Here is a 285104-nt window from a genome sequence, read left to right on the forward strand (position 1 = left end):
ATTTTATCCCAAATTCCTGAAGAGAGGAATGGTTTTCTTTATGGAATTTTCCCCACGTTTAGAAAGGTTGGGGAAATCAAGCTGATTGTAGAATCCCACGATGGATGATGAACACAGCTGAGTCGCTCATAAACAGGAGGATTTGCTGCTTCCCAAGGTTCTTTTACAAGGAATATAAAGAGATTTCCTAACAGGTCAGGTGTAGAGGACAAGTGCAGTAATGCAACACTGCTCATGGGTGGGAAAGGAAGAGGATTACACTGGAAGAGATTTCTCTGGGAATTGCGTGTCCTGCAGGGACTGGTATTAAATGTTCAGAAAATGGGGAGGAATTTCCACCAAGAATAGTTTTGAAACAGCAACAAGTAATGATACACCCATGACAGCCTATATGAAATGCTGATTATGATGGTGCCCCTCAGGCAAAATTTCCAAAGGTCTGATTGATCCATAATAATCTCCCTTGGCTTTGCTCCCAAGAATCAGCTTGGCTTTTTGATTTTTGCAGCTCATCATTTAGGCTCTTGCCAGTCTGGTGATTTTTTTTTTGTGAGAGAATAAAACTGTCAGTGTCCCCTGAGCCAAGTAAAAGTAGAGGCAGTGACCTGATTGTAAAATGAGAAGATTTAGAGCAGAGGATACTTCAATCTGTCAGTAATAAAGAAATATTCAGCAGCTGAAGTGTGGATCAATACCAGTTCAAGATAGAGTGTAAGTGAAAATTCTTAGTACCAGGGTTAATTAGTCCAATTAGTAGGAGGCGTGCTAGATTGTCCTCTAAGGGTAATATAAAAACTCAAGAATAACTCGATTTTATGGGTGATAATTCCTTGTATAATGTTTGCTTTGACTCAGGAAGAGATCAGGGCAGGCCTGTGGGCAGTATTATCCTAATTAGGTCACCTCCTGCATAATAGACCTTTTCAGATGAGCACTCACCCATCATTTAGCTGCAGACCAAGATAGAATGATAACTTCTTCTGGCAAGAAGGGGTGCCAATGTTCTAACAAGTGAGCCTGAATTCCTTTCCAGGATCGTCTCCCAGTCGGTTAGGAAAAAGAAACAAGGTGAGGTAAGAAATGCTGGGTGTTGCCCAAGTAAAATAAAAGGTGAGCAGAGATCTGCAATGAGCTCAGGTTTTGACATTTTCTTTGTTTTGTTCCCTCTTCTCCCCTCATCCATAGAGGAGGAAGAGAAACATGAGACTAGAAAGCCACAGGTATTTCTGTCTTCAGCAAATATTCCAAAGTTGCCAAAATAAAGGAGTAAGTATAAAATTATGGGACTTAGATCCCTAGCAAAGAGGGGAGAAACAAACTCAGGAGGGCATTTTTGAGGGATGAGGGACAGCCTGTGAGGCAGATTGGGAATAGAAAGAATAGTGAAAAGGTCACGGAACTACAAGTAGGAGTTGCTACTTGTAGTAACTTCGGCAATTTAGTAATTGCTAAAGTGTCAAAGGAAAATTAAATTTTGCAAAAGAAGTAGCAAAATATGCAAACTATGTGTGGTGCCCTTGCGGGCAGGGTCGGATGTAGAAGTTTAAGGATGAGGGACACCTCTGAAGCAAAATATTTACATTGCCCTAAGAATATACCCCAAAGTATGTGGCTGAGGAAGGACAGAGGCAGGTGCTGAAGGCCAGGGAAGGAATTCTGGCCAAATATTGGCTGTGCCACGTTTATTGCAGAGGCTGGAAGGCGGCCCGAGGCCCCCGGGAAGGCCAGACGGAGGAAGGTGCTCTGAGGTAGGCCATGGAACCGCCGTGGGTGTTTTAATCCTGACTTAGGCCACTTTGTTCCTAATTAAGGTTGCACAAACCGAGTATTAACACAAACTTTCGAGCACGGGCACCTTTTGTGGAGTTTCTCTTCCGTGGATGCCCAGTTTCAGGCAGGCAGATCATTCAGCAGTTTGTGAGCAGCAGGTACCCTGCACTGGGCACAGAAAAAAGGCCTTGGTCTGGAAAAAAGCCAACCCCAAATAATGCAACAGCGAGAAAACAAAGTGGCTTTGTTACAGGCATTTAACAATTTTGACTTGTATCATCTTATGTCTTATTTGTACCAATATAGAGCACTTGGGAGAGGAGAATTACAGAATTTATAACTTTAGATCAGCTTAATTTAGATCTTGCAAAAAGATCTCACAAAAGAGCCCCTGGGATTCTGACTTTCATGAAGCTGAAAGGTGCAAAGGGTTTATTACAAAACAATTGCAAAAAAATTATATAATATGTGTTTTAATGTAATTTATTGTTCTGTGGGGAGGTTTAGATGAGAAGGTTCACAGGGCTTATTACAGAGCCTAATTTTAGCCCTCATTCTAATTAACATCTCAGGGTTTTATTGTTTACTCATAAAATGCAACCAAAAGCTGGGAGGGAAGGTGTGGCTTTCCCAGGTGTTTTTTTTCCTCTTTTGCAAAGGGTGTGAAGATGGTTTTCACAGAGAAAAAAACCCTGTGTTAATTTACTATTGATATCTGGACTAAGGAATGAAACAAAATTAATAAAAATTTTAAATATCTGAGCAAATGAAACTCCTCAAGGCAGGGTCTCCATTGCAAACTTGACTTTGTCTATGAAAAAAAAAACCCTTGGTTTTGCTTTAGGTTTCTCTTTCCATTTCATGGGACATGGTATTCCTGGTAAGTAGCTCCATCTGAGATGCAGGGTGGTGTTTCATCAACCCAGAATATACTAAAAAAGGGAGAACCTGGTTCTTTTCTCCTTCTGACTGACATGGTGCCTTATACTGTTTTTATCAAAAGCAGAAAATTACTAGATTCTTTTTCCTTTCCAAAACAAAATTTTGCCAACTGCAAAAGTTTTTTATCACTTGAAAATATTGTAAAGATCTTTCTGAATGCAGCCTTTTCCTGAATTATGGATTCCCCATTAAATTTTGTGCTGAAGATAAAATAATTATTTTTATTTCTTGGCTATGTTTGGGAAGAGGCACATCATAGTCACAGAAGAGGGAGCCTTGAAGGAGAGTCCATGAGATCCAGCAAGAAAAACAGACTCTGTGCACAGGAATGTGTGTGCTGACTGTGGATGGATGCAGGTAATTTCCTTGGAAGTTTCCATTGTAGGGCAGAGCATTCCTGAACCCTCCAAAAAGAATCCTGTGAGCTCCATTCCAGAGTCCCTTGAGGACAAACCCTTCAATGTATAGTTATGTTATAGAAATTAGGTGGTACCTGCCTCCTGATGCAGAGACATTTCAGATCATCTCTGCTTTGATCCAAGATGCTGTTCCATGCTCCAGAGCAGCCAGGACAGGGTTCAGCTCTGCTTCCAGAGAGAAGTGCAGGTGTACTTGTAGATGCTCATCCAAGGTCACACTTTTCCAGCTTTTTCCACTGTTGACACCTAATTCTGGAGACCTGTTCAACCCAAAACTGTCTGTCTTCTATCTAACAACTCTGGTGAGGCTCTACACTTCATAAAGTAGAGATTCTGCACCCAGTTTTGCCCAGCCCAAGCCCCACTTGGGAGATGCTCCCACTTGCAAGGCTCCATGAAAGCCCTGTAAAAAGTAAGGCAGTATTACTCAGAACCTAAAAATCCTCTCTGGAAAAGAAGATTTTCTTAGAAACAAGAATCATTAATGCTGGGACAACCTGGGAAAACTTCTAAGATAGTCATCCACTTCCAAGTGTTCTGGGATGTCTCAGTACCAGATTTATTTTTGGAGCATTTATCTCCAGTAGATGAAGTGTAAGCTGCAAACATTTACGTGACAGACGATAAAAGGGCTGAGGCAGCAACTGCCAGCTGAGCAGTCACATAGTGAGTGCCCTTCTGGAAATCTGGGAAACTGTGTCAAGAGCTGTGCAAGGAGCCTCTGAGTCATGGGAGCAGGGCTGTGGAGCAGCCCTGTGCACGTGTACCAGCTCCCGGGAACGCAGGACACGCTTTTTGGCAGGTGTGTGGGCAGTGGTTGCAGAACACCGAGTGTGGTGTAAATTCACTTTAACAGGTTTCTCAATAGTTTTTCTGGGTGAGCAGGACCATGCCTTTCACTGTCTGAGCTTTTGGAATCAGTTTGGTAACCTGGATAATATAGAGAGAGGCAGCTTCTGCTTTCACATTGGGAAGGGATTTTAATTTAATAGAATATCAGTGGGCGTTACAGGCCCCTCTGGATGGGATCTGACGCTAAATAAATTTGGACAATAAATATTTATACACACTGTTAATACAGAGGACAATCATCTTAAGAGCTCCCAAATTTAATTCCACCAGTTTGGTGGATGCTGGCACCCACAGTGTTAACAGTGAAAGTCACAGCTGCTGATTGTGGGTATAGACAGAGACATCCCATATTTGTTCACTCCAGTACATTCCTGGCTCTTTATCCTGCATCTCCTCATAGACCGAAACCAAACCCAACATTTTTATCTCCTCCTTTTCAAGAAGCTGCTGCATGTACAAGTCTGAATATAGGGCCATGGGAAGGGTTTTTTGTACTTTCAGCCAGCTATGGAGTAACTTGATATTTTCACATGTGCACAAAACTCCACATCTGCAGGAAATTGCGCAAACTGTTGCATATTTTATTGCCACCACCGCAAGTACTGAACATTGATTTAGGTAAGACTCTGCACATGTACATAGATCCTGAACACATCATTAGCGTGGACACTCTCAGCTTTTATTTAGAGCGAGATAAAGAGTTACAAAATACAATATGACAGCAGGGTAGAAATTATTCCTCCCATTCTTTTATCACTGTCTGATAATAGCAGCAGTCACATTTCTCTTTTACTTTGGGTGGTTCAACAATTGCCACATGTCAGGCACTTTTAAATGGCAGTTTGGGGCTTGACTGATTAATTTGCAAGATGCTACATGATTTGAAGAATTAGAATTGCATAATTTGGAGTTCTGTGTCAGCCAGAAAACTGCCCACTCTGTGCTTGGGAGACAGGGAAAACGCCTCACTCTGCTGAGATGCCTTGGTCAAGAAAGCAGTTTGGCTTTTTTATCTGCCTTTATCTTTCCTTATCTTTCTGTCCTGCCTGAAGTCTGCAGTTTCACCTGTGTGTTTTCAGTCCTTCTCAGAACTGGGAACTCATACAAGAAGCAGTTTTCTTGGAATCCCAGTGTGTGAATTGTCTGGGAAACTCATTGTCATGATAGCTGAGACCTTCAGCTGCCCGGCTTCAGGCAGGGACTGGGCATCACTGCAGGCCACATCTGGGGTTATAGACCTAAGAAATTCAGAAACATAAATAGAACATTTGTGGCAGGGGGGAAAAGTCAGAATTTAACTCAGTATTGCATTACAGAAGAGTATGATGGAAATATCCCATCTGTACCACCCCAGACTGTACTACGTCTGCCTGCTGTTGCACCTTCCTCAAAAGCACCCAAGCCTTGGTATTTTGGATTAAAAAAAAACCCAACCCAGGATTAAGACACTGCTAGATCTCAAGTAGGGCAATATTTGATTTATATTGCTTAAATTTTTCTGCAAAATTGATGTGAGTTCATAGGAAACTTGGCATTGCCTTGTCACTGTATTTTATTGCAGCTGAGAACTCTTTACCTCTTTATTGCACAGCAGACCTTCACAGTATCAGAGATGCTTAGACTTGGTTTCTGCAGGAGTAGTGCTTAAGTAAAGTTAGTTATGTCAGCATTGTCTTTAATCATCATTATTGTTGTTGTTGTTTTGTTATTGTTATCATTATCATCATCATTATCATCATCACTATTATTGTCACTATTATTATTACTGCTATTACAACAAACTATTTTAGTATTATAGGCTCATGAAGGAATTACTTGAACAATTAGGTGGTTGCATGGCCTCAGGAACATACAAGAAACTCTGAAACCAATTGTATGCAAAGTATCAATATAGAAGCCAAATTAACTGGAAATAAAGAATGCTTTCTTAATGTGTTCTTTCGTTACTCTGATCAGGTGGTATTTTAATAAATTATTTAGTTAAGAAAGGCACATTAATTTAGCATGCCAGAGTCAAGAAAATTTCAAAGACCAAGAACAACCTGAAGGGTTTGGGTGGTGATGAGGCCATTTAGAGGTAACAGGTGGTCTTCTCAAACTTCTGTCTTTGTTCCTGTTTTTGTTCAGTGGAGCAGTCAGACCTTGCAAAGGCAGCTCAGAAAGGACAAGAAGGAGCAGGGCTTCTCCTCACAGGCGTGTCCAAGCGTCTGGAAGAGGAGGGAACTTGGGATGGGTGTGTTTGGGTGAGGAGAGCCAACCAGCCCTTGGAAGCGCAGGGAGTGGCTTGGAGTGGGGCTGTATAACGGGCAGGCCAGGATGGGCCACCCTCAGCCTGGACACGGAGCTGGCACTGGAGAATCCCAGCACGGATGGCTCCACAGACTGGCCCCAGCGAGAAGGGGACGGGACCTGTTCCAGCCTTTCCACAGCTTCTCACTTGGGAAGAGATCAGGATCCACAACGGCCGCGGGCAAGGCCAGGAGCAGTGGCTGGTGGTTGACAGGAAGGTTTATGATGTCAGCCAGTTTTCCAAGAGACATCCCGGGGGCAGCCGGGTTATCAGCCACTATGCCGGGCAGGATGCCACGGTAAGAGCTGGGAAAGCAGCAGAGGAAGGTGGTTCCAGTGGCAGGGAAGGAGGACGTGGTGGGGAATCCTGTCTGGTGGTGGTCATCACTCTGCTTGGTCAGAGAGCAGACTGAGAAAGCAGCATGATGACCTTGGGCTGCAGGACATAAGGAAAAGTCCTACAAATATATTTGAACACAGATCTTCCAGGGATTCCTGCAAAAATCTTTGATTTAGAGGATTTATCTAAAATAACTTGGTGCTTTTTGGCAGGAATAATAAATTCTAAGCAGATCTCCCAGAGTATGCTGAAAGGAGATGCTGAATTTCTGACTAGGCAGAAATCTGAGCATTGGAAACATGGGCATAAACTTGTGATGTGAGAGACTTAATTCTTGTCACAACAAGACTCTCTGACTTGGAGAAAGTTGCTTAGCCTGTCTTAATTCCTCATGTTTCAGCGTGTGGAATGGGATAGCACTTCTAACTCCTGGCCCAAAATGGACCAGATCAGTTACTTTTCACATTTCATCCCTTGCACCCTGCTTGAAACTGGGGCAGAAAAATACCTGGTGATCTCAGAGGAAGCAAAGGAGAGGTTTGAGTCTTGTTTGGTTTCTCCCAAGTTCACTGACCTTCAGAGCACAGGCCAGCCCAGAGGTCCTGGTGCTATCTCATGCACTTTCTGCCACTGGACTTTTACTGAAGGAGTCAAGGAATGCAGAATGCATGGAATAATTTGTCCCCAAGCTATGTCCTCCCAGCTCCTGCAAGGACCTGCAGTTTACATCATTGTATTTATAGACACCCAGGGGCTTTAACCGCAGTGATTGGATTTAAAAAATGACCTTTGATCTTAACTGCTTTTATTGTAGCAATATTTACAGTCTGATTTTATTTGATCTTCAAGGAATTTCCAAACCTCTAGGTGTACTATATCCCTTTGAAGACAGGACCACAACAAGTAGCCAAAATTGTGGGTTCAATGTGAATTTATTTTGCATCCTAACCACATTTTGTGTCTCGCCCTTGCTAATCCTAATCATTCTTTTTGCTTTTAAAGTGCTGCTTGTTCATATATTCTAAGAAAGCCACATAGAAAAGCAGGACTTGAAGGTGTCTCAAAAAATTACTGGTGCAGGACTTTACCTAAAACCAGGATCCAGGATTTTTTTTTCCCCACAACTTTACTGCTCTAGAGCTCATAATGGTCTACACATAGTGAGAATTTACTTCCTCTGTGGGGTTTATTTTGAAAATACAAGGCAAGATCATTGCAGAGCATTTAATTGATGTCAAATGTTGTGAGTTATATGCGTGGTAGGTGATAGTTCTTAAAGTTAATCTCTAAACCTAATAAGTTAGTAGGATGCTAATCAGGGCCTGAGACCAGGGAGGAATAAAAACAGGCGGGACTGAGAGGCTTTCAGTGATAAGAATCTGTGATACTGATCTCATGGATGGGAGTCTCTGCTTGAAAGGATTCTGGTTCCTGTTTCCAAACTGCAGTATAGATACTTATGGATTAAATCAGGATTCCTGGCAAGATGAATGGATATAAAAATGTGTAAAGACCTGGAGGATGAGTGGCACAAAATCCCAATAGAAAGATTCCCCCAATTTTTTGGTCTGGACAGAGTTGTTCATTTGTCCTCCAACTTTGACAAAGGGTCACTAGATGTCTGTAGAAAAGCTCAAATGTCCAAAAAGTCACCCTGTTCTGACTTTTTCTAGACTACAGTACTCAGAGAGAGACTGTCTCCAGCCAAGAGGCTCCAAGGAAGTCCTCTGTCCTCTTCCAGGGATTTGATCCTGACCAGACCTGTGCAGAATATTTGGGTTGTGCTCATCCCTGCTGATTTTCAGAGCCAAAATCAGCAAAACCAGACTGTTCAAAATGAGGATTTTGTTCTATCTGCTCTTTCTGGAAGAAAAAAGGGTATGGCCAGCCTCTTTACCTTTCTTCTGGAAAATCCACTGAGGACATGAGCTAAAGAAGAGTTTTGATTTATCTGGAATCTCAACCTTTTTCCATTATTTATATTTTATTTGAAACTGTGATTTGAAATGATTCTTGGACTGGCACTTTTGTGTCCTTAGTGTTCCCACGTCTCCAAAACATCAACCTGTTCTGGAAATTGGGAGGGTACTGTAAGAGACACCCAGTTTGTGCTGCTGAATATGAGGCTTCAGCATCTATTTTGTATGGCCTTAGTGTTGCACAGAGAGGATTTCAAAGCCTCATCCCAAGCATGGCAGAGACACACCTCATTCCCTGCTCCTGGGTCCCATCCATAGGGCAGGGCTGCTGGCTGGAGCCTTCTAGGGACAGACTGTGCTGAAACAAGCAGAAGAAGGAACAGGTTTCCCTCTGCAAAGGGTTTTTCATCAAACCCTTTCATGTTTATTACCAGCCTCGCCCAGGGGCTTTTATGAAATCTGGGCACTTGAAACTCCTCCAGCTTCCTTGGGCCAAGCTCAATCAATGGGAAAGAGTGACAGGAGAGACAAAAATGGACAAGGGGAGCAGGATTTTGTGTTATAATCCAGACTTGGGGAATGAGAGGCTCAGCTCTGGTGTTCGGTCACGTGCCCTCTCTCACTGCTTCCCTTTGTGTTCCTCAGGATGCCTTTGTGGCATTCCACAACGACAAGTCCCTGGTGAAAAAGTACCTGAAATCTCTGCTGATTGGGGAGCTGGCACCAGATCAACCCAGCTTTGAGTCTAATAAAAAGGTGAGTGCCCTAGATTCCAGCGGTGGGAATGGCTCGGGGTTCAGCATGGAAGGAGAAGGAAAAACAGGAGAGGTAGCAGGAATGGCCTCTGAGGGAGCATGCTTGATGCTGTGGGTGGGCAGGAGGTGATGATGGGCAAGCATGGAAACATGACTGTCCCAGCATCACTAAATCCACCCCTGGGAGCAAGGGATGAGCTCCCGAGCCCCAAATCCTGCTCTGTTCTCCTCGCTGGGATGTCTTAGAATCAAAGCAAAGTCTGTTGACTTCATGCTTGTTTTGGCACAGAGCCCTTGCTGACAGACCATCTCCTCCAACTTCTGTGGCTGTTTTGGGGTTCCTGGCTCTATGACATTTTCAAAGTAAGTAGTGCATTAATATTCTCTTTACCCACAGAAATCCCTCTTGGAGGATTTTCGTGAGCTGCGCTGCACCATTGAGAAGATGGGACTTCTGAGGCCCAATTACTTCTTCTTCTTCCTGATTTTCCTTCACCTCCTGGTGCTGGATGCTGCATCCTGGCTCGTGCTCTGGTACTTTGGCGTATCCCTGCTGCCTTTCCTGGCTGGCATGATGTTCTTCACCACTGCCCAGGTAAACTGCTGACGGGTGCTCAATGCTGCAGATGCCCTTGGCTCTTCCAGGTGGAGAGGATTGCTCCCATCCCAGGCATTGCCTCTCCTTAGATCCCATTATCTGGCTGAAGATAACAAGCATGTTCTACGTCACAATTTTTGTTGCCTGCAGCTGATCTCATTTTGCTGACAGGCTGCTCCCTCTGGGGGTGGGGTTCTTTTGGTGTTCTTGTGGAACTGGCTCTTTCACAAGATGGGATGAGCTGATTTAATCACTTGCTCCAGCAAAATGAAGGAATATTTCATTCTCACCTGCACTTTTGACTCTCTGTTTCTTCTGTCAGATGGCTCTGGTATTTTTTGGACCTTTGTGAGTACCCTCTAGCCCTGAATAGTTTTCTGCTGGAGTAGTAAATTCAGCCATATAAGCAAAGGATCCATTTCAGTGTGGGTGGAGGGAAGGAGGGAATAGGGATTTGTGGCACTTAGATGGGAGAAATTGAAGGGTGTGGCAGAGGGAGGAACACGAGATTTTCTTATAAACACGGAATGCTTAAGTTTGCTCAGATCCCCCTGGAGCAGGTGCAAATTAGCTAATTTATTTAATTAATCTGTTTTAATTGCCTAATATCTGCTAAGGCAGATATCCCTCAAAGAGCAGTCTTGTATTTCCATGGAAATATGGAATGCAGTGAAGCCACAGACTTGCTGTGGCTGGTTACTTGGAAATTAATTATTCGTGATGGTAGCAACAGAATTCCATGCTGTGACAGTGAAGTTAATTGCAGTGATGCTTTGCTGCTTTCCCTGTAATATTCCTGATGAAACTAATATCTGGAACTGAGCAGCTCCAGTGGACAGTGGCCTGGATGGAATCTCCCAGCCCTGTGGGTGTCTCTTGACACATCAGGAGGAGGATGAAATTCACACTATGAAGTTACAGAGACTCACAAGGGAAATTATTGCATTGAAGCAGTTCTCTTTCCTCAGTGATCCTTTTGTCTCCCAGATCCAGATGGGCTGGTTCCAGCACGATTTGGGGCACTGCTCTGTCTTCAGGAAACCCAGGTGGAATCATCTCCTGCAGGTCGTGGTGATAAACATGCTGAAGGTAGTGGTGGGAATGTTCTCATGGGGCTGATCGGGACTAAGCAATGGATGGGAGTGTCCCTAAATCCAGGCAAGGTCTCCTGAGAGGGAATTGCAGTAAACAGAGATGGGATCCTTGATATTGCTCCAGTTTGAATCCCTGGTGTTGCCCTTTTCCCCACGCAGGGGCTGCCTGCCAGCTGGTGGAACCACCTGCACAACCAGCACCACGCCAAGCCCAACTGCTTCCGCAAGGACCCCGACCTCAACATGCACCCTCTGCTCTTCAGCCTGGGAAAGACCCTCTCCATGGAGGTCTGCAAAAGCAGATTTAGTGACAGAAAGCTAGAGTGTGATATGTATCTAATATATAATAACAACCCAGATGGAGCCTTGAAACAAAGTGGTTTTTAAGGTCCCTTCCAACCCAGACTATTCTAGGATTTTACGATCTGAGAGTTTGTGTTATTGCAATGCTGAGGCACCTGCTCCTGAGAAGCAAAGGCTTAAAATCAGTGCTTAAGTAAGGGCAAGCACCTTGAAGGCAGCTCCAGGGGTGAGTCAGCCCACTTGCATTAGAGAGTGGTAGTGAGTCAGATGTTCCCTCTGGATCCTCCTGGCTGCTGGAGCTGTTGGGCACCCAAATCCTTCAGAGCCGGCAGAGCTGCCACTCACCGAATGCAAACACAGCGAATGATTTCTTAATCCTGAATTTTATGGCTTTTATAAAAAGAGAAATTATGAATAGATCCTCCCTGCTTCCATTATGGTTTCTGAGAGCACCAGGATAGGCAAGGGCTCGTTTGCCTTTTCCTTATAATTCCTTTTACTCACAGAGTGATGAAACGGCCTCGTTGCGAGATACACCAGCCTTTTAAAGTAATGCCTCTATCTCTTATTCCAGCTGAAGAAACTTTCCAAGGCACATGGAAAATTCCAGCTCTGCTGTCCCAGACAGAGTCCTGCAAAGGGAGATACAAAATTCTTATTGATAGAAAACCATTGGCTCCACTTGGGAAGGATTTTGTCAGGGATTTTGGGAAAGATCTCTCGTGTAGGAGCATGAGAATCCAGAGCAGGCTGGCTGTGCTCTAGTGGGTTTGATGGAGTGAAAATGTAGGAAATCTGTTCTCGTGTTTTCCTCCTTTTTAGCGGGATCAGTATTAGGCACACTATGGATAGGAAAAGTGGATTTCAGGGGTTTTGTTTATCCAGTTTATTTGTTGCTTCAGTGTTGATCCATTGCAAACTGGAGCTCGGGAAGTAGTTTGCTTTAGCTCCTTATTATTTTGTCTTTTGAAGAATTATATTCACAGAAGTTTGGGGTGATATTAAGAAACTTTTGTGCAATTGGTGAAAAATTACAAGGTGAAGAAATAACCTTAATTGTGCTTTTTGTGAATATTTCAATATCTTTTCATTTTTCAGCTTGGAAAGCAGAAGAAGAAGTTCATGCCTTACAATTACCAGCACAAGTATTTCATCTGTGAGTATCCCCTAAAACCATGAGTGCATCTCCTCCCCCACAAAATAAGGGTTTTTAAAGATATTCTCATTGAAGTGAGAGCTCTAGGAAGCTTCCTTCACATTAAAGAAGTTCCCCTGAGGAGGAATTGCCCCTTAAGTCTCTGTTTGAGTTATGAGATGTAGATGGGGGTGTGTCAAACAGATAGAGGGATGAGGAAGAAATTGAGAAGTGATGAGAAGAAAAGAGGAAGAGATTATGTGGGTGGGTGGAGGTTAATATGAGTGAAAGACAGCAATTTTTCTGCCACTGGAAAGAAGAATAATTTTTATGATGCAGTGAAATTACAAATATCTCTCTTTTTCTATTCTGTCCTTCAGTGCTGGCCCCACTCGCCCTCATACCCTTCTTCCAGCTGTCAACAATTTACTTTGCAATCAAGAGGAAAAAGTGGTTGGTAAGCACTACTTCCATGCCTGGAAAACTCCATAAATGTCACTGCATCCTCCTTCACCTTCTATTGGTCAGGTGGTTGGGGGGTAAGAGAGAAAAAGGATAGAAAATGCTGATTCTAGACTTGCTGCAGCAAGAGAAAATAGTTTCAAAGAGGCTTTTTATTCTTTTAGCAGATAAATAAAAGTTACCAGGAAATTTCAGACCCAGAGTGTGATGGCCAGGCTGTTGTCTGCAGTTAGTGTTGGTTAAGTAGGAATATTTCTGGGACACACCCACCTTACGCAGAATGGAGCATACTCCTGATAAATCAGAAATTTGCATATCAGAACATTTTTCAAGCTGCAGTTTAAGAAAAAGGGAGATGATGGAGTGGAGGCATTTCATCAACAAAGGCTGATTTTCATCCTGATTTATTTGGGGTTTTTTTGTTGGTTTTTTTTTTTTTTTTTTTTTTTTTAACAGGACCTGATATTGGTTGTGACTTTCAATATCCGAGTCTGCCTCATGTATGTTCCTTTAATGGGATTTAAAACCTTCATGATATACTACTGGCTGTCCAGGTAACTCAGAGCACACCCAGAGTCCCATAATTAATATTTGTAATCAATACTGAGCTTCAAAAGAAAGAAATGAAAGCTAAACCTATTATTTTCTCAGAATTAAATAGTCCAGAAGAAACAGTTTAACTTCAGTGGGGGTGGTGGCTGCTCAGGGGCATCTGCAACTAAAACTTGAGTGGTTCTTAAACTCCAAAAGTGCTTTTTCACTTAAGAAGAGACTTAGCCAAGTGTTTTAGTGTTAAATTTGGATGGGATTAGAGATATGACAAGAGTTTCTGGGTTTATCTGCCCAGGTACCTTGAGAGTAGCTGGTTTATTTGGGTGTCCCAGATGAACCACATCCCAATGGACATTGATTATGACAAGAACAAAGACTGGGTGTCTACTCAGGTGAGAAACCCCTTTCTTCTGGAATACTGGGTCTGCAGGTCTAAATTATAGAACAAAAACGATGTTGTTATTCTCTTATATTTACTGTTAATGAGGTTTGCCCTTCCATTCATTAAATAAACCTTTCTGTGATATTCAAGCCATTTAAAATTTTAGTTGGAAAATAAGAAATCTAGATTTGAAAAATCCTGGTTTTTCACTGAAAGGCCTTGACATATTTTTCACAGCCCTTTCCCCTCCCTATTATAGAAAAGTACTGGTGGTATAACAGCCAATTTCCTTGTTAGGCCAATAAAGGGAAGCAATGTGGAATACCTTTATTTTTACCCTACAGGCTGCAAGTTTACTACAGATAAATCTGACAAAATTGCCTGATAAAAAAAAGAATATGCAAATAGAGCTTTGCTCACATCTATCCTGCCTCCAGCAGTATAATCCCACCTAGTGGGTTTGCAGTAGTTTTCTGTTTTATCAAGGATGAAAAACTCAGCTTGGTTAGTCTAGACTGTGTTGAATTCCTCAGGGCAATGATGGCTTAATCCCTGACTTTGCCTTCATTTTTATGCTAGATAAGGGTGGGCAGTGATTGATGGGGGTTCAATTGTTGGACTTGCAGGAAAATAAAATCTAAATCATCTGGGGGTTTTGGGTTTTTTTCCCTCCCAGCTCCACGCAACCTGCAACGTGAACCAGTCTGTGTTCAATGACTGGTTCACTGGGCACCTGAACTTCCAAATTGAGCATCAGTGAGTATCATCCTGGGGCAAAAAATGGGAATAATCTGGGGCAGGGGGATATTTTGAAGAGGGAGAAAGCCAAGCCTTGCAGTAACTCTCCCTCATCCCATTGTGCAGCCTGTTCCCCACAATGCCTCGGCACAACTACTGGAAAGTGGCTCCTCTGGTGAAAAGCCTCTGTGACAAGCACGGCATTGAGTATAAAAGCAAGACTTTGCTGACAGCCTTTGTAGATATTTTGCAGTAAGTATCAATTATCAAGATGATTTTGCTCTGTGGTGGCAGGTAAGAGACACCCAGGCAGCCATTTCAAATCAATGTCCATGGAGAGATCAAACCTAGAGTTTATTTAGACTTTTCTAAAGTTTTAAAGTTTCAAAGCTTGTTTTTCTCTTCCTTAAATCCTCCCAGCTCATTAACAGCAGTCAGACTTTGCTGTGAGGTGTCCATGCAATTTAAAATCCATTTTTTCCTTTTATTTCTTTAACTACAGTTAGCCTTCCACAAAGTTGAACTCTATCTCTTCCTAAGTGATTTTTTCCCTTCTGCTCCTGCAGTTCCCTGAAGGATTCTGGGGAGCACTGGCTGGAAGCATATCTGCATGGATAGAAACTGGCAACTCTCCAAGGGAATCCCTTCACCCACAAATGCTGCCAAAAGCCAGGACACATCCCTGTGCGTGTCCTCAGGCATGGGAACTCAGGAGCTGGGCAAAGTTAATTTCAGTAAGAATGAAATGGGAAAGTGGCTTCAAGATACATTTTTACCTTGTTTCCAACCATGAACCTCTGTTTTTTCCTGCTCTCAATCTCAGAATTCAGAGATCTGCTTTTAAACTTGGGGAGAAGTAGCTCTTGAATCAGCTTGACCAGTTTGACTTTATTGGAAGTGCCAGCTCCTTGCTTATGGAAGAGGTTTGAAAGGAAATTCTTCTCCAAGTCATAGAATCCTGGAATGTTTTGGGTTGGAAGGGACCTTAAAGATTATCTTGCCCCACACCCTGCCTTGGGCAGGGACACCTGCCACCAGACCAGGTTGCTCCAAGCCCTGTCTCTGGCCTTGAGCAGTTCCAGGGATGGGACATCCACAGCTTCCCTGGGAAACCTGCTCCAGTGCTTCACAATAAAGAATTTCTTCCTAATGTCCAATCTACACTCACTCTCTGTCAATTCAAAGCTGTTGTCCCTACAAGTCCTGATAAAGACTCTCCATCTTTCTAACAAGCCTCTTTCAGTATTAAGGTCTCCTTTGTGTTCTTGGCTCAGAGGATCAGTGAAAAAATGCAGGAAAAGTGCAGGAAGTCAGGAGGCATTAGGCCAGAGGGAATTTTTTAAATTTTTTTAAATTTTCTTGAACAGATCAAATAAATGTACAAAGAACAAAGTGGCCTCTGGGGCATGTCCCCATTGCTTCTGGTCACCTTGCTGTGACTATTCAGGGTTGTAACAGGTTCTGTTCCTGGATTGCATGGGCAGGCAGATCAGCTGGGGGCTGCTGACACATGCAGTAGCCAGTGTGAGCACAGTTTGTGTGGCATATGTGGTATCTGTAGGCATAAATACATGTCTGGGTTCTAACTGAGTGCAGACTGTGCTGTCAGGTTGGATTTCTGGTGCAGACCAGCTTTGAATCAGGCTGAGAAGACAAAGCACTGAGGAGTAGGTCCAGATTTCAAGGGTATTTAGGGTACTCCTGCTTTTTTATATATATAGATATATTACATTTTATCGAAAAGTTTACCTCTTGGTGGTTTAGTACAATTAGTTTTATGAGAGAATTATGAATAAAGTTCTTGGTCATGATTTTTAGATTGAAGTCACAGCTTGTTTTAGAAGGTGCTCTGATTTATCTTGATGATTTTGAAAAGGAACTATGATTCAATGACATTTCCTAATGCCACTTAGAACAAATAAATTCCATTATGGGACTGTCAGAACCCATGTAGTACTGTACCCACCTCACTTACCCAAAACTAGAAAGGTTTTTGTGGCAAGAACCTGTAGTGACAAATAAAGAGATAATTTGCCCATAGAAGCAAAGGCCACATGGTTCCTCTCCTCTGTCTTCACACCCAGAACTTTCAGTGGATAAATCACCCACAGGAGGAAGATGTGGGAGATTTAAAAGCAGCTCACTTGTGTTGTAATTTGCAGATACCAACACCCCTCTTCTGGGTAACAAGATCAAGCCCAACAAACAAAGCAGAAGGAGTTTGGAGTTTTTATTTTTGCCCATGGGTTTTTTTTCCAGAACATCTCAGTTTCTTCTTTTTATTTATATTTTTGAGTGTAGGTGCAGGTACCAGTAACACTGCTCTGGATAGATCATAAGAATGGCTGACAGATGTCTTTGAAAGGGGTCCTGTTTAAAAAAGTAGTTGTTAAAAAGTCTTTAAAATGTAGTTTGGAAACCCCTGCTAACTGGTCCCTACAGCAATTAAGTGTTCCCAAATCCAGGGCTGATTATTATGGTGATATCCATAATTATTTCCAAAAGCAGAAAAATTATGTCATTATTTAAGAGATAATACTGTCTTAAGATGAATGCAGGGATTTCATGGTGCTACATAAAGACATTTTAAAATTGCTGTCCTGCAGAAAGTAATATAAATATTAAGGATTCCTCCTTTTTTTTACCAGTGAGTCTTGAAAGCTGTGCTGATCCTGTGAAATCAATACAAGGCTGTTCTTTGTGGCATCAGTCTCATAAATTAAACTGATCATTTGTACTGTTTAATTAGAATTCTGCTTATTTGAATGTCATTATTATTGATTATTTTTTCAATCTGGTTTTAATTAAAACATTTCTGTTTCTATTTGTATCAACAGGCTGCTCAGTGTTGATAATAATTTCTTTATCTTTTTAATAAAGGTTATTCACAGTGGAGCTGGTTTACCTTGGTTAAATTCTAACATGGTTTACAAAGTCCAAGGGGTCAGGTGAGAACTTTAATATTCCCTGAAAGACAATATTTGCCATCTGAAATACCTGGAAGAGACAAGGAAATTAGGGAGATGCTTTGCAGAATCCTCCTGGCTGCTGGAGTTTGTGCTGAGATGCTGCTGGAAGTGGTTTCCTGTATCCAGGTAGAGCAAAAGCTCTTTCGTATCTTTTTGTTCTTCCCTCAGGTCCCAGATTTAGGGATGCAATTGGATAAGATGCTTTGGGTGGAATCTGATGAAGAGGATTTAGAAATGGATAGAACAACTCCTGCTCTGTGTGGCAGCATCTCAGTCCAGCACCTCTTTTCCTGAGTGTAAAATTATTTACTTAAGCACTGATTCCTCTTACCAACCACCCCTGCAAAAAAAAACTCCTTCAGTTTTATTGCCTAAAAACTTTTCGGTGATTGTTTGGAGGGCAACTTGTAGCCTGACTTGAAGGAAATTGCAGTTTGTGAGTCCATAAAGAGAGAGCCAGCCAGAAACAGGTTGCATTTACGCTGAACTCCAAATAAACAGGTGACTCTATTCCAGCTTGCCACCTAAAATGCCTTTTCCTCAGGTGCTGCCCACAGAAGGTGTGTTCTGCTATTACTCCTCAGCCCAAAGTGCTGAGCTGTGCTCCCCTGCAAGTACAGAGCTGCCTCTGTCTGAGCAATTTTCCTCTTATCTTCCACCCAAGGGTGGGGTGTGCTTGGTTTTCCTGGCTGCCATCCTCCTCAGGGACCTCATCCCATGGGCATGCTAGGATCACACCCTTAAAGGCAGGACTGTGCTTTCCAGAGGATATTTATGGCTGTTTTCTCTCAAAAATGTATCTGGGAGAAGCAGTGCTGCATCCTTTGTAGTTAAACTTACAAGAGCAATGTGATGCCTGAGGTTTCATCTTAGGCTGTGGCCCTTCCGTTCAACTTGTCCCTCAGGAAATTCCTCACCTCCTCCATGGATTGTAATATAATATTAATTCTTTCACTCTGCTTCAAGTCTTCGTAACTGGTGAATGGTGAGGATGTTCCTCACTTAAACTCTTGGCCTCCCAAGGGTATTTTTCTATTTTCTCAGAGTAATATAATACATCTTCCTTATATCCTCTTATTCTTGGTGATAGATGAGGAAAAATCAAGTGAAATAATCTTTATTGATTTGTCTGGTCACTAAAGTCAATCTAGTCTGAAAAAAAAAATCCCTAAAAGGTCTATATTCTCTCTTGGAAGTAACACCTGAAAACACATAAAAATGATGTGAAAATACACCTTTTAGGGATGGTTTAGGTTCTGGAAATGGTCTAGAACTCTCGCTATTGACTGTACCATCCTTACAAATATTTACCACTCAAGTCTCATTTACCCTGTCTGTGTATCTTATCTGCAGGGTGGTTGTGCTTAGAAGGGTAAATATGTTTATATTTGAGATTTTGATTTTGTGGGGGTTTTTTTTCCATTCTAAAAATTCCATGCTCAGCCACCATGCTATCTTTTTGTGCCAATTAATCCAGTTTGTTGATTAAAGGTCTTGACACAAAGGTGCCCACTGGAGCTGTTATTCCAATCTGTGATGGGTTAGAAGAAATTCAGTTTAAAGGTATTCATGAAATAAAAACAAAGGCATTTTTAAAGTACTATCCCTTGCTTTTTGGGGGTTTTAATAGCATATAACACCTGAAAAATCCAGCAAGAACATCCAGAATCCAGTCCTGTGAGGAGATTATTGAGCAAGAACAAGCTAATTATGCAAATAAAGCCCATATTCCCTGCAAGAACTGCTGCACACAGCAATCTGTGTGACCTTCATCTTCACTCTGACTCATAATTCCACATTTGGGAGCAGAACTGTGCACACCAGTGGGATCCCAGTCAGTTAAGGGCTGGGGTTTGCTTACGTGGGCTTTTCTACCCATTTACAACCTGTTGGATCAGTGTCAGCTTCGGTTCATGGTCTGTGGGGTATCTGTGGGGAGAGGGCAAAAGAGAGACCACATCAGATCAGAGCATTATCCCAGTGCCCAAAAGTGGAGGCCTGAAGAAGGAAATAAACCCAGCTTCAATAGGGATTAATTAGTGTTTATTTTATTATCCTACATGGGCTGAATCCACAGGGACTTATCCCATGTGGGAAGAGGCAGCTCTGATTTAAAGGGTAGCTCTTCTCAGGAATTACTCATTCCACTTCCACTGATTTATTAGGACCTTTGGAATTGCATCGTCATGCCAGAGGTCCCAAATATTCATGTAACCTTCTTCTGTTCCTCTGGAATGATGAAATAGCCTAAAACCCTTTGACCTGTTGCAACAGTGGATTTACCAGGCTTTGGCTCCTCATGAAGCTGAAAGAGAATTTGTCTTTCTTATTTTTGTCTTTATTTTCTTGTTGACATGGGTGTTAGATCTATACACATCATGACAAAAAAAAAAAAAAAAATCAAATTAAAAACTCCACACCAAACCCAAACTCCACGTAAAAACTTTGTATTAAAATATCTATGCCATAAAAAACAAAACAAAACAAAATGAAACTTCAAACTAAGATTCCCTGCATTCTTTGTGTTATGTCAGGGAGAGAGGAGCCAGTCAATTTTGGAATGTTCTACTCGGGCTTTTTTTCAGGGAAATAGATGGGCTACAACTCCAGCTGGGATTTTCTAATGCTGTGTTTCAACACCCCATTCAGCTCCAGTTTGCTGAATCAGAAATCCACCAGCTGTGCACAGCAATGAGCAAAGTAAAGCAGGCAGGGACTACTCAGCAAAATGCTCATTAAAACTATTTAACTATCAGCTGTGGGACATGAGCTAAAAGTGTGATATTGCAAAACACAAAATTTGCTCAATATAAATGGTGGTTATGTAAGATTTTTAACCCTAGGATTGAAGTTGCAGGCTTTGGTTGTGTGAGAATGAAAGAGATGCTCTCAGGGTAGTTTTAAATCCTGTTTCATTAATCTACTTCTCCTTTTTATTGCTCCTTCCAACTCTTAAATGAAAAAATCTCTTGAGTAAGAAGGTGAGACATGCTGACAGCCAGTGAGGTGAGAGAAAACTCTGCCAATGTGACCATCCACCCAACAGTCCTGAATTCTGTGGTCTCTGGAATGAGGTGAAATCCAGTAGTGCCTAAGAATGTGGTAGAAAAAGTACTGAGGAAATTTTTCCCTGACTCAAATAAGGTATTTTTGGGGCTGTAATTTACAGTTTGAGCACCTCTCTGAAATGTGTCCCCTCCAATGAAAAATCTCAACTCCTTTTTGTCCCTTTAGTCCTTTTAATTCCCTGCAGCATGGCCCTGAGTTCCTCATTTTGACTGCTTATATTTGAAAATAGTTGATGATGAAAGGCCCTGTGTTATATCTTTAACCAGCATCCCCTTTTTTTCAGTATAAACTCTTAAATTGCATCCTGGCTACGCTCCCCAGTCCAAAATCTGAATATCCCTGGATAGTTTCACTGCCTGTGTGAGTTATCTTGCCACCTCCATCTCTCCCTAGTAACACCTTGGGAAGGGATTTACCTCCGGGCTACTCTCTCCAGTTTTGCACTCTGTCCAGTTTTGTCCTCTCCTGGGATTCTGCCACTCTTCCCCCACAAAGCTGGTTTGAAATAAATAAATGGGGGGGGATATCCAGAGTAATGCATGGATTTAGGCAGCTGGGCTCAACAAAATCTGCTGGTATTTCTTACCACCAGTACACCCAGTGACTTACAGAGCAGAGGAGGAGAGATCCCAGCTAATGTCCTGCAAATTTATTGTCAGTGTGCCAAGATAACAGATATCATGCCAACAAATCCAAGCAGCTGGCTTTTCCATGGTGCTGTGCAAGATCCCAGTTGCCTGTCCTTGTATTCCTTGTATTCTGGTGCCTTTCAGGCCTTGATCAGCACCAACTGCAGTCCTTTTACGTAGCCAGGGCCTCACCGCCCTCACAGGGAAGAATTTCTTCCCAATATCCAATCCAAACCCACCCTCTGGCAATTTGAAGCCATTCCCCAGTGTCCCAGGAAATAAAAACCTTCCATTTTTCTCTTAATGAAAACGCAGCTTTGGGGGAAAAAAAAAAATCTATGGACTATAATTTGCTTTGGTGCTGCTTCTTCAGGGCTGCAATCCCCATGGAACAGAAGATTCCTGGAAAAGGAATTCTCTCTTGACTATTAACCTCTTAAATATGACCTCAGATATTAAAAGCAAGTTTGAGGCACAGCTGCCTCCTTCATGCAGTGTTTTATTGTCTGCTGTCTCTCCTCAGTTGCATGAACCAGGGTGTGCCTGGTGTTCTTGTCTGAATCTGTTGACAGCAAGATAATCCCTCTTGTCTCTGCAAAGAAAACCTTTTAACAAGTTTCCCACTGGGAGACCTGGAACCTGGCAAGCCCAGAACTCATCTCCGAGCTCAACTTGGCCTCTGGGTCGCTGCTTGACACTTTCAGCATCATTCCCACCTGGAACTGGGAGTAAGATTTGCTTGCTCCAGGTGCACTGCTGCTTACTAAAGCTGAATATTGGCTGCAGCTATGTGCTGCCCCCGCTGGTAAATGCATCCAGGTGACCATGGAATATATGTCAGGATTATACTTTGCATTTTCTAAACTGAAAATGTGAAATCACTGATTTTGGAGTGTAATTCTCGGTTACTGAGGGTATTTTACCTCAATTCCGGGGTCAGCAGTTCCCCTTATGACTTGAAATTAAATTAAAACTTCCAAAAATTTTATTTTCCAGTTGATTTCCAAGGAGTGTTTGACTGAATATGGATCTGGAGAAAACCACTGTGATTTTCTTCACTCCCTAGGGAGAGGTAGCTGAGTTTCTAATTGATTGATATTTGGACAGCTAAGGAGAAGAAGGTTAGAGAGCCTCGAGAATTTAATCAGCTGGAGGAGTTCTCAAGGAAAAAAACGGGGAAAAGATGAGGAAACATGATCCAAGTTTGCCTCCCTGTGGCAGAATCCCGCTGTTGCACCTGGAAGCGGGCCAGTTTTTCCTTTTCCTTGGATGAATTCCTCCCTGGAACAGCTGCTGTGAATAACACAGAAATGTTCTCCAAATCACAATAACAAATGACAATATTAAAAAACCCTTAAATATAGTTGCTGTGAATAACACAGAAATGTTCTCCAAATCACAATAACAAATGACAATATTAAAAAACCCTTAAATATAGTTGCTGTGAATAACACAGAAATGTTCTCCAAATCACAATAACAAATGACAATATTAAAAAACCCCTTAAGTATAGCTGCTGTGAATAGCACAGAAGTGCTATCCAAATCGCTATAACAAATGACAACATTAAAAAAATCTTTCTCCTGGGTGACATTTGTATTAGGTGTATTTGATAATGAAAAGGTGGTGCAATTGTAACAATTACTTTATAGCGGCTTTGCAGCTGGAGCTATTCAATCAAAGCTGTGCTGGGAGTAAAAGAATCTAAATTATCTCCAGACAAGAATTCCAACTTTCAAGTAGCTCATAAAAGAAAGGAAATAATGAGATGAAAGCTCTAATATTTTTTGGTGGGTTATTTTGAAATAAGGGTGGATTTAGAAGGTAGGACTACACAGGACTTAAAATTCACAAATTTCATCCCAAACCTGTATATTTTGGAGGAGACATTCCATCTCCTGAACAAGAAGGATCATTGCCCACACGAAATTTCACAGTGTGAATATTTGGCTCACTTGTTTTGCCACCAAATCGTGAGGGTTTGTTCATAAAGGAGAGGCCTTGTCTGCCCGCAGCCGCGACCAGCAGGTTCAGCCCACGGCCTCACAGTTAGCGCTGCTCTTCCCGTGACGTGCAGGCCTGCTCCTCAGCACCTGCTTTGTGGGGATACCTTTGGATGCTGTGAGGCTTTGCCAGTGTCCAGGAGGACAAATGGCACCTCTGAGGTGATTTTCTACCACAGGAATTGTTTGCTACCAGTTTTTTGGCGCCTCGTTTTCTGAGGGGGAGAGCCTCGGAGTTTGGATGACAGGTCAGAGTCCTTGAGTTCCCTTCTCCTCCTAAACCTCTTCCCCAAGGAAAGGAGCACAGGAATGGAGAACATAGCCTCTCAAAGAGCCTTTTCTTTCAATCCATTTTATAAAAAACAGAAGGGGATGTGGTCTTTCCATTGCTTGCTCCCAGTGAGAGACCAGCAGTGGCTGGGCCTGACTCAGCCTTGCATGGTTGAACTCATTCCTTTGCTTCCTTCAGCAGCTCCCAAAGCCCTTTAATGCCTTTTCCAATGGGAAATTTAATCTCATTGTGTCCCTGATATAATCCCTAAAGGTGCAAATTAATTACTGAGCCTGCTGTCCTTTAATTAATTACCTAACTGTTGTCCCAGGACAGGGGAGATCCCAGTACGCTAAAGGTTGTATTTCCAGATCCATGTTAGCCTGGGATAATCCCAGCTGCTCTCAAGCTTTCTGTTCCGTGCCCAAAGCACAGGACCTGGAGTGTGTGGAGTGCTTTGGGGCCTCCTCAGGTTTGCAGTCTGTGATCAATCAGGACATGAACAAAAGTTATGGGTTCAGCTGCTCAGGGCTAAGATTATCCAATTAGTACTTGAGAAGTATCCCACAGGCATAGCCCAAGGCCTCTGTTTGTCTCATCAAGGATTAGGAGCAATTAAGGGAAGTCAAATGCAATACTGGCACAATATCCATTAATATCCATCTTGCTGGGCTGGAGCAAAAGGATTTATAATGCAATTTCGTTCCAAGGATAACCCTCCAGGTGGCTCATGGAACACCTAAAGAAGATCCCACGCTAGAAGAACAAAGCTTTCCAACCAGTTAACCTACGGAACAGTAATCCATGAATCCAAATAAAGATCTAGTCTCTTAATGGGCTTGTCTCAGTTAGGATCCCTCAGTTCAAGGATGTAGAACTGAGAGAAGGACTGCGCATGAAAATTCACCTTAAATCTACACTGTTTGCCTGGGTTTTTTTGTCCATATTATTACATATTTGTATATATATAAACAAAAATTTTATTCTTCATTATTATTGTAATTTCCCCAATTACCTTCTGAGTTTGCTTCCCTCAGAAGCTGCTTTATCTGCCTCATTTCTAACATTTCATTATATTTTAAAGATGCCTTTTCCCCCCTAAAACTTTTACTCTTTTGTTTTGCTTAGGTAGTTTTAAATGGCGCATACTCTGATAACTCCTGTGAACATTTACTCTTTATTTACTGACCCACAATCAGAAAAAGCTTAAGTAAAAAACAGCTGGGATTAGTTAAACTGTATCTCTACCAGTATTTCTTTCAATAATACAGGTTAGTTTTGATTGAAGAACACATAAAATAATACTCTAAAAAAAAAAAACCAAAACCAAGGGAGTGAAATAATCTGGTCAGCATTAATAATCGTTGGTGATGGAAGGTTTTTAGACTTTGAGAAATTGATTATCTACAGCAAATAATTAGATTCTTGAGATAACTTATCTAATGACATTGGAAAAGGATAATGATAAACCATTGCTGATTCATGTAAGCTCTGCAGGGATTGTGCAAGGAAATATTTAAATATTTGTTATACTTAATGAATGTTTTTATTCTACTGAATGTTTGAGACCAGTCTTAACGTGAGTTCCTTAACAATTTTAACCTTATAGATTCTTTAAATATTTTTTTGAGAAGATAATCTTTTTCTTAACGCGAGTTCCTTAACAATTTTAACCTTATAGATTCTTTAAATATTTTTTGAGAAGATAATTAAAGGTTCTGCCTGAAAAATGAGACATTTTGATTATAGGTAAGAAGAATAAAGGAAACTTTGAACTGAACTGCTGGTTTTGTCCCTGAGCAGGAGCAACGACACATTTGCCCTATATGAAGATGTTTATGATTTAAAACCCTCCTAAAGGAGGCACTGCAATGCAACACTCACTTATCTGTGCTTAACACTCTTTCTATTGATTGATTGAATTGTATTATCTGCTCTTTATATGTTGGACACTACTATGAAAGGAATATTTAATTATTTTTAGGGTTCCTAATCAATGGCCAAGAAGTTTCCAACAGATATTGTTATTACAGATATGCAAAGGCACAGGTTTTGATCGTCTGAGTTGTAGCCTTTATTTTACAACACTGAAGTTGCAGTTACTAAATCCCTGTGGTTTCCAGAGTGAGCTGCACTTCTGCACCTGGGGATGTGAAGTTAGTGTGTCCTGTGCCTGTCACCTATGCAAATTTATGTTTCCTAATGCAGCTGCAAGCCAAAACATAGATAAACTAGACACTTTATAGGTTGCTTTAGATAAATTCTGTTTGATAAACAAGAATGGTGTTGTTTAGGTAGCATTAACTTTCCATTTCTGCTTCTTTGCCCTTCACAGGGATGCAGGAGGAGGAAGACCCCAAAAGAAAGGATGGGTTGTGATGAAATGTGGATCCAGCCACTCCAGGTGAAACAAGGCAGTTAGGTAAGCCAGGTGGTGCTGGGCACAGGTTGAGCAAGGAACTGGTCCAGCTACAAAGCACAGCTCCTCCCTTTTGATCTTGATAATGGCTCCTGAGTGACAGGATGAATTATACCCCTCAGCTCTGCTCCCCCTCGTTTCCCTCCAGTAAAAGTGGCAAGATTGTACTCATGGAGTGAGTGGGTGTCTGGGATTTTGTAAGACAATTCTAAGTGTGGAAAACACCAGTTCTCACTTGAGAATGGATGAGCAACTTGACTGGGGTTTTAATGTTCTGTCTCCCCTGGGGAGAATAAAGGAGAATCATTTATGCTCATTCTGAAAGGTGAGGAAGTTGTAAAAGCTAATTGTAAGAGTGTAATTCTGCCAAGGAGTGTTTTAATTCTTTGATTTTTCTATTTCAACTTCTTCTGCCGACTTTTTCTGAAAGCACAGTTCCTTAAAGAACTCCATTATTTCACTTATGAAAGGGAAAATGAGATAAACTGGTCACTGTCCATAACAAAGGGAAGGAATACAAAGAAACGCTGATTAGCACTCAGGTACTCCAGTTTTCTTTAAATCTAAAACTTGTGCTGCCTGCAGCAATGACTTTTTAGAAAAAGAACCTCATCAACAATAGCACTGAAGGACTCCTCAAATCAGATCCGTCTTATCCATCTTTATGGAGTCAGGCATCTTGTCTAAGCAGCTGCCTGGGTTTTCTTGTCAATGGAGAGAGATAATTATCTCTGGATCTAATTTATGCTGTCCATTTCCTTACATGATTCTAGAGAAAGAACACATAAATCATTTACATTATGCATTTTATGACAGCTAAAGCTAAGTGATTAAATTCATTTACTGTATTTGAAATATTCTGGTGCTCACATCATCCTGTTTGGAGACAGAGAGGTTCCATGAAGCACTTTCTGCACCTGTGCCACCACACAGCATAATCCTTAAACATGTAGTTGATAAAAGGGGGTGAGACTGTTAAAGAACATAATATTCTTCATGGAATAATGGAATGGTTTGGGTTGGAAGACACCTTAAAGCCCATCCAATTCCATGGACAGAAACACCTTCCCCTTGAACAGATTGCTCCAGCCTGGCCTAGAAGACTCCCTGCAAACACCAAAGGTGGGAAAAAAGAAAGAAACAAGTAGGAAAGGACCAATCACATTTTCAAGTAGTATTTGCAGTATTCTTCTCCAAATGAAAAGTCACTGCACTTTATATTTTTGAGTTTAAATTTTGCAGAATAATGTGATTTCCATGGGTTTAGTATGAGCCTGTTAGTGCAAAGAACTGCAAAGGAAGTGCTTCTCAGGAGGTGCAGTAAAAGACACACAAGTTGAGTCCAAATGTTACAGAAGAAGCTTCTCAGGAAGGTAATTTGGAGGGTTGTGCAATGTGTTTTCACCCTGATGGCTGATGGGACCTGCCTGTACCTGCTGACACACCTCAGGTGGGAAGGCTGGGTGGGTCTTTACTCAGGAGCTGGAATGAGTTTGGAATTTTCCCCAAACACTAAAACAGACAAAGTTTCCTACCAACAGGATCTGTGAGTCTGTGTAGGATGTGGACACAGCTTGTAATGTGCAGAAAATCCTTGCTGGCTCCTTGCTCTTCTTCATCTCCTTGCGCTTCCTCAGCTCTTGAAGTGCACAATTCCTCTCTTTTATAAGAAAAGGAGGGAATACAGTGGCACAAACACAAGGAGTGCCCTTCTCCGCCTTCCTTTCCAGGAGAGAATGTGCATTTACAGTGGACACTGTCACAAGTTTCTCTCAGATTTGCTTTAAGGACATGACTGTAAAAGGTATTTTCCAACCAAAACGGTTCCAGCTTTTTTTCTGCATTTCCCCATCCTTGCCAGGAGTTTGACAGCAACATACTCACCACCCTTATGAAATCTCTCTGCTGACTTTCCACCACGAGTGAGAACCACGTTTCACCTTCTATACCAGCTAATTGTGGATGGGTTTTGTTCCTTTCCTCTCCTAATTCTTGACTTTATAATTTGAGATTGATTATGTTCTTTTTCCTTCATAATTCCAATGCATTTAGAATTGCTAGACTGGTCCTTTGGCCTTTTCCAAACACTCTCTTCATCAGGACATCACCCTCTGGAGATTAGGAAAGGAAGTAATTATGGTTCTGATACACAGGACTAAGAAATTAGGAATTATGCAACATTAATCCCTCTCTCCCCCACAGATTGGTAATGTGAAGTGGAAATCAGCTCAGAATGTTCCAGGTACACTGAAGAGTGAGAGGTCAGTTCAGCAATACTGTGCCAAGGATTTCTGAGGGATTTATGGCTCCCTCTGACCCTTATTCTAAAATAATGTCTGTGTTTGCAGGAGAAGAGGGAGGAAGAGAGGGACTGGTAGATTTGGATATCTCTGAAATAATGTACAGAACTGGGCAGAACCTTAGCTCTGTTTTCATTTCTCAGGACCAAGTTTGAAATACTCCATTTGTAATGGAGCAGTTGTGAAATACTTTCACTGATTTTTTGCTGTTGGTAGGATTGGTAGGACAAATAATCTCTAAATTAATCAGGATAACGTGAGGGAAAGTCATGTGGACTGATAAAGCTTTCCGTTGCTTTATTTATTATTTCTTGCTCTAACAAGAGAGTAGTGCCTCCTGTGGGATTGAGTGATCATACAACTGGTTTTATGTGCAATTTTTATGTGGAGCTGGTTTGTTCCTTCTTTATTCTGGCCTCCCTTGTAGGTAATTGTTGTCATGGTGAAGTCTGAGGTGTGAGAAACAAGGCTGATGAGAAAAATCACCTCCCCAGAGATTACAAAATCCCTTGTACTATACAGCAACTTCAGCATGTGCCACCTCCATTACTCCTGTACCCAGTATTTTCTTCAGCTTATTTCCCATTTATCCCACTAACAGCACTAGAAGTTATCCCCTGTTAACATTCTGCAGCCACATTCTTTGTAGTTTTTGTTCAGGTTCTTCTTTTTCCTATTTTTGTGACATAGCTTGGCTCAAACAACTCTCTCAAATATGTTTTGAGTTCCCATGGAAGTGTCTCTGTGTTGACATCCTTGCCTGCCTTGTTCAGACATGCAGAGCCACATATTTAGTACCTCATGAGCCCTGAATTTGGGACTGGAAAGTTCTCATTTGTTTTGGGTAGAAGTATGGTAATGTGGTGCTTGGAAAAGCCAGTTGGAATGAAGAAAATAGGAATAATGCAGGGTTTTCCTCAGAATGTAAGTGGTTAAAAGTGAGAGAAAGTTGGTAGGAGGTGGCTTCCACCTGTTTCCAGAATTTCTTCAAGGGGTTAAGGGACCTGTGGGTGCAGTTCACAGAATCACACAAACCCCCTTAAAGATCATCGAGTCCAACCCTTGCCCTAACACCTCAACTGAACCATGGCACCCAGTGCCACATCCAGCCTTCTCCTACAAACATCCAGGGATGGTGACTCTACCACCTCCCCAGGCAGACCATTCCAGTACTTTATCACTCTTGCCATAAAAAACATTTTCCTAATACCCAGCCTGTATTTCCCTTGGTGCAGCTTGAGATTGTGATCTCTGGTTCAGTCAGCTGCTGCCTGGAGAAAGAGACCGACCCCACCTGAGCACAGCCACCTTTCAGGGAGCTGTGGAGAGTGATAAGGTCACCCCTGAGTCTCCTTTTCTCCAGGCTGAACACTCCCAGCTCCCTCAGCTGTTCCTCACAGGGTTTGTGTTCCCAGCCCCTCTCCAGCCCCATTGCCTCCTCTGGACGTGCTCCTCTGGTCCTTCCCAAACTGAGGGGCCAGAGCTGGGCACAGCACTCGAGGTGTGGCCTCACCAGTGTACAGAGTACAGGGAAAGGATGACCTCCCTGCTCCTGCTGGCCACACTGTTCCTGATCCAGGCCAGGATGACCTTCTCGGCCCCCAGGGCACACTGCTGGCTCATGTCCAGCCGGCTGTCGAGCAGCACCCCCAGGTCCCTTTCTGCCTGGGCACTGTCCAGCCACACCATCCCCAGCCTAGGGCATTGCAGGGGATTATTGTGGCCAAAATGCAGGACTGGGCACTTGGACTTATTAACTTCGTCTTACTGGACTCTGCCCACCCATCCAACCTTCCAGGACTCCCTGCAGAGCCCTCCTACCTTCCAACAGATCGACACATGCTCCCAGCTTAGTGCCGTCTGCAAATTTACTGATGAAAGCTCAATCCCCTCATCCATGTCATCAATAAAGATATTGAACAGAGCTGGCCCCAGCACAGAGCCCTGAGGAACACCACTGGTGACTGGCCCCAGCTGGCTGCAGCACCATTCACCATCCACCACCCTCTGGGCCTGGCCATCCAGCCAGTTCTGAACCCAGCACAGAGTGCTCCTGTCCAAGCTGTGGGCTGCAGCTTTTCCAGGAGTGTGCTGTGGGACACAGTGTCAAAGGCCTCGCTGAAGTCCAGGTACACACCATCCACAGCCTTTCCCACATCCACCATGTTAGTCACCTGGTCATAAAAGGAGATCAGGTTGGTCAAACACGACCTACCCTTCCTAAACCCCTGCTGGCTGGCTCTGATACCCTGGCCATCCTGTAAGTGCTGGGTGATGACACTCAGTATAAACTGTTCCATCACCTTACCAGGTACTGAGGTCAGGCTGGCTGGTCTATAATTACTAGGATCCTCCTTCCTGCCCTTTTTGTGAATGGGTGTCACATTGGCCAGCTTCCAGTCTTCTGGAACTTCACCAGTGAGACATGTCTGCTGGTAAATGATGGAGAGTGGTTTTGCAAGATCATCTGCCAGCTCCCTCATCATCCTGGGGTGGATCCCATCTGTTCCCATAGACTGATGAACACCCAAGTGGTTCAGCAGCTCTCTGACTGCCTCCTCCTGGATAGCAAGGGGACCATTCTGCTCCCTGACACCATCTACCAACCCAGGAGGACAGATGTTGGCAGGACAAGTTGTCTTCTCACTAAAAACTGAGGCAAAGAAGGCATTAAGCACCTCTGCCTTCTCCTCATCTGCAGTTACTGAGTTCCCTCCCACATCCAGTATAGAACAAAGGTTGATCCTACCCTTCCTTTTGCCATTAATATATTTGTAAAAACATTTTTTATTATCCTTTACAAAAGTTGCCAAGTTAAGTTTGAACTGAGCTTTGGCCTCCCTAATTTTTTTCCTACATGCCCTAGCAACCCCGTTAAAAACTTCCTGAGAGACCAGACCCTCCTTCCAAAGATGGTGCATCCTCTTTTTATTCCTAAGTTCCTCCGAAGCCTCCTTGCCCATCCAGGCTGGACATCTGGCTCGTTGACTCCTCTTCCGGCACGCAGGGACAGTCTGTTCTTGTGCCCTCAAGATCTCTGTTTTGAAGCACACCCTCCTTTCCTGGACTCCTTTGTTTTTAAGGGCTGCTTCCCAAGGAACTCTCTGAATAAGTCTCCTAAACAGGCCAAAGTCTGCCCTCTGGAAGTCCAATGTAAAATCTTATTGATGTTCCTCCTCATTTCACCAAATATTGAGAACTCTCTAATTTAATGATCACTATGCCCCAAGCAGCCTCCAACCCCCACATCTCCCACTAGCCCATCCCTGTTTGCAAACAAGAGCTCTAACATAGTCCTGCCCTGGGGGGTTCACCCACTAGCTGCAACAAAAAGTTGTCCTCCACACACTCCAAGAACTTCCGGGACTGCCTCTTTTCTGCTGTGTGAAGTTCCCAGCAGATGTCTGGTAGGTCACCTACAAAAACAAGGGCTGATGAACCTGAAATATTCTCTAGCTGTTTATGGAATAAGTTGTCCACCACTTCTTCCTGGCTGGGTGGTCAATAACAGACCCCCATTAGGATGTCAGCCATGCTGGCCTTCCCCTTAATTCTTACCCACAGGCATTCAACTTCATCATCATTAGTTTCAATACCCATGGCATCAAGAGCCTCCCTAATATAAAGGCCACCCCTCCACCTCTTCTCTCTTTCTGGTCTCTTCTGAAGAGTTTGTAGCAATCCAGTGCAGTGCTCCAGCTATGCGAGCTGTCCCACCACGTTTCCATGATGGCAATTACACCACAGCTCTGCTGCTGCACCATGGCCTCCAGCTCTTCTTGTTTGTTACCCATGCTGCGTGCATCAGTATATGTGCACCTCTGCTGGGCTACTGATTTCACTCCTATCTCAGGTTTACCACCCTTGGGCCTGCTTCCAGACAGCCCAGCTGCATCCCATACCCCCTTCAAACCTAGTTAAAAGCCCTCTGAATGAATTCTGCCGGTTCATGAGCTAAATTCCTTCTGCCCTTAATAGAGAGATGGTGCTCATATGGTTCCAGCAGGCCAGGCACCATATAAGTTGCCCCATGATCAAAGAACTCAAAATTCTGCTGATGCCACCAACCCTTGAGACACTTGTTGATGATGTGAGCTTTCCTACTCCTTTCAACATTTTTCTCTGCCACCAAAGGGACTACCTGAAAACTACCTGTGCTCCTGCTCTATCAACCACTTAACTCAGTGCCCTGAAGTCCCTTTTCATTACCCTGATGCTCCTCTTTTCAGTCCCATCACTGCCAGGCTGGAGTATCAGCAGTGGGTAATACTCAGAGGGCTGAATCAGCCCAGGGAATCTCTCAGTGATATCCCATACCTGGGCCCCAGGGAGGCAGCAGACCTCTCTGTGGGGTGGGTCTGGTCAATGGGTCATGGGGCCTTCTGCTCTCCTCAGAAGGGGGTCACCCACAAGGACTACCCTTCTTTTCTTTTTAATGCCAGAGGCAGTGATCTGTCTGACAGATGAAGTGTAATTGGGAGGCTCACTGGGCAGATAATTTTCCTCTAAACCATCTGTCTGACTCTCCAGATCCAGGGGTTCATACCTATTCTGAAGTGGCACCCGGGTAGGTGATGGGGGTTGGGAGGAATTTTTATTATTACCTCCCCAAGCAGGGACCCATTTCCACTCCTCTTCATCCACCAGGCGCCTGACAGTGGGAGGCATGAGAGTCCTCTGACTCCTATTGGGCCTCCCTTGAGGGTGGAAGTGTGGAACTCCACCAATCGATTTCCCTTTCACTTTCCCTGATATTCTTTAGTCTTTCAACTTCCTCCCTGAGCTCAGCCACCAGCAAAAGGGCATCATTCACCTGTTCACACCGCAAGCAGGCTTCTTCTGCAATGCCCCCTGGAACCACTGATAAGCTCAAACACTGCACGGGAATGGGTCTGGACATCCTTTTTGGAGGTTTCTATTTGGCTACATACACTTGTACTAACTGCAGCTTTTGATCGTGTAAAACCCATTACTAACAAAAAAACCCAAAAGCCACCAACCAACAGAATAAAAACCCCACTAGGAGGAGGAAACCTGCCACCCAGCCTGCACGAACTGCGTCGCCACGCCCCGGGTTGCCCGCTCCCCAGAGGCCTCTTCTGATCACCCGTGCTGGCAGGAGGAAAGCCGCGCCCTGCCCCTTTGTGGCAAAGTTATCAGCAAAACAGCACAGTCAGCTCTACAGCCCTCAGCAGCTGGACCCTCAAAAGTCCTTGCCATGGTGTCCCTTCCAGTTTGCTGTAAACTCCAAGGACTTGCTCAGATCCTGCTAGGAATAGTGAGGAATGAATAGAGAACATTCCTCTAAGGAGTTGCACCACATGAAAGAATAAGAAAAGAATAAGAAAAGAAAAAGAAGAAACAGAGGTTACAGGCTGCAAAAGAATAACTTATAGATACAATTTGCATTCTTTTATAAATTGCATTTTTATGACTAAATGGTTTATTTATTTATATTTAATAATTTATTTATTTATATTTTTATTTATGTTTTGCTCTGAGTTACTCCGCTTAATTAGTGCTCTTTTTATTATTTTTCCTTTTTCCTCAAGAGGTGGGTGATGCTTCAAGCCTGGCAGTGTTTAAGAAGCCTTTGAGCAATGGTAGAGGCTTTAACTTTTGGTCAGCCATGAAGTGGTCAGGCATGATATTTGTAGTGATCTAAATGATCTAAGTGATTAAATGATAGTCCCTTGCAACCAACTCAACTGAAATATTCTGTTGTATTCCATTCTGTTCTATTTTCTCCTGTCTCTAAGGGAGAGGAGATCCCTGCTTGTTCATTTATGAAGGTGCTTGACCTCCTCATGCCTTTGGTGTCAATCATCTAATCAGTGTTTCTCTCCAGAATCTGCCACGTTCATGACACGCAGAAAGGGAACTAATGGAGTTCCTTTGGCAGGCAGCAAATATATTCATCACTTAGGAAGTGCAACAGTTCAGTTTGGAAAAAATCAGAATTTAATCTGCACAAGAAGTTCATTTAGTTTTGTCCCAAATATTTTTTTTTCAGGCTTGATGACATATGTATTAAGACAAAAGTTCCAGAAAGGACTATCATGCAGCTTTGGTACAGTGCAAGGAAAGGAAGGCTGGGTTGCAGGAGCATAAAGCTGTGGGATGTGTGAAGGAACAATGGTTATCAGATAGCTATCGAGTCATAATTTGATGCTTATCTTTTTAGCAGCTGACATCTTTGTTGTGAAAAGACAGGTTGCAAAACCAATCAGTGCTGAATAATGTGGGTAAAAAACTGAGGATCTGGAACCTTGGTGATGTAAGGGTTGTGGTGCAGATTAATGAAGGGTTTGTTCCCAAAAGAATTGTCCCTTTTGGAAGGACCTTCTATACAAAGGAACTGGGTGCTGTTATCAGCATTCTTATCAGAGCAGTGTCTGACACAGTGATAATGTCATGAGTTTCCTGCATGTGACAGGCAGCTCCTTCTCTCAGCAGGTTACCTGGCTCATCCTGAGGTAATGGAAGCTTCAGTTGTACAAGGGCTTGACATAAATCCATGTGAGTTCTTAAAACCTCACTACCATTTTGGGTGCTCAAGGGCAGTTTTTAAAAAATCTAAAACTCCAGCTAAGCTCATACTTGTCTCCTGACATCCCCAGGATCAAACCTTGTCCAGCCTGGCCTGGGACACTTCCAGGGATGGGGCATCCCCAGCTTCTCTGGGCAACCTGTGCCAGGGCCTCAGCACCCTCACAGGGAAGGATTTCTTCCCAATATCCATCCCATCTAACCCTACCCTCTGTCAGTTTGAAGCCATTCCCCCTTGTCCTGGCACTCCAGGCTCTTGTCCAAAGTCTATCTTCAGGTTTCTTGGAGCTCCTTTAGGTACTGGAATTGTGCAGAAGTTGTGGTGTTTGGGGTTATTTTGTGTGCTCCATACACTAAAAACCATTTGGGGAGGAAGCTTTTGCCTGCTTGTCTTACTGACCTGTTTTACCTTGTGCAGGATTTTAGGATCAGAGAAAGGTTGGGCTGATGATCTTGAAGGTTGGGCTCCATGATCTTGGGGTCTTTTCCCACCTTAATAATTCCGTAAAGTAGCTAAGAGGCATGAACACGGGACAAGAAGGGAGTGGAGTCTTCCTCCTTTTATGCTGAATATACAATATTGAGTATTCAGCGTAAGAGAAGCTAAAAGGAAGGAGTTGTGCTGCACTCCTGAAGGTATGTGCTGGTGTGCTGGAAGTGGTTTATCTCAAATGCTATAAAAACACATTCTGCAAAAAGCACCAAATGTCATGGTGGGATGGCAAAGCCCAGGAATCAGGAGGAAATGGTGCCTACTGTGACTGGGGACAAGAAAAACAGGTTGATGATAACAGCTATTAAACTTCTTTTTAAGGCACCTTGTTGCACTGGCTGTCTCTGGGAGCTGGGCTGAGAAATCAGCTTTAGGATTTTCACACCTTCCTGTAAAGGAGAAGAGCTGGAAATATTGTGTAAACAGTTTGATTGAGATAACTAGATGAGAGTTCTTCTTTTGCATCAACATTTCTTTTGGAAATCTAGACTGCAGAATCATTGTCGAGTGTGAGCTTTACCAGCACAAGTAGACTCAAGAGCAAACAAGCACTGAGAAAAATAAAAGGGCAAGTAGATGCATGAGAAATGTTATAAATGTAAAGAAATCAATTCAAAATAATTAATCATCAAAAGATGGTATCTAAGATAAATTAATTAATGCACTTTGAAAAGCCTGTCCTAATTGTGGGCTTCTCCATCTGGGTTGTTGCTGTTGTGGGTTTTAACAGGTGGTTTTCTACAAGATAAAGAAATCATTCAGTCAATCACAGTTTTAAATTTTCAAGATTGGATCTCTTTTGACAAGAGAAAATTATGTGGATGCTGTGACTGTTTAGAGGGAAATGAAGAGTGGCACCAAGTGTTCTGCAATTAATGCTCATTTCCTGGAGTCCCCAAGTCTAATTAATAATTTTACAAACAAAAAGGGGGCAGTGGGAGGGGAAGAAACAGCAGTTTCACAACCTGCTATCAGAACCTGGTACAACATTCCATGTGTGCCATCCCAGGTTTATCCCAGGTAACAGAAGCAGCCAGGGCAGAGCTTCGAGGATTACTCCTGCCATGGGCTCAGTGGGAGCTCCCTGCTCGCTGTGAGTGTTGGAAAACTGGACTGAAATATAGGGTTTCAGCAGGTGTTAATACTGAGTTTTCTGGAGATTGGTGTGGTTAGGTTCTTGGGTATTTTTAGTAGGACATAAGAATATGCTTAATTCACGTTTCACCCAAGGGGTTTGTGGACTGTAACATCAAAAATGAAGCTACAGAGTGGTATTTTTTCTGGTTAATTAGAGGAGTATTTTAAGGGAAGATTTCTCTGACTAAACCTGTCCTGGGAATGGAATGAACCAGCTGGGGACCCCCCTAAGCAGTCAGGTACCCCCACCCGAGGGTAGTGAGGATGCAGAACCAGGGTGGGAAAGGGGCAATTTTGGGGGGCAAACCCAACCCCGAGGAGCTGGAGCGGGTGGAGGAGGCGGGGAGCGGCGCCGGGGCGGCTCCCTCCCTTAAATGCCACGGCGGAGCGGGATGCGGGGCTGCAGCTGCGGGAGGGAGGTGGGAGGGCAGGAGGCAGGATGGCACCGCCGGGGGGCGGCGGGGAGATGCGGGATGGGGACGGGGATGGGGACGGGGACGGAGCTCCCGCAGCGGGGATGCAGCGCTTCACCTGGGAGGAGATCGGGCAGCGGAACGGGCGGGGGCCGGCGCCGCAGGAGCGCTGGCTGGTGATCCACAGGAAGGTGTACGACATCAGCCACTTCTGCCGGAGACACCCGGGAGGGGCCCGGCTCCTCGTCAGCCACGCCGGGCAGGACGCCACGGTGAGCGGAGCGGGGATGCGGGAGCCGGGATGCGCCGGAGGAGGGCGCCCGGGAAAAGTCGTGCGGAGAGGGCTTGGGAACGATCTCAGTGGGAATGGGGGTATGGGACGGAGTCGGGGGAGGGAAGTGTGACCGCTCCGCGCGAGCCTCGCCATCCCCATGCCATGGGAAAGGGCAAGCCCACGGGAAAGGGATCGGAAGTGTTGCTCCAGTTAAATCAGAGCAACAGCTGGAGCGAGAGCAGAGGAGCACATGGAGATGCTCAGAGGACTGGAGCACCTCTGCGAGCTGGGAGTGTTCAGCCTGGGGAAGAGAAGGCTCTAAGAAGAGCTCAGAGCCCCTTCCAGGACTTAAAGGGCTGCAAGAGAACCGGAGAGGGACTTTGGACAAGGGCCCGGAGGGACAGGACAAAGGAGATTAGCTTTAAACTAAAAAAGCGTCAATTTAGAGTGGATATAAGGAAGAAGGTTTTGATGATGAGGATGGTGAAACACTGGCACAGGTCACCCAGAGATGCCCCACCCCTGGACACACTCAAGGTCAGGGTGGATGGAGCAATCTGATGTAGTTGAAGATGTCCCTGCTCTTTGCAGGGGGGTTGGACCAGAGGAGCTTTAAATGTCCCCTCCAACCCAAACCATTCTGTGATTCTTAAGTCTTCAGGATTCCTCTTATCTCCTGGTCGTGCTTGTGTAGTTGCTGCAAGCTGCAGCAATTTTTTCCATATATAAGGGATATTTGAGGCTCATGGAAATCAAAATAATTTTCAGCCCATCAAGTTTAAATTTCAAATTGTGTATTAGTTGAACTTTGCATTCTGTAATTTCAGCACTCATTTCTCAAGTTACTACTGCCAGATTTCTTTTATTTTAGCATGCTGGAAAATCCCAGACAATGGATGAACCACATATTTTGTTTCTGGGATCTGAGCCAGGTTGGTAGGTAGTTGGTTCCATGTCCAAATCATTAAGCCCTCCAGGATCTGAGCCACTTTTGTGTTTGTCCATCTTGCATTAGGTCCATTGCTTAATCTTTTGGATATATGTTATGAAAAATTAAGAAATTATCTTAATTGAACTGGAAGAGTTTAACCAAAAGCAGAAACCCATGAAAGGTGGCAGCTCAGGAGAGAAGGCTCTTAGTAAGCAAAGAAACCCAGGGAATTTAAAAATCAGTATAATTAATGCAAACATTTTAGAAAGGGTGACACTGCACACTGAAACTGTGGAGCCCTCAGTGCTGCTTTTTATTGTTGTGTTCTCTCACAAAGGATAACAAAGGAAGGATACCTTCCACCAGACCAGGTTGCTTCAACCTGGCCTTGGACACTTCCAGGAATGGAGTGATTCAAAAGGCAATTTTTAATTTTTTTTTTTTTTAACAAAATCTGGATTTCTTTTCCTTTGTTGCTGTGCCTTTGCAGGATGCCTTTGTGGCATTCCACGTTGACAAGGCACTGGTGAGCAAGTACTTGAAGCCACTGCAGATTGGGGAGCTGGCACCAGACCAACCCAGCATTGAGACAACTAAAAATGTAAGTCTGTCCTTACAAAAGAGATCAAAGGAGACTAAAGGGAAATATTCTGAGATTACACCTTGTTCTTCTCTATCAGCATAGCTCCTGGGGCAATGAGAACCAGGTTCCTCGCATTTTTGAGCTATGACTTAAAAACAATGTGTAAATATGAAATTCCTGAAGATGAATTTTTCTTACCACAGCCACTCTACCAAAATAGCAGTTATCACCTCTTCTTTCCCTTGCTTTGAGGAAGAGCTAACCAAAAGGAAAAGGAATAAATATTCTCCTTCAGCTGTAGGTGCATTTAACCCTCCCCTGCTAATCCTGGGAAGAGCAAAGTGAAGACAAATATAAGGAACAATTTCATGCAAAGACCTACCACAAGGTGGCATGGGAAATTCATGCACACAAAGTACAGCTTCCACTAAACACAACTTCCAGCTGAGCCCTCTGCTGCCTGCCAAGGATTTGATGGAATGAGCACCGAGGAGGATTTTTTTTAGGGACTGGGATGCAGACATTGTGATGGCTGCTCCTGGGTCCTCAACAAAAAGCTGTAGCAGAGCAATGATAACATTTATTAAACCCAGCTCTTGCCCTTTTAGCCAGATCCTTTGTTCTTTCTCCCCCCATTAGAGTGGTTTTTGGGTTATGAGGTAGCAGTGCTGTTGTCTAAAACCAGATACTTGTAAACCTGATGCTTTCCCAAGGAAATGCTGGTGAAAGACTTCCGGGAACTGCGCTCCACAGTCGAGAGAATGGGACTCCTGGAGCCAAACCAACTCTTCTTCTTCCTGCTCCTGGCTCACATCCTGCTCCTGGATACAGCTGCCTGGCTCATCCTCTTCTACTTTGGGACATCCTTACTGCCCTTTGTTTTCTCCCTGCTGCTGCTGACCATTTCCCAGGTGAGCAATGAATTCCACACTGTGGACTTGCACCAACCTACACACACACACGTGAGCAGTTTCTTGTCCTTTTCTTCCTCACTTGCCATAAAAACACAGCCAGGATCTGGATACTAAGAAGAAATTCTGCATGTGGAGAGCTCACACTAAACTTAGTTTGGGATTCTTTAAGCAAGATATATTCTGGGGGAAACCTTGGGACTGTCAGGATTCTGCAGTCCCTTTCTACTGGTGACTTGGGAGCAGTGTCTGGAAAATAAATCTTATTTCAAGGCAAAGGATGAGTGTGGCACCATCCCCATCTCAATTCCTCTTTTTCTCCCCTCCTAAAGTTTTCTTTCTCCTCCTCCAGGTCCAGGCTTCCTGGTTACAGCATGATTTAGGACACCTCTCAGTATTCAGGAAAACCAAGTGGAACCACTTGCTACACAAGTTTGTGATGTGCCATTTGATTGTGAGTCCCTAGAAAACTTCTGAGGGTTTTCCTGTAAAAACGTGTGTTCTGAAGACTGTGGAGCACGTGCAGCACTGGGGGAAGAATTAGGGTCAGGAAGTAAAGGGAATTCTGGCTCTGAAAGTGCTTTTAATGCTTTGTTCTTCCCCTGAACAGGGGGCCTCTGCCAAATGGTGGACCCTCCTGCACTCCCAGCACCATGCCAAACCCAACTGCTTCCACAAGGACCCTGACATTGACATGCACCCTTTCCTCTTCACTTTGGGGAAGAAATTCTCTGTGGAGGTCAGTGAATGGGTGTGGCAAGTCTAAACCTAAGTTGTGATGGCAGTTTCTGTAAAGAGGTTTATTTCTCTACAGTTTACTCTAAGTCCCTTTAAGAATCTCCCAAACAGCTGATATGTTGATGTAAATAAATCAGACATGATGCAAGGCATTGTATATAGGGTGGAAAATGCACCAGCACATTCATGGTGGAGAAACCTAATGACCTAGAACAGCCACTCAGTAATTAATGATCATTAGATAACTTGTAAACATCAATCAATGTACGGCATGGCTGCAGTCAGCCTGGAATTATTATTTTAATATGAATGTATGAGGCTCAGGCAAAAGGGTGGCTTTGATGTGTCTTCTAGGAGAGTGTGCTGTGACAGGAACAGCAGGACTGAAAAACCTAGGCTGTTCCTGGAACTCCAGTTGGGCAAAATTTGTTGGACTGTGTAGGATATTCCCAGTTTGTCCTGCTTGGACACTGCCGGAAGTGACAACCTAAGAGTGCTGAACCCCTTTTGCTGTAGATCCCATCAGCTGTTGACACCATCACAGCAGCTACAGCAGTGAAATATTCTTCTCCAGGTCATTGTTGAACTGCCATTTAGGTTTAGAGAATCAGAGCAGAAATAAGGGGAAAAAATGAGAGAAAATACATATTTCTGACCACTAACATAACTTAGCCTTGATAGATCTAATTCTTCACAAAATGAATCATGAAACAAGGAATGAGGGTTGTGGGAAGAGTGCAAGAAGAGCTCCTTTGGAAAAGAAATTAAAAAGAGCAAGTTACCTGTGCAAATTGCTTGGTCTTCACTAATATATATTTTTTTATATATTTTTTTTTCTGGGTTGTTTTTTTTTTTTTTTTTTCCACAGCTTGGGATCAAAAAGAAAAAATACATGCCCTACAACCACCAACACAAATACTTCTTCATCAGTGAGTATCTCTATCCTCCTGCAATTCCCTGTGAGGTATTAAAGGGGCTTGGAGATTCTACTTTTGACCTGAAGAACATGAGAAAAACAAAGGTGCCTGAATCAAAGAACACAATAAAAAACCCCAAAGTATTAACAACCAGACCTGACCCATCTTATCCCAGATCTCCCACATCCTCCACAGAGGCTCTGGGTTATGATATCATACCACATCTTTCAGTAGTATCAAAGTCTGGGGTTTCAGGGGTTTTTTTGTTTGGTTTGCTTTGGTTTCTTGGGGTTTTAAGTGCAAGTGAGATGTCCTTTTGGAAGGCTGAGTTTGAGCTCTTCAAAAGGGATTTCATATTCATTCCTGTTGTTCCCCTGCTTTGCACCAAGGAATAAAGAGCCAGATAAGCTTTGGGCTGTGGAAACCATTTCTCAAATTAATCATTCATGGCTGTTCCTCAGTCAAGAGCCTAAGATGAAATCTGAGGTTTGTAAGAAGTCTCAGATTAATTGTCAGACCTAGAAATGTTTCAAGGCACTAAACCAACATCCTAACCTGGAATGTTCTCCAGATTGAGCAGGAATTCAGCACCCTTCCCCTCCCAGGCTGATGATGTCACCCAGTCCATGATGTCACCAGTGATGCATTTTTCTTTCCAGCTCTTCCTCCGCTCCTGTTCCCCACCTACTTCCACTGCCACACATTCTACATTGCCTACACAAAGAAGTACTGGGCCGTGAGTACTGCTCCTTGTGTGACCAAAAGGGGTCAGATGGGCACCTTCAGCCTTCCTTCTGAGCATGGAGCCAGCTCCTTGCTGAGCAAGAATGCTCAGATTCACCTCTTACAGCAAGCTGTGAGAAAATATCATAGGCTTGTGTTGGATTGCTCGAGATTATTCCATTCAGGAAAAAAACTGTCAAAGCTGAAAGTAAATCATTCTCTTATACTATGAAGCTTAAAAAATAAATAAGCAAATGTAATTTATAAAGATCTGCTTTTCTTGTTCTCTCTGGTTTTGGTAGGACTTGGCCTGGATGCTGACCTTCTACATCAGATTCTTTTATACTTACGGATCTTTATTAGAAACAAAGAGTCTCCTGGCATATTATTTTATATTCAGGTGATGTCTTTTTAGAAGGTTCTTCAGCCTCTTTTCTATGCATTCTTTCCATCTGTACCTGCCTTTCTCTATGTTTATATTGCCACATTCTCCTTTACCACCTTTTTTTTTTTGCCTACTTTTTAGTTCATAAATTCTTTTGTTCAATTGCCAGTGGAAGTTTTATTAGTTGTGGCAACAAAGATTTCACTGAGTGCTGACCAAATTGAGAAATATTTACCTCATACAACATTCAGTGCTTTGGGTGTTAAGTCTGCAGCTGCATAAAGAGCACATTTAACCAAAACAGCTTAGCCTGGGCTTGCAAATGCCCAGGTATTATCCAGCAGCACTGACTTGAATGGACAGCACACTCGCCCCTTGGATCATTTCACTGATTCTAATCAGTTTGGGCCTTGGCTAAAGATAAAACAAGCTGAACATCAGTCAGTATTAAACAAAACACATGAAATAATCATGAGTTTCATAAGGAAATATTAAACTTCCAGAGTTTGGAAGTCCTTCCAGGTGCTGGCTTAGCAAGGCTAGTGTTCAGCCACGTCTTTAAGTCTGGCTTTGCCATTATTTCAATGGCTCCTCACTGCTCACGCAGCACTGAATTCTCTCATCTCATTGCACAGGATGCTGGAGAGCAGCTGGTTTGTCTGGGTCTCACAGATGAACCACATCCCAATGGATATCGACTATGACAAGAATTTGGACTGGATGTCTACTCAGGTAAAAGATTTTTCCCCTTCTTAAGAACTGTGGCCATACAGGTATAAATTTTAACCATAAGCAAGTCTCCTGTTGCATTAAGGGTGAAATCTGTTGGTTGCTGGGAGGTGAAGGTTAATAGGCTGATGGATTCAGTCATGGAAAAGGTAAAGGAGTACAGCAATAACACACTCGTGGGCAATCCAAAATTAAATCAAGGTTGAGCTCTGGTTCCTAAACATACTCTTGACTTGTCTCTGACTTTGCTTTTCTCTCCCCTCCTTTAGCTCCTGGCAACATGCAACGTGGAGCAGTCGCTGTTCAATGACTGGTTCACAGGGCACCTCAACTTCCAGATTGAGCATCAGTGAGTACTCACCCCAAGAGGGAATTTTCTTTCTCCTCATTTTTTAAAAAATATCTTCTCTCTTTTATTTTTTCCTTTCTTATTCTTTTTTCCTCTGAATTCTACAAATAGTTGTGGGGCAGCAATGAATTTGCCTTTAAAACTTAAACTCCTTTAAGAGAATCATGTAATTCAACTTTCACTGGATCCACAGGATGACAAGAGAAAATGCAACAGGGGCAGGATCAATGCAAGAACAGCAACAGAGTAAATCCCAAGTTGTAAGTTTTAAGGATCAATGGAAATCTCCTGTTTTTAGTCTGCCACAGGAGTTTAAAGCCACCTCTGCTGATTTTTTTATGCTGTTACTCTATAGAGTGAGATACGCAAGGATGAAAGATGGGCTCATCTACTCCTCTGTACTATGGAGAGGGCTACTTCTGGAAAAAGGGAGGGAGGGGAAAGTAGTTTCTTCCATAAACATCATTTAATTTAGAGACAAACTGCGGAAAAGAACAGAGGGGAAAGCAGGAAATTCCTACGAGTTCCTTGTGCTAAAAGCACAGCAGGGGGAAAGAAGAGCTGGGAGCAGCTACAGACCCTGCTCATTGTGAGCTGGGTGATTCCTGGGAAGCACTAATGATTGGGATTTCCTCTGAAGCTTGCCTGTCTCCTGTTCACAGCCTTTTCCCTACGATGCCACGGCACAACTACTGGAAGGTGGCCCCTCTGGTGAAGTCCCTGTGTGCCAAGCATGGCCTCGAGTACCAGTGCAAGCCTCTGCTCACAGCCTTCGCAGACATCGTGCAGTGAGTAAAAATAAACCTCCCAAACTGTAGGGGGATGCAGGAGAGACTGCAATCCTAAGAGCAAGAGTTGTTTTGCTCTATTTTTACCCTCCTGGGCACATGGTGACTCTTGGGGATGGTGCTGTGCAGGGCTGAGTTGGACTCGATCTTTGTGGGTGTCTCTCCCAGCTCAGCTTATTGCAGGATTCTGGGAAATGAGCAGAAAACAGACAAAACCTCATTCCCTTGTCCCAGCAACACTCCCCTGAGCAGCCCTGTGACATGTCCTCTCTCTCTCTCTCCCAGCTCCCTGAAGACCTCGGGAGAGCTCTGGCACGATGCCTACCTGCACAAATGAAGGACAAGGCTTGGTGCTACCATTCACAGCCTGCCACGGCTGCATTCCCAGCAAGCTGAGGGGCAGGAAACACAAGGGACTCTCTGGCAGAAGAAAGTGAGTAAGGACTGAGGGATAAAATTGCAGTAGACATAAAACTGCCCGAATTTTTCTTCTGTTTTTTCTTGGGGTTATGGTTCAGATATGTTAAGAGTGGGCAGGGCGAGCAGAAGGTGAATTGTTAGTAGAGGGAGGAGCTCTTTGCTGAGTCTGAGCATTTCTGAGCCTGGGCATGGCCTCAAGTCAGATCATGGACTGGTGGAGCTGAACATAGTTAACTTCATGTCAGAGGCCTCTGATCATGGGTTTTGGGGTTTTTTGTTTTATTTTCCTCATGTGGAGGGTCTAATGCTTGATACAGCATTTGCTTACTTGAATTGGAAACTGCAAAGGATTTTGGATTAACATGGTGTTTCCAGCAATGTGCCTAAACTACAATAAATTAGGATAAACTACAAACAACACTTAGACTGTAGCAAGGGCACATGCAGTGAATAAAAACATAAATGTGTTTTCATTACTGTTCTCTAGAGCATCCTCATTGTCACAAGGCCACGAAACACGTGGTTAAAACCAGCTTAAGGCCTCTGCTCTGTTCAAAATTTATCTGGTTTGAGAGGGGTTTTTGTACTTTGTGTTGGGCTGAGACGTGTGCACACTCCACATACACTCCCCACCTATACAGGACTAAGATTATACTGCAGAAAGGTAAACCAAAAGTAAAATAAATCACCTACAGACATTTGGTTAAATCCAAAAGTTGCTGTTGCAGCTAAACCAAGATCACCTCAGATTTTGGCTGTGCCAGGCAGAAGGTGAGTCAGTGAAAGAGGCTGGCCCAGGTACTTTGAATCACCCTTGAGAGGAGACAGTATCTTTCCATTAATTAGTAAAAAAGCCTGTTCTTTGTTTCAGGTGAGTACTACAGTGAGTACATACTCAGACCATGAAATAAAAGACCAGCTTTTGGAAAGGAGACTATGGGAACAACAAAATCCACTTAAATATTAGCAGTTACCACACTTTTTTTTTCAGTAATTCAAAGTTAACAAATAGAAAACTCGAGAGGTAAAAAGATATAAAAAAGTCTCTGATGATGTAACAAATGGACTTTGTACTACTTGTGCAATGATTGGCTGAATTACTCAAAAACCTTTAACCCCGCACAGTCAGCCAGAACAAGGGAAAGATTTGCTATTAAACCATTTTTCCTGCCTTGGAAAAAGTGCAATTATGTTTAGAGGTTAACAGCACAAAGTACAGTGCCTGACCCTCACAAATAAAAGAAGCAATTCCCAAAAGCTCTGTGGGAGAATTAAGAAATAAAGCAGAAGTCACAACAGCATCACTTACTCACAAACACATTTCCACTGCTTTAAAAGGCCTTTTAAAATTACCTTAAGCAGCCTCTGAAAATGATTTATTGGGTAGATAAAAGGCCTGATTTTGAAGATCATAATTTGATTTCTGGATCTTTGACATCATTGGGCTCCTAGTTCAGGACCCCTGCACATCAAAATGCAATTAAAAAAGACAGCTGTGAACGTTTCCATTGTTTGAGGACCCAACAGTGCTCCAATGAGGACAGGTGTGCAAGAGGATTGAGCAAGACTGAGATGAAGGGCTGTGGATAAATATGGAATAAAGCCTAAGCAATATATGGATCAATGCCAGAGTAAACAGGAGCAGTTTCCAAGTCTTCCCTGGGTTACCTTTGAGCAATCTTACCAGTATCAGTCTCAGATGAAAGCCTGCCTGCACCCCCTCAGGAAAATATTGGATAGCTGGATGAGATTTTACAAAGAAGGTATCACTGAGAGGCCCAAAGAAGGAAACACATATAAATTAGTCATATAGCCCAACAGAAAAGCATAAACAAACAAAAAACAAACCCAGAACAAAAAAAATCCCACTCCTGTAAAAAAGTTATGGTACATGAAAACAGAGTGAAAAAAAAAAAATCAGCATTAGCAGTCAAGTATCTTCCTTAAATCTGAGCAATGATGAAAACAATACAAAATATTAACTGGCTTACTCTAAAATACAGCCTTGATTCCTGCAACTCTGAAGGGCAAAAATTCATTATTTTCTTACACTAGTATCTTGGAATCAGAAGTTCAGGGAAGACAGTTCCTACTTGAAATAATACTGAAAGTTTAAATTCAAAGTGAAGTATTTTTCCCAATAAAATCTCTTACGTAAAGTACTGAGTGGCTAAAGCACCTTGGACTCTGCGCACACACAATAAGTGTAAAAAAAAAAAAAAAACCAAAACCAAAAACTTCTTCATTCCTGGTTTTCCAGCTTCCCTCCACAAAGCTGAGAGTGTTGTTAAGACCTTGTAGAGAACACAGGAGCTATGACTATGCAGAAATTCTGTATTTTCATTCAGTTTGGGGAGTGTTGCAACTGTAACTTAGTCTGTAACCAGTACCTGCCATCACCCTCCTTCCTCAATAAATCTTACAACATTTAAACACAAGGTCAAAGATTGCCAAGTGTGGAAAAGAGAATCATACACTAGTTTGGGTAGGAAAGTGTATCTACTTGTGTGTCAATTCTGAATCAATAATCACAGGGACAAGGATTTGTTGCACTGGAAGAAAACCCCAAAGACACAATAAAAAAAACCAAAGTTCTCAATCCTGGTCAAAGTTTAAAAATGGGGAACCTGAGAGAAACAAGCAAAGAATAAATACTGAAATTAACAGACACAGCAAATCTATATAAGGGATTTCTGTGGTTCATCACATGCTATGAAACAGGAAAGGAAGTTTTCCTTCTGACTTGGTCCATTAGAGATTTACAGTACTTGAACTGCTCTGAGTTGCAGGATGTAAAAATATTTAGTGAATTTTTTCATTAAAAAGTAAAACTATCAGTTTATCAAGCTTTAGTCTGTAATCTGAGAACAAATTTCAGCCCAGCTCTTGAAGGCCTGCAGTGCAAGATTTCCAGCTGCTCCGGGTTGAAACTTGACTTTAGGTGGAATTCCAGCGTGACAAAGTCCAAGCTTTCATCAATTAAACCACACAGGCTCTGCTCTGCAATCCAGGCTGCAAAAGTGTCATCATTAACAGTCAGCTATAAAATACCTCACTTGTTATTTTTACACCACTGCCTCGTTGTTCAGCCTTCATTTGCTTTCCCGGACTGTGTAACAATGCACCACTTTATAAACTTTTGCAAACACAGGGCTAGTTTTGGGAATCTTCTTAATCTTACTGATCCATCCCAGCTGGAATCATCCTGAATGCTACAAACCTGGCAAAACTGCCTGAAATTCATTTACAATAATCAAAAGAGAGCCTCAGTTATTTTCCCAATTCTGTCCAAAATTACCTTAGGCCACTGCTGAGGTTTAATCCTCAGTGTGAGAGTTGCAGTTATGCTCAAGTCCACCTCTGCATGCCATGACCTGTGTCATGACCACATAACTTTGACCCCAAACATCAGTTCAGGCTGAGCTCTGCAATATTACCTGGGGGGGAAAGGTCAGGCTTTACCGTGCACTGCAGATCTCTGTGTAATTTGTTATCAGCAGGAGATAAGAACACACAGCCCCATCATCAGTGGATCAATTCACTTCTGCAGCGCTGGGCTGGAGCCCCACACCCCACAGCAATCTAACTCACAGTGTACAGTCACAGAGGGCCCATCCAGTCCATCCCCCTGCAGGGAACAGGGATATCTTCCACCATCCCAGGCTGCTCAGAGCCCTGTCCAACCTGGCCTTGAACAATTCCAGGGAAGTGGCACCCACTACCTCCCTTGGAACCTTGAGCTGGGACATCATCACCCTCATAAAACATTTTGTGAGAAAATGGTGACTCACCTGCCCGCAAGAATTCATGGACCAGACATACAAACAGAGAACAAACAGCCTTCTTCTGCAAGATGAGCAACAGGTATGGAATATTTGGCAAAACAAAGTGATTGGTTTACTGGAAGCTGAAATTATGGATACCCAAATGCTGCTCAGCCCGCAATTCCCATCAATGAGCAGCACTAAGGAAAGGAAATCAGGGCTTTTTCCAACATCTTTGAAGCACTGGAAAGCCTGATTCAAACCTACCTCACCCTTTTTCTCCCCACATAACATTTAGCAATCCCATGAACTTCCTTATCTCCTGGCACAGCTCACTACAACAAATGTGATTCTGACACTTGCTCGTGGTTTTTGGCTATTCAAGTTCAAATATATTGGGGAAGGGAAAATAACCTAGGAATGAAGGCCCTTTAAAAGAAGAGGTACTGCTGGAGAAGCTGTAATTTCCCAACATTAGTTTCAAATTCATTCCCAAAACCACTGCTGGAGATATGCATCTAAAATGCAACACGAATAAAAAAATATTGAGCAAATCTGCTTTACAGATCACTGAAATCATATTGCAACAACCTGACAAAGGAATGTTTGATTTTAATGGAACAGAACACAAAAACAAAACAAAACTGCTGTTCTGTCATGTCAACAGTCTCTTTACTCTCAAAATAAGGAGCTGTAAATGGATTTTTTGTCTTATTTATTTGAAGAAATAACATTAGTGTTCTTCCAGTGTTGCCTAGTGCTCTCCACACCTTTGGGAAAAGCTAAGCTTTCTGTACAACGCTTGTCACGGCCAGTTTAGCATAGAACACAGGTCATTTAAGTCATTTAAACACAACTGTGGAGTAAAACTGAGTTTTTAAAACAAAGGCAGCTGCAAAAAGTACATCGTTGAGCAATTCTGCTTTACAGATCACTGAAATCATTGCAACAACCTGACAAAGGAATGTTTGATTTTAATGGAACAGAACACAAAAACAAAACAAAACTGCTGTTCTGTCATGTCAACAGTCTCTTTACTCTCAAAATAAGGAGCTGTAAATGGATTTTTTGTCTTATTTATTTGAAGAAATAACATTATTGTTCTTCCAGTGTTGCCTAGTGCTCTCCACACCTTTGGGAAAAGCTAAGCTTTCTGTACAACGCTTGTCACGGCCAGTTTAGCATAGAACACAGGTCATTTAAGTCATTTAAACACAACTGTGGAGTAAAACTGAGTTTTTAAAACAAAGGCAGCTGCAAAAAGTACATCTAACCTACAGCTTCTGCACTACCTCCAGAAAAACAGATGAAGGGATGTATGAACTTCCTAGATTAACACAAAGTATTTGAAGACATTTGCATAGAAAACACGTTGCCAAGAGATTTTTCATTCCATTTATTTCAGAAATAAAAGAAGACAACAATATAAATCACTTAGCAGACACAACCAAAATTAGAAGCTCAGGCCTTGTTTACTCTTTTCCAAACCTTGTTAGGATTCTCTCCAGCACAAAATATTCCCACCCAATCATGTAATCCCATGTGCCTGATCAGGTAAAAAGCCAATGGACTCCTAGAATACAGCAGGTTATCAGTTCATATTATGTTACTGCACCTCTACCCCAGTTGATTTTTCACAAGAGACCGGTAGATAAATGAATTGCAGAGCAAGTAACATTCTCCAAAATTTAACAGAACATCATTTAGTATCTACTCTTCTTTACCTGCCACCATTCCTGGGAATTCACACTTAAATCAGGAAGTAATCCTAGTCAAAATACAACTCAAGGCAGACCCAGAAATGCAGTGATTATTGACCCAAATAATCACCCCCAAACTGCTATGATTTGTATTTTTTACATTTGCCTGAGTTAAGAGCAGTAGTTGGGCTCCAAAATGCTTTGCATTTAGCTTGACAATAATTATCACGTAACTGTCCAAGTTTTTCCGCATAATTTAACTAAACTGCAGATGCTGGGTAACTTTACAACATGCCTCAAATCAGGTTTTAGACATATTCTCTATATATCTACAATCATACAAACATGCTGCTTTAGTTAAAGGATCACCCTGAAAATCAGCCCTGGCTTGATCAAGAAATAGCAACAGCAGATTACTGCAGTAAAATGAGAACTTCAGCAACCACTGGGAACGGTTTTGAAAGTTCTTGAGCTTGAATTTCAATATTAATGCATCAGAAGGTTTATTTCTCAAACATTTGGCATGTTAACATTTTTCTATTTAAATTCTTAAAGAATTTAAATTAAAGAATTTAAATCTTTCAGATTAGAAAGAACAATTTACTCTCCTACCCCTGAAAGAGCTGTAAGGTGTAATCAATTTAGTTGAACAATGCATGGAATAAGAAAATATCCTTTGCTACCTCCTTTATGTCAGTTATATCCCAACACAGCATTAGTAAGCAAATATTATCTTAAAATATATATTGGGAATAAAATGGAATTGTATTTAGATTAACTTTTGTAGTTAGCTTTGTCTCTATCATAAGGAATGAGACATACCAACATTTTACTCAAGGTCCTGGGTATCATTTTACTTCTGGAAGGCCAAGAATGAAATTCAAGAGATGTGTTTACAAATACAGACAGATAATTATTTCATTAGAAATACTGAACAGCATCAACTTTTCAAGCAGTTTCTCCATGAGGGCAATCACAGTTCCCTTACAGAAATTCTACTGTGTGATTTAGCCAAGAAAGTTGTACAACAAAAAAAAAAAGCAGTATTTTGATTAAATTTCTGTTTGCTCCTAGAAATGAAGACAATTTATTATCCACGAGTTGCTTAAAAATTCCCTAAGTTGTTATCAAGCAGTAAAGCACTAGTATTGAAAGGCACTAGGATTGGAGCTTGTGTTACCTGGTTTCCAGTACAGACAGCACTTGAGAGCTCAGTAAATCACACCTGTAAAACACTCCTGTGCTTGGGCCCAAGTCTGCTACATTCATTAAAGTGTTGGACAGGTTCTTGTGCAGCTGGAAGGATGCAAAATTCAGAGCAGATCCCTGCAGATTTACAGGTTGGATCTTTCCTTGACAGACATACGAGTTGTGGACTGTGTGTATGTTCTAATTACATCCTGAAAACAAAGCAACAGAAAAACTCAGAGCAAGTTCCATTTAAAGTAAAGAACTGCAGGAAAAAACTGAATGAAGTGAGTTGTTGTTCTTCGGATCAAGCACTGAGCCCAGGAAAGGCTTGTGGCAATGTTTCATTAGCATCTCAAAGGGTGGGTAACCAACCCAAACACATTTTATATCACATACAGTTACCTTCCAGAAACCCTACAAACCTCAAATGAAACACAGTCTTTGTACATCGCCAGTTAATTAACATTTAATTGTTATTAGAGCGATGTTTTGGTATTTTGCAAGCACTGACTTCTGGCCTTTAGCTCAAACAGGGATCAAGACTAATTTCTCACATCATTGGATTTTCAAGAGAAGCCAAAATAACTTACAGCCAGTCAAAATGCAGCTACAAAAATCATTACTGTACCTTTTTCCCACCCTCAGCATTGTATTTGTCCAGCAAAGCCTGGATACAGGCTCCATAATTAGGATGAACATCAGTGAAGTTTTTCACCTGCACAGGAAGACAAAACAGAAAAGGCAACAAGAATTTTTTTTCCTCCAATTCAAGAAGGTTCTTTACCACATTTCCTGGGATACAAGCAGTAGGTATCATAAGGAAGAAAAGTTTAATTCTGATCAGTTATAAAGAAGATATGAACATCTTCAAACACGATTTCTGTTATGCCACACAGAGCTCATTCCCAATTTAAACAAAGCTGCCCCGGGAAGGATAAGAATCCAGTGCCTCCTTGGCCCTCACTGCCTTCCCCTTGTTTAGAGCAAAACCTTACTCTGGCAGTCATCTGATTTTTAAAACACCAAGCTAACCATATGTTCAACACCTGTCCCATTCTTCCCCCCAGGAAAAAGTTACTTTAACATGTTATATTGATGTCGTATTGTGTAAACAGGCACGCATTTAAGTATGAGAATTCCCAAGTGAAAAATCCAGTCTTTTCAGAGAATTCCTGATCTTCCTTTCCAGAAGCCATTATGGCAATGTTACTAGACTGGTAGGAAACCTGGAATAAACCCCAAAGAGGGCACTTACAGCTCGTTTCTGAATGAAGAGCTGGGCATCCTTCAGATGATCCGCAATGTTCTTACACAGCCTCTGGCGCTCTTCCTCGTTCAGCACTTTGAGGTAGAATTCTCGCACCTGGCCATTGGAAATAAAGGTTTATTTTGATAGCCCCAAAAGTGAAAAAAAATAGCTTTCACTTCCTAGTCAAGCAACACTTAAAATACTCAAAACATTTAAAAGGCAGCCAATCTGTCAGGGTTTTTCTTTGGCAAACATGCCGACAACTCCTTCTCCAGACACTAATGGCAAGAAAACAAGTCAGAGCCTCTACCTAACAAGGCCCAAAATCTGAATTTGAGATTCTGTGAGAACTCACACTAACACACACCCTACACACTCCTCATGTGTGCCAAGCAGCACAAAGCCTTTCCAAAGCCCCACCTGGGTCACGTTGTCCTCATTGGCACTGTTGAAGCGCTGCACATCCCCTGAAGCAAACGTGCAGCCCTCCTTCAGCCGGGGCTGATCCTCAGGACCAGTGAAGCTGTTTGGGTAATAATTTGGGGCACCACCTGGGGAAAAAAAAAATATCCCCAAGCCAAGTCAATCAGATGGCAGCACTTTCAAGTAAGTCAGAAGACAGAGGATGTTATTTGCTAAATCAATTACTCAGTTACTATTGGTTTAATTAAAAACAGCTGACAGCATTTTTCTGTCAACACCTTCAAGCCAGTACTTAACAGCACCTGCTGCAAAGAGAATTTCCACAGCTTTTTTCAGGGGATATTGATTTGATTTAAAAATAAGAAAACCTAGACACTCTCACAACAATATTTCTCAATTATAATAGATAGTCATGCTTGAAGTTTAAGGCAGCATAAAAATGCAATCATTTACATATCTGAAGTACTACAATGGTTCCCTGTGTAGGGGGTGTATTTTAAACACATAAGGAACTAAGAGAACCGCATTACCTATTCTGGGACAAGAGCAGCTGTCCTCAAGTTTCTGTTTTTCAAATATTTCCCTCTCCTCCCTCAGCAAGTGTCTGAATTCATAGCCCAGAGGAACACATATTTTGGCATGAGCCACAGCTTAAGTACATCCTTGTTTACTCTCAGGTGGAAAACAGCCACTATTGGGCAAACCCTGACAGAAGCTGCTCAATAGAGGGGAAGTGACAGCTCTACTCTTGGCATTTTCACTTTTGTCTTTCACAATCTCAGAAATCTGAAAACAAAGCAGTTTAGTGAAGAGGACGGAGCCAAGTCAGTCTCTAAAACCTCACTGCAGGTATTCTCCCACAAACTGCTTTCCTGTCAAAGGCCTTTATATTAAGTTTTAAACACATCCTAAGCTTCACTTGCTTTTTATACTTCTAAACTCCTCATCTGGTATCCAAATATCCCAAGTCTCCTTACTGGATTAACAGAGAAGATATACAAGCATTCTACACAAGTATCTAAAGATGATAAACACAGATCTTAAGCCCCCTGTGAACTGAAGAGAACACTGCAGCTCATGCTTAAGCATCACTATATTGAAAGCTGTCTTCCTGGCTACCTTGGTTGTCCGAAACAGTCATTGGCCCATCCCTCTGGTAGTTGGCCACCCTGGCTCTGAAGGGACAGTTGACAGGGATCTGGAGATAGTTGGGGCCCAGGCGGTGTCTGTGGGTGTCAGGATACGAGAACAGGCGTCCCTAAAACATTGAGCACAAACATGAACCATTTGTAAAACACTGGGGCACGCCAACTCAAAGCTTTCAAAAGCAGCTAAGTAACAGTGTTCCTCAGGTCACACCTCCTGTTTACCTGCAGCATTTTGTCAGGGCTGGGCTCAATTCCTGGAGGCATGTTGCTAGGGTCATAAGCCATCTGTTCCACCTCTGCAAAGTAGTTGACAGGATTCCTGTTCAAGACCAGCTTTCCCACAGGAATGAGAGGGTAGTCACCATGAGGCCAAACCTGTAAGACACAACACAAATCCAGTGAAACCAACCTTATTACAGTATTATGCAGCTTAACTGCCAGGCAGAATTCACCCCATTTTACTCCTGGTTAAGAAAATACATTACTGAGTTTCTTTTCTCTTAACAAACACTGAGGAATGTCTTATTTTAAGAAGCCTTTTGCAATTAAAACAGATTATTAATGCAACTTATTTCATCATCCCAGCATAATCTCAGCACTTGAGTATTTGAACGAAATGCCCGCAGGCCCTTGAAAAGCTGCCTAGGGAAGCAGGGCGTGGGTGGAACTGGTGGCACAAATGTTTTCAGCTCCTTCAAAATGCTTAACTGGCCTTTTCTTTGCCATCTGAGCTGCACTTTTAAGTTCAAAGGTCTTTAGCCTTTGGGCAGAATGGCCACTGGGGAGAATGGTGTTAGAGGTAAAAAAGAGTTTATTATGCAATGCGAGTTTATGTCGGCATTTTTCAACGAGGCATTCCTAGGAGTAGCTATTGGAAGTGGGACAAAATGAAACCAGCAAGGCTCAGGGTGTGACTCTGATCTGAGATCACACCTCTGAAGTGCCATGGGATCTACAGGCCTGGAATCAAGCCCTATCCATATGTTCCCTGAGGAAGAGTAACATCAGATATAATACAACTACAGCTTCATCTCCAGAATTCCTTGCTCATTGTGGCTCTACAATAAAGAATGCACTTCAAAACTACCTGAAACTGAGTATTCCCAGAATTATCAGACATACCTTAGTCACATCAAAAGGATTAAATGGGAACTTCTCTGCTTCTTCAAAGGTCATAACCTGGATGTAGAAGGACCATGAAGGATAGTTCCCCTTGGCAATGGCATTGTAAAGGTCCCGTATGGCATAGTCAGGATCAGTAGAAGCCAGCCTTCCTGCTTCTTCCACAGAAAGGTTTTTGATGCCCTGGTCAGTCTAAAAGCAAAGAAAGCACCAGTTACAGCATGCAGAAAGTACTACAGAGATGATTCATCAAGAATGGATTTTAACAAGATTTATAATCCAAGGATGAGATTGTCCAGGTTCTAACTTCTAGTAACTTGAGTTTAGATTTATAGTACATTCAACGGCTGCCTTCCAGATAAAAATCAGTTCACCGACAGTGCTCCATTAACAAGACACAGATGCCCAAAGAAGAGTTTCTTACAGTCTAGTAAATGAACAGAAGAAGAAAGATACCTCTCCTATGGGTTAAAGGTGTGAAACTGATACTAAACAAGGACTCCACACACCTTTGAGCCTGAGTTAAACTTGAGAAGTCACACTTTTTTATGGTTTTTATCCAATATGATGTATAGTTCCAATTAAAAAAATAATCAGTACCTTGGCATGGAATTTGCAGTAAACTGCTCTTCCATCAGCATTAACCAGTTTGAAGGTGTGTGATCCATATCCATTCATGTGGCGATAGCCATCGGGAATGCCACGGTCACTGAACAGGAAAGACACCTGAAGAGAGGAATCAAACACTATGAATGGGCTCAGCATTCCAAGGAGAAAGTCTTCACTCCAGACTAAGTTTGTTTATTGTGTTAATCTGCATCACTGGGAGCTATGTTAATGTTGTCAGGAATTCCTTGAGGAATTTCTACTTTAGGTGTTAATGAAATAAAACTGACTCCCCCTGTAAGCATAGGTAAGTATGAATAATTTAAAATAATATTTAAATCAAATATAAATAAGACTATGTAGACTTCTAAATCAAACATGGAAAAGATAGAGTTAAAAACCCACTGTCAAAACATGATTATCTTAATCATACAAAATAAAGTCACGGGAGAAGCTTACTTGATGCAAAGACTCGGGGCGAAGACTCCAGAAGTCCCACACCATGTCTGGATCCTTCAGATGAGTCTGAGGGTTCCTCTTTTGGCTATGGATGAAGGATGGAAACTAATTTGTCCAGAAGTGGAAAAGGAAAAAGAGAGGAAAAAAAAAGACAAAGCTGTAAAATCACTGAAAATAAAATCTTCTACTGCCATACCCTTCTTGCAAACAAATTAATTCACAGACCAGTCAGTAAAATTAGGGTAATGTCAAACATTCACAATAAGAATAAACAGAGATAAAGAATGCTTTCATTTTGTGGTTGATAAGGTGAGAGATAAAACTGTTCAGATTTGTATATCTGCATTTATGTGACTCATAAAGGAATACAGAGATACTATGAAATATGTGTGCAGAACTCCTGCTCTCAAGGAAAGCCCCTCTGCAAACTGCTGTCAAACTTGTGCCAAAAGACCAAAAACCCCAGATTTAATAAAAAGAATTGGCAAGAAGCCTTTGAAGTGAAAAGTTCCAGTGAAAAGTATGAAACCATGTAAGTTATCAAGCCTTAGTTCTTTATTCACTTTTGTTTAAGAACATATTTCTAAGTAAAAAATGTTCAATCTGACCAACAACCAAGTTTTTGTTTCTGAGGGAAGCCAAAACAAGACGTGAGTGAACTTTTGGGCTTTCTCACAAAGTACCCTCGCCTTTTGTGCTTACTCACCAACATTGCATCCCGAATGAAGAAGATGGGAGTGTTGTTTCCCACAAGATCCCAATTCCCATCCTCTGTGTAGAACTTCATGGCAAAGCCTCGGGGGTCACGAACTGTGTCAGCTGAGCCAGATTCTCCAGCTTGAAGAAATCCATGAACACACAGAAGTGTTAGGATAGGAAATGCATGTAAATACAACCTGAAAATAGGCCATAAAATCCTAAAAGGGCAAGGTTTATTGCAGTCTTTTCTACACCAAGGAATTGCAGGAATATTTTCAACAACACTTCATGCACTGTGAGTTTTCAAAGTGTAAACCCAACCAAACATTCAGGCCACAGTTAAAAAAAGGAAAAAAACAAGTATATCCCCTTGAACCAATTAAGAGTGGAATTTGCATTATCACTAAGAGAGACATCATCAGATTGTAAGGCTGAATCATCTAAACCCACATTTGTCTCTGTGCACCAAATCCCAGTGGGAAAGCTCTCATCTGGAAGGTAGCAATCTAACCAGCGTGCCTAATAAAACACTGTGGAAGAGCTGTAATCCTTTTAATTCCTGCTGCTTCACCCAGGATGGGATTTTAGACCGGAGCACAAGTGCTTAGCACAACACCTGAGCAGAAGTCTTCCAAAAGTGCTCAGAACAGCTAATGCTGAATTGTGATGAAATCAGTAGGACGCTCATTCTCTTGTTAAAAACCTTGTGTATTCCAGAAGAGCAGGGAGGAAACGTGTCCAAACAGGGCAGGCAAAGGGAAGGGAAGGATGCAACAACCTGCTCCAGCAGCAGTCCTCATTTCAAACTCAACCCTGTGTCCCTACCCTGTACAACATCCAGGAGACCCTAAATCCTAAGGGATTTAAGACTGGAAACAGCCAATAGACCAAAGCCAGCAGCTCCCTGAGCCTTGCTGGACTACTTTTTTCTCTCCAATACTTCCAGAACTGAATCCTCATGAGGATTTCTTTTCTTTTAAATACATCCACATCACGAATTATGATTTTTCTATCAGACAAGCTATTGATCACAATTAGCTTCAAATAACAGCATTTAAGATTTCGCTAGTTTGTGAATTCCAATCTTTAAGAAAGAAGACTGTTTGTTTTTATTTCCCCAGTACTTAATTTACATCACTTATCCCCAAAATATTCCTGCAGCATAAGAGATCATAGGTATTTAACTTGTGTTGATTGTGATCCAACTAGAAACAAAGCAAGCTTTCTGTCAAAAAAAACCCAGCTCGGGCTGCCCTCCCTCTCACATTTCAGACAGAAAAGTATCTCCAGAGAACTCTGAGGGAAAGGGGCAAAAGCTGCTTAAGGTCTTCCATGTAAGTGAATTTCTGAGAAGATGAAGCAAGCATTGCAGACACCCTTAAGTGCCCCACAATGTGCTCTCAGGGCACATGCAGAAGACACAAAGTGAATGTAGAGCCTTACCAACAGTGGAGAAGCGGATGGCAAGTGGAGTCCTTTTCCCAACGTGCTCAAACACTTTTGCCTTACAATACTGGGTGATATCATGAGTGACTTCAAAATAGCCAAAGGCTCCTGAAGAACAGCAAGTTCAAAATATCAGATCTGGGTACCTTCCTTCCAATCCCAGCTTGTCTGTTGCTGACATACAACTTAAAGTCCAAGGGAAGTACACCAGTTTAAACAATGCTCTAAACACTCCATTTACTTTCACAAAATGAAACTGATTTAACACAATCTATTTGCTCATTCTCTCCTCCTTAACTGACTGTTAGCAGCTCCCAGCAGCAGCACAGAAGATGCTGTTCTGCCAACATCTGTGTATTCATCTGGGAGCAAGGCAGGTATTTCTTTAATCCTGCTATGAGTTGCAGAATTTTTGGTGCACCTGTAAGCTGGGTGAAGCAACACAACTCTTTCCACCCCCACAGAGGAACTTTTCCCATGTACAGTCACATTTTAAATACAGCCCCACGCTTGCTCCTTCTAGGTCAATGCATGGCAAAAGTCAAGATACTAATTCTACCTTACTAATATCAATAATAATTTTTAAAGGTTTAGGGTTTTTTAATGTAAATATTAGATGATCAGCTTGCTTTGGCAGACACACATTAGAAGACAAAGCCAAATTCTCTATTAAATAACATGAAAACAACATTAAATAGAGATGGGGAGGAACAGACAGAAGAAGCAGAGACTACAGCAGATACAGTAAAAACTGAAGGGCTATAACCACATTTTCTCTCATTTTTGTAAACAACTTTTCAGTGCTCCACGTTTTGGCATTGAGCTCTTTTAAACCAGGCCCTACCACTGTTGTTTATATAGAATTATCATAGCTAGTAACACTAACTTATAAATAACAATGTAATTTATGCATCACTATCTACACATTAACTGAAAAGCTTTTTAATTCTACACAGAGAAAATATGTGATTTTAAACATACCTGCCCCTTTTGCATGCACAACTCTCTCAGGAATCCTCTCCCTGTCAAAGTGAGCCATCTCATCAGTGAAAACAACATCTTGGACAAGAAGAGGTCCACGTGGCCCCACTGTCAGGATATTCAGCTTATCCCCAGTGGGGTTCCCAGCACCCGTGGTCAGGACATCTGGTTTCTGGAAGCAAGAGAAAGTCACTGTCAACACCAGAAATTAAAAACCAGAGCCACACAATGTGCATGACTGTTCAACCATTACATGTCACAGAACACATCAACAAGAAGTGGCAAAATGACTTCAGATTCTGGGGGAAGTTACAGAACATACAGATGTTTACCTAAATCACACAGCTAAGTTTAAAGACAATTTAAGAATGGGAGCTGAAGCCATGTAAAATCCAGGAATATTTTCCATGATTCAGAAATGTTTCTTCTCAAGACTATTGATCTCGCTTCAGGAAAAAATATGGGATGGGGAAAAAAAAACAAACCTAAAACAGGAGCAGCTGCTGGAAAATAAGGGAGAAAGGAGAGGAAGGTAATGTCAGTACAGGGGTAGAGACATAAAGCAAGAGCTACAGCCAGACTAAAATGGGGTTGATTAGTGTTGGTCTGGAAGAGTTATGGAAAATAACAGAAGTAGGAACACCTGAGGAATCATCATTTTAGACTCCTGCACCATGGAAGGACTAAGATTAACACAAGCCCTAAGAAGCTCTACTGCCAGGCAATGTCCTACAACTTCAAGAAACACCTGCACTAAAACTGAGTGCACTCCTACTTTCTCATAAAAAGATTCCAGCAGAAAAGATTTCATCTGCATCACATGTGGGGTTATATGCTCCTCTAAGGCAATATTCCTGTTTTACTGGGTGCTGTGGAAAATGCAGTGAGAAAGGTACATCAGCTCCAGAGACCTGATAGTCACAGTTGTCACTTCTTCCTGGAGTACATTTATTGTTAGGAGCCTTGTAAAGGACTTGGAAGAACACGAAAACAAATCAGGACAAAGGAAAAAATAAAGAAAATAAAGACTAAATTTGCAACAGGGCGAGCTCAAACACAGTCACAGATTCTGACCTGTTAACAATAAACCCATCACATCTTGCACTAAACTGACATAATTCCATATGGGCTCTCTATCCACACCATCCTACCTGAAACATCCACACACCTGAAGCACATCAGCACAAATTCCCTCAGCCCTTCCTGACTAGTTCTCCTTTAAAGTTCTATAAATGAAAAGGGGTGGTGGAGAGAAGGAAGAAGCAATTCTTGATGAGAAAAGCATTCACTATTCTAACAGCGACTACACGGGGCTCCGATTCTTACCTGAAGTTCTGCTTTAAGGGGGTTAATTACTGCAAACACACAAAATTCCCATCTGATAGAAATGAGAACCCACAAAGGCAAGGAAAGAACAATTATTCACATCCACATGCAGAGCTCTGGATCAGGCAGGAACACAGGGAGTTCCAGCACCTTTGTTTCACTCAGGTCCATGAATAACCACATAAAAGACATTTGACAGGGTAAGTGCATTTCCACCGTGTTCCTACTAATGTGCAACACACGCAACTGCAGCTGGCTTGAATTCCCAAAATAGCCATGTTCTTTATTCCTCCTTCACCACTTCATTAGCATAAAGCTTTAAGCATAAATCAAATTCCTTTGGGTTGTCTGGAATCCTCACCTACACTGAAATCTGCACAACCATTTTAAAAGACAGTAAGTAACTGGTTACAAACATAAACATGATGTTCAGAAACTTACAGGAAAGTTAAATAAAGCCAAATCTGTATTTCAAGTCAAACAAACATCTGCTTAAATCAAAAGGTTATCTATAGTTTCTCATGGGAAATATGCAAGAGTAGAAATTGTTCTCAGTATATTTTCCACTGCTTTTTTATTACAGACAAGATTATTCTACAATGCCAATATTTAAGGCCACCAGAAGTAGTTGCTAAAACCACAACTTGTTGACATTAAGGCTATAAAAAAAATAAACAGCTTTGTGGCCGTACAGTCTCCTTTGTGTAGGCAGACTTTCTAGTGTTCACATTACAAGTAAAGAATATTCATTTACTTCGTGGAAGGAGATATTCACTTCAGTTTCAGGATGTTATGTGGGGTACACAAAGTAAGTTCCAGAGAGGGAAAATAACCACACCACAGTTTAAAGAACTCTCATACTACTTTTGGATGTGAGTTTGTTTGATGCCTGTGTTTTCATCTGGTTGGGAGCTGCACACAGCCCAAACCTTGATAGGGAAGAACTTTCAAATCTGTATTTCATTACAGAACTAACCTGCCATGACAAAAAGACGGGAAGGAAAGCCAGGAGAATTTTAGTCGCTGCCGTGGTAAACAGCACACATCAAGGTACACACTTCCAGGCATTACTGATACTTTGCACCTCATACAACTCACTTTAAAATTCTAATAAGTCCTCCCTACTTTCTATCTTAAAGTCTCATGACTCCTTATGCAATACAGACTTCGGGTTGCCTCCCAATCTCCATTAACCTTGGCCTCTTTTCAAACGCTGCTTTGCTACAGAAAAGCCGATATCCCTACAAAAAGAATTACTCATGGATAAAAAAGGAACTATTATGACACATGCTAGGATATGATGGAATCACAACCCATCAGGTACTTTTCACACTGTAACTTTGAGAACCAGGAGAAATATAAAATTAAGATGACTTAACAGCTCCAGGGGGAACTGAGCTTGTATCTTGCATGATTGCCACTGTAAACCAGCACAAAGTGTATGTTGTAGCAAATACACATTTCTGCCAGAAATGACACGTGGAAACTGTCACAGTGATTTGATGAAGAAGGGAACTCTTGCAACATTTACACATTAACCTAAATATCTGGAGTCTGTTCTACATCTTCAGATGACTGAGTGCCATGCTGCTGATCACACGACCTTATGATTTCAGGCAGCCACTTGTGCCAGTCCACTTCACGGGATCAGAGTTGGAAGGGATCTTCAAGGTCATTGAATTCCAGCCCCTGCAACAGGCAGGGACACAGGGACACCTTCCGCTATCCCAGGTTGCTCCATGCCCCGTCCAACCTGGCCTTGGACACTTCCAGGGATGGGGCAGCCACGGTTTCTCCAGGAAACTTGTGCCAGGGCCTCACCACTCTCAAAGGGAAGAATTTCTTCCTAAAAAATTCACTTCGGTCTGGTCACGCAGAATACGCTGAGCTGGAAGGGAGCCACAAGGATCGCCGAGTCCAACTCCTGGCCCTGGACACACCGCTGAACGTGCTTTATCCTTCCTACTATTCCCTAGTCACATTTCCACCGGGCTCTACCCCCGTGACAGCAAACCGAAACGCAAACTTCTGATTTAAGACAGGAAAGAATCGCCCCCATCCCTGCCCGCGGGCCCGCGGCTCGGGCGCAGCACAGCCCCGGCGCTGCCTGCAAGGAGCGGCCGGGGAGGCAGCGCTGACCGCCCTTGTCGCTCGGGGCCAGCTGGCAGCCTCCATCCCTCCCTCCCTCCGCGCCTCGCCGTTCCCGGGCACAGCTCCAAGCCGTGGGGGCGAGGCCGGGACGGGGCGAGGGCGCCTCGCCCTCCGCCGCTGGCCCGGGGACGCCGGGGCGCTCGGAGCGCCGCGGGGCTCTGCGCCCTCCGGCGCCGCGGCTCCCCGGGGGATGCGGCGCACGGCGACACCCGGGAGCGGCGCTGCCCGGCGGGTACCTGCGAGCCCCGCTGGCTCTTCCACAGCTTCAGCTGGTTCGCGGCGTCGTCCCGCCCGTCGGCCATTTTGCGGTCTCCGGCGACCCCCAAGGCAGCAAGGGCGGCGCGGAGGGGAGCGGCGGGGCTGTGTTCGCTCCCGGCGGGGAGGCAGCAGCGGCGGGGAGGTCAGGCCGTGGCGCGGTCACGCTGTCACCCCGCGGGAACCCAGCGCCGCCGCCGCCGCGTCCCGCCCGCAGTAGCCGCGGGTAGCGGGAGGCACCGCCGGTACAGCTCCGCTCCCGCCCCCCCCGCTACCTCCTCGGCCAATAGGACAGCGGCCAGCCGTCACCGCGAGTTCTGATTGGTCTAAGGGCACGTCAATCTTGCGCGGGGAGGCCCCGCCCACTCCTCCTCCGGCTGTGGGGCGGAGGCTGGGGGCGCTGTCGGGTTCCTTTGAAATTGGAAGGAAATTCACCAATGTACAGCTGCGAAAGGGATTTTTGGGCTGTAATCCCATTGTTGAGATGCCGGAGATTTCTAAAGCTGCTGGTGGTGGAGGCGTTGTTCGGTGACAGAAAAAGTCACAGGTTCGCCGCCGTGAAAGCTGCACGTACTTACGGAGTTTCTGAGGCAGGGTTTGTTTCAGCGGTGAAAAAAAATTTGTAAATTGCAAAATCAAAGCGACCGGTATATAACTATATAAATTATATAAGTATATAAATTACATCAGTGTATAACTATATGCGGGCTCGTTCTTGTATCGGTGCCTGAAATGGGGTACAGCGAGTTCACTTTGGGCATATGCACTCAACAAAAGAGCATTTCTTTGGGGACTGGAATTCTTAACCTTAAAAAACCACCCACTTCTGAATTATGTGGTTATACTTACAAATCTGAGTAAATATGACACAAGTAATTTTGATAATACTGCAGAATGTCCCTGGCTTGGTGCCAGTGCATATACTAAGGGTGATAAGAGTGGTAAAAAGCTGATTATTTTTCCTATTTCTGAGGTAAAACTTTTGAACAACGTAAACAGTCCATCTTAAACTCCTTATCTTCAAGATTATATCTACATTATTTCTCTTAATAGATACAAAGAATAGTCTAACTCGTTATTTCAAGTAGACAATTGCTTTATCTGTACGTGTTATTATGGATTAGAGGGTTGAAGCTCCCAAATTCAGGTCTATACTATAAAGGGAATATCATTACTTCTATTCCTTTTCTTCTATTCCTTTTCTGCTTCACCCTTTATTGGGACATTTTTTCCTGTCTTGAAGCCTCATAATCTTTCCTGCTTCAACATGATAACCAACATGATAAAGAAGGGCAAGAAAGGTTGCTTGTGTTTTTGTCATATTTTTATATAAAATATGCATCAGCAGACTACACCTACCATGCCTAGATTTAATAATAGGATTGCCCACATAATTTTTTTTAAAAATCAATAATTGCTATTTCAGTTTGCTTAACCAGCAAAATTGGGGGAAATGTGAACATTTTCATGAACAGTCAATATTTGCTTTTCCTTTACAGTTTAACACTTTATATTTTAAGCAGGCCAACTTGTTTAGATACACTCATTGGTCACAAATCTGTTTCAAAGTAAGAGTAACTTGCGAAATCTTCTTTCCTTTCCTATGAACCCTTCTTATTATATGCTAGAGGAAAGGATATATGTGCATATACATATATATATATATATATATAGATAAATATATATACACATGTATGCCTGCATAAAAAACAAGCAATTAAATTAAATATTAAATTAAAGATTAAATACTGGCTAAGGAAATATGCAAACCCCAAATCAAAACCCAGGAGAGAGAGAGGGTGGCAACACCAGTGGCACCTATTGCAAACAGTGCTTGCACTTCAGCTTAAGGAAAACCAAGTGGCTGCATTTCGTAAGAAAGGTCACAGGCAAAGCTCACTGTGACACAAATACTTTTGTCTCTCATCTTGCTCTAATTTTATGTCTTTTCAGGAAAAAAAAAGCAGTGAATGCTGGTTTGAATTGCCCAGGTATCTGGCTGTGGGTGTCTTTGTTTTTTTCCTTTTCCCCCCTCTCCTATCTTGGCATTTGTTTCCTGCAGTGCTTTATTTGCCTCCTGTTATATATCTGCATTAAGTAAACCAGCTTCAAACAATTCCAAATTAATCATCTTTATTTACCTGGGGAGACTGGTTCTCTGCTGCCACATGACTTTCTGAGGCATGATCCAAACCACACTTTGCCCTTAATTAAGATTTGGGGAGATTCAAAGACAGAGTGCTTAGCATTTGTGTTCTGTTGTATTTAAAGCGAGTTTAAACACAAGCTACAAGGTCAGTGTCACACCGGATTGTGCTGTAAATAGAGTTTACACATAGCTCAGTGATTTACACCCAAGGGAAGGATCTAGAATTAGTTGAGTAGCAGGTCCATAGTGCCTCTTTGCTAATTAAGTTCCACAGGTACCCCAAGCTTTCATCCTACATCTAGCAGCCCTCTCTGGCTGCCTTGGTCCCTACTTCCCCTGTGATTAAATCAGTTGCAAATGTTCCCAAGCTCCCTACAACAACCTCTGTACCCTCTGAGTGCCTCTGCTGCAGGGCTGAGCGTTTAACTCCAGCACAGAGCATGGGGGACAAGAGGACTTTCAAAACAAGAGATCAGAAAAGAGAAGCACAAGAGAGAGTGTGCTTACTTCCTAATTAAACTGATTATTGATGAGAACACACACCACAGGATTGGGAAGCTTATTGACCCTTCTGCTAAAGATGCTCAAACTTGTATCTTCCAGAGGATCCAAATTATGCATCTGGAGCTGAGGCTTGGATATGTTTTCCACTCTGAGCCGCAAGGAATAAGGTCAGAAAAACTTAAAAGCTGTGGTTCAGGCTCACATAATAAAAGTATAATTGATGTGACAGTATATTTTCAGTCACAAAACAAATTCAGCTACTGCATGTGGACCAGTTATGAAATAATATAATGAATCTATTCTCAAGACCTGAAAGTTTAATTGACCTTTATCAATATCTAATATCTATAGATTTGCAGTACCTCAGAAACCTTTTCCACTCATCCTTTTGCTGTCATGCCTGCTGTAAACATCAGGGCACAGAAAAAGCATGGAAAGGGCAACAAAGAATAATAACGTGGCAGAGGACTGAGGGGTAGGTATGGCAGCTACAGACAGAAGTAGGTTGCTGTTATATTTTAGAAAAAAGCAGAATTTATGAATAGAAGCAGCAGATTCATGTCAGTTTTAAAGCAATAAACAGCATTCTGTCTGTGCTGATCCCCAACACACACCCAGGGCAATTTTGTATCTCCAGCTGGCAATTACACAGCCATGAAGTGGGTGCTGTGAAAGGTCAGCCAACCCCTGGGTGACACGTGCTGAGGTGTTGGACACGGTCTGTGGTGAGCAGAAGACATGGAACACGAGATGGGCAATGATAAACTGGAGATCTCTTATCTCTAAGATAGGTCTGAGCACATTTTGCAGTTTTGATGATGAGTTTGTCACTCAGTAACTTGCATTGTGCGAAGCCTTTTTAATTTTGTGTTTTCAGTCATCAGATCTAATGGAAAACGTGGAAAGCACTGAAATACATCTTCAGAAGTGGTGGGCTTTAAGGGATCATTGAGGGGACAACAAGGTAAGCAGGCAGGAAGTCTGGCTTTTATGGGAAACAGAACATTGGACAGAGTGAGATACTGAGATGCAGAGAAAATGTGAAAAAATCACCTAGAAGAAAATCAGGGAAAGGAAGACAGAAAACTTTGCTTTGTGTTTTGTCATTTTTCACCCTCCTCTGATGTAGTTATTAGGGCAAGGTCTCGATTTAAATTACTAGGAAAAAAAAGATTAGCCTCAAATATAGAAAAGTGTGCTAGAATATTAATCATTTATATGTTTCAAACTTGTTTTTCTTTGCTTCTCTCATTCTCCATAGACGAGAATGACTTCAGTGATTTTGGAGCAGTTGTCTTCAACCTTTGAGGTTTGTATGGGGTTAGTAAATGCCAGCAGTCCTAGTCCTTTTTTACCAAAAATAGAATTTAATTAATCTATATTAATGGTTTCTAATAATGTATTGCTTTCCATAAACCGAGGTATGAGCCGTGCTGAAATCATGATCATCGTTATGAAGAATTTGTGTTTCGTATTTTGTGCTGGAAAGACAGCTGTAATCTACTTCTTGAAATCAGTGAAGGAACAAAAATAGAGATGCAGCACTTTTCAGGTTGTGGGGTTTTCAAACATCTTTAGCATCCTGGATACCTCATTCTGTGTTTTTACTCCTCAAAACTGCACCATTAAAATGATTTCACATCATAGACATACACATTTTTCTTTTTGTTATTGCAGATTTGATTTCCTTTCAAGTTAGAGTGCCCACATGAATGTTTTTCTCCACTTGTTCTCTGTGTTATTAGCAGCATTGTCTGAAGCATCCACCCAGTGGCAGTTCATAAAACCTCCATTTTGGAACCTGATTTTGCCCATTAAAGCTTCATTCTGCATAAGAAAAGATAAAGCTAAACCCAGCCATATTTTGTTCTGTTGTTACAATCAGAAGCTCTTAAGCTTTTAAATGGGTCAACCCTCGGTATGACTTAGTCACATGTTGTTTAAATTAGTCAAGTGCTTAATTAGCATTCTGGATGTTTGCATGTATAAATGTAGATGTTTGATCCAAGAGATACCTTGATACCATAGGTGTCATTTCATGTGTTCCAATTCCACAGAAAGAAGGGAATCCTAAATGAACGGAGTTGAAGCTGCAGAAAATTAAAGGCAATTAAAAACGTTGTCTGCCAAGCATGACTGGAAAATCAAGCTATTATTTCATGGCCAGGAGAAATCAGATATGGGCCTTTGAAAAGTTTGGAGAGATGTGTGTAGCTAAATGCATCAGTAGGGCTCTAAGCTGATATATAGAGATGATTGATAGAATTCATTAACACCAGTGATGATGGGTTTCAGCACGGCTCATACCTCAAACTTCAGTTAGTTTGGTACTAAACAATGTTAAAATTTGTTTTTTACAGTGATGATTTCTGAATTTCCTTGGGAATATGGGATCATGGTGCTGACTGGAAAATAAAATATCATCACAGGGAGCTCATGGAGAAAAACCAACAACAAACAACACAGCAGCCTGTGGAATGGCAACAAACCAGATGAATTTGTGGTAACCACAGCAAATGTGGATGCTGGAAAACAAGGAAAGGCAAACAAGTGGATTTGTGAGGTACTGAGAGAGGAAATGTCACTGTCTTTGAAAGCAGTAGGAGGTAGAAATTCTCCAGACTTCATCTATTCACCAAGGCAGAGCTGAGAGGTTTGAGTCAGGCAGCCAGTGGTGTTTAGGTGTCCTGAGGAATGCTGCATTGATCCCTTTCTGTTTCAGTGAGTTGGGAAAGATGGGACACCCTACAAGCAGAGGGACATCAAAGGCTCTTACCAGGTGACAATGGTGGCAGGCACACGTGGCATTGGTGTGCCAGGGCATCAGCAAGCACTCCTCATGGGTAGTAATCCACTCTGCTGACTGGTTGGGTCAGCTTCCCATGGAATTGCTGCAAATTCCAGTGTAGAGACAGCCTGCAAGATCCCACTGAAATAGCATTTTCTAGGTGTTTATAATCCAAATATAGTTTAAAATGTTTTCTCCTTCACTTTTTTTTGGTCCTGAAAATACACACACACACACACACACACACTTGAATATATTTAGATTGATTAATTTTCAATGTCTCTAGCTGATTAATAGATGCTAAACAAACCTGATTTTTAAAGATAATTTCAATTAATTGTGAAATAAAGGCAGTTTGAAAAATTGTCTTTATTCTAGAAGATGGATGTAGCTGTCTCTTGAGGTGCCCTGTTTAAGAGCAGTAACAGCCATTTAGGTTTGTCCCTTGAGATGGTAGCAAATAGAGCACAGGGAATAATTAATCCTAGGGCACCAGGACACTAATTAGTATTGCTGGAATTGATAGGAGTTTCAGTGCCTTTGAAAATCAGGTTTTATTTTGATGGGAATATTTTAGCCTTTTTTTCCCCACTTGAAGTAGCTGCCACTCTCAGTCTGTTTTCCATCATAATAGGAGACATCTAAGGATTGAAGAGTGGCAAAAAGTAAACCACCTGCTTAAATATCTTCATTCTGACAACATGAAAGGCTACAAAAAATCCTGGGGTTAGTGGGATATTAGATAAATACAAAATAACTCTTCCAGCCCAGTGCCTGCCATCTGGCCAGCAGTTTGCTTGTGCCCTTTGCCCCAGCTATCAGCATTTGAGTAGCTGCTCCAGTCATTTCCTAAAAGCAATTAGTTCTACATCATTATGGGTTGCAAAGATGGCCATTGATTTGTTTTAACATTTACAAACTGCCAGGGACATGCTCCTGAATTAAAGTCCTGGACAAGCCCTTGGCTGTTTTGAGCACAGGTAGGTGCACAGAAAAAAACTGGTGGATTTTTTCCTGCTCTTTAAGCCCAAGTCCTCTTCTGTACATTTGACCTCATTTTTCTGTTCACAGAAAATTCATTGCCTCAAATAGGTAAATTGGAATTATGGAAGCTCAGTATATACAAAAAAGCAGAATAATTCCGTAATTACAGTGTCTTTAGTTAGACATTTAGTCCATGTTTACACATCCTAAAGACTGCCAGCGTTTTATGTGTTTGAAGAGCTGTGTTTCTAAAATGTTCATCTTTACAAAAGTTGCTAAAATAATTATTTTGACCTAACATGGAAACTGTAACAAATTGTTTGTGTGTTTTGGGTTTCTTTCTTCCCTGGAGGTTGATGCTAAACTACCAGGTTAATTGTCATGTTTCTTTCCAGCTCCTAATTGCTACCTGATAACAAATTGTTTGTGTGTTCTGGGTTTCTTTTTTTCCCTGGAGGTTGATGCTAAGCTACCAGGTTAATTGTCATGTTTCTTTCCAGCTCCTAATTGCTACCTGCACCCTGGCTGGACGTTTCCAAGATATTTACAAGAGGTTTACAAGCTCTTTACACTGCCAAGAAACCTCTGATGTAGGGATAAAAAAGAAATACAGATCATAGCTTCCAAACCACCAAACTCATAAATACACTAAACCCTCCTGCACAGATCTACAGGGATCTATCAGCATTCCTACCCAGCTTTGGTTGCATTTCCTATTTTCCTTGGATTGAGGGCAGTGGTTGAACAGCACAATTGGGTCTTGACCTGTAACATGGGCTTCCAAACAATTTTAAGAGGAATATACATTTTTCACTTTGTTTTTTCAATGCTTTTGGTCTAAAAATATTTGATAAACTTTTACATCTACAACAAAGAGCACTACATCATATTAGGCATGGAAATTTTGCTTAGTTTTGACCACCAACTACTTTTGATTCCCCCAGGGTGAAAACTCTTTTTCAGTAGTCCTCTGGTTATCATATTATTTGAGAAGGTTCTTTTTTTTTTTTCCTTTTCTTTTGATGTTAGTATGGTAGATGGGTTCTTGTTTTCACAATGTGCTGATCCCTCTTCTGTTTGGTGTTTTTTATCCATACATATTCCTGAAACTAGTTTTCAAGTTATGGAAGGCTGCGATATCTTGATTTTCTGCCTGCATGACAGATTCTTGAGGCTTTTTACTGTCTTCTTCCACAATGATGGTTTCTTCCTTTTCCTCCTCACCACTCCTAGGGATTGCAACCAATATTTCTTATCCTGTTGTACTTGAGAATTATTTTTAAGTATTCCCCTGTGAACTGGAGGCAGACCTGGGTCTATCCCCCTCTAATTTGATACTTTTGAACAGGGAGTTTTTGCTGTGATCCATAATGACTTATCCTACAATATCCACCCTCCATTCTTCATTTTATTTAATCCTTTCATCCAATTCTGATACATTCTGACTCACCATTTTATTGAGTGCTGACGGCTCCTGGCACCAGCCCCAATTTTACTGAATCATCCAGACTGTTTCTATATTTTTTGGGGCTCAGTTTCTGGCTGTGCCATGCACAGAACACTACAGAGCACTGTGACAGTTCCATCACAGGTGATGTGTCCCGGGAATTCCTTCCCAATGACACAGGCAAGGGGGGAAAAAAGGGTCATTATCTCCCCATTGCTTCCAGCATGTGTTTCATCCTGAGTGGCAATCACAAATTGGCCTGTCAGCCATCTCCTTGTTGGAAAAATATTCCTGGGTTATGTGATAACAAGCAGCCCTGTGTCATAACTGGAATTAGGGATCCAAGGAGGTGGATGGCGTTATGTTTATTCAGGCTGCACGTTGACAAGGTGGTTTCTTAGCCAACAGTGCTAATTAACAACGTGTGCCTGTACTGAGCTGACAATTAGGTTTGAAACCTTGGTATGGGATTGCTTCCCTAATGTTTTTTCCCCAGGATTTTACTTTTTGAGGTTGGAATTACACGTGCCCTTCTGCTGTAGCAAAACCATGGTGGGATGCACATTCTGCATCTTCACAAGATGAGTGAGATGGCAAAAGATTGTTCATTCACATAAAAACTGGGAAGGAACATGCTGGAAAAGTGTGACCAGTGCATTATGGAAGGCACTTTCTGACCAACATGTTTACTTAGAAAGTTCCCATTAATTGCTACACTCACTTGGCAATAAATGTCCAGCTACAAATTCCTGCTCTCAACATATGCAGTTTAAATCTTCTCACTGAAAAAGGTCTCTAAAATTTTAATAAGGGTAATACAATTTAGTAGTGAATACTAGAATAGTGTTACAATGTTATACAGAATAAAGAGATTTCTTTGAAACTATTTTACAGATTCTTTGATAGAGAAAGATTTTTCCTCTATCTCAAACTTTCCTGTTTTATTTGCCTTCTAGTTGTACAAAGCTTGGGTTTCTGGCTTTCTTTTCTTTTAAAAAAAGCCAATATTAATGGTTATGCTGGGTGAGTTATATTACACTTTTCACATAGGACTTATAAATTTTAGATACAACTATTAAAATTTCAGCCTAATTTTGGGCAACCACTCATTTATTTGCTAAATTAGAATTATACACTATTGGTTCTGAGGTATTTAAACAATATGAAATATACCTCAAACTGAAATATTTATAGCATTATACTGTAGGTTTCTTTGCAGGTAGGCAAAGTTTTTTGGTATTTAGTGGTAAGGGTGAAAAACTCTTGAGTTTACCAGAGAAATTAGAGATAAGAAGGTTAGGGGTCATGAAGTAAAAAGGTGAGAAGTTCTGAACAAAAAGAGAATTGTGCAATTAAAGATGTTTTGTTGTGGGTTTCCCCCTTATTCTCATGTTTGGCTTTTTTTAGGAATAATTTTGTTGCTGGAAATGATGATTCATTGCTGGGGTTTTTTCCCCCCACAAACATGTTTGAACTTTACAGGATATTTACCAATTCAAAGTGAGGCACCTGAAGCCTCGCAGAGTTTTTGATCTGCTCCTCAGCTGAGTAGAAAAAAGCAGTGGCAAAGTTTCACTGCCACACTGCACTCACTTCCCTCTGTGGAAAAATCTCTGCAACGGTGCCGAGTCTGTCTTGCCAGTGGAGAGAAGGGATGCTCCCCCTTCCAGAGTCTTTAGGCTGAGGATGAGGAAAGAAAGCAGATTTCTATGTTGAGTTTTATAACTAGAAAGTCGGCAGCTTTGCTACCACGAGTCCGGGATGTTCCTCTGGACATCCTCGTGTGCCAGGTGCCGCACATGCTGGTCCCTCCGTGAGGCAAGGGCCTTGTGACAGTGTCACCTCGCGGCGACAGGATCACCCGTGCCACGCAGGCAGCGCCTCGTCAGGGCTCACACACATGCCCGTCGCACGAGGAGTGCGGGGCGGCCCTCGTTCACACGCTGTGCCTTCGTCGCAGCCCTCGGCATCCCGCATCCCGCTCCTTCTGGAGCTCCCGCCCGCCGGACGGACAGCCTGCCGCGGTTCAAATGCGCCTCAAGAGGGAGGCAGCGGCTTACGTGACACGGCACGGCTGCTGAAACTGCCCACTTCGGGATTCCTTGGGAAAATAAAGGTTTAAGCACGACCAGGGGGAAGCAGAATTTAGGCACAGCCGCAGTAGATGATGATGGAGTAGTAGCCGGGAAGCTGTTGCTACGCTTGGTGTATTTCAGTACCAGAACAAACACTGTGGCTTTTGTCCGATGGTTCTGAATGATCCCAGGCAAGGCAGGCGGGGGTTTGACCTTGAATGTTCTCAATAATTTCTCTTCAATTATTTTCAGTGCTGTTTGTAAATAACCACTGATCTCAGCATGGCCTGATAAGCTTTGGGGCATCCACTTCACAGCACTCTTAAGAGAGTAATACTTTATTTGGCTTCCTGGCAACTTCCTGACTGTTCAGGGTTATGAACAATACAATATTTAGCTGTAATTCCTTCTCTTTGGCTATTATTTCTATTGGCTTTGCAATTACAATGATAGAGTCTTGATAATGTTCTTGTCAGTACTGTGTCCCTGGCCAATAGGAGAGAGCTGAGGATGTGAACATTGTTTCAGGAAACATGACACACATCCGTTGCAATTGATACACATAATTGGCTCTATCAGGTGCCTCATGAGACAGGCTGATATTACAGCCACTGAATGGCTGTAGTAATAAGTGCAATTTTGACATTAAGTTCTTCCAAATGTGTGTTTTGGCACCCAGGACTGCAGCAGGTTTCCACACAGACATGATAGAGCAGTGGATCCTGTGACCAGATAGCTGAGATTATTTCAAGTGCCTCCAAAGAGTTATTTTATACACTGGTAGCTATCACACACAGACTTGGCAGGCCTGGTGTTAGATCAGAGCTAAGGATCTGGCTGACTGGGGAAGTTTATCCTGCTGTAACTTTATAGCTGGGTGTTATAAATTTGAGGCTGTTAAATGCTGAAGAACAACATCATTGTCTGCAGCTATTTGGTAATGCCTGATGGCTCTCAGAATGCTCTGGTTGTTTGATTCCTGCATTAGGAAGAAAATGCAGGCACTGTAAAATTGTAATTAATAGTAGGAGTGAAATGAGAAGAGGAGGAGTGGGAAATGAGGCCTCAGTATGTTTCAGTACACCCTTCATCTTGAATGTTGTCGTGTGATGAAGTAAATACTCTTTTACTCCCTTCATTTGATCTGATTCCAGGTAAAATATAATTCTCCCCATGCACCCTCACTGATAAGATTTATGATAGTGATTGAGACAGTCTGATACTGTACCAAGTTTTTATCCAGGAATTTAATACATTCTAGTCTGATCTTTCTTATTCTGACAGTTTTCTCCATCCTTTGTCATCACAGTCATTTTATTGGGCAAAATAATCCAACATAGATCCATAATTTTTGTAGTTCCATAATCTTTCCAAATAAAGCCTACTGTAACACTTGCTCAGTTGTCTGGTTGCACTTAAAGTTTTAAAAAGCATTTTTATATCATACATATATCATATATAGTCTTCATGCACTCCAAATTTCCAGACAGCAATGTTCAATGCTTGTTGAGGATTACATTTTCAATTAGGTAAAATGTCATTAGTTGTTTCTGAGATTAGTTCACTTTTCCTGCTTCAATTTTTTTTCAAAAAACACACATGGAATGAATGCATTCCAAGTGAAACAGCTGCTGGGGAGGGAGGCTTTTTCCTAAAAGTGTGGAAAGCATCTTCAGTACTACTTTCATTCTTAGAAAATGTTTGATTTAAAGATGCCTTAACAGATACAATGTGTGCTGAGTTGGGAGAGATTAAAAACAAAATGAACCAGAAATGTTTAAAGATCAGAGGATTCACCAGAGTGCTGAAAGTTTGTGGGGAGAATCATTCCGAATGTGGGCAGACTTTGGAAAGGGGAAGTTGTGTTGGAAATGGTTCCTCTACCCTTTGCAGTGGACAGAGCAGGATTCATGGAATCCTTCTGGTGGTTGGAAGGCACCTCTGGAGATCACAAAGCAGGGCCAGCTAAAGCAGCTTGTCCAGGATTGTGTCCATTTGGGTTTTGAATATCTCTGACTATGGAGATCCCACAACCACCCTGGGAAACCTGTTCCAGGTTTTCACCTGTTCCCGTGTTTTGCCACCCTCACAGTAAAAGGTGGGAGGGTTAAAGTTTAAATGGGATGTTTTGTATTTCAGTTTGAGGCCCTACTGCTTCTTGTTCTTTCCCTGGACACCACTAAGAAGAGCCAATCTGTCTTTTTCCTTTTTTTATTCTTCAGGTATTTACAGACAGGGATACTGTCCCACCTTCTCCACAATGAACGGTCTCAGCCTCTCAGTCCCTCAAATGACAGAAACTCCAGTCCCTTAATAATCTTTGTGTCCCTTTGAGGGACTAACTCCAGTTTGTCTGCACCTCTTTTGTACTGGAAAACCCAGAGCTGGACTCCGACTCTGAGTCTCATCATTGCTGAGCAGAGGGAAGGATCACCTCCTCCACCTGCTGGCAGAGTTTTTCCTGGGATACTGCTGGCTTTCATTGCTCACATCCAACTTGTTTTCCAACAGGTTTTTTATCCAAAGTTGTTTGCCACTTAAATTGAAAGGAGCCATTTATCCAGGCAAAAAAAAAAAAAAAAAAAAAAAAAAAAAAAAAAAAAAAAAAAAAAAAATCATCAATTTGTCAATGAGGATGTTGCAGGAGTGAGTGTCAAAAGCCTTGCTGTGGTAAAGATAATATCAAGTGCCCTTCCCTCATCCATGATGATACCACTGATATCATCATGGAAGGCTGACAGTTTGGTCAGGCATCTTTTCCCCTTCATAAATCGCTGGATTGAGAGCAGCCTGGAAAAGATTTGGGGGTGATGGTTGATGAGAAGCTCAACAAAACCCAGCAACACATACTTACAATCCAGAAAGACAACTGCATCCTGCATCAAGTATTAGGAATTTATTCTTCTCAGTGGGGGTGCTGACATACAGGCACAGGTTGCCCAGTCATGTTGTGGAATCTCCATCCCTGGAAGGCTTCAAAGGCCAGGTTGGATGGGGCTTGGAGCAACCTGCTCTAGTGGGAGGTGTCCCTGCCATGACAGGGGGTGGAAGGTCCTTTCCAATCCAAGCTCTGTGATTCTAAATCACCTTTTTGTCCTTAATGCTTTCCAGGCTTATTTGTTCCACCCCTTTCCCAAGGATAAAGGTGATGCTGACCAGTTTGTACCTGACTGGTACCTGACCAGTTTGCTTTGAAGGATCTCTGAAGAAGTTCTCGGTACAGCAGCAGCAGAAAACCACTTACTTGTTCATTTTGGGCATCTAATATACTTGTGCATGGAGATTTCACTCCAAGTTCCTTATCACTCCAATTATATCTACTACAAAAGGCAGCTCTTGAGTGTAGAAAAGATATTCTTAATAGATTCTCAGTGCTTCTTATGCTTTTCATACCTGAAAGTGTGTGTCAGAAGCAGGCTGTAATATAAAATGTTCAGCAATTAAAGTTTTTTAAATGGTCTTGCTTAACAGTCACTATTAGTCATGATAGACATGACCCCTTCTTTCTTGACAGTATTAATTTTGAGAAGCTCTGCCTTATCTGTCATTATAAATAACAGTAATGCTGATCTGGGCTGATTTCTTATGCTAAGCAAATTTAAGTTCCTGATCTTATTTAAATAGAAATTATGTTTTAATTGACAGCCTAAGGATACGAGCGAGGCAAGTTATGTAAGGACAAGAAATGTCTTTTATTAGACTAAATAGTAGAGTAGGAAAAAAATGAGGCAAGATTTGTTAAGCAGGAGTGTTTCTCTTGGTAGGAATTGTTAATAGCAAAATGTAGTTTTAGGCTATGCTAAGTCACAGATAAAACCAAGACAGGGAGAAGGTGAGATGTCCATTTATTATTAACAGCCTGCAGATTTGTTCAGCACACGTTCTGATTTCAGTGACTTCTAACCATCTGAAAAGTTTACACAAGGGACAGTATTATTCCTAAAAAATCTACATTCATGAGATTCTATGTTCTCTTTTTAAATTTTAATTAGTGCTATCAAGTAGATTTACCTAAATTACCAATCAAGACATTCTGAAAGGCACGTATTGTAACCTTGGCAAAGGCCATTTTGCACAAAATGAATGGGGAGAGATTTTGAGTTATTACACATTGAATAAATTTTCTCTCCAGCTGGGAAGATACAGGGACCTGGCAGTGGTGAGGTCAGCAGGGAGTATTTGGTCACTCCAAATACTGGACCAGCAACTCCAGTTAGACAATAAGTTGAGGGCTGGATGGGGATTTTGCTGCATGGTAGGAAACACACCACATGAACATTTTCTCTCCATCAGTTGTGCTTTGAAAATATGCAAAATTAATTCTCTTAACACTGTTGGGGTTTTTTTCTTCATTTAATTTAGACTTGATATGTGATTCACCTGCTCCAGTCACACTTCATCTCTGCTCCCCCACATCTCCTGCTGTCTGGGCTCACACTGATTTTCAGGTATCAGACAGCAGCTATCTTTCTTTATTAACAAAAATAGTTCTGAACCTTGCAGATAAAATGCAGTTTAATGAAGTAGCTACACAAGGAAAATGCCATTAGCACGTGTTCAAAACAGAGACAGCAGCTTGAGAAGGAAATTTCCAGCAACATCCATGGAAGCCCACCCAGCTGTTGAGCCTTTGGGCTCATTAACACTCCCTCCCACAGCTGCTTTAAATAAGGTTGGAAAGGGCTCCTCTCTTCTTTGTACTGCTCTGAGGGGTTGGTAGCACCAATCAAGCAGCTTCTTCTACTCTCTCTTCTTTGAGAGTTCTGTTAAGGCCAGTTGTTTTGTTAATTTTTTTTTTCTTTTCCTGTTGGAAATTCTTGAGTCTTCTTTTCTTCAAGCGAGTAAAATAAGTTTACGTGGGACCTAGAGGTAAGGAATGTTTATGCTGCTCAATACCATGTATAGGGATATTATTTCCTAGAAATTCATTGAACTTTGTGGCTTGAATAGTAACAGGTCAATCTCAGTATTGGTTACTTTAAAAAGTATTGATTTGGAGGCTTTGGTGGAGATTAAGTTTACGGGGTTTTACGTTTGCTTTGACTGCTGTAGTTCCTTAAAACAAATGTTTGTTTTTTAAATAGGTTTCCTATTTATCCAGTTGCTTTTTGTTTATCAGAGAATGCAAAGTCTTTTTATTTTAATTATTCTGGTGTATTTAAAATTCAAAATTTTGAACCCTGTAGTTTATCAGAGCTAGAAAAGCTCATATCTGAACCCTTTGCATGAAGGAAAAGAGAGCTTCCAGAGTCCTGTGGTTCTGTTTACTATGGAACTTCCAATGTTACATGTTTTGTCTGTTTTGTTTATTTCCTGGAAGTCTTCTGGTGCTATCTACTTTAACACTAATTTTAGAGAGAAATAATTATGAGAACATCTGTCTGTGGAAAGTTGATTTTTATTGTGTGAAAATAACTTGGGATTCCTGATGGCTCCAGTTGAAACATATTAAAAAAGAAAAAAAAAAAGCTGAGTATTTAGTGGCTCCAGTTGAAACATATAAAAAAAAGAAAAAGCTGAGTATTTATTGTGCCTTATAAGTCAAGGAATGTTAAGTTGTTTTTATGGGTGTTTTGATGTATGACTTGTTGTCTTTATTGGGTTCAGCATCTTGGAGTTTGAGGTTTAAATCTTCAGTAAGGAAAATCCTTTCCACATTTGGGGGTGCTTTTGTTCTAAGGTCTTTTTCCCCTGTGGAAAAGGCTGGTGATACCTTTGCAGCAGGAGGAGAGAAGGATTTATCTGGCAAAGGTTTTTCTTTTATAAATAAATACTACAATGAGAAAACACTGTCTGAAGGAAGTGGGGAAAGCAGACACTGCTTGTTAAACCAGATCATTTTTGGTGTTGGAATGGCAGGAATAACAAACTCTGTGGGAGTATGAGAGAAGTGTGATAAAGGCAGGGAACAGAAGTGGTTTGCAGAAGTTTTGAGTGCTTGCACAGCTGCATTTTTCCTAAATAATGTCAAGTTCCTATTTGCCAACTGTGTAGTAATTCTCTGTGTCAATTTAGCCTTGCTTTTGTGATTCAAATGAATCCTAGGAGATAGAACAGGATTAGAGAAACAGAGGAACACTTTTAAAGAAATCTTTTGTAAAGAGGCATCACAAACCAAAGCATGAAGGATTTTTGGTGAGAGAGGCCAACTCTGTTGCCTTTTTTTGCCCCATTCCCATTCTTGCAGTGATCCTTGTGAAGACACAAGTCTTCTGTGCATGATCTTGGAGGAACTAACAGGGAATAAAATAAATGCCCTGGTTTTGAGAAGGCACCACATGGTCGCCCACCAAAAAGTCGTGTTTAAGAGGCCTGCAGTAGTCCATGGCACCCTAAGATTGGGGATTAAATACAGATGTAAGAAAAAAGATGACAATTTTCTATAAGGTGTATTGATTGAAGACACAAGACTTAAAACTGGGTTCTTTGAATCAGTCCTGCCTTGTCTCACATTTAGGGACCTACTTACTATGTTTACTGTCAGTTTTGTATTGTCAGCTCTTAAAAATGTAGCCTAAAAAATACACCAAAATAGCAGAGTTAGCTTTGATCTGTAAAATAACACCCGAGCAAGGCATCAGTTATGCAGTGAAAATACCAATTTCTGAGTTGATACTGGAGCAGCACAAATGAGGTGCTGAGGTGTTAAGATTTCCAAATTAATTACTTTGAGAGAATTAGGTCTGGTTTTATTAGACAACTTTTCCTTTGTGTTCATGATTTCAGGGGGAGAAGCTATGAAAAAGCTGAGAGCTGCATTATAGATGAGCTTCAATATAAGAAAGATAAAAGATGGTCTTATGTTGAAAAAAAATCAATTTTGGGGTTCAGCTAGTGGAAGTTGGGATGCCCTGTTAAATGTTTTGTCTTTTAGTATAAACAGAAGCTGCTTGATCCTGTGAGCAGAAGTGCATAACTAAAATAGATTATTTTTCAAATATTTAATTAATGCCTAATAGTTATGATGCATTTTTATTAACACTAAATAATGTCTATCCTGCAGTACAAAAAGACAAAGGGATGTCCTGTAAGGCACTGTCATTTAGAAGCAGGAAATCTCTTTTCTGTATCATCTAAACCATCTCTGTCAGTTCAGAAACATCCCCCTTGTCCTATTGCCACAGGCCCTGCTGAAAAGTTTGTCCTCGTGGTGCGAAGACAATTGGTCATTTTGTACTTAACTCTGGAAATCCAGGAATTGAAGCCGATCATAGCTGGAAGCTGTATCTTGTAAGGAACATTACTGTGGAAAAGATGTATATTTTTTTTTTTTTGAGTCTTTAGTTAAGGACTGTGTAAGATCTGCCTTGACAGTACTTTTTGAAGTGAAAATGTCCTTTGTGAGAAGTTTTGAATGTACTCTCTTTAGGCTTTTGCTCATATCCTTTCACATATATCGTACAAACAGCAAATCTATGACAGGAATAGAGAGCAAACTTGAAAATCCATGTGCATGAACAGATAAAAATGTCATCCTTTGAGCTGTGTTTTTGGGTTTTTACACACTTGGTCACAGCGGCAGCAATGTCAAGGACACGCATTCTCTCTTGCTTTATCGCTTTTGCCTGGATCGGGGGCCGTAAATCACAGCGGGTTTGGGATCTTTTGGGGCTGCGTCTTGTAGGAGGATGCGCAAAGCGCGTTTTTAAGTGAAATTCCAGGGATTTGAGGACCCGAGCCCGAAGCACAGCGAGACCCGCGGCTGCGGCCGCGCGGGGGCGCGCTCGTGCCGCGCACCCCGGCGGGACGGGGCGGCGCTGGGCTCCTCCGCCCCGTGCGGCTCCGGCCCGGTCCCGCTTTGGGGGGACCCGCCGTGCCTCAAAGGCTCCCGTCGGGGGCTCCGGGCCCCGGGACCGCCCGCGCCATTCCCGGGCCGAGCGCCGACCCCCGCCCGCCGCGCCGCACGGGCCGCTCACCGCGCCCTCCCTCGCCCCGCCTCCCGCCCCGCCCCTCTCTTGTGTGATTGGCCGGGCCGTTCCCCTGCGGCCGCCGATTGGTGCTGGCCTCGCTCCTCATTTGCATGCGGCGGTGCGGGGCGCGCGGCGGAGCCGCGGCGGGGAAGTTGCGCCGGAGCCGCCGCCGAGCGCCCGTCCCGGCAGAGCCGCCGCAGCCTCCGCGCCCTCCGCCGCGCCCGGCCCGAGCGGGACATGGCTGAGCGCAGCCTCCCGCCGGGATGGAGGTAGCCGGGCCCTCGGGGAGGGCTCCTGCCCGCTGCTCTGCCAATCCTCCCGCGCCGCTCGGGGCTCGCTAGGGATCTGCCCCAGCCTCACCTTTCGCGCTTGTCGTGCCGCTTGGCTTAAGCCGTCTTTCCTATGGCTGGGATATACAGCTCGACTCTGAAGACCCTGGAGGATTTAACTTTGGACTCTGGTTATGGGGCAGGGGATTCCTGCAGGTCCCTTAGTCTCTCTTCTTCCAAGTCCAACTCGCAAGCCTTCACCTCTTCTCAGCACAGAGGCAACTGGTGGTACTACTCGGGCTCCATGAACAGTAGGAATAACAGCTGGGACACCGTGAACACCGTGCTGCCGGAAGACCCCGAGGTCGCAGATATCTTCTCCAAGTGCCCTAAGCTGCCGGATCTCGAGGAGTACCCTTGGACTGATGAAGACATCGGCAGAATCCTGCGCAAAGGGAAGGGAGAGGGCCAGGGCAGGAGCTTTTCGCAGGAGGCTGTCAGGCGGCTCTCGCAGCTGCTGCGGCGCGCCCTGATCAGGGTGTCGCGGGAGGCTCAGCGCCTCAGCGTCATGCACTCCAAGTGCACCCGCTTCGAGGTGCAGAGCGCCATCAAACTCATCCAGAGCTGGGCCCTGGCCGAGAGCTGCGTGCTGGCCACCGTCAAGGCGCTCTCCCTGTACAGCATGAGCGCCGGCGACGGGCTGAGGAAAGGCAAATCCGCCCGCTGCGGCCTCACCTTCTCGGTGGGCAGGTTTTTCAGGTGGATGGTGGACACGAGGATCTCGGTGAGGATCCACGAGTACGCGGCCATCTCCCTAACCGCATGCATGGAGAACCTGGTGGAAGAGATTAAGGCTAGGGTTTTGGCGAGTCAGAGCCCCGATGGTGGAGGGGAGATCTCGGCTGAAATCCTGGAGATGGTTATCAACAACGATGCGGAACTTTGGGGAGTGTTGCAACCTTACGAGCACCTCATCTGTGGGAAAAACGCTAATGGTAAGGTTCGGCTTTTACGGTCTGTTGTCTTCATACCAGCAAGCTTTACTGTAAAGTCCTCGCTCTCTGTGGGCTTGGGGTTTTTCTGGGTTTTCTTTGCATCTGGATTGCATCTTGGTCGTGGTTTGTGTGTGCGTAAAGCAGGCATGACGGTCCTGCCAGGCAAGAATGATCCTGCTCTGTTCTTAAGATGTACCAGGTTATAAAAGGCTGTGGGAAACCAAGCCCTGTTGTCCTAACAAACATCTGACTTTCCACCAGCTGCTGTTTGGAGCGTTTTCCCTCTAACTGGCGTGCAGATATGTTCTCGGTAACTCTTAAGATGAAATGTGCTTTACAAGCTGCTGCCCAGAAAATACCACTATATCTCTTTTAAACGAAATTTATCTTGCAGCACGTATCTTATAGTTTCACCTTAAAGATGCTATTACCACGTACAGCCTGGAGAGGGAAAACAACATTAATTTTTTTTTTTTCCTTTGCGGTAGTAAAATTCACTTTATGAGCAAAAACTTTGAACTTGTACACTTTGGAATTCCTTGTAACTCAGCAGAAACCCGTGGTGTCCTTTCCTGCCATAAACAAGAGCGCGTGTGTGAGCGTAGGACGGTGTCTCAGTGATGAGAATAACACAGTGCTAAGGTACTTACCGCTGCCATTTGTTTGGAAAGCAAAGTTTCCGAACACTTAAGCAGATAGAGGAATGTTGGCATCTTCTTACGGGAGCGAGGAGCAGTTTGGAAGGCTTAAGCCGTCACAGTTGTGTTAAGGAGCTGCACTGTTTATTTTGCATTGTCACACTGAGGAATACCATATTTTCCCATGGAAAATTCAGGGAAACGTCCAGTTTAGAAAAGTATTTTGTGTACCACCCACGGTTTCATGACTTTTGCTGGCCTCTGTTACGGTCGACTATTCCATGCTTAACACGTTTGTGATTTAACTCTATAAAACCAAGGGGCTTTTCAAAAAGGAATCTCATAGCGAGAGAAGTAAAGGAGCTGTTTTAATTTGAGGGGGGGAAAACGCTTTGAAATTGTCAGAGATGGGCTGACTCACCTTCTCCTCCTGGGTGCATTGATTTCCTGCAGTTTTTCCGTACCCAGGCAATTCTGTTGTTCACATCACGAGTAGGTGACTGCAGGGAGTTGTCCCCGTTGGGTCAGCATTGCTAAACACTTGTGAAATAAATGTGAAGAGCCTTTTGGATGTTCTGTTGGCTCTGCTTCAAGACAGAACTCTTAAGTTTCAAGGTCAAACACAGACATTTACACTTCTAACTAAAAGAGTTTGGGTGATTAGAGAGGTATGAGGATGTGTCTGCCAAAACACTTGTCATTCTTCCTTCTTCATGGGAGTGTTTGTTTGCCACCAGCTCCGAGAAAAGGACTTGTTTCCCCTCCCTTGTTCCTTATTTAGGGAACCTGGAGTAAAATATTTTGGTTCTGTGAACTGAAATGTACATTTCAGCTCTTCTCTGCTCAGTGCTTCTGCCACACAGGTTCTGTGTGTAAAGTGAAGAGCTGGACCCTCACTCAGCTTTTTTTTTTTTCCTTTAATCTCTTTCTTAAGAGAAATTTCCCTGGAAAAACTGCAGTGAGTGAATGGATGCTGGTGTTGAATGGGAAGAAGGGTGAGTGTGCAGGGAAATGCTTATAAATATTCAGAGCACCAAATGGTCAGTTATGATAACGCTCCCACACAGTGGAAAGCCAAGCAGTCTGTGGCCACAGAAGGATTGGCTTCTGTTGCCTCTTTTGTTGTTCCTGCCTTTCAGATCAATCCTGTCAATAACTGAATGCATTTTTTAAGTCTGGAAATTGAATAAAACCGCACATGAAGGCATCCTGTGATTTCCTGTGACAGTCTGTCACTAGTGTTTTACCTGACACAAGTCAGTGAATCCTCTAAATGGCTTTTCTTGCAGTTGGAAGGCCACAAATGGTTTTATATGGATGCAAAAAAGCTTGAAATAACTTCTCTATTCTTCTCCCTGTAGGAATTGTAAATGAGTAGTATTCACATCATTCTGCACAGTGCTTTCAAATGATCTTGTCTTTTACATTAATTTAAATCTGAAGTAGATCTGGCAGTGAAATAACTGGATTTATTCCTGTTTAAGGAACAGGGAAACTTGCTTTACTGTCACTTTTGTTTCTTTTCTAGTAAAAGCATTTAGTGGAGTACTCGTAAATTGCAAACTTGGGGGGTGTGTGTGTTGGGTTTTGTTTTATAGCCTTGAGTTTGATGGCAGAGATAAAAAGCACTTAGAGGTTCAGTTCTAGCTCCAGTCAAGCATTGTAATCCCTGGATGAAATCCATGGCGCTGTCCTATGCAGAAGATTGCACGGGATTATCATAATGGACATTTCTGGCATTATGATCTATTGAATACCATTTTCATTATTAGATCAGGACAGCCTGCTGCTTTTGAGTCAAAGAAACAGTAAGTAAATACATAAATCTTCCTAAATTCTCATGAGACTGAGGTTTAGACCTGTATTTCTTCAGTGACTAATCTCCCATCAAAGACCACAGTCCAGTCACTTGACTCTTTGGAGGCTGAAAGAGCAATATTGTGTATTACAACAAATGTGTTTTAATCAACACCTGCTGTGTGAAGGGTAAAGTTTAAAACTGTAAATGCTTAAGGGGGAATTTTAATATTATTTTTAAATAAATAATAATCTGTGGCTTGCTTGTTTATTTGCCCTTTCTGTGAAGCCGTTCTTTAATCAACTTTTTTGCTGCTTCTGTGAGCTGTTCTCTGCCCTCAGTGCGAGTTCTGACTCTGTGCCTGGGACTTGGTGGCTCTGCCTTGGAAGGAGGAGGAATGACCTGAGCCTGTGGCCCTGAGTTCTGCCAGGCTCTGGGTGTGTTCGTGCCTCCAAGGGTAAGGTCTTCTTAGGCACAGTTCAGGTGGGGCATTGCAAAATGATGCAATGCTGGAAAGAAAATGAAACAAAAGCAGCAGAAAGATAAGCAGCTACTGAACAATGTTGCTAATGAAAGGTAAAGCGAGTGTAAATTGGAATACATGTTTTATTTTCAAGTTTTTTTACATGGAGATCTATATATGGAGTGGTAGAGAATGCACCCAGTGGTCTCACAGGGATTTTGAGACGTGCTAATTAGGAATATTAGGGTCTATTAGTTTAAAATGCTGGAGAGAGAAGTGGAAATCTGAACTTACCTTGGGAATGTGATTCGTTTACTTGATCAGCCTGTGTTTGGTGCGTGGTTCTTTAGACTCTGAGCTGTCAGCGCTGCAAATACATTTGGATATCATTGCCCTGTTAATTACAGCACTCGGGCTGTAGTGAACTCTCTGGTTATGGTCAGGCACTCCTGTGTCTGCCAGTCCACCTGCTGTGCTGTTTAATGCATCAGCACATCCTGGTGCTCTGGAGATAGAAGTGTTGACAGATGTTTTGCCAAAGGAAAAAAAAAAAAAGAGAGGGGGAAGGGTTGGAATTTAACCTGATAATGCTGTTTCTTCATGTACCTCTTAGCCCAAACACTTGAAGTTCTCCCTGGACAAACTAATCCACAAAAGAGTCTTGTGGTTTGCTCACCTGAGGATGAAGAAAAATAGGGTCTGAAGTAATTACACTTGTGTTTTGAGATATTTTTCTTAGGAAGGGTTGAGGGGGAAAATGTGTAACCTTTCCTCACAGTGTGAGGGAGTGGTTTGGAATCTAAAAAATTGAACAAGGCATGAATTTTCTTCTCTCTAATACTAAATACTGACAAACCTTATCAAACATGGGCTTAGCATTTACTGTCACTAACCCTATGTTCTTTTCTATTTCTCACTGCACTACTACAAGTTAAAAATTATAGCAAATTTTAACAGAGGATTTTTTAGAGCTACACTGTATGAAAATTCTTTTTCTTACCTGTCACATGGTCTGAAGTAACTTTTTTATTTCTGCATAGTCATGGTACTGTATTGAAATGCAGCATGGGGGAAAAATAATGACATTTCAATAAGCAGAATATCCTTTTGTTATCTGAGCTGAACAAACTGGTGTGCTCATCAAGAGCCTCATCAATTTTAATAAGCTATCAGCTCCACAAGTCTTCAGGAAAGCACTGCATGGTGGAAGGGGGGAGCATTTTGGGGAAAAGAGCTGCAAATGCAATCAATAAATGAATTTGAGGGGAAATAAAGGATTCATATGGTGGTACAGCAGGTACAATTTACAAGGTGACTTGTAAATTGTTTCAGAAAAAAATAATGAAGTAACTCTGTCTTCTGTGTTACTTTGTCTGAAGCAAGAGTTTGAAGCAATTTTGGTGATTCCTGGGCAGGAATTTGGTAACTTATGTACACATTTCCATGTTGGATGAGCTGGTTGTAGCTATGATCCTATTCCAACTTTGGCTTCATTCACCTCTGGACCCCCAGCCCACCTTGTGTGCTTCTACTCCTACACAGCCAAGAGCTTGGATTTCTCTCCACAAACCCACAGGGACAAATTCTTTAAGCCTAAATATTAATGCTTGTACACACATGCTCTCCTCTCCTACGAAAAACAAACCACCAGGTGCATATCTGCAGATGTTTGTGTTTTTAATTGTGCATCTTATGTTAAAGTACAGAGCAAGTAAGGCTGACCTGCCTATTTTTTTTTTTCCACTTTACTGTGTCTATATATATATTTAGTTATAGTAAAGGAAAATTAATGATGTAATGATTCTGTTTTAAATGAATCGTTCACATTGCTGATATTGCCTCATGGCAAGAAAATTTGTGTCCTTTCAGTAAAACTGGTTAAAGAGCAAGTGCTGAAATCCCTCTGTCTGTAACTACCAGCAGCAAATGCTGCTGATGTTTAGATTTTTAGTGGAATCAGTGTTGGTGGCAATTTAACCCTGTGAAACAGAGGGGTTGTTTCTCTTGTGGAGAAAACTCTGTGACCTCGTTTGTCAAGGCTGAAATCTCTTGTTACTGCTAAAGTTTGAAATGAGCAAATATTGTTTGGGTCAAGGCAGAATTTTATCCCTAAGTGACAACAGAGTTCTGGTGTTTGGTTCATTGATTAATTGATTTTCCAGGTGAAAAATAAAGCTGGTTTAGCTCAAAGATTAGTAGCTAACACGTGTGCAGTATCTGGGCTGCTGTTACATGTTATTTTTTGTGTATGTGTCAGCAGAAAGAGGAATGAGTTCTAAATATTCATATTATTAGTAATAATGCAGTGTGTTTGATATACATGTCTTCTGATCCTGGAATAACTGGAATTAAAGTAGAGATCTTGCAGCTGATTTTGCTGAACTGTGACACCAGGGTGGGGTTTTTTTTCTCATGTACCCCATCTAATTTCTTATGTGATGTGAAATAGCAACTCACCTGATCAAGGGAGGGTTGCTGATTGTCAATCAACTTCCATAACTGATCTATAGGATGATGGATATCCTCCTCTTCCTTGAGATCAGCACTCATCCAGAGCAAGGATGTCATATATATATATATATATATTTTGGCTGTTTTGACATCTTAATCCACCCTAATTTGGAGTTATTCCAAAACTAACTGCAGTAGTAACAAAGGGTAGTGGTGAATTTTGAATACATTTTTTTCTGATAATGGAGTTGAGATGAAACATCTTTTTACACTGAAAAATCTTTTTTGGGTAGTAATGTTATTGCAGTGTTTTCATGTTGTAATAATTTGTTTCTGCTGATATACTTCATGTGATTCAATTACTCCAGTTAATGGTCCATTTAGAGCTTTCTTCATCTATTTGGTTTTTCTGTCCCTTTCCCCAGCTTGCTCTGTAATAGATGGGTCTGCAACAACTCAAAGAAAATGTTTCAGTTTATGAAGTCCTGTGCTGCAGGAAACATAAGTAAAAGTACTGGAAACATTTATTTACAATAAACAGTTCCAAGTTGCAGAGGAGGATGGGTGAGGACTCAAACACTTAATTAACTGCAGAGAGATCCGAAGCTCCAAAGTGCCTGCTTGCGCTTGGGAGCTTAGACCCAAAATCTTGGTGCTGAAGTAGAAGTAATTTGTTAAAAAAATCATTTTACAGCAATGCAAGAAAATTGATTAAGCCAAAAGTGGTATTAATCCTGTGATCTTGACTAAATTAGCTTGTTGTCCTTTCTTAAAGGCTGATGCATTTTACATTTCACTTTTTCTTGAGCAATTTGTCAGTTGTGCCAGCAGAATTAAACAGAAGAGAAACAGAGGCTTGTAAACACAGTAAACCCACTGGATACTCTGCAGTGCCCAGTTAATCTCTCAGCTGTCTTAATTCTTAATGTTTGGAAGCAAAATGAAAATAATTCTCCATTTATATTTGAACTCTCACTTTGCATTTGGTCAGGGCTGAGCTTTACAAGTCAGTGTATGTGGGCCTTATTTATAAACATTTCCCGTTGTTGGAGGCTCAGGATTTTGCAAGCTGGACCTTAAGGAAAACCTCTCTCCCTGATGTTTTTGCCCCACCAGTAGACAGCAGGAGGAAATGTCCATTTGCTCATGTTGAACTATGAGAATTCAGGCTGATGAACAAAAGGATAAAACCAAGTGAATTTCTGGTGCTACTCTTACTTGGATTGATTTACGTGGTATTTTGAACCTAAGTGCCCAACATGACATTCCAGTAAATCCAAACAAGCCTGAGGCACCAGTACATCCAGGACAGTGGTGGCTTCATGCTTTCTTCATTTACAAAGTGGGGCCAAAGTGCTTCAACAGAACTCTTGATTCTTTTCCATACAGAAGAACAGCTGCATTTAAAAAACAAAAAACAAATATATATATATATAAAACTGGTGGACCTTATTGAGAGCATGAGTCAATTTAAGGGTTCCAAGTTGTGGATTTGTTGTGGAATACCAGGTTGGAAGGGACCTGAAGGATCACCTTTCAACCACATGAGTGAGGAGAGCCTTTGAAGTGGAGTTGCCTTGTTTGCATCACAGGACTTGTCCCAAGAAAGCAACAATAGAAAGAGGAAAGGTTTGTTCCTTTCACTCCCAACACATCCAGACTTGCCTTTGGCCTTGGGTCACAAGCCAGGCAGGATCTGTGAGCTCAGCCTGGTCCTTGGGAAGGGTTGGGATACAGCAGGTGACCTGGTGAGCTTGGCAAGGCAGAGGTGGTTTTGTCAACCCCTAATTCAGATGTCTGCCTGCAGCGTGCCAGGGTGGGGCTGCACTTCGGTGACTTGGGACATGTGGGATGGAATTAATAGTGTGGAAGTAACTTCTGAGGAAAGGGGATGATGTGACTGCTGCGCTCTTCAGGAGGGGACGCTAAGGATTGAAGTGAAATGGAATTCTGAGCTATAAAATCCTTGTCTTCTAAAACCTACTTGTTATGTGGCACTTGCACGTGAAAGCCCCTTAGAACTGTAAACTTCCTCCTCCTCATCTGCTCAAAACCTGTTCCTTCATGCTGTGGTTCCTGGTCGGGCTGGTGCTGTTTGAGGAGCTCCTCAGTGGGGCAGTGGTTTGGATTGGTCTTTGCTGTGATTTTATGTGAAGCATTTCTCTGAAATTGCCCCTCAGCAGAGCCTGAGGTGCTGGGCTGCAACATGGGAGCATCATTAAATTGGATCTCAGGGATGGTTTGGTGCTCTTGGTGTGGCTTTGACCCAGACATTCAGAGGTCAGTTGTACACCTGAGCACTTGTCAGTCTTGTTCTGGTTCTTTAATTATTACACCTGGGCCATCTTTTTCTTAAAACCTGTTTGATGTTCACATCATGTTGTACTTGACCTGCTTCAAGTCTGAATTGAGCAAAATGCCAGAGCAATCTGTCACAGAATCACAGAATAATGAGGTTGGAAGAGACCTCTAAGATCGAGTCCAACCTATGCCCTAACACCACAACTAGACTATAGCACCAAGTGCCATGTCCAGTCTTTTTAAACACATCTAGAGATGGTGATTCTACCACCTCTCTGGGAAGAGCATTCCAGTACTTTATTATTCTTTTGGTGAAAAATTTTTTCCTAATATCCAGCCTATACCTTCCCTGATGTAGTTTGAGACTGTGTCCTCTTGTTCTGTCAGCTGCTGCCTGGTGGAAGAGACCGCCATCATTTGGCTCTCCCTGTCCAAAAACTAAAAAGCCTCGACATAAGCAAAAAACCAAAAAAAAAAAAAAAAAAGGGGAAATGTACTTAAACAATTCCTGTGGTTTTTGTGTAGTGACACTAAAATGCTTGAGATGATGAAGAGTGTTTGTGGTAGAATCCTGGGGTAGAGACAAAGAACTGAAGCCAAATAAACATTTCAGAGCAGCTTTTCAGTTTGTGGATCTAGATTTATAACAACTGATAAATTTGCTGTGGGGCTGTGCAAGATCAAAGTAAAAGTTGTTTATGATATTTTGGGGATGAGAGGAAAGGAACACTACAGAAGACATAATCTGCTTGTTCCATTCTTCAGTGTTTATAACATCACAGTCCATGCTGGATACTTCTGCCACTTTAATTTCTATCCCAATCTGGAGTCTGTTGCCTGGGACCTGGAGAATAAAGAAAAAAATATAACTCTGTTTATGCTGGGACTTATACATTAAAAAGATAAGGATGCAGAGGCATAATTATCTATTATTTTTTGATCCTATATAGCTCTGGATTTTTTCCTGATTAATTCCAAGACGACAGCAAATAGATTTTCTTCTAATATTTACATTTTATTGTTTGTGAATCAAGCACACTACTATTGGAGCTGAAGGACAAGAGTTGAATATTGGCACAGTTAAAGTAGGGAATTGAGCCAGTTTTGCCTCATATTTATTCTTCAGAGTATTTGGGTTTTTGATGTTTTACTAGAATTTAGTAGAAGTCAGTTTCTTGTTTATTTTATTTAAATGAGGACTCAGTACTCCAGGCACCACTGACTCACATCAGGTGAAAGCAAAACCCAGGGTTTTGAGCTGCTTTTAGGCAGTTCACTCATCTTTATCTTTGATTCCTCTTACAAGTAGTTGTGAGGTTCCTTTTTATTTCTTTTCCCAGTTTTTGTGCAATTTCCTGAGATAACACCACAAGCCTAACCAAAACCTTAGGGATGGGTGTTTGTTGTAATAATATGAGAGATAACATATAATGAAACGTATTTCCTCTATGGGGGTGGATATAAGTTCTCTTGAATTGCACATTGAATTTCTCCTCTTTGGTTGAATGTTATCTTCATTCCAGCCCCCCACCCTGTTCTGTGCTCAGCTTGCACTGGCGACTTTGTTTAGTCTAGAGATCATAAAAATTTCTTCTGAGCTGCATTGATACAGTTTTATTACTATTTTAGTGTGGTTTATGGTACTTTTAAGCTGTTATATGAGTTTTATAATGTGTCTGTGGATATTTGCACTGTAGGGACAGTTGAACTTAGAGGGGAGGGAAGAAGGTGAGAAACTATAATGGTAGTAACCAATTCATAATCTTCATTGTTGTTTTTAATAAATGATCTCATTCTATTGTCAATATATAAAGACTTTTAAAGCTTCCCCCAACCCCCCACCCCTGGGAAGTGTTATGAAAATTTCTGCTATTCTTTGTCAGCATATGTTGAAACTTGGGCTTGAATGGATATCAGTTGTGTTCAAACCTGAAGTAAGATCAGGAGATGGGTCAGAGTTGCTGTCAATGACCTGCTGCTGAAAGAAGCTCAGAGTCCAGGCACAAAGTGCTGCTTGCCTGGAAGTTTAACCTTGCTGCAGCCTAAGGAATAATTTCTGCTTGATTTAATACATATTTGATCAATTTTTGCTTAGCAGAAAAGACTGGATCCTTTCTGAAGCTGTTGCCTGGGTTTGAAAATTGCTTGTATTGAGGCCACATGTTTGTCTGAGGTGGTTTTGTTTTAGTGCTTTGTAATAAACTTAAGGGATTTACACCTTGAAGTGGGAGAAGCTTTGGTTTTGGTGACCATTTCTTCCATGGAAAACATGGATTGGGGGATTTAAAACATCTGTGCCCTGAGGTAGTTTTGTAGTTGTGCTGGTGAGTGCAATGTGGGTGACTGGTGTGCTTTTGTTAATCTAATTATTTTGTTAATATTTGGAAAAGTGTGTCCATCCTCCAGCTCTGTTCTCTAAGGTCAATGCCAGATGCAGAGTCTCTTATTAAAGCCACTCAAGGAAGATTCATGCTCAATATTTCTCCATGAAAAGCAACCTTGGAATTACTTCTGTCACTTCTTCCCTGTGTGTGTAATTCTGTGGCTCATGTTTTTGTAGCAGACATGCAGAAATGCAGCTTTCACCATAGGTTATTTTGTGGGATGATGTATGTGCTGCACATTCATAAAGTTGGGGAGGGGGTTGCCTTGCTTTGTTTCCAAACAGTTGAGGTGACCTGTGACCTGCTGGAATTGAGTGATAAAACTCTGACTTCTCTTGTACCTCCACAGCAGTTCAGAATATTCAAAATTCTCCTGTTATAGTGTGATGATGTATATGCAAGGCTGTGTGATTGTGGTTTTTCACGTTCACTGCAGAAGGCCAGAGCTCCCCTAAGGCAAGCACAACTTATAAATGAAAATGAATATAATTTATTAGCATGCAGGTAACCCTTGCCACACAGCCAAGACTTAGATAATTCTTAAGTTATGGCAGAAGATACCGAGCTGGCACAGGGCATTTGGCCTTGCACCATCTGCAAAGCCCGCACTCCAATTTTCTGCTGTTGCCATGGGCTGCAGACTCAGACAGGAAATCATGGTAGGATGGGAAAGGCTCCAAAACACACACAGCCTGTATAAGGTTTGCAGTTAAAAGGGAGTTTCAGAGAACAGGCTATCTGTTCTGCTCACCAGGCAGGGAGAAGCAAGGCTGCCTTGTGTGTGCCCGCGCGCTCTAAATGTCCTGGTATGTTTTATGTGCTCATTTTTTTAAAAGCTTGAATTTTTTCCAGGTAAAGTAACGTGCATAACTTCAAATGAGCCGTTTATATATGAGGGGCCTGATTCAGCCCTCACTTAATTGGTTGTGCTGGGCTGAAAGCAGAGGAAAAAGGAGTAACCACACGGAGCTTGGGACACATCAGGCAGAAGAGCAGCCTCTGCCTCCCCTTCCCAGGGACTCATTTTGGGGGTTTAGTTCTGTTTTTGAGGATCAAGGGTTCTGTGCACTATAGAGTGTTGCTATGGGAGGCTGTGTGTGTATGGCCCATCAAGTGACAGGGATGCAGAAGGTGTTGCGTTAGTGGAGCTGGGTCGCTTTCTAGCCCTGGGTAGATCATGGGGTCAGAGTTATTAATGCATTTTCCTTGAGCTATAGGCTAAAACAGGCAATACTGGAGTGATTTGCTTTGGAGAGCAAACAGTTTTATCATCTGCCTATGAGAGATAAGCACAATAATCTGTGTGTAATGAACTGCACAGTCTGCAGAGCTTCCAGTGTGTCTGAAGTGTAGTGTAGGACTGGTCAGCTTATGCTGCCTTGACAGATGGGGGAGAGGATAATTTCTCCAGCAGATCCTAATTTCATTTTAGTAAAGGAGATGCCCCTTGACTAAAATTTACAGCAAATCCACACTGAGCATCGTGCTTGGGAGGCATTCTGGACAGACAGAACAGGAGCTCAGCAAACTTCCTGTGGTCAAAACCCGCTTTAAAACTTTCCAAGGCCCATGTGTGGTTTTTAATTCTGACTGAAGGAGCCATGTAAGAGGGTGGTTTGTTCGCCGGGCATTTTCCAATTTGGCTTGTGTATGTAGTGCCTCTCCAGCTGCCTGGAAGAATGGAACTGTGAACAGCAGTAAGGTGAGGCCTGTGTGTTACACTGCCAAATATTGCTGAATGCACTGGTAATGCATCTGTCAAGAATGAGACTGGAGCTACCAATTAATCTCATTAGAAATAAAAACCTTTGGTAGGGTTTAACCCTGGGCCTGGGATCAGCAACTGAGGCAGTTTATTTCATGATCCTGGATCTTCCAGTAACTGCTGCCTTTTTATGTGCAATATAATGTCAGAAAGATTTGCTGCTTTTTCTTTTTGATTTTATTTAAATCTGACGGGAGACAGTGCTCAAATGGCAGCCTGTCTCAGCCAAGCCATCTGCCTGAGCCCTCAGCAGCGCATTGTATTCCTGAAAGAGCATTCTAGGGAAGCATCCCAATTCTGAAAAGTTTGAGCTGATTCTACATTAAAAGAAGTGATCCAAAAAGCTGCTGGTGATTTACATGTGAACACTGCCAAGTATTTCTCTGATGAGAGTGCATAACAAAGGAGTGCTCGAGTGGTTGAGTAAGGCTGATTGGAACAATCTGTTGTGGGCTACAGCCCTTTCTGATGCTCCACAATGGTGAGAAGCTACTGTCACTCGTATTTTCAATCTGTATTTTGCTTAGAGGTACGAGATCTTTTGTTGTCAGGTCCCTCGAGCCAGTTGTGGTGGGGAGAGACAATATTTCTTGTTTTAAAATATTCATGGAGCTTGCATGGGCTGGCTTCAGCTGACTTTGTCACCCAGAGTGATTTCTAGAAGAGACAGAGAAGTTGTATTTGATTCATCTTAATTAGGCCTTGATAGACACATTCTAATTTGACTTCTGGATCTGAATATGGATCTGCATTAATAATCAGCTGCTCTCCTAACCTTGCTTTTTGTTCTCAGCTGTTACCGAGGAGTTTGCTCAGGGAATAGCTGGAAGAATGTGTAGTATTTGTTGTGTGGACAGTTCATCTGAGGACACTTCTCTGTTGTTCAGGGACAGCAGGTTATTCTCTGGGCTTGTTCTGTGATGAACAGCACGAGCTTTAGGAGACTCGTGTGGGAGTGATTTCTTCTACTTTTTTTGTGATTTGCTGTTGAAATGAGGCAGGTCATATAAAGCAGCTGCTTATTTTGGAACAAAATCAGCATAACACATTAAAGGACTCATTAATCACTTACCTCGACCTTCATTTATTATTAAAAAAAACTTACTGCATCTCTTGTACATTTTGAAATCCCAGGGATCCTAAGACATATGTTGTATATTCAGATCTATAGGTTAAGAGCATCAAATAGTTATAATAGGGAGTAAAACCAAAACAGATTCCTGTTGAAGTACTGGCTCTCCTTTTACTCATTTTAGGAGTGGGAGGTGGCTGTATAAATACCTGCACAAGAAGTGCTCTGAACTCTCCTCTTGTGTAAATTTTTGTCCTGGGATAGTAGCTTCTTCCCTTTGTTCAGTTTTGCTAACACAAAACCCTTCACTTTCCTAAAAGTCTTTCAGTGCATTAACCAGCTTCTACATTTCCTCTCCCCTCAAAAATCCCAGTGCTTATTTTACAGCAGGACTTATTCTGTAGTTAAAACCCCAAGTTCCTTGGGGATGTCTTTCTTATATATCCCCTGTGTAGTCCTAATGGTATGAGAAGAGCTTACTACATTATTATCACGTTAACTTGTTACAGAGTTGGGTTTCTTTGAGGAGTTGGAATAAATTGATCAACCATTAAAACCTAGATTAGTTTTGAGACAGAGGAAGGGATCAGTAGATTTGGTCAGAAACCTGCTCTTTAATTGTCTAATAATACAATTGTCTGTTCCTGCAAGCCAAAATGGGATCATAAGCATGGGACCAAGCCTCTATTCAGCCTTTAAGGAGGGTACTCAAGCAGCATTTTCATTTTATTGGTAGGGCACAGTCAGGTTTGTGTGGTCGTTAATATATAGGAGTTCATAAAACTGGCAGCCTTAATTGGATAGAAGGGTTAGTAAAGCATGAGGTGAACCAGAATGAGATCTCTTGGGGTCTGAGTTGTGCCTCCTCTTAAAATACGCATGGCTTGGCACAGTGAGTAGCTGGGGCTGAGAGCAGAGTAGTATTAATTTTGTTTGAATAATGGCATTCATGTGCCTATGCTAATGAGTGTGTTCTGCTGCCTGTCCTGCAGATTGTGGACTGGACTCCGCTTATTTCACATCTCTAGTGCTTATTTCACATCCTTAATGGCTTCCTTCTGCAACAGAGCCTGTCTTGATTCCCAGTGATGTAATGGATCAGAACCTGACCTTGCTGCACTGCTTTTCCCACAACTGTTGTGCAGCAATCACACAGCTGTTCACTGATTATTATTTTTTTTTTCCAATTGGCTTCTTTGGGATACATTATTCTTTGGCCTCGACTTCCTAATGCAAGTCATCAGCCACTCTTTGGTAACAGCATTCAGGCAGTGGTGTTGAAGGGTTTAAGTATTGCTGAAGTGTTTGGGTCTGCTCAAAATGTTGAATGAATATTAGGTTTATTTTTATTGGTGGGGAATTGTGTGCTTCCTTTGCCCCTCTCTTTTTCTTAGCTAAGGACAAGAGACAAGCTAAGACAAAAGCAGTATCTAATAACGGAGTGAGGTGTTTCAAATAGAAACATCTCATAGGTTTTTTTTTCCCAATAATGTCATGGATATGTACTCTGTTACATTCTGCATCAGGGAAGTTGCATGGACTAGCAGTTCCATGTGTTTTGGGGCTTATATGTGTTTTTTGGGGAATTTTTCAAGTATTTTTGATTCATTCATTGTGAAAGTATTGTGAGCTGATGAATTAAAGCTGAGAAAGGGTGGAGGAGGAATAGAAATCAATACTTGGCAAGCTGGAAATTTCAGCTGCAGTGCACCTTAGAATCATTGAAATGCTGGTTAGGATTTGCTCCTGGAGGTTGTTCAGTCCATTTCCACTTCTGATTGGACTCCTGCCAGAACTAGTCATGGCCTTGCATCTCTCAATCTTGGAAACACCCCTGTGGGAGATCCCACGGCCTCGATGAGCAACCTGCTCTCTTCTTTAGTGAAGAAGTTTCTCCTGATGTCCAGCATGAGGCTCTTAAGTCACTGTCTGTGCCAGTGCCCATCATGTGCTGCTTCTGAGAAGAATTTGACTCCATACATTTTGTAGCCACCCTTCAGATAGTTGTAGGTGCTTTTTAAATTGGCCTTTAGTGTCCTCAAAGACAGACTCTACAAGCCCAGCTCTGCACCCTCACAATTTGCAGGCAGAGACCATCTGGTCTCTGCAGTTTATCCACATCCCACTTGAAGTGGGGAGCCTAAAATTGTGTTCCCCACAAACCTGCTGAGGCTGCTGGTGGAGTGATTGAGCAAGCTGGACCCCAGGATCAGCCGCTCTTCTCTGATCATTATCAGTATATTGTATTGTGTAGTTTGCTCTCATCTCTGCCTCACCTTGAGTGCAGGAGACCTTTCAGGTTGGAAAGTGCTGCTGAATTATGTGGTTGAGGCTGTGACTTTTTTGAGGTGGAATGTACAATTTTCATTCTGTCAGAGCATGAAACTCAGAGCCCTTTGGAGTTTCCATAGAGAAGTGACTTCATTTCATGACTGGGATGCTTGCTGCCACAAGCAGGGGTTCTTGAGTTCCTCTGTACTCATTGGTGCAGTCAAAACTATTTCTGATGTTTAAAAACCCCAAAATTAAACAAAACCGAAAAAGCCACTGCATCTCCAAACTACCCAAAAACTCCCCAGAAAAAACCCACCAAAATCAAACCAACAAAAATCCTTAAAGTCTTCTGTGTGGCAGTTGAATATTATGGGTTGTTTTGCAAACTCGCCTGAGTTACAGCTATTGCAGTGAGAATATCAGTGTTTTCACTGTCCAGACACCTCCAAAACCAAGGGTTTGAAGTCTGGCTGTGCATCTGCTTCTGCCTGAGATCTGGTCTCAGGTTTCAGTGCTTTTCTTTCTCCTTTCCTTTCCTATCCCCCCCAACCAGAGTTGAAGGCACAACCTGCCTGATGATTTTGAGCTTAGAAGATGGGAAAGAAGGTTACAGCAGACTCTTTTGTAATTCTTCATCACTAGCTGCCCTTTCTAAATTTACAGTCACTTACAGAATGCTGCCTCCATGTACTTGGAGAATTGAGGCACTCTGTGCAACTGGAGAAGTGAGAAGCAAATATTTTGGTTTCTCTATCCACTGCATTGTCGAGCTTTCACAAAAAACCAAAGTCTCATTCAACATTTCTTTGGGAAAATGTGGCTCTAAACATTGCTTGCCCAGGAAAACAGGTATGGGATTATGTTGTAGTTTTACATAACCCTTAAAAACATAACGTCACCACCAAAAATTACAGACCAATAATATAAAAGCAAGCAGTTGAAGAGGATTCTATTTCAATTAAAAGAGCAATGCTGGTGACTGGGCAAGTTTCAGTGTAGCCACACTGCTTGTCTTCCAACTTTCATTTATTTTGCTTCTAGGGTTATAAACTTTGGGAGAGAGAGGGGGATGGAGACTGTGACATTGAAAGTTATTCTGTCTTAACTTGTTCAGCTCTTGAACAAAGCTCCTAAATCTTGAGCTTTTGATGTAATTAGTACAAATAACTGATAAGAGCTGTAACTTTCTCTCTTGTGGAAATGTTGAGCTTGTGCTGAACCCTTCCTTGAGGAGGCTGGGTCCCATTAGCCAGCAGTGCCATTCCTGGATACAGGATTCCCTCAGAGGAATGGAAGATGGAAAAAAAGAGTAGGGACTTCTTTTTTTTTACATAATTAAAAACTCTGGAAAATGTCAGCAGAGATAATGCTGACTAATAAGGTACAGACTGCAAATATTGGTATATCCCAGAAAATGGTGTTCTCCTGTCTGGAGCAGTGGAACTAAATTGGCTTTGGTAGTAGCAAGAGGGAACTTGTTCCCTGCACACAAATTCATGTCTGTCTTGCTCTAATTGAAGTAAACCCCCTGTGAAATTGCTACCCAGAAATGACCTCACCAAGGCTGTTTGCTCAAGCTCTTGGCAATCAGTTTTGAATACTTAATGCAGTAGCCAGAAAGCAGCAAAAAACCCCCCATGTGCTAGAGAATGAGTGAGGTGGTGGTGTTGTCCCTTACACCAAAATGCTGTAATTCCTCTCTGCTTTCGGCTGAAAGAAATAATTAAAGTAGTATTTTAATGTTGTATTTATTAGTTACACCCTGCCATGTGAAATCCAAAGAAATGGCTCTGTGCAGATGCTAAAAATGCCAGAGGTTAACTGTGCTTCAACATTTCATATTAATCTGAGTAACTGTAGTGGGCTACTTAAATACAAACATTGGGGGGAAAAATCCTGTACTACTCTTATTGCCAGTGAGACTTTGAATTTAGGTAATTTCATGCATTCAGAGGTAGACTTTATTTTTCCTTCATCAGCTAAAATAACAATAAAGCCCAACTCGGTATATTTATTTAATGAAACACAGGATCCCTTCCCTGATGGTTTTAATCAGTCCCCTTGCTATGTGGTAATTAGGGGTTCTCTCCCGTGGTTCTGTTTTTACTTAACTTTCAGAATGTGCAGCCAGTTTTAAGTTTCGAGAGATACTTGCAACTAAATGTTGCCTCATTTACATGCGGACTATCCGGAGGGGACCCTTAAACGCACGCTCACGTTACAGAAATGCAGCTCCTTTCAGCACTTTCTCATTCAGGGAGCAGAGTTCTCCAGGAAAATGTTATCTTTTGTCAGGAACTAATTCATTCCACTCGGGGGATGTGACCAGCCCTTTGATTCCTCGCACACACGAGGATTCAGAAGCTGGAGGTGGCTCAGAGCCAGGTTTGCCTGGGTCCCGATGGATGCAGCTCTGTTAATTCAGGAGAGCATCCCTGAAATCAGGTTCGGGCTGTGCATCTGTCACAGGCGAGCCCTGTATTAAACACAGGGCAAGAAATGGGCTTTTCCTGACCAGACAGAGCCTGTCAATGCTTCTCATCTTTGTTTAATGACCAGCTCCCTTCGAGGGACCTGAGAAATGTTGTATTTGTGCCTCTCACTGTGCAGCTGGGTGCCATTTGCTCCTGGCAGCTACGGAATCGCTGGAGAATCGAGGAAGTAGAGCAAATACAGAGCATTTAAAGCTCTCTAAAACAGCTTCCCTGCATAATGTGTGATGTTAAAATACTAGGTGGCAGTTTGGGCCGGTGTAAAAGTTTTATTGGTGTGAGTTTGAGCCAGCCACATTATTCAGGAAGCCACTACTGAGCTCTCAAGTCATCTGAAACGTGTGCTAGTAAAACTCTTTTTATAAAGCAATACAACCCCATGCAAGCTCCCCGTGTAACTTGTCGTCTGTGTCCTGGGATTTAGCTGGTGGGATGTTTGGGCTGCTGGCTTGTACAGGTACTCTGCTTGTAAATCCAGACAGGAGTGAGCTTCTCCCAGTCCCAGGATTCTGGAGAAACTACCTCTGCACTGTGCTGAAAGCTATTAATTAAACTTTGCTCATTGCAGAACTGAGCCCTGCTGCTGGTTAATTCCCTCCCCAAGTATTAGGAGGGAATTTGTAAAGTTTTATCCAGCACACCATGTACTTAGATGTTTCTGATCCTACTCCAGTTATATCCGGTGTCTTCTCTACAAACACAAATATAAAAAAGCCTTCCAAAAATGTGACCATTGAAGGGATGCCACTAAAACAGTGGAACTGGAGTTTGGGATTGCAAAAGGGAAAGGAAAGTTCTCTTTCATAGCTTTTGTCTCAGAATAAATAATCTGAGAATAGATTAACAGGAGATTAAAGCATTTGAGTTGCAAATACAAGCGAGCAGCTGGAGAGATTTGGGGTCAGAGCTGGTTCAAGTGGTACAGGAGCATTGCTCCCCAGATGTGGATATACACCCAACTGGTTCCAAAGGTGCCATGCCACAAATATCCCCCTGCTCCCATTCTTGGGAATACTGATAATTGTAAAATACCCTCATAGCAGAAATGCAGTGTTAGGATGAAGGTCTCTTGTGTTCTGAAGGCTGTGGGATCTCTTGTTATTTGTCTAAAAAGCTGTTCAGATTCTGAGCTAAATAGGTCTTTCCAGGCTTCTTCACTCACGTCTTTGATCTGGTTTGGCACTTTTCTCTTTCATTCTGTTGTAATTTTTTTTCTTTGCTGCTCAGCTGCTCTTAATCACAACAGCTCATGAATTTGGGTACATAGCTTAGCTCTGACTTTGAGGGGATTCATCTTTACATTTTTATCATAAATAACAAACCCAAGAAACTGGCAATGTGCTTTAAACAATTTCAGTAGGAAGGCTTGTTGTGATGCATCATGAGAAACCTGTTTCACTGGTACCAGTAAGTTTATTAACAGCAGCTTAACTTTAAACTTACACTTAATGCCCACAAAAAACCCTCATACACTTAAAGCAAAGGAAATTTTCTGTTGGGAAGAAGACACAGATATGTAAGTTCTTTTGAAAATATGGCTGTGAAAGAGCTGTGCGTGTGAATACTGTGGTTTGGAAACCAAGCAGGAGGTGGAGATTGCAAAACAAATTGCTCAGAATTCTTCCTTCATTCTCCTCACTAAAAAAAAAAAAGGGGAAGGATGACCAAGAATGAAAATTATTATGAGCCAACAGCAGGGAACCCAGCACTGAATGGATTTACTGTAATAGAAGTACACTGTAGTTACTTCTGTAGTAGAATCCTGTGAAGAGCATGTAGGTGAGTGGAGGACTAGGGGTGTTCCCTGCTTTCCTGAGGGATCAAATATTATTCCTGCTTTTATGTTAATTGGCCTAGATGCAATCAAAATATTTCAAAATTTCCAAACTTCTCCAGGTTTGTCCATGTTATTTCTAGGGAATGTAGCAGTGCATAGAAGATTGTAGGTGAATAAACGTGACAAGGTTTGAAAAATGGGATCTGTATTCACTGCTGGGGTTGTTCTGTGGCAAAAGGGAAACTACTCCCTTTGGGGAAAAAAGGAAAAGGAAAGCAGCTCCCTTGATGAAAATAGTCATGTATTGGATAGATTTTTCTTGTACTTTGAGTACCTTTTTCAGCAAGGCCTGACTTTATTTAAGCTGAATATTGATGTGAATTAGTAGGGCACCCTACCCCTTATATTGATGTGGCACTGAAAACTCAATTAACTGTCCAAGACCATCTTTTAAGTCAGTCTTAAAGTTCAAGACTGAATTCCAGATGTCCTGGCTGGTTCAAATTTTGAGTTTTTGTGTTCTCCTGGTGTGAAAGTTTAAAGCTTAAGATTCCAGAGGACAACTTGCACTTGGGACAGCACCAGCTGATGATGGGAATCTTTAGCAGTGATTTTATACCATGAGCATCAAGGCTTCAGTGAAAATAACTGCAAGACCTTACTGCAGTAAAAATCACTGATGTTTACAATAAATTCCACAACTGCTTTGAACTGCTTGCTCATCTGATGTTTTCTCTCCAGCCTGGTAAGCTGGGACAGCCATGAGGAAGAGCAGTGAAAATCTGAGTAGCCAGATAACTCTGGGGATTTCCATTCAGCTCAGCTGTGGCATTCTGTCAGATTGAAAGTCAGTGTGTCATGATGGAATATTCTAAAGAATACCCTGTGTACAGCCAGCCACATTTGGGTAACATTTCCATGTTGTAGGAGAGCAGAGCATGTGAAACCTCCTTACAGAACATGTTGGGGCAGCTCCCCAGCAGCAGCCTCCACGTTATCTGCCTGGTGACAAACGCTGGCTCAGCCCAGCAACTTCTCCTTTCTGATAAGCCAAGGTGGTTTCCTTGTTGCAAATGATGGGAAGATCTCTTTCTCTCTCTGAAGCTCAGTCTTCTATTTTTGGATTCAGTTTGCATGGCGTTGGTGGTGACTCTGCCAGGTACGTCAGAGGCTGTCATCATTCTTTTTTAAAATATTCTCCAGCTGGGCAGAATTAGGGCATACCAGGCCCATGAGGAAAGCCTCTCTTCCCCTGTCAGCAACATGGAAAAGCTGTGTGGGTTCTCTGGGTCTTTGTGTAGATTTCCAAGCATTGTAGACAGCGTAGAGGTGGAGAAGATGACACACACGAAGTTGTGTGCTGCTTCTACCTCACACCCTGCTTACAAAGCACTGCAAGGGCTCAAGCCTTAAATGAATAAGCCTATAAAACTTACTATTATAACAAATAACTTGGATTTTTTATGAAGTATTTCTTGTTGCTGTTTTGCAAGTACTAAATAAGCTTTGTAGTGCTTATTAAGGCAGAAAGTGTTGCAAGTTTAAAACAAAAAGGAAAATATGAAATGTATGCAGAAGTGATTTGTTTAAAATGACACCAGAAAGTGGCAAAACTGGAAAGAATCCTTGAATCTGAGTTGACATTGTGGTGCTACCTAATGGCCAGAAGTACTGTTAGTTCAGGACTTGTACCAGTTCTTCAGGAATTGAAGCAGAGGTGTCCTGAACGTGCTGTGAAGCTGCAGCAGAATTCAGAAGTTTTCAGAGCAACCCCAGGACTGCTTGAATTTGCAGCCCACAAACAGTGGAGGGGGGACACAACACAGCAAAGCATCATCAGCATCCTGTTCTATCCCCAGACAAGAAATGGGATGCTGTCATCCTGAAATTCCTTTGGATGTTAGGAAGTTATCAGAGGGTGGTGTGCTTGAGACTTAGGGAACAAAAGGTTGTGCCATCCTTAAGCTGTGGAGTGTTGACTGATCATTTTAAGGAATTATTCTGGTTAGAGGTTTGGTGGGGAATTTTGCTGGAGAGAAATGGTCCTGCAGCAAGGTGACAATGGGAACTGCCTTCTTGGATTGAGCCAACTCTTAGTGTATCACATATGATTTGATTACAAAACTTTCCATGTTGAAAGCGAAATCTCAGTCTGTTTCCATTTGGTCCTTCCCAGAAGGAGTTCTTATTTCTTTTACAGCCTTCTGGTAGATGCTGAAGGTGAAAGGGGATGCATCTGCTACTGCATTTTTCTTTATGGCAGCTGTATAGAGAGTTCATTACTGTCTATTTTATAAAACTTTACCAAAGAAATAATCAATCCCTCATTGTTTTGATGGCTCCTTTTAGAACTGCAACTCAGTTCAGTGTTACATTAAATAAGAACTGGTTTAGCACAGATAAAAGCAGCTTCTGTCATTAATCAGCCAAGAATATGATTTCTTTTTTTAATTACAAATAGAAAATTCCAAAGGCCTGAGGAAGTTCACTAGCATAACTTAAATATAAAACAAAAAGTTGTGATTTATTGCTTTCAGATCAGGCTGACTTTACCAAATGGATCTGGTGTTCATCTGAGCTCCAGTGATGTATCTGAAATGAGCATCTGGGCTCCTATCTCTTATCTACAAAGAAACCTGTTTTAAACAATGGCCCTTCAGACCAATAAAAATTAGTTACCGAGTAAAATTGGTTATTTAAGGTAAAAGCAAGTTCTGCATGCAGATTTAGGCTTGTTCCATAAATGTATGTGACCATAAATTTATCTGGTTGAGTAAACTTGTAACAACAGTCCTAAATTAGACATAAAGAACAGCTTTTACATAAGTCATGTTAAACCTCTGGAAATGTTATTGATTTATGAGCAGCTGAATTTCCTTGTTGCTAAATTTGTTCTAAAATGTCTCTTCCTCTGGAGAAAAATAATTTTGAAGTGTTGGTCTCGCTGGTTCTGCATAAGCTGTGGGGTGGATTCATCCTGATGTGCCTTGCAGAGCTGGTCTAACACCTTCTGGTGTTCCTACCTACCACAAGGCAGGACAGGACTTGAGTGTGGATCTCTCCACCTCCTCCCCAGTCTCCCCGCTTACCTGTGCACCCAAATGTTCTTCCAAGGAAAGCAGGAGTTCCCAGCAGAGTTGGGAAAATGGGACTGCAGGGAGTCCCTGGAATGCTGTTGGTTTGGAGTTGGGCATGACTGATGGGTGAGGACCAAGTGGGGCCATGCCAGCATCCCAGGATAGGAGTGACACTAGAGATAGGCAGAGCATTCCATATCTGTGGGTAGGATTTTGGCATTCAGATTTGTAGTTTCATCTTCTGCAAGGCAATGAGATGCTCGTGAAAGTATTTTCCAAGCAGATCCCAGTAAATAATATAAATATCTTAATGAAAGCTAATTGTCCCTTATGGGGGAAAAGTTTCATTTTCATCACTGCAAATTGAAACGGTGTTGGAGGTGGCTGCTTGCAACAGAGGCCAGACTTGGCTCTGAGAACTGAGCTTGTCCTTTCCCAGGGAAGGCTCTGGAGTGCAAATCCTGCCCTTCCAGCGTGGGTGGCAGCTGCACCGAGCTGTGTTTGTGCTGATGAGGGGTTGGGATCCCAAAGCAAGCAGCACCTCTGTTCAGGTGCAGCAGGAGAGGACTTGGTAGATAGGATCTCATCCTCCTCATGCCCCCAATGAATATTGAGGTTGAGAGTTTTTTCAGGTGTTATTTTCAATGCAAAATAAGCAGTGGTTAACATTTGCTAAGGCTGTCTTAAAACTGAGTAAATTGAGTTGCTCTGTATTTGTCAGGGTTGGCCTCAGAAAGAAAAAGGCACCCAGAAAGTCATCCCCATTTATGCCATGGCTTGATGATGATTACTAAAGCTGTACATCCTGGAATATAACAACTCTGCCGTTGAGGGGGGAAAAATATGATATTTGAGAATATTCTTAATGCCAGTGAACAAAGAGAGAAGATCAAAGCCAACAAATCAACCCCATTTTTTTGTTTTATTGAATTGATTTCTAAAGGCCCCGTTACTATAGTAACTCCAGGAGGTCTTTTAATTACAAAATTTGTAAAAACGCTTTAATTATTCAGAACTGCTTGGTGGGGGGGAGGGAACAGTGGCACAAATGCTTTTTAAAAATATGTAGAAAATTTGCAAACAAAGCCTGACAGACTTCCAAAGCACACCAGGGGCTGACACACCATCAGCACAAACACACTGAGTTCAAGTTCTCAGCGAGCAATCCCCTGTGAGAGGGTTCCCCTTTGGCTGAAGAGAGACAAATCCCAAACAAATCCCCATCCCAGTCCAAACCAAGCACTTCCCTCTGCGCAGATACAGATGGCAGAGCTTGTTCTTTCTCTACCCTAAGTTCAATTACAGTGTATGTGAGAGGAGCCCTGGTATTATCACGTTAATTAGCAGTTTAGGGAACTGCTCACTCCTGGGAGCCTGGAATTCCAGAGGAATACCAGTGCGTGTTGTAGGTACTGAGCTCTATCAAAGAGGAATCGTTTAGCACTAACGAGCACCTTTCAAATAATAATTGCATTTAAAATAGATGCTGTCATCTTTTATCATCAAGTACATTTCCAGAATGGATTTATACTCCAAACAGACTTATATTTATGGTATCAGAGTAGAATTGAAGACATCATGTGAGCAGTTTTGAAATGCCATCTCTTGACTTGAATCCACGCTGAGCTAATGTGTTTGGCAGAGCTGCTGGAGCTTTGGGAAGTCACTGACACCTCTCAAAAATGCAGTAGTGAAATTTGGGTTCTGAATCTAATCTCTGGATTGAATTTGAATTTCAGCCCAAACTTAAGTGGCTTTGCCTGTACTAAACTACTCTACTTGCTTGGCTGTGTTGGAAACAGAGTATGCTTCTCTTGGAACCTCTTGCTTTGCAGTTTCCCATTTTTATTGATTTTTCTGCTTACATGCTCCCTACTTGCCCTCTGTATGTCAAAATCTGTTTGCTTCTATGGCGTGGCCAGGGTTTAATCCTACGTTTCATATTGCCTGTTCCATTTCTGCAAGACTTGGACCCTCTGAAGTAAAGGGAATTGTAGCAATGTGGGCCAAGAAGTCTGGATTCTGTTAAATTACTGTACAACTGCAGGGGGGGAAGAAAAAAATTTAAAAATATCATCCTAGATTCTTATGATGGTTTGAGTAGGAAGGGACCTTAAAGACCATCTTTAACCCTTTGCCATGGGCAGGGACACCTTGCACTGATTTTTTTCCTTTCTTGAAGAAACAAGTTAGTGTCCAGTGTTGGAAATAGTAGAAATACGGAATTGCTGTGCTGTATAAAGTAGTAATGGGTGTGGATACCATTCTGACCCTAGTAATTGCACTTCTCTCTCAGCCTCTTCATTAACCCCTGGTGGCAGCTCTGTGGTTTGAAGTGCATGTGTAGTTGTAAGGCATGACTGGGTTCAAAGCAGGTTTGGTGAGGTTTGTTTTCATCCTTGGAAAGGCATCCCTAATATCTGCTGCATGTAGAGATGCAGGTTTTGAGCAGAGGCATCCCAGGAACTCCGTGGGAGATGAAGTTGAACTTTTCCTTGTCGAACAGCAAGTGCTCTGAAGGTCTGGGAATAACTCCCCTTCAGCCAGTTGTATTAATGAAAATAAAACATTTTGTGAGTCTTTCAGAATCTGTTACATAAAATTTGTCCTTGCTTCTAAAACAAACAAGCAAAATGAACTTACTGTTACCGTGGGAACATTACTGGTTTTATTCCTTCCTACTGGTGTAGTTCCTAGTGCTGCAAGGAACATCCTGTACCTGATGTTTAGTGAGCATGGGTTTGTATCAAACAGAACAATGAAGGATGTTTGTTAACCCCCCTTGGGCTGGTTTGGTGTGAGCTGCATTACTTGGCCAGAGTGAAAATGCTCAAGTTTTTGAAAAGGTTCCCCCAAGATTTGTGTGTTTACACAATGTCAGCAGGTTACAAAATTATTCCCCTGAGATGCTTTCACGAACACCACCCTGGTGGTGGATGCTTTTTCACGTTTTTCAGAGTCTGGGATTATGTAAATCCAAGGAGTTGTGGTTAACAAAGCTTCAGTGTCGGTGAATTCCTGGGAAAGAATTTGTTCCTCCTTAACATCTTGTATTCTGTGTAAACTGTGAATGGGCCGTGTGAGTAGGGAGAAAATGGGAACTTTCTTCACCTGAGGAATAATCTATGCCAGTGTAAAAGGAATCACACTGTGCTCAGTTCTGGGCCCCTCCATTCAGGAAGGACATCGAGGGGCTGGAGTGAGTCCAGAGAAGGGAATGGAGCTGGGAAAGGGTCTGGAGTGGCTGGGGGGGCTCAGCCTGGAGAAAAGGGGGCTCAGAGGGGACCTTCTGGCTCTGCACAATTCCCCAGCAGGAGGGTGCAGGCAGCCAGGTCAGGCTCTGCTCCCAGGAACAGGGACAGGACAAGGGGAAAGGGATCAAGTTGTACCAGAAGAGGTTTAGTTTAGATATTCCAAAATATATTTTCATGGAATTAATCCTTTATTGGCTTGCAGAAGGTTACTTCTCAGTTTGTGAAGTGAGCTAATGTTACAGAATTTCAGCGCCCAGAATTGTGAGAAGTCCTTGTTTATCCCTGCCTTTAAAAACTGCTTTCAAAACAATTTATTAAGAAAAACAAAAAAAAACTCTGGAGTTTTGGGAAGAGGACTGTAATTTGGATGTTCTTGTGATTCAAGAAAATAGCAAATGTCTTGTATAGCATCACAATGTTTCGAGAAAAGTGGAAAACACTTTTCTTGAATGATAACTTTTAATGGTTAAAAGTAGCATGTCTGTTGTGTCTTAATAGCACAACCTCCTTAAGGTTCAAAACTGCCACAGATGATGAAGTTTCCATTAAAGGATAATAAAGTCTCTCTGTCAGTGTGACAAAAGAACTCCCTTATCTCTTTGGAATAAGAATGCTCTTTGAAGAGCGTCATAAAAGGCTGCGCTATGAAATAAGTCTGGTGGATGGTTATTTTGAATTTCTATAAAGTGCATCAACCCAAAGGCTAAAGGGATTATCTGGCAAGTGCCAAAATGTGAAAGATGAATGCTTTCCTTCTGTGCAGTGAATGACATCTCTTTAAAAAGCACAGGTATGATTTGTTCTTGTCTCATTGGGAATGATTCTTTGAAATTAGCGGAGCCTCTCAGATCCAAGGGATGCAGCTACAGAGGAGCTAATTCAGCTTATCCTGAATGTAGATCTGGAGTGGAAATAAATAACCATAATCCTGATCCAGCACATTTATCCACCTCTGCCATTGGAACACCTTCCTTCTTTTAGCTTTCATTACACCTTTAGGTGACTTACAGTGACCAGGAACAGGCATTTTCCGCAGATGAATTTAGTTAAGAATTGCTCTCCCTGACCTAGCTAAGTGTTTGCAAGTCTGAAATGAGAGGTAGGTTGGATCTGATGAGTAATATTTAATGTTTATGCATTACTTTTTATTATTTTATTCATAAACTATCGAAATACTGAGCTTTTACTCAAAGGCGGTGGGAATGAGGCTAAGGAGGGGAGTGCATTTTACTCACGATTGGCCATATACACAAAAATTGTTTTTTAAATTTTTAACTAGCAAAGAAGAAACTCTTTCTATTTCATCACATTCCTTGTGTGCCAGAGGTGTAAAAGCCTCTTTAAGAATGAACAAATTTGGAAATAATTGCCACAGCACTGTTCTTTTATGATGGATATATCTCTGAAATCAAAAGCAATGGGAAATGTATTCACCAAAATTCAAGTTATTAAAACCTTTGAATGGTTTTGGTGCTTTTCATTCATTAAATGCCAGGACTCTGGGGAAAAAATAAAGGGATGTAGGTGAAAGCTATGAATTCAGATTTCCAAGCCCCCATCATTCCCAATTAGGTTTGGCAAATGGCAGAACAAAATTAATGATGCCAAATTATCCTTCAGTGCAGTGTGTGATAGCTTAACTCTTTTAGCTGTTCCAGGGTTGTAAATGATGAAACTGATAACACACTAATGTGATCCTTTCAGGCTTCTCGTTTATATTAATGAGTTTTAGTCATCTAAGGCAAACTGATAACCACTGATTAATAGCTCAGCAACTTCCAGACTGGCATCAAAGCCCGATCTCTCTTTTTTTTTCCTTTTTATTTTTTTAACTCTTTGATGGGTCAGGAGTTAAGACAGTTAACAATTAACTCTGAGCTTAATTGAAATCCAGATGTAAAATTTTTGATGGGAGTTAATTTAATTCTGCTCTCTATGCTTATAGCTGATTTCAGTGTGATTTTTTAAAAGTAGGTTTGAACTTGCAAATAAAGAGTGCAATTTGCTTCACAATTAAAAAAAAAATTTCTTCACATGTGCAGTCTGTTGGAGAAGGCTTGTTAAACAAACTGGAAAAAGATAAGTTATCACAGAAGCAGCAAATTACTTTTGCCAGCAAAAGCAATTTAACCCCTCAGAAAATCTCAAAATTAGCAAGAAGAGGCAAATTGCTCAAGTCTTTAAGTTGTTTTTAATTATATATATCTATATGAAGAACAGACACCACATTTCCTGGACACTGTCATGGTAGAGACCAGAGTGAGAGTTACAGAAGTCAAATAACCATCACTTGGTTAAGAAAATAGGTTGGAGGGTTTGGAAGAAAAATTCTGGAGAATGAAATAACAATCCTGGATATAGGTTTGACCAAAACTCTTGGAATAGTGGATGTAAGGCACTGTATTAATAAGAGATCCTGTTACTGTGGGCTTTGCTTACACAAATACCTCCATGACACTTCCAAATATTCCACTCCTACAGCAGAGGTTTTCAAAGCCAAGGTGACAACAATTTAGAGGAGTGTTTGTGCAATTATTGTCACAAACACTCTGCACTTTCCTTGGCCTGCTTACTAAAAATTACATCAAGCAGCTGAAGTTCTTGCCCTGACACTGATAATCCAGGTCAGCTTCTGCTTTTCAAACAACTGCCTTCATTGTTTTCCAGGAGGAATATTGCTCCAGATTTCCAAAGAAGCCATTTCTCAAAATAAGGAAACCTGATCTGCTGAGAAGTCTTGGCCTAGAGATCAGAAACAACATTCTTTAATCAATATTTCTTTAGAATTTAGTGCTGTGGACACTTCATCTTGGTGCCTGGAGTTTTAAGGCTGTCCCACAAATTATAGGAACTAGATTTGCAAAAAGACAATCTCCCTGAAGAAAGGGGGTTATTGGTGCACGTTTTAGTCATCAGTTTAGATCAAAACCTCTTGCAATCACTGGATATTCCACACAACATCTGCTGGAAAGATAAATCCATTGTAGTGGAAATGAAATGCATATTTTAAGTTCAGGCAGTTTCGTATTGTGTTGTCAGTGATGGAGAGGCAAAATAAATGTGAAAGCCATTTAAAAAGCCTGTGTAAAACGTGCCTGTGTGCTAAAGGATGTTGTCCTCTAGAATTAGACCCCAAATCTGACTCTCTTGTCAGATTGACTGGGTTGTTTCTAATCTTAACAGTTCTTTTCATCTTTAGAAACTTGAGTTTCAAAAAGAACTTTAATATTCTGCAATAGAATTATGCATCTGAACAATGAGCATCTGCTGCCATTTGGGATTCTTTCCTCCCGTGCAAAGTGCCCTGCTTCAGAGTGTGCTGGTGTTGGTGTTGCTTGGGGAGCTCATCTTGAGCAGCTTAACGTTTTTGCTTAGTTTTGAAGAGGCCAACCTGAATTTAAAGTACCCCCCTAAGCTGGTCAGGTTCTGTTTGACCAGGTGAGTTTCCTGTACATGCAGTAAAGACCTGCATGGCAGAAATAAGATAATTGCAATGTGAATTCCTAAATTCCAAATGTTCTCCTCAGAGCTGGCATAAGATTCAAATACCAAAATTAATAATAATTTAAAGATATATTAATAGATGATGGTATAAAAGTTTTAATACTTATAATTGGCATCCTTTAAATATTCAAGATATTAACCACAGAAGAAAAGAGGGCTAATAAAAGGAACTTAATATAAATTACTGGAGCCTTTCAACTAAATCAGAAGGACCCTTCTCACAGAAAATACATTATATATTGTTTTGATATTGATGATAGTCCTGGAATGCTAAAGAGTTCTTACTTGCAGGATCAAGGCTTGGTTCTTTTAGCATCTTCAATATTCCAAAATCCTAGCCTGGCTATTCAAAAGTTAGGAGCCTGACTTTTTTAAATACAGGTCAAAACAAAAAAACTTACTTTTGGTTAGGTTTTGGTTGTTTAGTTTTTGTTGTTTTCTGTTTTTAGCCTGCAGTGTTTAAATTTTCCTTACCCATGGAGACTAAAAAGATGGATGTTTTGCCTTTTTTGTTGCTGTTCTTCTAAAGAATATTTTCCTGCTCATTTACACTTGTGCTTGAGAATTGGAGAAAGCCCCAAATTTGCAATAGAGTGGCAACTCCTGACTGTTCTGGAGCCTTGGCTTCACACTGAAAACTGCTAAGAGCTTGCATAGCCCTAATGGTAATAATTAGTAATTTGGTAAATCTTGTTTTTCCTGAGTCCATAGCATGTGGACAGGGTTTCATCAGGAAAGTCTCCCAATTGCTTTCTGGATCTGTTGTTCCTCTGTTTATCCAGAGCTTTGTGCCAACCTCTGTCACCACTTACATATGAAAACTGTTGCAGCAAAATCCTTAACATCTGTTCTGTTTTCTCATATGGGAGAGAAGAGGAATCAGCCTCATGCATAGCAACTTTTTTAGTTGTCTAGAGATCCTTCAGTGTCCTGTGAGTCAGTCAGAGACAATTCAGGGTGCAGGTTTGTGTTACATGGAGTTCAGCTCCAGTTTGGGCTGCCAGTGAAAAAAGATCCAGTTCTCCCCAGGCCAGCCATGTGCTCCCTCTGTTTGTGTTTTCTCTGGCAGCTCTGGCTGTGGGCAAGCTGGATCAGTTTGCTGACTTAATGGAAAACTGGCTTTCCAAACTATAAAAGCATTTTTTCTATTGGATTGGATTCTGAGACACAAAATTCTGCAAGTCTGAGGGTGCGAATCTGCTCCTTAAAGGGAAAAGAAAATAAGATTTCACTTTTTGACAGCAGCGGTGTGATGTGACCTCGGTGATTAAATTCTGATAACAGCTGAAGTTTACAGAATAATGTGGATCTTTTGAAGACATCATTTGGTACCTCCAGGTGAGATCCTGGTTTCTGTATTGTTGGATGTGAGCCGCCCTGTGTGGTGATAGCTCTGCATGTGGAAACACTGGAATGGGTGGAATTTGCCAGGCAAATATCCCGTCCTTTGTACCACTGACTCACCCCTTGCCAATGCATCACCTGCAGTCCTGAGCAGCTGTTACATCATGGGTATTTCCTAGAGAAGGATGAGATAAACATGAAACTTCCTTGCAGCCTTATCAGAGGGTGTGGAACAAGTCTTGAAACACCTTGCTTTGAGTCAGGAGCTGGAGGAAGCTGCAGCCCAGGTCACAGTTCTGGGTGAGTGCTTCCCCTTGAGTTGGTGACAGGCTTAACCAGCAGGAAACTGCAATTTCCAGCATGAAAACAAATGCTTTATCCTCTCATCTCCTGTGGACTAATCTCTTCTTCCTGATTGGTGCTCCATGAAGGAGTGGATGGACACACTTCTTCCTTTTCTCTTAGAAGCTTTGGGCAAGGTGCCATCTCATTCTGACCCCCTTTCCATTCACTCTGATATACATCAGGAGTAACTCTGTTTGAAGTCAAGGTGTTCATAAAGCAGAATATTATCCTTTCTTCCTGGAAGTAGCTCCTACAGGTAACCTGGGGGAATATGCGCTGCAGAACCAAACCTTAAATTGGTGTAAATCGTGATTTTTCTGGACCAGGTTTATGGTGGGAATAAACACTACAAAAAGCATATAATAACAAGTTATAAAACTCTCTGTATCACTCTTCCACTCCTCAGCAGGGGAAAGTAGAATAAATAAATTAATGTTCTGCTTTTAAGAGAGCAATATCCCTGTAAGATCTATCCCAGACCTGTGAGCAGACCCAGCCTGGTGCAGCTGCCCTTGGGAGTTCTTCCCACTGAGAGGAGTGAAGCCACACTCAGCCCATGTTTGCACATTTTTAGGGGGACTGTTCCAGAAACTCACTTTGCTTTGTGCGCTGCAGATCAAGGTTCTTTATTACAGTAGCTGCTAAAAAGAGCTTCATCAGGTTACTCTGCTTTGTAGCTGGTTCTTGCATCTGTCTTTCTTAAACATTTCCCTGTTTATTGCAAGGACAATCCAGTCCTGCAGCTGTGCCTGTGGTGAGGTGTTCCACAAACAGGAGTCTGCATGGAACAACTTTCCCAGTAAATCCTATCCTCCCAGCTCTTCACAATTTAGTTCGCCAGGCACTCACTTTAACTGGCCTGAGCACATTTGTTGTGGTAAAAATTTGTTTAAAAAAATCTAAATCGTGCTATCAAATATGAGCCAACCACTGAAATGCAAAATGTACAATCCCAGTGTGGTGTATAAGGCATGCAAAAATATCTTATGGCCGTGGTGCAAATCCTTGTGCTTTACCTGCTTTTGTTCAGGTACAGAATTGGGGTGACAATAATAAACAGCCTCTCGTAGCTCCCAAGTGCATTTTCTGAAGCTGCTTTTTCATGTTAATATGGCTCATTGTAAATATACAAGGAACAAATGCAAATCTGAAGGCCAAACTCCGGGCTTTTTAATGAAAATTGAAATTAGTGTCACAACACTGGAAGCAAGAACAGAGGCTGTGCTCTGACACTGAGAAGAGAGCAGGAAATTCAGATGAATAATTCTGATTTGCCTTCTGTTGGAGGTATTGTTTACTAGTACTGAGTTTTACATTCAGAAAATTGCTATTATTGTATACAATTAATTTTCCTTAATGTGTCTTTTTCCCTTACAGTTACTAGATTTCTTAATTTTTGGTTTGCTGGTCTGCTCAGTGAAAGAGATAGAAAGTGGCAAAGTTATTTTGATCTCTTTCAGCATAACCTCTGGCCAGAAATTAATGATATTACAGAACAGGAAGGAGAAAAATGAGAGAAATGTGAAAGCTCTTGGTGTTGTGAGTGGAAGCCCCTCTCCCTGAAGGATAGAGCTATTTCATGTCCCCATATTCCAATGGAGCATTACGGCCTTTAATGTAGCAATTATTTTGTTGGGTAGGTGTTTCATTACCAACCTGGGCCTTGGAGGTGATGAGAGAAAATTTGTCTTGACCTTCCAGGGAAGCCATAAAAAAGAAATGATGTCTAAATAATAAATGTCCAGGAGAAATGGGGAATGCCTGACTGTGTTGCACTTAGTTTCCATGATATCTGGGCATTGTAGGATAAAGAGCTGGTATGTGGATCATTTCAAAAGCTGGAATATTTTCTATTATTCCTCTGCATTTTTGACCTTCTTCCTCCTGGTTCAATCCCTATCAAATAGGGTTTAATTTTTTTTTCTTTTTTTCTGCAGAATGTGCATTTTTCTGGTTTTCCCTTTAGACTGGAGCAAACCACGAAAAGCAGATCTTGGGAAAAAAACCTTTTGATTCCAGAGTGAGGGTGATGGGATCAGGTTTTTATTTGCTGTACTTTGCCATATGTGCAGCATTTGGGATTGAGAGCCACCCAAGAAGGAATCTTGTCTTCTCCCTTTGATCCTGTGACAGTAGAACCAATAATTGTATGGAAGAGAACATGCAGGAGTAGCTGTGGTGACATGTGGCCCTGCTTTGTATTGATGCTCTGGGGTAGGAGTGCAGGTTGCTCTTGGTTTGGAATGTTGTGGGGTTTTCCCCCCATCATTTCCCAAATTTAAATGTAATACTTTCCAGGACCAGCAGTTGAGGTGGTTGTCATTCTGAAGTTCCAAAACTTTCCAATTCTGTTGTGTTGGTGAGTCCCTTGCTGAATATTCATGTTGCTTTCTATGCTTTTGCTCTTTCAAATTGTTTTGACTTCCTTTGTGAGGGATCTATGATAAAACTGATTTTAATGAAAAATTAATTGTTCTAGAATAAGTAGTCCATTAAACCATCTCATTTTTTAAAATCTTCTAAACAAGCATGAGTGTTGTTGCCATGTGCTGCTGTTCTTATTTTATGTTCCTCTGGGTGTATTGGAGATGGAGATTCTCCTTTGCCAAATGAATGTAATGCCCCCCAAAAGAACTGCAGATTTGGGCTGATAAATGACTATTATATAGGAAGCCTTGGGTAACATTATCCATCCTAGCAGAGCATAGGAGGAACTTCTGATTCTCTCTGTCCTGAGTGATCTACCTCATTCACTGGAGTTTTACAGCCTCAACAGTCCCAGATACCGATCCATCAGCTGAAGGGTTTCTGTTCACGGCTCTGATTCTTGCATAGAATTAATCCTTCCGAGAAATAAATGCTGAACAGCTCCCCTGCTGCTTCACCGCAGGTTTAGCTCTGTCAAGCGGGTCTCTGGGGCTCTGTGAGGTTTGGGGCAGAGTATCGGGACACAAAAGCTGATGAGGAAGGGTTCAAAGCAGGCTGCTGGGGCAGGTGTGGAGCAGAGCTCGACAGCCAGGTCCTTCGGCGGTGGCATCTGAGGTATCAGCGAGGGCAGGGGCTGCTGAGCTCAGAGCGCCGCTCCCTCCTGCGGAGATAAGGAGCTGCTTCAGAAACCACTGATAAGGAAATAAGCGGGGTCTTGCCTCTTTTTGAAGTCAGTTTGTAACTTTAGATTCCCATTGGGAAAGGAGAATCTGATCTGATACCCTGGCCTCAAAATGTTGCCAGTGCTAAGTCGAGCTGGGACTCTAAGGAAGCACAAAGGGAACACTGTCCAAAAGCCTCGGAGCTCACTCCTAATGCTTCCATCGTGCCTGTTGTGTTTCTGAGGTTCTCCTCCTTCAAACATAGCTGTGCTTCTCTTCCTTCTTCATTTCAACCTCACTTTTCCACAGTTGAGAGCCTTCATGAGTGGATTCCCCCAATACAACTCCAAACACACTTAATTTGTGCAAGCTGAGTGCTCTTCCACTGAACTGACCTCGGTGACCTGCCCTAAATCCTCTTTCTATTCTCAAAACTTGCTCAGGTTCTGTTCTCCTTCCTTCAAGTGTCTTTCTTCACCAATTTCTTTCTACCTTCTCACAGCTGCAAATACTCCGAATTTGATTACAGAAGCTTTCTTTTAGTTCTTGTCTCTTCCTTGGAGTGTGGCTTTTTGCCCATAAAAAGCCCTTGGTAAATGTTTGTTATAGAACTTCTGGGAACTGCCATGTCCCTGTGATGAGGTTGTGCCTCTGATTTCACCCGTGGCTGGTTCAGTTTTGAACCACAGGCCCAGTCATGTGCTGTCAAAACCTTGTCATCTTCTTAGGGAGAAAATAGGTGTCTAAACTGCTGTAATTAGTATTGGTTTGGAGGTTTCAGATGACTGGGGGTAGTACACAACTCTGGGGGCAGTGGAGTGTGATGGATAATTTGTAAAAGCAGAAACTGGATGAGTTGGGAGGACAAAGTATGATTCATCAATTCATGTCACTATTACAAACCTAAAAATATCCCCAAGGAGTGGCTCTAGTGTTAACTGAGCTCAGCTGAAAGGTAGTTTTGATCACGGGAAGAGCTGCCAGTTCTTCTCAGGATTTCCAGACAGCCTGGGTATCATGCTGACATCATGATCACTGTCAAATATATATTTACATGTATGTACATGCAAAAAAAGATTACACTTGTGGTCCCTTATCTCATGACAGATGTCTTGCTTTACTGTGCCTCAGAACAGCATCACTGCTGATATGTTTCCTCTCTTTTTATACTGCCTGTCAGTCCCTTGATTTTGCCATAAAGTGGTGGTTTTTAAAAAAATGTACCAATGTGTACATTTAGATGATCACATTGGTGTTTGCTGTCAGCAGATAGTTGAGATAAGCAAAAGCACATTCCAAATTGGAAGCTGGAAGGAGCAATCATCATTGCCCTGCAGCATGGCAGTGGCAAGAATGATGATAACAAAGCCATGTGGTTTTCTTAATTTCCTAAAAAGTGAGTCCTGCTCAGTGTAATGGGGCTGCTCATTAGGGGGTCTGTGTAATGTATGTAAAGTGAACACGAAGGTATTTAACATAGGAAGTTGTTACTTAAGTTAATTATTTTATATAGACTTTAAGCATTAGTTAAACAGTTGCTTGCCCCAAAATTCCATACAGATAGTAGGAAGAAATGCCATAATAGCTGTGAATGAAGAAGAGCGTGTGGAGTCTGTCCCTCCATACCTGAGAGGGATGCAGGAAACCATCGGGGACAAAAATGGGAAGAGCAGAGTGAAGGTGAGACCTGCAAGCTTCAGCTATGGGGTGTGGCTACCCGAGCTTATCTCAGAAATGCAGAGGCAATTGCAGAGCCCACAGGTAATTCTGAGGAAAGAATTCTCCCTCTTGACCCCTGCAGAGACCTTCAAGTGCCACCTTGACACAGCCTAGGATCCAAGACTTTTTCCTAGAAGATGAAAGCAGATGAAAGTCCCATGCAGGATTTCTGTTCTGAGTTAGTCTCACCTGTAAGTCTAAGCAGCACTACACCGGATTGAAGCATCTGTTAGGAATTAAGCAGAGCAGTGCCCTAACTTTTCCTTCTATCCTTACTAATTCTCTGGGCTTTGTGTGCCTTTTTCTTGGCTGTTGGTAAGTGCTCCCCACAGTATTTGGCTACTGAAGTGTGGTGTCCCCCCAAAATCCACCCTGGAGCACAAAATAAAAAAGATTCCGTGTGTGCAGCTGCAGAGGAAGAATCTTTAAAGAAATTATATGAAGAGCATCCCTTGGGATGTTAAAAATATATGGGACCAATTAGTCTTTGTGGCCCACTAATGAGTTCATGACTGAATTGGAGATGGGTCCTACCTGGCGTGTTTGCTGGAAAAGTTGAGTTGATGGCACAAAAAAAGGCCACTTGATCCTTGGGATGCCAGCCAACAAAATTCCTGGATTTCTGTCACATTGCCTGTTACCACTCTGGCAGGTTTGCCTGTCAGGGCTGGTGCTTCCCCTTCAGAGGGGTTAATTTTGTCTCACTTTGAGAACACAAGGGAATCAAACTCAGCCTCTTTATTCTTTTGTTCCCCCTCCATTGCCCATGTTAATTTAATTTGACAGCCTGGCGAATAGGATTTGTCAAATATGGTAACTTTAAGCATCTGAGATATTGAAAACTGTGCTTTAAATTTATGTAATCCAGATGTGAGAACCAATAAAAAGGCTTGGATGAAATGAAATGTCGGGCTTTGTGGGGAGAGAAAGGGGAAAAATACTCTTAGCCACTTATTTTTCCACATGGCATAAAATGCAGAGCAGGGTCCAATCAATTATATTAGTCAGGAATAGAAGCAGGTTTTGTCATCTCAGTGCTGGTAACTAGCAGTAAGTCTGATTGATAGCAAAGTGCTGAATCTCACAAGGCTGGGTAATGTAAAAACAACTCTAGCGTTTGGGCAGCTAAAAGACGAGTCTTGGGAAGTATTTAGGTATGATGAACACAAGGCATTGCTCAAAGAGAATATTTCTCTCAGTAGTACTAATAAAAAAGCCAATTTAGTGAATTTAGGTCTGTAGGCATTATCCAAATGGAATAATATCCCACTCACTCTTTCTACAAAATACATTCTCAAATTATACACACAAAACAACTTCTGTTTCCACGATATTTGTTCTCCTGTATGTGGAAAGAGCCTGAAATGTGTAGAATAATTATCTTAAACTAATTCTCAGCTAAATCTCTTCATTCCCTCTGGTGACCCTTCTTTGGCAGGAGGGAAGAAATAAATACTGAGGGAACACTAGGAAGTATTAATCAAATAGTTCATTCCCCAAAAGTACAATTTCATTGTAGCTTAAAATGGGTATTCATCGAATTCAGAGCATTGGCCTAGGAAGTAGGGTTAAAATTTGGAAAGTTCTAAACATTTCCATTTTAGACTTAAAAGGCAAATATTTTAATGTGAGTATCACTTAAAATAATTAATTTGCCTGCATTTAATATGAAAGCTGAAGAAACTTTCAATCAAAACAAACCAGTTTTTCATGTCGTAAAAACAATTTAATAGTAAGCCTGAAGTTGTATGCATAGCTCAATATGTAAATTGTAGAGTTAGACTTATTTCCATTCTCTCCCATATGCATTCCGTGTTCAAAAATAGTAATAAGTTAAGCGATATTTAAACCACCACCTTCAATTCCACTCTCAGGCAAAACTGCCTTTAATTTTTAAATAAAGTTAGACCTGAATCAAGTCCATCCATGATTTTGATCACATAAAAGCAAAACATGCAGGATAAGATTTTGCAAATCCAACCCAACCACTGGTTTTGTGTGTGTGTAAATTATGATTTGCTTCATCATAAGCGGCAGGAAAAAAACCACAAACGTTTACTGGGAAAATAAAGAGTAGGATGAGAAAATGCATGTGTTGGGATTTTTGTTACTGCTGAGACACAAACCTAATAGGCCATGATATTGAAAGAGCTTCTTTGGGCTGGTGGAGAGGCAAAGCTTTTATCACAGAGTTGCTGGAATGCAAATCTGGGGCAGGGTCTGCTGTTCTTACTGGAGTCTCCAGGTAGCCTAACCTCTCCAGGCTGTGCTTAGGATACAAACCAGCTGAGAGGTTTAGGCTGATATTATGACTAAAAGGGAAAAAATTGAGCAAATAGAACTTCACAGACCAGGATATTTTCCAAGAGAAGTGTCCTGTTAGGACTGCCTGGTGCCATAGGTGTATTTGAGAGAGAAATGCTCCTGAAGTTGTTCTGTCCCAAGTTTTGTAGAGGCTGTCATGGAAGTTTTTGCTTCAGTGGCAGCTAACTTGGATGGAGACAACACTGATGGAAGATGTCAGTGGGGGCAGATCCACACTGAAAAATTCCAAGGTTTTGGAGTTTTTTTAAACAATTCAGTATCTGTCTGGATCCTGGCTCTTTGAAACCTCAGTGTAACCATGCACAAAGACCTAAGCAGTAGAAATGCCATTTCAGAAAGTGAGTCCCATGCAGCTGATGATACCATCTCCCCTCTTGGGTTCATTTGATTCATTCATTGGCCCTGTAATCCATTCCTTTCTGCTGGGCTCCCATAAATCATATGCTTGCCTGAGTGGAGGGGGTTGTTTGAAAGGATGGAAGACCCATTAAGTAGGAATGAGAGTGTGTGTAAAATGCTCACCCCGGCGTAGCTGGGGGGGATGAGCCCTGGCCTCTCTAAGTGTGGAGCCCAGCAAAACCTCAGCCATTTCCCCTCTTTTTGGTTAAAGTAATAAACACGAGGCTGAGCTGCTCCCAGGAGGGACATCCTGCAGCTTCCAAAACTGGGAATGGCTTTCTCCCGTCACGCTCGGCCGTGGCTTTGTATGTTTTCCCTGGAAATTACAACATGGTTCTAATCTAAACAGACATCGGCTCTCTACGCCAAGCACATCAAATCTGTACTGCAGGGATCACAGAATGGAAGGAACATGGCTCATGAAATGACAGTGCAGGGAAGAGGAGGGGGAATTGGAGGAAAGGGCTGAGCAGGGAATGGACCCCTCAAGGAAAGCAAGTAAGAGAGGTTAATGAATAGAGGTATTGTATTCGAGTTTGTGAAGCAGGGTCCCCAGGGAAAGGTGAGGTTCCAGGAGAAATGAAATCTCCTCTCAAAAGTTCTTCTCTGTTTGGGTACAGGCCTAGTGAATACCTGGGAGGAAGCAGAATTGAAAATATTCGTCACTCATACAGACATGTAAATTAGAGCATAAGTGTCTTGTTTTTGCCTGGGTTGGAAATGCTGTGTCATAAGGAGAGTCTGCCTTTCTGGGAGATATTTTCTTGTAGGATCTCTCAAGCACCTCCTCCCATTTATTTTCTCTATTTTCTTACAGCTTTCCATGCGTAGTGCTGGAGGAAGGTCCAGACTTTTTCCACAGTTTGTGCAAATCTGTTCAGACAACAGAGTCAGCACTGTGTGAGTCCCACACTTTGGTGTCTCTCCACCTTCAAGGAGTTTTGGAAGGGAGTGTGACTGGAGAAGTGCTGGCTTTGGAAGCCTTAAATCTTGTGTGAGCTCCCAAATTTGTACAGGCAGGGGATATGAAGTGCACACATACCTTATGGACTGCTTCAGTTTATTCAGATACTGAATTTGAATAAAATTAGTTATCAAGCATGTAGATATGCTCATCTATTTAGCAGATCAAAGGTATATTAAACCAGAATCATCTGCAGCTGCCACTAACATGGTGAGGCAGACTGTAATATTTGTATTGTTCTTAGAAAGTTCTGCCAAACTTTTTGGAAAAAAGACAGATTACAGAAGTAGTCATGGCACAAAAAAGAGCCACTCTCAGAGTGTGAGTGAGAGCACAAGGGAAGCAAGCTGCTTGTAGAAGGTGTAGAAATGCATTTAAAAAACAAAAATCAAGCTGAAACACGTTCTCTTTAGTCTCCGGTCTCAGTCTACAGCTGCTCCTTCTCCAGCCAGGCATGCAGCAGTTTCCTTGCAGCACTCCCTGAGGACTTGGCATTGCTCGGTCTGTCAAGACCAACAACAGCTCAGCGCTGCTGAAACGTATGAAGCACGAGTTGAATGGTGCCAACACTTCATAATGTTACAGGACTTTTCCCCCACAAATAGGAGGATCCTGCACTGAACTGCTTTATGTTCAGTCCTCTTTACAAATCTGCACCTCTGACTTGGAGTTTTGGAGAGGCACTTGTGGCTTTTCGGAGGTGTGGCACGTTCTTAGGCTTGTGCTTTGATGTTGAGTATTTTGACATTTGGCTTCAAAGCTGAAGGGGACTGGGCTCTGGAGGGCTGGAGGTTCAAACTCCAGTTTCAGATGGATGAGAATGAGGGAGGCAAATCAAGTATCAAAACAGAGCTCTGGGAAGCACAATGGTACTCAGCATCCGAGCCAATACAATAATGCATGACCAGAGCGCCAGAAGCAGAATTACAGGACAACTGGGGTCAAATTCATGTCTTTATGAATTTTTTTTCTCTGGAGCTCCTTCAGTTTCTTTAATGGACCAGTGGAAATGGTCTAAAGTCAAAGACTAATGGTGAAATGGTGAATTTCAGGCACTGTTTTCACGCTGACTCTCCCTTTGTGGCCAGAGGTGAAATGTTTTGCTGTTTCTAATGTGTAGAACAGGCCAGACACTTCCCTTCTCAGAGAGACATGTGGGAATTAGCTTCCACTTTCAAAATATTTTAATGTGCTGTCGTCCTTCATGATTCAGAATGGACTTTAACCATGGAGATCTCTGCCTGTGGCTCAGCACAGACCACACCTACCACATTGCTGTGAGCTTTATGCAATTGAGTCACCAGAAAAAACCTCACAAATTGGCAGGAGCTCACAGGGGAGCAACCCAAACAACTCAGGGACTGGCTGGAGGGGTTAAATTAATAGCACAAGATTAAAAGAGATAAATACAGATAGTTTTGTGAAAGCTGTTCCCCTGGAGTTAATTATGCCATATTATTTGAAAGATGTAAATGGTGAAGGGTTTGCTTAGCGTGCTCTGGAGAGGTAATTGGCAGAGGAAGGAGGATGCAAAAGGGAACTTCAAGTTGAATACCAAAGGATTTCCTGACAGTGGATGTCTTGCTCTGTCAAGCAGATTTGCAGGAAAGCAAGACTTTTATGTTTCCAACAGTGAAAGCCCCACTACTGGAAACATAAAAGTCTCCTCAACAGAAGAGAAATCCTGAGCCGAGATGAAGATGAAACCCAGTGAGTTTTGTCTGTTCCAATTACTGTAATTAGAGAGACGATTGATACAGCAGTAGTGCCCCGGAGCTCAAATCAGAGAGATGCTGTAGGAGCTCACAAGCAAGCTTCCCCTTTCTGTCATAAAATCTGTAATCTGGATCTAGACTGACTCAGAAGTCAGTCCTGAAGGGCCACAGCCCTGGATATTCCTCCCTTTTGTGTTCCTCTCTACCCTGGAGTATCCAAGGTGAAATACAGCTCTTTAACTCATTCTCCATGTATAGATTACAGTTCACAGACTCAAAAATGCTGTCCCAGGCTTCCGAGGTCCTTCTGATCTGTAATTGTAAGAAAAGCTATTAGAAGCTTCAGAAACTACAGAGAAAAACTAATTTTCCTGGAGGTTTTCTACTTCAGTTAACTTCCCAATTAATTCTGAACATCTTTTCCCCTTCTTAAATATTTTTGTTTCTCTCAGATTCCAGGTGTTCCTATGCTACAGCACATAGAGTTGACCTGAATATTTGAGAAAGGACAGCTGGGGTGCCCTGGAGTTCCTTGCAGGCCAATTTATCCTGGAGTCCTAGCAGGGTATATTAACCCATATTTAGTGCTGTGCTGTTGCAATTACTGCACTCCCAGTGATTAACTTGTTTACAGTTATCACAAGCATCTCTGCAGCGCTCAGCAGTCAGCTGAACCTCTTTTCTAGAAAACAGTATCAGCAAAAAATTGGTATTTCTGCCAACTAAATAAGCTGCAGTCCTAAAATCAGACCACTCTGGGTACTTTATTTAGACCAGGCAAATCCTGAGCTCTGTTCTGTAGAGTAAGGAAGAAGTCAACCTAAACAGTCATGGCTTTTAACTTGCCACACACTGGGTTTGATGTGAAAGCTGGATCAAATTGTCCTTTGTAAACAAAACAGCGCATTGGAAACCACATGTGAGAAACGACAGCTATGAAGCTGTAGTCATATTGCATGGGAAATACCAAAGTGAGTTGTTTAGCTAGGAGCATTTAAATTTTGGGGGGGAAAAAGTCTGAAGGGTTAAGAGAATTTTTTTTTTTTTAATCTGTGATAAGCACATGAGATCTGCCAAGCTCCCTTGCCTGTGCTGATGAACCTTCCAGGGTTTTGTTCCCAACCTGTGATAGTCCAGGGATGGAATTTCAGTTTCATTCCCTTTCCCATGTCAGCATTTCATGGCTTATCTACAGCTTTCTGCCAGACCAAGCCTCAGCCATGGCAGAGCAGCTCTTAACATTGTGGTCATGATTTGTGGTTAGCAGGACATTGTATTTACAACACAAAGCTTCAGGGCATCTCAGATGGAGGGTCTAAAATCCAGGGAGATGTGGGCGTGGGATTTCAACCTTTCCAGGTTATTTTCTTAGGGTACTTCTGTTTTGGGGCATTCACTTGGAGATGGCTGGGTTTTTAGGAAGCAGTCCTGGTGGAATGAAAACAGTGAGATTTAGTGTTGCTGAAAGTCCAAGAATTCCCTGCTGTTCCTGTGCTGGGTAATTCCAACACAGGAACACGTACAGCAGCATTTTTATTATTTTAAGTGCTGCCAAGCACTTCACTAAATGTGGGAAAACTCGTGAGCTGGAGCTGAATGTATTTGCTCTATTCTTTCAAAATAAAAATACACGTGCCACGACAAAGCTTCCAGAGTATTGATATAATTCTGGTTAACTTATGAATTGAAAATTTGAAAAGCCTGTAGTATTTTTGGATTTGTTCAACCCTTCACTTCAGCCTTGCTGCTTCCCACGGGGAAAGTCAGTCTGGTGTGCAAATTAAAGCCAAGGTGACAATTCCATTCCCAGGCCCAATTCTGGAAGTGGGAGCAGAGTGCCTGGCTTACCCAGGCTGTCCCGGCTTCCCTTATCCGCTCCGTGCCGCCCTGCACCCCGTCACTGACGCTGCTCCAGAGAGGAACGCCGCGATAACCGAGGGCAGCTGGGCTGTCCCGCGGGCTCTGTGCTGTGACTCCACGATAACGTAAATGGAATTGGCTGAGTAAGTGCTCCGTGGGCAGGGTGCCAGCCCTGTCAGGGGTTCTGCTGCCGGGCAGGGCTGAGATAGGAGCCGCTCTCACCGTGGGCACCGCTGCGGCGTCGCTTCCCATCGGCTCCCGGCTCCCAGGGGATGGCTACGGACACACAGGGCTGGCTGTGCCCTCTGCTGCTTGGGAGCACTGGGGTGTTTTCCTCTGGCACAGCGATGACAGCTGGAATGAGCTCTTCCCAGATGGAATTCCCTGCCTGGGTGACACGTTCACCACCAGCCACAGTTTCTTCTTTGCCTTCTCGGCTCTCTACATCCCTGGCCTTGGCTTGGGGTGGTTGGTGGCTGTTTGCTCCCTTACCTTCTGTCCTCTTCTTCTCTCTGGCAGGAGAGAAGAAGCAGGAAAACTTTTTCTGTTGTCTTCTGGACATTGGCAAACCCACTGCTAGCATTGTCCCTTTCCATTTACTACTTCTGTGTGTTATTCCTCAGAAATTCTGCTAGGAATGCTGTTCTGCTTCAGATACAGGACTCAGCCTTCCAGTGATGATGCCACTGCATCAACCAGACATGGGATAAACTACAATAGTTACTGTGCTATGTTGTCATCAGGAGCTGGACTTGGATGATCCTCGTGGGTCCCTTCCAACTTGGATATTCTAAGGGATAGCTCCGTGTGATCCATATGAATGCACAGTGTGTGTGCATTACCTAAATCTGAGTTCTTTCATTGTTCAGTCATTATTTTTATTCAGAGACAGGTATACATAGTGAGAGCCATTTGAAATATTTATTGCTTCAGCTGGTTAGAAGTTCCTTGGCCTTAACTAAAAATCTCATATAGAGGGAAAAAGTGTGTGTGTGTATGTAGCTAGAGAGACAAGGGCAGTCTTTTTAGGTATCCTGTTTTGTTCTGAACAGAAATATCTTATTCCCATTTTCCCCCCCTCCTCTGTCAAATTTGGAGCTTCAGCAAGCTGATTCTAACTACTAACATATGTCTGGGGGTGGGGAAAGTGATGCAGGAAGGAATACTCCAAGGAGTACAGTAGCATTCCTATATTCAGCAAGTTAGTCATCAGCTCCTTCAGTTGTAACACAAAAAATAAAATGAATGGTCTGTAAAGGAGCTGTAAATCTGGGAGAGCAAAGCTTGTGCTGTTCCTGAAGTGATCACATAGCAGATCATAACTGTACCTACTGTTTTCTCTGTGAGGAGGAGCTCAAAGCACTGCAGCGCTTTGAAGTAACAGAGATGTTTATTGCCCCTACTTCACAAATGAAAACATGAAGTGCCAGACAAAGACAAAGCCAGATCCTGAATTTCTTGCTTCTCAAGGGCCATTTGCTGTTTTCAGTGTGAGATGCTGTGTGGAAAGAGTTTTGACAATTCAGCAAGTTGTGATGGAGTGGGAGATGAAACCATGTCTGAGGTGGGGGAAGACCAAGATTTCTCGCTTCTTAATCTGTTCTTTGAACCTTGGAATCATCTTAACTTTTGTCTTCCAAGTCAAGCTCCACCAGCAGCACTAACAGTTCTACCTGAGCAGGATCTGTCCTTGCCTGAACTTTTTGAAATCTCTCCTTTGAACCTGCCCCAGTGGTGATCCCTTTGAGCCAGAGTTTTTGTTTTAGTTTGGCCTTTTACTGTATGAATCATGACCTGGGGGTTGTCTCACAACCTCATGTTCCCACCTCTGTCCTTGAATGCTTGGGAATGTTCTTTCTGTGTTCACCCCTCCCAAAATAGATGATTTTCCCCTTCTGTTTTAAATGACACACATCCCTATACCTGGTAGCGTTCAGGACCAGGCTGGATTGGTCTCTGAGTAGCCTGGTGTAGTGGAGGGTGTTTCTACCCAGGGCTTGGGATGGAACTATGGTGATATCTAAGGTACCTTCCAAGCCAAACCATTCTAGAATTCTATGGTTCTGTGGCATAGGTCTATTTACTTTTAGTCCTTAAGGATCAACAAGTTGGTTTTTAACTGCTGTCTCCTGAGTGTTTCTTGGTTAGGCAGGTAGCTGGAGAAAGAAAAGCACTAATAGTTGTGCTTTAAATCAAATTACTTTACTTTAATGTATGCTGTGTGTGTGCTATGTGTGTCAGTATCTCCATTAATTTTTGGTCTCAAATATGAGTTGCCCATAAAACCTCTATGACTTCTGCTGGGAGTGAGCCAAGAGAAAGGAGAGCTGTGAGGAGTAGAAGCACATCTTCCCCATAGTTGCAATCACATTTGAGTCCACTGGTGCTGCTTTTGCTTCTGTGCATTCCTTCACTATCATCGCTTGGCGTTCAGCACTGGGCTGAGGCTTTTGCTTCAAGTCTCATCTTGAACACACGCTCTGCCTTTCTTCTTTTTCTTTTTTTCCTTCCCTTTGTGTTTGCTCAGACTCAAAACTCTGGTTACAAATCTCAGTGGAGGAGTCCTTTGAGCCCTGCCAATTGTTTCTGGAAGCTAATTATTGTGTGTTAGTAGATGAACCAGGTAGAAAGAATGTTAAATATATCAGACTTGCAGCAACACGTCTCCTGTCAAAAGGCAAAACACTCCTCTCCCTAGCAGATGAGATAGCAGCAGTTGCAGCCACCAGCTGGTAGGAAGGTGAGGCACAGAATAAACCAGGAACAGGAATATAATTGTGATTTTATACAATGAGCTGCTTCATGTAGAAAGGAAATTTTCTGAAAAGTGGAGCCCAAGACTGTTTCCTGTAGCACACACGTGGTTGTGTGCTGCTGGCAGTGTAAGGAAAGCTTCTTGTCTCTTTTTTATTTCCTCTCGTCCTTTCCAGACTCAGTAAATGCTGCAGTGGAACAGGAATTTGAATGCTGACTCAGAGTATGTATCCCATCCTGGTTGGTTTGATTCCTGCTTTTCCAGCTATAGCAGGATTTCTCCAAATGAAGGCTCAGGCTCTGAAATGCATCCACTTGCCCAGAGGGGAATAATGAAATCCAGAACATAGCAATTCAAACCATTCCTGATTCCAAACCCATCCCCTGAGTCACTTAGTTGAGGGGACACCATTTAAAAGTGAGCTCAGTTCAAAATAAACCTGCAGTTGATTATCCATTTGGGCTGGTTTAATCTTGCAGCCCTTTTATTATTACTCCTTTTGGGGACTGTCTGAGGTGAAGGTTGGATCTCCCACTGCAGAAAGTGCCTCATGTCAGTGCTGTGCAGCACAACCTGCTCACGTTTGTCTGAGAAACTCCAGGAACTTTGCAATCCAAAAAGGAAGCTTATGCTAAAAGTAGGGCACAGTCAAAGAGTTTGCCATGAGTCCATGAGCTCCTTGTGCCTTTCTGGTTTTGCCCATAAACCCATAAAATACAGCTCTGAAGGTGATCACCTCTGAATGCAGGTGATCAACTCTGAAGGGCTGCATTTTTTTTTAATGAAATGCACTTTTTCCCTCCGTTTTTCCTGTGTTTGTGCCATGTCAGGAGAAGGGTTCACTGTGTTCCAGCACACACTGTACCAAGGTAGCAGATGCTGAGGCAGTATCAGGTGTCTCCAAAGTTCTCTCCTCTCACGGAGTCTGGTCCTGGAAGAGCAGAATTGGGAATCGATCTCAGGTGTTGACGGCTGCGCTGCATAATTAATTATAACTTTATATGGCAGAGAAAGAAACAGCAGTGCTGGCTCTGGGTGCTAATGGTAATAAATGGATCGGGTTACCAAGGATCCGTATCACACTTCAGGGGTTTTTTTAATCTTTCCACTGGTTTATCATTTCATCCAGACATTACCATTAATTAATTATGTTGTAATTAATCCTTGTTGCTGTTCATATCTGTTCCATCTGAATAAATTTGTCTTAGACAGTTGACTAAGAACAAAGGCATTTTTGAACTTCTGTCACTCCAGAAAGTGACCCCAAGTAAACTGTACTTTCAATCCTGTGGGTATCAGTCACTTCAGCTCCACTGAAGTACATATATTTCTATTTTGTAATAATATGTCTTTACCTTTACACACGTGCTGTGAATTTCTTTTCAGTACGTGCCTTACACAGCCTTTCCTGCGAATCCAGAGGTTGGGAGCTGTTGTGATGCTTGGGTTAGGTTGGCTCTCTCTTCCTCTGCAGACACTGAAACATCCTCTAGATGCACTCCGTGCTCTTCTTGAATTGGGACAACAGTTAAAATACAAAACTATTTCCTTTAGAAGCTACACCCTGCACCTTTTCTAGGTGTAACCTAAGGATGTCATTTAATCCTGACACTCTCCATCTGCACAGAAACCATGACAGCTCCAGTGAGTTTTATTTTCAATGTGCAGGAGAGGTGTATGTATTATTCAGGATGCAAAACGTAACACAGTGAACAGGTATTTGTGGTTTCATTCAGGCCAGTTATTTGACTCTCAAAAAACCCAGCAAGTAGTAGGTTGGGTTTTCTTCCCTCCTGCTGATTGCACTTCATCCTCTTTCCTCATACCCTTCTTACCTATTCTTAATTCTCTATAGAAATGCTTCACTGAACATGTCAGATGTTTAATATTCTGGTGTTCCCTGCATGGGCTCAGGCATTTTAAGCAGTTGCTTTAGAAGACCTATAAAGTGATCTACTAAATATGAATAATCTTATCTTAAATTGGTCTGCTTTAGAAAAAATAAATAAATTGCAATTGCAGAGAAAAATTCTTGGTTAAAATGTAAACATGAATCAAAAATTGCTTCTGAGGATATCTGAGTTTTGATTGTTTCTAGTGCAAATGCTGCACAGTCAAATTTTGATCTGATTTAAACCCCTGGCAGGCCTTTGATGTCAGCGAGGTTATGCAAGGCTGGCTTTGCAAGCCTCTCACCATTTCCTCCCACGATTCCAACCCAGACTCTCAGTCTCTGCAGGATGAGCAGATGGTTTACTGGGAAATTCACTTGGTTTCACCAAGGTTTTCCCAAGTTTTAATGTGTAAGTGAGGCAGAAATGAGCACAGGCCACCAAAAGCAAGTTTGGTGTATTATCCCGGCAGTACCTGCCCTCGGAGCACAGCACTGGCTGAATGCCCAGTGCATGAAGGATCCTGTTGCTGAGGTGGGGGATTCTCCTGGTGTTGAGAGGAAAGGTTGCACTTTAAGCCTTAACTCACCCTGATTTTGTCTGGCCAGTGACAATTCCCAAATTGCCTGGCACATTCTCACTGTTGTTGCTTTAAGGTAGGAGATCTGGAGGCTGCTGGAGCTTTAATAACCATGTCTGCAGATACTGGCGTGGCTTGCATAGCTCAGCTCTTGCCTGGGCTTTTTTGCAAAGCCTTTCATCTGCCCGAACAGTGTCTGAGTCTCAGGCTCCTTTTGCTCACACTGATTCTTGGCCCTAAGTTGTGCAAGTCCCTGGCGTCACAGCATCCAAAGGAGAAATCTCTGGTACCTTTGTTTCACATGGGAGTCTCCTCAGCATTGGCTGCCTGGCAATTAATAGGGCTACTTAAATAAGTCCATGCTTCCATTTGGGATCGTTTTGGCAGAATGTCTAATAGTCCAGTGTGCTCCACTGTCACAGTGGAGAAGGAATGTGAAGGAGTAGATGTGGCACTTCATGAAATGGTTCAGTGGGCACAGGGGTTCATCTTAATGATCTTGGAGGTCTTTTGCAACCCTAATGATTCTGTGATTCTCTTTACATGATGAGCTATGCACTCAAAGCAGAACCAGCCTTCTCCCAAATCCAAAGCTCACCTCTGAGCACTGTTTCTATATATTAAGACTCACAGTGCAAGACACTGAATTTTCTGTCTGAAAGAGCTTTCTGTCTGAGACAAACCCTGCTAAACAGCTGCAACAACCATGGGAGAAGAAATAAGTAAAAAAAGGTGGATGGAAGATGGCCTAAGGAGAGGAGAAGGGGGCTGCATGTACAGAGAATTATGTTTTTTCAGTTCAGCAGAATCAACTGCTCTCAGTAAAAATTGGTCCTGCCTGTTCCCTGAGAACCCTGGCAGATGAGTATCCCTCAACCTGGGCTGTGTTTGTCCTGACAAAGTGTGGTCACTGCAGTGGATCCAACTCCAGTTTGTCCCCCAACCCCTCCTAGGGAAAGGCAGGGCTGCTGTGAAGAGCATAATTTGGGATTTGTTTGCTTTTGTAGCCTTCTGGACCCACCTTTTCCTGTAGGTCTCCCATGACTGCTGAATGTAAAATAAGAGAACCTGGAGCCCCAGGGGGCTGTGATCACACTGGCCTCATAGTGGGGCTAACAGAGCTGGAGTGTGTACCTGGTTTTGCTTGGAAAAAGAAGTGGAGCGTGTTTTTAAGGAGCATATTTCCTTCCTACCTTCCCTCAGTGCACACAGATGTTATTCCAGAGAAACTGCAACTACATAGCTTTGCAGAAATTGTAGACTATGCTGTTTCCTTCTCAGTCTCGTGCATCTGCACATCTGTACAGCCTTGTAACTCAGAAGGGCTCTGTAACTCAGAAGTTCTTATCGTTTCCACCATGAGATTTATTTCTGGGCCTTACTGGAAACATTACCAGAGAAAACTCGGAGCTAGCGATCCATCTACGTTGTGTTTTACTGTCTGGTTTTTATTATGCCTGTGGTTTTCACTAGATTTGCTTCAGCTGTGATTTATTTTGGTCTCCTACTCCGGCATTTGCTGGGTAAGATTGCGTATTCTTTGCATTTTGTTGTGTTACTACATTTCTCTCCTCTGAATTGTTATTTTTAGGTGACTTTCAGGCCTTTGTCCTTCTCCTGAGTACTGGTTTTCCAGATCCCAGTCAGAGATGGATTCCAGGTTGGCTCAGCACCTCCTGCTTGACTCAGGAGTTCTTGCTGCCTTTTTTATCTTGCTGAAAAATAATCGGAAAACTATTTTAGTAATGGGTAGGTGATTCTAGTCAGGGTGTTCAGCAGTTTAATGTAGTAAATAACAGCTTGGTGGTGCTCAAAAGCATCTGAGTAAATCTTTTTTATTTAACTCATTATTACAAAGTTCTGAGGCAAGTCTTCAACAGAGAGGCATGGTGGGGTGAAGGAGGAGCCAGAGTTTTCTATGTATGTTTGAGGTTCTTGTGTTCAGGGAGACAAATAAAGTGTGACCATTCCAGAGCAGAGGTTCTCCACTTTTTTTTGCTGTTCAGACTCTTTTGGGGGGCTTTTCCAGCTCTCAGTCCATGAGCTCAGGGCTGCTGCCTACACAACCTGTAGCCCAACACTGTGTGCATTGTTTGGGCAGGAACTTCTCTGATTTCCATATGATTCACAGCCCTGCTGTGCCACCAACTTATGTCATACGTGTCCTGCTCCCACACCCACTGCGCTCACAGAAATCCTCTGCTCTGCTCGTATTTATTTTGTTTCTTTTGTAATAAAAAAGGGTGGCTGGAAACCTCAGCTGTGGAAAGCAAGTGTGGTCAGCTCTGACAAGGTTTTTTTAGCTTTTCTTTCGCTTTTCCTTCATGTGTTTACACACAGAGCACAGCCTTGTCTTTCCTCCCCAAGCCAGGATCCAATTACACTCCATCCCTGTGCTGTTCCCGCTTTTCCTCAGCCACTAACCCAAAACTAGTTGTTAATACAAGCCTCCTGCAGGTTCTGCACCTTCCTGAGCCTTCTCTACACAGTGCCAGCTTCAAAAGCCACCGGGCTGGTGCTGACGTGACATTAGTGACTTAAGCCTGCCTGCTCTCATCTCCAAGTGTAACAGCTTTGTCTTCAGTCATTCCCATGAAGCAGGGAAGGGTGGTTTCTCACAGGGATTAAACGTGAGGGTTGCCTGCCACGAGCTCTTACCTTGGGATTGAGCTGGTGTGTGTCCCTGTGGGGATAGCATCCTGCTCCTTCCCTTCATTCAGCCCCCTGGGATTCATCAGGGCGAGTTTCCAGCGCAGCCGTGGCCCTAAGGGTGGCATTGCCCTGGGTGCTCTTCTGGAGGTGCTCTGGACATGGACAGTGGTCCTTACCCAGGGGGACAGGAACTTCTGAAACTGATTGCTGGTTATACTGGGCTGTGTCCCCCTGGATACCTGTGTGTGAGGGGATCCAGATCCAGGCATCTGCTAAGAGGCTCCAGGACAGAGCTAAAGCACAGATATTCTGGTCACCCAGTGTGGATTCCCTCTGGAATTTTATTGTTTCCAGTGAAGCCCTGCATAGTCATTTAAACCACTTCATTGTTGGCAAGGCTCTGTCCTGAGCACAAATACAGAGAAGCAGAGAAATGTCACTTGGAAACCACAAGAACTGCAAGAGAATTGAGTGTGAATAAGCCTTTTCCATCCCTTTCCATGAGGCTTCAGTTTGATCTAATGAGCTAAAGATACCAAGTGCTTTCTTGGTGTGAGGATTTTCCCCCTAATTCTTTGTTATCCATGATACCTTGTTTTAGCTTTGTAATTTGGTATTGCAGACTCCCAGTTTAACTCTTGTTGCCTTAAACTGGAAGGGAACCACAGTCGTAATACAGTTTATTTTTCAGAAGATCTAGAGAGATTGCCAGAAAACCTTTTTCACTTCTGGTTTCTGCCATAGTGGTTCTGAACCATGCAGACCTGCACACTTTAGTTGGTGAAATACTGTGTGAGAAAATGATTCATATTTCCTTGGCCAGCACAAAGCAGAAAATACTCCAGTAAAGGTGACAGTGTAGAAATTCCAGCAAGAGCCGCCTCCTTGCAACTTCCTCAGCCCTTACTTCCAGTAGTATGAGCTACAGGTGGTACCTGGGTCTTCTGTTGTTTTCTTTTTGGCTTTTGGGGTTGTTTGTTTGTTATTTCATCTAGACTTTTTATGTGGCAGGATAAACTGCTTGCAATAATAGGATGTAAAACATAACAGGAATAATTATAAAAAAAAAGTTATTTCAGTCTAGTTTGTGATGTGATTTATGGGCACTCCAAAATCACTCTGCTTCCGGAGTGCAGGATCAGATGGTGTTAAATAATAAAATGAACAAGGAATGTTTATTGGAAAAAAAAAAAAAAAAGACTGTGAGCAGCAATTGCATTCTGTTTGGTGAGGAGAATGTATGAATACAGCAAAGAGATTAAAGAGGTATGAGGGTGAGCCAAGATGTTACACTTTTTAAGAGATGAGGAAGGAGAAATTCATCCCTTTCACAGCCTGGCTGTGAGCCTGCCAGCCCTTGGTCATGACCTTGGGAAAGGCAGCAGAGAAGCTGAACTGACCATTTGCTTGCCTTTTATTTTTGGAAGGGATTGGTCTGGAATTAAAGTAAAAATCAGTCTCTTATGTGATTAAATAAGACTTTTTTTTTTTTTTTTTTTTTTGGCTCAGCTTGTCACAAACTTGTCTGCAGTTCAGCCCCAAGGGATGGCGCAGCAGGTCCTCAGAGGGGCAATGTTATTAATGTCAGATGGAGTTGGAGTTGCTCAGAACCAGGCAGGGAATGTGGAAAACTGCAAGGAAAGAAATTGCTATGTTTTAAAGATGACAGTTGAAGTCAGGAGTAAAAGTTGAGGATGATAAGTGCAATTTCAGCATGGATTAGCTCCATGCAAGAGGGAGATGCTGGAGCACGTGGGTTGGGAGTCGCTGCTGATAAGAGTCCAGCCAGGCTGGGCTGCAGGGAAAGGCCTTTTCCTCCTCTGGGAAGTTCCATGGATCACATGCTGCAGATGGAAGGCCCTGTGGGTTCATTACTCATTGCAGAATTATGGCAAAATGTTCTCTCTGCAGCCTCTGTGTCAAACTGAAACAGAACTTTGCTCAGAGAGAAGCTGTGCTGCAGAAATGAGCCTTACCCATCAAGAATTGAAACTGTGAATATTGAGTAGAAATTCCCATGTCCTTCCTCAGTTCCCTGGCATGGAAAAGGAGGCATGGAGTAAAATGTCCTAACTGGGGGATATAATCCCCGAAAAACAACATCCTTCTGTGCTCTACCTTGTGACAGACCAAGCCTCGTGCTTGTCTCTTGCTCCAAGGCTCCAAGTTTCAGACAAAGTGAAGCTTTGTGTGAAGCTCAAAGTGAAGATGGCTGGTGAAGCTGGGTGTCTTTCAGTCTCACCACAACGGATTGATCTTCTTTTTTAATTGATTTTTTCCCCCCTCTCTGGTCAGACAGTGCCAGTAAAGGGAATTTTCTGTGTGTGTCACTGATGATCTTGAAGTCATTTGCCTGCTCCCACTGGCATGCCCTGGCCTGCCTTTCATCTCCCTTCAGGCTTTTAAAGGCTGGGGAGAGAGCGGAGAGAGATTTAGCCTTATCGCATAATTTGTTGTAAAACAGCTTCTTTGCCGCATAATTTGGTTTGGAACTGAAAAAAAAAATGTATTTTTATCAGGACACAGATGTTGCCACAAACACAGAGGCAATGAGCAGCCCCTTTGGTGGATCTGGGCAGAACTTCTGGTTTCTTCCCCAGCTCTGCCTTGTCCCTGCACTGCTTGAGAATTAAGAATTTAATTGCAAATACCAGAAATCTGTAATTGCAGCAACACCTGCCTCGCCATAGACAAGAAAGTACTTGTTTTTCAGGTTAATACTTGTCTTGAAGCAGCTGCTGACTTTGTCATGGCTATGTTCACTGAGAGTTGTCTTGCTCTGTGTTGGTTGAGGTTTTTTTCCCCCCAAGAGTTCTTTGGAGGAAACCCAGAATTCTGAAGTTGCCTTGCTTTGAGGCTGATATATACAGTATTATGTTTTATATAAAGCAGCAGACTAATGCTCAGCTTTGGTCTCAGTGGATCAGGAATTTAGTGTTCGTTTTAGAGCTTTTCCCCTGCGCAGACTGAGAGCTTTTGTCTTGCCCTGCCGCTTCCTTCCTCGCATCTCGGAGTGTCTTCCAGCATCTCTGAGGCATGGTCTGTGGGAAGCAGGGTTGGTAACTGTTGAACAGATGAGAAAGCTAAGGGAAATGCCTTAGCCACATGATTTAGTGGCAGGCTGGAATAAATTCAGTATTTCTGCTGCTGGGTCCCAGGAGCTGTGTACTAAACCTACTGTTGCCTTTCCAGCCTCCGAAAGCTTTTCCCACTCCAACCTCTGTTTCAGCACAGGCTTAGGGTTTTTAATGCTGCCTCAAAATAGCTGTCCTCTTCTGAGAATAGAGAAGTTTTTCTTCAAAATACCTTCCCTCCCCCAGTTTTTTTTTTCTTAAATTTTTAATCATTCTCTGCTGAAAACCTCCACATCAATCTGATCTCAGCTTGTCCTTCCAGCAGGAGAGAGGGGTTTGCACAGGCCCCATCCAGAGCTGGGAATGTCAGCGCCTCTCTGGGTTATTTAAGATACGTCTGCCGTGCAATAAATCTCATCTTGTCATTCTAATGGTACAATAACTTGGAAATGAAAGAAGTCAGCTGGGGGAATATGTGTGTGCACTGGAAAAACCATCCAGAACGCTGTGCTGGAACAGGGCTTTGGATATTGTTGTGGAAAAAGCTTGGAAGCCGTTAGCCTGGTGCACAGGAGCAGTGAAGCAAAGCAGGGGTGCTTGTTTAACAAAGGGAGAAAACAGCAGAGTGGCAGAGTGAATGTGCCCATTCCTTCTGGACTCTTCCTTTGCTTTTAGGTCGAGGTGCATGTCTTGTTGGCACTATCCCTCAGGAGAAAGGGCACATAGAGAAAACAAGCCAGAGGGTAACCAAAACAATACTGATGTAGGCTAGCATTGAAATGATTTATTTTTTTGTTGTACCTCCCAGCTGAAGACATTGAATAAACCATATCCATATGGAAATGTTTTGAGGTTTTAGGCTGTCAGGCAGGTTCCATGGAGGATATTGCATAAATCTGCTCAGGAGAGATGGATTTCACCACCCGGACATGGCACCAGGTGCCATGTGGTCACCAAAGATGTGCAAACAGGAAAAGAATTATTGATAACCCCTTCTGTTCTCCCACCCGTTTCCCTGACTTTCAGGGCACTGGGTTTCCAAGGGCTTTGATGGCTGTGCCTCTGTTTCTCCTGCTGGAAAACAAAGACAGTGATATGGATCTTTGCTTTGTACCAGGTATTGTTTGAAACTTCAAACTGCTTTAAAAGGAGGAAGGGCCAAGGCGATTCAAATCCATAAATCAGTGTTTCTGCAAAGAGTGGTTTGGTCTATTCATTGCATCCCAGAAGAAAAGAGGAATTGTCAGTTTGTTTTTTCAGTCTGTTACATGAAAATAAATTCAGAGACCTTTTCCTTCCTACCTAAGAAGTGCAGAGATGGAAGTAGTTCCTAAAGGCTCCAGTTAGACCCAAACCTCAGCTTTTTAACCATGTTTGAAACGAGAGTGGTGATGATGATGTCTTTAGTGAAGCCTAAATCTGAACCTAATTTTGACAAAATACTGTGTTTGTGTAGTGGTCCCAAATGCTCCTTCACATCTTTTTGTGATAGTTTGAAATCCATACCTCAGGTTTCAGGCAGGTGTGGATAAAAACAAACAAAAAACCTCAATAAACCAATAACCACCAGCCCCCCTGCTTTTCCTCCTCAGTGCTCAGTGAGGAGAAGAGAAATGCTGATGTATCTAAACTGTATTTCCTTTTTCATGACAAAATACAGAAAGTGAAATTGGGAATGAAACCTGATGCAACAAATGCTCTTCTATTCGTGGAGAAGACATTTGGCAGCAGAAACACAAATGACAACATAACCTCTTTGAAACAGATGACCTCTGTTTGCCCTGTAAAATTTCCTGCGTTCTGCTTTTCATTAGCTATTTGCTTGTGTGGTTTATGTATTTTATAGATAAAAAAAATCACATAAAATATGAACTATGGTATGATTTAGACCTAATGTGGGCCTTATGGATGATGTGACCAAGCTTGTAAGAGCTGAGCTCTCTGTGGTTGGATGCAATGTGGTTCTTACTTGAGTCGATGCTTAAGTGGCATTTTTCCATCTGGGGATGCCCATGGTATCCATGGAGGTTTTGGGTCAGGATATGCTGATAAGTTGGAGGGAGCCTCTTCATCCTGGGATGTTGTACTGAAAGCTTTAGCTCAGGCACTAAGTGCTTTTGGTTCAGGGTTGCATCCTGGAACTTCCCCTAGCCCAAAAGGATTAAAGATGATTATATTTTTGCCCCAGAGTGTTAACTCTGGTGAGAGATAAATAGGAGATTACTGGAGCTGTTAAAGAGGATTCACCATTGTAAGAACTGAATGTTCAGAAGCAGAACCTCATTTCAGACCTTTTTTCCTCAGAATGTTCCAGTGTGAGGGGAGAGAAAGAGAAGGGAGAGAAAGCCTCTTTCCAGGAAGCACTGCTGATGAACCACCTTGTTTAATGTATAAGAAAGTTCTTTTAGATGCTTCAAGATAAAAGGCATCTATAGTGCTGCTTCAGAATTAATGATGTCATGCCAGCTCCATCAGAGAGTTTATGAGTCTTGGCTTCTTAGACTCTCATAAAATAGGTAATTTATCAGTGCTGCTAAATGAGAGAAATCACCCTGCAGCTGCAGTGGGGAACACTCAGGCTTTGATTGCAGTGGGAGAGGAAGAGAAAGTTGTTGGATGAGCTGTCATGTTCTAACTGCTCATGCTGTGTTTTATTTTGGAGGGCAATTGTCTAAATATTGCAGAGGTGTTCTCTAATTATGATCTTTGAATTACTTAAGTGCCAGCTGACCTCTTTGCCTGTGCTGTGCTTTCCTTTTTTTGAACGTGGCACCACAGAGTTCCTTGGCTTGCTGGCACTATACTTAATTCTAACTCCCCATCAGCACCAGGGGCTCTGTGGCTTTTGGGCTGGAGTTACCTTGTAGTCACCCCTCTTTCAGCATGAACCAAGAAAGCTCATGTGGAGTACAGCGAGTTCTGGAAGCCTTACTAAGAGATGCTCACTGCCCTAAGAATCTTAAGATGTTGTAAGAACAAACACCATTTCCCCACCCAACCAACCTCAGGAATAAAGAGAAGAAATCCTTTGTTTCTGGTGGCAGGGAGTGAGTTTAGAAGCAGCCTTGCCCAGCAGAGCTGAGGAGAGAGCCCAGACCTCCTGCAAAACCATTTCTCCCTGCCTGTGGTACCAGCAACTTGCTAATTTGAGAGCAATATTGTTCCAGTTCTCAGGCTATCTGGGCTGATGTAATATTCTTGGCTGTAGTCAGGTGGGTCATAATAAATTTTCTGGAACCACTTCCAGTTCTCTGTTTCTTTTCTTATAAACAACTTCTTGCACTTGGCAAATTCCGTTTGCTTCAGAATGCCAAAACTGTGGATAAGTTTTCTATTGACTTCTAAAACTAAGTCTTTTACTATTTTCTCTGAAAGCAGAAGAGATTAAATTTAATAGGTTTTATTTAATTTATGATGTTTTCAGCATTTCAGCAGTTTATGTTATTTATACAAGATGTAGTGGCACTGGCAGGGTGTGATTTTGTGGCAGTTTAAGCTGAACTAAATCGGGGGTGCTGCAGTCTCACCCATCCTTTTTTGCCCCCAAACATTTCCCCACTGCCTTTTATGCCTTTATCACTTGCATTTATGTGTTTATACAGTGCTTACACTGAGGCAAGGAATTGATGTAGCCAAAGCTGATCCTGCTGAGGGAGAATATTGACAAAAGCAGAGGCCAGGAACACAAAGCTTAGGACAAAGAGGAGCAGGACAGCTTAGGATGTAGTTCACTGGAAATTTAATACAATGTAGGTGGTAATGAGAGCACTTTCAGCTCATTTTTAATGCCCTGGGTGCCTGAGATATTGCCTCTTATCAGTGTAATGTGGAGACAAGAGGGTGGAATCCAGCCTGGAGCTCATAATATCGTTGGTCTTTCATCAGAGAGGGTGAGAGGTGACTCAGTCTCCAGCAGGTTAAACAAGTGCCACTCACCTGTGGGATTTTAGCTTCCCAGCTGTCTGCACCCAGATGCAGAGCAAGCTGAGAGAGCAGCCCAAACACAGAACCCTTGTTTCTACAGAGCCAAGTGTCCAGGCTCATGTCACAGACACAGGACAAACTTGACTCTTTTCTTGGTTTGGACAAGTCATACACGACTTTTTCATCTGGAAAATGCCAATGGTGGAGGCTGCAATAGCTGCAGGGCTTGGATGTGTTTCCTGCTCTCAAACCCTGCAGCTTTGCCACCAGCCAGTGATGCAGTGCATTTTAACCACTCTTTAATATAACACAGTACAGCTCCAGCTACTGCACGTGGCCAGAACTGGGAGGTTTGGCCTCGACTCCCACTGAAGTTTTCTCTGTGTACGCTAATGTTTTTTTCCCTCACATCTGTTTTTGGCAAAATTGCAGTTGCCAGATTTGATCCAAACATGTGCTTTTTGCTACTGGCTTTGTATAGTTTTGTACTTTGGCAATATCACCAGATACCAGGGAGAAGGCTTGGGGTGACCTCAGTACCTGGAAGGAGCTACAAGAAAGAAGGAGAGAGACTTTGGACAAGGGCTTTAAGTGACAGGACAGGGGGGAATGGATTCACACTGACAGAGGACAGGGTTAGATGGGATATTGGGAAAAAATTCTTCCCTGTGAGGGTGCTGAGGCCCTGGCACAGGTTCCCAGAGAAGCTGTGGCTGCCCCATCCCTGGAATTTTTCCAGGCCAGGCTGGACAGGGCTTGGAGCAACTTGGGACAGTGGAAGATGAACACAGCAGGGGGTTGGAATGAGATGAATCCTTGAGCTGATCCCTTCCAACCCAGACCATTCTGTGAGATACAGAGAAAGCTTTTCCATCCAGTCCTTGCCTAGGTACCATCTGTGCCCTGCTGGTTTACTGATAAGAATGGGATTACAGGCAGAAAGTCAGAATGGAAGAAATCTTTTATACTCTAGAGATAGTTTTGGTGGGCACTGTAGTGACATTTCCCAGGGGGAGATGGGGGAGATGGATTGCTCACACCTGAGTGAGAGCAAAATGCACACAGAGGAGCAGTGCAGCTGCAGATCAGGATTCCTCCTGGCTTTGCACAGCACAGATTTCCACATTAGTTCCTGTCAGCATGGAGACCCCTTGACATTATTGGGTCAAAGAAAGGTGCTAATCCATCACAGAAAATGGCTTAGCACTTGATTTATATTCATTTATCTTCGCTCTGCACAAATGCTTTGTTCCTTACCCTGCTTTGAATCAGGCCAGCCTAATATATTGGCATCTCAATCATCATTTGGCTCCCACTGAGATGAAGAAGCAATGGTCGAGCCTGCAGGGCCCTAACAGTAAATCAGTGATTTATTAGGAAGAGCAGGGCAGGAAGGTGAAGATCATCTTGAAAATAGGTAGTGAGGCTGCAACATTTTTCTGTTTGTCTGATAATTCTACCCTGAAGAACTACAAAACAGCAAAAAAACCCAAACCAAACCCAAGTAACTTCAGGTTTCAAAGCAGTGTGTTAAAAAATTGAGTCATTTATTTTTTTATCTTATTATGGTGATCTTGAAATTAGCCTGGGAAGGGGCAATGGAAGCTCAGTGACTTTGCCCACACAGCTACAGTGGGTATCAAGTTCCATCAGCACGGAGCCAAGGCATGTCCAGCTCTGCTCAATCACCCTTTGTTTGTTGTGCCACTTCTCAGGGAATGGGATGAGGGGAAGGGAGACAAATGATACTGGGGGTTAAAGGATAGAGAGTGTCACACGTTCCTCAAGAATTTTGAGGAAAAATAAAATATTTCCAAGGTAAAGGCGCAGAATTGGCTCTTATTTATAGGACTGTTTCCCATTCTTTCACTGATTTCTTCCATCAGGGAATGTTTAGAGTTTGGGGTTTTTTTTTGCTGTTCCTTTTGCACCATCCTTCTTCCATGTATCTATTTCCAGCCTCTTTGAGTCTTCTGTGTGCTCCTTTCCCTTCCCTGTTGTTATTGTTGTATTACTTTTGGGGGAAAAAACTGTGCTGAAGTAGTTTGAACTCCAAATATGTTTCTGTTTCAGGTCCAAGTGATGTTCCCTATCTCCTATTCCTGTCTGTTCCCACCCATAAGTGGAGCTGCAGGGCAGCCCAGTTTTAGCCTTTACCAGCTTGTCCTTTTTTAACAAAACAGTCTCTTATTTGAGCTGTCACTTCAATAATTTGGTGAAAAGAACTGAAATAAGCATTCTTAGACAGTTGAGCCTCCCCAAATCTGCCTCTGCCATGGTTCTGCCTTTTGCTTTATTCCATGACAAATCTAAAAAGCCTTCCAAGGCCTTTTTTTTTTTTTCCCTTGGCAATAATCAAAGCTATTAATATTGCTGGGATATAGTGGTTGCAGACAAACAGCTGGATCCAAAAAGTGATTACTTCTGTGGGATGGGGTTATTTGTGTGGGATGGACCTGTGCTTTTCAAGTCCTTCCATGCTGTGCATCTCTGCCTTGGAGCAGTAGAGATGCTCCACGTTGCCCTCAGAGAGAAAATCATAATTTAAAACAACACAGAACCAGTAAAACAAAAAATAGGGATTTTGTTTTGTACCTTAATGACTACAGAACTTTTATGGACAAAGGTAACGCTGTGATTGTTCATTAAAATACTTTTTTTTTTCCAGCTGTGTAATTTTTTGTCAATTAAAGGATCTTGCTCTAAAAAATTCCAAAATAGAAAATAGGGATTTTATTTATGATCTTAATGACTACGGAACTTTTCTGGACAAAGGTAACACTGTGATTGTTTGTTAAAATACTTTTTTTTCCAGCTGTGTAATTTTTTGTCAATTAAAGGATCTTGCTCTAAAAAATTCTTTCATTTAATTTCATTTTCTTCTTCTGCCATGAGGCAATTTTCCCTGTTTTTTCATAATTTTGCCTGAAATGATGAAAAATGTTTGTTGTTTTTTTTCTTCTTAATTTCACCTCTATAAATAACAATGTTGCAAGTGTCAGGAAAATAATTGCATGCTGTGAAATGGGGTAACTGGAAGTCCCATGCAGGAAAGCCCTGAGACAGCAGCAGGCTGTCAAAACCAATTGGGCTGAATGCTTGAATCCATTATGGATCTGCTGCACGGGTGTGACAGAGATATCAAAGGGTATTTTTAAAATAAAATACAAGATTGGGATTCTAATTTTCATCCCCTACACAGATGCTGTGTTAAAAATCCAGAATGTGTGGTTGTGTTTCCAGATTCTTCAAAGAACCATGGCCATCCTGAAAACTGCTGCCTTTTATGCTTGTGCAAAAATTTGCTGTTTTAAAATAAAAATACTGGTTTTCTTCAGTTATAAAACAACGTTGGGGATCCATTAATCAGAGTGGTTTCCTGACCAAGTATTCAGATCTTAATGTAAATGTCTATAAATAATATAGTGGCAGCAACATTCTTTTGGAAACAAAATTCAAAGAGGTCCTGTTTGAGCAGCGAGTACTTGCTCAAGGCAGTTATATTTAGGCTCTAATGGAAGTGTACAAGTTATGCTTTTTATACAAACTATAAATGGCTACAACCAAGAGACTTAGACTTTGAAATGCACTTGGCACTTGTGCAATAGTGAGACAGGCCAGAGCCTTGTAGTACAGTTGGGTTTGGTTTGTTGATTTTTTTTTTCCTGCCTGCCAGCTTTACAAATATTGCCAAATTCTTGCAGCGTTGCCACCCCTGAAGGGCACTTTCAAAAACAGATGTCGCTCTCGTTTGGGACTGGTGTGGAGCCTTGAAAAGGCTGGACCGTGAGTGCAAGTGTGATGACAATGGAGAGGTGATGGGGGACAAGAAAGAGGATTTCAGATGCAGAAGCAGGGAGTAAAATAGGTGCTGAAACCAGAGCAAGACGTCATGGAAGGAAGCCAGGCATGAATGTGGATGGTATGAGATGGTCCTTGAGTGCCACACACGATGTGAGAAACGGGCTTAAGTGTTGCAGATCGAGGGTAAAACTGAGCAGTTGGTGAGTAACTGGAATTCCTCTGCTTCACTTCGGAGTGTCTAAACAATTGGTCATTGTTGACAAGATCTCCAGGATGCTTTGATGTGAGGAAGCAGAAAGTTGCAAAATACTGTCATTAGTAAGAGACTAATCAGCTGTATTGAGGGGGAAAACTGCCAAATACTTCCAAGTGTTTGTTTGAGGAAATGAAAATTAAGAGAGGCATAGCTTCTGTCCTGGGCTAGAATTGCAGCTGGTCTGTAGAGCTATCAAAGTACTCTTGGAGAGCAAACCCTGCCTAATGGTGCTTGTCAAACACAAACGTTGTTATCAGGATGGTGAAGCTTTTTGCCTTTGTCTTGTCCCAAAAGCTTGCACTGATACGGGGCTGCGGGCAGAGCTGGGGTAAAAAATGACAAAGCTTGTGATTCATGAATTACTCATGCACGTAAACGCTGCTGTGAGCAATTCACTGTGCTGAAATAGTACTGAAGATTAAACCGGAGGTATCAAACGTACAATGGTGCTGTCTCGTTTCTCCTGGGCTGTTCACCACGCACCGCCCCGAGTTTTGTGCTGTCTGGCCGGTGACTCCAAACCTGAATCATTTTTGTCTGCAGGCAGGGTAGGAATGCGCTCATCCTGGGCAGCTTCCAAGCCTTGCCCTCCTGAGGTCAGGCTTCACGGGCTCAGCGCTGCACCGTGTTTCTCTTAGATAAAATTTCAATTTCATGTTGAGTGACAGATGCATATTTCACCCGGACAGAACCCAAGCTGCTGTTGCTGACAGCTAAAGGAGACAGGCCCTGAGTTGCCTAAAAAATTCCTTCAGGAGCAGTAAGTTGGTTACTGCTGAGCTCCTATTTCCTCCTGGCTTTTTAAAAATAAACTGAGAGTAATCAGCTCTTATGACACTCTGATATTTTAGGTCATTAACTGATGTAATTGTAGTCTTGATGTTTATTATTAAGTGACCGTGGTTTCTGAAATCTGATTTTAATGGCTTGCAACAGCCAGGAGAGGCTAAGGAGGGTAGATTTTATCAGGCCAAGGACTCACCTGTATAAAGAAGCTGCCATGCAGGGGTAATTTCTTCCAAAAAATTGCTCTGGAATATTTTACAAGGGATTGCACTGGATTATTCTGGAGTACTTCCCTGGTCAGATTCTCCATCTTGACATTCCCTAAGAAAAGGAACTGGGAGTGGCTGAGGATATAAATTTACTATCCTCTTTGTTTGGCAAGCATACAGATCATGGGATGTATAAATAGAAGAATTGAAGGCAAGTAAAGAGAGGTCATTATGGGATGTACAAAGAGCTTACTCAGAGCACATCTGGGGAACTGGGCATGATTCAAAGGCCAGATTACAGGAAGGACAGTGAACAATAAGGAATGGATTAGAAGAGGGTATTGTAGGGGGTATGAGGGCTCGAGCTGGTGCCTGCAGTTGCTGCAGTCCCACTGCTTGCACCAAATGAAGCTGGTTTTACTGTAAAAGCACCTAAATTGGAGACTTCTAAAGAATTCCAGGGGAATGGAGACAGGACCCTCTTCTTGCTAAGCTTTCTGATCCCCAGAGCAGTGCTACTAAAGGACTCTTACCACTGCTTACCTGTCACACCTCTCTCCCTGTTTCAAAAACAAAGCCTGTTTTTTTAGTTTGCATATACATAAATATATAATTTCTATATAATTCTTATGGTACTTCTGCTCTGATTGTCCAGTATTGTATCCACATTCACATCTCTACAGGGCTAAAATAACTTCATTTTCCTCAAGCCTCTCAGAGTTGTGTAAAGCTTCTCTTCTGATGTCATAAGCGCCACTGAGGTGCAATTAAATATTGTCACAATATCTGTCCTTTCATCTCACAGGTAGCTGCATCTTGGGGAGCTTTATTGAAGGTAAAAATGGCTTTGTAAATGAAAAAAGGGCTGTTGGTAAGGGGCAAAAAATGTGCTATTGACACATATGGGAAATGGGGACACTGCTAAATGTTGAACAGCATGAAGGAGTGAGTTGAGGATGAGAAATGAAGCAAGAACATTGCTGCTGTCACACCACCCTTACCAGGAATGAAGCAATAGCCTCATTTTCCAGATAAGCAGACTGAGACTCTGAGATTAATCAAACTGGTCAGGGTTTACACAAGTAGGGAATTCTAAGTCTTCAGCCTCTTGGACCACAGTAATTTTTTGGCACTGGTTTGATCCTGGTTTTCTATTTCGTTCACAGTGTTCATAATCTATTTATACCACTCCTCATAAAACTTTGTTTTTTCATTGATATTTCTAGCCCAGTATTAAGTTTTCTCTTTAGTGTGCTGTATTGAATCCTGAAAATAGGAGTCCTGGAGAGATGGATTTATTGATAATTGGTGGATTTTTTAATACTAATATTACAGTGTAGCATAGGTCTTTGCCTGCCCTTGGGCCCTGCATAGAAGGGCCAGTGCCTGGAAAATCACATGTACAAAATTCCAAAATGATCAGCCGACTTTTAAGGATGTAGTTGTTGACATCTGAGCACACACGCTCCTCTTCAGAAGTAGTTGTAGGAAGTAATAATAGTAGGAAGCATTTACAGTTTATATTTACAGATTATATCCCCAAAGGCCTTTTATTAGGACATATAAAACAGGAAGCATAATTCTACAAACCTAGACTTAAAGCCATGTAGTTATTCCATTTATTTCCAATCTCTGGATCCAGGTTGTGGGAGCAATGGCTCTGTGCTGGCCAGTTTCATACAGGGAATTTGAACTGGGAATTTTGAACAGGGAGCAATGGCTCTGTGCTGGCCAGTTTCATACTGGGAATTTGAACTGGGAGGTTTGGGCTTTGCCAAGTGCTGGTTCTGGTGCAGGAGTTTTGTGGTTGCTTCTCTTCCTTTTGCCCGCATTTCTCTGTCTTGGAAATGGGAATGAGGAAGGTCATTGTGCTGTGTTTTCTGGCAGTTATGACAATGCAAGCCCAGGATATGTTCCCTTGTGCTTATGTTCAATTAAGTGCTTGGGGCCAGGCCAGGTTAGTGGTTGTCCAGAAGACCACAGGGATATGGAAGTGGGATTAGTGACTCAGTAAATTCTGACTCTGCATTAAACCAAGGCCTTTCTCCTACATTTATAGTCATTTGCAAGCCCATATATCACAGCTGGATTCAAATAGAATACAGATCCTGCCTACCTTTGTCCAATTCTATAATTTTCATAGCAAAAGGGAAGCAAAATGTGTGAGATGAAGACAGCGCAGGGAGCTTCCTAGGACTTGGGAGGCATTTGTAGTGACAGTCCACAGGATCCTGCCCTTTCCGTGGCTCTGTGGCTTTCCCTGCTTTTTAGACTTCTAGTTGCTGCAGTGACCTGCACCCCAGGAGCAAGGGGTAGTGAATTTTGAGAGTGCTTTATAAGTCTCTCCTGGGTTATTCTGGTACTTTACTTAAGCAATGCCTGTTGACACTGAGCTACAGGAAGACTGTGAGCGTGAAGGCAACTCTGATAACATTCCTGAAGTCCAGGAAAACTGTATTTTGTTAATTTGGAGAGAATATTGTCTCTGTGATCAGTAAGACCAAGACTGAGGGCTGTGTGTCTCTGAGGTGTACAGAAGTGTCCCCTTAGGACATCGGCTCTTTGATGAAGAGATCCAGCGTAGCACTTGCAGAAAATTTTAAAATCTCCTCCACTTGCAGCTCCTCCCTCCTCTGCTTCTCCTCCTGTTTCCAATTACAGAATTACTGTTTAATGTGGATGCAGATATAGGAAACTGTGTTTGATTTTTCTTACTGCTGACAAACTGGGAGAGATGCCTGCCTGCTTTCTAGCAGAAGCCACGCTCTTTTCCTATATATGAGCAATTAGGTGCATTGTTCCTTGATCACAAGCCTCTCTCATCATCTGCAGCATGGCTGCAGTTGATTATAGAGCCTGATGTGTTTAAATTTTGAGGGAGCTCCATCAGGAACACTTTAGTTGCTGTTTTGTGGAGGGATTTGTTTATGTTCTGTCAAAATGATCCCATCTCATTTCATAAAATAAAGAGGGGTTGAGCTTTCCTAGCAGCGGTAGGTCAGCAAGGAGAAAACAGAGCTCCAAGAACTGGCATGAATTCCCGCTGGTGCTCCACACTGGGAACTGATTGGCAAGAGGGAACTGCGGGGCATTGTGTGGTGTGGGAGAACGGGGCAGGGAAAACAAGGAGAGCCTTGAATGCTCCTGGCCATGAGGAATGGCAGGACTTTGTGCAAGGTGACAGCCATCCCCCATGTCATGGCCGCGTTCCAACGTGGGAGCTGCACTTGCACTTGGCTGAGCTTTCCCCCGGCTCCGCTGGAAGCGGTGGGATTTGGCAGCTCCAGCGCAGTCAGGTCGTCACCATCCGCCCTCAGAACTTGGGCCTTCCAAAATGTCAGTTCACAGAGATCAGCCGTCCTTCCCACCCCCCGGAATGTTTCTTGCAGAACTTATCCCAAGCCAAACATTGCAAAAGCACGCTGGTGTAGGGATTCCTGCTTGGTTTCCTAATGCCTTTTTCAAGCATGCTCACAGCGCTCCTGGTTTCACACATGGGGCTTTTAGCAGCAATTTATAACGTATAGAGATGATTTTGTGTTTTCCAAGGGCTTTCTGGTTGGTTTGGCCAAATACGTGCTTTTTTCCCTACTGTTCTGATTTGTTTTATGGACGTGTTTAGGTATAAATAGCACATTGTATTGTCCCATGCATTTTGCTAGGTTTATTTTTAAAAAAAGCAGTTTTTCCCTGTCAGTAGTTTATGGTGTGTATCCCTGTCCTAATTATATTCCTGATTCTTTGCCTAATCTGTCATGAGCAGAGCCAGTGCATTTTTGAAATAAGGAAATCAGTACCCTGGGCAATTTCCATGAGGAATCCCAGACAGCAGAATTTGAGTGCTTTCCAGCCAAGACTCCTTGGCCCTTTGCCACTTGTGAGTGGCCCCATCTTAACCTCTAGACATCATAGAAGTGTTTGAAAGCCATCAAATGGCTGATGAGTTAATCTCTAGGAAGCTGTCTGCCAACATCGAGGGTCCAGACTGGAGAAAGCCCAGAGAAAACCATTACAACAAGGTAAAAATGATGGCAAGTCCCTTTGCACGACCGTGGTGTGTGAATGGTGTGAGGTGTGAAGGGGCTGTGGCTAGTTGGAAAGCCAAACATTCCAATCTCAGAGCAAAATTCAGGCAAAGGTCTGCATTTGCCTGTATTTTGAGAGCAAAAGAACAGAATTTTATGCCAGCCTCTGAATTATGAGGACATTCAGAGACGGAGCTGGGGTTCCTTACAGGAATTGTCCTTCTTGACGAACTGGATTGACTGCCCACCTTGGGGAGTCATAGAATCAGGCAGTGGTTTGGCTTGGAAGGGACTTTTAAAGATAATATAGTTCCAAACCCCTTTCCATGGGCAGGGCCCTAGACCAGGTTGCTCCAAATCCTGTCAAAACATGGCCTTGAACACTCCCAGGCAGCCACAGTTACTCTGGGAAACTATGCCAGGGCCTTCCCACTATTATAGTAAAAAATTCATTCCCAACATCCCATCTAAACCCACCCTCCTTCAGTTTAAGGCCATTCTCCTTTATGCTGGCACTCCATGCCCTTCTCCAAAGCCCCTCTCCAGCTCTCTTGGAGCCCCTAGGTTCTCCCTGGACCCTTCCCCTCTCCAGTTTGAAAATTCCCAGCTCCCCCAGCCTGTCTCCAGAGCAGAGGTGTTCCAGCACGTGCTGGAAACCACACAAGAGCTTTGCCCAGCCCTGCTCAGGGGAGCCATCACGTTACAGCCAAAGCTCTCCGCAGAGCTGCTGCACCTCTTAAAGCAGAAAGATGGCCAGGAGTGTGAACAGACTTTTCCCTGGATCTTGCTCAGACTGGAAACATTTTCAGTTGCTATTAAAAAGCATCAAATTACGGACAACAATTTCAAACTCTTTAGGCAAGCAGAATAATTTGAGTTTAAGGAACTGCTTAGCTGGAATTCACCCAGTCGTGACTGCCTTTTAAGAGCGTTGGCAGCAAGTGCTCGTGAACAGGTTTCATATTTAACTGAGGCAGAATAAATATGGCTTTATTTCCAGCTGCTGTTTCAAAAGCTATGGAAAGATCAGGAAAAAAATTGTTAGCCAGCCATGCTTTAATTGAGAATCAGGCCATTCCAGAGGTGACTTGAGAGCTCCTGCTGCTCCTGAGATTTGAGCTAAGCCACACTTGAATTCACAGTCTCTCCTTAACTCCACCAGGGCTTGGATCCTGTACTTAAAAATCTTAATTAAAAATGCTGCCCAAGTGGTTCATTCCTGCACAGTAATTATGTGTTGTTTTGCATTGTTTTGTGGGAAAAACACAGTTTGGAAAGTCAGGAAATAAAGGTGAATATCAAACTGAGAGTGTTCTGACATGGATTGATTTATTTCAGTTGCAGTTTTGCATATCTTGCTAGTCACGATTAAAACCTGTGTTGCCACTAATACGAAAATGCAGGAATGTGAATGCCAGACAGAAACTGCCCATGGTTTATACCATTGTAATACCTTTTGAATGAAAATTCGATTATTTGAAAGCAGGAGAGCAAGAACCATAATTTGGGATACAAATAATCAGCACAAGGCACTTGCCTGTTACCAAAAAAGGGGGATTTTAATTGGTATTAAATATTAAGTCTTGTTCCTACTTAAAACATTACTGGGCAAAGCTTAACTGCAGATGTCCTTGTGCCTGAATTTCTGATCTAAGGAACAACAAGGATGCTTTTTCAACTCTACAGAGTTACTGGAATTGGATCAGAGAGGAAATCCAGATTAGGGTGCTGCAAGATAGAATAGTTGTGGGGTGCATTTCTGTTTTGCTTCCCAGTGTCCCAAAATCAGTGTTGGGAGGTGTGTCCTCATTCCCAGGCCTGCTTGTACCTGTGGAGACCTGCCGGACGTGAGGAGCCTTGGAATCTTTATCATTCATCCCCCTCTCCGATCCCAGGGAAAATCCCCGGTGGCATCACTGGGCTTTGGTACATGCCAAAGTCTCGGTGAGTTCCTTATTCCTCTCTGGTGCCTAAAGGATGTTCCTCAGCTGTGCCAAGGCAAGTGACAGCATAAATCTTGTCCACAGCTATCTTGGATGAGTCATTTTTCTAAAGGTAAATAAATCCTCCCTGTTTCCAAGCATCACCTGACAAACTGTGAACTGGAAAACTGAGAAAATGTTGTTGCCTTTTGTGAGCCAAAGCGCTCTGCAAATCTTTATTTTTAATTCCTTGTTAGAAAACAGAACCAACTGAAAGGGGCTGGCAGAGAAAATGTGCCCCACTTCTTTCCCTCTGCCGGGCTCAGCAGTGGAGCTGCCAGTTTCTGTTTTCGCCCCTGTAGAATTATGTGCCTCTATTTGAAAGTTTTGACAAATCAGTCTGTTTTCATTCTCCCTCTGCCATAAATTCAATCCATATGTCTCTAAAACATCCTTTCATAGCTCTGGCATGGAAAAGGAAGTGGCTTAGGCTCTGTATAGTGTATTTAAAGCAAAGCTCTCCTAGTTTGCATGCATGGCTTCTGGTAGCTCTTAAAGCCTCAACTTCCTAATTATTCAGGTTAAGAGGGCATTGGCAGAGCGTTCTCCATTAACCAACAGTGATGTACAGTGAAGAAGCACAACAGGATAAATCATTCCCTTATTCTCATCATGTCCAGGAAGTTTTTGATACAGCCCTTGGCTTTGCCGCAAAGCAGGATGCGAAGAGGATGTGAAAAGGGTTGGGGAGATCAATCCAGCATAAAATCTCAAAAGAAAACATCAAGACAAAGAAACAAAGGGTCTTGCTTTGTTTCTGCAGACAATGAGCTGCAGGATTTTGTTGGGCAACAATACCCAGCACCTATGTGACAGGAGGTCATTGCCACGGGACTAAAGGATCTCCACATCCCAGCCTGACCCAGGGTCAGGAGGTGAGGGTGGAAGGAAACGTGGGTCCGAGCTGAACTGTATTGCTGTGGATCAAAGTTAAAAATCAGAAATACAGGATGCAGCAGGCTAAGAGCACAGGCAGTCCGGGCTGCTCTGAGTGGCCTTGTGTGGTATCAGGGAAAATTTGGGCCAGGAGGTGCTGCTGGAATTGTGGGATGGATCTGTAAAAAAAAAAAAAAAAAAAAAATTGGGGCAGTAGTGAGGACACAGGAGCAATGGCTGAGTGACTGCAGGTGGCTTTTTGGTGTCTACCTGCCTTGTGGATGCAGTGGCACCAAATCTACCCCAGGGTGTCACTGGACAGGGCAGGTCACTCTCCCAGCCTCTGACACACACCCTGCTCCCTGCCTCACATCCACTCCAGAGGTCACATTCCCCCTTTTCTCTGTGCCACACAGAGCAACCAGTTCCTGTGCATTGGATGGAGAGGAGATGTGTGTGGTAAACACATGTGTGCAGTGTAATTACCTTGCTAATCTCTCTCTCTCTCACAAGGGGGTCATTTACAGAGATGAAAATTGAGGCAGCCTCAGAACTGCTGGGTGTTGCTTGGCGCATCCAGAGGTGTGAGCATGCAGAAACCACAGTCTGAGCACCTGAAACTGCATGGCAGGTTCAAAGGGCTGGCACAGCCCCTGGTTTTGTTTGCAGGGTTGCAGGGATGAGGTGGACTCCAGGCTATATTCCACATCTCTCCAGATCAGGCCCTTCTATCTGGGGATCTGCATACAGCTGTTCAGCAGCAAGCCCTGCGTGCGCGGCCCTGTTGTTGTATAAACAAGAGCAGAGACTCAACCAAAGCTTTTCATGTAGTTTTATCTCGACTGCAATTTGTTTCCAGCTCTTAAAGGCTGTAGGAACATCCAGCCTTACTCCCTGGAGCCTGTTTCAGCCATCCCAGTGGTGTTCACAGCTCTGTTTGATTTCCTTTGAACCGTTCAAAAATTCCCAGAGAAAGGTGCAAGTTCTGTATCCCTCCAGGAGGGATGTGCATTTCCACACAAAGCGTAGGCTGGTTTGTAAGAGGTGTGCTGTGTGCTCTGTCCCAGGTGTGCTGTCCCTCCCTGCCTACTTCAGCCCCTACCACGACGGCTCCGTGTGCAGCGATGGCCGGGCCGACGCCTACGCGCAGCTGGAGCTGCGGACCCTGGAGCAGTCCCTGCTGGCCACCTGCGTCGGGAGCATCTCGGAACTGAGTGAGTTTGGGATGTGATCCTGTAATCCACCCTGGGGTTCCTCCAGCAGGGCAGCAGAGCCCATCCCTCCTCCACTGCTGAGGGCCAGCAGGAGCGCTGCTGCTGTTGGCAGCGTGAGCAGCGTTTAATGTTGGGTGAGATGTAATTGCTGGTGGTGCTGTTTATGAAAATCAGCTGGTTTCATTAGTCTGCTTAATCTCTAATTCACCTGGAGGGGTGTGAGATGTGCCTTTTTTTTTCTTTTTTTTCTTTTTTTTTTTTTTTTTTGGTAGAGATGTTACTGTCAGCTAAAATTGGATGCTCTTTCCTGGATTCCTCTGGAGGCTCTTCTGTGCATTTGTGGAGCACAGCAAACCTCCCAAAGACAGCAAAGAGGGTTCTCTTTGTTCGTGTTTTTGCAGTGGAAATGTCTGGGATATTCAAGGAAAAGCTTTTTGGTTACTTAAAAAACAAAAAGCAAAGGAAAAAGAAAATCTGAGAGCGCTTTGGTAACAAAAACTTGTTCAACCCCCTTTTTTTCCTAAAGCTGACCAAATGAAATGTTCCATTCCTAGAGTACTCACAAAGCCCCTTTAAAGTAAACAAAAATGATTTGTGTTTTCCTGGTCTACTTTCCCCCTTGCAACGTTTCTGCTGGCATCACTTTCATCACTTTCTTAGCCTGCACCATCTGAATGCTAATGAATGCCAGGGCCAGCAAGGAGTTTGTATGTTTCACCATTTATTTTGCAACCTGCCTTAGTTTGAGGTTTTCAAATTCCTTCAACACACCTCTATTTATCCTGGAACACAAGAGAACATTTGTAGCAAGGGCCTGGGATTGAATGCAGCTTCCTCTCTCCCTCTTCCCTCATCCCTGCCTGGCCAACTTGGTCAGTACATCCAGTGAATGGCTCTCCTGATACAGTTGCCTTTTTTTTTTTTTTAATTTTTTTAAAACGTTGCTGCCCATTGCCAGAAAAATAGAGTGAGTGTGCAAAAGAGAAGGAACGTTATTCTGAGCTGAAAATTTGAATTCCAGATGCATTTCTGCTATAAACTGTGCAGACTTCTCTGTTAGCACCAGCGCTGGAGGATCCGTGATGCTCTTGTAAAACGTGTGGATCCTGCAGCTACTGAAGTGGAAAGGCAGAGTTGTTAGAAGGATTTTTTTATTATTCTGAAGTGGGTCCTTAAAGCTGAATGTGCTGTACAACAAAGGAGTGGCAGGGCTTTAGACTACAAGCTGAGATTTTTAATACCCTGTTGGTCTGAACCACTAAAAATGTCATGTTTAGACATACAGTAGTTTTGTGGGGCTTTCTCCTGTGTAACAGTAGAACCCCGGGGCTTCCGACTAACAAATTTAGTGTATTGCTTTTAGATATAAATGAACAAGTAAAAACTTCCCAAGAATTTCAGAGGGAGGTGTTGCTAATGCATATGAGGCGCCGCTAAACTCAGGTTGCTTTCCCAGGAGCCAGCTTTGTGATGGGGCGACTATTTCAGTTCCATCCTTTCCCAGTATTGTAACTTTTGGACACAATAGAGCAATGTTTCCTGTGAGAGTTTGAGGGGACTGTGAAGCATAAAGCAGCAGAGATTCTCCCAAGGAAAAAACAGATCCTAGCTAAGTATAGTAATAATTCAGCTCACTGGTTGGTAATCACACCACTCAAAGATGAAGCATTTAAAGCTTTTTGGAGTTTGTAATGCACCACAACACAAGGAGATTAAACAGGGTTGTGCCTAAAGCAAGCTTATTGCAAAAAGACCAGCTTTGGGGTCATTGCTCTGGGAACTTTTTAAAAATCTGCAGTCCTAAAATTCTGAGTGCAACTGTGTGATCCAGGTGACCTTTGTCGAGGCCTCCTCAGGTCCACCGTGCTCCGACACAGAGACAGCTTGGCTCTAGTTCAAAAACCAAGAGGAATGAGAAACCCAGAGACCTCCTGGATTGAGCTTCTTGTAATGCTAAGGGACAGATTTCTGGCACAGTTTGAGACAGCCAGCATGATAAAAGATTGGCTTTTTAATATGAGAGTCAGGTCTTGCCATTCTGGAGAAACCTGCAGCTGGAGTGAGAATGGGAGCAGCAGACCCCTCAAAGAAGGGGTTTCTGTCTTGAACATAATGTCACTAATTTGTCTCAAGTGTCTGGGCAGGAGGGTAGAACAGCATGACCCAGTTGGAAGAAATGGGAGCAACCTCCTAAAAAAAGGAGAGTGAAGTATTGGTGCTACTGACTTTGCCTTGTGAAACTGTCACTGCCAGGTCGGGCAGAGGACATTTTGCAAAGACATCGGTAGTTTTAGTAGGCTGGCAAAAAAATTTGGTGTTTGTCGGTGGAAAGAGGAGAACACCAGCAGTAAACCAGCAAACTCACTGTAGAGAATGTGTGGTAACTGAGAGGTGTTGCACTTCATGTTTTCTAGCTGATAACTTGGTATTTGAAAGAAAGTGCTGCCGAGTGGCAGCCTTGAGGGACAGGACACCCTCTGTCTTTGTGGAGGAGGTTCTGTGCACACAGCAAACGTTCCTCTGAGCTGTGAGAGCTTTGATTTGTTCAAGAAGCGTGACTGAAAGCATCGTGGGTGCCTAATAAAGAGATGATTTTGTGTTTTCTCCCTGTGTGCGCGCAGGCGATTTGGTCTCTCGAGCCATGCACCACATGCAGTGCCTGAACACCATCCGGCCCGGCATGAGCCCCGTGCGGCAAACCCGGCAGCAGCAGCCCATCTCCTGGTCCCCTGATGCCCTCCACACCCTCTACTACTTCCTACGCTGTCCCCAGATGGAGTCCATGGAGAATCCCAACCTGGACCCTCCGAGGATGACGCTGAGCAATGAGCGGTAGGTCGGTGAGCTGGGAGCGGGCACGGAGCAGGCTGAAAGGGCTCCTTCTGTTGGATTTCCAGGGCAGGTTTGTGGGATGCTACCTAGGAGGCATCAGTTATTCCTGCAGCCAGGCCAGATTAGGTTGTCAGCCCTGCCAAGTTTGCGAAGCCTTGGAATCGGAGCTGGAAAGTGAGCTGGTTTTTCGTGCGGTCTTTCCGAGCGAGGCACAGGGCTGTGTGCTGCCAACAGGGCTTGTCTGGAGACCTTGCCAAAAGTACATGTGGTTGCCTAAAGCAGGAAAGGCCTTCCCAAAGAAAATGTTACCTCCTGAATGGTGCCAATTAACAATTGTCATCGTTCTGGGGAAAAGCAACGCCGTTCGCTGCGGGGAGGGTGCAGGGGATTTATGAACATCCTACTTGAGGATTACTTCAGTTGGTGCTGTGTGTCTGGAGTAGAAAGAAATTTCTGTAGGAAGCCAGGAGCTAACCAGGGAAGGCAGTGGGTCTCCCTGCCTTCTGCCAGCTCCGTGACCAGCTCTCAAAGTAGGGCCATTATTAGAGCAGTCAGAAATTTTCCAGCGGGATGTTTTTTCTCTTGGAAGCCTCCCTGGTTTCCTTCCTGCCCAGCCCCTTGGCAGGCTGCCTGACAGGCTGGTGGCTCAGGAGAGCTGAGGAGCCCTCAGAGCTGAGTTCCTGGACAGGTCAGGCAGCTCCTGCTCCCCAGTTGCATTCTGTAGGGAGACCCAGGCCACTCCAGACTTGTTTCCCCACTTCCAAGTGCACATCCAAGTTTCTGTTCATTTCAGAAATCTTAAATGGGAAGTTCTGTTTGGTTACCCATTATTTATTCTAGCTTGCTTTTTGGATGTCTTTTTGGCCTGCTGGACATCAGGCTGAGAGAAAGCTCTATCCTGGCCCTGGCCCTTCCCAAAAGCAGCCTGTGGTTGAGAAGTTTCCTGGTGTATTGATGTGCTGAGGCCATACTCGTAAGACAGAAAAGCAGAAAGTTTGTTGGATAGGTGAGCAGGGAAAGGAGAACATCTCTGCAGTTTGGTAAATAACATGGTTTCTTCTTCCCGCCTTGGGCTTTACTGTACTCAGCCCCAGCTTCTGAAATCTGTATGAAATCGTAGGAACACACAAATAATTAATTACAGAAGCAAAAAAAAGGTTGCCTTTCTGTTTGATCCTCCCCTGAAATCTTTTCAAAAAGAGCAGAACTCTACAAAGAGAGGGAAGAGATGTACAGATATGAAGAATCAGAAGGAATTAAGTTGAATGAAATAGGGGTAGAGAGAAGCATGGCTGCACACCTCAGCCTGCTGGTAGCTCAGTTTTTTGTGCCCACTAACATTAATCTAGGTTGCCCCTACTTAGTGCAAGGCTGCTGATTTTGCACACTGTGCAAAAAAAAGTTTTCATGAGGCCAGATTGTGTAAAGTTGTGCCACTGGTTCCCATAGTGGTTGGGAGGCTGAGGCTGCTGAACAGCTCGTAGCAGAAATGTAGATTAGGCTTTCTGTTTTGTGCTCTTTTCAGTGCTCTCAGTGTAATGATGTTACTGCAGCTACTTATTTTGTACACTGGGGATAATAAATGAGTTAAATCAGGAGAGCAGTTATCTCTCCAATTGCTCCCAAACAATGCTCTTCACATGGTTCACCGGAGTTTTTCTGGAGGCTGCAGCTCTGTTCTGTTTTGAAATCCGCACTAGATCCTACAACAGCTGGGGTAAGGGAAATTTCTGCCATTTTTTTCTGACCAGTACTTAGCTGTAAAGGAAATTAAAGAGGATATATTAAAATGGACATTATTAAAAACTGACATGAAGAAAAAAAAAAAAAAGAAAACAACCTGAGCACTTAAAGGATGCGCTTTGAAAAATTTATGGACGCTGGAAATGAAATTAATACTGCCCATCCAACCCTATGTTTCATTTGCTGCAGGATGTGTTTGTGTCTCGCTGTCCTGAGCTCTGGGCACATATCTAGCACAGGCAGGGGATGGATCCTGCTGGCAGCACTTTGCAGAGGAGGTGCTTTGCTCTCTCCTGGCTGAGGAGGAGAGAGGCAGCCGAGGCTGCGTGCGAGGCGCCGGGCTCGCGGCGCGAGCGACGAGGGCACTGATGCACCTAATGTGACTTGGCAAGGCTGTGCAGCCCAGTTCTTTTATTCTTCCCTGAGCTGCGCTAAATCAGCTGCAGACTGGGCACTGCTCTTTTGTGTGTGTGTGTGCTCACTTTCTGGAACACACGTGTTCCGTGCTCTGCAGTCCCAGCTCGCTTTCTGCTGGAAAAATCCCGGTCACGAGCAGGGACAATAAAGCTGACCTGTTCTGCCTTTGCTCGTGCTTCAGTCCCCATGCTCCTGCCTAAACCTGTGCATCTATTGATCTGAAATTCAGCAAAGAGAGGGGTGGCTGGGTGGCTGTTAGAGCTGCAGGCTTGGTAAGACCTGGTTTTGGGGAAGATCCACGAGACACGCTGATTCAGTGGAAGGAGCTGCAGTAGTTCATCCACAGTCCTGACAATCTGCTGTGCAGTTTGGCTTTCTGTGTGTCACACTGCTATTCAGAATGCTGTGAAAATCATAACACTGTAGGGTCTGGAAGATCTTCACTTCAGCATGAAGGCAAGCCTAGGATTTGGTTCTGAAACCGTGCCTAATGGAGCTGTCACGTGCCATGTGGGGCTTTCAAAAGCCTGGCTGAGCTTCTGCACTTACCCTGCAGCAAGCTGCAGAGGGTATGAAAACAGACACACTTGCAGATTTGAGGCACCCCGGTGAACAGAGCCAGTTCCAACCCACACAAGTGGGCTTTTATCCATGCTAAACACCTTGGCAAAAGACCTGAGTGAGGAAGCTGGAGATGGCTGCAGCAGTGGGGTGGATGGAGTCACCTGTACAGCTCTCTGGAGTATGTGGATGCTTTGGGATACCCAACAGGCTGAAACTCTGCAGAGTTTGTGGGTTGGTGATGTTTGCTTCTGGCATCTTCAGGTGAAGGTGTTGAAGCAGGAGGAGGAGAGGAGGCAGAATTAGAAAGCACTCAGGTGTCCTAGGCAAAACGAAGGATTTCCAAAGTAAATGCAGCTGCTCGCTGTGCAACCAAGCCATGACCCACTTGGAACCCCAGAATGACCTTGTGTGCTGCACAGACAGTAAACCATCTGCTGTTTGGGGTCGAACAGGACTCCTGAGGAAGCGTTTTGCAAACACAGAGTGCCACTTGTGCAATATTTTGGCAAGGGAATTAGACCCTGAGGTGAGCACTAGCTCAGTGAGGATACACCTGAGTGCCCGGAGGCTCGGAGCTTTTCCGTGTCAGCAGAGTTCTATCTGTGCTGCTGCTGCAAAAAAGGCCTCTGCTGGGCAATAAGATACTTTTATTTTCTCTGAGATCCTAGCCTGTGTTGTGTTAGGGGTCAAACTGTGTGGTTTTGGACCAGGCACGTGGCATTTCTGCTTTCTTCACTCTGTTCCTGCTCTGGGATTTCTCCCATTGCTTATGTCAGGCAGGCTGAGCTTGGGAGTACTCCTGCAGCCTGAGCTCACGTCCCAGAGCATGTTTGCTGCGATTGTTTGGGATACTGTGTCTTGAGAAGAGCCATTCAAAGGTAAACGAAGTTCCTTTCTCCTTTTTCACTTTTCCCCAAGCGGGATATAAAGCTTTTGTTTTATTTTAATGGTGCGTCAAGGCAGGAATGCTCTTGCAGTGATGCTTATCTTGGGGAGTATTTGTCAGCTCCCACAGAGCCCAAATCGAGGTCAATATTTAGGCTCATTTTACTGCTGAATGGACTGCTCTGCCCTGGGTTAATTACTTGGCCAGAATAGTGGTCCAACCTTAAAGTTGGGAATAGACACCACTGACTGCCCTCATCCTGTCTCTTGTTTAGTTATCATCTCCCTGCAGCACTTATTGTTGGAAAGTCAGCGTGATCTAATGCCTGAGAACAGGCGAAAAAGTTGGATCCTGCTTCCTTGTGTAGCTGATTGTCTGTGTGTTTGGGTAGGCTGGGTTTCTTCCCCTTCCAGCTGCCCTATTAAAAAAAAAACTCTAAAGTTTTGTCTCTTGTTGGTACTGTTGGTCTGTAGGACATTGTGGAGCTAATTCCAGGCTTGTCCATCAGTGCCTGTCGATCCAGCCATGTCAGGCCTTTCCAAACTGTCCATGCTGCAGCAGTGCCAAGTTTTACATGTTGTCTGAATTTGCTGGTGCATTATTTTATCCCAAACATCAGGGAGGGAGTATAAAACAATTTACATCTGCAGAAGCCTACAGACTGCACCCATCTTGAGCCTGTCAGTGGAAATTCCAGAGCTGATGGAGGATTTGTCAGCTGCCGGCAGTGAAATTTTGGGGTTTGTCAATTTAAAGGAAATTCACAGCTCTTCAGCTGGAAAACTGCAAGAAGCCTGCTACAGGGGCCACCTCTTAAGGAAAGAGAAGGCTTCGTTGGGTTTGCCATGTGCAGGCTCCAGATTTGCTGCTTCTAAACAAACCTGGCCTCACTCAGGTTCTCCCTTGTCACTGAAAATCCTTCAGGAATGCTGCTGCTCATCCTGCCTTCAGCTCAGTGGCTGCTCTTACCTACCAAACTCAAAAGTGACCTGGATTTGGGAGTCTTCCCATTACATCTGTTACCTCTCATGATCCAAAGCCAAAGAATAAACATGCAAACCATCTTTTTTCAGGACAGTCAGGCAGGAAAAAAAAGGACTCTGTGCCATATTAGCTGGGCAGAAAAGGAAGGAGCTGAGCTGCCTATTTTGGTTTTCTCTGTGGAATATTCCCAGCAGTGTTATTTATTGGAAAAATGCATCTGATTCTGAAGGAAGATGTATCAATGCTACAAAAGGAAAGACTGCAGCCCTTTCATGCTGTTTTTTCAGTGCTCTTTGCTTAAATACTCTATTCTTCCAACATCTGAACTATTGATTTAAATCGTCATTGGCTGGAACACTTGATAGTTTTTGTCATGTGTGTAATCTAGACCTACTTTGGCTGGAACAGAAACCAGAGTTGGGTCTAAATTAATTCTTCCTGGCAGAGTGTCAAAATCCTGCCCAAGCAGGATTGATTGATTGATTGATTGATTGACTGATTGATTTGCAGTGGTCACTGCAAATAATGAGCCCCTATGCCATGGCTAGCTTTTCATCCCTAGTGACCCTAGGTCCCCTCATCATATTTCCTAAATTTCATGTTTTAAAAATACATGACTTTCATCTTACTTAGTTCCTTGTTACTTGATGATTTCTAGGTGCATCATTAGAAATAATTAGAGCCTGCAGCTCCTTCCCCTATGGTTCACTGGGTTCCTTCCCTGTGTTCAAAAAATGCCTGCCACGACTAAATGTTCCTTCTGGAATTGCTTGAGACAGGAGTGATTTTCGGTCACATGCATCACATTTATGCAAAGATTCTAATTCAGATTAAAGAGAATATTAATAGACCAGTTATTAATGGGAATTGTCTCCAAAAAGTCTTGCTTGGCATAGCATGGGCATCCAGCTGGCAGGAAAGGAAGGAAAATCAGGAATAACCTGCAGAGCCTGCTGCTGAGACCTGTGTTTGCTTGAGCTGCATCCTCAACATCCCTGCTTTCAGATCTGTTTGAGGCTTTTCAGGACAAATCTCTTCTCCAGATGGATCTTTCCAGACTCTCACTGATCTGTCATGAGGCTTTTTTCCCCTCTGCTCCTTTTAACTGCAGGTTTATGGAATTTTATTAAGTGCCATAGCTACATCATTGCCTGTCTTTTAGATTTATCTGTGGCCTAGTCTTTCCTAATCCCACTTTAATGTATTTATGTCTGAATTCTTTTATTTTACAGCCATACCCTATTGTTTCCATGCAGTATCAAGAGCAGAACTTGATACACTTAGTTCCTTTGAAAAGGTCTGCAGTAAAACGAGTTCTGAGGTCTCTTGTCTGAGAGCTCTGAGTATCTTTCCATTCTGTCTGCAGCTGCCTCACCACTTAAAAATAGGTGGACAGGAATAATAAAAGCAGACCCTGATCCAGTCATTTGCCTTGAGAGAGCAAAATGCTGTGATCATGCAGAATTTAACAGTACTTAAATCCACTCAGAATATCCCTGAAGTCAACAGAAAGATGTGTCCACACATTCCAGCCCCATCCCCATGCCACAGTCCATTGATTTTATTCTTTCCCCCAGAGCTGTTTTGATAGGAATATAGTGATTAAATATAGGGAAAGAGAAGGAAGCCTTACAGTGAACTGTGCCATTAGGGCATTGCTTGTGCAAAGGGCACATATAAATGTGCCCCCCCTTTTTAGAGGGAAAAAAAGCTATTTGCTATCCATGAAAGCCTAGTCTGGTAGATTTATTAGTTGAATAAAAAGCTTATAAACAGATAAGATCAACTTCCTTCACCAACACCGGGAGAGAGGCTGCTACCATGCATTTTTCAGACTTTGAGCAGTTAATGTCAGCCTTAATTGTGATTTTGAGGTGCTCATTCACAAGGGGATGACATGAATAACCCTGTTTCAGAGGCCAGTAAGCTGTAACCCACACATAGCTATTGACTGAAATTAACTGTTCAGTGGCAGTGCAGCTCCTGACCTTAGGCTGGATCGTTTGTTTGCCGAGTCCATACTAAATAGTTCAAAACATTGAATATATTGCACAATTTTGAGATCTGAGAGCATCTGTCCTTTTAAAAAGAGAAGTGAGTAGCTTTAGCACATTTATGATGAGCAGCTTTCACCTTCCTGCTGTTTATGGGACATCTCAGTACATATTCAGCAGTAACTTTTAGATCAAAATGAAAAAAAAAAAGACATTTTGACAGTCAGAGCCCATGGAAGTGGGACTCCTACATATGTGCTCCTGGTATTTTAACTGAAAGGCTGCAGAGAGACACAGGATGAAGTGTTTATGGAATATTAAATGGAAGGGAATTAAAACAAGTCTGGCTAAAGTCAGTAGGTGACAGACCCCAGTTATGCTTCCATTCCTGGAATATTCCTGCCTGTGCCTGGCATCACCTATTGAGGTATTTTTAAGCTGTATTTTTAAGCTGTTGAGGTATTTTGAGCTGTCTTTTTTTTTTTTTTAATTGTTCATTTCTTTATAGTTCAAAGCTTGCAGAACTGGAATGTGAGGGATGACCTTGGCAGTGGTGAAGGGAATTAATTGCAAACCCTGAGGATCGAATCCATCCAAGTGCAACTGCTGAAGCTGGCAATGCACTCTACTCTCAATTAGATACTTTCCCCCCTCTCTTTTATGTTGTTTGTATAAACATGCACTGCTCAGTTTTTGGGGTTTTTTTCCAACTCCACATATCTCACACCTGGGACAGACCAGCCTTTCTTCCACGTTGCTGGCTGTAAGCAGTTTGTAGTGTTATTGTAGTGCTTCCAAAGGAGCCCCTGCATCTTCTGATCTTTCTGTTTCAGAGCAGGGGTGTGATACAAACACAGATTATTTAATTCTCTGCAAAAGTGGGAGGAGAAGGCTCTCCCTGTGTACGAACTGGAGCAGCACAGAGCAGACTGCATGGAGAGACAGGGGAAATATTACTGGTACAAAAGAGAGTACAGTGAAACAAAAGTTTTATTATAAAGGCTCTGTGTGAAGCTGTGGGGGGAAAAGTCAGGTTTTTGGGCTGTCTTGAGACTTGGCTGCTGTTTTTTGTGCTCTGAGAAGTCTCAAGTGTCACTGGTACAGGTGGGTAAAAATCACCCTTTTCCTGTGGTCCTGGGCAGTGTGCTCAGCTGACCCTGGTTTTGAGCAAGGGCTTTGGACTGAATGATCTCCAGAAGTGCCCCAGCTGTCCTGTGCTGCTGTGGTTCTAATTTCAGCATTTGCCTTCAGAGTTGTTTAACATCTCTGCACTTGGTGATTTCCCACTCGACAGGAATCAATACCTTGTTCCCTGGAACTGGTTCTTCAGCAGGCAGTGGTTGATCCTCACCACCTGCCTGGAGAAGTGTGAGGTGTCTGACACTCTTTGTCCTGTCAGTTACAAAACATTTGTTTGAAAACCACAGTTTTCTGCTCTTACACTGGTTTTACCCCGGTGCTGGGTGGAAATCCCCGCAAAGGCCATCACGGACCAAAGGCACTTCTGGTGGAAGTCCCTGTTTGTGAAAGCCTTGAGAAGTGGAGAGGTGATCTCTGACTGTGCTGTTCGGCAGAGGAGAGACAACAGGCACCGTGTGTGTGTTTGTGTGTGTTACCACCCTGCAATTACAGCTCCAGTAATTACTGTAACTACGGCAGAGATGCCCACGTTGAGCTCTTGGCTCCTGCTCTGGAGTTTCCATCTGCTCAGATAAAAAAGAAGGTGCAAGAAGATGAGAGCCTGGCAACTCAGCTGCCTGGAGTCTCGGGGCTGGTGCACCCAGGAATCTCCAGTGCCCGTGGGCAGCCTGGGTTGTGTGTTGTTTGTTGTTTGCTCCTTGTGATGAGCAGCAAACCAGCATCAAGATTGAAAAGAAAATAATCCAGTGAGACCTAAAGCAAAGCTTGTTAGAGCATTACAGAAACACAGGAATGAATTAGGCAAGAATCTGGCTTCTTTTCCCACCTTTATGGGAATAATAGAGCACTGACTGAGAGTCTGCACCTCTCTGCTTGAGTCTTGCAGGTTTCTGTCTTTCCTGTCTCCATCTTTCCTTGAGGACAGATCCTTAAGGACAGCCTCCTGGTAGCAGCACAGTGTTCTTGTAACTAATACAACGAAAAATCAGTAATTCTGGGGATGAAAAGTTCTGTGCACGTTGCAAAGAACGGTGATGGTAACAAGCCAACAAGTTTCTCCATTTTCAGTAATTGCTGTTGCCAATTGAAGTTAATATTATTTCCTATTGGACTAAATTGCAGCCCTTCCCTTGCAGAACTTGCTTGTTTCCTGAGGAAGGAGTTATCTGGTGCTTTTTAACAAAGGCCACACTAAATAAATACAATCCTGAGCCTTTGCTGTGCAGCAGCCAGGGCTGGCAGGTTGCTGGGGCTTTTGCTGTTATTGTTCTTGACATCTTTGTAACACACTGCTGAGAGCCAAGCTCCACTGCAGAATAAATATTTCTGGGTGTAATTTGTGATAATAGCAGCTATCGTTCTCTCTCTCTGACTTTGTGGAGATTAGACCTAAGCTTTCCCTGGGGTAATCCTAGGTAGGTGTGTCTCTGCTGGGTTTCCTTTTCCAAGGCAGTTTGCACTCCCCATCCCATGCCTGTGCTGCCCTGACCTCATGGTCACTTACAGAGCTAAACTGCACCATTTTAATCACATGGTTTTTACAGCAACTGCTGAACAGAGTGTTTCCAAAAGCACCTCTGCTCTGCAAGACAAATCCCATTCAAATGAGCTGCATGTCTGAGCTGATTCAGCCCTGGGTTTGGAGTCTCCTGGGGCTGAAGCACCTGGTGTTGATCCCATGGCTGCTGGTCTAACGTGTTTGCTGAGAGAGGAGGGACCAGGCTGTGCTTTGCTGCTGATGCTGCTGGAAGGGGCATTTCCAGCCTGGACTCAAACCACTGGCAACTCGAGTTCCACTGGAGAGTTTGTACCTGCAGGTCTCTCTTCCAGGGATTGGAAAGTCTATCATCATGTCTAGAGAATGGAAGGGGCAGGCAGAAGCTGGAAGGTTTTATTCCTAGGCTTGCTGGAAAACTCTCTGCTGCTGGCAGGAATTCGGTTAACAATTCCTCACCCCTTTGGCTTTGTTCAGAAATGGAAAAGATCCTTCTGGAGAAACAAGGGGCTCTTCTTGGACAGGTGCTGCAGAACTGGGGACATTTTCAGTGGGAAAGGATGAGTTGTTTGTGATGCAGTTCCAGATGATGGTCTGAGAGGAACAGGAGCATGTTAGCATGAAATTTTAACAGGGCTAACATAACCTGCTCAGAATTTAGCTGCTTGTAATTATCCTGCTCCCAGCAGCCAGACTGGGTGATTGAGTTCCCTCTGTCAGCCCTGTGCTGTGCCAGGTAGCCAGTGCTCAGTTCCCTGTTGGGGCTGCCAAATTCTTCAGGAAGGATCTCTCTGAAGAGCTGGTGCAGTGGAATATCACAGAAACATATGTTCCTTAAGTGACTTTCCATCTGGGCATCCCATTCTTCCTTGTACAAGAAGTTACAATATTTAATTAACACACTTTGGGGCTACTTCTGGGCTGCTAAACTGTCTCTGCTCAGACACTCAAGATACCTAAAGATAAGTGCCTTAATCTGAGAGCGCAGTTTGCCCCAGCTTAGTGACAAAATTTGGGCTCTGTACAGCCTCATTCACAGTCAGGGCTCAGAGGTACCTGCTGCAAAGAAAATAAAATGAAACCCAGTTTGTTTCTCAAATAATTTTGTTCCCTCATGGTTCTTTTGAGGTAGAAACCCTGGGAAGAAAGGTGTATGCCATGTGTTGTAAACATTTTATTGATTACTCTTTCTTTGTGCTTGAAATGCAGAGCATTGGATGCTGAGAGAACAGTTTATTGAAGCAACAGGTACTCAAGTGTAGAGCAGAATTTTAGAATGCTGATATTTTCCTCAACAAGCTGAAAAAGAATAATTGTGCACAATGAGTGCAGTGGTGTTAGAATAGACTCATGTTTAGCTTTGTCATTTTTATCATATCAATCATTGATGCTTCTGTGGTTTGAGATTTGCTTTTTGGCAGCGGCATTTTAATGGGGCTGAAAAGGGAAAATCTCTTGCCATTTGGCATTAGAAACAAAAATTATTGGTTTTTCATGCTGGTCATTAGCTGAGAGAGCAGCTGGGGCTTGGAATTCCTCCGTGTTCCTGTAGGAAGCACAGAGCTTCTCCCTCAGCTGTGGTCAGCATGAACCAGCTTGGGCCTGTTGCAAGAACAGGTTTTATCTGAGCATAAGAAAACTTCATTCTCTTATCCCTAATAGAATGTTTATCTAATCTAATAATATGAGACTATTTAAGTGTGGCTTTTTGGAGAGACAGAGAGATGGGGTAGCAGATAACTTGATATGGAGACTGGAGTGACAGTTGGGTTTTTTCATCGCCCTGTGCTGCAGGTGTCAGAGTGTAAACAAATATTGCTGGTGTCTTACCCAAGCATTTGCCATCTGGGCATAAAATCTGCAACTCTGTAGTTCACAGTCCATGAGAAACAGATCTAAAACTCTGGTAATTTGACAAGTTGCTTTGTAGGAGGGCATTGGTTATGCCTCTGGCCTCCTGTTTGTGCTGGTATTTGACCACAGCATCCTGAGGGAGTCAGGGTAAGAGCTTTTTTCCGTGTGTCCTGTCAGCATTGCTCTTGGTTAGGCCAAGCTGTGACCTGCTGAAAGATCTGCTGCATCCATATATTGAGCTATTTGAATAATTTTAATTACTCTCATTTGAGATTCAGTAGAAGGTCATACACTATAGCAGGCAAAGCAAGAGGCTGCTCAGCAGCACTGCTGGCACTAAAAGCAGACTTAATAGCTGGAATTTGTGGCATCTGCTGAGAAGCTCCAAATGTTGAAATGTAGTGCATGCATGCTCTAAATTTAGGATATTTGAAAACTGAAAGAATTTGAGCTTGGCCAATTAAATCCACCTACCAGAATCCCAGAGTTAAGCTGTTGTGTCTGCCATTCCCAGTGCTGCTTTGGTTCAGTGATGATGCCCATTGATAGGATCATAAAAACTCCAGAGATAGAACCATACAAAGAGTTTGAAATTAGGAGATTTCACAGTCTTAAACACAAAATGGAAGAACGAGATGATTTCTTGTCTGGCACAGGAAGACTTCATTGCAACAGGTGTTTTCTTTAAATTCAGGATGCTTCTGTTGCTTGCATTTCTCGTATCTGTAACTTTACATGGCACTATTTATTCAGTTTTTTAAGGCAAAATGCAAACATGGAACTCTGCTTTCCAGTAAAAAGCAGAAACAAATTCATTCACCACTGGAACTTTCTCTTCATTCTGCACAGCAGCTCTTCAGTGTTTTAAGACAAGAACTGAGGAGCCGAGCAGAAGCTCCTTGAAGATTTAGGTGAAATGTGCTCATTGAGCAGTTTGCCTTTAGGACAGAGTGATGTCTTCCTGCAAAACAATAATTTAAAAACTTTTTAAATGCCACACTGGCATCGATTTGATCCAGCAGTGGTGTTACTTCTCCTTCTGAGCTTTGATTAATGGCAGATTTTGTGTCTTACATGGCACTATTAGAAAAGTGCTGTCCATTCATTCACAAATGCTACACCCCGTGGGCTTTGAATGCCTTTTATTTAAGCAAATGGACTCTTAAATTACATCATTGGGTGGAGTGGGTACCTGATTTTAGAGCACACATTGCATTATTTCACCTAAAAGAGCTGCAAACCCGCATATGTTGGTGTGTTCTTAGCGCCTTCATGCTAAATTAATTCCTGGAACATCTCAGATTCCAGGAAAGTGAAAAGCCAAAAGATTCCTTAGATTTTCATGAAGGTAGCACTGATATCAGCAGTGGGGTGACTGATGACACACAGTGTCCCTGCTCACAGGAGTGTAACGTGGCGCAGGAATGCCACATCAGTCAAGTCTATAGAAAAACAGGAGTTTCATCAACTTTTTGTTAGTCCTGAAAGGGAAAGAAACATCTTAAAATCATCTTTTTAACCTTGAAATGTTTTGCCTCTAAATACCAGTATTCTGTGTTTTAAAATGTCTTATTTGAAACACTAATTAGGTTTTGGCTTGTGCTGGGATGTAAATGGGAAACCTTTCCCTGTTTATTGTGAAAACCCCTTTGCTTCACTAAGAATTATCCTTGTTTAACGGAACTAACTTTTCCAGCTATAATTAATTGAACAGCTCTCAGTATTCCAGAACTACAGAAAAAAAACCCCATTTCTCTTCCTGGCTCTTTGCTCACACAGCTTTAACTGGGGAGCTCCGGGCAGTTTTCATGAGCGTGGCAACGCTCCGTGTCAGGATTTTACAACTGGGCCCTGAAAACCAGTTCAGTGATTGAATCTGGCAGATTGGCTTTGGCTCCAGAGCCAGCATATGCTTTTAACATATGCACGTTGGCAAATCAGATTGAAGTCATAACTAAAAGGGTTGCTGTCTCAGTCATGCTCCTGCTGCTGGGAATTACGTGTAATGGGCAAAAAAAAAATCGGGGAAGGAGGAATCTGGGCTGTGGGTAGTGAAGAACCAGCTGACCCCTGGTAAATCTGCTTGCAGATAGCATGGGATTTTTTTTTTTGTTTGTTTGTTTGGGTTTTTTTTGGTTTTTTTTTTTGTTTTTTTTTTTGTTTTGTTTTGTGTTTGGTTTGGTTTTGTTTTGTTTTTGTTAGTTTGCCAGTGTAGCTGCTGGAATGCACCGTAGGAGTTACCACTTGGTTTTTCTGCCCACAGGATCAAGGCTGATCCAAGAATAGCAGACACCCCACTCTGGCTCTCTGCCCGTGTTTATCTCTGACTATCACCTAACCTGCTGCTACAGGCTCATTCCTTTCATGCATGTAAATTGTGCTCCTGTCCTGCTCCAAAATACACCAGTTTTTTCCTTTGCTGCTGGAATTGTTGGGCATGGCAAGGTTTTCCTGGGTCAGATTTCTCAGGGTGGGTCCTGGGTACCAGGACTCCACATGTTGCACTGGTTGGATGTTGTCTGGAAGGTGTTTTGTGCTTGCAAACCAGAGCAGTCACATTTTTGTAAGAGGTGGGAAAGGCTTGGATCTGATGGCCTGGCCAGAGTAGTGTTGGAATAATCATGGAATCAGGATAATGGAGTGGTTTGGGTTAGAAGGAGCCTTAAAATTGATCTCTCCCACCCCACTGCCATGGCCGGGGACACCTCCCAGGCTGCTCCAAGCCCTGTCCAACCTGGTTGGACACTTCCAGGGATGGGGCAGCCACAGCTTCTCTGGGAATCTGTTCCAGGGCCTCCCCACCCTCGCAGGGAAGAATTCCTTCCCAATATCCCATCTGTCCCTGCCCTCTGGCAGTGGGAAGCCATTCCCCCTTGTCCTGTCCATCCAGGCCCTTGTCCCAAGTCCCTCTCCAGCTGTCCAGGAGCCCCATTAGGTGCTCCCTGAGGTCTGCCTGGAGCCCTCTCTCGTCCAGGCTGAGCAATCCCAGCTCTCCCAGGCTGGCTGCAGAGATGAGGTGTTCCAGACCTCGGAGCATTTCCGTGGCCTCCGCTGGACTCACTCCATATTAATTGAGGTCAGGACTGCAGTTAGGTCCAGACACATGGAAGAATAGTTCATCCCCCAAATTGCTTGCCGTAGTTTTCACCTTATGGAGAGTTTCATGGCACTGAGGAGTTGGGAGCAGCAGCAGGAGCAGGATTGGTGGTTTTCCTTCCTCTGCGTTTCCTCCGTGTCCATCAGGGCTCCAACAGCTCCGTGTGGGGCTGGCGGGACAGATGGAAATCTGTCACATCCTTGACCCCATAACTGTGACCATATTGTCATAGTTAAACCATCATGTATATTTATCTGCCTCTTATCAACAACTGTATACATTTACAGTTGGTTTTCATTATTTTCTGCCTCTCTAGAAACCTTCCTCCTGCCTCAGCTTTGCAGATGTTGCAAGTATGTTTTTCTAATGAGACACATGGCACATTCCAGAGCAGCACCAGTGCTTGTTTCCAGCCTGAAAATGAAATCTTTTCCCTGTTGGTAAAGTAAAGTTTGTAAAATGTGATTACAATAAATAAACCCACAGACTTGAGAGGTCTTTTTAAGTTTCGTAGTGAGTTCCCAATGATTACTTCATGTTATTTTTTTAGTGAACTCAAATTTAATCTTTCCTTTAATTTGTAGCAACATGAAGTAAAACCTGTCTGATGCTGCACCTTATTTCTAAGTGTGGTTTGCAAAGGATGGAAAAGGTGTTATTTCTGTCTGTGGGAAGAAGGATCAGAGCTGCCAGTTCTAGATTTAAACTACTCTTGTACCATTTTATATTCTCTATATAAAGAGGAAACTCTGAAGGCAGATTCAGTGGAGAAAGGATCCCAATAAATATAATATTAACCAGATGGCTTTCATTCCATTAGTGTCTGACAGCAGGATAACTCTCTAAACTCATGGCATAGTCAAGCCAAGGCCTTAGTAACTTGATAACGATCCACTAAAATTTGAGAACTCTTATCTTCTGAGATGTGAGCCAGTCATTGTTTTAAGGGAAGTCAGAAGAACACTTTTTGGGGTCAGTTGGATGTGGTTAAATTTCTTCTTCCTTTTCTATAAGGATCTGGACTGTCTGCCTTGAAAGATGTTGCACATGTTGAGATAAACCTTGAATAGGGCCCAGCATGGTCATTCCTATTTTTTCTCCTGTAAATGTGGGAAGCTCTTGAAATTTTGTAAAATACTTTTGAATCTGTGAGGAATAGCTCCTATCTGACGCTGGTTGTATTTTGGAGCAACAATTTTGTGTTTCTTCTAAATAAACATCTCTGTTGTTATTTTATTCACATATAATTACATACGCTGAAATACTTCTTTTTTCCTCCCTGCTGCTTGAAGAGGGGTTTTAGAGTTTGAGAATCCAAATTGTAAATATGCCACTGTTTTCCACATCAGTGTGCCATGGTTTGAGTTTTGGATACTCTGTCTTGCCTCAGAATCTTTTCCCTTCTCCAAGTAATGAGACTTCACTCTGATTTCTTTTTGACTCTGTTGCCATCCTTGGGATTTTTCCATCTGAGTGACTTTGAGCCATAGAATTTGATTCCAGCAATAAATCCAAACATTAGCTCACTGCACTGAAAACCTTTCCTTTTTATTTTTTAGTCCCTTGCAAAACCCCACACTGATCTTTAAACATTTGGGATTCTTCTCCGTAGGAGCCTCTGTATAGTTCCTGTAAGTCAAATACGGGGGGTTACCACGGGCTACCCCACTCTGACCATAAATACTGTGAGATTTCCACGTGCTTTAGTTCACTCAGACCACTTGGAAGGCCTCTGGACAGGCAGGATGGGAGACTGTGCCTGTGTGGCTCAGGCCCTGCTCAGGCTGCCAGCAGGGAGGTGAATTTTGCCATTCCCACCTGCTTCCATTAGGACAGGATTTTCTTTCCCACTTTAGAAGAAGGAGAGCCTTGTTTAGAAGAACAAGGTTTTTCTTTCTTGCTGTTGCTGTCACTGTTGGCTCCTGCTTTATTTTGCTGCAGCAGAGCAGAAGGCAGTGAAAAATAGCAGAGAAGAGGTGGGGCAACAGGGAAAATGTTTTATTCCTCCTTTTTCCCTCCAGGCTGGAAGGAGCTGTGAGCAGCCTGGGCTAGTGAAAGGTGTCCCTGCCCATGGCAGGGGGGTTGGAACAAGATGAGCTTTTTCCACCCCAAACCATTCTATGACTCTCCGATTTTTCAGGAGTCTTGTCACTGGATCCCCCTGGGGGCACAGCCATGGGGAAGGAATGTGATAGAATGGCTGTTTTTTGTGGGAAACCCCCGCTGTCTTCACCTGAGTTAGCAGGTGCTCAAAGCAGAGGAAGGATGATGTGATTTTCTAACTCCTCTGGAGTGCTCTCCTTTTTGCATACAATTAATTTCCCTTTGCCAAAAATATCTTGATCCCAGTGCTCCTAGAAATCCCCAGAAGAGCCCCCTTTGGGGAATGATTTCTTTGTGATGGATATCCCTGAAAGTCTGTGATCCCACAGCTTCTCCTCGAGATGCTGCATGTGCTCTCCATGTGCCAGTCATGTCCAAAGCCATTCTAATGAAAGTACCTTTTCCAGGAAAAAGTTACCCTAAAACTTGCTGTAAATTCTCTGCCAAATGCTGCCTGGCCTCCTTGGCTACGTCTAAATAAAACAATATGGTTCAGCTCAAAGGAAGAGGGAATGCCCACAATAAAGTCTGTTCTTTCTCAGAGCACTCTCACCCAGCTCCAAGGTGATCCCCTCGGAGTGGAGTGGCTGTCCAGTTCCAGATGGAGGGAATTTCAGAGAACCTATGGGTGGAATATTGACAGCCCATGACAGTATCAGACATCAGTGTGATCCTTCACAAAGGTGTATGGAAGAGGAGCAGTTCCTGCTCCACTTCCCAGTCCTGTGCACATCCCAGTTCACACTGGCATCACTCCAAGACAGCTTCATGGCAAAAAAAAACTGGAAGAAGGCATGGTGGCATTGTGCTTCCAAGAAAACCGAGGGTCTGTGTCCCCAGAGAGCTGCTGCTGGAATATGACAGCTTCCCAAGGCTGGATCACTTCAAGTGTGGAATTTAATGAGCTGCCAAATGCTTCTAAATGTCAGGAAGACCAGAGGAAAATGGCAGCGGGCAGAACATGGCACAGGCAGGAGTGCAGAAACAGAAATTAATTCTTTAGCTTGCAGCATCTCCCAGTTAATTTTCCATGAAGGTTTTCCCCCTTCCCCTGCTGCAGACTGTGAAATGATCAGTGATTCCTTGGGGGCAGATGGATGCCCAGGTTAAGGGCCACAGGGCTGAGAACGGCATTTTATTTTCTTGAAAATGAGTAATTTCATTTATTTTCTCAGTGCGACGTGACCCAGTGTTGGTGTTTCATCCAGCTGAACTGCACCTCTTCTTTCTGCTTCAGTCCTGGGATAATGCTGCTTATCTGGTGGAGTGTCAGTGAGCAAAGGAAGATAAAGCTGTTCCCAGAGCGTGGCCAAGTTGGGAGAAAGGAAATAATTGAGTAAAAGCAGGGGGAAAGAGTAAAAAGCCCATCCTCAAGCTAGAAATTTTGCAGAGAAAAGTTTTTCCAGCAAAATAGCAATTGAAGCTATTATAGTGACCCTCGATAGAATAATGAATAATAAAGAATGATTTATCCAATTTGCACAGCAATGCCAGTGGTGGGGTTTGGAAAATCAGGACAGCAGGATGAGAACATCCTTCCTGACACTGCTTTTTGCATTCCAAAGTCTGCTCCCCTTTGGACACAAGGAGAACCAGGCAGTCTGAGCTGTCACTTTTAAAGCCTTTGGAAAAAATCTGTTGAGATTAAAAAAAGAAACAGAAGGGTGGAAAAAAAAGTCTTTCTTCTTGCCATTCCTCCCAAAGCAAGTTTTCCACATCCAAGGTCTGCTTGTGTGGGAGCCGTTTATAACCCTGGCACATGTGGATTTTTTGCAGAGTGGAAATTCCATCAGGATAGGTGTTATTTCTGCTGCAGACTCCGTGGCATTTGCTGCTGGCTGACCACAGGTTCTGGCTTGAGTCAGTCACCAGGATTTGATCAGGGACGTAGTTCCTTGCCCAGCCATGTTCCCACCATGGGAGTGTCAGGGAAGCTGGGATGTGGCCTAAATCTTTGTTTACCACAAAAGGTGGCAGATGGAATCTCTTTTAAGAGGAGCTTTTCCAGTGCTCCTGAGCGTTCCCAATCTAAACATAATTTAATTCTGTATTTAATTTTGGTGCTTTTAGCCTCCCTGGCCTACCTCTCTGCCCTCTCCACCTCTGTGGAATTCCATGCTAGAGGCTCTGCAGAGTACATAGAAAAGATAAATAATTATTTTGGCTCCTCTCTTAAGTACCTGCATTCAAAAAGTGTGAATGGCTCTTTTCCAGGCTGGATAAGAGTTGAAATTCTCTGGAGCAGAGAATTTGCTTCAAGGCATCTCCCAAATGCCTGTGGACAGTTCCTGCTCTTCCCTTAACGAGGTCAATCAGCTCTGAATTGGAGGAGCTGGAATGATTCATCCCATCCCTTTCAGAAAGTCTTGGGAAGGATGAGCTGCTGCGTGATTCTCAAAGTGGTGATTGCAGCAATATCAGCAACCCTGGTATTCTGATTCTTTGACAGAAAAATGAACTGGTAACAGCAGAAGGTCAATGTCCTGCTAGAAACACCCCGGCCCTGGGCAGTCCAGGATCCGGTGCTTAAAACGCCTCTGGTTTTGTAGAAGCTGTTTCACAACTCAGAAGAAAAGGAAGAGAAGGAAAAGAGGGGAAAATAGTGGGTGTGTTTGTAGAGTGATAATGGCAGCGTTTCAGGGTGCACCTTGCAACTGGGAAAATTGGAACAGCACATATTTTTACAGTGTGGAGTTATTCCAGCCTGAAGGGTGTTCAAAGTCGTGATAAAAAGAGTTCTGCTTGTAAATCCCATTATGAATAAATGGTTTCTAACGGGATTGGTACAGCTCACTCTTCCTACCCTCACACATGTACACAGGCACAGCTTTGAAAATGCCTTTCATGGCTTCAGCTGCTTTCATTAATGCCCAAATCAGTTCATATTCCCTCATATTTATATATTTTTTCTCTCTGAACTTTGTAAAGGAATTGATCATTTCTTCCCTCAGTTCTTTTCTTTTGAATAGTTAAATGGAACAGGCTTTTTTTTTTTTTTTTTTTCTCCTTTTTCCACAGCGTTAATGAAGTCGTTACTGGGAATGGGAGAGGTGTTTTCATTACAGCTGGCACTTCCAAGCCTTCCACTGGGGTGGCAGGTATCCTTGGGGAAAAATCAAGCAGAATAGATCAGTCTGGCTGTATACTGAGAGGGTGGATGAGATGTGTTGTGTATGAGAGTATTATGGTAACTATACATTAATGTGTAATCTCAGTGCTGTGTTCATTCTTACAGCAGGAGTAAGGGGGGCTGATCATGAGCTGGCGCTGCTGTTATTACCTTATTTATATTCCTTTATTGCCTTGCAGCCCTTCACATTGAGTAAAACCTCATTGTTCCACCAGTTCTGTGGTCTGGAGGCTCAGGGGGGCAAAACTGAGGGTCAGGTGGGCAAAACTGAGCTCTGCTTAAGAAAGGCAAAATGCAAAAAGCTGTGGGGATGCCAGTAATGTAAAGATTAATGAAGGCAGGACTGAATTTGCAAGGTTTGAAGTTGCAGGCAGTCAAGGATATTTTTCATGTTCCTAGTGGAGGAGTGTAAAAATAATAATAAATGATAAATAATCCCGTGCCTATGGATTATTTAGAATAACAGGCACAGCTATTACATAAACCTGTTCGGGTGACCGAGGCTGAGCCACTCCTTCCTGCGGCCGTGACCTTCCAGTCCAGTTTCCTTCCTCAGGTGGGATTTATCCCTGCCAGGCTCCCCCTGGCACCCCCAGGAGCACACGAAGCGTCCTCCAGCCTCAGCCCTTGTTGCATAATGGATCTCTGCCCTCCCTTGACAGCCCCTTCATGCTGCTGCCGCCGCTGATGGAGTGGATGCGCGTGGCCATCACCTACGCCGAGCACCGCCGCAGCCTGACCGTGGACAGCGACGACATCAGGCAGACGGCCAGGCTGCTCCTCCCGGGGCTGGACTGCGAGCCACGCCAGCTCAAGTACGTGGGCTAAGCTTTGGGAAGCTCCTCCGCTCCTTGGAGCTTCTTTAAACTTTCCTCTAGCGGTTTGGGCTCGCCAAGTTGAGAATTCCCGGCCAACGCGCCAATTAGTGTGGTGGGTTCGGTGCTGGGCAATGACCAGCACAAAAATGGACAATTTTAAACAATAAAACCTCTTGCTGCTCCAAAGGAGATGACAAACTCAGAAAGTCCTCTCCATGGGCTGTAGCTCAGCTCACTCAGTCTCTTATCAGTCCCTCCAGCGCTGGAAATGCCACAGCCCAGGCCCCAGCAGGACACAGGTGGGAGCTGTTGGTTCTCAGGCACAGAATGTTCCTGGCTGGAAGGGACCCACAAGGAACATCAAGTCCAACTCTTAAGTATCAGCACATGCTCTAACCCACGGAGCTAATCTCAGGGTCATACTTTCACTACATTTCCCAGAAACCAGATCTCGCTGTGCCGCACAGGCGATACATGTTTAACCTTCTGGTACTTCCAGAGATAAAGGAACTTTGGGCAAACTCTGCAGCTGGGGCTGAAAGATGTTTTTGTCTTTCTGAAAGTTAAATACAAAATGCAAGTATTTAGGTTCAGGGTTTTTCTGTGCCTCAGACTTAATTGCAAGATTATTCCTTGCTTTATAAGATAGCTTGAATGAAAGATCTAAACTAGCAAAAAAAAAGAAAAAAGTTAATTCCAGATTGCATTATTTGAACCTTTAAAACACTACTTTTGTATCCAGCATGTTCAGAGAAAAAGAAGGTCTTGAAATTGGTTTGTGTGTTTAATTGTTTATTTATTTATTTATTCCTGACTTGCTGTGGGATAGGAAAAATGTGAAAAGGCAAGTTTCTTCCCTTCAAAAACCTTTGTTTTTCTGAAGTTCACTGGATTTCAAGTGGAGTCATTTTATTTTGCTTTTTTTTTTGCATAATTCTTCTTTTTGACTTTCTTCTTACTATTATGTAACATAATTACATCTTATTCTGGGTAACACTCTAGATTATGATACCAGTTAGAATAAGATTATGGTAGGATTTTATATGAGATTCATCCTGAATCTTCTGTGTGAGGTGATGAGTGGCCTGTTCCTCTGGCAGGCTGTCCAGGCTCTCCAGAGGAGGATGGCTGTGCTGAAAGCATCTCATTTATCAGAGGAACTTGGCAGGCTGATATCTCACTCACTGAGAGTTTACTCAAGAGCCTGTGCTGGAAACCAGGCGGGTACTGTGGAAGGCATTCACCCCAAAATAACATCAAAGGGCTGAGCTCCCAGTGCCAGCCTCCAGTTGGGAAGTGATCCTTCAGTGAAGGAGACACACTTCCAGGTCTGGAATTCAGAAGAGTCTGAGCAGCCAGCCAGAGGATTTACAGTAATCCCTGGGCTCCTTCCAGATGACATAAAAGTTGTCCTGATAGTCATCTAAAGGATAAGGATTTAGTAGATCCTCACAGAAATGTTGAAGCACTTCCTTCAGTTGAATTGCTGGAAAAGCATTGAGGGTATTCCCCTGCCTAAATTTGATTTTTATTTCATACTTTTTAAAAATTTTGATATTTTTTGCCCAGAAAAGACTAAGGATCCATATATTTTTCTTATGGTATGGGCACCGTCCAGGAATTCTTTTGTCTTTCACAGACCTGAATGCTGCTTCAGCTCCTTCCGGAGACTGGATGCTAAATCTGCTACTGAGAAATTCCAGCAGGATCTGGGCTTCCGGATGCTGAACTGCGGGAGGACGGATCTGATCAGCCAAGCCATCGATGCACTGGGCCCCGACGGGGTGAACACCATGGATGATCAGGTGTGCCACAGAACAAACCCTCACCACCCCAAAATCCCCTGCAGCAGCAGCTCCCTCCTTCCTTTCCAGGTGGCAAATCAATACCAGGTCGTGTTTGTTGCCTCTCCAGGGGTTTTCTAATTCTGGCTCGTGGTTTAGGCTGAAAATGCATCCCTTAAAACACAGAAAAATACTTCCTCACCCCACTCTCATGCCCCCCCTCCAAAAAAACAAAAAAATCCCATTAGAGCCCGGAGTGGATTGTTTATCAGCTGGAATGTCTCTTCTTTGCATGGGCTGTCTCAGGCACTGATGGCAGGCAGGTTAACGCAGGGGCAGTGACTGGAAAGTCTGATACGCGCTGAGAGGATGTCAAAGCAAAGTGGTTTCTTTTCCAGTGACACTCCCCTCTGGCTCAGCAGCCCAAATCCCGGCTGGGTTAGTGAGCAGTGACCAAAAGGTGTTTTTGTCTCACGGCTTTCGGGCTCAGAGCAGTTTGGAACACAAGACACAGCACTGAGAACCCCGCCCCAGTGGCCTGGTGTCAGTCAGTGTTAGATTTGCTCGTAGTCCATCATGCTGATGTGTCTGTTTATCCATTTCTAACTGTTCCCTGCTCAGCTACACTGAACCATAGGGATTTGGTAGTCCTGGGAGTCTCTGGCTGCTTCTGCTTGTGCTGTCAGTCCCATCAAGTAACAGCAGAGTCTGTCCTCTGGGATATCATTCAATGCATGGAATTAGCTTTTAATTTAAAAAAAAGGGGGAAAAAAGCCACCTCTCCTAAATAAACACTCGTTACAGCTGTCACAGCAGGGAGAATGAGCTGTCACATCTCTGGAACAAGGAGCAGTGGGAAGGGTTTATCTTCAGGTAGAGAGGTTTTCTCACTGCCAGCATTTTACTGCAGTGACATTTCAGACCCAGCTCTGAACCTGGCACATCTTCTGTAGCACTTCCCACCATCCTGCAGTGTTAAGGGAAGTGTGAATGTGTACACAAATAACAGAAACTGCTCCTGGACGTAGCTGGGTGTGTAGTTGCCTTATTTGCAAATCCAGTACCAGGAGCTTCGTGGTCACTGGGGTGGGTATCTCATCATAGATATTCACTTTAGTAAAGTGACTGAGGTGGCAGATTTATATTATGAAGGTTTCCCACTTCCTCTTTAAATTTTTAAAATAAGTTTTTGCAGTTCCTGTAGCCCAGAGGCCTCTCATCCTTTCAAAGATTATTTTGTGACTTGCATTGTGAGCCACTGTGCCCCAACACCTCAGACACTGGTGCCAGGACTGTCACTTATTGCTGCAGGATGTCCCCTGCCTCTCATGCAGCCAGCAGACTGGGAGCTGTGTGTTTTTTGTCAGCACAGAGACCCCTGTGTGCAGCTCCTTGCAAAGTCTGAGAGTTTCTGCTGTCACTCATCATGTCTCATCCTGTGGGTGGGATCCTCTTGCCAGCCCTGCTGTGAGGGGGCAGCTCTGTAGTCTTCAATCCTCAGAGAGTGTTTTCGCACCAACAAAAAGAGCTGGACAGGCCCCCTCTGGAGACATTGTTGCTTAGAAATTCTCCACTTGACTCTGGAGCAACTCAGCTTTGTGTCCAAGCAAGTGCCTGCATGGCACTGCCCACCCCAAGCAGAGTTAAATCAAAGTTCTGGGAATGAGCTCTGCCATAGCTGGAACAGGAAACCAAAGCTGGACTTTGCCAGCTTGTTTTGCTCCTTTTGTAAAAGAGTAAGACAAAGCCAGGTGCCCAAACTTGGGAAAACTAACTTAGGCATGACAGAGCTGCTGGATAATGTAATACAAAGGCGTTACATCCAGGTTGGGATTTTGACCACTCCCAGGGTGTGAGTGTGTCCAGGATGTTCAGACCCACTTGCCCATCTGTGTACGTGGAAATCTGTGGAAAAGAACTCAGAACATCCCCTCAGAAATGTCAGTTTGGAGCAGGACCCTGCATTCAGCTCTGATGGGGACCAACAAGCACTCTGGTTTCAGGGGATTGGAGATGTTTAGGAGAACAATCTCTTCCCTTTGCAAGGAGCAAGCAGGAAGTACAAAACTAACATCAAAAAGTAAAAAAAGGACAGTGTAAGTCTGTACAAGTTTTAGAACCCTAGCTGGGATTTGTGCCTCCAGGCCTGCATTTTGAATTCTCAGTTTATTTGTCTATAATAAATGTGGAGCCTCCCAAGCCCCACAAAAGCCAGAATATCTCACCCAGAAATATCCTCACCAATGGAAGTGCCCCAAAGCAGGAAGCTGGGACTCGTGTCTGCTTTGAAAAGACACCTTTGCAGAGTCAAGAGCAGAACTCCTGTGTGAGAGATGTAATTCCATTCTACAGTGCAGCTCCCATTAAGGATGAAGCTCTGTTATTGCACACTGAGCTGCAGAGATGCTGCCTGTAAAAAATTCAAATGCCTGTAATAATTAAGGGGAGGGGGCAGGAAAGCTGTGGGATGTGAGCAGGAATGGATTTTACCAGGCCATTTCCTTTATGTCCTTGGCTACTTCAGGAATGAACTCCATAAGTAAGGCTCATTTTTCTCATAATTCATCTCTGAGCCGTCATGGTTTGCTGGTTAAGTAGAGGGAGGGAGATTTATGGGATTGAAATGCTGAAATATTGAGGCAAATAGGATTTTAGCAATGGGGAGAAGTTGCCAAATAAATTCATCGTCTGTATTTTTGTGTTGCTTTCTGCCTTCAGTTCATTTGGCTACAAATGAGCCAAGAAATGGCATTTCTTTGTTGGCAGCTGGAAAAGCTGGAGAGTTGTGGACAATACAGGGCTAGGATTTTCAGTCATCCTTTTTGTGTTCTTTCAGCCTTGTCGAGTGATGTTTTGTCCAGGTCATTTTCCAGTATCAGTTGTGCCCACTCTGCATAGAAATCAAAAGTGTTTATAAATACATGTATGCTGTCCCTACACACACTTTGTACATTAAGATTCAAACTCACTGTGTCCATGACAGTGTCACTGTTGATAGGGATAGAAGGATAACTTTGGTTTTGTTCTTATTTTTTGTTTCCTTTCTGAAGGGTATGACCCCCCTCATGTACGCCTGTGCTGCTGGAGATGAAGCCATGGTCCAAATGCTTATAGATGCTGGAGCAAGTTTAGACATACCAGTGAGTAACCCTCTGCCCATACCTATCCAGCTGTAAACTAACAGGAGTTCTGAAATCTTTCCTAGCAACTGAAGGCTTCAGTCCTGGAAGCTTCAAGCAAGGCATTTCTCCCAGAAAACCGTCACTTCAGGGATCTGGGAGGGGGGAGAAAACCTCTTGGAGCACTCAGTGGCTCCAATTAGGATTGGCACTGGCAAGTCTGATGGGCAGGGAAAGGGGAGGGAAGGAGCTGCCACGGGGAGAAACCAGGGAGCCCATTAAAAATCCCAGGGGATGGGGCAGAGCGAGCGGTGGTGGCAGTGTTCTCCAAGTGGCCCGAGTGTTCCCTGGGCCTGTCACTCGCAGAGGAAGAAGCTGGCTCTGTAGAAGGCAGGGGAGGAAGGCAGGCAGGCTGCAGTGGGTAATGAGTGCTGCTTCCCTGCTCCAGGTGCCCAGTGCCTCTCCACGGTACCCCTCGGTGCATCCCGACAGCCGGCACTGGACTGCGCTCACCTTCGCCGTGCTCCACGGGCACATCTCGGTGGTCCAGGTAAGATTCCAGCCAGGAATCCTTCCAGGAGGCACAGGGGACTGAAATGCAGCCCTGTGAGACCTCGCTCCCAGCCTTCCTGAGCCTCCTAAACTCCAGTGAAAAAACTGCCTGCTGTTTAAAACAAGGAGAATGAAAATTGGTGACATAATTCCTAGCAAGGCCTTGATAACAAAACACTGCATGTTCTGTATTTTTCTTTGGTTTCAGTGTTGCAACAAAGCTCACTGCTCCCAGAACAGTGCTGCAGAATCATTTGTTTGCTTTTAAATATACAAGTGCTTCACGTGGAGTGCTTGCAGGTTGGCTGTTTGATCAGGAGCTTTGTAACAGTAGATATTAATTGATTTATACATTTACATGCAAAAATCCAGTGTGTGCTGATGTCTGCTTTAATGGCAGCAAATAATCTGTAACTTCCTTCATAATCCTTGAGAACTGCATGAACAAGACTTAAGCTGTTGTGGGATTTGAGCCTGTGGCGTCCTCCCGGCCCCCTTTTCTGTGGAATTATCATAGGGGGCAGCAGGATGGGGTGGAGCCCCAGAAATGCTACCCAAACTTCCAGGGGAATGAAAAACTGATCACAGCAGACAATCAATTGCTGTTGAATTTAATTTACCTTCTGCTCAAAGGGAAGTAATTTAAAAAAAAAAAAAAGATGCAAGTAAATGGAGGCTGCACACACTCATCTTTTGTTTGTGTACATTTGTACATAATTATAAAGATTAGATTCCACCTGGCAAACTGCCCGGGCAGCCTTTGGTATTCCAGAGGTTGGGCAGCCTTAATTTATGTGTGAGATAGGAGTTTGATTCTCCCAGGAGACGAAGCCAAGTGAATCAAAGCTCCTGCTGTGTACTGCAGTGCCCACAATCGTGGAAGCATGGAATACCCTGATGGATACACACTCACAGGGCTGATCCTGCCTGCCTGCCCCTGCCAGCACTGCTCTGGGTGCTGCAGAGCCTTCTGCCAGCCCCACCTGGCCATAAAACATCCCCATCACCTGGCACCTTCTCCCCCTCACCTGGGAGGGGGCTCTTTCCCCCACAGCAGCTCAGTGAAGCAGGTCCTGTGTGACAGACCCTGCAGCTGCCAGGCCTCCCTACACAGGCTCCAGGAGGTATGGCCAGCCTGGAAACTCCCTGGGGGAACCCTGCTTCCTGTGCACAGCATGGAGCTAGGATGGACTTCCTGCTCTGACTGCAGAGCCCTTTGGAGTTGGAAATTCCAATTACACAGCCACGACAATAAAGGAGATTAAAAAAAGGAGGAGGTGGTGCTCTCCAGACGGGCCCTCACCCTGAACCCACTGGTTCTCCTTTCTAACACCCAGCCCTGGCTGCTTGGTCCTTCTGAACTGCTCTTTTCCCAACTCCCTGTCTTTCCTGTGCCCCTTGCAGCTGCTCCTGGACGCTGGTGCCCACGTGGAGGGCTCTGCTGTGAACACTGGGGAGGACAACTACGCTGAGACCCCCCTCCAGCTGGCCTCAGCTGCAGGTGAGCTCCCTGTGGTCTCAGCACTCTACATCTCTTCCTGCCACCAGCCTGATGGGCCCCAAGTATCTGTTTTCCAACTTGTCCCACTCTTAACTCTTCCCCAGAGCTCCCACAGCAGAGCTGATGGCACCAACTCCTTCACAAAGCACTGTCAAGGAACATAAAGTGTCTAGTCTGGGCATGTCTGTGGGCCTAAGATGTGAAAAATTAACAACTTTCCATTCAGCCTGGGGAAAAATAACTGCTATATAAAGAAATTTGGTTTATTAGTTTATTAAATGCAGGTTAAAATTCTGCATTTCTTCTAGCAGGCTGTCAGGAGCTGAGCATTCTGTGCGTTCTGTGAGAACGAGTCTGTGCTGGCCTTGTTTGTCAACACTTTTCACCTCAAAGTGGTTTTAGTTTTTTTCCTTTTGTTTCTTCCTCTGTTATCTTTGTGCTTTTATGAAGATCAGTGGCTGGCTTGCTGTGCTCCAAGCTTTATGGAAGGAATAAAATGTCCTCTCCTCCCAGTGACAGCCAGTGCTGGATCTCCTGCCACCACTCCCTACTCCCTCTAATGGGAACAGAGCCAGGGAGCCCTGCCTGTGGCCAGTCCTGTGTTTTGTGCTTCCACAGAGGGACCACCCTGATGTTCCTGTCCTTTTTCCCCAGGGAATTACGAGCTGGTCAGCCTGCTGCTCAGCAGGGGCGCCGATCCGCTCCTGAGCATGCTGGAAGTCAACGGGATGTCATCGTCACTCCACGAGGACATGAACTGCTTCAGCCACTCAGCAGCACACGGCCACAGGTAGTGCTCTGCTCCTGCTCAGAACACTTTGCACTCTAGGTGCTGCTGGGTGTCCTGTGTGACTTTGTGACCCAAACCCCTGAGTGTGCAGTTCAGCAGATGGGGTTAAGACTCTCCTGACAACAAAGAACAAAGATCTTTATTTGCTGTTTCTTGACCTTACACTTGCTGGTCTGGCTCTGCAGCACTGAGAGTGAGCTGGTTTTAAGCCCCACATCAGCAGACCAAGTCTCACCTAAGGGTAGGTTATGAGGTCAGGGTTGTGAGATCCTGCTTCATGTTGTGAGATGGAATCTAATCTTGAGGTGGCAAGAATAACTTACAGCAGAGCCTGGGTGTCTGCATCTCTGGTTTTTGGATGGCCTGCCAAGAGGTGAATCATTAAATCAGCCAGCCTGGGCTCTCCAGCCCTGTTTTCAGGGTGGTTGTTCAGAAATAAGTCATTACTTGCAAGTTCCCCCAGAAATCTGTGTTCCCAGAAAAAACATTAGTGAGATCCAAGGCTTGTCTGCTATAGGATAAGAAGGGGTGATCCTAAACCTGGGTCCTTAAATAAGCTGGATTTAGCCCCAGGGAGTGGCGTGGGTGCACAGAGAGCACAGCTGGTGGCAATGCAGCAGCACAGGGACTGCTGGGTGGCCCTGCTGGGCTGGGGAATGTCTGGAGCAGCTGTCCCCAGCTGGCTGAGGGACACCCGTGATGCAAACTCCCCAAACAAGACGCAAACAAGAAAGTCTGTTTCTTGCAACTGCCGTGTGAAATTCCAAACAAACCCAACGCGTGAGGAGCACAGGCCGTGTTTCTGCCCTTGCTGAGGGGCACCAGTTTCTAGTATGTGGGGTAGGGAAGGACAAGTGGTTTCCATGCTGCTCCACAGTGCCAGCTGTCTTTGGGAAGGAAATTATTGCTTACTGAGCCGGATCCCTAATCCCAAATCCCCACAGTCCTGTCGGAGTTGTTGAAATTTCCTTTGTTAGTAAGTGATACCTCTCGTCCCTGCTCAGGAACGTCCTGCGCAAGCTCCTGAGCCAGCCCCAGCAGGCGAAGGGGGATGTGCTGTCCCTGGAGGAGATTTTGGCCGAGGGGGTGGAGAGTGACACGTCCAGCCAGGGCAGCTCCAGCGAGGGGCAGGTGCGGCTGTGCAAGACGCGCATGAAGGCTCTGCAGGAGGCCATGTACTACAGCGCCGAGCACGGCTACGTGGACATCACCATGGAGCTCAGGGCACTGGGTGAGCCCTTCCTCCTAAGCACTGTACTCATAAGGCATAAAAACCTTCCTTTTCTGCCCCTCTCACTTAGAAGAGCAACAACTGCCAAGCTGTCTAATCTAAATCGTAGAAGTGTTTAAGGCTCCTCACAAGTGGGGTTTTTTTTTCAAATTCCTGTTGCTCTGGGATGTCCCTCACCTTTGGCTGGATCCTCTGTTCACATGGATCAAAAGGAAGGGGCATCTCTCCCTGTCAGATACTTACACCTAAAATTCACTGTTTATCAGTGGTTTAAGGTGAAGAAACAAAACTGATCTCAAGGTAGGAGAGAAAAGCTTTGAAGCTTGTGTGCAACTGGAAGAAAAGACCTCACACCACAGCTGTGTGGCATTATGTATCCTTACAACTTCAGTTCAAATTTGTCTTGTGGTTCTGACTAACCATGAAGCTCAGAATAAAACAGGGAGTCTCTGATCCTTAAAAATCAGCAGAAATTTCCAATTTATGATCCTGCTGCCAATCCTTTGTCACTTAATCTGTCAGTGACCCAGTTCAGTCACCTTTAATATCAAGATAAAAATCTATCTGCTGTTAGGATGTAGGTAGAGCTACTTCAGTGCTGCCAAGTGTTAGTAATAGCAGCAGGATAATCTCCTCACAGGCATTTCAGGAAATCATCTTTCACTGTCCCTTTTTGCTGTGGCTGCAGGAGTGCCCTGGAAGCTCCACGTGTGGATCGAGTCCCTACGGACAACCTTCTCCCAGTCCCGCTACTCCGTGGTGCAGACCCTGCTGCGGGAGTTTGTCACCATCAAAGAGGAGGACTACAATGAGGAGCTGGTCAGCGAGGGGCTGCAGCTCATGTTTGACATCCTCAAAACCAGCAAAGTAAGTCAGAGTTTTATAACTGTGCCAGAGCTGAGTGCTCTGGGGTTTTGTTGTTGTTGTGGACAACAGGCACAGGGGAATGGTTGGACAAAGTCCCTTGGAGTTACGGCATGGAAATGGCCTTGGAAGCATTTATCTCAATTCATAAACAGCCCCCAGACAATCCTCAAACACACACCTGGGGAAGCTCTGCAGCTCTTTATACCTCTGTAACTCCACAGATATTGTAATTCTGCCTTAACTGAAAGCTTGTCCCTCTGTGGGGAGGTAACTCCTGTAGGGTGCAGTTGCTGTAAGCCCCAGGTGAGCCCTTACAGCACATTTGGAACCTGCCCCATGTCGAGTTGCTGATTCCTGTTCCATCCTGCTCACAGAATGATTCCATCAACCAGCAGCTGGCATCCATCTTCACCCACTGCTACGGCAGCAGCCCCATTCCCAGCATTCCCGAGATCCGAAAGACTCTGCCAGCTCGCCTGGGTAAGGTGCTCACCTCAGCAGTGAGCTGCTTTTGGTTGCTGCTGGGTTGGGTTTTTATTTGTTTGTTTGGATTTCTTCTCCGAAAAGCATGCACAGCGTTAAAAAAGGTCACCTTTTTTTTGTCACTTTACCCAACAGATCCTCACTTTCTGAACAATGATTTCTTCTCCAAAAAGCATGCACAGCGTTAAAAAAAGGTCACCTTTTTTTTGTCACTTTACCCAACAGATCCTCACTTTCTGAACAATAAAGAAATGTCCGATGTGACTTTCTTAGTGGAAGGAAAGCTCTTTTATGCACACAAAGTCCTGCTGGTTACTGCATCTAACAGGTGAGTCACTAACCAGAGACATAATGAATCCAGCCATGATCACCCCTGAAATCATGTGTGGTAGATGGAGCGCACATATCCAGCCATTCCCTGCCTTCCCATTCCTCCTCCCAGAGTTTGCAGGGAGAGCTGCACTTGCTTCAGCTTTCCTGGAATCTCACACTGGCCTGGTGCACTTGCAGTTTGCAGTTTCTTTCTCTGTTCTTGTCATAGAAACAGGGTTTTACACCTATCACAGGGTGGGATTAGATCCAGGCAATTTACAGTTTTAAATTGTCCCTGAACTAATCATCATTAAATTAAAGAAATGTTTCAATTTTGAGCTTGCAAAGAACAAGGAGGGGTCTTTGTTTTCCCCTTGCTGTTTGTGATGAGTGTGTGGCACACTAATACAGTTAAATCAAATCTTCTCAATGAAATCTGTTTAAAACCATTCCCAGGTTCAAGACACTGATGACCAATAAAACAGAACATGATGGCCACGGCAGCAAGACTGTAGAAATCAGTGATATGAAATACAACATTTTCAAGGTATGGGACTTAATTCCACTCTTCCTTTATCTTTTTCATCTTCTCAACTACTTGGAAAGTAAGACAAAGCCAAGTAGTAATATCATATGTAGATAATAAGTAATACCATAATTAGATAATATTACAAGTAGAAATGGAGTACCTTTCAACAAATCTGAATTTAAGGAGTTTTCTGAAATACCCTTTTTCCAAAGTTCCAGCTTAAAACAGACTCTTCCAGTCTATATTCTTATTGTCTTCCTAGGCAGCTGACTCCTCCATAAAGCAGGAGAAAACAGTCTTCTACTGAAAAGTAGTTTTATACTTTTAACACACCATTTTCATACTTTTTACAACACCATTTTCAGGCTTTGCTAAGCAAAAAGTAACTTATTTACAGCAGGTGCATTGCCAGGCTCCATATTAGTTCAAATCAGATGATAAGAAATCAATGGTGTCCCTGTCAAGAAAGGCTCAGAACTGAGAACTGTGCTTTGCTTTTATGACGTTTCTATATTTAGTGGAGGAACAGGGAGATGTGAAGTGCAGAATAGGTCATGTGGCTGTTTCACTAAAGGGTTGAGGCTTTTTTTTTATCTTTTTGTAATCAAACAAACCTGCTCTATTGGTCAGCAGTGCTGTTATCTCACTTGAGGGAAGTAAGTTGACCATGAGAACATCTTTGTTCTGCTTGTAAGGGGCTGTACAAGTTTTGTGTTGGATAGGTGACATTCAACTTTTGCAGCTTCAAGCCACAACAGAGAAGAAAATGTAACTGAGTTTTGAAGCAAGCTTCCTTAACAGCATTTGTACATCAAAAGGTTTCTAAAGATAAACTTGTGCTTCCGTGGAGGGAGAGAGACAAATCAGAAAGAATTGAAACAGTGAAGTATTTCACAATTTGATGGTAAATACAGTCAGAGGGGTTAAGGAGAGGTGGGCTCAGGCAGGGTGGAGGATGCTGAGACCAGAGATGTGGGTTCTGCTCAGGGCTCTGCTGGCAAGAGCTTTGCTCTCATGTAACTCTGTTAAATAAGGCAATCTCACAAGGAGCTGCTTAGTTTTGCTCCCAGCCCTGTTAGGAATGTCAAAGCCCCACGCAGCACCCAGGACACTTCTGTGATCCAGCACCAGATCCATCCCCTCCCCTGACACTGCCTGGGCTGGGGGTGGCACATGCAGATCAAAGAGCAGGAGCTGCCTCTTGCTCTCCCTGCAGACAATTAATGCCTTTTCCTCCAGGCCTGGCGAGGGGCTGGAAGCTGATTAGAAGCCCAGCAGGGGAGGCAAGTGGCTGGGAGGTCCCCGGGATGCTCACGCTGGGCTCGCTGGCAGCTCCGCGCGTGACCGGCCTGCCAGGCTTCACCGGCCCGGATCCCAGACAAGGACAGTGGTGTTGCTCAGAGACACGCTGTCACCCTCAGCCCAAAGTCCCCAGCAGGGCCCTTTTCAGGGCCCAAGAGAAAAAGGACTGTTAGAAAGCAGCAGATTTGCTACGCTAGGGAGTGAGAAAAAAGCCACCAGTGGAGGTGAGAGCCGGCACAGGACACGATTCCCGTCTGCTCAGGAAGGGGAGCACAGCCATCAATGGCCCCTTGTGACTGCCGTGATAACTTCATGCCTGGCCTTCTTCCCATTCCAGATGCTGATGCAGTATTTGTACTACGGAGGGACAGAATCCATGGAAATTCCCACCACTGATATCTTAGAGGTGAGAGAGCTTTTTCTTCCAAGTCTTGCCAAGTGCGCTGGGGCATAAAACTGAGTTGAAAGGCAAAATCCAGGAGCTAACAGCAGGCTCCAATTCAGTCCAGGAGCATATTTAACACTTGGAAATGAGCTTTAAAGTTTCAAAACATCGCTGCTTGGTGTTTCTGTGTCGTGGTGACAGAAAGGAGAGCAAATATGCTTGTGGGAGGAGCTTTTGCTAAGAGGGGAAATGTGTCAGTCTGTCACTTCAGCATGGAGCAGCCTTTTTTTGCTGTTTGATGAGGACTTGGCCATTAAAACAGCGAGTCAGAGACTCTTCAGAGAGGAAATCATCCGTCCTGTTTGCCTTCCCCAGGCCTTTCAAGCCTCATGATCTCAAATAGCCCCTCTCTTTTCCCCATAGCTGCTGTCGGCTGCCAGCCTGTTCCAGCTGGACGGCCTCCAGAGACACTGTGAAATCCTCTGTGCCCAGACCATCAGCATGGACAACTCTGTCAACATCTATAAATATGCAAAGGTACATCCAACCCCCCTGGTTTGAGAACCCCAGTGAGCAGCCTGTGTGCTGCTGGTGGTAACTAAAAACCCCAGGTGGGCACCCTCCCTGCAGGTAACTCCCCCCAGCCACAACACCAGTGAGATGATTCCCAGCTCCAGGCTGGAAAGTCCTGCACAGCCCCGGTGTGTTTTCTTGTCTGGAGCAATCATGGATGAAATGGATGGGGGATCCCTGCAGAGTAGGGGAAAGCTGTCTTAGCAGGCTGATACAGCAACATCAGCAAATCCTGAGGGATTCAGATCCTGGGAGCAGCAGGGGCAATTGATCACACCACAGCAACTACAGGGTAAACCCTTTCCTAGCACCCCTGCTGCTAGAAAATATTCTTTTCAGCTCCAAAAGGAGCATAAAGTCTGTTGTGTGACAGATATGCACCTCTGTAGCAAATAACGTAAATCAGAGAAATACTTTGCCCTTCCTGAAATTTTGCAGGATCAGATCCCTTAAAGACAAGGAGAAAACTGCACAGAGGGCTGGTAATGATTTTTTCCCCACTGTGTGTGTAGTGTCCCACTGATGCTTTTCAATTTCTCTCACATTGGGCTGGTTTTTTTCAGACCTAAAATTTAATAGTGTGCAGTGGTAAAAAGGGGAAACAGCATTCCCTACTGGCCATTATGTATTTTTCCTTAATTTATTATTTGCACAGAATTCCCAGGAAGAGGCTGTGTGTGCACAGAGCTTCTTAATATTGAACTTGAGTTTTTGTTGTTCTCGTTACTGATCCTGAAGCAAAAGGAGCCAGATCCCAGGCAGAAATCACCTCGTGGTGGTTCAGGAGTGCAGCATCCCTGTTCTCCTGCGTTCAGCCCCTCCTTACAGGGATGAGGCTCCCGTCCTGTGACCCGTGTCCTGATTGCCCCGAGCCCTGCTCACCATCTGCCAGCACAGCAGCGTTGTTGTGTGTTGTGGCTCAGCCAAACAGGTACCTTGGCCACCTCATCAGCCAGCTGCTCTGCTGCAGGAAGGGAAAGGGGCTGGAGTGCAGGCCAGCAGCCCTGCCAACAGCAGGCCAGCAGGGGAAGGAATTAAAAAAGCCTGGATGCCCCCCTGCAAAAAGCACCAGGAGAAATGATCAGACAAAGTCCTGCCTTCAGTGCTTTTCCACTATTACTCCTGTCTTTTAATGTTTTCTAAGAGACAAAAAGGAGAAGAGCATTAGGAATGAGAGGCTCAGGGATGTCCTTTAGGTCTGTGACGTACAGAAGGGGGTTAATAATCCTGCTGTCTTCCTCAGATTCACAATGCACCAGAACTGGCCTCTTTCTGCGAGGGCTTCTTCCTCAAGCACATGAGCTCCCTGCTGGAGCAGGACTCGTTCAAGCAGCTCATCTACAGCAGGAACAGCAAAGTGCAGGGCCTGGACCCTCTGAGGGACCTGCAGGCAGCCCTGGCCGGCCGCCTGCACTCCGTGTACGTCACCTCCAGGGTGTGAGGCAGCCCGGGCTGGCAATCCGCGCTGGAGGCGTCGCTGGGGCTGGCTGCCTTCCGCACCTTCCTGAGCGTGCCCTGGAACGGGCACCCCGTGCCCAGGGAGGGGAGCTGGCTTCTCTGTGCTGCTGCTGCCACAGGAACAACCCTGTCACACCAACAACGCTGCCACGGCCCAAACACCAGCTGGGGTGCCGGGAGAGCCCGAACCGCAGCCACTGGCGCTGCCCTTTCCACGAGCACGGCGCCAGGCTGTGGAGAAAGAGGCAATTGAGCTAAGCCCAGCACTAATACATGGGCTTAGGTTCATCCACACAGATGTTTTCCCTGTAAAAAGGCTGCCTAGAAGGAGTTTCCTGATCCTAAAGCCCATCCCACGAGCCATCTGTCTGCACACAGATACTTCCCCTCAGTAGTACCAGCGTCTGTGCATCGCAACAGACCGACAGAAACTTCCCCCAAAACTGTTTGCACCTTGAGAGAGAGGTTTTGTATGTTCAAAGCTGAGTAGAAACTAATACTAACACTGAAATTACTCACTCTTTAAGCCTAATATGAGGAGCTGAGCTGGGGCAGGGAGGGGAGGGGACAGTTGGGGGTTTGAGTGTTTTGAAATACAGTTTCACTGCGCCAGTTGTTAATCTGGATCTGTTTTGAGGAGAAAGAAAAAGACTGTCTGCCCTTTTGCTGTCAAGGTCCGATAGTGTCAGTCAGTCATCTTTTTCACCTTAAAAGCCTGTTTCTGAACATTACCTGTGAGACCTGGCATCACAAAAGACACTTTGTAGAAGGCTCAGGTGTAGCAGGAGCTGGCACTATGCTGAAAAACTGCCCAGTTGTAATAAAAGCAATAAAAGCCTCCCCTGGCCTCCAAAGAATGTCCAGCTCAGTGGTTTGCTCTCTCTCTGGAGCTGGTTGGGATTAAGGAAAGACCTCCAGCTATTCCCACTGAGCTGTGCTAAGCACCCACCAAAAATCATTTTGCAGGACACTTCCATTTGTTGTAGATGGGTGAACAAGAGGAAAGCGAGTTTTCAGTGGAGAACTCTTTATTCCTTATTAGAAATTCAACAATTTATTCCCATTGTATCTAAACACAGTGGAAGGAGGAGGCTCAGCTGGGCTCAGGCTCCAAAGCACAGCACAGACACAGTTTAGATAAAGGGAAGGAGAAGGAACCACCAGCATCTCCAGGCAAATCCATCAAAATCTGACATGGCCTTGCTCCTAAAGGATTTACACAGAGGCAAATTGCATGCATGGATAAGGATTTTTAGTCAGCTGACAGGTTGGTCAGGGCACACTCCCTTTGTGCTTTAGGTACACATCTGCTGAACATCACCAGCTCCAATAACCCTATTTATTACAGAAAGCCATACAGGGGGGTCAAAATTATCACTGAGAAATGCCACAGAAGGCTTTATTTTGGAAAGTATTTTCAAGTAGCTGCTCCAGCTATCTGTACAAATATGTAGGTCCTCTTTTGTTGCTGTAATATTACAATGCTTTGTTTAATTGTACATTAATGTTGTCACTTATGTAAATGTACTGGGATTTTATTAACAACGTAATTTTAAAATACACAGGTGCTGTTATTTATTCTGTTCCTCTAACAGTAGGAAAAAGAAAGATTTAAAGACACTGATGTGGAAAAGGCTGTTGCAGTTGAAGCACCTTAAATTGCTTTTGGTGTACATATATATCTAATTTTAGAGATACAGAGGCATTCATTTCCACTTGCTAGGCTCAGACATTTTTGTGAAGTTAAAAAGTTTAACTTGCATTTTTCCCTACCTGGAAAATAAGATTACCTGCTTTCCAGCAGAAAGCAGCAAATGGTAGTGTCCAAGAAACCTCTAATTCCAGGATCCTTCTCTGCAGCAGGAAAAACAGTGAGGGTTAAAGTAACTCTTAGGCCAGAGGCATTAAAAAAATAAACAGGTGATCCTTCCATGTCACCTCAGATCCCAAAGGCCAGAAGGGCTCTGGTTGGTGCTCTGTGGGGGGATTGATGTCAGAGCACAGAACTCATCCAAAGGTAAGGAGTATAAAAGCTTAAGGGCAAGAATTTGACCCAGATGTATCCTTTTCTTCTCCTTATTTGGAAACCTGCCAGCATAAACAGTGACTGGTTCTCAAGAATCATGGAATACAAACACCTCAGATTCCCTTTGGAGCACTTTAATGAGTAGGCTAAACAGAAATTCCTTGTGAAACCAGTTGTACACTGCCTGTATTTTATAGAGCGCTGCCCGGGGAGCCTGAGAAAGTACCGGAGCAGTCTGCCCGGCTTTGGGGAAGCACAGAACTTTGCTGGCCATAATGACATCATTCCAGGCAGCAGAGGAAATAAACATCTGCCCGAACAGGCTCGATGACTTCCAGCCTGGAATAAAGGCCTTTTTGCTCTCTAATAAGGCTTCGCACAGCAGGCAGGCCCTGGCTGACGCAGCAGCACCGCTCACAGGCCCTTTGGCCTCGCCAAATGCTGCCCGGGCAGGCAGACACTGCTTCCTGCACCTGCCACACGCATGGCCCGTGAGGGGACACCCGGGGGACGGGGCACAGGCTGCTGTCACACTGCTTGTGGCACACGAGAGGGCTCCAGAGCTGGGTCTGCCTCTCCACAGGGCAGGGTTGGAGCCTCAGGGATCCATTAATCCACAGAATGTTGCACTTGGCGTTATTCGCTCAAGAAAAAGAAAGGAAAAAAAAAAAAAAAAAGGTGTCTTGTGATAAAATTGCAGCAGAGCAAGGAAAAAGGAGTGGCACAACCCAGAGCTGGAGTATCTCAGTGCTGTCCCAACTTGTGCTGTTCCAGGCACAGGATTTCACCTGCTGGTGCTCTCTCCACGCTTAGCTCAGGCAGCAGCAGGTTTCCCGTGTCCCTTTGTCCCTCTCTCCATCCACAGCCCAGGCACCCACACGAAGCCCTGCCCACAAACCACGCACCAGAGACAGCCCTGCCATTCCCAGGTGCACAGGCCAAAAACCCAGCTCTGGAAGTTAAAAACTCCCAAGGGAGTATCACCAGGGCCAAAAGAAAGGCCGCACCTTCCTCCTGCCCCTTACCCAGCGCTCCCCACGCTGCTCCCTTCTCCCTCACGCTGCTCTGGGGTCAGACCTGTCCCGGCAGCGCTTCCAGCTGGCAGCAGCCTCAGCTTCCCTGGCTCTGTCCCTCCCAGGACACGGCCGGGGTCGGCTGGCTCCGGCTGTCAGAAGAGCTCAGGGCTCCCCGAGCAGGCTGCGTGATTCCAGTGACAAGTAGGTCACATCTCGCCGCCACCTGCAGGGAGCTGCTCGGCCAGACGCGGCGGCCACATTTGCCTCCAATTAGGCACAGGACGCCGTCACCGCGGGCAAACTGTGGGCGTGGGAGGGGAGGGAGAGATCCTGCTGCAACGGGATCGGCGGTCTGGAATGGCCGGACAGCCACGGAGGGTGGGGAACAGGCCGGGGACTGAGGCACCTGGGTGCCGGGATGTGCGCAGACCTGTCCTGGCCTGTCCCCGCGCTGGGACAGGCTCCAAGGCTGGGCTGGTTTAGGCTGGGATTAAAGGCACGCTCTGCAATTAGAGGCACACCCGGCTCCTTCCGGCATTCCCAGCCCCATCTGCACAGGGAATGGTGAGGGTGTCCATCCCTAGTGTCCAAGGCCATCTCTCTGCTTGTCATTCCTTGGAATAACAAAAAAAAATCCTTTCCGTAATGCATCAGGATGTTTTCATCCCTTTTTGGGGAGGGAAATACACTTAGCAACTGTAGGATCATAAGAATTTCCAGGAAAGCTAAACAAGGACAGAGATGAGGGAACAGACTTCCAATTAATAATGATTTGATGGGAATGATTCTTGTATGTTTTACAGCTCCCCTTTTTATTCCTGGAATAATTTTAGATTTTTTTTTTCCCTTTAACTAATCATCTATATTTGAAAGGAAACAGTATGAAATTAATGCAGGGAGAGATGGTGGAATCATCCTGGAATGGTTTGGGCTGGACAGTGACTGGAAGGACCAGACTGGGCTCCCAGGGCACTAATTCCAGGGGTTCTGTTTTTGGGAATAGCACAGGAGCCGTTCCCTTGCCCAGAGGAGCAGCCAGTGCCTCCCTGTCTGGGACAAGGGAGGTGGAAAACCAGCTGGGTCAGTGCGAGAGCTTGCAGAGGGAGGTGTATCCATGGGGATGGGAGTTCCCATCTCGCTGCAAGCACGGACAGCTGATGCCGAACCAGGACAAGGCGATGCTCCCGGGGCGAGCGGCCCCACACGGGGCGGGCCGGGCCTGCTCAGCTGCGCGGGGCGGGACCGGGGGGATTTAAATCCCGGGAACCGCCCCGGCCTCCTGGGCTCGTTCAGCGCTCGGGGCCCAGGTGAGACACGGGGCCCTCGGGGTCCCATCCTGTACCTCCCTCTACCCCTCCTTCCTCCTGCCCTTATTCCCTTTTCCTGCTCCCCCTTCTCCCTCCTCTCCTCATTCCCCCTATCCCCCCTCTCCCTCTTTCCCCCGCAGCCGCGGGGCTCGGGGCGCCGGAGAATAAAGCCCAGAGGGCCGGAGCCCGGCGCCCCCGCTGTCCCTGGAACCCCACACGGGGCCGGGCCCGCTCGGCGGGTCCCCCCATTCCGGTCCAATACACCGCCCGACACCGCCGGGGCTCCGGCTGTCCCGACATCACACTGGGGGTCCCCGGAGAGGGGTCGGGGCAACTCCTGCTAGTCCGAGCTCAGAAATAAATCCCGAGTTTTTTTCTGGGACCAAACTCAGGAGCGGCGATGGCGGAGCCCGGGGAGCGGCGGGGCCGGGCTCGGAGGTGAGCGGGGAACGGAGACAGCCCCGAGCGGGGAACGGGGAATGGGTGTCCCGGCGCAGGGATGGGTGTCCCGGTGCAGGGATGGGTGTCCCGGCACAGGGATGGCTGTCCCGTTCCGGGCCGGAGCGGGAAGGCGGCAGCCGCGGGAGCTGCGGGCAGGGGACACCGGAGCTGCCTCGGCCGAGCGGAGCCCGGGGCGTCGCTCTGGGGCGGATTCCGTAGGGGCCAAAACGAACATTTTGGGGTGAAACCTGAATTAATGTGCAGGGGAGAGAATGCACAGTTTGGGGTAAGGATGAGGTGGTCGCTGCTCTCCGGATCCGGAGGGACCAGCTCGGGCTGGCTCAGCCGCCGCCGTGAAAGCGCCGTGTGAGGATGGGTGGCGAGGTACAAGGCACATACTGGTTGTGGGGTTACCGATAGCGATACCGAACGGATCTGTAGAACGATCCATTAACGAGATATATATATATATATAAAAGCCCGTCGTCATCCTTCTCCCAGCCCCGCTGTGTTTCCGGGATCCTGGGGAAGGGCCGGGGTCTGGACAAGGCTCCCGGGCACAGCGGGGAATTCCTGGGGTCCTGTGCGGGGCCAGGATTTGGACTCGGTGCCCGCCGTGGGTCCCTTCCGGCTCAGGAATGCTGCGATCCTGTGCCTTGGAGGTGAAATCAAGGGGATCGGGGGTTTTGCCCGCGGCGCTCGCGGCCCCGCCGGCTCGGGCGGGTTAAAGCCGCGGGAGCCCCGAGACACCGGGACCGGACGGGCCGGGAGCGCCGGTGCTGCCGCCCCGCGGGGAGCGCCGCCACTGCAGCCCGGGACGGCGGGAGCGGCATCCCGGGAATGCTGGGACATCCCGGGAATGCTGAGAGACCCTGGGAATGCTGAGAGACCCTGGGAATGCTCAGGGACCCTGGGAATGCTGGGGCATCCCAGGGGGTGCTGAGGTGTCCCAGGGAAAATGCCACAGGGAAGGCTGAGGCGTCCCCTGCCCGGGGCACTCGGCAGCACATCCCTGATGTGGTGCAGAAAAGGAAAGTCCTGGGTTAGTGTGAGGATGTTTCTGGAATGGAGCTGGGAGAGGTGCTGATTGCACCATGGAATCAGGGGCTGCTCTGGCTTGGAAGGGACCACAAGGTCATTGACACTCTCTTGTCTGATTGCACAGCAAAGAACATCCCAAACTGCCTCCTCACCCTCATGGACAGCAGGAATGTCTTCCATAGCTCCTGTTGAGGAATGGCGGTGGCTGTGGGGAGCTCTGGCAGGAGCACCTGGAGAGCAGGTAAGAACAGCAATGGGGTCATTCCAGCTGCTGCTGGAGGCAGTTTTCTCTTTTCCATATGTTCCTCTGATTTGTGTTTTCACAGGAAGTTTCTTGGGTGTATTTGAGAGTAATTCCAAGAATTTGGAAATAGTTGAAAAATAGAAGGGAACAACTGTGAAGTTGATCCACTTATAGTAATTCCAAACTTCTCCCACAACACTGTTCTAGAGACCTGGTGAAAGGACAAAGATGCAGAGGACCAAATGTTGTAAATCTCTCTGGATTTCTGACAGAGCAAATCCTACAGTAATCCCAGCTGATGTCTCAGAGAAACTGTGGCATCATAAGGATTTCCAGGAAAGAAGAAGAAAGACAGATATGAGGGAATAGGTTTCCAGTTAATAATGATTTGATGGACATGGGAATGATTGTTGTATGTTTGATGCTTCCCTTTTTATTCCTGGAAATATTTTTAAATTATTTCTTTAATAAATCATCTAAATTTAGGAGTTTAAATATGAGAGGAAACAATACAAAATAGATGCATGGAGAAATCATGGAATCATCCTGGAATCCCCAATGGTTTGAATGGGAAGGGACCTTAAGGATCACCTCATTCCATCCCCTGCCATTCCATCCACAGCCCAGGGTGCTCCAAGCCCCATCCAGCCTGGCCTTGGGCCCTTCCAGGGATGGAGCAGCCACGGTTTCTCTGGGTTTGTGGGCGCAGGAGGAAAGTTCCAGCAGGAGCTGAGGATTCCCTTTGCTCTGTCCAGCCCCAGCAGGGCTGTGGGAGCAGAGGATGTGGGAGCAGGAGCTTTGCCCACTGCCTCGGGGGAGTCTGTGCTGTCCCAGCCCCCAGAGCAAACGTTTGTGGTTTAACATCCCGTTCCAAGGAGATGCCCGGCCGGGAACGGGAATGGGCCGCGGAGCAGGGACGGTGCCGGGCAGAGGGGTGACATCCAGAGGGTGCCACCAGTCCGTCCCTGCTGCCCAGCTGGGGATGAGCAGGCTGGTGACTGTCCCTGTGCTTGCTCTGCAGGATGAGGAAGGCAGCCCTGCCGAGGAGGAAGATGAGGAGGTGTGGGAGGATGGAGAGAGCGGCCACCAAAGGCTGGGAACGGCACAAGTCCAGGTGGGAGATGCTGCCTTCCAAGGAGGGATTGGGGCAGCCCCCCATCCCTGTTTTTGTGTACAGCTGGAATGAGACCTCAGCTGCTGTTACTGGCCAGCTCACAAGTTGTGTGGCTCAGAGTCTGCAGCCCTGCAGGGCCAGGCTGTGTTTAAACACAGAGCAAAGAGCTGGAGTCATTTCCTAGCAGGGAACTTGACTTGGAAGCTGCATTCCAAACTCTTGTCCACATTTGTTTTATCTCTCACATGGAGTTGCCTAAAGAAGCAGAGGTGGGGTGTTCCTAACAAAGCATCCAAATTTATCAGTGGTAGAGGGCTTAAAATTAAAATGTGAGTGGAGGTACCTCCTCCTATGGAATGGAATGGAATATGAATGGAATTTAAATGAAATGCCCAAATCCTGACAAGCTTGTATGAACTTCCAAGTCCATGCAAGTGTTTTAGAGCCAGAGAGGGAAACAAGAGTCTGGAGTCTTTTCTCAAAAACTGGCTGCTGGTTTGTTTTGAGACAAGGGGGTTAGAAATTAGAAGGTAATTGAATAATGGTTTGGACTATGTATATTGCTTGTATATTGCATATCGTTTGACGAGGCATAGGAAAAATTCTGTATTCCCTGGGGCTGTCCTTATGGAGAAAGGTTTATTGATGTGCCCTTGGTTTATTCACTGTATCTTCACAATGATAAAAACTGATTCCATTGAAGTGCCAGAGGTGCTTTCTGTGTAGAGACTGAGGGCAGACTTCCTTGCAGCCTGCAACTTCCTCACAAGGGGAAGAAGAGGGGTAGACATTGATGTCTTCTCTGTCCTAGTGACCAGTGACAGTGCCTGAGGGAATGGCCTGAAGTTCTGTCAGGGGAGGTTTAAGCTGAGTATTTGAAAAATGATCCTCACCCAGAGGGTGGTTGGACTGACTCCCCAGACCAGTGGTCACAGCACCAAGTCTGACAGAGCTCAACAAACATTTAAACAATGCTCTTGGGTACATGCTGTGACTTTTGGGGATGGGTTTGTGCAGGGCTGAGAGCTGGACTTGATGATCCTTGTGGATCCCTTCCTCAGCACATTCTGCGGTTCTCCTGGATTCTTGCAGCCAAACTTCATAGAATCCTGGAATGGTTTGGGCTGGGAAGGACCTTAAAGCTCATCTTGTTCCATCCCCCTGCCATGGGCACCTTCCACTAGACCAGATCCCTCCAACCTGACCTTGAACACTTCCAGGGATGGGACAGGTGAGCAGTGGTTTGGGTCTAAGGAATTTAGAGCAGGTAGAAAGGTGATTCATCACCTCTGGTGACTGGAACTGCTGATGGATACCAGCTCCCATGGGACTGTGCCCCACCAGTGAGATTCCCCTCAGCTCACTGGTGTTATAACACCAAACACAGCATTTGTAGAGCTGAAAATCTCTGTAATGCTCAAAAGTTTGACACAACAGGTGGAGTTTTGAACTGTGGTTGCTCTGGGGAGTCCCCAAAGCCCTGTGGCTTACTCAAGTTGAGATAATCTCCTCTGTGTAATAATCTCCAAACTCAGAAGCTCAGAGAAGCAATAACAACCTGCTTTGGGCTTTGTCACTCTCCTGGGGCTGCAAGAGCCTCTAAATCCCCAAATTACATGGAAAAATGTCTTTGCTGATGGTATATTTTTAAATTCACCTGCAGAGCACCTTAATATCCACCCTGAAGAGCATCAGGAGGGAAGCAGGGAGACTGCAGAGATGTAGGGGAGGATCATCCTGGAGAACCAGGAGTAAGGACAGCACATGCTGAGCGACCCATGCCCTGTCATTTTTCCTTGCAAAGAAGAAACAGCTTCAGTCTTCATCTCAGCTCCTACCTGGAGGCTCCTGGACTCCAGTTCCTTATTGTACTCTGGGCTTAGCACCAAATCCAGGTGATCTGCTGCAGGTGTGTGGTGAGGACACCCCATTGGAACACTCCCTCTGGGTACTTCTCACTGACCACAGAGGGCTCCTGGATGAGGACTGGCATTTCTCCTGTAAGGAATACTTATGGATCTTACTATTGCTGATATAAGGCACGTCCAAAAGGTGATTTTTAATTTTTTTTCCCCCAAAAAGAAATATTTTCAGGAGGAGATTGCTGAGCTTTGGGTGTTGCATGTTTTTGTTTGAAGACTGCAGGAACAGAATAAAGAGCTGGGAAAATCTTTTAGAGCCAAACCAGTGCATCAGGAGGGAGGGGAGACTCCATAGTCAGGAAGTTTTGGGTGCCCCTTCTCTGGAAGTGTTCAAGACCACATTGGACAGGGCTTGGAACAATCTGGTCTAGTGGAAGGTGTTCCTGCCCATGGCAGCGGGTGCAATGGGATGGTCTTCAAGATCCCATCCAACCCAAACCCTTACAGGATTCTATGGAGAAGACAGACAAAGTGGGTGGTTGGCAGATGCCAACACAAGGAAGAGTAATCAATTCTGTGCTGTCTTTTACAGCTTTTATTGGGTTTCTCTGTGTTTCAGGTTGTGCTGGATGATTTCCAAGTCCCAGACTGAAGACACACAGGGGATTGAAGGCAGCACCAAAGTAAAACTCCTCAGGGTTGTGTAAGCTACAGCTTCTCCCTACCCATGCCATGACTTCCACCCAGCACTGTCTAACCAATCTGTACCTAAACTCTTGTTTTAGATCTTGTAGGGTTGTCTCCAAACAGATCCCACTGCAAAGAGGGTTTTCCAGCTGGAGGAAACCTCTAGCAAGGAGTTGACACAGACAACACACTTTGAAGGAATGCCAGGAAGCAATTGCACCCAAGCAAATGAGTTCAGCTTGGCAGGATTCACCGAGGACCTGGCAACTCAGGTCACCCTCTTCCTGCTGTTCCTGCTCACCTACCTTGTCACCATCCTGGGGAACTTGGGGATGATCACCTTGATCAGAGCCAGTCCCCTGCTCCATTCCCCCATGTATTATTTCCTGGGCAACTTGGCTTTTGTGAACCTCTGCACTTCCACCATCATCACCCCCAGGATGTTGGCTGGGGTTTTGTTGGGGACCAAGGGAATCACCTATGCTGGGTGCATGGCTCAGATATTCACTTTTGGCCTGTTTCTGGTCACTGAGTGTTTCCTACTGGCTACAATGGCCTATGACCGATACGTGGCCATTTGCCACCCCCTGCTCTACCCCCTTGTCATGTCCCCGGAGCGCTGCTCCCGCCTGGTGACCGGCTCCTACCTCCTGGGGCTGACCAACGGCGTGGGACAAACCATTGGCATGTCTAGCTTGTTCTTCTGCAGCTCCAGCACCATCGATCTGTTCTTCTGTGACATTTCCGTGCTGATCTCGCTCTCCACCTCTGACACGACCCTCAGCCTCATCATCCTAAGGACTTTTTCATCTTTGCTCGGTGTTCCCAGCATGATGGTGGTCCTGGTGTCCTATGTGGCCATCATCTCCAGCATCCTGAGCATCAGCTCAGCTGAGGGCAAGCGCAAAGCCTTCTCCACCTGTGCCTCCCACCTCACTGCCCTCAGCACCTTCTATGGGGCGTTGATTTTCATGTACTTAATCCCCAGGTCAGACACCTCCAGGGGAGGAGATAAATGGGCTGCTGTGCTCTACACTGTTGTGACCCCCATGCTGAACCCCTTGATCTACAGCCTGAGGAACCAGGAGGTGAAAGAGGCTTGGAGGAGACTCAGTAAAATAAAATGAGCTTGGACATTTTAACGTTGTGGCGAGATACAATGGAGATGTGGGTAATATGCTGGGATTTTTGTGAAATATGAAGAGAGACATTTTTGGGGCCTTCTGCACTTTGATTTAGATGATACCAGCTGAAAATAACAATTTCGCTCCAGTTTTGGTGTTTGGATGAGGCTTGGAGCAGCCTGGTCTAGTGGAAGGTGTCCCTGCCCACAGTAGGAGGTTGGAACTGAATGAGCTTTGAGGTCCCTTCCAACCCAAACCGTTCCAGAATTCTGTGACACATTTGGTGTTAAAGCATTGCATATATACGAAAAAACCCCAAACCCTCCAATCAGTGCATTATCTCACCCTGTGCCAGGTCCATGGTGAAATCCAGAGTGATGAGACTCTCCTAGAGACTCAGAAGAACTTGGGATGGAGGAGAAGCTGTTCAGCTGGATTAAATCAAGCCAGAATCAAGGTAGTTTGCTGCTTTATTGATGACACAAAACTCACAGGCACTCAGGGTCACTCAGCTGAATCCTTTTTTCCCCAAATCTTACCAAAAATTCCCTGGTTATTATTTAGTCTGGCTGCCTGGCTAAATCCCCCTGAGCTATTTATGCTCCTGTTCATCTTTCCTCAGCTGTGCTGAGCCCCCATGGCAGGCCCCAAAGGGCCTCAACTCACACGTCCACAGATGTGGAGACATCATCCTCAAGTTGCACCAGGGGAGGTTTAGGTTGGAAAGGGAAAATTCCTTCATGGGAAGGGCTGTCCAGCCCTGGAACAGGTAGCCAGGGCAGTGGTGGAATGCCCATCCCTAGAGGGATTTAAAAGGTGTGTGGTTGTGGCACTTGGGGAGATATGGATTAGCGGTGACCTTGGCACTGCTGTGGGAATGGTGGACTTGATGAGCCCAGAGGATTTTTCCAACCTAACCATTTCTATGACTCTGTGATCAGGACCATGAACTGGGACCTCTTTGTGTAACTCCTGCTGTTCTCCCACCCTTCTGCTCCTCCCTGCCGCCCTCAGGACATGGTTTAATTTAGGTGCAGGCAAGATTGTACATTTTTTCTTTAAATAGGACTAAAGTTTTTTTAAAATGTCTTATTTAAAACATAATCCCCCCATAATTTTTAATTGAGTAAAACATTAAGGCATTTAAAACATGAGCCTCAGAGCAATTCTCTTTGCTCCAGGGCCTTACAGCCATTGTTTGGCAATACAAAAAATATTATCAAAATATTCAATATTTTGATAATATTTTGAAAAAGCATTTCATGGCTTTAATTCCTTTGTCCATCTGGTCTTGCCTTGGCCATCACCTGACCTTTAAACAGGAATGTGAGCCCTTAGTGAATTAAACCCTGAGTCTCTGGCCGTGGCACTGTCACTGTGCATGTTGTGGCTTTGTGCTGGAGCTGCTGCTCTCAAAACCAAAAGGTTTTGGGTTGTTGTGCAAATGGGGATTGGGGAAATGAGGGTGAACTGTGTCCAGCTTCTGTGGGAACAGCATCTGACCATGCATGAGAGGAGCTGGAGCTGCCATGTGGGAAGGAGATGGAACGTCCAGCATTGATGTTTGCTCCTGGTGGTGGACACACATTCCTCAGGGGTCATCCTGTGTCCCTGCCCATGGCAGGGCATTGGAATGAGATGAGCTTGAAGCTCCCTTCCAGCCCCAGCCATCCCAGGATTCTCTGGCTGGTACAGTTTACTCCCCGTGAGTCTCCTGAACCCACTTGGAAGCACACATTGCAAAATGGCTTTTGAAAATGAGGTTTCCTGGTCAAAAATGGGCAGATGGGAACCAGGTAAGCTTGGAAAAGGGAAAATGCTGAGCATTGCCCATGGGGAATAATTGTTCCATACACGGGGACAGGAGAGCAGCTGTGGAGGTTGTGGTGGCCACCAAGGTGGAGTCGAGCCATCGATGAGTGACTTCCTGCAGTGAACCTCTGACTGAGAGCTGGAGGAACAGGGAAGGAAAAGCTTCTTTGGCAGGGTGAGAAGAATAATATGAATTAGAGAAGAATGTAAAAATCTTTCAAATTCAAGCCAAAATCCTTTTTTTGATGTTTCCTCCTGGCAGTGTTGTGTTCACAAATGGCATCGCCCAGGCTCTGCAGGCATCAATTCTGATGTGCTGCGGGCATCCCATCCCTAAAACTCCAGGGAGGAACCTCGGGATGGATCCCAGGGCCTCTGGAGAAGGCTCATTGTGTGTTCAGGTGCCTCAGAGACCCTGTGGTAATTGGTTGTGTGGGGATGGGGTAAAACTTAAATATTCCAGCCACATTAGAGGATGGAAACCGAAAACTTCCTGGTTTTGGCCAGACCGATGGAGCTTGTGGACTCCAGCTCAAGGACCTGTGAGTATCTTAACAATCAGAGAGGATGAAATTTTAAGTAGTTTTGGGACAAGTTTTTGCTGGTTGGGGAAAATTGTTCTTCCCAAATGTTTGCAGAAGGATATAATAACAAATAACTCCAGGAAATTGCAAAGGTTCCTCCTGATTGCAAAACACGTATTCCAGTACATCTGAACCTTCATTCCTACTTCAAATTTTATATGAATGTTCCTCATATCAGCAGAATTAGGAGGCAGACTCTGGGCAAATTGATGGAAGGGTCAACCTGAACCTAAAAGTCTTAAATTCAGCTCATCAGTATCACCAGAAAATGTAAAAATAAATTGCAGCAGGAAAGTTCCTGCAGAGTTTTCCCTTCACCCTGATTGGCAATTGCAACACTTCTCTAAACCCCAGGCTGTCTCTCAATTCCTGAATCTCCATTTCTTGCACTAGTTCTTTTTAATTCCCTGTGATCCCAGGAAATTATTTATATATTCCAAGAGATACATTTAAATGTATGTAATTACATACAATATATAAAATAAAATTATATATATTAGGAAAATATTTATATGTATTAAGTAATTACATCTCTAACTGCATATATAAATTAAACCTCTATATTAACTTTATTTATGTAGTAAAATGTTCATATATTTAATTATATTTGTATTGTGGTAAATAAATCCTTAAGCTGCCATTTAACTTCCTGAAACTAATTGAGTTGTTTTAACTAATGGTGTTTATTTACCTGTGCAGGTCTCCTCTTTAAGGAGCTGCTTCCAAAGTCATCCACTCCCAATGGAAATCTCCTCCTCCAGGGCTGGGCAGTGACAAGCCCCTTGGTGTTCCTGTGAATGAAGACTACAAACAGCAAATTTTTTGGTCAAGTTTTAATGCTCTTTGTGAAGGTAAATTATTCCCGTCTTCCACACTAACACTGGGTTTATTTCTCCCTGGAAATTTTGGTTTGGGAGATAAAATCTGATCAAGCAAAAAGGGCCCTGAGATGTGAGGAAACAGGTGAATTTTAGCCAAAATAAGGCTGCAGGGAGTTGATCTGTTGCAAGGAGAGGGCTCGAGGTGGGAGCCTGTTCTCACAACAGATAATCATCCAGGCTCAGGATCTCTGAGGTGAAACCCAGGAATTTATCATGAAATCCACAGCTTGGCTTGGAAGGGACCTTATGGATCCTCCAGTGATTACCCACAGGCAGGGTCACCTTACACTAGCCCAGGTTGTTCCAAGCCCTGTCCAACCTGGCCTTGAAGATCAATCATTGCATAGCAGCACTACCTGGATTATTTCCCAAATTATAAATATTCTGTTTATTTGAACTGTATTATCAGCATCTTACTCCTTCCAGTTAATCATGGCACCACAACATTTTTGGGGTCTCCAGACTTTAAAAACCCTTTTCTTTCTCCACTTCACACTTCTCACAGGAATGACACAAGTATCACCATATTTAAAGGGTTTTTTAATACAAATATCCTGTTTCAACCTGAATTTCAGTTTCACAGGAAGGAAGAGAAGAAATTTGGTTTATTTTAGTTTGTTCTAACTCTCCTAAAGAAAATTTTAAAGGTGTCCTGATCTCTCACCAGTGCTTTGTCTCCTTTAGATCTTCTAAACCAATGAGGTCTGGAGTTGTTTTTTGGGTGGTTTTTGTTGTTTTCAGTTTGTTTTTCAAATTCATAATGATTTCTAAAGTCAGGATAAATTACTGTGGTTAATGCTTTGAATCTGAGGAGTAATCATTCCCTTAACTTCCTCATGAGGTGGTACAAACCTTCCACTGTGCAAAGTGATTTATCAAACCAAATCAATGGCTAAGCCAGACTAAAACCATCAGAAACAAACTCAGTAGTGAACTTTGACTACTTTAAAATGTATTTTGAACCAAACAGTAAATTCTGCAGTTCCTGCATCTCCAGGCTGTGTTTGCTAATAAAAATGCAGCCATTTTTAACACGTTTGTGCAGAAAACAGGAATACCCTGACTCTCCATCTTGGCTTTCCCACAGCACCTGCATTAGGATGGCAGCCAAAGGAAACGGAACCACCAGTGCTCACTTTGTCCTCTTGGGATTCTCTGAGCATGTCCAGGTTGTCCTGTTTGTGGTGTTGCTGGTGATCTGTGTGATCACCCTGCTGGGGAATGTGGCGCTGCTGGTGTTGATCAGGCCGGTTGCCCAGTTCCACACCCCCATGTACTTCTTCCTGAGCAGCCTGTCCTTCCTTGACCTCTGCTGTTCCTCCTGCATCACTCCCAGGCTGCTCCGGGATCTCCTGGATGAGGACAAGCCGCGTGAGGCCGCGTGCCTGACGCAGTTCTATTTCTACGTGGCCTTCGCCACCACCGAGTGCTGCCTCCTGCCTGCCATGGCGTACGACCACTACGAGGCCGTCTGCCACCCCCTGCTCTGCTCCCTCTCCGTGTCCCGAGGGATCTGTGTGCTCTTGATGGCCGGCTCCTGCCTGGCTGGGGTCACCAATGACGCCCTGCACACGGGCCTGGCCCTTAAGCTGAGCTGCTGCAGCCCCAAGGTCATCGGCCACTTGTACTGCAAGAGGCTCCCGCTCATCGCCCTCTCCTGCACGGACCCCGCGCCCAGCGAGCTGGGAATGTTCATCACGGCGGGCTTCAGCCTGGCTGCCACCGTCCTGGCCATCCTCCTCTCCTGCTGCTGTGCTGGGCACGCGCTCGGCCGTGGGGAAGCGCAAAGCCTTCTCCGCCTGCGCGTCCCAGCTGGCTGCTGTGGCGCTCTTCTACGGATCCCTGGTGTCCGTGTACGCCCAGAGCAGCTCCAGGAGCTCCCCAGAGTGAGACAACGTGGCCTCTGTGTTCTACACCATGGTGATGACCATGCTGAACCCCTTCATCTGCTGTCTGAGGAACCAGGAGGTGAAGGCCGGGCTCTGGAGACTGATGGGGAGGAAACACTCAGCTGAAAAATAGTATTTCCTTTTTTATTTGTGTTTGCCGCCTGGTATTTTAATTTCGGGAATTTAAGCCCTTCTTGACCATTTGTAGAGCTTGAGGACCAGGGGCTCTTCATCTCTTCTGATTACAGCTACTTGGGACCATTTCCTTCTTTAAGGGGGGGAAAAAAAAGAGAGACTTTTCTCCGTCTGCCTGATTGTGACACTCTCTGGTTGTTTAGACATCAGGATAGCCCAGATAATGTAAAAATAAAATGCAGCAGGAGACTTTCTAAAGTGTTCTCCCTTCTTCCCAGTTAGCAGTTGCAGCACTCCTCCAAATACCCAGCTGTTTTCCAATCCCTGAATCTCCATTTTCTACACTGATTTTTTTCTACTTCCCTGTGATGCCAAGAAGCCAATTATATATTTCAAGGACAAATTTATATATATATTTAAAATTATATATATTAAGAAAAAATATAAAGAAATTCTATACACAAAATTTCTTTATATACATAAAGAAATAGGTATTAAGATCTTTATACATATAAATTTATATATATAAAAAGAGGTGGGACATAAACCCTCAGGCTACCATCAAATTTCCTGAAATTGATGGTGTTTACTTACCAGTGCAAGTCTCCTGCTGAAGGAACTACTTCCAAAGTCATCCATTCCAAGGAGAATTTTCTTGTTGCTACCATCAGGGTGGGCAGTGACCTAACTCAAGGCCCAAACTTGCTGAAAGAGCAGGGAGCCCTCATCTGGCATCTCCTATGGATCATGGTGGAATTGCAACTGCTGCTCCCTATCCTGACATTTTGTTCGTATTTTGGTTTTATTATTAAAAAGGCTTTGCTTAGTTTTGAGCAACTGTGCGATTTCCCCTCTAAAAGAGAGACAGAGGAAGGCAGAACAAACTGTTGGAACTACAGTGAAACTGAGCACAGAAGGAGCGGCAGGAATGCTGACCAAGAGCAAATATGGGTAGAAACAGTTACAGAATCCCAGAATCATTTAGGCTGGAAAAGCCCTGTAAGATCATGGAGCCCAGCTGTTAACCCAGCTCTGCCAAGGCCAGCACTAACCCATATCTGAGCTCAGTCTGTAGAGGTCAGACCTGAGAGGCCCTTCCGGAGCCTAAAGGGGCTCCTGGAGAGCTGCAGAGGGACTCTGGGCAAGGGCCTGGAGTGACAGGACAAGGGGCAATGGCTTTACACTGACAGCGTTTAGATTGGATAGGGGGAAGAAATCCTTCCCTGTAAGGGGGGTGAGGCCCTGGCACAGGTTGCCCAGAGAGGCTGTGGCTGCCCCTGGATCCCTGGGAGTGTCCCAGGCCAGGCTGGCTGGGGCTTGGAGCAGCCTGGGATAGTGGAAGGTGTCCCTGCCCATGGCAGGGGTGGCACTGGATGAGCTTTAAGGTCTCCTAGCACAGTCCGTGCCAACACATTGACCCTCCAGCTTTTTGGCTCCAGGGCCTGAATCTGACAAACAAAGCATCTGGAGAAGTTCTCTTTGTCTTTAACAAGGAAGAAACTTTCTTCCTTGTTTTCCTTAGCTAATTAGTCTCTAATGGCTCATTAAGATTAATGAAAGAAGTTGTTGAAAAGCCCTCTGAGAAGTTCCATGATGATGATTAGGAAACTTTCTTGGCAAAGCCCAAAAGATCTTGTTAAGCTGGTGATCCCTTGAAAGGTGGTTGGTCTCCCAGGATCACTTCTTGCCCTGGGAATGGGAGCAGCATCCCTTGTGCTGGAAATAGCTGTGAGCACCTGTATGATGGGTCCCTGGAGCTCAGACCTGCTGATGGGCTTTCTTAATTCTTCATTTAAATCTGAAAATCTTGAACTGAAGGAGAGTGGATTTACACTGGATATCGCAAATAAATCCTTCCCTGTGAGGGTGCTGAGGCCCTGGCACAGGTTGCCCAGAGAAGCTGGGGCTGCCCCATCCCTGGAAGCGTCCAAGGCCAGGTTGGACAGGGCTTGGTCTTGTGGAAGGTGTCCCTGCCCATGGCAGGGAGGTGGAATGGGATGAGCTTTAAAGTCCCTTCCCACCCAACTTTGATATCTATATTTGACATTTATGTCTTTATCATTTAATTATACCAATTCCAGCTTCTTCATCCAGGTCCAAATCTACCTTTCCTGCATCCTCCCAGACTTAAAACATCTCCTGCTGTTTTTTCCCAGAGAACAAGGAGACTACTCACAGTCCATTTACTTTTCAAACAGAAGTGAATTCTCATGTAACTCCTCAGAACACAACATCTACAACAGAATACCAAAGAGAAAGGTTTTCTGCTTCCACCTTTCCCTGCTGCAGCCAAGGCTTATCCCTCTGCAGAATCCAAACTCATCCCACCCCCAAAGGTGTCCACAGGTGAGGGACAACCGAAATGAGGGGTGAGGAGGAAGAGGGGGAAGTGTCTGCTGAGCTTATCCAGACCATCAGAACTGTGAAAGAAAGTTGCAGGATTGCACTCAGTTTCCTCTCAAAAACAACAAAGGATATTTATCCTTTGGAATTTGTTAGGATGAGCAGAAAGTAGGAGTTTTTTTCCATTCTAAGTGCCTGCCATGAAAAGATGAAGGATTGCTGGTCTCTCCCCAGTGCTGTACCTTCTTTATTGAGCTATAATTTGGAGAACTGTTGTTTTGGCTTTTTAGGGCCTTTTCCAGACCTAAACAGCTCCCAACTATCCATAGATCAGGTGTTGAGGATTCTTTCCTCTATGGAAACCAAGACACTTAAGTGCTTAAAGTTTGAGTGAAATGCACCTGTTAGGTTTTCAATATGTTTTGCATTCCCCTTGATATTCCAAAGTATATCTTGAGATCCTGACTTGTATCAGCTTTTTATCCCTCTAAGTCAGAAAAAAATGCATTTTTAAAACCTTTTATTGTACTAATTTATCAACCAAATTTTAAAATATCCTTATTCTTCCCAAATGCTCCTTCCCACCCCAGCAAATTGGCTCTAATAAATAACTCACAGGTAACAATCAGGAATTTTATTGGAGTTTAGGCATAAGGACAATAATCTTGCAAGAAAAATACATATTGATCAGTGCAAAATAAGTTATAAACCAATAAAGCTGTGATTTGCTTTTCCTGAAAGAAAGAAAGGTTTAATTGGAATAATACCCTGGAATAATTCTGGGTGATTTCTTCCCACAGCCTTGTGGCCATAAAGGAAATTCAAGTTTGAGGCTCCCACTCCTGTTTCCTTCCAAGGAATATGTGACTGTGGGGTCTATTTCTCCAGGATAAATATTGTAATTGAATTTTGTGAGGACCTATGGAAGAACCTATATAAAGCTGTGAGGATCAGGGAAAAATACGTGTAATTTAATTTAACTTTTTTATTCTTGCTTTAGAGGAACAGTTTGCTTCCACAAGGACATGGAGTGGCAGAACAACAGGGAATGGCTTTAAGCTGAGAGTAGGTTTAGATGGGATTCTGGGAAGAAATTTTTCCCTGTGAGGGTGGGAAGGCCCTGGAACAGGTTTCCCAGAGAAGCTGTGGCTGCCCCATGCCTGGAAGAGTTCTAGGCGAGGCTGGATGGGATTTGGAACTGTCTGGTGTAGTGGAAGATGTTCCTGCCCATGGAGTGTAGGACCAGATGATTCCTAAAGTCCCTTCCAACCCAAACCATTCCAGGACTCCCTGATGCCACGAGCTGCACCTCTCTGATGCCAGCAGAGGTTTAACATCCTCCTCCTGCACTTCCCCAGCGCTGCCTTCACCTCCTTGTTCCTCAGGCTGTAGATGAAAGGGTTGAGCATGGGGCTGACCACGGTGTAGAAGACAGAGGCCACCTTGTCCTGGCTGCCGTGCCGTGACGCCGGCTGCAGGTACATGAAGAACAGGGAGCTGTAGAACACGGACACGGACGCCAGGTGGGAGGCGCAGGTGCGGAAGGCTCTGGCCCTGCTGGGCGCCGAGCGCATCCCCAGCACGGTGTGGAGGATGCGGCCGTAGGAGAGCAGGATGACCGCGCTGGTGCCCAGCCCGTTGGCGGTGGCCAGGGCAAAGATGGCGGCCTCGCCGCCGCGGGTGTCGGAGCACGCCAGCCTCAGCACGGGGCTGGCGTCGCAGAAGAAGTGGTCGACGCGGCGGGGCCCACAGAAGGAGCCCCCAAACGTGCAGCTGGTGTAGAGGAGGGCGCTGAGGGAGGCCACGAGGTAGGAGCAGGCCACCAGCTGCCAGCAGGCCCGGGGGGACACCAGCATGACATAGCGCAGGGGGTGGCAGATGGCCGCGTGCCGGTCGTAGGCCATGGCGGCCAGGAGGTGACACTCGGCCGTGACAAAGAGAGCAAAGAGGTGGAATTGTGTCACGCAGCCGGCCCAGGAAATGGTTTTATCCCCAAATAACAGATCTGTGAGCATTTTGGGGGAGATGACGGTGGAATAGCAGACGTCGGCCAGGGAAAAGTGGGTGAGGAAGAAGTACATGGGGGTGTGGAGGCTGGGAGCCACCCAAACCAAGACCATCAGCCCGATGTTCCCCACCAAAGTGACGATGTAAATCAACAGGAAGAGCCCAAAAAGAGGGGCCTGCGCCCAGGGAGTGTCTGTAATTCCCAGGAGGATGAATTTGGGCTGTGTGTAGTTTCCTCCCATGGCCAGGTGTTACCTGCTGAGGCAAAGGGAAGAAATACATCAAAATTGTAAAACCCGGAGTTTCACTTCTGGGTCATATTTAACTCCAATTGATCATAATTTTAATTGCCATACTTCAGTATATTCCATATATTTTCCAAACACAAATTCTATACTTTTTAATTTATCAGTTGAGGTGCCTAGAAAAGAACACAGAGCTTAAAGAAACACAGATGGTAAATATGCTATTTTGTGCTTGGATACATAAAATCATGGATTTATTCTGGCACATGTTAATTAATAATGAGGAAAAGAATCAGATATATTTTCCCTTTTGGTTTGAAAGAAGTTTGTTTCAGAAGGCACATTGGAGAAATCTCTTTGGAGATAATGTAAACCTGGAGTGGGAGAAAGTCCCAGTGCCAGCGAAATCCCAGATTACACCACATAAAGAACATTTTTCCTTTGCTTTTAATTATTAATCCAGTCCATCAAACTGTTATAATATATATCACTCACACTGGATAAAAATCACATGGACAAATTCACGTTTTATACCTTTCTGAGCTCCAGCAGGCTGAAACATCCAAAAACCATGGGAATTAAAATAAAGCTTACTTTGAATGGGAATGAATTTTAAAACAATCCAGTTCCAGAGGTTGATTTGTTAACAACTGCATTCTGCTGACAATTCTTCATAACTAAACAAGAATTGTCCTTAACACTTCCATAGATCCATTTATCTTGCTTTAGCTGCCTAAGGAAAACAAAAACCAATTTGCAGAAGCCATTACTCCCATTTATTACAAAAAAATCCTACTTTTGGAAGGCTGTTTTCCAGCACAGAGCCAAAAAAGAGGATATGAGGACATGAAGAAGGAACCCAACTTCTTTCTCTTGGATTTACAGCTCCTCCTGTGCCCTCGCTGCAGTGGTGGGAGCCAAGGATTTATCCCAAACGCAGCAGAGAAATCCAGGCTGGTGTGGAGAGGGATGTGCTCCTTCCCTGACTCTGACTCTGAGCCTGTGGGTGACAGGCCTGTAAATATGTTCCCTCTGCTCTCCAGGGATAAAACCCTCAGGGCTCCTCATGGCACAGCACATAAACAAAGGAAAGAGGGGGGGAAAAAAAGGGATAGAATGGAATTCTGAAATCCATTGTGCTTCAGGGATCTCAAGTCCATCACATGTGTGAGCCACCATGTCACATGGACACGTGGCACCAGCAGCGACTGGCTGGTCAGAGGGTCCCCAAGTGTCACACAAAGCACCTCCAGCTCTGGAGCTGCTGATGTCCCTCTGTGGACACCAGGCAGGCCAGTTTTCCTTCAAGGATGGGGTTATCCAAGGTGAGGTAGCTGCAGCCCAGATGTCCACAGCTGGGCAGGCAACTCTGGGCACCTTCAGACAGTGATTAACTGTCCCAGAGTGAACTAATTTGCATTAATCAGCCCATCTGGGGGCTCCATCCACACCTTGACCCACAAACTCTATTTAAGCTCAGCCCAAGGAGATTGCTCCCTCTGCAGAAGTCCTGGCTGCCAGTTGAGCAACATGTGCACATCTCTGGATTCCTTTAATCTGCACCTCGTCTTGATCACAGATCCAGCCCTGACCAGGACTAAACTGGTTTTTGGATGTTTCAGCCTGCTGGAGCTCATAAAGGTATAAAACATTAATTTATCTTTGTGAAATTTATCCACTGTGAATGATATATAACAATTTGATAGACTGGCTTCATAATTAAATAAATACCTGATAAAAAAAAAATATAGAATTTAGGTCAACCTTGGACCAGTGTCACCAGCTCTCCTGGTGGTTTGGAGTCTAGGCTCAGAGAACATCAGGAGGCTTGGAATAAATCTGATTCTGATTTGTGAAGCAAGCTGGAAGGTGGGAAAATAAGGTTTTTGGGGAAGCCAGTGGTGATTTGGTGCAATACAGTCCTGGAAAAAGATAAAATAGATCTGATTTGGGTCAATGACAAAGAAATGGAGCAGAAATACTAATGGAAATGGAGCAGAAATACTAATGAAAGCAAAACTGCCAGTTTTCTTGGAAAATGCAGAAAGGCAGAGGAAGGATTGAGTGATAAACAGTTCAAAGGTTTATACTTAATTACCTGATAATTATTTAACTTATTTTACAAGCTGTTTTGCCTTCTTGGTCATTCTTTTCTAAGTATCAAAAGTTTCTTATGGAAATAACTGGATTTCCTGGTTTTATTTATTATTTTGAGAAAAGAGTGGGTGTTTGAAGTTGTGCCTGGGGGATGGGGAATAAAGCAGGAACTAATGGGAGCCAGTGGTGAAATTTTGGTATGGAAACTCACTAAATTCCAACACTGATGTTAAAATGTTGTTTGCAGAGCTACACCCAACCAAAACATCAGCACGAGCTGGATGATCTTTAGGACCCTTTCCAACCCAAACCATTCCAGGATTCTGTGACCCTGTGTGGGTCTCCTTTGGACATCTTCTTCCAGCCTGCCTGGAGTCTCTTGATCCCTCTAATTCCACCTAGGATATCATGGGATGTGTTATTGATAACTGCTAAATCCCATCTGTGGACCCAAACTGTACTTTGTGGGCAGCTGAGATATTCCTGGGAACACCTGGAGCAGAATAAGAAGGTTTAATGGACTCTGGGTCATGTTCTGGCAGGTGGGTCCTGTACAGACCTCCCAGTGCTAGGCCAGGAGTAGCCTGGAAGCCTTTTGGGCTCATTCCTTACCTGGAGGCTTGGATCAGCCCTCACCCCCTGTAATCCCAGCTGGCTGCTCCAGGGATCCATCCAGGACAGCCTGAGCTGTTTGCAATGGACACCTGGAGCAAACTCACCACATGACCCTGAAGTAAAGTTATGTCCACTATAAAAATTAAATTATTTTTCTATTAAAGGATGTTTTGCTGATGGAGAGGGTTCCTCAATGAACCTTCTGATCCCAATGTTCCTCTGGTGAGGTAAGAATTGGATTTTTATCTTTAATCCTTTTATTCTGATTTGTTATCAGGGACAGGGAATTCTGTCTGGCTCTTTTGTTTTTCTTCCCTCATGCCAGGGCTCTCATCCATACCTTGGTTTCAGCTGGAAATGAAGTGGGATTCATGGAGGTTTGTGAGGGAGAAGAAAATCCAGTAACATGTAGGTGTTGGTGCATACATTTAACCCAATAATGTTTTGCATTTTATGTATAAACATAAGGGATAATGTACATTTGATATTGTATTTTAATATATATTTATGATTTTGGATCAGAAAGGACAGACATCTAGGAGATCTCTGGCCCTAGGATGGCAAGTTATCCATTTATACCCATATGTATTTATGGATATGGGGCTTGGAGAACCCTGGGCTAGTGGAAGGTGGCCCTGCCCATGGCAGCAGGGTGGAACTGGATGAACCTTCAGGTCCCTCCCATCCCAAACCATTCCAGAATCGTGTGAAAGGTGTCAGGATCCCCTGTATAAAGGTTAACACGTGACACATTCAAGACTTCTGTGATTTCTGGGCTGGATCAGGGAGGCAGCTCCCATGAAAAGCCCGTTCTGGGAAAGATGGAAGGACAACATTCTAAATGGATTAATTTGCAATTTTAACACAGTTTGGAGATAATGAGATATCGCCCGTAAGTCAAGTCAATGAATTAATTAATAAATAGCTTCATATTTGAAAACTGGGTAAATTTCCAGGTTCAGTTGAACCAGTCACCTTTGCCCTGTCCTTTTTCCACCCCCAATTTCTGCCTTTCAAAGCCTTCAAACAAAGCTCTAATTAGTTTTCCTCTTTATGCCCCTGGTGGTTTGCCAAAAACAAAGTCAGGAATATTATCAGTGGAGTTTGTATCCAGAGATTTGCCCTTTGGCAATGGGGAGAAGGGAATAATAACAAAGCTAAGCAAGAAAAAAACTGAAAACCTGAAATTAAAAGATGAAGGGTGATAATTATTTTAAAAGTCCAATTTTTAGGCAAGAAATAAGTCCTGACCAAAATTGCAGCTCCCTCATTTTTTCCACATTCGGGATGAAAACTTGGTGCTTGCAAGGATGACAAATCAACCTGATTTTTGTTGTCAGAAAAAATCCTTTCCTTGTAAAAAGTTGAATTTCATCTACTTCCAAATTAATTCAATTCCTGGTTTTACATGAACAATTTATTTTTGCTCCTTTGGTGCACCATGGTGCTCCATTGTCAATCCTGAGGGATGTTAAAGAGCCACAAAAATCCTTTTAAGGTATGAAATGGAGAACTGGAAGGGGAAAAAGGTTAAAAAATATCCATCAGTATTTCCTGTATGTCACCACTATCTGTTGGACATTGCTGGGAACATGATCTCCTTTTTATTTTACATAAAACCTCCTTTTTTTCCTGTAAACCTTGGGCAGCCAAGTGCCTTGTTCTTGCTCAGGAAACTGAGAAGTAGACAATAAATAAAACAATGGCACTGTGTGCCTGATCCCGCATGGATAATTTATTTTCCAAGCGTCAGCTCCTGAGCCTGTTGAAAATATTGGGTGTTTGAAGTTCTCACATTTGGAAACTGCTTTAAACTGCACTTTATTTTTTGTCTTAGGACAATTTTCAGCTGATACCTCAGGCTGTCTGAATCCTTCAGGTGGAGTTAGATGGAATATTGGGAATAAATCCTTCCCTGAGAGGGTGGTGAGTCCCTGTATTGGATCTCCCAGAAAAGCCATGGCTGCCCCATGCCTGGAAGTGTTTAGGGCCAGGTTGGATGGGGTAATCTTGGTGAATCCTAGGGCAGCTCATGGGAAGCTCTTCTACTGCTTTGCCCAAAGATTTTATGGAATTTGGGTGCCACAATGGAGATCCTCACCACAGGAGGACAGGGTGAACACTCCATTAATTATTCCACACCAACCACCTGCTTCTCAGCAGGAATAAAATATAACCCATGGATTTTAACTGAATTTATTTCCATTCCAGGTGTCCAATCCATCACACAAAGTAAAGTTGGTTGGCTAAGTAAGAAAAAGTGAGGCTGGACTTTAGTTAAGCAAGAAATGGAGGTAAATTCTCTGATGGCAGCAGGTGGATTCTGTCTCTGGGGGGCAATTCAGCCCCAAAAATGTTTGGTTTTCCTTATTTTTAACACCTCTGTCATCTTCATGAGGATAATGAAAAGCAGCTCTAAATCCTCCAAAGTAACTCCAGGACACCATGGAACACCTGAAAGGGACGTCGGGTTCTGGGGCTGAACTCAGCCCTTCACCCAAGGCTCAAGCAATAATGAGGATTTCCAGGTTTGGATCCATTTGTCAGGAGTCAGCAGTGCCTACTCTTGGTTTACTCTCTGGTGCAACTCTGTCAGGCCATAGTTATCCAGGAGAAAAATCCATCTTTTTTTATTCTGTCTGTTGTAGAGTGGGGTTTTAGGAGCTGCTGATCTCTCCCTGGTGAACAGCAAGGTGGAACATGAATTTACCTTTTACCTCCAAATCAAGCATCACATCTAAAGCAAAGTGAGGTAAGACAAATCCCAGCTCTTATTCCTACACCAGGAGAAAATACACTAAGGGAAGTCCCATTTTCCAATGCTTTCACCTAGAAAATCTCTTCCTGGCAAACAGGGAGCAGATATTTATTCCTCAAGTGCTCAGGCTGGATAGGGAATGGTCAAAAGATAAGAAATAATTTCATTTTCCCAGGAATTACCAAGAAAATAATGGAATTCCATGTGTAAGTGGATTGAGAAGAACTAGGAGGAAGCCTTGCAACTTATTTATGATTTATTTATTTTGATACGGTATTTCCCTTCTTAATGGCTTAAATATGCCCCTGCTTCTAAATACATTGGCTGAACAGGGATACTGGTGCCAGGAACTTGTGTTTTTTTCTCTTTCAAGCAGAATTTACCTTTTATTGACTGAAAGTTCTGTAACTACTTGACAAAAATTAACATTCTTATAATTATCAATGGATTTATGTGAATTAACCACTTCAGTCTAAAGACAGAAAGCAGCTGAACTGCACATATAAAGCGTTCAGTATAGCTGGAGAAAATGAGATGTTTGCATCTGAAGTTATTTTCCTGGGCTTCACCACCCAAGCAGATTTGCAGGTGATGTTTTTTGTCTTGTTCCTTGCCCTCTGCGTGGTCACTCTCCTAGGAAGTCTGGGAGTCATCGTGTCGATCCGCGCCTCCACACCCCTGTGTACTTCTTCCTGATCACCCAAGCAGATCTGCAGGTGATGTTTTTTGGTCACTCTCCTAGGAAGTCTGGGAGTCATCGTGTCGATCTGCGCCTCCGCACCCCTGTGTACTTCTTCATGAGCCACTTGTCCCTGCTGGACATCTGCTGCTCCTGCGCATCATCCCCCGGAGCCCGAGGGATTTTTTGGCAGAGAAGAAGGTGATTTCCTTCATGAGATGCATCACCCAGCTCTTCTCCTGGCCACCTGGGCCACCACCGAGTGCCACGTGCCGGCCGCCATGGCCTACGGCAGCTACACGGCCACCTGCAGGCCCCGGCTCTACTCCGTGCTCACGTGCCAGAGGATTTGCTTTGGGATGTTGGCCGGAGTGCTCAGCTCACTCTCCACACCATATTTCCATGTTCCACGTCCCATTCTGTCACTCCTGGGCCACTGAGCGCTTTGTTTGCCCCGCTGCTGGCCCTGTCCTGCTCCGACAGCCGCGCCAGCGAGGCCTTGGTGGCCGCCGTGGTGGGGCTCAACGTGCTGAGCACCACGGCGGATCCAGGTTCATCCTGGTGTCCTCCCTGTCCATCCTGGCTGCCGTCCTGCGGATGAGGCCTCATCCACCTGCGCCTCCCACCTGGCCTCCGTCGCTCTGTCCCACGGCAGCTCCACCCTCACGTACCTGCGCCCGTCTCCAGCTGCTCCCTGGAGCAGGACAAGCTCATCTCCCTGGGGTATTCCATCACGTCCCCATGCCAAGCCGGTTCCTCTACGGCCTCATAAATGCCGACTTGAGGAACGCCGTGAGGAAAGCAAAATGTCGGATCCTCACGGCCTGGTCCATCCGTGGCTGCTGGTCAGCTGCAAGGAGAGCACAACCCTGCTGTGGTGAGGGGTGTTAGATTTTGGACCCTCAGGAAGAGAGGTTGGATATCAGACCCTCAGGATCCTAGGGTCGAGTCCAGATTCATCTTCCAGGCCATTGGTGCCATGGTGTCCCTGCAGCAGCGCTGCAGGGAAGGGAGGAGACATCTCCTGGCATTGTCTGGAGTGCAGGAACTGAGGGGGAATGTGGCAGAGCAGAGCCGGGGTCGGAGGTGTCCCATCCTCAGGGACACTCCCTGTGCTGCAGGACAGGAGCTGTGGAGATTCCAACCCTTCAGGGAGCTGCCCTGACCTCCCGTGATCTTCCCCCCTTTTTTGAGGGAATGTCCATGTGGAAAGGGCTTTTATGGAAGCACCAAGCTGCTGGTCAAGGCACTTGGACTCATTTTGTGCCTTCTCTGGGAGAGGAAAAAAAGGGAGATGGGGGATTCGGGGGGTGATGGTGTCCTTGGGACACGCCGAGGTCTGTGGAGGGGGAGCTAGGTGAGTGAGGGATGGGGGGGGTCAGGAGAGGTCCTCCTAAAACCCAAGGGAGGCTACAGCCCAAAAAATGCCAGAACGCCGGGCCGGGGGCACCGGGGAGTGCTGCGCCGGGCTCGGAGGTGAGCGGGGACCGGGGACAGCCCCGAGAGGGGACCGGGGACAGCCCCGAGCGGGGAAAGGGGACAGCTCCGAGAGGGGAAAGGGGACAGCCCCGAGAGGGGAAAGGTGACAGCTCCGAGAGGGGAACGGGGACAGCCCCGAGCGGGGAACAGGCATGGCCCGGGAGCTGCGGGCACCGGAGCCGCCTCAGCCATGGGGGGACTGGGGCGTCGCTCCGGGGCGGTTTCTGTAGGGCGCAAAATGAACATTTTGGAGTAAAATGTGAGTTAATGTGCGGGGGAGAGAATGAGTGTTCTGAGGTGACAGGTAGTGAAGGTGGGGAAAGTCCCAGGCGGAATAAAATGGATTGTAAAATCCACGTGTGAAATCGGAGCGGTTCCAGCAGCTTTCCTTGCCAGTGCTCCCCAGGTGCTTTCATTGTCTGGTTTTCCGGAGGGAGCACAGTTTGGGATGACACAGCTTCGGACGGTCCTGAGTTTTCCTTAGCTGTGCAGAGGTGTCAGGATCTGGAGGCACTCGTGTTTCCCTGAAGGAATTCCCTGGGGATTTGCCGTAGGTGGGATTTGGCTCGGATCCTGTGCCGGTCCTTGCACCACCCTCACTGCTCGGACTCCCGGGGTCTCTTTCTGTACCCGCCCAGCTGGGTCAGACCAATGCGCCCTCCAAGTGGAGGATTTATCTCTTATCCCCCTCCTAATGGATTTATCTCTTGCTCCCATTGAAATTGAAGTCCTGTTTCAAAAATACAATTGATTTCTCAAGAAAAATGTGCCACAAAAGCCATTTTTTTTGTCCTTTGTTTCTCAAATTTCCATCCATTCGTATTTATTTCTATCACTGCAACAATAATGAATGTCACATAAATAACAATGGGAAAGGGGAATAAATGGAATGTGACTGAAAATGCTTAGTTTTGATATTTGGGCAGGAGCTGGTCAGTGTTCAAAATGTTCAGGCCACAGCAATATGAGCACAGCTACAGGAAAATCCAGGAACTGCTGAGTTCAGTCCAGGGACACCTTCCACTATTCCAGGGTGCCCCAAGCCCCATCCAGCCTGGCCTTGGGCACTTCCAGGGATGGAGCAGCCACGGTTTCTCTGGGTTTGTGGGTGCAGGAGGAAAGTTCCAGCAGGAGCTGAGGATTCCCTTTGCTCTGTCCAGCCCCAGCAGGGCTGTGGGAGCAGAGGATGTGGGAGCAGGAGCTTTGCCCACTGCCTCGGGGGAGTCTGTGCTGTCCCAGCCCCCAGAGCAAACGTTTGTGGTTTAACATCCCGTTCCAAGGAGATGCCCGGCCGGGAACGGGAATGGGCCGCGGAGCAGGGACGGTGCCGGGCAGAGGGGTGACATCCAGAGGGTGCCACCAGTCCGTCCCTGCTGCCCAGCTGGGGATGAGCAGGCTGGTGACTGTCCCTGTGCTTGCTCTGCAGGATGAGGAAGGCAGCCCTGCCGAGGAGGAAGATGAGGTGTGGGAGGATGGAGAGAGCAGCCACCAAAGGCTGGGCAAGGCACAAGTCCAGGTGGGAGGTGCTGCCTTCCAAGGAACTGTCACTCCCAGCTGGAGCACCTGTGCTCACCTGGATCAATGGCACAGGCAGGAGAGGCTTGTCCTGAGCCAGGGTTTCATTGGAGGGCTCTCAGCTCCTTGGGGATTGCTTAAAGGTAGGACTGAACTTGGTTCTGCACTTCCCATCTATTTCCCATATGAGCCAAAGTGTCAGGTCTGGGCTGTGCAGGAATTGAGCTCTTGTGGGTTTTTTTCTTCATGCTTAGTCAACCTTGAGCTTCTGTGTAGTTTTTTCTCTGTCTGATTTGTCACAGACTGATCTAAATTATAACTAAAATCCCAGGCAACTCTTCCCTGAAATCAAGTTAAAAGAACATTCCCCTACATAGACACATTTTTGCAGCACTTTATTAGGAGTAGGATTTGAGCTGCCTTAGACTTGGAAACAAGTCCCTGTTTTAGAAGCTTTAGCAAATTACTGAAGTTCTCCTGAAATCCAGCCTGTCAGTAGCAGCTTCCCATCCATCCTGAGAAGCTGGGCAGGGACCCCACTGAGGACCCTCCGGAGTGGGCACAGCTGTTTTCTGGGGGGAGATGCCCCAGATGAATCCATAGGAACAATTAAACCCACAATCACTGCCAGGCCCTTTGCAGCACTGAATTCCCAGCTGAGGGGAGAGGAGCCTCTGAAATTGGCCCTTCCAGCACAGCAGCTGCTTTGTGCCAGTGCCTGGAACCTGGGATTGATCCTGATTGTCTGACTCTGGAGTCCCTGAATGCTGGATTATGGAAAACAGCCAAGACAGTGGATCAGCCCCTGGGCAGGGCACTGCCACTGGCAGTGGGTGTGTCTGGGGAGGGGAGCCACTGCTTCCCTTCCCAGCGAGGTCTGGGAAAGGCAGCCCAGAGGATGAGGCTTGGGAAGGAGTTGTGAGCTAGGAAGTGGCTCAAATCAAGTTTAAGTAGCCTTAAACTCCTGGAATGGTCTGGGTTGGAAGGAACCTTATAGATCATCCTGTTTTCTTGCCCTGCCATGGTCAGTGACATCCTCCTAGAGTGTGCCTGGAATCTGCTCTGTGCCAGGCTGGTGGAATTGGTGGGGTTTTCTCCCTGAGCCCAGTGCTGGGCAAGTTTGGGGCTTCCATGGGAAGAAGCCTGGGAGCTGCATTCTCACACCTGGGAGGCTCCATGCCTGGAAATGTTTCCAGTCCTGCTATTTGTTTTTTTTCCAAAACTGGGCATTACATTTCTTCCCTGAGTCAGGTGGTTTTCCCTGGATTGTTGGGATTGCAGACTGGGTGTTTAAAGGCTCTGATGTCTCTTTCTCCTGAATGGAGGAATGAGGAAATGGGGATGCTCCCAACTGTCACAGAGATGTGGGAACAGCCTGGTTGCAGTGAGGAATGTGGTGCCCAGCTCATGATGTGCACCCTGAGATGGTCTTTCCTGTTGTTTATTCCTTAGAGCCTGTTGGAGCGCTGCCTGGATTTGGGAGGAGCCAAGTATCCTGGAGCTGTGAGGCTTTTCCTGTCAGAAATCCATGGTGGGGATGTGTTCCCTGGCTGTCCCAAGTGGAAGGAACAGATTTGGAGTTGTTGCAGCCACAGGCTGGGGATGCATCCCCTGAAAACCAGATCAGGATTGTTCATCTGACTCTGCCTCTGACCTTCCAGGGACACTCCTGATATCCTGGATATTCCCAGGTGAGCATATTCCACCACCTGCCTTTTGAGCCAGGAATTCCGGATCCAGTAAGTCAGTGACATTCCATGTGAGCTGTCCCAAGCTGGGTGGGAGAGGGAGCAAACTCCCCACACTGCTGCTTGAGACATTCCCAACTGGAATTGGGGCTGAGCAGTCATTGCAGAGTCTGAGGCCACAAGTTCAGCCTTGAATGGCAACCCCAGAGAACGGCCACACATCCCTGATGTGGAGCAAAAAGAGGAGGGGGGAAGTCCTGGGTTAGTGTGAGGATGTTTCTGGAATGGAGCTGGGAGAGGTGCTGATTGCACCATGGAATCAGGGGCTGCTCTGGCTTGGAGGGGACCACAAGGTCATTGACACTCTTGTCTGATTGCACAGCAAAGAACATCCCAAACTGCCTCCTCACCCTCATGGACAGCAGGAATGTCTTCCATAGCTCCTGCTGAGGAATGGCAGTGGCTGTGGGGAGCTCTGGCAGGAGCACCTGGAGAGCAGGTAAGAACAGCAGTGGGGTCATTCCGGATGCTGCTGGAGGCGGTTTTCTCTATTTAGGATGTTCCTCTGATTGGTGTTTTCACAGCAAATTTCTTGGGTGTATTTGAGAGTAATTCCAAGAATTTTGAAATAGTTGAAAAACAGAGGAGAAAAACTGTGAAGCTGATCCATTTATAGTAATTCCAAACTTCTCCCACAACACTGTTCTGGGGGAAACCTGGTTAGGGGACAAAGATGCAGAGGAACAAGTGTTGTAATCTCCCCTTGGCTCTCCCGAGCAAATCTTCCAGTAATCCCAGCTGATGTCTCTGATAAACGGTGGGATCCTAAGGATTTCCAGGAAAGCTAAACAAGGACAGAGATGAGGGAATAAGCTTCCAATATAATAATGATTTGATGGATGAAAGAATGATTCTTGTATGCTGGATGCTCCCTCTTATATATCTGAATAATTTTTAAATGGTTCATTGAATAAGTCATCTAAATTTGGGAATTTAAATTTGAGAGGAAACAATGCAAAATTAATGCAGGGAGAGATGGTGGAATCATCCGGGGCTTTTCTCTCCCCTGTTCATTACTGTGCTCACTGCTCTTGTTGCTGTCACTGATATTATGAGTTGTCATTAATATTAAATGATTGTATTGGACTGGTTTCCATTATTAAACTGTTCTGAGCTGGGTTTTTGTCTCTGGTCTCTTCCCCATCCCAGGTCCCCCCTACCCTTCCTATCCCCCTGCACACCCCAACCCTACCCCTGTACCCTCCGCCTCCTTCTCCTCCTCCTTCCTCCGCGCTTCCTTTCCCCCCCCATTCGGGTCCGGGTCCTGCCGGCGTCTGCCGGGGATCCCGGGCTGAGCCGCTTCTCCCTCGCCGGGCGGGCTGCGGGTCGCGGGGCCGCAGGACCGAGGCGGGATTGGGGCTGGGATCGGGATCACCGTGAGCGGGAAGAGCCGCTCCGGGACGGGCGCGGACCGAGCCCGGCGCTGCCGCTCCCGCTCGGACCGCGGGGCTGCGGTCCCGCTGCGGCTCCGGGCAGGTCCCGCCGCGGCCTCGGGGAGCCGGGGCTGCGCTGATGCCGGGCCCGGCCGGAGCGCGGCGCTTTCCCGGAGCAGGCGCTGGATCGCGGCTGGAAGCGGGCGGGGCGCGGGGCCCCCCGAGCCGGCCCCGGGACCGCCCGAGGCCGCTGGTCCCGCTGGGTCGGACCGGCCTGGCAACCCCGCGGGGACGCGGAGCCCGGCTCTGCCCCGGCACCCCTGAGCAGAGCAGGGCCCGCCTCCCGTCCTGTGCCCGCCGCATCCCTGGGAAACGAGCGGAGCTGCAGAGCCGCGGGCAGGAGGATCTGCTCCAGGACAGGCGCTGTCCTGCTCCAGCTGCGCTTTCAGCACCTGCCCGGTGAGACCTGGTGCTTTCCTTCCTCTTCTCCCGAGATCTGTGCAACTCGCAGTCTCCAGTGGCAAAATCTCCATTTGTGAAATTCTAGGTGAAACGTTTAATCTGTGTTTCCAGATCACAGGATATCGCGAGACAGAAGGGATGCACAAGGATCGTGGAGGTGAGCTCTAAGTAAACGGCCCATCCAGTGACTGAAACCACCTTTGGTGTTCCTGCCCAAAACAACTGAGCTGATCTCTGTGTCATCCAGAATTCCAGGCTGGGATGGAAGTACCAGCAAGGTAATTCCTATACCAGTGCAGCTCCTTTTATGCTAATGCTGCTTTAAACACCAGCCCTTGGAACATCTATAGGGCAGAGCTCCACGGCTGGCACTGGACCATGGAGCAACACAGGTGAACAGCTGTGTGACAGCACAGAACTCTTCTAAGCACCCTGATTTCCTGCCCTTTCCAGGATTTCTCCAATAGCTGCAAAGGTGCTCGTGCCATGTCTCTTTCCAGGGAGAAACGAGCAAGACAAGTCCTGAGGCTTCCCTTGGTCCATGGCAAAATTGTTCTGCCGAGTGTTCACATCTGGATGTAGTGCTCCATGCAGAGCTGGAAGCTGGAATTCCAACAGGTTTTGGTGCAGTGTTCCCACTCATTGCTGCCAGCTGGGAAGGGAAATGGAGTCAGACATACCAGCTGGTACCTGTTACCCACCTTTGGCTGCCCCATCCCTGGAAGTGCCCCAGGCCAGGTTGGACAGGGCTTAGAGCAACCTGGAAGGTGTCCCTGCCCCTGGCTGGGGGTTGGAATGGGATAAACTTTAAGGTCCCTTCCATGGTTCTACTAAAACCACCCCATCAGAGCCTAGTCTGGATGTGTGACACTTGGGAACAATCACACACTCCAGGTTTTTTAAGCTTGGGTACCAAAATAACCAACTGCTGTCGTAAAAGGAAGGCCAGGAATTCAAAATCATTCCCTGCCCTTTTTAAATTTTTTTTTTTTTGTAATTTACCCCTTGCCCCCTGCTCACCTCCATGACAGGGCTTGGAGCACTGGGACCAGCCCTTTAGTGCCCACTTAAAGGTGTCTGAAGTGCATGGCCCCAATTCCAGCTGGGAATATCTTAGCTACCACCCCCCACCCCTCACAACCCACCACTGGGACAGCTCAGATTGAACGACTTACTGTGTTTGGAAATTCCTTCTTTAAAAAGCAGCACTGGAATATCCAGAACTACAGGAGGGTCCCTGGAAGTCACAGGTCAGAAGCAGAGGCAGAAGAACAATCCTGAACTGGTTTTTAGGGGATGCATCCCCAGCCTGTGGCTGCAACGACTCCAAAGCTGTTCCTTCCACTTGGGAGAGCCAGGGAAAACATCCCCACCATGGATTTCTGACAGGAAAAGCCTCACAGCTCCAGGACACTTGGCTCCTCCCAAATCCAGCCAGCACTCCAACAGGCTCCAAGGAACAAACAAGAGGACAGACCACCTCAGGGTGCACACCATATTTTGAACAATAACATCAAAACCAGGGAGAATTCACACTCACCTCTTCTCCTGTGCACTTCCTGGGCACAGCTCTCCAGAGCCTCACACTCCTTCCCTTCCACGTCTGCTCCTTTTCCAAGACCTTTGGAGCCAGTTCAGGGCAGCCAGTGGCCACCACAGCCCTGGCAGTGCTGCTGGGTGACCCCAGCCCCTCTTTGAGGGCTGCAGATGTCCCTGCTCAGGGATGTGTCACTGCCACCAACGGTGGTGGCACACCACAGAGGCTTCCAAACCACAGGCAGGCACAGGCTGCGTGGTGCAGAGCCTGTGTTCAATTAAAATCAGCCTCCTGGAGAAGAAAAGCTGTCTTTACCTTGGGATTTGCCAGGAAAAGGAGCTGTGAGATCTGCAGGTAAATACAACACAGCTGTGCCCCAGCTGCAGGGAGGGCTCTGTTCCAAACCCCCACAGCAAAAAGCCAAAAGGATATTGAGGCAATGCTCCAGGGCTCTCAGGACTGGGACTGGGACTCCCTGTGCCAAAGGTTTGCACAGGGTTTGAAGCCTCTGGAGTCTGAGACCCAGTCCCAGCTCCAGACTGGCAGTTCTTGCCAAGCTGCTGGGAATTCAGTGCTTGGCTGCTCAGCCGGCCCCTGAGGTCAAAGAGGGGGTCACATAACCAGGTTTTGGTACAACAGTGCTGATTTCTGGCAACCTGAACACAAAACTTTGCAGCAGGGCCAAGGGGCAGCTCTAGGCCAGCAGCGAGGCACAGTGAGTGTGCAGCGACAGCCAGCCACAAATACCAAGTACATAAAAGCCTCAAGCTCCAAAGGACCACCAGAACCAGCAGCTGCAGAGATCAAGGTGAGTCATACTTCTGTCCTTTGTTGTCCCAATTCTTGTTTAATAAGCCACAGAACCATTAAGATGCAGGAAGTTTACAGCTCTGCCCTCTTGGAATGGGAATGTTGGAGCTGCTCAAGCACCTTCATCACATCCCAGTGCATTCCAGTGCCTCACTCACACTCTGCAGTCACCCTTCATATAAAAATCTTCACACAAACACTGGAACACTGCTCTTCCCACAATACAAACACTTGAAAAATGCCTCTAAGGATTTTTCTTCCCTTACTTTAGAGGAGAACAGGGCTTCTTAAGTACAGACCCAGCACTTGTTCATTCAAGTTCATTGATTGGCTTTTAAGTCATTTCTTCCTCTTCTGTTTTAGATCTTTAGTCTTCTTAAATTTCTTCTGTTGCTTGGGTCCACGTGCTGTTTCTAGTTTTCTTTTCTTCTCACTGGAAAACAGGAACAAAACATCTGTTAAAAATATACTGGCTTGCTACCTAGCATGGAAATTTTTGTTGTAATATGGGAGTGAGGGAGAAAATTTAAATGTGGTGCTAGAAAAAGCACAAACAAGAGCCTTAGATTTTATAGTGTCCTGAGATTCTCTAACCCAGAAGCTCTTGATTTTTAGCTCTTGTCATTGCTTTTCAAAACTTTATCTGTCCTAAATGGGGCACATGGATTTCAGAGTACCTAGAAGAGAAACTACAATGGATCATTTTAAACATTCAAGTTTGTCCCTTCAGTTTTGTCACTGGATTCTGACTCAAGCAAACACAACAAGAATTCCAAGCTCTGATCTTTATAAGTAACTGCTAAGACTCTCTCCTTCCTGGAAGGCTTTTGGAAACTTACACCTTCCAGCATTCATGGAAAAAACCATGAAAGGGTGGAACAGAGATCACAAAATTACTTGAGCTGTCAGGCACTCCAAGAAGGGGAAATAAGTGAGCAAGGAAGTCCCAGCTATAAATCCCCAAGGAAAAATATGGGAAAATTACATGCTGGGCAGGAAGAAAGAAGATGGATGAGAACTAAGGAATTGCAGAAACACAGACATTTTCCAGGCTCAAGCTCACTTTTAAAAGAATTCTTTCCTGAATTTGCATTTTCTCCACTGGCACCTCCAGGGGCTCCCACTGAGTGTTAGATCCCAAAGCAAAAGGGGCAGTCAGGTGGAATGAGTGACCCAAGGGCGGAATAGTCTCAGCTTCTGTGTGGATCAGGATCAGATCATCAGCAATAAAGTCAGAATTAAACAAGTTAAGGAAGAGAGGACTATCCTTAGAGCAACACAGAAAGACCAGGAAGTGGAGCTTGCAGCTGCCCACATCCCAATTCTGCCAGGAAAACTGAGGATGGAGGCAGGTCACTGAGGTCACTTAACCTGCATTTAACCCTTAGACTTCACTCTTTTGGAAAACATTTCAACAAAGCCAGCAGGAAGAGGAGAGATCTCTGGAATATTTCAACTTCCTTTACCTTTTCAAGCTGACGACGGAAGCGTTCTGTCCTGCCTTGCTCAGCACCTCGTTCCACTCCTCATCATCCCCCCGGATAATGTACCTAAGTGGGAAAGGTAAAGGAAAATTCAAGTCAAATTGTTAGCACAGATGGAAAAACCATAGAAATAAGGTGTTTCTACTGTCAGGCACACACTGCCCTGCAAACAAAGCCACTGTGCCAGCACCCAACCAAATGGGATTTGGGAAACACACACCAGGTCAGGTGGCAAAGCTGCCGTGGGACAGCTTTCCTAGATCAGTCTGGGAAAAAGGGAAGAGCTGCAGCTTGCTTTTGAGAAGAGAAATAAAGACAAAAATTGCTACTCAAATAAGCTCATGGCCTGGGGCCCTTGTCTGGGTGTTCAAGCACCCTGGAAATGACACCCAGATTTAAAGAGGCAAAGCAATTGTGTAGCAAAATGGAATGACTGCTCTCCATCTCAAGTTCCTGGAGGTTTGGAATAGATAAGGCTTTGTTCACAAAGCTGAACAATGTTGGACAAAGCCTCACAAGTTTTCTACAACCTGCATTGAAAAGTATTCAAAATAAATTTTTGTCTCTCCTCGTGGGGAACAAAAATCTATTTGTGGCTGAAGAACAAAAAAAAAGGAAACACAGTCCAAAATGACAAAAAGGTATGTAGCACTATCAGTGCCACAAAATGGAATTAATTTTAAAACATTCTGGTTGTATTATTTTCCTCATGTGACTGACTTGCAAGTCACTTCAAATCACATCCATTCTTGTCCTTTCTTCAAACTTGACAGCCAAAGATTCAAAGAAAGTTTTATTCCTTTTGCCAGATGTAACAGAGACCAATTTAGAGCCAAGCCCGACAACTTTCCTGGGACATCAGCACAGTGAACACTGCTTGTAAGACAGAAAGTGGGAAGGGAGAGGGAAGAGAGAGTCAGTGCCATCTGCAACTCCTGTTGGGCCAGAAAGACAGAAATCTGCTGACACGTAAGTAAAAGCTCTGCTACCTTGCCCTTTTTGTGTTGATTTGGGGTTTTTTGTGTTCTACCCCCTGCTGACAATGCACACTGGTTCCCATTTACTGATGGCTTACTGCACCTGTAGCCTTGTGCACAATTCCCAGCAAGACCCAGCATTCCACCCAGGGAAAAACTGGATTTGAGACCCAGGCAGATGAATTCTTACTGTGTAAGGTCCATCTCCTTCAGCTTCATCACCTCCTGCTTGTGCTTTTCTTGGAATTCCTTTGCAGCCTCCTCCTGCAACAGGACAGCACAAGATGCATTAGGTCCTGAGGGCAACAATGACTTTGTAATGAGAGGAAAATGCCTTTTCCTACAAATACATCCCCTAAAACAAATATCATCTGGTCCTGAATAGCTTCTCTCTTGTATCTAATTGCATTTTTACCTTATTTGCACACACAAACTTGTAATTTTCTGTGAAAACCCCATACTGCAGCTTAAAGCACAATTCCACCTGCACATAAAGCAAACTGTCAGGTTTTAACTCCCTTACAGTGCCAGACGTGGTGTGGAACCCTTTCCATTCAATAAAATTTAATGTTTCTGCCCTCAGGTGAGCTCCCTGAAGTGTTTACATATGAACCAGGAATAACATTTGTAATTACCAAATCGTCATTTAAAGATTTCAGCGTTGGCTCCATCACAACATCCTTTGTTGCTGCCATCTGCTCCTCCACAGCTTTTTCCTGGACTGAGTTGAACAGCTGAAAATGAAACAACCCAGCACATGTAAGACTTGGTTTTTAAAACACCATTTATCACCTCTACAATGAACTCCTAAATCCAGACTTCAGGAGCTTTGCTATCCTAAACCTTAGAGAGAAAGAAAACCAGGAACCAGTTCAAAATCTTTCTAATTATTTTACTGGATTTCAAGTCTACCTCTAGATAACACTGGAATTATTTTTTTTTTTTCCAAGGAAAGCTGACATGCCACCAATGCTCTGAACAATGGCTCAGGCAACAAGGACTGTCTGCTCAGCATTCTGGTCAGGGCACTTCAACATGGAAAACCATAAGATAAGCACTCTTATCTGGGAAATCACTACACAGAATCATTAAGTGGTTTGGGCTGGAAGGGACCTTAAAGATCATCCAGTTCCAAACCCCCTGCCATGGGCATTTAAATCATTGCCACACATTTTCTAGCTGGGATTTTCCCCACCTTGCCAAGAAATTTCTGGTCAGTAACTGGGGATGTGTTAAGAATGCCCAGCTCTGATCCAGCCCTCTCTTAGTGTTGTATTTTCTGTTAATTTTGGAATTATGGTCCCACATGACCAAGGCTTGTCCTGCTGCTCCCACCTGCACTACTTTGCGGATGATCCTGTTGAAGAGCCCCATCAATTGACTGCTGGGCAATTCCAACTCCTTTTCCAGCTGGTCCAGAGACTTATGCTGCAGGCCAATCCCTAGGAAAAGGGCCTGAGGGAGAGACAGGTATTTCAGCCAGAGAGCAAAGACAGACACACATTCCCCACCTCACTCCCCGGGCTCCCCCCAAATCCACACACACCGACTGTGCAGCAGAGAGGGAGATGTCTCCCATCTGGCTGAGGAAGAACATCCTGGCAATGGTGGGAACCATGTCCATGATGAGGTGGTAGTCCACCATGTTGCGGGAGTACATCTCCAGCCTCTTCAGGTCGTACGGGATGAACGCTGACTCCAGCTCAGCACGGCTGATGGCTGGGGACCACAGAAACACAGCAAGGTTGGCAACGTTCCTCAGAGCACCCAGGACCTCAGTGCTTAGCCTTTATTCAGGTATTTAGTATTTTTCCTTTGCCTTTAACAATTCACATTGGTTTTGCTGTGAAAGAGGTTTGTTCCCTTGTTGCAGCAGAAAAGCCCTCTAGCCAGCACAGACACTAAAACCCCACAAGGTACAGGTACCAAGCTCTCCCCAGAGGATTCTCCTCTGCTGAACATCTTGAGAAAACAGCAAATTGAGGTGCCAGGCTCCAGCCATGCTGTCATGCTGTCCCAGTCAGGGTACTCACGTGCTTGGGGCTGCTGTTTGATATTTTTGTTCTGTAGAATATTCAGTGCCAAGGAGGGAGAGAAGGTGCTGAACTGGTAGGAAAGCAGGGAAAGGAAGCGTCTCCTAAAATCTACAGGGCAAGAGGACAAAATAAATTACCCTAGTGGACCTCTAGAATAATAAACAGCCCAGAGGGTTCTTGCAGAGTCAGCAGGAGCAGAGTTACCTTTCCAGAAGGCAGTGAGCCAAGGTTCCTGCTCAGAGTCCTCTTCATTGAGCATCTTCAGCATGATGCAGGAATGCTCCCCTGTCAGGTCATTCTGATAAATAAGATACAGTTCTGTGATTCTGTGAAGGATTTCCCATCACCCCCATGAACCTCCCGCACTCTGTGCTCAGCTGAGGAAGGAAAATACCTTCTAAATCAACCACAACAAATGCATCAACTGGTACTGACCACCTCCACCTAATGGAAAACCTATGAACTTCTAGAATTTGGTAAATCTCAGCTATTTCACCAATAACTGCATTAATAGCCCTCAACAGCTCTAAATTTTTATGTGCAAACTACTTGGAGGCCCACATTCCCAACCCTAAAACTCTACTCCTTAACTATAGGCCCAAAGAACAAAAATGAACATAAACCAAGCCTTAAAAGCAGCCTCAGCAAACCTTCCTGTCCCAAACTCCTTCTCCCAGAATCTACTGGAATGCATGCCCAGGGATTTCAGCAGGGCTGGATTTTCACTCAGGAACAGTGTGGTACTTACAGGGGTCTGCCTCAGATAAACAGGCACAAACCCAGCACGCTTCCAAAACCTGGGAAAAAGAGGGAACACACTGAGAATTATGGAGCTAAGTAAGTAATAAATTGTGGTTAAATGCAGTTTATCCACTGTACAAGGACAGCTGGTGAGGAGCAACCAAAAGTCTCTAAGACACTCCAACAGTCAGAGCAAATGAGCTTTCTGTCAGAAAGCAGGCACAGCACCCACCTGACTGAGGGTCTGACTGACTGTAATGTCAAAAAATGCACAAACTTTCAAGGTGCTGTGAAAGGCATTTACATCAGTCAGGAAAAGAAACCACCAGCCCTGAAGTCAGCAGCACCCCAAGTTTCTACAGGTCACAGAGATGAGAATTTAACCACTCCCTACCTATCACAGGCTGTTCTTACTTCTACAGCCTGGAAAAATTGGGCAAGTAAAGCTCATTGTCTGCTTAAGAAGGGCAAGATGTAACTGGGAAATAGAATCATGTCCTACTTGAGCAATCTGGGTGTCAGGCCGTAAGACACCCCGAGATAGTCCAGGTGCTCAGCTTGTCTCTCACTCAGTTTGAGCAGCAAAGGAGGCAAATCTTTCCGGGGTGTCACAACCTCTTCTAATAAACCAACAGTCTGGAAAAGAAAGTGGGAATGGGTTAGCAGCATTCCCCACAGAAAGCTGCAAATTAAAGCTCTTCTCTATGAAAATCAAATCTGAGTATTTCCTCCCTACAGAGTGGAGACTTACAGGGGAAATTATGAAGCTTAGCACGACAGAAAATTAAAAAAAAAAAAAATACTATACCTCACTCCTCACAGTTGTGATTTCTTTAGGTTTTTGAACTGTTTCTTCTTCCAAACATGGGAATTTGCCTTCATAGTACATCTGCAGCAAAGTCAGAGCTCTGCTGCCATAGCCCATCTGTGAAGAAGCAACAACACACGGTAAGCAAAACGAGGTCTGATTTTTAATCTAAGGCAACAACTCCTTAAAACCCATTAACAAACTGCAGACATCACTCAGTCACCGCAAAAATGAGTGATGTCTGCAGTGGGTTTTAAATACATTTAATAATATTTTAAGTTTTTTTAAGGTTTTTTTGGTTTTGTTTTTAGATAGGAGACTGTTATATATCTGTTTTTCTCAGAAGTAAAATCAATTAAGTGAAATGGAACAGTTCTAAAAAGATTTTTTTTTCTTTTTCTGGAATCAAAGGTAGATAAGTTCTACCAATTAAGTGAAATTGAACAATTCTAATAGATTTTTTCTTTTTCTGGAATCAAAGGTAGATAAGTTCTAGTTTTGTTCCCAGTTTGAAGATTTGCAATGATGTCCACCTCAGAAGTAGAAAAGAAAAATACTTTCTTTTTTGGCCATGTGGTAGCTCCAGGGAGAAGGACAGTACAGAAAAAATCAGCATCAGCTGTGATAGTTCAGGGCTGTGTAGTAATTTTTGAGGCTTAACTCTGGCACTCAGAAAATGCCAAACACTTGGTAACATCACAGTAAATATCCCTGGATGTGCACGGTGGCTCGGGATGCTCCCATGCTGCCAAGGGAGCACTGGTTTGGTGCCCTGAGCTTAAAATGCTAAGAACTGGAGGCAGTGCAGTGTTTTCCCTGTTGCTGAGCTGTGCCTGGAGAGCCATTTCCCCTGGCCCAGCCCAGCTGGGGGACAGGTACTTTACCCCCTGGTAATCCGGGTGAACCGCGATGCGAACGACGCGCCCGCCGGAGAGGCCCCCAAAATCCGGATCCTGGAACTGCACAAGGGACAAAAAGCCCATTTAAAGGACACAGCTGGGCACTCTGGAAACAAGAAATACACCCTGGGTGCCAGTGCACAGCCAAATCACCCACCTGCTCTGAAATGGTCCAGGGAATAAGATCGCCAGAGGCTTTCTTTCCCCTGGAGAGGCTGTTCATGATGGACTGGCGGGAGATCTCTCCCTCCATGCACACCTGCCAGGAAAGACACAAAACCATGAACACACATAGACACACACACACACACACAAAGAGACACACACACACACAAAATGCTTCCTCCTGCTCAACTAGACCAGGATCAAAACTGACACTCGAGTCATTCTCTTACCTGAACAACAGCCAGGACTTCTGGTAATGAATTCTGGGTGGGTGGAACAGGAGGCAAAAGGCAGAAGAGATGATGGGCAGGGGCATCAGAGAGCATCTGGAGGTCATTGGGGGAGTTCTGGAGGGTGAAGACATCAGAAAGGTCAAAAACTGTTCAGAGAATCACAGAATACCCTGAGATGGAAGGGACCCACCAGGATTGAGTCCAGCTCCTGGCCCTGCACAGGACAACTCCAAAAATACCTGAGAGTGTTACCCAAATGGTTATTCCATGAGGAGAGCTTCAAAGTCCAGCTGATTTCTAAATAATCCCTCTATTTTCCAAATTTAGAGCTATTAGGAGATATGGAACTCATACAATGCTGAGGGATGGAGGAGCTCCCAGGCCAGGTGATGGCTGTCACACCCCCAGACAGTGTCTGTTCTCAAGGGAAACCTTGTGCTCTAATATGTATGAACCTGAATTTCCTATTTTCATACAGCTCCTTATCCCCTAAGTAAGAAATCCAAAATTTTTTTTAAGCCTTAGATTTTTAGAACTCAGTAGTTCAGCACTTCTGGACTTCCCCACTCACATTTACAGACCACCCCTGGTCTTGAAACCTTGAGATGAATTATTCCTCTTTTCAGTCTCATAATGGTGCTGTTCCTGATGAACCTGAGGCCACCAGAACATGGTAAAGAGAACTGCAAATGACGTTCAGCACTGATAAAATCCTGACAAGCATGGAGGCTCACTTAGAATTTTAGTCTCTACATCTTCTCAAGGCAAAAATATTCCAGACTATCTGGAAATCCAGTATGTACAGCCAGGACTGGGGCAGAGATCTCAGAGAAAGGAGAACACCGCTCTGTACACAACAAGAAGCAACAGAAGCTGTTGAGAAATCTCAATCAGGCTGTCATAACAAGCACTTCTGTCCCCAGAAAATTCCACACTGAAATTGGGAATGAAACTGGATGGAAGAAGCCCAAGCCCTACCTTGTAGTGTGAAGCCACATAGAGGGCCATCAGCCTCTGCAAGAAAACTTCTGATGCTCTGTGGTAACAAAAGAGTGTGTCTCTATTTACATAGTATCTAAACACAGGGATTAAGGAAAAAAACCTCCTTGGGAACTAGGAAAAAGCTTCCTGTTGGTTAATTTTCAACATTTAGGCCACAAGCTGGCTTGTCTTCTTAGACCCCACAGCTTACACCTACAAGAATAATTGATGCTGGGCAGTGCTTGCAGCTTTCACACCCTTCAGCTGTAAAGATAAACCTTTTGTAACTCCAGCAAGGGCTTCCCCTCATGCAACCCTTCCTTGAGGTTGTCTCTGCAGCAAAACTGGGCTTTGGTGGTGTCCTGGCAGGACCCAGCGCCACGAGAGCTCAACTCCAGGAGCGAGGTCTTAAGGAAAAGACCGTGTGCTGAGCTTATCCCAACCATCAGCAAGGCTGAGAACCTTCCAGGAAGGATACAGGTCACAGGTGTCTGGCAGAGGGCAGCCAGAGATGATCCTGGTGATGTTGAGGCAGTCCAAGCACAGGAGGTCATTCAGCCACTTCTCCACGGGGTCCCCAGGCGCGTACCTGATGGACTCGTGCAGGGACACCTCGTGCAACGTGCGAGCTGTAAGGGTAGCAAAGGACACTCAGTGCTGGAAGCCACAGGCAGACAAGCACCCCACAGGATCCCCGTGCTCCCAAGGGCTCCCAGATCAGAAAACTGTCACACGCTGACTTTTCACCTCTTAAAAGCCTTCCATCTGAAACTTGTGAGGGAAAGCAGCAGAGTTCTGTCACTTCCCCACACAAACCCCTTCCCACGGCTGCAAAGCACACGGATCAGGCGGACAGCAGCCCCAGGACACACAAAGGCTGCGTGGGACACAGCCCACAGGTGCTGTACCTGAGGTGAGCTTGGCCGTGGCTGTGGATTTGTTCTCTGCTGTCAGGGTCACCTGGCTCTGGGCGCTCTGCTGGCGGAGCTGCTGGATGAGCTTCAGGGACAGCGACCGCCCGGTGCCCTCGTACCTGGGAACGGCACACAGAGAGCCTGAACCAGGAACCACAGGAACCAGGCAGCCATCCAGAGTGCCTGCTCCAGCCTTACCCATTGATGGTGGAAGCCATGAACACCAGGTAAGGGCCCAGCAGGTTCTTCACCAGGGGCAGAGGAATGGCAGCAGCTTCGTCGATCACCACGAGCTCGGCCTGGCCCAGCTTCACAGAATCGGCAGGGTGGATGTACTGCAAAGGAGGGGACACTGTCACTGCAGCAGCTGCCACCAGGGAAACACCAGGGTTCACAAAGCTGGGGCCCTGGGAAGCTCTTTGCTGTCCCTGCTCTCCTCAAAATACCAAGGCAGAGACTGAGATGTGGAAAAGCAGAAAGTCAGGAGAGGGCTCATGTTGCCCTAACAAGGACTGGCTCACACATCTCGTTTGGCACAAATCCACAGCAATTCATCTGCAGAGGTGAGGAAAATGAAGGAAATCTAAGCACTAAAAGCTCTTCCTGCACTGCTCCTGATGCCTTGAGAAGGCTGGCCTAGAACAGAGGCTGGACAGAGTTAAAGAATAAAGCAGGGATTTATTAAAGGCCTCAATGGATCCACCTTGGGCAGCACAAGAGCCCAGCCAGGGCTGCACCCACAATGGTCCCAAAATGGACAACTGGTCACGAGGTCTCTCACTTTTATCAGTTCTGCTCCATTTGCACACTGGAGTTAATTGTGCAACCACAGCTTCAGGTTATGAAGTCCCATCCTCCCAGAATTCTCTCTTCAGTTCCCTGTTATTTATGCTTTTTGGGCCTGAGGCTGTAACAGCTGTCCATGGTTCTCAAGCTGGAAAAGGAATTGTTTTGTCTGCCTACCCTGTGAAGAGACTTCACTAACACTTAATATGAAACTCAGAGTTATACACTAAGGCAGCACAGAATCTGAAAAATTTGAAAGCTAAAACTTAAGGCATCACTCCTTCCACCTTCCTTTGCTTTTGCTTTGGGAGAATCCCACGAGGGAGCTTTGCAATCTACAAGTTATTCCCTGAAAGAGAGAAGGTATTTTGAGGAAGTCACTCCCTGAAGATCTGCCTTACAGCAAAACCCACCAGGACAGCTCCACATCACACAGAATGAACACGCTTAAAATCAAAACAGCTTCAACATTGGCAAAAACTACAGCCAGGAACAAACCTGGAAAGGTAAAAATGCCAATTACCTGGATAGTCTGCCTGTGCTCCTTGAACACATTCACTCTGACCACTGCCTTGTTGAACTCTGGATTTAAGGACTGAACAATCTCATAGTCCAGGTGCTCCTGGAAAATAACATTTTAAACAACATAAAAAAGCCAGTATCTAAGAAAAAAATAATTTACCATCATCAAAATAAGCTCAGACACTGTTATTTCACATTCTAATCAAAAATTCTTATAAAAGCTTTAAAGGTCTGAGAACTGGGAAATTATTTGCTGATGTTAAAATCTGCTTCACAAAGAAACTGGTTTACCCTGCTTAAAAACAGAGAAGGAAACACAGCTCTACCATGATTCCTTTTCTTGCAGAACATGGTAAAAAAGGCTGGTAGCAAATATATGTAGCCAAAAGCACAGATGAGGTGTAAAACTCCTAAGCAGGAATGCTTTGAAAATATTGTAAAATAGTCTGCTCCCCTCACCTGATACTGCAGTGCATCAAAGCCTTTAAATATGAACTCAAAGAGAGTGTGAAGGTTGTCAGGGCTGGGAGATGTGACAAAGATATTGGAGTAACTGCAGAGAAAAACACAAAACAAGAGCTGAACGATTTTTCTAACAGACTTTACCATGTAAGTACTAGACAGGATGGGCTTTTAATAGGAGGGGTTGACTTCACCTAATGACCAAAACAAAGCAGATTCCTCTAGACACTAATCTTGATTTATGTGTGATTATTTTGAGTTTTAAGACAAATTTGACTGAAAGATACAATCTTGTCAAGATATGATCTTGTATCAAAAGATTCAAGATTAAAAATGAGGAATTTAAGACTGGAAATTACAAATATATTCAGATCCTGTCATCTTGGTTTTCTTTGTGTTTTTTTTTTAAACTCAGGAATGCAGAGAAGGCCTGGGGCATTGTGGGGGGATCACTCACCCAAAAGCCACTGCTCCAGCAATGGCCAGCCCCAAAGCAGCAGATTTCCCTCGTCCCCTGGCTGCTGTTAATGCCACAGTGCTCCTCAGGGTCTTCTCAGAAATGGCTTCAATGAATTTTAGAACTGCCTTTGCCTGAGGATTAGAAAGCCCCCAGAAAAACAGAGTTTGAGTTTCCCTCACACCCAGAGAAGCTCAGCTCTGCCCAGCACACCTGATGCCTTGTGAAGGCTGGCCTAGAACAGAGGCTGGCCAGAGTTAAAGAATAAAGTAGGGATTTATTAAAGGCCTCAATGGATCCACCTTGGGCAGCACAAGAGCCCAGCCAGGGCTGCACCCAAAGTGAACCAAAATGGTCCCAAAATGGACAGCTGGTCACGAGGTCTCTGACTTTGATCAGTTCTGCTCCATTTGCATATTGGAGTTAATGTCCAATTACAGCTTCAGGTTATGAAGTCCCATCCTTCTTGTTTTTCTCTCTTCATTCTGCCATTGCTTATGATCTTGGGCCTGAAATTTGGATAATTTGTCCTTGGTCTACCTACCTTGTTTTGTCTCCCTACTCTGTGAAGAGAGCTTACTATCCCTTATTACGAAGCTCAGAACTACACACTAAAGTTGTAAAGAATCTGAAAAATATAAAAGCTCAACCTGAGGCATCACACCAACCTGATCCAGTGTTTTGCAGCCATCCACCAGCACTCCCACAGGCTGTGTGTCCTGCAGGCTCTCCTTCAGCTCCCTCAGCTCCAAGTCCTGGGGCCCCAGGCTCTCCTCCTGCGGGCACACAAACAGGATGAGCCAAGGACATTTCAGCACAATTCTACCTTTGTGGTGTCTTCTGACACCTTTGGTCAGGCAGAGAAAGGAATCTGGAAGGAAAAGTTACCACAAGAAGAATGTATTCCCCAAAACCATGAGAATTCATACAGACAGACATGTATTTAACACTTAAATTTCCAGGCATCTTCAGGAGAATGGTCACAAAGAGGTTCCCAATCCTGACTTCCCCAGGCTTGGAAGGGAAAACAGGGAAGGATTTTGCAGTACATAGTAATTACAGAATGGCATTGATAGCAAAAACAGACTAAAGAAGAGTGTTCTGAATAATTTAATTCCCTTTTCAGTCTTTGGACATTCATGATCTTTGTTACACCTCTCACATGAAGTGTCCATGCAGGGGGAAGAACTACTGCAGCACCAATACCAAAATAAAATCAAGACCTTCAGGGCCAAACAACAGACTTGGGCACAACCAGTTTTAGATGGAAATGAAGGCTGAATTTCCTGGTTGTCACTTAAAATTCCAAAGGGCACCAGCTTCTCCAGCCAACAGATGAGCATTTGTGCTGCTGTCAGTGCTGGCCTAATGACAAAAGGAGGTTGTTTTATTTATTTATTTTTTAATCAGTGCCCTGTTAGAATGTTTTCACAGCTCTGACAGAACCTGTGTTGGTTATTTCTTAGGCCACACGGCACAGCTTAAATGATTCAAGATTTCTGTTTAAAACTGGTTCCACTTTACTGCAGTCTACAACTGGAAGTGATAAAAGGATACATTTCTAACAGTGCAAAGATGTGTCTGGATTATCCTCAGGGAATTCTTCCTGGAATGTGACAGGTGTAACTCAGAAATTGAAAGAACTGCCACAGCTTCCAGCTGTGTCCTGAGCCTGCAATACACTTATTTCCAAAGTGCTCTCCCACCCTCCAACTGCCAAAAAAGTATTTTTATTGGTCTTGTCCCCTCTGCCCACCAGCTTGAAATCCCTCCATGCAACCACAATCAAGCTCCACCTCACTGGGCTGAGCAGCAGTACAGGAAAATTAATAAATATGGGCAAGCACAAAAAGAGATAGGACAGAAAATCTTTTAAAAGCAGAATATAGAAAAAACAGTCCCCAAGCTTCACCCACATAATTTTTGCAGAAGGTTCTGCTTCCTCTCTCCAATGCCATCCTTTGACATAAATCAGGGTGAAATAAAAAAAGAAATCCCTGTTTTTAAATCTTTAACACCCTGTGGCCAACTCGGAGGGATTTGTGGCAGGGAAAAGGGCTGGGGTCACTCACTGACCTGGGACTGGGGGGGCACAGGAGTGATGCTGGCAGCGTGGCTGGAGATGGGCAGGATGTTCAGCTGGTCATCAATCACCAGGCAGGTCTTGCACGAGGCCAGGGACAGAATGAACCTGGGCAGGCAGAGAAAACTCGGTAAAAACAGCAGCAGCACTCCCTGGTGGTTCATCTGAACACAGAGTATTCACAGCTGAGCTGCACGCCCAGCTTCCAGAAAAAGGCCTGATCCAATGCAGACCCGTGGGAAGTTTTCCCATCAGGAATAGCCAGTGCTGCTCCTGGTGCCTTCCTGGGGCTGACAGCCCAGCTCCTTTGCACTCTGAGCCACTCACCTCTCGTTGAACCTCCCCACCACATCCTGGTGGGCCTCTGTCCTGTACCGGGAGTGAACGTCCTGAAGGGAAAAGGGGAGAAACCAGAAAGAAAATGTGACGGTGACATTTACAGGATTATGACTCCTTCTTTCCCACTCTTGTCTCTCCACTTCCATCCACAGCACATCCCAGACAGGATCCTGACTTTGTGGTGAAGCACCCACATCTGCAGCATTTCAGAAATGCCCGAGTGTAACATATCCCACTCCATCTCCTCCCACTCCTGAATGAAGGAGCAGGAAAAGTGACGGAAGGAAGATAAGAGAATCAATAATAACATCATAGAATATAACAAATAACATAAACAACTTAACAGCACCCAGCCAGCATCACCTCAATGCAGCTGCTGGTAGAGAACAGACCCACAGTGCTGCACATACCATGGTCATTGTGTAGAGCTGCTTCAGGGAGTTCATAGTTCTCAGCAGAATCACCACAATTCCACCACCTTCCACTGTCTCCACAGTTCTGGCCAACAGGTTTGGAGTCAAGGCTTCAAAATCCTGGGCAGTAAAAAGAACTTCAGAGTTGCCCAGAGCCCAGCAGTGCAGCTGGCTCCTACTGGAAGGCACAGAAAGCCTAAATACTTTACTCCTCAAGGTTTCATTCCCACTTAAATTTGCACTAAGCAATGCCCTGCTCCAGCTCCTACCAACGAGGCCACCTCACACAACTCGCGAGGGACAAGCAAAGCCACCAAAACTGAAGTGACAGAAGCAACAAACCCCACTCCTGCAGCATTTCAACTGATTATTGCAGAGCCCTTTTTGGGGGGCAAGGAGCTCCTGACCTGAAGGACACACATCCCAAAGGTGTTCCCGAGGATCTTGTGAGTTTCGTTGTAGTAGCAGTAGCGGATGTTTGTGGCTGCTATGAACAGCTCGAAGGGATCATCATCCTTGATGTTCAGAGTTCCACTCTTGATCTTCTTCTGGAGCTGCCTCATCCTCTTCTTCCTGTGGCTGCAGGGGAAAAGAACATACAGGGGTTTTCTTGGGAAAGGGTCTGAGGAAAGTGTGCTCAGGCTGAGCCTGGAAGTCAGAGCTCAGTCCTAAACGTGACTGAGGTTAAACAGCTGAGGAACCCAAGTTTTGGGGTTAAAAAGGTGAGGGGGGGTTTGGCCCAGGGCACAGAGCCAGTGTTAGAGCCACAGGAGAAAAACCAGAGGTACTTTCTGCCGGTGCCAGCTCTGTTTTGGAAGCCAAATTTCAGTCCTGGAAGAGCAGATTTCCCCCAGCTGCTCCAGGAACAGCCCTGGCTTCCCCTCCCACGCCCCCCAGCCCCCAGGGACACGCGGGGCTCTCTCACCTGCTGAAGCCCAGCTCCTTCTTGTAGCACCACAGCACAGAGGGCCTGGCCTTCACCGTGGCCTTGGACAGCATGTGGTGAAGGATGACGACCTGCCAGGGCACACAGCACTCACAAACAGCTCTCAGGGAACACCACACAGCCAAGTGCTCTTCTACACTCCATTTCACAGCTGTGTTTCCACCGTGGAGGGCAGAGGGGCCCCTTGGCACAAAGTGAGGCTGTGTCTGCTCCAGGGCTGCTGGGTTTCACCTCCTGTTTCCTTAGCTCCCTTCTCTGCCAGAGCAACACTGATAATTCCAGGCTAAACACGGTTTTGTCTCTTATGGATAACCCATTCACATGGATTTTCCACAGAGGGTTTCAGTGAACACAACCAGACCTAGGAGATGCCAGAACCCAGCAGTAAATAATGCCAGCATTCCACTGCAACCTGAAGAACTCATTCTTTTCCAAGTTTTTGGTGGTTTTTTGGTTGGTTTTTTTTTTAATAATTAGTTTATCTTATTTGCCCACAGACTGGAGATAAATTAATTACCCAGCAGTTAGAACAGAACAGCAGCAGGAGCAGGGCAGGGATTGTTCCCCTCTGCTCAGCACAGGGGAGGGCAAATTCCTGGGCTCAGTTTTGGGCTCCTCACTGCAAGAAAGACACTGAGGGGCTGGAGCACGTCCAGGGAAGGGAATGGAGCTGGGGAAGGGGCTGGAGCACCAGGAGGGGCTGAGGGAGCTGGAAAGGGGCTCAGCCTGGAGAAGAGGGGGCCCAGGGGGGAACCTTATTGCTCTCCACAGATCCCTGATGGGAAGGGGCAGCCAGCTCAGCCAGCTCGGGCTCTGCTCCCAGGAACAAGGGGAGAGGAAATGGCCTCAGGCTGTGCCCGGGGAGGTTTAGGTTGGTTTTAAGGCAAAATTTCTTCCTTGAGCGGGCTGTCAAGTCCCCATCCCTGCAGGGATTTAAAAGCCAGGCAGATGTGGCACTTGGGGACGTGGGTTAGTGGCTGCTTTAGCCCTGCTGGACTCAGTGATCTGGGAAGCTTTTCCAGCCTGAACAACTCTGTGATTTTGCGAATGGATTTGTCCTAAACCGTGGTGGGTTTGCCGTGCTGTTCTTCCCCTCCCCACGCGAAAAACATAACGCCAGGGTCCCTGAAGAAAAACGAGTTTAGCACTGAATTTCCTCCAGACAACCTCACCCAGCAGCTTCACCTGCGAGACAAAAGCCTCACTCCGGGAGAGAAACCATTACAGGGCAGAACCGAGGGGGAAAAACCTCCAGCTGGCCAGAAACTTTAATATCCTTTGCCCCGGTTTAAAACCAAACCAAACCAAAGCCACAGCCCGCAGCCTGCCCTGCGCTCCATGTGACGTTCACGACTTTCCCAGACAGGAGATATCCCATGGAGCTCTCACACGCCATTTCCAGCCCCTCTGTCCCCGAGCTCCCTCCCCTGCTCTGGGGCTGGCAGGGTTTCATTCCCGCTGGAGGCGGAGCGGTTCCTGGGGGGAGCCGTACCTGGTCCTTGCCGCGGTCGCCCACCACCACGAACAGGCTGCGCCGCCGCTGCGCCACGCCGTTCTCGATCAGCACGCGGATGCGGTTGTCCACCTTGCGGCGCTGCATGGCCGCGGCTCTTCCCGGGGAGGCTCCCGGGGCCCTTCCCGCGGCTCCCGGGCTCTTCCCGGGGAGGCTCCCGGCGCTCTTCCCACGGCTCTTCCCTCAGCTCCCGGGTCTCTTCCCCCGGCTCCCGGCGCTCCTCCCCGGCCCCGCTCTCGCTGCACCACGTGGGAGCCACGTGGGGCCGGGCGCGGGCGCCGCGCAGCGTGGGAGGACCCCGGGGCTGCCCTTGGCGGCCGCCTGCGGGACGAGTCCGCAGGTGTGTGTGTGTAAATCCGCATTTGTGTAAATGCCCACACGCCCGTGCCCCGTATCCTGTGCTTCCCAGCTTCCCAGCGCTTCCTGTGCTTCCCAGTGGCCGGGTGTAGCCTTCACATGGGAAAGGACTCCTGCGCCCAGCCGGCTCCCAAAATCCCTGCGGGACACAGAGCGGCCCCTACCGCCCACAGCTCTCCTTTCCTTTCTCCTTTCCTTTCCTTTTTTTGGCGATTTATTCTAAACAAATCCTGCCTGTGACCCCTCCAGGCGCGTGTGGGCACAAAGAGCAGGTTTTATAAATTGAAATTATTTTATAGAGATAACTCCACACCTGCCAACTCTGAGTCTGGGTGGCCTTTGCTGCTGGGGGAGAGATGACAAACCCAAAACCCAAATATACATACATATATATGTGTGTATATCTATATATATCTATATCTATCTATCTATCTATCTATATATATAAGGGCATCTGGAGGCAGTTTTCCCAAGGAAACAAGAGCAAGCAGAACGCACCCAGGAAAGAACACATCTTCAGGATTCATTGTTACAGGACACTCAGCGACCCCCCATGGAATATCAGGAATATCAGGAATCCGGCTCCTCAGGAAGAGGAGGGAGCTGCTGACGTTTAACTCTGCTTCTTCATAAATCCAGCAGAGCTCTTTGAAAGTTTTCCCTACAAAATCCCAAGCTGCACAGCCATGGAGCAGCAACAAGAAAATGATTTCTCAACCGGAGCTGAAATGCCAGCAAGGTTTCAGCACACGGAATTTTATTTATTTCATTTATTACCAAAGTTGAGCCCAGCTATTTGCATAGATAGATTTATTCTTAGCTTTTAATACTGCTTTTTTTTTGTTTTGTTTTGTTTTTAACTTGAACATTCAAACAATAAAGTATTTAAAACCAGGTGACAGCGTAGGAAAAACGTGTTTAATACCAGTGGATGTATTTGGGGTTGTTTCAAAATGTAACAAAAATATGATAAAAATACTGAATTAATAATCATAAAGGCTGTAGAACAATTTTTTTCTTTAGGTGAACCCAGTTAAACCCAGTCACTGAGACAAAACCACCAACGAAACAGAAGTGTAGCAAGACAATCCCTTTAGTTACGAAATATTTGCTTAAAAGGGAGGGACATAAAACATTTAAATAGATTTATTTGTCAAGTGTTTACATAAGCCATGGACCAATTTGTTTCCAACGCTGAGTTAAAGAACTGCAAAGACATATATACAGGTTTGTTTAAGGCCATCAGAAAATTTAAACCCGACAACAAACTAAAAATTCTCAACACTTATGTGCTAGAAGCATTACTAAAATTCATTCTAAAATCCAAGAGCTTCAAAAGAGGAAGTACATTTTAATTTCATAAAAGTCTAACGGGTATTTCCTAAAATTTAGCTTGAGACCAAAATTCCAGGTGTCCTCTTGATCCTCCCTTGGGTAGGAATGGGCCAGCAGGGCTGGAACCGAGCCAGTTACACCCCTCTGACTCTTCTGTGAGTATTAAAGAGGGGAAGAGAATCTTATCTTGCTTTTAATAAAACTGCAGCGAGAGCAAAAAAGGTTAAATTCAGAAACAAATGCCAAGTTAGGCTGTAGTTTTCCTAATGCAGTTCTCCTACGTGCTACTCTAAGTGGCTTTTAGGAAGTGGATTTTGGAAAACAGATTTCCTTCCCTCCCTTAAGGCTGGATCCAGAGAGCCATGAATTTCATTTAATACCTTTCTACTCGAAAAGGCTCTGAAAGTAGTTCATAGAATAGCACCTCTGCCCTTAGATGAAGTCTAGAAAAGGAAATTTCTCATCACACTCTGCCACATCACACCAAAACCACACCCCTGAAGGACCTTCCCCACCTCCCTCCCTCTGCAAAAATGGATTGGCCAACAGGAAAATGCTGCAGTTTAAGCAATTGGCCCTCTCCATGACTGAGAGGTGTGCTGACAGAAAGAAGGGAATGTTCCCAAAGCTCCCTTATTTCTGTCAAAGTCAAAAGCTCCTTCCCTGAAGTTGTGCCACTGACTCCACAACAGCCAAGAGCAGTGCGAGGCCAACGGAGGGCTCAGATGCACTTGAACAAATTCTGTCATGTCAGGAACAACACCATTAGAAGGGAGCTTCCAGCAAAGCTGCAGACAATAAGCACAAATACATTGAAGGCCAGATTTAAATAAGGAAATCGTCCTCTAAGTTCTGTTGTTTGGGCTCGTTTCCTCCTTGCTCTCCAGATGTTCTGGGCCATCAGTGAGGGACACCTGCACCTTCCCACACATCCCTGCACGTTCACTGGTGCCAGCTCAGGTGAAGGGAAACCTTTCAGTCCCATCCATGCTCGGTGCAGATGGGAAACTGGAGAAACAGGTGCCCGGATTTTAGAAACTAAACCAGCCTCCTTCACACAGTCACAAACCTCAGCTCCAGCTCAAGCGTCCATGTCAACACTTTGCAATGAACTTCACCCAAGAACAGTTTCACATCAGCAGGAAGGATGGTCTGGATTTCCCAGGATGTGACTGCAGCCTCACAGAGGAATATCAAGATTCTTCCAGCCAGAGTTCTGCATCCACAAAGATTTTTCCCTCTTTGTTCTTAATCATATGAATTTTAAGAACTATTTCAGTATAATTTATCATTTTTGCAGTATTTATCTGCTGTTAGAGTCTCTTCAGTAACTTCTCTCTACTCAAATGCCATTTGGGAGAAAGGGAAGCGCGATCCTTTCTCCAAAGACCTGGAACAACCAAATCTTCCTAAAAACTTGGGTGGGACATTTTGAGAAGACACAATTTTAAGGACATGAGGTTCTCTGAGAGGTAAGTCCCAGCAGGATACATTGTCTGGTTAAGTAACAAAAGCTAACAATCCTCTTCCAACTACTCTGCCTGATGATTCAGAGACTGCTGCACACAAAAGAGGATCTGGGGAAGAAAACAGGGGTTAAGTGACTTTTAGAACCCTCTCCACAGCATAATCCCTAAGCTGCACTGGTGAATTGTTCTTAGAAAACAGCCTGTACACAGCAAAAACACAGGAGAAAAATTCAGGAGCAGGCTGGCCTCAGGTACAAGACAACCGCTCATGATCTCTGGGTCAGCTTTCCATGAGGAGGATGTCTAGGAAGGTCCAAGTTTCCCAGACACAGTAAGAACACACACAAAGATCTGAAATATTTCAGGGATTTAAAAATCACTTGCTCAGAAACCCTTGAACTGCAGCCAAGAGAAAGCAAGAGGCTGAAGGCAGGAGTTTGAAGAGGCTCAGACCCAGCCCTGTCCCACGCTCTCCTTCCAGCCACAGGATCACACTCCAGCTGCCCATGGAAAACACTGCTCATCCCTGCATCCAGAAGAGGCTCAGCACCAGAACCAGCCCCAAACTGCCACGGCTCTGCTTCAACATAAACTTTTGGCAACAGTATTTGCTCTAAATAGGACCTTTTCCAGAAAAAACATACCTAGGAGTGCTTGGGATCTGGAGGGAGCTCAGACCTAGAACCAAGCCATGGAGTAGAAACTGAGAGCTGCCCTGAGCAGGCCAGAGGAGCAGCGAGGGCTCTGAGAACACAGGCTGACCCCAGCTGATGTTTCAGGACTTTATCAAAGGCTCCGTGCAGATTCCCAGCTCCCATCTCGGGGACTTGTTCCTCCTCTCCCTAGACCAGCAGGGCAGCTGCTCTAAAGGCCACTGGCATGCAAGAGATTTACAAACTTGTCTCTCAATGAAGAGACTCAGTGTTTTATTAATAAATTCAACTGAAACACCCCAAACCAAGCCCCCAAACTCAAGGTGGAATGTTTTGACCCGTTCAGAGGTCTCTGATTGAGTATGGTGCACATTTACTGACAAGCTACACTTGGTTCCTTAAGGAGCATTTGGTGTGCAATGGAGAAAGCTGAGCAGCTTGTGTTCTGCCAACCATTTAAAAGTTGATGCATGAAGAAAAATGAAATAATTAAAAGAATTCACTGTTTTCCTACATCAGTTCAACATGAAAAGGTTTGTCTTTTTATTTTTTTTCCAGTTAAAAAACAGTTGGGACTATTATCTCAGTAATAGCTTCCTAAAAAAGACACAGAACAGCAACTTCTCACCGGACTGCAGTTTAGGAATGTTCTAGGCCTTGACTCAAACTGCTGCTTCCAGACATCAGCCCCGTTTCAGGATGCCTGGTGTGGAATATGGTCTTCACAAGCTTATCACTTCCCGCAGTGAAAACATTTTTCATTTGTGCTCTTCACACAGGACATGGAAAAGTGATATCCCACCTATTTGTGTGGAGTTCCAGACTGCTTCACCACGAAGTCAAAAGTATCTGACTGCAAGTTCTGAAAGTTCAGTTGTGATACAAAGTAGAAATGACCCTCTGAGTGAAAACAACCTTCAGTTTTGTACAGAACAGTTAAACACCACACAGCTGTTCCTTAATTTCACCTTTCCACAGGTAGGAATTATTTGATGAGCAATACTTAACAGAGAATATAGCACTTTTCTTCCCACACGTGCTATAGAATGCAACAGAACTACCAACACCTCTATGGAGGCAGCTATCAAAATATTCTCCCCACTGCAGAGAGAGTGCATGTGCGCAAAAGGCAGGCACAAGTGATTTTTCCAAAGATTATACCACAAGGATGCAGTAAAACTTGAATAAGACTTGGTATTTTCCAGCTCCTAGGCTTATGCCATTTCTTTTATACATTGCTGCCTTGATGAAAAAAAAAAAAAGGAAAAGTCCATCAAAAAGAAAAGTTTCCCAGAAGTCACAGCTAGTAGAATAAAACCAAAAAAACAGGAGGAGGGTTTTACATCTAGTCAGGAAAAAGAGACTACTGGGGAAAAAAAACCAAAGAAAGAAAGAAAAAAAAAACCTTATGAAATGTCACCCCATCACATTGAATCTGTTTCAGCCGTTGAAAACCAGTGTTCCAGGATACAATTTTTATAAACATGTTTTATTTATCTTGCTTATACCATTAGAACTGTAACTGCTGGCTGTCATTTCCCTGAAAAGGGGAAATCAACTCAAACACAGACTGGTGCTTTTCAAAAGACAGCAATTGGAAGGGCAGCAGCAGCGGGCATTTTGAGATTTCTTAAAACCTTCAAGGCTGCAGGAAAGACAAAAGGACATGTGACCAAAAGTGTTATGATTATCCATTAGGGATTTCCATCAGTACCGGCATCAGTTATTTAGGTGATAATACAGCAAGGTCAAGTATTAGTGACAGACAATGTGCAAGTCATAAGGAATGATAGAGAATACCAATCCTTACAAAAGTCATTGCTATCAAAGAAACTTAAAAGTGTTTCAAAGAGATATCTAAATACTTCACATCAAATATACAGTGGCCATCCAGATTATAGCTCAGGATTTGTTGCAAAATTTTGTCCAAGTGCCAAATCAAAGCCTTTTTTTTTTCTTTTTCTTTTTTTTTTGTTTTTCACCTTGTCTCCTAAAAAAAAAATTAATTACACAGTTACATTAGCAGTTATGCAAGCGCTCTTAACTCCATAGCCACAGGAATCAGGGCCCTGGTGATGAGGAGTGCTGCAGCTAAGGGTGCCTCTTCTTTGTCACAAACTGCCTCTAAGCCCACCTGTCTATTTAGGGCAATTGCATCACTACACATCTTGAACTGTTCAGTGCTTCGATTTAGTAAGAAAAAGCTGAAATGCAGTTGTTCTACCAAGCCACACTTCACCTTTTCCATCCATTCATGGGAACATTTAAGTTTTTTTAACTGCCACCACAGTAAATCTTTATGGATTTGCAGATTTTATCTGAATTTTGTTAAATCACTTTTAAATGACAGAAGTGAGTCTTTGCTTTTTCCTGCCACTTCAGTTAACCATGGAGATTGGATCACCCTGAAAATTGCCTTTTTATTTTATTCTTAGCAAGGGTGAGGAATCTGAATCTCATGTGCAAGGCTCAAGATGATGCTTAGGACAGAACATGCAGAGTAAACGTTGTTTCGTTCCTTTCAATATCCAGGGAATATAAAGCTGGCAACTGTAGTCCTGTCATTATGGGTAATGAAAACAGTCCCTTTACAACAAACTTCCTGTAAGGGAGAACAAATAGATAATAACTCTTCTGGTAACATGTATTGTACACTGGCCAGCGTGTTTTTGGCGTTGAACGGAATCCTGTGAATGTGTTTAGTTCACTTGCTGAGCGTTCATCTGAGGCATCCCTCTGTTTGGTCTGGGGGGCCCTCCACGACCTAGAAAACACAAATAGGGGGTTGAATTGTGCAGGAAATCTGCTTAGTTTAAAAACAGTCCTAAATCTTCTGGTCTGAACTCAGTGGGACTTTGTTGTGCTTCCTAAAACCGCAGGAAATCTGGTTAAAAATAGTCCTAAATCTTCTGGTCTGAACTCAGTGGGACTTTGTTGTGCTTCCTAAAACACACTCTCAGCTTCAGCACAGCCCAATGGAGCACTGAACTCCAGAGGCTTCAGCTCCACACCTCAGGGCTTTCAGGACCAAGGCAGGGACAGAAACTGAAACCCCTCAAAACTGAACTACCATGTGGGGTTCCACAGATGCAGGGCACAGCCTTGAGCTGCCCCCCATGGCAATGCATGTATTGAGACAGAACAGTCTCATCATCAAAGATATACTAAGAAAAAGACCAGAGGAAATGTGATGAAAATAGAATTTAGAAGCCTAACTACAGCCTCACGGGTTTGTTTCCCAAGGCTTTCGTTAATAAAACAGTTATGTAGTTCTGCCATATCTGAATGTCAACAGCAATTGCTGTTTTAGCTTCTTTTCCAAGAATTCCACATTTAACAGCCAACTTAACTTCCACCACCAGTTCATAGAACCCCAGTAATTCAAGTCAGCTTATTCTTAATTGTGAGCTGCTGAGTAAGGAGTGAGGTTGCTTCTAAGTGCAGAACTTTAAAAGCTGGCCCAGAAACTTCCATTCAACCCAAATCAATTATTCTCTACTCAGGAAATTACCTCTAGGAGCTCCCCGAGGTCCACTTTGTCCAGAGCCACGTTTGAAATTTTGTTGATATCCATCCTGAAGCGAAGAAATTAAAAAAGTTACAACATAAAACCTGGGCATCCTGTTATTAATTGCCAGCAAAATAAGGACCTTTTAGAATGATATGCACTGACAAAACACCTGTAACTTCAACATGCAACATTTTATTAGTAGAAAATGATCTTTAAAAAATAAATTCTTACTTCCACTAGTGCCTAGCAGCTGTAATAAAATGGGCAGTGACAAATGCTCTCTCCAGTTACAGGATGTGTTGCTCAATGTAACTAAGAAATATAAATAGATGCATTTAGTGTTCAACTTTTCCAAACTACACAGGGGCAGTTTGTCTTCCTGAGCAATAAAGGAAGTCCCAGAGGAAGATGTCACTAACAGCTCTAGTGCTTTTGACAGGTATTTCCCTCCCCACAGGCAGCTTACCCTCTGGTAGTTTGAGTAATCCCGAGGAGCATTGAACTGGGGCTGTGTGTAGCCACTGTTTGGAGTGTTGGAAAAGGAAGGACGGTAGCCATCATATCCCCCTAAGGAACAGGGCACAAATCTTTCACTTGGAAATCAAAGCTGCACTTAATACTGACCTTCTGCTACTATAGAAAGAAAAGCAGCAACAGCATTTTACCTAAACTTTAAAAAAATCCCATCCCTTTAGCAAGGGCTGTTTACCTGCAAATCAAGTCAATGCCTCCAACATCAGAGCTAATATATCACAAGAAATGAGAATGAGCACCTCATAAGGACTGGGAGGAGGCAGAATTCAGTGCATTCCTCAGAGTAACCCAAGGTCTGATTTACAGAACATTCAGTTCAGAGCTAAATATGATCCCAGGTAGGATTTAGATGTCCCAGCTGTGATTACTGCATTCACACTCCAATCAGCTGTATTTTTATTACACACCTTTCTTCTCTATTCCCCAGCCACAGGAGGGGAAGAGAACATGGAAGACAGTACCTGAGTCTGTAAGTAACCCCAGAACATGTGACAAGGAAATCTTTGTCCTATTTTAACATAAACCTCCTTGTAATGCTGACAGCCACACATGTAAGATCCAGGAATCATGAACATTCTCTTATCTATCCAGAACTACACTATCATTCCTCCAGTCCTGTTAATTCCCTTGGCCTAGTGACTTTTGGACTCTTGTGTTCCTGTACTTCTACATACACACCAGCCTATTCTCATTCTGATGAACCACAAAACACACTGTGGTAACATTAAGCATTTCTGAAACACCAACTTGCATCTGAATTCCTAGCTTGATGTGTGGATACTTCTGCATTTGCAGTAGATGCTTACTGTGGTATTGTAACAGAGTCCAAACACACACTTAAATTTTAAGCTGCTTATCTACAACCCATAAGGTTTTTACTACAAGTTTGGCTGTCTCACAGGGCTACTGCCCCAGTCTCCCAACGGCAGGTCAGTGTAACACCCGCTCTCCTGAGCTGGTGCTCCCCCCGGTGCAAGCAGAGCCCAGGGAGGGTTTTGCAGAGCTGCTCACCTCTGAATCCGTTCGCTGGGCCCCTGTAACCGTTCATGAGGCCCCGGGCCCCGCGGGATCCCCCCCGGGACACCCCCCGGCTGTTGTAGTAAGGCTGGCTGTTCCTGGGAAATCCAGTGCTCTGCTGGGGAGGCTGCTGGTGGTTTCCTGCCACTTGGTGACTCTGGTCTGGGGAACCATGGTAGGTACCAACCACTGCAGGGGAATCGGGGGGAAAAAGAAGTAGAAAAGTCTGGGTTTCTTTATGCTCCCACATATCTCTCTTTAAACCCAACAGTTCTGTTACAGAGCAAAAGGATAAAGCTCTTTCTCCTTGTTCCACATCCAGTACTTGTTAGCACTTCAGTGGAAAGTGAGGGCAGTGCTGCGAGGAAAAACAGCTCCGGACACAGGCTTTTATTTTTTTAAATTGCTAACCTGGAAAGCATTTTGCCTGCTGAACTCAAATCATATCTCAATGATTTCAGCACAAGATTCCAGGCCTTTGTGACCTTACATCAACCTTGAGAAGCAATCCATATTTGCTCTCATTTCTGGCTTACCATTTCCTTTACAGAATGTCACCTCGAATTGCACTGTTTTTTTTAAAGCAACCTTAACATCAGCAAAGCCAGTACTTCACTCTAGTACTTCCATCTTTAGAATAATCCTGTTCATGGTTTTTTTTAAAGCCATATAAGCCTCAGTCAAGTGGCTTAACAACTGGAGACAGATATACTGAATTGCACTCCCCGTTGGACATTCAAACCCAGACAGAGTAACAAAACCTGGTAGTGCTCAGGGGAAAGGCCTGCAAGGGAACCTATGACATGCTTTGTTCCATCATCTAGGATGTCAAAGACTTATCACCTGCTCTACCAAGGCCACAAGAATTTTACCTGTCTGGAGTTGTTCTTGCTGGAGATCTGATTGTTCTACTTGGTGAGGTTGATTGGAGAAACTCTGGTTGTAACTGGCCTGGTACTGGTTTTGCTGCTTAAGGGTTTCTGGCTCATTCACAGGAGGAACAGGTGCATTCATGTTGAATACCTGTAAGAGCAGAAATTCAGTTTTATGGCTCTGTAAAGAATTAGAAATGTGAATAACCAAGGACTATCATATGTAGCTGCATGACTGATTCCACCACAAGGAATGAGCACCAAGCCAAAGGGATCCAGAGCTGATTTCCTACTCACTGTTTGCATGGATTGGAATGGAGCTGCATTGACGTTGATTCCGCTGCTATGCAAAGGCTTGCTGGACCCAGCCTGGAACACCTGTGGCTGGGATGCAGTGGGAAGTGATGATGAGGATGGGGTCTGGTCTGCATTCAGGGACATGGAAGCCTAATAATTAAAACAAACAACACTTTAGCTCTTGAGCTACCAAAAATTTAACTTCAAAAACTTTGCTTAAAAAAGAGTGGCAATGCCGCAGCTCCACCTCTACTAATGACTGTTTTGTACTTCAGCTCAACAGCCTAATTCACAACAGCACAATGAGAGGAAAAACCTAACCACCTTCTCCCTCATTAACTTGAAACACAACTAGAAAAATCTAGAGGGGGGAAATGAAGAAGTTTACAGGCTAACTGCTGTGAAAAAAATAAATCCCATTTCCTATGCCAACAACACTGATGCTCCCATGCTGATGTTGGCATGCTGCATCCAACTAAACAAACAAGCTTCCAAATGAAAAGTCTTGCTATGGAGGACTTACTGGTCACAGACAGGCTCAGAATTTTGAAATTTAAGCATCCCTATCAACTAACAATAATGTTATTTACTAAGAAACACAGACTAACATTTGATGCCACCTGCAATCAAGAGTTCTTCCCACCCCTGTGAAACCTGACTTGCCTGAATCTGGTCAATTGATTCTTTCTGTGGCCGTTGCTCTGCTGTGTGAGAAGGCTGATACATGGGTTGGGAAGCTGTATATCCCTCACTTGTAGAAGAAACCAGGGGAACCTGACAAAATAAACCCCAAAGCCCCCAGAAGTCAGCTGATGCTCACACACAGTTTTGTAAAAAGTATCAGAGAACTCTGGAGTGGATGGAACTCTCTAATCCGTGAGCCAGCACATTTCAAACCAGTACAAAATAATTATCTTTTAACTACCAACATTCTAACACCACACAGCTCCAAGCTCAAGCACAAGTAGACAAGGGCTGGCTTCCAATGGCCTGAATTTTACATTTTTACAAGCTCTGCTCCCATACAGAGAGCCCAGGGGAAAGTCCAGCCAGGGAAGCAAAGCACTTTGCATTAAAGGCTGTACTGGGGAGTTAAAGAGGCAATGGATAACAACTGATGGGGGTGTTCACATCACACTGGAATGTTCCAAAGCCAAGGGTAAGTTTAACTACTGCTTGCAAGATCCTCAAGAGAATCACTGGCAGCACTAATAAGGGAAATAAAAAAAAAACCCATTGGATTAAGTCAGACATCACCTAACAACAAAATAAAAACTAGTGCAGAGAAAAAAACCCTCTGCCCAAAAAAATTAGTCTTCTCCTATGAGACAACAAAACTGTGGAGAGCATCAGCATTTCAGGAGGTACACACAGAGGAAATTTAAGAAATAATTCCCTCACTCCTGTTTCTATATAAATGAGTGACTTAAACCTTGCAGACCCAATCTGGACAAGCCAAAGGAAGCAATTTATACTGCCTGTACTGTGAGATCCATCATCTATACAGATTTTTTTTCGGTTTGCTAATACCTACAGGGATCAGATCCATTACTGAGACCAGCAGAGTCCTCAGAGGTATCACACATGCTTAACAAAAACATCTTTAATCACCACACAACGAAACATCTTAACAACAAAGTAACTACTTCATTTATACAACGCAGAAGCAAGTTTAGGAGATGCCTGAAAGCTCAAGTGGAAACCCCATTCAACTCACACTGACTGCTCTACAACTCCAGGGTAAAATCCCAATCCAAGCAAGTGGGAATAATCAACCAGAACAAAACACTGTGTCGTTAATGCATGAGATCTACTTGTGCCCTGACACTCACTGGAACAGACACAGGCTGCCCTGTAACCAAGTGGTTTTGGCATTTCTGTTGCAAAGAAGTAACAAACTACCTGCTTCCCATTAGTGGCAATTTGCAATGTCGGAAGAGAATGAAACTAGGAATTAGTAGTGCTTGTAAGCAGCACTGGAGATCACCAATTTCCCAAAATTGGACCTTCAGCTTTTTCTTAAGAGTTTCTCATGTATGTAGAAAATAAATCCTTTTGCAACTTCAATCAGGTCTAATATCAAACTCAAACCCAAACCAGAATTTACTAAACGTTTTACCTGTGTAGCTTCTGGTTGCACTGGAACTTGGGTTGGCTGGGCAAGTCTTGACTCAGCATGAACTGGAGGAAAATAATTTCACTTATTACACAGTAAAATCAAACCTTTTACAGAATAGCATTATTATCTGCTCTGAGCATTTATGTGAAAGCTGATCATCATGAAGATGATGAAGCCTTAAGCAAGGCAAAGCCATACTCAAATTACCATCTCCTGTTTCCATGCAGAGCATTTTTTCTAGTTGTCCAAAATAATCCAAAGCAAAACCAAAGAAGCTTTAGCTGCTCCTTATTTCCAAACAAAACCTATAAGCAAGTGAGAAGTGGAAGCCTAAAAAACAGTACAACTACATTTCTGAGAAAAACACACTATAACAGGATTGTACTATTACTTGTGGTGACCTTTTTATTACTCAGCAGCAACTGAAGCGTTTCTAAGAGATGACTTGCAGTCTTCCCCAGTATTTCTCTTTAGGATTTACCATTACAAACCTGGAGGGCAAACCATTTGGGGCATGTCCAAACTCTGTGCTGGGTTCATGGGCTGTGCAGATACAATGGCAGGATCAAGTGTTTGGTTCTCAAATTCCAGCATCGAGTCCTGGATAGAAAAAAATAAAAAAATACTAAAAGTCAAATCCATACTGGTGTGGGTTAAACAGATGAATGTTCAGAGTACAGAAATACCTGCATGAAGTTGTAGGGGCCCTGCATCTGTGCCATGAGGTCCTGTACTCGCTGTCTCCTGACCAGGGGGTCTGCCTGAGCCACAGCAGTGAGCGCGTGAGGTTCCGCGACGGGAGGAGACGTCGCCTGTGTCTGTTGCTGCAGGGAATTTACAACCTAACAAGAGACAACAACCAACTGCAATTTCAGCCCAAGGCAGCGCTGCACTCAAGTGACTCAGGAGTTCTTGCATTTCTGGCTATTGCCTGACTGGTTATGGATGATGGAATTGCTGTAGTGGTGTTGAAGGACAGCATTACATCCTAGACAGGTCGGTACTGTGGCCAGCTACTCATCCGAGCACTCCCAGGATTACAGAGCTCACACTCTGCTCTTATTTCTCTCTATCTACTCTTTTCCCCATGAAAAAAGTATTTGTTTATTATCACATGGAGTTTTTTAGACCAGGATTTGAGACAGCGATTTATCACCATTTGGAAATTTAAAGGAAGTGGGGGAAGAGTAAGCTTCAGAAATATGCATAAATGGGGAACAATTATTTTCTCACAGCTTTCTGGTAAATGTACATGGAGTCAGAATTTTTTGGTCTTTCTGAAGACTTTATAATGCTCAATTTTCACAGCCACTGTTATCCTAGCTCCCTGATTTACTGTCTCAGGAACAGTAGGCAGCATTGCATGACAAAGATTGCCAGACAGCATCGTGAGGGGACACCAGAAGCCCAGAAGCAGAAGCACAGATCAGGGAGGGCAAGAAAGCTCAGATTTACCAGACACATCCCAAAGTGACAAACATCAACAAAGGAACAAACTGCAATGGGCTTTCAGATAGCACCTGATCAGACAGCAGAGCAACCAGCAAAGCTGGACATGGGCACCTCAAACATCAATCAGCAAACAGTCTGAAAACGGACAGTGACAACGATGGTCGAGCTACACTTCAATGGCCCTAACCAGTCCCTCACCTGCTCTTTAGGCAGCTCCTGTAATCCAGAAGTGCCATTTTCAATGTCAACAAATGCCCTTTAAAAATACCATTGTCTCTTATCATTACTTCTCTATTTCAATCACCTTCTAACATTGCTAACATTTCAGATAAACAGCTAAGCCTTAAAACTTAGTTACACATGGTATAAAATTAGCATACAGGCACCTGGAAGCTCAAAATACTGATGTAAAATACCTGGTTTCTTATTACAACTGTAGAAGACAGATTTCTGTACCCAGCCATGACAATTCACAAGCCATTCTATAACAAAGGTCTGAACTTTAAGCCTCACAATGTCACTATCCACCCTCAAAGCCTGCACGTTTCTTGTTAATTTCTCCAAGAAACCTACAGCATGTTCCAGCATTCTTACTGCCTGCCCAGATTTCAAATCTTGTTTGTCCACAGCATTCTGCACAAGCAGCTGCCTCACCAACTCCAATGGCTTGTTCCTTGAGCAAATCCCAAACAGAGAATCTGAACAACCTACAGTCCTCTGAGATCCCCTTCAGACCTAAATCACCACTGGCAGCAATCCATAGAAGCAATTTAACAATTCCCATGAAAAATATACCCTGAGGCAGTCCACCTGGAAACCAAGCACAACTCTGGTCTACCAAACAGTCCCTGAATTTCACATTATGGACCGTTTCCAAATTAAGAATTAAGGCCTGCGAGTGGAAAAAAATTATCTAGAGCACATATATAGACCTTTTGCACATGACAAAGTATTTTCAAATTAAGAATTAAGGCCCGTGAGTGGAAAAAATTATCTAGAGCACATATATAGACCTTTTGCACATGACAAAGTTTAAAAATTGAAGAAAAAGTGCAAGTCAGATCATCAGGTGAAACTTGAGTGGTAAAACCAACAGCTATTCATCTCCTGCATAATTGTTATCAAAAGTACTCTAAGTTATTTGAGCACTACCACTCAACTTATGGAGTCCAAGTCATTCACAACCATGCAGTATCTTTAAGGGAAAAAAAAATCAACAGAATCATCAAGAACACGCAACAGTGACAAAAACACCCAGCATTTTCCTTTTTCACAAATAGCACAGCAGTAATTTCAGACGGTATTTAATATTTTACATGATCTTTTCCAATACTCCTTTTCTGATGTCGAAAGGAACAGTTAGGAACAGTTCCTTCAGCCTTACCAGCACCACCAGGGCACTCTGACCAAGTAAAGCACAGTAGGATGGAACAATGAGCAAATTTCAAGTTGTGTGAGGTTACATTAGCCTTGTCAGCAAGCACAGCTGCCAGACACAAGGCAAGGAGACCGACAGGGGACAGAGAAAAAAGAGGAGGAAAGGTAAAACCACAAGTTTAATGACACCACAAACCAACAGAATGAACTTGCATTTCGTTAGTCTGAGAACAGTTTTCAATTCTACACAAAATCCATCCAACCAAAGTTCCACAATCTAAGACACAGAGAACTTTGTGTACAACCAGACTCAGGCACTAATTACAGAAGAAGCGGTTAAAAAAAATTTAAACCCCACAAAACAACAATAAAAAATCTCCATAAATACTATTACCAATAAAGGACATTTTCCCCAAAATTACAGTATCATATAATCCAAATACACTTGGAAAATTCACAAGCAAATTATTTAGCTTAAAAGTTATGGAAGGACCACAAAAAAACATCCTTGTGAAGATACCACCACTTCCCAGCCTATAAACACACTACAGAAATCCTGACTGTATCACATGTGCTTGAGGGTTACTGAAAGAAAGAGAGAGGAGTTTATGATATCCTCCCCCTTAGTGAACAATTACAGAGATCTTCTGAGCCAGTGTTCTCTTTCAGATTTCAAAATTCACAGCTATCAGTATACATCCTGTTTCATGATCTTACCAAAGCACAATTCAGCTGCATGCTGCTGAGAAATGAGACTGTGGTGCCAGCAAGAACAGTTTTACAGCCAGATATTCTCAATTTCCCTTTTTTGTGTTACAGCTGAGAAAATAAAGTTCTTTATTATGAAGAAACAGGCCTCAACTTTGATTTTTTCTTTATTATTCCTTTCTACCATGTCCAAGATACTGGCACAGAAAGGGCAGTTGAAGCACACATTCTCTGTATTGTCCTATGAAAACAAAGGTGATCCAATTCCAAATTCAGCTGACTAGGAAATGATGAGTTTCTGAAATCTGTCTGATACCAAACTACAACCTGAATTATGCCTTCATTCATACTCCTTACATTAAGACCAACAGAGAACTGAACCACTCTGGATACTTGGTAGAAACACAGATATAAAATGGGTATAATTGAAGCCAATTAATCAATACTTTTTAAATACTGTGCCTTCTAAGAACACTCCAACCAAGCATGACTTCAATGTACAGGTTTGGAGGGTTCCTTCAGTTTGTTAAGATAATTCTTAAAACACAGTCAGTAGGCAGTGAGTAGCAGTGATAATTTAAAGAGTTTTTTAAGTAAGTAAATAAATACTGTGACAAGGAACTACCAAACTTCTTCACATACATAGCAAAGCTGTCTACCTAGTTTTAGCAGTCTCACACTCATCCTCAGTATTATTAAATCTCTATGTGGTCTTCAACACTGTAAAATAGGAATTTCAGCCAGACTCAATGTAAAATCAGCCAGATTAGTTTATCAGATCAAAACAGCTGCTCAGTTGTTTCAGCACTTCACAAGATGATGAACACTTATTCCACTCCTACACTTAAAACCAGCCAAAGGCACCAAGGAAGTCTAAAAAACTGACCATCTGCAATTTGCTACTGCAGAAGGCTAAAATCAATCCAAAATCGAGCACCTGAAAGAAGCTGCTCATACTTGTTTTTACCAGACAGACCCAACTCAAACTCCAACGTACCAAACAGGGGGCTTGTCTTTTCCCATAGACCAGGGGCACAAATTCCAGTGTAATAAAATCATGGACTTGCACATGTAGCAAAGTCTGAGTGCAAATCACCGATGTGGGAATGGATCCCAACACCAGTGCACCACAAACACCACAAGTGAACAGGCACTCAAGTGCAAAGGAGTAACAAGTGAGATAATCCAAGAGCTGTGGTTCTGGGAAGCAGAGACGTACACACACAGAAGCATATTTTAACATCAAATGGTGAACATAAGCAATCTGGAGTAGGTATTAGTTGAGTTACTCATTCTCAGCTCCCTGTGCTTAATGAAAGCACAACTGCACCACACTGTCAGCAGCTGGGCAGATAAACTTTAAAGCTCTACATTTGCAGCTAAGTTCTCCAAAAAGAAAAAAGACTTCAAAAGAAGTCCTTAAAGTCTTTTTAAGCATAAGACTTTTAAGCCCTGTTTTCCCAAGCAAGCCACTAATGAAGAAAAGCAAGTTCTCTGCAAACTTAGCCAGACTAAATAGGTTTTATTTCTTTTTATTTTAGGTACTCCTGAGCTAAGGATGTAATTAAAGAATCGACTAGCGAGTCCAAGCCTACTGCAATAAATGTATTCTTTTATATATTGGGGGAGAAGGGATGCAATACTAAAACCTATCATGAATTGTGAGCCAGCAGCAGAAACAGGGATTGCAATTTTACCTGCAGTACACAAGATCTTACCTCAACCGTTTCAACTGTCCACTCATCTACCTGTTCCTTCTCACTACTGCTGAACTGAGTCTCTGCCATGAATTGTCTGTTTACATACTAAAATAAAAATAAGAAAGGGTATGAAAGTAAAAGTAAGTGGCATTGAAGGTATACAAAATGATAGTGTTTCAGTGAATAATACCTCAGTTGATTCAACTTCAGTTGGCTCAGTAAATTCTTCTGCTGGATCGGGTTCTTGAAGAAAAAGAAATAAACCATTTATGTGGGAAAAAAACAAATTTAAAAACCCAAAACAACAATAATAAAGACTCAACCCCCCTCTTCTACGTCTATAGACCTAGAAGATACAAAGTTAGACGAGAAAATCTCGTGTCTCAGAATAAAGAAGAAATGTCATGGGTGTTAACAGAAAATTAGTAATAACAAATGTTCTCAGAGCTTTAAATTGAAAAGAAAAAAAACCATTAAATTCCTGCTAGCAAGAGTTATGTTCAGCTATGCCTTCTCCACAAAAGGGAAAAATGTCCTGAGTTGTCTTAAAATTGTATACAACATTCCCAAGTTTCTTAAGTATGTAATTACACTGTCTGCTTCAGAAACTGCTCCCTTCTAGCTCAGCTTAAACTGGTGGGAACCACTGAAAAATGGGAAAAGCCTCAGGCAGCCAGAACTTTCATCCTGGATGGTTTCACTGCTAGAGATGAACACTGCATTTGCAATTTAATCACTCTGAGGACGGCAGAGACAAGACAGAAAAACACAAACATGTCAGCCACAGGGCATCTTCCCCTGCTCACCAGCCTCTGCTGCAGTGTCTTCTACTGCAGGTGCAGGTGCTGCCTCCTCTTCCTCACACAGCCCATTCTGGTGGTTGTGGGTGCTGTCAAAGTAACTGGTCTGAAGAATCCGTTCAACAATCTCCTTCAGAGCTTTATCTGGGAAAATGGAACAGGGAAACAACAGCACCACCTCAGTCCTCCTCATCTTCTCTTTCCTTCCTTCCCAAAGACTGCATGTACATTTTATGGCCCTTTTGCTGGGAAGATGTTGCTGCCCCAAGCCAGTCCATGAGCACCAGGATTTCTTCTCTTATTGGGTCACATTCAATAAATCCACAAATAACCCACTGTCATTCAGAAAAATCTGAAGGGCAAGAAGGATCTTAAGAGTACAGAACTCTTCAGAAGCTTTGTGGAGCACCTCACAGTGAGGTCAAGTTTATGAATTTATTTACTAGACTTTTATTCCTGTTACTTAAAACCATTACTGTAAGACAATTTCCTCCAAAAACAACTAACTGTCAATAAAAATAAATCTACACAGGTACCACCTGATTAATGAGGGCTCTTCTGAGGTGAAGTGGCTCAAAAGAGCCCTTGTAAGCAAAGAACACTTGCCCTCAGTGCTTCCCCTCAATGCTGGGGCACCTTAACACAAAAGTCATCAGCCCCACTGGCAAAGCAGTATTACTGGTTGCCTAGGCCAGGTATTTGGGAATTATTTCCATAAAAAGCAGTCTGGCTGGCATGGTCACACCCTGATCTGCAGTTAATCAATGAAGACAGGGCCAAACTGCAACACTTTTTGCAGGAGCTGAGGGGGAGAGAACATCCCACTAAGGAGGGCCATGTCAGTGTACGTATTACACTGCCACCTTGTTCACACCCAGCTTTGCAGAAAACAAAGAGCTGTCACTGAGCACCACGAGCAGCAGAGTACTGCTGAAACAGCAGGAATAGACTGGGCTTCAATACTAATGCTGAGCCAGTATAAAAAAATACACCACAGACTGAGTACAAACTTCACAAGTCACTGTTACAGTCCAGCTAAGAGCTGAGAAAAAGTAGTTCCTTTTAAGACCTCAGAGATAATTAACTGCCCAACTTCTCTGACATCAGATTGTGTTTTAGTTCAGGCACAAATTCAGTGTGCTGTCTCTTCATGCAGAGACCGTACTTACAGGTTGTTCCACAAACTGGTTTTTCTTTCCCTTCCAGTAAGTCCCACAGGTGAACAGATGCTTGCTCATACTGCTCATTCAACCTTAAAAATTAATTAATAAGAGTTAATTTCTTACAGAGTCTTTAAATTACCATAGCAAATACATCATTAACTGACTGGCAATTAGAAAGAGGAGCACTTTGCTGTAACCCACCTCATGTTCATGTCTCGTTCAGGGTAAACCAGCTTATAAAACTCATCCAGCATGGTCAGCTCCTCCTCTGTCAGCACCGGCACCCCGCTGGATCCCTGTTTGAGGTCGCTGCGCACTTCATCATCCCCCAGCTTCTCCAGGATGAACTGCAGCTCCAGCACCGTCTTCAAACGCTTCTGCTCAGCCTCCTCTCGCATCAGCTGCTCCCTACGAGCTGTCTTCTTTATTGTTTTCTGGATCTGGAATGGACCCAAGGAAAAACTGTTTGGAAATGTCTTTAATTGCTAAGAAAAGGTAGAGAGGAAGGCAAGGGAAAAGCCTAAGTGTTGGGTTCTTCCATTTGGAAAGGCCTGGGTGATCCAGACTGTTCACACTGGCCACACAGAGAGGTTATTCACCATATCCCACGAGAGCAGGAAGCATTCATTGGAACTACCAGGAGATCAGCTTAAAACAGATAAACAAAAGTACTCTGTTTTTTCACACACCACGAGAGGGAACTCATGGAATGTTTTGCCATGAAAGGCTGGGGAGACAGACAGGATCAGCGAGTCCAAAAAAGGATTTCAACGAATTCTTGGACATGAGATCCCCAGTCAGACACCCCAGGGAACAAGCATGTGCATCCACTGCAGCATTCCCAGTGTGAGGAGCATGGATGCAGGGAGGGAGAGGATGACACATCATCAGCAGCCTTGTGCTCTGCACTGAACCTTCCACAAGGTCTAAATGCAGCACGACTCTGAACCTACAGGATGTTTCTTCCACTCTCCATCTTAATCCAAGCATCCAGCATCCCAAATTCACTGGAAATGTAATATTCTCTCCCAAAAAATCTATCATAATGGTAACTTCCCCAAATGAAACATCCAAGTTTTGTTTTTAAAAATCAAAGACATATCTTAAAATCAACTAACAGCAGTCAGGAAAAATTACAACCAAGTTTGAAAGCAGAGCACCAGTCTGGTACTCCTGCATTCACTGGCTTGTTTCGGCAGTCAGCTGACCAGAGAAACACTTCAGAACAGACTTATCCAGAAAAGAATGTTCTCCATTACTAACATTCCAATAACACAGATGAACTGTAATGTCAGAAAATAGAGAAACAAGTTGGCTTAGTCCTAAAAATTAATTTACAGCCAATGTAGAAAGCAGTTTATAACACAAGGATGCTGCTGCCCTTCAAATTACCCCAGCCTGCCCACAAGCTAACTACACTCCTTAGAGCATCAGCTGCATTAACATCCACTACTCAACCAATTCCTCCAATGCTGCTGCTCTTTCCAGAACTCCCAAATGTTCAGAACTTAATTCTTGATCACAGTATTATTCTGCATCCTTGATAAAACAGCAACCCAAAAACACCTATTTCACAGTATTCAATTAATTTACCCTTTACAAAAATAAATTGTCCCATAATGTAGTTTCAGATTGTATTACCAAGAAATGAAAACCCTATGAAATCCATTGAAGAAAATGTTACCAATGGCAGCAAGTGACCATCTTTAATGTTGCATGACAGACCTGGTTCTGTAATCACTATTTTCAACACTTCTGTCAGAAAATTACACTATTCTTGTTTCCATACATTTATGGAAACAAGAATACATTTATTCTTATTTCCATACATCAGAAATTCTTCAGAAAACCTGACATCAATTAATAAAAAAAAAAACAGAAGAAGACAGTCAAACACAGAAGAAATCAAGAGCAATTCATTCCTGTAAACAGAGGTGACTACTGCCTCAGTGGAAGAGTTTAAAGTGTTTGGATAACCCACATGGCAATGCTTGATCTTTACTTACATCTTGGCTCAGAGCCATGAAACTCCTCTGCAGTTCCTTAGCAAATTCCAGGTTATTTGTCACTTCCTGGTATTTTGACACTGCATCCTTAAAAAAAAACCCAGAAAGACCACAAATGTAAACCATCAGCAACAGAACTGAATATATACTTCCAACAAATCAATTCCCACATTTTTTAGTTCTGAAGTGAGACACAGGATCCCTGAATGGGACTGCAACTATGTTAAGGCAAATTTAGACTTTCACTGGCCCAGATATCAAAGACTTGTGTATGTCCTTGGGGCCTCCAGTTTCTTTAGATATGCTAAACATACATAGAAATATGCCTTTACGTGCTCACATGGATGATGGACTGGTTTCGTGTTTGGCTGCAGCCAGTTCCTGACCAAAACTAACAAACAACTGGGAGAATTGGGAAGAAGAACAATCTGGCAACTCAGAACTGCTCAAGAGTTTGAGAATTAATGCATTGTTATCTCCAGTCAGAGCCAAAACCAGAATATACAGAGCATAATGTCCCCTTCCCCAGAAATCTTTGTTTCTGCTATCTTCTTAAACCTCATACTCTGATCTACACCAAAGCAAACCAAATTCCTCAACCCATTTGGTATTACTGAGAAATTATATCAAATCAGAATCAAATCAGAATCAAACCAGGGAGATATGGCTGAGACATTTACATTCCTGCTGTGACAAAATAATGCAGTTCTCCAAACTAACATTTTTTTTTATCAAGCCTGGTAGTCAGGCTTCATAAAAAACATGAGATTTCGTCCTCAACATGATGTCAGTTCTCTATCGTGGTTTATCTTCACAACAGGCCATTACAAAATAAAAATACACAGATCTCTGATATTTCAGTTCTCAGCTGGCACAGAACCACCAAAATGAAGATGAAATTATCCAAGGGTCCAAGGGAAGCAGCTCACTCTTTTAAGTGTCAACAGCTGCAATAGTGAGGTTACATTTTTGTCCCTTCACTTTCTCAGTGTTAAAAATCATCCATAAACACTGTTGATCCTAGACACAGAAGATAATTGTTAAGGATTTGACTTCACATAAGACTGAGCATCTGGTAATTTCCTGAAGTATCAACGTGCATGTTTGCACCATACAACTGAATTTAAATCGATACTTGCTTTTTATTTACAACTGCAGAACTGCTGCTGAATCAAGCTCTGCAACAACCTACTTTAAGAACCAGCCCCAAAAAGGAGAGAGGCAGGAAAAACTCCTCACCACAACGATAACAAAGCAATTGAACAGAGATCTGCTTAGGATTTTTAAATTTGTTTTTACCAGTTGATCTTGATTCAGACGTTCTCCCTTGTTCATTCGTTCCTGGTAATCATCAAGTTTGCTCTGAAACACAAGAGAAATGCTGTTATGAAGAGGCAAAAATCAGTTTAAAGCTTTTTTCTACTTGTGCTAACAAAATGATGCACTGTAATATTACACTACACAGACTGTACCATGTTACACACGCACATAACTGTCCTGTAGAAAGTGTACATGAGAAAAATTGTCTTCTGGGTTAAAACGCAAATATTTCCCCAAGAGGCAAACATTTTCATCTTGTTTATTTGGCTATTACAATGTCTTCATGACTAGTTGGAATTTCCAAGGAAATCCACATTCCTCCTAAGGGGACAAGCACTCTCAGTGCACATGTCCTTCAGTCCAAACACCAGAGAGCTGAACTGAGGGCTGAGGTAGAGCTTTATCACCACTTTATCACTACAATACCAGAAATCTGACCCCCACTGTCAATGCTATTAAGATTCAGAATGTAATTCTCTGTAGCTCCATCACTTAAGATAGTTGTAATGAATTTTGAACAGTTTCTAATCCTCTGTGCAAGAATGCCCACCAACACAATTCATATTAATAGCTCTAAAACAGTTTTTGTTCGAGAGCATTAGGATTTTTTTTCCACAGGAAGAAACTGAAAAAAGAATCATTAGGCTACTTTTCAGCAGGATCAGTTTTCTCATCCTCTTAAAAAGAAACCACACAGAAGAGGGGCATCAGCCAGAATCAGGTAAAACTCCTGTGAGCCCCAGTGACAGATTCTGCAGGCTAACTACAAAGGGTCTTCAAAAGGAAGCAACGCCTCTAAGGATAACACACCTAATTATTACACTGTTTCTGTATTATCACAAATTACTGCATTTTGAATGAAAATTGCCATGATCTAATTTTAAAAGTTATTAAAACAAATCCTTAACAATTACCATCCCAATTTAGGATAACAAAACATGAGAAGCAGGAGAAGACTTAATACTGAATGTCAAAGAATGAAAACCCTGATGCCAGCACTGCCTCAGGGTTTACACTGGCACTGAGTGACACCTTGTTTGGTTGCTGTTGCTATTCATTTCAGATTTTTCAGTTAAAATATTTTACTGGTATTTTTCTAGTTAATTCAACTTCTATGCTCAGTCTCAGACTTTTGGAAAGATGAAAGTCTGTGGAACAGTTTATCAAGCAAGCTCCTCTTCTGAAGTATTTGATGCCATCATTATTTCCTGAAACCCTATCCTACCCTTATGAGGCTTGGTCCTTTTGATGTCATTTTTGGTGCTGGATCTTTTTAAGTCCTCCAGGTCAGATAGAACATTTAACTACTTCACCTTCCAGTGTATCAGAGCCAGCAATGGCCTAGGCAAAGTCAAAGCAAGAACTTGCAGAGCTCCAAAAATATATCACTGGAAGTTTCATGCTGGGGACAGAAACTACATGGTAACAGTTGTTAAATGCAGCAGCCACAGCTCCTAAGAGATCAAAAAAGCAGCCCTGGAGAGCATTTGGCACACTGCAAATTTATCTCAACAGGAAGCAAGGTCAGGTTACTCTTCTCCATCCTGATCTCAGAGCAATGATGACATGCTTGGACAATCACAGGACAGTCTCTGGACTTGGGAGAGTGTGGCTGAGCTGTGCAGCCAAAAGGGAGGTAAAGGGACTGAACCACTGCAGTGCCCCAGTGCAAAGCCAGGTCAACCCACACCTCTGATGGCTGAAATCCTAAAGCAAAGAGGCTTTGCACACAAGCAAATTTCAAAGGAAGTTCCTACTTGCTCAAGTCACCAGCTCCCCTGCTGCAGGTTTCAACTCCCTTGGTCACTCTGATGCAATTGTTTGTGAAGCTGCTCAGTAAATAGACTGCAAACAAGAGCCAGCTTGAACAGGGTCTACAAAAATGCACTAAAACAAATTCTGTGATCCAGTTTCCAACACAAACCCAAAACAACAGTAAAACAAATGGGTGGAACGCTGTATTCCAGAACACAACTTTGTTTGATTTTGTTGAAAAAAACAACATATATTGCAAAATTACACCGTGAAACACTCACAGAATCCATTTTGGTGGCTGAGGGCAGAAGGGAGGGAGAGGCAAAAATACCCTAAATAGCTACAATTTTTTCTGTATACTTTCTCCATGCATGGTTGGTCCTTTCAGATTAAGCTATTGCAGTAACATACTGAACAATGCACAAGGTTTTTCTTGAATGATCAAATACTCTAAGGTCTAATGCAAATGCTTTGCTTATTTTTATTCAACTAAAAAGCCAAGGGTAATATGTCTTTCTGTTAGGAACAGAAGAAAAGTTACTTGTCTTCATGTTACTTCTTACAAACTATTCTTGTTGGGAAGGTAAAAGCAGAGGAAGGAAAGCCCTGTCAGCTGCAATGCAGAGGACAAGCCAATGTGCATTTAGTTAGATGTTACCACAAAGATTCTGACTGCCAAGTAAGCATTCTTCTATCATAGCAAAGACACTTTTAAGATCCAAAGCTGCATTACACAGAAATATTAAGTAAAATGCCTTCCTTTATAATCTGCACTGTCAACTAACAGCAATCCAAGAGCAGCATTAGAGCTGTGAAACAACTGCAGTGAAATTCCTGCTCAGGAACCTACTGCAGTACCTGCAAGACTCTTCATCTTACCTCTCCTTACACAACTTCACCCTCACTCCTCAGACAGATCTCAGAGCATGAAAAACAAACCAGCAGGAAAAAAAATAATCCAGTGGCAAAGTGAGTCCATGAATTGTGCATTGAGGGCTCATGAGTCAGCAACTCACAGTTCTGCAGGCAGCAAGCCACTCTGCTTCAGCTTTTTCCATTGAGATACCTGAAGTATTTTGGAGTTTCCTGGGGAAAAGCACCACTAGCAGGCTCTTGGGACTGTGGTGCTCATTGCTTAACTACACCCTGGATTCTACCTTAATAGGAATCCAAAACTGAGTTACTTTATTGGAATAGACAGTTCTCTTCACTTCCTCTGAATTGTCTCAAAAACTCAGCTTTTTCCATTGAGATACCTGAAGTATTTTGGAGTTTCCTGGGGAAAAGCACCACTAGCAGGCTCTTGGGACTGTGGTGCTCATTGCTTAACTACACCCTGGATTCTACCTTAACAGGAATCCAAAACGGAGTTACTTTATTGGACTAATAGACAGTTCTCTTCACTTCCTCTGAATTGTCTCAAAAACATCATCCTGAATTGTCTCAAAAACTGCAGTTACCTGGCATTACCCTGCAAACCTACCCTGGTTTTAGAAATGTCTGACCACTGAGCCACCACTTCCAGTGCTGTGCTGCAAACTGGATCACTGGAATCATCAGATTAAAAATAACCCTTAAAAAAGGGGGTCAGGAGCAGGAGGGAGGCTCTATATTTAACCAGATAATTTCAATGCTATGGTTCTACCAATTACAGCAGCACAAGTGTGCACAACAAGCTGCAAGGTGACAAGGTAACCTCTGCCAACAGCTGGAGCAAATCTTTAGTAATTCAAACTCTGCCATAAGGTAAGAAAAGATGGAAAGGACATTCCAAGTTTGTCTCCTGAGGTATCTCAAAAACCAAATTAATGTTTTTGACAGCACAACAGCAATTAAGATAATCCAGAATTTAAAATAGCTGTGTTATACAGTTTGCACTGAAGCCAAATAAATGCCAAGTTAAAAATTAGAAGTTTGCTAACCTGTTTTATGTCTCTGCATTGTAATTTGTCTGCTGTCCACCATCACCTCCATACTCACTCATGGCACTGCAGCTAAAACTGCCCAGAAATGATAAAACACCCCACAAACCAGAACTAGTCTCCTATTTTCTCAAAAAAACAAGAAAAAAAAAATCAAAAAGCAAAAACACTGAGCAAGGAAGTTCAGAACCTCGCAAAAGCCACCAGTTCTGAGAAGCTCTTTCAGTCCCGAGTTGGAACCAGGAAGATGGAAGGATACAGTAACACCAACACTCCAGAACACAAAACATTTACAGGTCTTCTGTTTAAACTGAATTGATTTTTTGAGCAACAGTAGTAGATATTCTGGTGGGAGGGTTTTTCCCCACAGTCTGGGAAGTTTGATGGTTCAGGAAAAAATATCTGCATAATGTATTAGTTTTTAAACAAAGGACAAGGACACATCAATTCTGAGAGTGCAGTTTCATGATCCGTTAGCCCCAGAGGCAGAAAAAGCTTCTTCAGTAACCAGAATTAAGTCACAGGAGAGTGGAACCCCAAGTTTTGGTGACTGCAGAGATGTTCTTTCCAAATTACCTCCATACAGGATTTCCTACAGAAACATTCTGAATCTTCAAGGAAGTTGACTACACTGTAGGAGATATGGATTTTGCTCTACACATAATTTTTGTTCCAAAAAGTTACTTTTACAAGTAAATTCTAGAGCAGAAATGTGTCTTTCCCAACACATTCTGCCCGTCTTCTTCTTCAATCAAAAACCATGATCCAAACCCCAAAGCAGCATCTGAAAAACTGAAACAAGAAGATGTTTCACAGCTCCTTGGACTCATCATGGATCCAGTTAACTGACCTCACTGTGAGACAATCCCTGCTCTACAATAACCAGTTAAAACCAAAACAGAGCAGCCTGAAACCTCAAAGCACCAACCACCACAAGATTTCATAGACAAACTGCTTGGATTTTTAGACCTGGAGCTTGACACCCAAAATTCCTACTAAGAGAGGTTTCAAAGAAAGATTCAGGCTTATAATACACTGTCTGAAATGAATATTATGATTTGTTCCATGTTAAATCTCCAAAGATTAATTTCAAACCAAACCTCCCAAGGAGAGGTTCTGGAGCCACTCACAAGCCTGAGCATCCAAGTGGCCCAAATCATGGACAAAGGCATTGAGAGAGCTGCTACCAATGGGCAGCTTCAAACTTCCTGCTACCAGAATGGAAAACTGATCCTAGCTTTTACTACAGGCTCCTGTTTCCCATGGGAAATCCAACATTTTACTGAACCAAGTCACATCAACTTCCAACGTCCACCTGCTGTTCTGTGAGAGTTCTTGTGTAGCAAGGACAGCAGCACCTGTGAGCTGCTCATTCTGCACCCCAGCCAGGGTTACACTCAGGAGGAAACTCAGACAAGCTGATAAAGTGACAGCAGCTCAAGTTACCAGGCACAGGCAGTATGTGCCATCTTTCCAACTCCAGACACCAAGCTCACATCAAGCTTTAAGCTCACATGTTACTCTGTGAACATCTGCCCATCTCCTAGTCCACGTGCTAGCAAATTAATTATTTTGCCCCTTTGGCAGAACATTTCTTTGATGAACTGTTCTTACAGGGCTCATGCCCTATTACACAAGATGAAAGCAAAAACAACTGGGTTTTTTCTTCATTCAGCCCTGAAACAAAACCAGAGTTTGATCTACATTTAATTGGCTTAAAATTTGGAAAGGATTTTCTCCTCTAAAAACAACAAAACAGAAGAGCCAGGGAGAAGGAGAAATTGAAGGTGAAATATTTTCTCCTAGGGAACGTGGACAGCTGGCAGGATTCTAACCCCAGACACCTGACAAACACCTGGAGGAGTCCAGGCAACTTTCAAATTAACTAAGCTTGTCAACATAAACTTGAGCTGCACATCCAAAGGCCCTGGAGAGAAAATACCCCTTTAATTACCCCCTTCCATGCACACACAAACATCTTGTCATCTAAGAACAGAGGACAGCATTCCTATCTTTTCCAAATACAAAGAGATGAGGGGAACATAGACGTTTTCAGGCCATGTTTGCACATCCACTTCTGAACAGCAATTCAATTTATCCCAGTCCCTTTTAACAAAAGAAATACTCATTTTTTCAAATGAGATCACATTTAGGAAAAGAAAATGAAAGTGTAACTAATAATCCAGTGGCTTTAGTTTATACAGAAACATTCAAACTAGTACAGACCAAAGTTATAAATATTATTTCAATCTGTATTTTGATAGTCACATTATTTTATCCTCTGTGTTTACAGGTAAACCTGACAAACTTTACTCCAAAAATTCTAATTTCTTTATGAAGAGAGACCTTTCCTCCTTTTATTTAAAACCTAAGATGGTACCTCTTCCAGAGCAGTAATTTTCCATCCTTCAGAAATGTGTGTCTAAATATTTGTGTTCATTCTGTGACACAAAACTCTGAAAATCATCTCTGCTGGCCTTCGTTAGCAGCTGCTGACAAAGAAAGGATTAACTGTCCAACTGAGCACAAGTTCCCAGAGAGATTTACTGCATTTCTCACCCACTCCTGTCTGTGCAGTTTCCAGAACAATTTTACTTTCTGGATGGTTGGAAAAATTAAAAATATATTCTTGTCCAAAGATGCAATATATAAGGAAATCCTGATGTGCACAAGATGTGTTTTAAGACACAAAGCAGGTACTGCTCTCTTTACCAAAGGGCATTATTTACTACAGAACTCTTGGTTCCCCCACCAAGGGAGAGGCTCAAGCCCACAAAGGAGTTCCTCTGCTTTAACACACCCAAACCCATTTCTCTCATGACTTCTGTAGTGCTTACGAGTCCTCCTTCAGGAAGTTTCAGAACTTCAGCCCATTAAGATTTAGGAATCTTTGAACTTTAATTCATCAGTGAGAGACAGCACAGAGCTTTTCCTTTTTAAGCCCCAACCCTTGCCTGTTCTTTAAGCCCACATTGCCCAGCACAGAGTATTCAAAAAATAAATGCTTTCAGTAATTTTCATGGAATATCTCCCAACAAAAGCCATGTCCAGGAAAAAAAAGGCACTTTGTTCCCTCTACTCGCTTGGTAAAACACTAAAACTCCACTCAAATAGAATGGAATGGCTAAGGCAAGTGTAAATTGTTTAAAGGTAAATAAAAACACTGCTCCCAAGGACCCTCACACCAGTGACACCGTGCTTTAGCCTCTTCATTACTCCCGAGTACAGAACAGGTCAGAATGTTCACTTGCTGATTTTGGTTTTTAAAATACACGCTTTTAACATAATAAACAAAAATATTTTCAGAGGATTTTTGTGTACATTGGGTACAACAGTTAATTTTCAAACATTTTTTTTGTATAGGAACAACTAGAGACAGAAAGATCTGCTCTCTTTCTCAAGTTGAGGACCAGTATTGGTTGTACAGATATTCCTGTGTATTAATGCCAAGTTTAAGACAATCATCTTGCCCTGTCTACATACAACAGACACAGAGAAAAGCTCCTCTGATTCTAAAACTTACCTAAGATGTCCTGGCTTGCTGCTTTTTGCCATGTCATTTCTAAAATCCAGGAAAATCCCACACCCAGTTTTGAAGCAGGAAGCTACACTGTACACAGTGTATTTATACAGTGTATTATTGATACACAGTGTATTATTAATAGGTAAAGCACAGCTTCTCTCCTTTACAACCCACCTGTACAGACTAATTTACTGGGAATACTTCCACCTTATACAATATGGAACACTATGAAAATTATCAGAAGTGACAGTTAAAAAAAATTAATAGATCAGTTACTGTGCTTATTCACTTCTAAAAATAATAAGAGATTTAGGGCTCTGGTACAAATATAAAATTATTTTTTGGTAATTTTAGCTTGGCACTGTGGTGTTTTGAGGCAAGTCTTGAGGCTATGTATTAATTCTTTTTCTGATGGACACCTCATGCTCTGGAGGTTGCAAAGCCCCGAGAAGCTCATTTAATCTGCCACCACCGAGAGGGTGCAAAACGCGCCGCGAGTAACCACGACAGCCTTTTCCTCTTGTGCCACAACTCGAACCGCCCGAGCACCAGGGACTGAGTAGCTGCTCTTTCTAAAAATAACCCGTGAAAGGCCGCTTCCAGCTGGGCTCAGGCTCCCAAAGAGTTGAGCTTAGGGCGATGGAAAGCGAGCGGTGACACTGGGGCGGGGTGGGGTGGCCCCGGCTTTGTGCGGGCGGCACAATGAGCTCCGCCGGGGAGGCCGGGCCGCCGCCATGTTACAGCTCCGCGTCCATGTGCCCGGCACCGGGGGCACCGCAGCCTCTGCCCGCCCGCTCCGCGGGCACCGGACGCGCTCCGGCCGCCGCACGGAGCGGGGATGTGGGGAGCAGATTCCCGGGATGGCGCGGCTGGGAAAGGCCCCGCCGCGGGGAACAAAAGGCGGAAGGAGGGGGAAGGGGAAGGGAGCGGCGCCGCCGAGGGGACTCCGGGCAGCGGGGGCGAAGGGGGGTCGGCAGCCGAGACCCTTCCGGGCGGAAACCGGGCCGGGTCCCGGGGCGACGGGAGGACCGCCGGGGATGGGGCAGGGGGACCCCGGGAGGGGAAGGGGACAGGCCAGGGGAGCGGCGCTCGCCCTTCTGGAACCTTCCAGCAGGCGGCCTCTGGGGGCCACGCCGGGAACAACCCGGGAGGGCTCGGCGGAGGGCCCGGCACAAGGGAGCGGAAGGGAAACAGCCCGGACCGGCTCGGGGGCAGGGGCGGCCGGAAGGCGGGGGACAAGGCGGGTGGGCACCCGGGATGGGCTGGAGGGTCTGAGGGGACGTGAGGATCACCTTCTTCTTCTCCAGGTTGCGCAGCTTCTTGTCGATCACCCCCAGGATCTGCTTCATGGCCTCGGTCTGCACCGTGGTGATGTTCACACCCGCCGCCGCCTGCGGGGCCGCCGTCGCCGGGGCAGCCTCGCTGCCCGGTCCCGCTTTGCCGGTGGCGCTGCCGGTGGTGCTGCTCGCCATGGTGCTGTTGGTAGCCGAGGGCATCTCTGTGAAGGAGGGAGGGAGGGCGGGAGAGAGACAAGAGAGCGGAGAGAGCGGCGGGCGCGTCACGGCGGAGCGCGGACGGCGGGAGCGCGCACGCGGCCGCGCCCCTCCCTCGGCGCGCGCGGGGCGGCGGTCACGTGACGGCGCGGGGCGGCCGCCTCGCGCCCAACGGTCATTTTCCCTTCACGCTCCCGCTCCCCCCCCGGCCCGCTCGGGGTGTCCGGAGGGGCCGCGCCGCCCTCCCTCACCCTGTGCGCCACTGAGCCCGGGGGGGACACGCTGCGCTCTCTCTCGCTCGGTAGGAATGGCCGCTTCAGCCACGCTCCAGCCCCAACGCCCGCGCTGCTCCTGCTACCACGGGAGAGAGAGAGAGAGAGGCGCGCGGCGGGCGGCCGAGCGGCAGACACAATAGTGGCGCGCCCCTGAGGGGCTGCCGGGCCCGCCCCTGAGGGGCTGCCGGGCCCGCCGCCTCCCGCGCCCCGCACGAACGGGCTCCAAAGCGCCTCTCCGTGCTCTGCGGCGAGTCCACAAACCGTGCGAGCCCGTCACGGCTCTAACTGAGCCCTAATAGCCGCCGCTCAGTCGCTGCAAACAGTTGCTTCATCTGTCTGTCAGGCTAGGATTTGCGTCTCCAGATATATCCCTGTATATCCCTACGATCCGCACGTAACGTGTTTGATTTTAGTCCTACACGTTTCAGTCACCAAAAGCTGCCACCGCTCAGTAAACCTTTAAACCTTTACTTCTATACTAGCAATTTATTCTTTCAATATTAATTATTTCAGTGCTGTTAAATAAAATAACAGCGTCAGGGTTTCTGTGAAGCGAAGGGAATTTTGGGATGAGTGCTCCAGCTGGAAAATGAAATGCCTTCAGAAGCCTGGGAGCTAAATGGGAAAGGATTTGGTATTTATTGTTGTCTTGGAATTAATGGGTGCAAGACTTTGGGAACTGAAATCCCTGAAAATCCACTCCGTGGTATTTGCACATGGACAATGGAAATTTTGGTTATAATAAGCAATTTAAGGCTGTATTTGTACCGTTGTTTTTTAAAGTGTTGGTTTTTTCCTTGATATCTTTGTTCGTGGATCCACACAATCAATGGCATTGAAAGGAAGGAAAAAGCCCAGTTCCTTGAACAACTGGGCCCAGCCTGATGGTTCCCATTACCAGCAGGGAGATGTCTCATGGCCCTTCCTCACCAAATCCTTGCCCTTGTTTCCATCCTGGTTCTTGCTCCCCAGGAGTTAATTCAAGCTGATAATCCAGCAAGAAACTGGTTACTTGATGGGCAGATTCTCCCCTTCCATTCCGTCTGTAAATATTGCTCCTTATTCTTCTGCTTTCCAAGTATCTCTGCATTTTCTGGAGCAGCTCACTGCTTTGTCGTTTTGTATTAGATATTTGCTTTACAAATCACTTTGTTTTGCATAACAGGTTATGGCACATGTAATAAATCACCCAGCCCAGTTATTTCAGTTGAATAAATGAGGTATAAAACAAACTCTTCAATTGTTGAAAGTCCTTTTCATTGTTCCCCAAAAACATTTTGGTAATGCCACTGTATTTTCTTAATAACATTGTATTTACAAGATTTAATTTCCATGGATTTACTTCCCCAAGCCCCATACATGGGGGTTGAAATGACCTTTTCTCCCCAAGCAAAACACAGCTTTTCTGTCAACGTGTGAAGAACTTGAGGCTTTTTGACCACAAAATACAATGGTTTAAAATAAAATGGAATTGTCTCGTCCGTTCCTATTCATTTTTCCTTTTCCCTCACGTTGCCATTGCAGTTCTCCATAAGTTCTGGGCACAGCTTAGGCAGATTTTTCAGCCAAGCTCTGGTAGAGTTTGTTCTCAAAACCTTCCGAGGTGTTGATTCTTCACGGAGAGGTGAACCACGAGGTAGCAAATGTCCATGGCCTCAGAAATAAAGGGAGTTAAAAGGCTGCTCTTGAGAGCAGCTACTGCATGAGTCACGCAGTCAGTCTCAGCTCCTGAAATATTTCTTGCTACTTAACTCATCATTTCAGGCAGGTCTTGCTGGGAATTAGGGATCTACCCCTTTCCCACCATTCCTGTAGAAACAGCGACCGCAAATTCCTCATCCTTCTGTGCCAGCAGTATTGATCACCAGGGCCTGGCAGAGGAAAACCCTGCAGAATTGCCAGTAAGAGCTGAGACCTTTGCTTGGAGGAAGTGTTGCGAGCTGTGGGTAAACTCCATCCTGGCAGCTTCCAGCATGACAAGCTTGTAATCAGCATGTGGGTCTCAGCATTTCCATTTCTCAGAGATAAGTATGCCTGCATTTCGTGTTTGGGAGCTTTGGGGAATGAAGGGCAGCTCCGGAGCTGCTGGGTTTGGAGTCACGCTTGTTCAGTCCCCAGGGAAAGGTCTGAACAGAGGAAAGTCCCCCCAGCAGAAGCACTTCCACAAATGTGAGCCTTTAGAACTCAGAAGTGCTCAAGATGAGGGAAGTCACATTCCCACCTCAGATTTCTTCCCTTTTGCCCTCTTTGCTCCCCTTTGCTCGGGGACTTCTGACTAAGCCAAGCCTTGCCACTCCCTCTGGGGAAAATCCTACAGGGAAGTACTACTAGTCCTCTACACCCTTGTCCTATCTCCAAGTGGAAAAGAAAAAGGAAAAATCACACCTTTTTTTTTTTTCCCTCGCGATGCCCTAAAAACTATTTCCAAGCAAAAATGATGTCCCAGACTGTGGGAAAAGGATTTGTAAAGAATTCTCAAAACCTGACAGAAAGCTCAGACAGTCTTGTACATCTGTCTACAAACACTAAGATAAAGTGTGCTAACTTAAGCAAGCCATAGAATAGAGATGACGTTGTTAAGAGAGAAATTAAACTAAAACCAAATTTCAACAAGTTTCAAGATATAGCCTTACAAAAAGACTAGGTATTTTAGAGAATTAGAGCTGTGAAAGATGCATTGCAGCAAGACCACGTGGAGAAAAAAAATAGGTGATTAGTGTTAGAAGTAATAGTGAAATTGTGTAGCAAAAACTAATAAGCTGAAAAACATTTATAAAGTATTGTAACCAAGAAATAAATTAGCTTTTGATAGAATAGTGTTAAGTTTTACATCTCTTGTTTCTCACTAACCATCGAGACTGATAATAGAATAAACTCTTTTAAAACGCCTCTCAGTTGCCCCATCTGTGTAAAAACTAAGAAAACCAACACCAGGTGAGTGCCTTGTGAGCCCCGAGGATGAGCTGTGTCTCCCTGCAGCTCTGCCAGGCTCTGACCCTTCCTGCAGGTAATCAAAGCAGGCAAACAGAGCTGTGCTCCTGCCTTCCCAAACCTGCCATCCCATCCCTGTGTCCTTCCATCTTCTGGTTCCCCACTTGTCCAAAGCTCACCAGCTTTCCCACCCTGCTGATCGTTCCCAACTTCCCCAAACCAGGAACTCTGGCCCACTCAGCGCTCTCTCCTTAATCACCACATCTACTCCCTGGTCATACTTGGAATTTTCCTGAACTGTATAATGAAATTAACATAATTAATAACTTCCATTTTTTTCTGTGCTGGGTTGTTTGGGGTTTTTTATTTGTTTGTTTTGTGGGTTTTTCTTTTTGTTGGTTTGTTTTGGTTTTTTTGTTGTTTTTTTTTGCTTTTGTTTTAAATAGGCTCCATAAGACTAAAATGAAATTTCCTTCCTGCACATTATCACAGGCCTATTCATCAAGCAGTTCCCTGCCTGAGCTCATGGAATGTTATGGGATTTCAGCATTGCCAGTGTTCTGTCGGGCTCTAGAGATAACCACAGCCTAAGTTGAAAAGCAGATCCCATTCCCCTTCTGGAGCACAGAAAATGGAAAGGACCAACCTCGGTTTCAGTTCCTGGATTTGTTATGCAGGGATTATGGTAGTTAGGTTTTGAGGGGGGCCCAGTCTGCACATTTCAAAAGCTGGGGCTCCTCCTGCTTATCAGGCTGTTTTAGAAAGGTATCGCTTTGTTTTTATTTAGGTTTCCTTTTTCCACAGGAATTTGCTCAAAGGAGAGAAATTCTCATTCTAGCTAAGCCCACAGGCTGGCTAACTTTCATAATAAAATGAGACCCAGACAAAATAAACTTCTCTGAATAAGGATTGAAAGCTCAGTGTATGTTTTTTGTCTGAATAAGATTACAAGGTTTTTATCAGAAATGTTAAACATTGATGTTTTAGGAGAAAAGTCAGTAAAAAATTCAGAAGGTGTTTGAGTTCAGAGGAGATTAAATGAAATCTAATGGTATGATTAGTCAAAACTAACATAATTCCAATCCAATGCAGTGAAAAATTGATTAAATGCTACTAAATGATAGATTTCCCTACACAGCCGTGGATGGGAAATCCTTACAAAAGGTATTTCTGTTGCAATCCTTTGTCCCTTCCATAAAGCAATTGTTTTCTGAATCTCCAGCTGCAGAACCAGGCTGGGACACTCCTTTGCCCCACAAACTCCATGCAAAGCAGATCAAACCTTGGTTTATGGACAAAGGCCTGGCACAGGAAGGGAGGAGGTTGGTCACACATGCCAAAGGAGCTCTGAAAAGCAGCCCAAAACTGCCCAGGGCTTTATATTTGCCTGACTTAGCTAATTTGGAAGGGCCCAGCTTACTACACTCTCCAGGATGTTTATGCCTGTCCTCCCTCTCATTTACTCTTTCAGTCATCTTTTTGTATTTGTAAATTAGATCAAGTAATTCTGTCTTTATTCCCTTACTGCTAAGGAAAACATTGTGACAAATGCTGCAGCCCCAACCAAAGCATCCTCTTAAATAACAATCTTCTGTTCACTTTGGGTTTGGGGTTTTTCAGCCACTTTAGTGTATCACAGCCATTTAAAGGAGAGTATCACAAGGCTGTAAGTCAAATTTAGGCTGATCATAGTCTGACTGTCTTAGATCTTTAATTGTGGAGAATATCTACAGAGGTTGTCATCCCAAACTTGTAATCACCTCAGAAAATATTACTTTTTTTTTTTTTTCTCAAAGAGATGTGCTGTGTAACTGTGGAGTAAAAAAGTGGGTCTTGCAGACAGGATATTCAGCCCAGTGCTGAAATGTATCACGAAAGTCAATAACTGAAAAGCAAAGGTGCTGCCAAGGGCCAGGTTTACTGTAGATGGAAAGGGTAACATGGGGCTCATGATGTGCCTAATACCAACTTTTTACCCTTATTTCTATGGATAGAATAATTTTATCTTTATTTCTGTGGCTCTTTCTATGAATTGAGGAGTCCAAATAGTTCTTGACAAATGAGCAGATCCAATGCCTGCCCTCTTACCAACCTACCCCCGGAAATTTGTGCCTGAGCCCTTCATCTCTTCAGCTGATTTGGTCAGTCACTAGAAAAACAACGGGTTTTGCTAATTATATTCATAATTTATTAATGCTCACAACACCTGAAAATTGCCAATCAAACCTTACATTCTCCAAGGTGCACCTCAGGATTTTCCTGCACATCACATACGTAAGAAAAGTAAAGGAGGAATGAAACTGGAAGTAACTGAAGGTGAAGGATGATTGGCTATTTTAGGGAACTCATAATGCTGATCTAGGACAAATTCCTCTCTTGATATCTCCTTTGCTTTTGACAGGGAATGACTGGAAATTATTCTTTATGTAGACTGGCTTTGCACCCACTTTACTGTGGTTTTCATTTGGGTCATGATTTCTTAGGCTGCTTCTTAGTTGTGGGAGAGAGTAGCAGAAACCGTATTAAAGTCAGGAGATCTTCCTCTGATTTTTCTCTGCTTCTCCTCTGTCCATCTGTGGAAGGAAATGAAATAGCCTGGCACAGTTTGGTTGTGGCAAATTCATGTTGCCTGTTACCTCCTTTTTCCCCCAGTCACTTGGGATGTTCAATGAATAAAGGCAGAGCATCTCTACTTTAATTTAAGAAGACCCAAGTACACAGCTTAATTTACAGATGGCCACATCAACTTGTTGATTTAATTTTATTTCTCAGTTGAAAAACTCCTTAAGAGCTTTAAAATAGCAAAGTTTCAAAGAAACAGCTGAGGTGAGTGGATGCCTCTCTGCAGTCTGAGTCCTGTGCTTGTTTGTACTGACCTGCTTAGCTCAGGCTGTATTATATAATTTACATTTCTTAACCCAATATCTCTTTGCCAGGTCAAAAAGGGACAGGAAATACTTAAAACCTCTTCTGCAAAATATCCTTGGTGTGGAGAATAAAAGTGTTCTTAGTGAGCAAGGCTGAAAGAGCTGGAAGTAAACAACCCTCAAGAAGGGGCAGGTACAGGTTGTACCTTCCAGTTCCACTGTGCAATCTTTGTAATGTAACCGTGGAGCAAGAGAGAAGAAAATCACAGGATGTTTTACCATTTTCTTCCCATCATGTTTAAGCCCAAGTCTCCTGTCTTTTGGAGGTTCTGAGGATTTCTCCTGTAAGTCAGGTGTATTTTAAGGTTGACAATATATTGGGGCTGTATGTGAGTATTTTTCTGCCTATCTGTGAGATGGCAGAGCCTACCCATCAGCCTGTTTAGCAGATAAAGTGCTAACAGAGATGTCATTTCCCCACAGTGAACAGAGTTACATCTCACAATAAATACTGGCACGAGGAATGCAGAAAGCCTTTACCCCTGCAGGATAAAAGACCTCCAGCCCAGAGGAGAGCAAGGAAGGGCTGGCAATTCTCACACTCCAGTCAGTACTGGAGGCTCAGCTGGGCTATTTTGAGGAAGACTGATCCCAGACCCAAAATAAAAGAACAATTAATGGTTGCTTTAAACAAGTATTTCCAAATCTGTTGGTGTGACAGCTGCCTTTCCATGTGTGCTGGCTCCAGGAGTGCCCACTGGCACTGCTGCCCTTTTCCTTCCTGTGTGCTCAGCACTCTCAGATAAATAAATTTGTGTCTTCCTCAAGGCCATATCCGTCCCAGGGAAGCTGAACTAAAGAATTCTTCCACTAAAACTTCCACCAAAGAATTGAAAATGCTTCTGTGTGAAAAAAAAACAAACCCAAAAGGACCAAAAAATGTCCAAACAAAGCACACCCCCCAAAGCCATAAAAATAATGTGAAAAGAGGTGAGGAGATCACCTACATAAATTCAGATTTATTCCTAATTTTTGCCTGTGCTTCAATAGTTTTTTTACTTGAAGTCCAAACTCTTCAAGTCCACTGGGCAGTTCTATTCCCCAGCACCACCAGTGATGAATGGATCATAAACGTGTTTCAGGAGCTCTAGAATTATTCACCAGGCACCTGCAAACACACACAGGGTAAGACCCTGCTGCAGCAGAGGAAGTGAGAAATTTGGGAACAGCTGTCCCTGGGGAAGCTGGAGCACACCTTGCTGAGGAGCAATGAAAGATTTAAAGTTAAAAAAAAAAGAAACAAACCTGAAACAACGTATAATTTTGATTCACTGGCATTAGTAACTAAAACATTGCAGTAATTGCACATTACACTCTGAGAATTGCCATGGCAGGACAATTATCTAATTGGAAAGTAAAATTAATGACACCATATTTTAATGACTTAATAAGCAAGAAGTTGTCATCAGGCTGGGAAATGCCATGAAAAATTAGCAGGGAGTGCAATTTGCTGGCTAACAGAAAGTTTTCCTGGCAAACATGAAGTTTGGGAGCTGCTCTGCATCAGCTGCTCGCAGAGCCACCACTAAGCTTTATTTTATTCTCCACATCTGTTTAAGGACAAGAGGGCTTGGTGGACCTGAAGAGCTGAAAAATGTGGGATTTGGAATAACTATTGGGGATACAATCCTTACAGACCCAGGATGTTTTGTGGAGGATTGTTACTGGAGTGATTTCCCAATTTATTTGGAAAGCAGTCTGGTGCTTAAACTGATGATGATGAAGGAAGCAGCCATGGGGAGGAAGGCAGGCAAACAAGAAGACATGGTCTTCAAATAAGCAGATAGCAGACAAAAATAAAAGCAAACATTCAAATAACGTGTGTCTGTGAAGCAGGGTGTTTATTTTTGCTGGACAGGTTGCAATTAAACTGTGAAAAGGTATGTAAATAATGCTCCATGCAAATATTCCTGTGGACACGGGCCTGTGATCTATTAATTATTCCAACCCAACACCAGGATTTTGTCATCGCTGTCTGTGGCATATTCCTTCCTTTAATCTGTCCTTTGGTCTGGGAGCTGCCAGATTTCCATAACTGGGTCACCCAGTTCTTTCTCAACTTTGTTTTCTGCTGTGAAATGAAAAATTAGCATTTTTCTGTGACATACATTCAGAGCTTCTGTGAAGACCTTGAGTGGCCACTCCAGAAATCAGGAATCCTGAAATAGGTGGGAAAATAGGCAGGGAAACATTCATAGTTGTGGACAGAATGAATTTTCAGTGAGCAATCACAGAGTTTGGAAGAAAATTGATGGTTATTCAAAAAGGTAAATGTTATTTTGATGCACAGGAGTGACGTTAAACTCTCTCTGCACTTTGCATAGTGAAAAACACCACTCCAGTGCCTAAGAATAAATTGTAATAAAATCTTATTATAATTACGACAATAATTATAACCTTAATTTAAAAAAACTTTTTATCTCTGGGAGGCATGAGTCACAGCAAATGATTTATTGATTAAAATTGGGAAGGTGATGGAAGGTGCCATGAACAGAAATTGCTCCTTAACCACTAGAGAGCGTTCAAGAACTGCTTTAAAGCTCCATTTTCAGCTCATCCCTTGAGCTGAAAGGGATTTATCTGAGGGGACACCCCGGACAGTCACGGTGGTTTGAAGGAGATACAAGGGAGAGGTTTCAGTTCTGGCTTCTGCTGGTGATGAAGAGTGTGGTGAAGGAAAGGAGGCAATCCTCAATTATTTGGCGTTTTTCCGTGATTATTCCCACCGAGTGTATCCATCCCTAGTGGCCAGCAGCACATCAGAGAGGCTGTTAGGAAAAAGTAATCTTGGAAGTGTTAGAGAAAGGTGAAGTTTTTGTTTCAGTTTTCTTGGGAGAAGGTCTGGATTGCATATTCCAAGGATGAGTAAGCAGTGCCATTTTATTAACTCAGTGCTGATAACATTTTTAATTATTTGTAAAATTCATCATCCTATGAAGAGTTTTGGCTAAAACTGGAGCAGGTTACCCAGAGAAGCTGTGGCTGCCCCATCCCTGGAAGAGTTCCAGGCCAGGCTGGACAGGGCTTGGAGGCTGGAATAGTGGGAGGTGTCCCTGTCCAGGGCAGGAGGCTGGAACAAGAAGTTCTTTAAGACCCCTTCAAGACAAACCATTTCATAATACTAAGATTACTACTGGGACCTCCACAGAGAATTAAAAAATCCATAGAGCCCTTCAATGCCGTGACTGCTGCACTTTGTCCTTCCTCTTTGGAGTGCAGTTTCCAGGGGTTTTGTACCCTTATAATCCGTGGAGTCAGGGTGAGAAGTGAGCACAACAGTCATTGTTACAAGTAAAAAACCACAGGATTTCTGCTGCAGTCTTGTTAATAATGATGTTGATGAACCCAAAGCTAATTTTCCCTTCAGGAATTCTCACTCCTGCACTGTTCTCCTGTCTTTTCTCCACTAGAAGGCAGAAGCGAGGTTTCATGAGAACATTCACCAAAAAAAATAAATCGTCCAGCAGGAAGTTTTACAGCAAACTGACTGCTGCTGGTTTTCTATGGTTTCATCACCTTCACACTTCCCATTTTCCAGGGTGCCAAGGCCTCCCAAATCCCGACCTGACACCCGGGCTGTGTGCAGCACCCGTGGTATCCATTGGTGCCTCAGTGGTGGGCTCTGCCTCCTCCAGCCTCACAGGGCACAGAAGAATGTATTATCCTGCTGAAACTTCAGGGGGAATGTTAAAAGGAGGATTGTAATTAATTGAGTTGGAATTTGGCCAAGACAGAGACTTTAATATGTCTTCTTTCCTGGCTCTTTTTTTTTTTTTTTTTTTTTTTTTTTTTTTTTTTTTTTTTTTTTTTTTTTTTTTTTTCTGC

General features: G+C 44.1%; 9 protein-coding genes and 1 long non-coding RNA gene across 13 annotated transcripts; 6 read left to right on the plus strand and 4 right to left on the minus strand.

Annotated features, from left to right (window-relative positions):
- The first annotated feature begins 2956 nt into the window (after positions 1 to 2956).
- Positions 2957 to 15556, plus strand: LOC121339494 (acyl-CoA (8-3)-desaturase-like). Of its 2 annotated transcripts, none has more exons than XM_041411318.1 (12): positions 2957 to 3069; positions 9177 to 9287; positions 9684 to 9881; positions 10872 to 10973; positions 11138 to 11266; positions 12380 to 12437; positions 12797 to 12873; positions 13335 to 13432; positions 13726 to 13822; positions 14489 to 14568; positions 14677 to 14802; positions 15117 to 15556. In XM_041411318.1, exons 1-12 carry the CDS (start codon positions 3064 to 3066, stop codon positions 15166 to 15168), a joined length of 1134 nt encoding a protein of 377 aa, XP_041267252.1. In that variant the 5' UTR covers positions 2957 to 3063; the 3' UTR covers positions 15169 to 15556. The 2 variants fall into 2 exon arrangements, with proteins under 2 accessions (XP_041267252.1, XP_041267243.1); XM_041411309.1 differs by lacking the exon at positions 2957 to 3069 and adding an exon at positions 4722 to 6571.
- A 21097-nt stretch (positions 15557 to 36653) lies between these two features.
- Positions 36654 to 48315, plus strand: LOC121339445 (acyl-CoA (8-3)-desaturase-like). The gene is made up of 14 exons (XM_041411221.1): positions 36654 to 36666; positions 36893 to 37074; positions 38498 to 38608; positions 39304 to 39501; positions 39854 to 39955; positions 40112 to 40240; positions 41108 to 41168; positions 41816 to 41892; positions 42182 to 42279; positions 42900 to 42996; positions 43263 to 43342; positions 44005 to 44130; positions 44416 to 44563; positions 48051 to 48315. The coding sequence occupies exons 1-13, from the start codon at positions 36654 to 36656 to the stop codon at positions 44465 to 44467; spliced, it is 1326 nt and encodes a 441-aa protein (XP_041267155.1). The 3' UTR covers positions 44468 to 44563; positions 48051 to 48315.
- A 1380-nt stretch (positions 48316 to 49695) lies between these two features.
- On the minus strand, positions 49696 to 63351 carry CAT (catalase). The gene is made up of 13 exons (XM_041411430.1): positions 63052 to 63351; positions 59339 to 59510; positions 58355 to 58465; positions 56919 to 57049; positions 56213 to 56317; positions 55748 to 55873; positions 55148 to 55339; positions 54248 to 54400; positions 53997 to 54135; positions 52875 to 53005; positions 52461 to 52568; positions 51834 to 51920; positions 49696 to 51414 (listed from the first exon to the last, which is right to left on the minus strand). Exons 1-13 carry the CDS (start codon positions 63115 to 63117, stop codon positions 51349 to 51351), a joined length of 1587 nt encoding a protein of 528 aa, XP_041267364.1. The 5' UTR covers positions 63118 to 63351; the 3' UTR covers positions 49696 to 51348.
- Positions 63352 to 81096: 17745 nt separating this feature from the next.
- On the plus strand, positions 81097 to 192721 carry ABTB2 (ankyrin repeat and BTB domain containing 2). Its single transcript, XM_041412778.1, has 17 exons — positions 81097 to 82191; positions 153084 to 153230; positions 155852 to 156062; positions 176132 to 176284; positions 177927 to 178092; positions 181122 to 181211; positions 181639 to 181740; positions 183147 to 183243; positions 183898 to 184033; positions 185038 to 185264; positions 185953 to 186131; positions 186506 to 186611; positions 186840 to 186942; positions 187383 to 187473; positions 189095 to 189163; positions 189566 to 189679; positions 190959 to 192721. The coding sequence occupies exons 1-17, from the start codon at positions 81330 to 81332 to the stop codon at positions 191154 to 191156; spliced, it is 3051 nt and encodes a 1016-aa protein (XP_041268712.1). The 5' UTR covers positions 81097 to 81329; the 3' UTR covers positions 191157 to 192721.
- Positions 192722 to 200879: 8158 nt separating this feature from the next.
- LOC121339766 (olfactory receptor 1030-like) lies at positions 200880 to 207334 on the plus strand. The gene is given in 3 exon segments (XM_041411859.1): positions 200880 to 200907; positions 206400 to 207056; positions 207058 to 207334. Coding segments are annotated over 2 exon segments (921 nt in total). The 5' UTR covers positions 200880 to 200907; positions 206400 to 206412.
- On the plus strand, positions 201112 to 202038 carry LOC121339758 (olfactory receptor 1052-like). Its single transcript, XM_041411849.1, has one exon. It carries the CDS (start codon positions 201112 to 201114, stop codon positions 202036 to 202038), a length of 927 nt encoding a protein of 308 aa, XP_041267783.1.
- Positions 207335 to 210932: 3598 nt separating the features above from the next.
- LOC121339454 (olfactory receptor 1020-like) lies at positions 210933 to 211928 on the minus strand. Its single transcript, XM_041411233.1, has one exon. It carries the CDS (start codon positions 211926 to 211928, stop codon positions 210933 to 210935), a length of 996 nt encoding a protein of 331 aa, XP_041267167.1.
- A 7586-nt stretch (positions 211929 to 219514) lies between these two features.
- LOC121339776 lies at positions 219515 to 223815 on the plus strand. Its single transcript, XR_005953218.1, has 3 exons — positions 219515 to 219556; positions 223145 to 223261; positions 223792 to 223815. It is a non-coding gene; the product is annotated as an uncharacterized LOC121339776 (long non-coding RNA).
- A 3206-nt stretch (positions 223816 to 227021) lies between these two features.
- Positions 227022 to 243997, minus strand: NAT10 (N-acetyltransferase 10). Its single transcript, XM_041412005.1, has 28 exons — positions 243743 to 243997; positions 242230 to 242321; positions 241712 to 241883; positions 241302 to 241424; positions 240880 to 240941; positions 240546 to 240660; positions 239138 to 239245; positions 238470 to 238603; positions 238010 to 238103; positions 237552 to 237650; positions 236441 to 236577; positions 236237 to 236361; positions 235807 to 235957; positions 235326 to 235422; positions 234345 to 234461; positions 234107 to 234208; positions 233935 to 234009; positions 233051 to 233167; positions 232745 to 232878; positions 232250 to 232298; positions 231706 to 231799; positions 231499 to 231609; positions 231012 to 231184; positions 230801 to 230920; positions 230101 to 230199; positions 229656 to 229729; positions 228471 to 228554; positions 227022 to 227437 (listed from the first exon to the last, which is right to left on the minus strand). The coding sequence occupies exons 1-28, from the start codon at positions 243848 to 243850 to the stop codon at positions 227344 to 227346; spliced, it is 3060 nt and encodes a 1019-aa protein (XP_041267939.1). The 5' UTR covers positions 243851 to 243997; the 3' UTR covers positions 227022 to 227343.
- Positions 243998 to 249047: 5050 nt separating this feature from the next.
- CAPRIN1 (cell cycle associated protein 1) lies at positions 249048 to 275533 on the minus strand. 3 transcript variants are annotated; one of them, XM_041410709.1, is made up of 19 exons: positions 275398 to 275533; positions 274946 to 275151; positions 266433 to 266495; positions 265134 to 265220; positions 263329 to 263567; positions 263134 to 263216; positions 261971 to 262108; positions 261355 to 261407; positions 261183 to 261269; positions 256614 to 256769; positions 256419 to 256527; positions 255928 to 255989; positions 254472 to 254582; positions 253809 to 253958; positions 253512 to 253662; positions 252634 to 252828; positions 251555 to 251655; positions 251089 to 251152; positions 249048 to 250341 (listed from the first exon to the last, which is right to left on the minus strand). In XM_041410709.1, exons 2-19 carry the CDS (start codon positions 275147 to 275149, stop codon positions 250277 to 250279), a joined length of 2118 nt encoding a protein of 705 aa, XP_041266643.1. In that variant the 5' UTR covers positions 275150 to 275151; positions 275398 to 275533; the 3' UTR covers positions 249048 to 250276. The 3 variants fall into 3 exon arrangements, with proteins under 3 accessions (XP_041266643.1, XP_041266653.1, XP_041266663.1); XM_041410719.1 differs by lacking the exon at positions 261183 to 261269 and having other exon boundaries at positions 275398 to 275520; XM_041410729.1 differs by lacking the exon at positions 254472 to 254582 and having other exon boundaries at positions 275398 to 275520.
- Between the last annotated feature and the right edge of the window lie 9571 nt (positions 275534 to 285104).

This window comes from Onychostruthus taczanowskii, unplaced genomic scaffold, assembly GCF_017590055.1.
Source record: "Onychostruthus taczanowskii isolate IOZ18803 unplaced genomic scaffold, ASM1759005v1 scaffold101, whole genome shotgun sequence".
NCBI classification, from domain to species: Eukaryota; Metazoa; Chordata; class Aves; order Passeriformes; family Passeridae; genus Onychostruthus; species Onychostruthus taczanowskii.

Excerpts from the sequence above, each read along its gene's own strand:
- ABTB2 (XM_041412778.1), top strand. The coding sequence starts at position 81,330 with ATGGCTGGGATATACAGCTCGACTCTGAAGACCCTGGAGGATTTAACT. Across the intron at positions 153,231-155,851 it reads CGGGAGCATCTCGGAACTGA|GCGATTTGGTCTCTCGAGCC; the intron begins GTGAGTTTGGGA and ends GTGTGCGCGCAG. Across the intron at positions 187,474-189,094 it reads TGAAATACAACATTTTCAAG|ATGCTGATGCAGTATTTGTA; the intron begins GTATGGGACTTA and ends TTCCCATTCCAG.
- LOC121339454 (XM_041411233.1), bottom strand. The coding sequence starts at position 211,928 with ATGGGAGGAAACTACACACAGCCCAAATTCATCCTCCTGGGAATTACA.
- LOC121339758 (XM_041411849.1), top strand. The coding sequence starts at position 201,112 with ATGCCAGGAAGCAATTGCACCCAAGCAAATGAGTTCAGCTTGGCAGGA.
- NAT10 (XM_041412005.1), bottom strand. The coding sequence starts at position 243,850 with ATGCAGCGCCGCAAGGTGGACAACCGCATCCGCGTGCTGATCGAGAAC. Across the intron at positions 234,010-234,106 it reads CCTGGACCATTTCAGAGCAG|TTCCAGGATCCGGATTTTGG; the intron begins GTGGGTGATTTG and ends TCCCTTGTGCAG. Across the intron at positions 227,438-228,470 it reads TCCGTCGTCAGCTTGAAAAG|TGAGAAGAAAAGAAAACTAG; the intron begins GTAAAGGAAGTT and ends CCTGTTTTCCAG.
- CAPRIN1 (XM_041410709.1), bottom strand. The coding sequence starts at position 275,149 with ATGCCCTCGGCTACCAACAGCACCATGGCGAGCAGCACCACCGGCAGC. Across the intron at positions 254,583-255,927 it reads TGCAACCAGAAGCTACACAG|GTTCCCCTGGTTTCTTCTAC; the intron begins GTAAAACGTTTA and ends TTATTTTGTCAG. Across the intron at positions 250,342-251,088 it reads ACCTCGGGGAGCTCCTAGAG|GTCGTGGAGGGCCCCCCAGA; the intron begins GTAATTTCCTGA and ends TGTGTTTTCTAG.
- LOC121339445 (XM_041411221.1), top strand. Across the intron at positions 38,609-39,303 it reads GCATTGAGACAACTAAAAAT|GAAATGCTGGTGAAAGACTT; the intron begins GTAAGTCTGTCC and ends TGCTTTCCCAAG. Across the intron at positions 41,893-42,181 it reads ACACAAAGAAGTACTGGGCC|GACTTGGCCTGGATGCTGAC; the intron begins GTGAGTACTGCT and ends TGGTTTTGGTAG.
- LOC121339494 (XM_041411309.1), top strand. The coding sequence starts at position 6,353 with ATGGCTCCACAGACTGGCCCCAGCGAGAAGGGGACGGGACCTGTTCCA. Across the intron at positions 9,288-9,683 it reads GCTTTGAGTCTAATAAAAAG|AAATCCCTCTTGGAGGATTT; the intron begins GTGAGTGCCCTA and ends CTTTACCCACAG. Across the intron at positions 9,882-10,871 it reads TGTTCTTCACCACTGCCCAG|ATCCAGATGGGCTGGTTCCA; the intron begins GTAAACTGCTGA and ends TTTGTCTCCCAG.
- CAT (XM_041411430.1), bottom strand. The coding sequence starts at position 63,117 with ATGGCCGACGGGCGGGACGACGCCGCGAACCAGCTGAAGCTGTGGAAG. Across the intron at positions 55,340-55,747 it reads ACTGCAAATTCCATGCCAAG|ACTGACCAGGGCATCAAAAA; the intron begins GTACTGATTATT and ends CTTTGCTTTTAG. Across the intron at positions 53,006-53,996 it reads GACTGTTTCGGACAACCAAG|GTGGTGCCCCAAATTATTAC; the intron begins GTAGCCAGGAAG and ends TTTTTTCCCCAG.